Genomic DNA, 288,358 nt, shown 5'->3' on the forward strand with positions numbered 1-288,358 from the left:
AAGTGTAGGGTGCCGGAGTGTGGTAGCTGTGGTCGAGCTGCTGCTCAATGTTGCCCTGGCACTCTACAGGAAAATCATGTCCCAGTCACAATGTGCTGTCATGTGTGGGGGTGCGTCACACTCACTTGCAAGCCACAACTGTCTCCACTTGTTCAGTTTCAGGAGCCGCCGCACATGAATTAATTTTTTTGACCAACTCTTATATGCACTTTATTGTTCTATTAAAACTGATATATTTCAGTTTTTCCTTTTTTGACCCAATCTCAATGGGGTCTATGCACTTGCACTTTCATTCCTTATGGGAATCTTAACTTTAACAAGTTTATATACACATAAATATTTATTGGTCACAATTGAACGCTCACTTGCTCTAGTGCATACGTGTGAAACTTCGGTCTATGGGCCAAATCTGGCCTGCAGGATGGTTATAGTTCGCCGGCAACACCAAGCTATCGGCTATGGCAGAATGTTCCTTTTCCTTTTTTAGTTTAAATATATCTTTAATTACTTTTACTGTCAAAGATTTCACATTTTAGATCATCTACTCACGTGCACTTTAAATAATTTTTTCTTCTTGCACCGCTGTAAGATATTTATTTATATGGTATATATGGTTCCTACTAACACCCAAAATAGAAATTATATGGATATTACCTCAGTGGTTCATGATATATGCACTAGCACTTTTTTAGCTTTAATTCCCACAAGAACTTCATGAACTTTTGTTTTGGTGTTTCCAGTTTTTATCTGTATTCTTAATGAGTACACCATTATTATAATTGTCTAGTTGTTATCTGTATTCTTAACTGGTACACTATTATTATATTTTTCTTTTAGATTTTTGTTCTTTTTCTTTTTATTCTACTTCTTCATTTTTTCATTCTAATACTTCACATGTTTGTTGCCTGTACTCACTCATGGTTATTCACTGCACAGTGTACACTTTTTAATGAAGTGATTGATGAGATAAAGTTCAATTAAGGTGTGATATTATAATATGTGTTGTCATTTCAATCTATCTAAATTAATCACCATGGATATCTTCATATTTGTGCTTTAAAGGGAATTTATCACTTCCTGTGAGTTATCAGACCTCTAATATGGGCATACAGGTAATAGAAATGTGAATCTATACTTACCTGTATGTCCCATATTAGAGGTTTGCTTGCTCTGAAGTAGCTTTTTATTAAATTTGTTTTGACAAGCTTCCTGTCCAGGGAACACAAAGAAATCCCCGCCTATTAACTTTGGAAGTGCATTGAGGTGAAGGGTACATTGCTGGAAAAGGAAAAAAAAAAAAAAAAAAAAAACTCTTTAAATCTCTTAGTTTGCGAGTGTGAACGAGCTGCGTGTGTCCGGAGAGTAAGTGCGAACGAAAGTAAGTGTGTGACTTGTTTTTCAGTGAAGAGGTATTGGGAATCCTGCAGAAAATACCTGTGTGAATTGCGGTGAGTGCTGCATTGTGACCTGCTGAGTGCTTTTCTCCCTGTTTAGATTTATTGGGCTTTTTAAAACCTATTTTCTCACTACAGTTTTAGTTTCTTAGTTTACTACCTGTGTATTTAAGGGTTAACTACATTGCACTAAAATCCTGAGGTGTAGATTTACTCACAAGGGGTTAATTAAGGGGAAGGGGTCATAATTAAGGGTTTATAAGGGGCAGCCGGTTGGGCATCAAGTCCTTTGGAAGTGCATTGAGGTAAAGGGTACATTGCTGGAAAAGGAAAAAAAAAAAAAATCTTTAAATCTCTTAGTTTGCGAGTGTGAACGAGCTGCGTGTGTCTGGAGCGTAAGTGCGAACGAAAGTAAGTGTGTGACTTGTTTTTCAGTGACTTTGGATTCAGGGAGTTTGGAAGGGAGGACTTAGGACTGAATTGCTGACTGTATTTCATTCTTTCTTTACTTTACTTTTTACTTAATTAATCCACCTGACCTACTTATCTGATTCCCCCGTCCATACTTGATACTTAATTGATCCCCCGTCCATACTTAACTGATCCCCCGCCGATATCTAATTGATACACTTGCACATCCCTAATTGATCCCCGTCCATACACCTATATATAAATAATTGTGTTTTGTACTTGTATATATATACTGACTGTATCCCCATATTTAGAATGACGTCCATGTTGGCCGGAGCCGTGCAGTGTACATCTTGCGCAATGTATGCATTCCGTGAGCAACCGCTCGAGGATCCATACTGCTGCGAGAGATGTGAGCATATCGTGCACTTGGAAGCCCAAATTCTGGATCTAAGTGCTCAGATAGCGATACTGAGGAGCATCGACAACATGGAACGGAGTTTGCTGCTCACCGAGCCGACACTCAATGGGTCAATACTGGGGGTGGAGCATAGAGGGGAAGTGCAGGCTGAACAGGCAGGGAGTTGGATAACAGTTAGGAGAGATAGAGGGAAGAAGTATAGGAAGGCTGGTTCAGAACCGGCATTATTGGAGCACGACAGATCCTCTGACTGCCGGGGGAGTGTATGCTCCAGTAATGAGGGGGAGGGGGGAAGTGTAGGGCAGGCAAGACAGGTTCTGGTAGTGGGTGACTCTATTATTAGGGGGACAGACAGGGCAATCTGTCACAAAGACCGGGATCGCCGAACGGTGTGCTGCCTCCCTGGTGCTCGAGTCCGGCACATCGCGGATCGGGTTGACAGGTTACTGGGTGGGGCTGGCGAAGACCCAGCGGTCATGGTCCACATCGGCACCAATGACAAAGTGAGTGGTAGATGGAGGGTCCTTAAAAATGATTTCAGGGACCTAGGTAGGAAGCTTAGGGCAAGGACCTCCAAGGTAGTTTTCTCAGAAATAATACCAATCCCGCGAGCCACACAGGAGCGCCAACAGGAAGTTAGGGAGGTGAATAAGTGGCTAAAGAGTTGGTGCAAGGCAGAAGGGTTTGGGTTCATGGAGAACTGGGCCGACTTCGCGGTCGGCTACAGGCTCTACCGTAGGGACGGGCTGCACCTCAATGGGGAGGGTGCAGCGGTGCTGGGGAAGAAGATGGCTAATAGGTTGGAGGAGTTTTTAAACTAGAGACGGGGGGGGAAACCAAGGAAATAGGTGGGATGTGAGGCAAGCAAGGGGGAAGGGGAGAAGTGAATATAATGAGGGTGGAGAGGGGGGTGGGGATAGTACAGTTAGATCGTTAGAGAAGAATAGGATGCTAAATAACCCCAAAGTTTTATCTTGCATGCTGACCAACGCATGAAGCCTGACCAATAAGGCGGATGAGCTGCGGGCGCTTATATCGGAGGAGAGGTATGACATCGTAGGTATAACAGAGACTTGGCTAGACGATAGCTACGACTGGGCGGTAAATTTATTAGATTATAGTTTATTTAGAAGGGACCGGAAACAGGGGAAAGGCGGAGGAGTCTGCTTATATGTAAAGTCATGTCTAAAACCCAGACTAAGGGAAGATATAGGAGAGGGAGAAGAGGGGGTCGAGTCCATGTGGGTAAAGATAGAGGGGGCAAAAAATAATAATAAAATATTACTGGGGGTCTCCTATAAGCCACCAAATATAACAGAGGAGAATGAGAATCTGCTATTAGGACAAATAGACAAAGTAGCAAAACATAATGAAGTGATTGTAATGGGGGATTTCAACTACCCGGATATTGACTGGGAAACAGAAACCTGTAGATCTCAGAAAGGAAAAAGGTTCTTGACAAATATTAAGGATAATTATCTCTCCCAACTAGTGCAGGAACCAACGAGAGGGAAGGCCGTGTTGGACTTAATATTGACTAATAGGCCTGATAGAATAACTGAGGTACAGATAGGGGGGCACCTAGGTAATAGCGATCATAATATTATCGACTTCAAAATGCCCTTCAGTAGGGTTATCAATAAGGGAACAAGAAAAACATTAAACTTTAGGAGGGCGAAGTTTGATCAGCTGATAGAAAACCTTCAACTTATTGACTGGGACAAAGTACTTAATCAATGGAATACGAATAGTAAATGGGAAACCTTCAAAAGAATTCTGAATACTCAGTGCGAGAGGTATATACCGTATGGGAATAAAAGGGCCAGAAATAAGAGGAAACCAATATGGTTGAACAAGAACGTAAAAGGGGCGTTAAATAGCAAAAAAGAGGCATTCAAGAGATTAAAACAGGAAAACAGTAAGGAGGCACTAATGTGTTACAAGGAAAAAACGAGAACCTGTAAACAACAAATAAAAATAGCGAAGGAGGAAACAGAGAGACGTATTGCTAGGGAAAGTAGATCAAATCCCAAACTGTTCTTTACGTATATAAATAGTAAAAGGATTAAATCGGATAATATTGGACCAATAAAAAGTGAGGAAGGCAAAATCATAGAGAAAGATGAGGATAAAGCTAATCTATTAAATATTTTTTTTTCGACAACTTTCACAAAGGAAATCGAACTAACAGGCGAAATGAGAAGTGATAAGCTTAATCCTCCGCTAAGTATGACTAATCTAACCCAAGTTGAGGTACAGAAACGCCTCAGTAACATTAAAATAAACAAATCACCAGGACCTGATGGCATACACCCACGGGTACTAAGGGAACTAAGTAATGTGATAGACAGACCGTTATATCTTATATTTAAGGACTCTGTTGAGACTGGGTCTGTACCACTTGATTGGCGACAGGCGAATGTAGTGCCAATATTCAAAAAGGGAGCGAAAAGTGACGCCGGAAACTATCGGCCAGTGAGTCTGACGTCCGTTATGGGCAAAATTTTTGAAAGCTTCATTAAAGAGGCAATTACGGAGCATCTTGATGCTAATAATCTTTTAATCCCGAACCAACATGGATTCATGAGGAATCGCTCCTGCCAAACAAACCTGATTGACTTCTACGAGGAGGTTAGCTCTCGATTAGATCAGGGGGAACCAGTGGATGTCGTGTATCTCGACTTCTCAAAAGCGTTCGATAGCGTGCCACATAATAGGTTGGTATACAAAATGAGAATGATGGGGCTGGGGGAAAATGTCTGCAAGTGGGTAGCTAACTGGCTAAAGGATAGAAGGCAGAGGGTGGTTATAAATGGAATATACTCAGATTGGGTAAGCGTCACTAGTGGGGTACCACAGGGGTCTGTACTAGGCCCAATGTTATTTAATATCTTTATTAACGACATAGTCAACGGGATAAATAGTAAAATATCAATATTTGCAGATGACACAAAGTTAAGTAAAACAATTAATACAAAAGAGGACAGTGCAGACCTACAGAGGGATTTGGATAAGCTGGGTAGGTGGAGCATTAAATGGCAAATGAGGTTTAACGAGGAGAAATGTAAGGTCATACATATGGGAAGGAAAAATGGAAGTCACCAGTACTCACTGAATGGGAAATCATTGGGGAATTCAGAGATGGAGAAGGACTTGGGCATCTTGATTGATAGCAAACTAAATTGGAGTGCCCAAAGTCAGGCCGCTGCTGTAAGGGCAAACAGGGTAATGGGATGTATCAGAAGAGGTATAGCTGCAAAGGATGAGAACATTGTTCTTCCACTGTACAAAGCACTGGTCAGACCACACTTGGAATACTGTGCTCAGTTATGGGCCCCAATATATAGAAAGGATATAAATGAGCTTGAAAAGGTACAAAGGAGGGCAACAAAATTAATAAAGGGAATGGAGGGACTGCAATACCCAGAGAGGTTGGCAAAACTAGGACTATTCAGCCTGGAAAAGAGAAGGTTGAGGGGGAACATAATAAATGTGTACAAATATGTTAGGGGACAGTATAGAGATCTTGCCCGGGATTTGTTCAAAAGGAGGGATATTACGGTAACAAGAGGGCACACACTAAGACTGGAAGAGAAAAGGTTTCAGCACCAGCATAGGAAGGGGTTCTTTACTGTAAGAGCAGTGAGAATATGGAATTCACTGAGTGAGGAGACGGTAATGTCAGATTCACTACACCAGTTCAAGCGGGGACTGGATGCATTTCTAGATACCAGGCAGATTTCAGCATATACTTAAAAATAAAATAAAATAGTAGGTTGATACAGGGATTTATTCTGACTGATGGTTTCAGAGTTGGGAGGGAATTTTTCCTCAGGTGAAGATTGGCTAAATCATTTGGGGTTTTTGCCCTCCTCTGGATCAACTTTAGCAATTACAGAACTAACAGGTCGAACTTGATGGACGCAAGTCTTTATTCGGCTTTACAAACTATGTTACTATGTTACTAATCTCCATATCCCTCCCCCCTTCCCTGCACGTCACAGGGCCCTGTGACGTGCAGTTCCCATGGCCGGATCCCGCGCCTGCGCAATTTACCTTGTACAGAAGGCGCAGTAATCCCAGCCGTCTGTGTAGCCTTGTGGAGCAGGAAACTTGTGCGCAGGGAAGGCAGAGTGACTAGCCACTTCCACTGTGGACTAGTCCCAAACATTAACTGTATCAGCCCCTGCAGTCTGTTGCTGGGCAGGTCTCCCTAACAAACACTATTTTGTGTCCTAATCTATGTCTTATCCTATGCTGTACACTACCAGCACTATGCATTACCTTTACACTATGCATATTACTATATCACAGCCTATATCACAATACACACTAAAAACCACTAAAGACGCATGACATTATTCCCATTACGCGATTGTTGTCTTCAGAGGCAGGAAAGTGACAGTACAGTCCAGACCCTTACACAGGCATCATGCACCTAAGTGTTACATGCAGAAGTAGTGCTGTTGCAGAGTTTGACATGCAGAAGTAGTGCTGTTGCTTTAAAAGCATTCAGCAACTATTAGAAGTAACACAAGCACAGGAGACAGGAAGTGTTGTGCTCCAGAAGCATCCAGCAACTAGAGGGGTTAACACAGTCACAGGAGAAGGGGAGTGTTTTAGCAGAGCCCCAGGGGAATTGTGGGGAAGTTATTTACTGTCTGGCTGGAGCCAAAGAGAAAGGTGGTGTGTGTGTTCTGTATCTCACAGAAGCACCCCCGCAAGTGAAAAGGATTCAAGTCAGGAGTGAAGCTGAGCACAGGTCAGGTAGAGTTCCTGAACTAACAGTGCAGAATATTGTCAGGTAGAAAGATAAGGACTGGAAGAAATTGTGACACAGGGATCATCTCCTTCAGCAATCCCCCCTCCTCCATCTCACTGTGCTGTAAAGAATGCTGTGTTCATTAATGTGCCTTTGCATTAGAACTGTGCTGTCCTGTACTACTGGGAAGACTGTGAATTGCTGTGCTGCTAAGGAAACTGTACTGTTTGTCACTGGAGTCTGTTGCTCATAAGATTTAACTTGCACTGGCTGTGTGGCATCTTATTAAATGCTACTGTTCTACCGTTTATGAGGACTCTTGTCAAATGTGTCTGGTCAGCAAGTGAAACAACCTATGTGTCTGTGCCTGAGGGTCAATACCCCTGTGTGCCTGAGAGAAGCTGCAGCACATGGTCTATGGTCGCCCTGAGTAACGGTTCCCCCAGGATTCCAAAGAATTCATGTAACTTGTCTCGCCCCTATCTGAACCTAGCAACGTGCGTGTAACATAAGCTCCCCTTGACTCAAAAATCGCTCTTTATTATATTCCCCTCTGACCCTGTACAACAACTCGATGGCTCAATATTTCAGTGCCGTGGCACAGTCTCATTGAACTTCTACAGAGCTCATGTTGATCTTGGCAGCCCCTTACCAAAAAAAGATCACAGCGGTGCTGAAACAGCATCCGGATAAACCAGCGCTATATTATCGAGCTGCAAACTGATGTAAAGGGCAGGACACATACATCACAATATGTATATCACACAAACAGGACATCCACAAGACATCAGGGTAACAACAGTAACAAACATGATCTTACAATGATGTATATGACGCGCCCCCTGGGCCGTGGGGTACCCGGAGCCGGGCCGGTAGATGCTGGGGGTTGTAGTCACTGTGGCGGTGACCCAGTCTGTGACCCAGGGCGGTCAATCCAAGGGGTTATTTATATGGATTTTTATATAATGTCCGACTACGCCACCTGTGGAGTGCGGCTAATGAGGCCGCCGCTGCCGAACAGTCCTCTGAAGCTGGTGGTTTTGCAGCAAGGGTGGTATAACTCCCCACAGGAAGAGTGTAGCTTCAGGGCAGGGTGTGTGGATGATGGTGGTTGTTGTGCAGGGAGTCAGTAATAAACACGGAGTCAGTGGGATGCAGTCTCAGGTCCTTTACTCACAGTTGTTTCATTCCAAGTCATCACTGCAGATCACGACTTCCCAGGTCGTCCTGTGTTTACTCAGTGAGGGGCTCAGTCCACCCTCAGATAGCTCCGGAGTACTTAGCAGGACCCCCTTCTGTGTGTCCTTCCTCTGGCCTTCTCCCTGCACCTCACACCTAGTGACACTTCAATCCGGTACCCTCGGGCTTTGGCGGGCGACGTGTGTTCCTTCCCCTGGGTCCTATGTGGCTACCTTCTTAGTGAGACTGGTGTGGACTTTCGGCTTGCAGTACATGAAATGCTGCAGCCTCCGGTTTCTAGTTGAGCCTTGCAGTTTCTCCACTAGTTGAGTGACCAGTTCCCCTTATCTGGCCTGACCCCTCTACCTCCTGGTAGCAGCGGGCGTACGGGTGGCTTTCTGCACGGCCCGTACCCCTAGGGTCCCTTAACTCCTCGTTCCTGGAGCCTTTCCTGCTCCCTCTCCTCTCAGGCTCAGGCCTCCTGACTAGGCCCGCCTCTGGAGCAGAGCTCGTGCAGAGCCTCTGCTCCTGTCACTTTCCTCCTCTGACTGAACTCGACCTTGATCTAAGATGGTGTCTCTATTTTATACTCTCTCTGTCATGTGCTCCCAGGATCTACTTCCTCCACCCCATCCAGTACATGGTTCCCCCTCTCTATGTGGTTCCCCCCCACTCCAGCCCGGGACCAGGGACTGTGCTCTCCCGTAGGAGCAATCTTGCCCTGTCCCCCGGAAATGTGGTGTAGTGAATGCAGGTGTTAGGGTCCTGAGCTGTACTCCTTCCTTACCTGAGAGTGAGATACCACACCTCTGGATGAGATGCAATACCTCTGTGGCGACCGAACCCTAAGGGGCGCCACATATACACATGACCCTCAATCACAAAATCCATAAATCTATTCCCATGCTATAGCCCATCGCCCTCACAGGTTATTATCTTACAGGCCACAGCTCATCTCCTTAGGCACATATCTCAGGGGCAGAGTAGGCACTTGCTGCTGCAACTACTTCATCACTTGCATGTCTTTCAGCAGGTGCAGTATTCCTTTGAGCCCTCTCTTTATCTGGCTCCAACTTTAGGAACTTCTGCATACCTTCAGTTTTAGTTCTGTCCTTAGTGCAGGAAACCTCTACTTGCCATGTGGCCCCAGACCCAATCTGAGTCAATTCCTGCCTGTAGCTCTGTCCATAACCTCCTCCTCTTTGCAGCAACAGCAACATCTAGTGACTGCCAGTATGACAGCATCGCACATGCAAAATATACATTATATGAGATTATATATGTTTATATTTATGCACACTCTGTATGTTGTGTATATATACTAATATATTATATATATATATATATATATATATATATATATATATATATATATATATATAGTCTTTTTATGCAAGGAGGACATATATTATAATCCTGTGTATTAGAATATCAATTACACACCAACAACCTGTTGTCTATATATTGTGTGCAATGTCTCATAGGTCAGACATATGTTGCGCATATTAAACAGTGTTAAGAGCACCAATTCCAGAAATAATTAGAATAAATTTGGGTCTCATTAACATTGCAGCCGATGTCCATAATGTGTCCATGTGTCTGTGTGCACAGGATGATGTCAGCCTTGGATGGGGTCTGACTGTAGAAGTGGGGGAGAGGAGGAGTTGGAGAGAGTTCATAAGAAAGTCAGAGAAAATATTCAAGCCATAAGGATTTCAAGATATTAGAATGGTCCAGTTAGCAACAAACATGCGACTGACAACCTTGGATATCTAAGCGCAACTAATCCTGGAACAAGGCAAATTTACAGGTGATATAACATAGAATTATTGTACTTTCATTGTGAAATACTATGTGGTTCCCATTCTGGGAGATTTATATGGGAAGGTTTGGCTTCATCTATAGTAATTATACATGTCACTCCAGAGTGTATTTTTCTCCTTTGTTACGGTTGCATATAATGTTTTCATGTTGCTAATGACATGTGGTTGTCTATAATGCAGTAAATGGTGAAATATGTGCACACTGCTATACATTTTACGTGCTCCCAATTAGCATCTGACTATTAAAACCAGGTTTGACTAAATGTGTTATTTTACAAGAAGCTATACACACGGCATGTACTAATACACATGTGTATGTATTCTTATGTATGCATAAACAAAACACATCTCTTAGATTGTAAAATTACTATGATCATACATATTACTATAAGTGCTGTCTTCAGAAAATCACATAATAAACAGGATATTTTTGGGTGAGGTCACAATGTATCATCATAGTGATGGCTTAGACACAGATCATACACATGCAGACACCCACACACACCAGTATATAACACACATAACATAACACACACACACAGCACATACAACGCAAACACACATCAGTATATAATATACAACACACACATAACATAACGCATATCATAGTGATGGTTTACATACAGGTTGTACACATGCAGATACACATAGGTATATAACACACATAACATAACACACACACACAGCACAAACAATGCAAACACACATCAGTATATAATATACAACACACACATAACATAACGCATATCATAGTGATGGTTTACATACAGGTTGTACACATGCAGATACACATAGGTATATAACACACATAACATAACACACACACACAGCACAAACAATGCAAACACACATCAGTATATAATATACAACACACACATAACATAACGCATATCATAGTGATAGTTTACATACAGGTTGTACACATGCAGATACACATAGGTATATAACACACAGTACATACAAAACACACAAACTTAACACACACACTACATACAATATACATTACTATATAACACACATATAACACACACAGTACATACAAAACATACACATCAGTATATAACACTAAACATACACCTTAACACACACAGTCCATACAATACACAGACACATTAGTATATAACACACACACACACACCATAACACACACAGTACATACAACACACAGTACATACAACACACACAGTATATAACATGCAACACACACACACCATAACACACACAGTACATACAACACACACAGTACATACAACACACACAGTATATAACATGCAACGCACACACACCATAACACACACAGTACATACAACACACACAGTACATAACATGCAAAACACACACACCATAACACACACAGTACATACAACACACACAGTACATACAACACACACAGTATATAACATGCAACGCACACACACCATAACACACACAGTACATACAACACACACAGTACATAACATGCAACACACAAACGCCATAATACACACAGTACATAACATGCAGCACACACACACACCTTAACACACACAGTACATACAACACACACAGTACATAACATGCAACACACACACACCATAACACACACACAGTACATAACATACAACACACACACACCATAACACACACAGTACATACAACACACACAGTACATAACATGCAACACACACACACACACACACACACACACACCATAACACACACAGTACATATAATACACACATTAGTATGTAATACACACATAACATAACACACAGTACATACAAACATACAAAACACACACATCAGTATATAACACACACAGTACATACAACACACACAGTATATAACACACCGTACATACAACAGACATATTAGTATACAACATACACATCATACACACATATTTGATATCTATTACATGACATTTCATAGTGTGTGCATATTTCTTGCTGGTATATGACGCTCAGCCTAAAGCGAATCTGTCATCAGAATGTTTCCCAATTAAAGCCAGCATTTTATAATGATATGTATATTCAGCTTTTATATCAAAAGGCACAAAATATACAGCAACTTTTCTATAACAACCACTAAGTAAAAAAAGCAGACACTTATTTTAGGTTTGTTCTATTCATAGATGCAGCATTTCCGGCCTCTATATTTTGCGCCTTTTCATGTAATTGCCGTGTGAACCTGTGCGGCTGCTGATGATGATAGATTTGCTCAGTAGATGATATAGCAGAAAAGTTTCATTCCAGTTACTAGTATCTTGTTTACACCAAATAAACATATGTATGTACTGTGTATAATATAGTAAAAGACTGTATGAGTCATAAACAGACAACAATAAATTGCATATTAACACAAATAATCCCAGATCAGGCATTATTTATATAAATACCGGGGGGCACAGCCAGAAATCACGGCCCTGCAACCCCATCCAACTCCAAGTTAAGACATTAACTAATCAGGAGGAATACGGAGTATTATAGATGCAAATAAAAACAATTTTTATTGGGTATATATTAAAAGACATGAGTAGATAAAATACAGACAGAACAGACAGAAAGATTAGTACAAAAAATGTGTGCACAGCAATGCATATAGTTATAAGTGTATATATATATTTCAATCCTGCACAGGCCTATACTAGAAAAAAATTTTTTTCTTTTCCTTTAAGATACACAGGTGTGTATATCCCAAAAGTGGGCTTTAAGTAAGCAGATTAACACCACACAGGGTGATGAATCATAATAACACATCAATGTTTCATGAATCAGATAGGCATAACCACGTCATTATGGAACTATTATGAGTACATAGATAATGTGTCTATCCAATATAATGACCATGGCTTACCAGAGAGCAGGATGAGGAAAAGAACAGTGCAGCCGTCTGGTACACAGGAACCCCCTTGGACCCCAACGCACGTTTCGCTTTTCAGTGTTACTGCTTCATCATGGGGGATATGGCACTAAGCCAGAACAGAACCTTAAATTCTCATGGATCACATGGTGTGAAAGTGACCAATGATACAGCCTTCCCAGCGCATGTGCACTGCAAATCGCGACCAACGAGGACCTAAAGTGTAGGTCACATGGGAATAACACACCACTGCCATATTAATGACGCGCGTTGGCGCGTGCGCGCCCGGGCACACGCAGTCCGGCGATCCATCAGAGGCGTCACCGCCAGCGCGCGTGCGCAGGAGCCGGGACGCGTCACCATGGCACCCGCGCACACGCACAACAGCACAAGACGCCCCGTGAATCCCGGACATATGGCGGCCGGCGCGCGCACGCTCACTGCGTCACAGAACAATACAAAACCATGGATCCCAGAGCATAATTAATATAATGCAACCTTTCAGCATATATATGAATAACCACATATGGTACCCCCTGCACAAAAACAAATAACAAATAACAGATCAACAATAATACAGTCATATGAAAAATTTTGGGCACCCCTATTAATCTTAAGCTTAATGTTTTATAAAAATTGGTGTTTTTGCAGCAGCTATTTCAGTTTGATATATGTAATAACTGTTGGACACAGTAATGTTTCTGCCTTGAAATGAGGTTTATTGCACTAACAGAAAATGTGCAATCTGCATTCAAACAAAATTTGACTGGTGCATAAGTATGGGCACCTCACCAGAAAAGTGACCTTAATATTTAGTAGATCCTCCTTTTGCAAAAATAACAGCCTCTAGTCGCTTCCTGTAGCTTTCAATGAGTTCCTGGATCCTGGATGAAGGTATTTTTGACCATTCCTCTTTATAAAACAATTCCAGTTCAGTTAAGTTTGATGGTCGCCGAGCATGGACAGCCCTCTTCAAATGATCCCACAGATGTTCAATGATATTCAGGTCTGGGGACTGTGATGGCCATTCCAGAACATTGTAATTGTTCCTCTGCATGAATGCCTGAGTAGATTTGGAGCGGTGTTTTGGATCATTGTCTTGCTGAAAGATCCATCCCCTGCGTAACTTCAACTTTATCACTGATTCTTGAACATTATTGTCAAGAATCTGCTGATACTGAGTGGAATCCATGCGTCCCTCAACTTTAACAAGATTCCCAGTGCCGGCATTGGCCACACAGCCCCAAAGCATGATGGAACCTCCACCAAATTTTACTGTGGGTAGCAAGTGTTTCTCTTGGAATGCTGTGTTTTTTTGCCACCATGCATAACGCCTTTTTGTATGACCAAACAACTCAATCTTGGTTTCATCAGTCCACAGGACCTTCTTCCAAAAAGAAATTGGCTTCTCCAAATGTGCTTTTGCATACCTCAGCCGACTCTGTTTGTGGCGTGCTTGCAGAAACGGCTTCTTTCGCATCACTCTCCCATACAGCTTCTCCTTGTGCAAAGTGCGTTGTATAGTTGACCGATGCACAGTGACACCATCTGCAGCAAGTTGATGCTGCAGCTCTCTGGAGGTGGTCTGAGGATTGTCCTTGACTGATCTCACCATTCTTCTTCTCTGCCTTTCTGATGTTTTTATTGGCCTGCCACTTCTGGCCTTAACAAGAACTGTCCCTGTGTTCTTCCATTTCCTTACTATGTTCCTCACAGTGGAAACTGACAGGTTAAATCTCTGAGACAGCTTTTTGTATCCTTCCCCTGAACAGCTATGTAGAATAATCTTTGTTTTCAGATCATTTGACAGTTGTTTTGAGGAGCCCATGATGCCACTCTTCAGAGGAGATTCAAACAGGAGAACAACTTGCAAGTGGCCACTTTAAGTAGCTTTTCTCATGATTGCATACACCTGGCTATGAAGTTCAAAGCTCAATGAGGTTACAAAACCAAAAAAAGTGCTTTAGTAAGTCAGTAAAAAGTAGGTAGGAGTATTTAAAACAAGAAAATGATAAGGGTGCCCATACTTATGCACCTGTCAAATTTTGTTTGAATGCAGATTGCACATTTTCTGTTAGTACAATAAACCTCATTTCAAGGCAGAAACATTACTGTGTCCAACAGTTATTACATATATCAAACTGAAATAGCTGTTGCAAAAACACCAATTTTTATAAAACATTAAGCTTAAGATTAATAGGGGTGCCCAAACTTTTTCAAATGACTGTATTATTATTATACGATGTTGACTGGAGTAGATGTTTTGCATGAGAAGAGGGGTGATCCATATGTTCTAAACACCAATGATAGAGTCCAATTGCCCTGGGAAAAATTGAGTGAGGTATTGATCCGATTCAAATGACCATGAGAATAGGTCACTAATATAGAAATGAAAAAAATAGAATAAAATTAGGACTACAAAATTAACATACAATAGACATGAAATTCAAACAAGGGAAAAAGGAAGGGATAAATAAAAAGAGCTAAGAATTAAAGGATGGTCTACAGGAATGATGCAAAATTAACGGTCTCATTAAGGCCGTGCGGGGTGATAGATCCCAATACGGTGATCCACCTTGCTTCCTTTTGTGCGAGCATTTTCTTTAAATTGTCACCTCTAATGCCGGCATGGACCACATCAATGCCCCTTATACGTCAGCGCGCGTGCGTAATGATTTCGCGTTGCAATTGTGAAATTGCCTAAAATGACGTGGCAATGTTTTTAGAGTAGAAAAATCAGATATTGTTCCAGCGGCCTCAATATCCCGAACATGTTCCCTGGTCCTAACTCGTAGATCCCTTGAAGTGAGTCCTACATATACTTTTGGACAATCGCAAGTGGCGTAATATACAACGTGTGTCGTACTACACGTTATATATTGTTTGTCAGATTTATCTCTACATATAACCATGAATGGGAAACCATGAGGTTGGCTATGTTGAAACACTGGTCAATCCTCAGGACGGAACCATGTTTTACAGAATGTCTAGGTGAAGGGCCATCAATGACCCCAAGACGCAGTAAAAATTTGAAGGATTTATTGACACGTAGTCATTATGCTCCCCCGGTTCCTGGATTATTTGGCTCCCGACGGCCTCTTCTGGGCTGTTTCCCTTGCGGCCACTGTGTCGCGTGTGCCAACATTATTCGCTCTACATCTTTTGCTTCTGTGGATGGCACACGAACTTTTAATATTAAACAATACATAACGTGTAGCACGACACACGTTGTATATTACGCCACGTGCGATTGTCCAAAAGTATATGTAGGACTCACTTCAAGGGAACTACGAGTTAGGACCAGGGAACATGTTCGGGATATTGAGGCCGCCGGAACAATATCTGATTTTTCTACCCTAAAAACATTGCCACGTCATTTTAGGCAATTTCACAATTGCAACGCAAAATCATTACGCACGCGCGCTGACGGTGACGCCTCTGATGGATCGCCGGACTGCGTGTGCCCGGGCGCGCACGCACCGACGCGCGTCATTAATATGGGAGTGGTGTGTTATTCCCATGTGACCTACACTTTAGGTCCTTGTTGGTCGCGATTTGCAGTGCACATGCGCTGGGAAGGCTGTATCATTGGTCACTTTCACACCATGTGACCTGGTACTATGAGAATTTAAGGTCCTGTTCTGGCTTAGTGCCATATCCCCCATGATGAAGCAGTAACACTGAAAAGCGAAACGTGCTTTGGGGTCCAAGGGGGTTCCTGTGTGCCAGGCTGCTGCACTGTTCTTTTCCTCATCCTGCATACTGGTAAGCCATGGTCATTATATTGGATAGACACATTATCTATGTACTCATAATAGTTCCATAATGACCTGGTTATGCCTATCTGATTCATGAAACATTGGTGTGTTATTATGATTCATCACCCTGTGTGGTGTTAATCTGCTTACTTAAAGCCCACTTTTGGGATATACACACCTGTGTATCTTAAAGGAAAATAAAATTTTTTTTTCTAGTATAGGCCTGTGCTGGATTGAAATATATATATACACTTATATGCATTGCTGTGCACACATTTTTTGTACTAATCTTTCTGTCTGTTCTGTCTGTATTTTATCTATTCATGTCTTTTAATAGATACCCAATAAAAATTGTTTTTATTTGCATCTATAATACTCGGTATTCCTCCTGATTAGTTAATAAATTACATATGTATTAAATGGATTAAACTGTAGTCCAAAATCAGTGTCAGACACTTCCATATATAACACACCAAAAAATCTGTTACGGCATGAACACCGCCAGATAAGGACGGATTCCGACTAAATATTATAAATATATATATCTTTATTGATTACATATAAAAGAAAAATGAAAAAGACACGGTAGAAAAACCTCTCACCTAGAGGATGGACACACAGCACAAACATATAAACATGCGGAAGTAGTAAGTTGTGAACAAAGTATTGTGCAAGTGCAACTGTTTTATGTTCCACTAACACTAACATCTCATAAAGTGCATGAAGTGACTGTTCCTAAGGAATAAATAACACTGACTAAGTTACGTGGCTCAGCTCCGGAAGAAGCGAGCAGCAAAACGGCGTCCGTCGGGTGTGGGGAGGACAAAGCTGCTCCTAAGGTTTTCCTGACCTGTTTTTACACCAGGTAACATACCATTAATAAGGGTATATTTAATAATCCCCTTATAGGTTGGTCAGTGTTATTTATTCCTTAGGAACAAGTCACTTCATGCACTTTATGGGATGGTAGTGGAACATAGCAATAAACCAACAAGAAAAAAGGAGTATGTAGAGACAGGGATCACCAATAAGATCAAAAAGAATAATACACAATTTTAGGGCTCTTTCACACATCAGTATCTCGGGTACGAGTGGTGACAGTTTCCACACGTACCGGAGACACTGACACACGTAGGCCCATTCAAATGAATGGGTCTATGCACCTCAGTGTGTTTCCACGGACCGTGTATCCGTGTGCTCCACACGCTGTCATGTCTGTCTTTTTGTGGATACATGGTATGCAAAAGTGTCTCACGCTGAACGCACACTGATGACATCCGTGTGTCATCAGTGTGACACATACCGGCGCCTGGGAATCAGCGCTACAGTTAGCGCTGTTTCCAAGCGCCGGGTGCTGAACACTGCCCTCATCATGGTTCCTGCCGGCGCTGCGATCAGCACCAACAGGGGATAATGATGAGAGTAGTAGTATTCTGCTCCCAGTGTCCCCACCTGTAAAAATAAGATTAAAATAATAAAATCCATTTTGTCACCTGTCCGGAGATGTCCCCTGCTTTAATCCATGCGACCGATCAGCAGAGGAGCCTGGGAGAATGACTCCTGCAGCAAGCGGGGCCCGGAGTTGAGTTCAGGAGCGGTGTCCTGTCACTCACTGAGCTCAGTGGAGCTCCGGAGCCGCTCGCTGAAGCGGCTCATTCTCCCCGGCTCCTCTGCTGATCGGTCGCATGGATTACAGTGGAGGACATCTCCAGACAGGTGAGTATAAGTAGTTTATTATTTTAATCTTATTTTTACAGGAGGGGACACTGGGAGCAGACTACTACTACCCTCATCATTGTCCCTGCTGGTGCTGATTGCAGCACCAACAGGGGACAGTGATGAGGGCAGTATTCCGCACCGGCTCTTGGGAACAGCGCTAACTGTAGCGCTGATAGCCAGGCGCCGGTCCATGTGATCCTGATGTGGAACACTTGCGGCACACGGTTGCCACAGGTGTGACAAATGGACACAAGGGACATGGATATCTCCGGTACTGGTTTTTCCGGTACCGGAAATATACGGACGTGTGAAAAAGACCTTATTTGTACAGACTAAACAAACATTCAAGGGATAAAAACAATTAAAAAGCATTACGCTTAGCCATGTATCGAACCACAACATAATAATGTTCTGGCTAATCCTCAAGTATCTATGTCACCAATTTGCAACTATACAATCAAATATAGCACATCCTGTTAGTCCTAGAGCATAATAACACCACAAAATGTTTGCACTTGTAGATCAATATCATACAAGGAGATACTCACACGGTGAAATACATGAATAAACCATGCTGTAGGCACAATTCACATGTATAAATAGAAAACCTAGAATAAATTGGATAAGGATGTTAAGAATAGTAGTAGGCTGCTGCAAATTACAGTCAAAATTCAAGATATGATAGCCATAGGTGACCTGTGAAGATACAGAGAGGAGATGAAGGAAAACCCCAACCCCACGCGTATTGCCACTACTCTAGTGGCTTCATCAGTGGGGGAAACAGTAATGGGAAACTTGCTTAGTCAAGTATATGTATTGCAGATAATTACCGTAATGAAATGAAGCTGTGAGAGGTTACACCAGGCATCTCTGCCATGATATCAGCACTCATGCGCAACACGTAGAGAGCCCGGGGCAAGGCGTGCACCCGGAAAGGAAACCCAGGAAGCTCTGGGTCAATCCGAAGGCGCAAACGATCATGATTCCTTCATCTATTACTTCTTTTGGGGGGGATGGATAACCTTTTAAATAAATGTGCCCAAATTGTTTGTTTAATAGATGAACATTCTGGTTTTGGGAAACATGTCTCAAACAAATGAAAATCAGTTTACTGTCATTCATGGCATATGTTTTTCAGATCAGGTAGAGTCAAAAATATGAAGTCTCTTAATATTGATGGAATCATCAAGAATAAAAAGCCTAATTAGTACTTTGTTTTTCCTTTGAGGCTTAGACTTTACTAATTATAACATTTTGTACATCAAGCTGGTTTCAACTTTTTCAAACAGCAGACACAGATCAAGTCTATGGTTTTCCGCACTCCATGATTTCTTCTCTATAGTCATGTTATGGATCCGGGTGGTGGAACCTCTGTGCTGCGGGTGCAAGCAGGGACGAGAGGGGCATGACTAAGTATCTACTCGGCCTGATCAGGGTCGCACGGCGGCTCAGTCGACTCCGTGAACTAGGGAGGGACCGAGCAGAGGGACCAGGTGCCACTCTGGGACCGACCTTGTATGAGAGCAGGGGACTCCCATGGGTCAGAAGGCAGGAACTGACCGGTACAGCAGATGAGCACGGCAGGCAGACTGACGGGTGGTCCGGGTAGACAGACAGGCTGATTTGGCTGATAGCCAGATGGGTGCTCTGGGTAGGCAAGCTGGCGGACACAACAGGTAACAGGCAGGTGCTTCCAGGTAAGCAGGCAAGCGGGCACGGCAGGTAACAGGCAGGTGCTCCCAGGTAAGCAGGCAAGCGGGCACGGCAGGTAACAGGCAGGTGCTTCCAGGTAAGTAGGCTGGCGGGCACGGCAGGTAACAGGTGGGTGCTTCCAGGTAAGCAGGCGGGCAGAGCCCATAGACAGACTGGCGAACTGGACTGTAGGTAGAGTGTCGGGCTGGAAAGTAGTCAGACTGATGGACTGGACTAAAGACCAGACTGGCGGACAGGACTGACTTGCAGAGGACCTGAGGGCCTGAGGGCTGAAGCAAAGCAAGTATCACAGAGCAACAACCTTGCACGGACACCTCCATATTAGAGGAGGTTCCTTTTATAGAGAAAGTCCTCCGGCCATTGGTCGGGGACTTTTTAGGATGGCGCGCGTGGCCTCTTTAAGAGGGAGGGAGCGCATGCACCCTAAGCACAGAGCCAGGGAAGCTGCGTGCACCAGCAGCAGCAGGGAGGCCGGAAGACGCCGGAGCAGGGCAGCGGCGGTAAGGGGGACGGCGTCTCTGCCTGGCAGGGGGCAGAGACGCCGATGCTACAGTACCCCCCCCCCCTTACGCCCCCTCTTTTTTAGGCCTGCAAAAAATTCTTTAAGAAGAAGAAGAGGGCCATGTTCTCCCTGGTTCGCAAGACCTCTCCTCCGGACCAAACCCCTTCCAATCCACTAGAAAAATGGTTTTTCCTCTTACCCTTTTGGTTGCCAAAATGTTCTCTACCTCATAGACGTCGTCAGCGGAGACTGGGGCTGGAGTGGTACCTGGATCATCAGAAAAAAAATTAAGAACAACTGGTTTGAGGAGAGATACGTGTAAGGAGTTGGGAATCTGTAAGGTGGCCGGGAGTTTTAGCTTGTAAGCCACGGGATTGATTTGATTGAGAACCTCAAACAGGCCGATGAACCGCGGACCCAATTTATAGGATGGTATTTTGAGCCGAACATGTTTGCAGGAGAGCCAGACCCTGTCTCCCGGATGGAATTGAGGTGGATCCAGACGTCTCTTATCGGCATGTCTCTTCATCCGCTCAGAGGACTGAAGAAGTGTGGATCTAGTGTCTTCCCAAATAGAAGAAAATTCGGTGACCAGAGACTCCGCGGCAGGATTGTCCACAGAAGCGGAGACGGGAAAAGGAATCTGGGGGTGTTGACTGTAGACCACAAAGAACGGAGATTTGGAAGAAGACTCACTCTCATGGTTGTTATAGGAGAACTCGGCCCATGGTAAGAGCTCAACCCAATTGTTATGGTGAGCATTGACGAAATGCCGGAGAAAGCTGGTAAGGACCTGGTTGATACGTTACACTTGACCATTGGACTGAGGATGATAAGTAGAGGAGAAATCCAGGGTGATATCCAACAGCTTACACGCAGCTCTCCAGAAGCGTGAAATGAACTGGACCCCGCGATCAGACACAATGTGGAGAGGTAGACCGTGGAGACGAAAGATGTGATGGATGAAGTCCTTAGCCAGCACGAATGCGGACGGGAGACCAGGCAGAGGGTGAAGTGAGCCATTTTAGAAAAGCTATCAGCGACCACCCAAATGACAGTACAACCGGCAGAAACAGGGAGATCCGTAATAAAGTCCATAGCAATGTGTTGCCACAGGGCAAAAGGTACGGGTAGAGGCAGGAGACGGCCGGCGGGAAGATGCCTGGGAACCTTGTTACGGGCACAGGAGGAACAAGCCGTGACAAAATCCGCAACATCCTTGCGTAGAGAAGGCCACCAGTAATGCCGGGAGATGAGCAGGAAGGTCTTCTTCTGGCCAGCAAGGCTGGCTAGTTTGGACGAATGACCCCAGAGAATAACCTTCTTACGATCTGGAATTGCTACAAAAGTCTTACCGGGTGGAAGACGAGACAGGTCAAATGGGGCCACAGTCATTACTCTGGATGGGTCGATGATATGCAGAGGCTCCTCCTCTTGGTCGGAGGACAGGAATGAGCGGGATAGAGCGTTGGCTTTAATGTTCTTGTCTGCAGGGCGGTAATGTAGAGTAAAGCAGAATCGGGCAAAGAACAGAGACCACCGGGCCTGATGCGGATTGAGTCTTTGGGCGTTTTGTAAATAGGCCAGGTTTTTGTGGTCTGTGTAGATGATCACCGGGTGCAGAGCCCCTTCCAGCAGGTAGCACCACTCCTCCAGCGCCAATTTGATGGCAAGCAGCTCACGATCTCCTATGGAGTAGTTGCACTCGGATGAGGAGAAGAGCTTGGAGAAGAAGCCGCAGGTTACCATTCTCCCGGACGGGGATTTCTGGGTGAGCACCGCTCCGGCTCCGGAGGAGGAAGCATCAACCTCCAGGAAGAACTGCTTGTTGAAATCCGGACGGTGCAGCACAGGGGTGGAGGAGAAAACTTGTTTTAGGGAGACGAAGGCCTCCTCCATTTCGGAAGTCCATTCCTTGGGATTTGCTCCCTTACAGGTGAGCGCGGAGATGGGAGCGGTCCGGGAGGAGAAATGAGGGATGAAGAGGCGGTAATAATTTGCGAAGCCCAGGAATCGCTGAATCGCCTTCAACCCCTCCAGTCAGAGCCATTTTAAGACGGCAGAAACCTTCTCGGGGTCCATCCGAAGACCAGTCTCAGAGATAATATATCCCAGGAACGGAAGGGAAGTCTGCTTGAAGAGACATTTCTCAAATTTTGCGTAGAGACGATTCTGCCGAAGCCTTAGCAGAACCTGACGAAAATTCCTCCGGTACGTGGGCAGATCCGGAGAGAAGACCAAGATATCGTCCAGGAACACCACCACGCAAGAATATAGGAGATCACGGAAGATGTCATTAACCAGCTCCTGGAAGATGGCTGGGGCATTACAGAGACCAAAGGGCATCACGCGGTATTCATAGTGACCGTCCTGGGTGTTGAATGCCGTCTTCCACTCGTCTACCTGGCGGATCCAGACCAAATTGTACACCCCACGAAGATCGAGCTTGGTGAAGATCCTCGCGCCTTTAAGGCGGTCGAACAGCTCCGAGATGAGAGGCAGGGGGTACTTATTCTTGATGGTAATCTGGTTAAGACCCCTGTAGTCGATACACAGCCGTAGCGAGCCGTCTTTCTTTTTAACGAAGAAGAATCCTGCTCCAGCCGGGGAAGTAGACTTCTGAATGAATCCCCTAGCAAGATTCTCCTCAGTGTACTCAGACATGGCCCGGGTCTCAGCCAGCGACAAGGGGTAGATACGCCCGCGGGGAGGAGAACCTCCGGGCACCAGGTCGATTGGGCAATCATACGGCCTATGAGGTGGTAGTGTTTCAGCCTCCTTCTTGTCGAAGACGTCCGCATAGGACCAGTAGGGTGCCGGCAGACCAGGTAGATTAGCCGGAGTAGACGGGGGTCGAGCTGGACGAACCGGAACCAGGCAGGTGTCATGGCAATCCTGCCCCCAACGGAGCACCTCACCAGATCGCCAATTCAGGACAGGTTCATGTCTTTGTAGCCAGGGTAGACCTAGCAAAAGGGAGTGAGAGAGACCGGATAGCACATGAAAAGAGATCCTCTCCGAGTGCCGGATTCCCACCTGTAGGGTAACAGGCTCTGTGACGAGCAAGATGGTCTCCAAAAGAAGTCTCCCATCCATGGAAGTGACTGCCAATGGTTCAGCCAGACGTTTGGTAAGAATCTGATACCGCTCCACAAGGGCCTGAGAAATAAGATTCCCAGCGGCTCCGGAATCCAGGTGGGTGGTCTCAAAGAAGCGGGTCTCACCACTGGAAATAGTAACGGATAGAGTCAAGGACGGAGAGGTTTTATTTTTGCCTAGGACGACCTCTCCGAGCGGTCCTAGACACTAGAGTTTCCCGGGCAGGAACGGATCAGATGCACCTTACTGCCACAGTAGAAGCAACTCACTTTGGCTCGGCGCGTCTCCTGGCGAGACGTGACCATCTTGGTTTGGTCAATTTGCATGGGTTCAGGCGAGCGCGCCCGGGGAATTACTGGTTGGGAGGCAGACTTTTGGAATACAGGAGCGAGACGCGGAAATCTTCTCTCCCAGGAAGTCTCCTTAGCTCGTTCCAAAAAACGGATGTCAATCCGGGTAGCTAGTGACACCAGGTCGTCCAAGGTGGGAGGGATGTCACGACCGGCTAGCTCATCCTTGATCCATCCGGAAAGACCCTCCCAGAAGGTGGACACCAGGGCCTCGTTGTTCCAGGCAAGCTCAGATACGAGGGTACGGAACTGTATGGCATACTGGCCCACGGTGAGACTCCCTTGGCGGAGACGGAGCAGTGAGGAGGCAGTAGAAGTCTTTCGTTCGGGCTCATCGAAGCCCTTCTGGAAGGCCGTGAGGAAAGCTGGAAGATTGGACACCAGGGGATCCCCTCTCTCCTATAGAGGGTTTAGCCATACAAATGCTTCCCCGGTGAGGTGAGACATGATGAACGCCACCTTGGCCCGGTCGGAGGGAAACTGATGTGCCAGGAGTTCAAAGTGCAGCGTGCACTGGTTTAGAAAACCCGACATAAGACAGGGTTTCCACCAAAACGCCAAAACGTGAGCCGGGGTCCAGAGCTGGAAGCCATGGCACTAGTAGGCTGAGGGGCCGACGGAGTGGGTGCCACTCGGCTCGAGACGGACACAGGTGGGATGGACAGCAGGTAGGTCAGGATAGTTTCCTATTGGGATCTCTGACGAGAAACCTCCTGGTACAGGTCAGCGAGCGAAGGAGCCTGGGGGCCACCGGGTTCCATGGTCCGTGCAAACTATTACGGATCCGGGTGGTGGAACCTCTGTGCTGCGGTGCAAGGAGGGACCAGAGGGGCATGACTAAGTATCTACTTGGCCTGACCGAGGTCGCACGGCGGCTCAGTCGACTCCGTGAACCAGGGGGGGACCGAGCAGAGGGACCAGGTGTCACTCTGGGACCGATCTTGTATGACAGCAGGTGACTTCCACGGGTCAGAAGGCAGGAACTGACCGGTACAGCGGATGAGCACGGCAGGCGGCTGACGGGTGGTCTGGGTAGACAGACAGGCTGATTCGACTGATAGCCAGACGGGTGCTCTGGGTATGCAAGCTGGCGGACACAACACGTAACAGGCAGGTGCTCCCAGGTAAGCAGGCTGGCGGGCACGGCAGGTAACAGGCAGGTGCTTCCAGGTAAGCAGGCTGGCGGGCACGGCAAGTAACAGGTAGGTGCTTCCAGGTAAGCAGGCTGGCGGGCACGGCAGGTAACAGGCGGGTGCTTCCAAGTAAGCAGGCGGGCAGAGCCCATAGACAGACTGGCGGACTGGACTGTAGGTAGACTGTCGGGCTGGAAAGTAGTCAGACTGGCAGACTGGACTGAAGATCAGACTGGCGGACAGGACTGACTTGCAGAGGACCTGAGGGCCTGAGGGCTGAAGCAAAGTAAGTATCACAGAGCAACAACCTTACACGGACACCTCCATATTGGAGGAGGTTCCTTTTATAGAGAAAGTCCTCCGGCCATTGGCCGGGGACTTTTTAGGATGGCGCGTGGCCCCTTTAAGAGGGAGGGAGCGTGCGCGCGCCCTAAGCACAGAGCCAGGGAAGCTGCGTGCAGCAGCAGCAGGAAGGCCGGAAGACGCCGGAGCAGGGCTGCGGCGGTAAGGGGGTCGGCGTCTCTGCCTGGCATGGGGCAGAGACGCCAATGCTAAAAGTCAACTGTTCGGTGTCGAGTGGTATTGGTTCACCATGGCAGCCTGGGGTCTAAACAAAAGTAGAGGCATAGCTTAACATATAGACTATCAGTTTAAAGCCCCCCATACAAGTTAGACTAATGTTGAATGCACCCGCTGAAATTGATGGGTTCAGACGATACGGATGTGTATAGGGGCGTCAGCCACTGATTGTTGGGGAGATGCCGATCAGGCATGTGAGATTTCAGACTGCTTATCTCTTTGTTCTCCTGGAGATGAGCCACATGCCGAGATGTCTGCCGATGGCTTTCTCTTAGAGAATGAGCCGAGTACTCTTATGTTTGAGTCAGATGGCCAAGATGGTTGTATGGTTGTTGGCCGAAGAATCGTCCAAAGCATCATTTGGCTGACAGTGATTTAATTTGGACCTGTTTAACATGTCCGACATTCAATATGAGATTACAGACTGTGATGTATGGACCGATTGCAGGTTTTCTGACTCAAACTCAACAGACTCATACACATAGTATATGAGGGAGTAGAGTTCAGGTCAAGAGACTTTCAGCCATTCTGGACATTGCAGTCTGTACTCGGAGCATGAATGTTGGACATGTAAAACCGGTCAAACACTAACAGGCAATAAAGCTTTTGAATACTATTTCAAAGCAATAAACTAATTGAGTCCTCTAGGGGAACTTCCCCACAATATGTATAAAAATGATAGCATAATACTAGATATAATTATAAAATGTATTATAATAATCAGCCTTCAAAGAGGTCGGTGGTGAGAAAAATAAAACTAGTAGCAAGGAGAAGGAGAAGTATAGTAATAGCATTATATAAAAGAAAAAAAACTGCTGCAGCTAATTACTGGCTTCCGTGATGAACCCAATAGGTATGGCATGTGACCTACTAGGGCTCATTCAGACAGCCGTTTTCTTCACGCAGGAGAAAACTGGTCCTAGTTTCATCTGCGATTTTGTTCAGCGTTTCATGAGATTTTCATCACAGTGTCATCCGAGTTTCCTTCCGAGTTTGATTTATTTTTCTTGGATGAGACAAAAAAAAGTTTCTCTACCTTCACATATCTAGAAGTCCATGAAAAATGGACAGTCCGTTTTTTTCACGAACCCATAAACTTGCTTTGCTGATTTTGATACAACACACCGATCAATATCACACATGTCTCCGTGGTTTTGCAAGGACAACTCAGTCTGAAAAAAAAAATTGAATATGTAAACAGGTACATAGACTATACTACGTTGAATATACTATTTTGAGGAAACATAAATAGAATTTGTAGGTGAAGAATGATGTCTGAAAGAGCCCTAAGACCAATACATTATTTCATTGTCCCTGAAAAGCAGAGTGGGACCAGTGGAGCATTAAGCCCCCGTCTCACATAGCGATATCGCTAGCGATATCGCTGCTGAGTCACGGTTTTGGTGACTCACCAGCGACCTCACCAGCGATGTCGCTGTGTGTGACACTTTGCAACGATCAGGCCCCTGCTGTGAGGTCGCTGATCGTTGCAAAGTGTCCTGGACCATTTTTTGGTCGTTGGCCTCCCGCTGGCCAGCACACATCGCTGTGTGTGACCAGCAGGACCAACGATCTGGCTGGTAACTATGGTAAACATCGGGTTACTAGGGGCACGCGCGCACTTAGTAACCCGCTATTTACCATGGATACCACTCTGCTACGGTGCGCGGAGGCTCCCGCGCACCGTAGCAGAGTGGTATCCATGGTAAACAGCGGGTTACTAGGGGCACACGCGCACTTAGTAACGCGATGTTTACCATAGTTACCAGCCTGCTCCTGCTTGCAGCAGGCTGGTAACGGGAGCAGGACATCGTGGAACGATTCTTTCCACGATATCGCTGCTCCCCTGATCGCTGGTGAGCCTGCCTGTTTGACAGCTCACCAGCGATGTATTAGCGATGCAGCAACGATCCCTGACAGGTCGTATCGTTGTCGGGATCGCTGCTGCATCGCTTAGTGTGACGGGGCCCTTAGTCCTGGAGAAGAGGGGGTTTAGCTAGTAAGATCTGTTATTTTATTTTCTAACATTTCCAGCAGTTAATTAAAAATATATTTGTGGAAAACCCTTTTAAAGTTTGAACCTTAACTGCACCAATGCAGCCCCATACAACTGTGTAATATCTGCCATATTTGACAAAAAGTATCTTGCACTTTTTCAATGTATGACTGATTGCAAATATCTTTACATTTAAATTCATCCATCCAAAGTACTTTGCTGGGTGTGCTGCCACCCTATTGATTTGTAAACATGCGCCACTCAACATTGATATTGCAACACTATGAAGTAAAAGTCATGGAATTCTGGAAATCTAAGAATGGACAGACATGTTAATGATATGTAAATGATGAAAAAAATGGAAACAAAATTTTCTAAACATCTTGATTTATTCCATATTGTATTTGAGCGTCACATGCAGAAATCCCACAACTTATATATCCTGGGTGCTATCAATGAGGTATTAAAGGTTGTCTGAGGAAAGTTCTGCACTTTAGCAAATCATCAAGATCTGCTGCATGCAGCTTCCTTTGCAATTGCCGATCAATGATGACTACTACTTTTATATTGATGGCCTATCCGTCAACAAGCAAAAGTTTACTGGACAGTTCAAGTTCATCAGATTGTAACACGCAGTATTGGGCACAACACTTCTTAGTCCTTATTTCCTTAGTACAGTACATCTTCAGCATTACAATCCGTTCCTCCTGAACTATCCCTATATTTACTGCTCCTGTCAGCTCCAGGGATTTCCCCTCCAGTGCACCCGTGATCCAGTACCTTCCTTTCACACGGCTCCATGTCCATCGTCCACTGTACGCCAGAGGATAAGGCACTCTCTGTAGTACCTGTAACAAGCCTTGAGCTCCAGACATTGCAGGAATGTTTGCAAGGGATTCAAGTAAGACCTTCCAGTGCCCTAAACGGTAGATGCTGACCCACTGCAACTTGACCTTGGTTACTGCACTTTACCATCTCCCCTGCTATCAGGAAGCAGTCCCTTTTTCCTCTCCCCCTATGGGCTAGTCCCAAACCTTAACTATATCTGTCCCTATGTCTGTAGCTGACAGATATACCTTTAGAAACATTATGCATGGCATTTGCATGTGTTAAACATATTACAATTATACTGCTTACCAAAGTCTATCTTATCCTATGGTCACTTCCTTATGTCCTAAAACCTAACCTATGCATTATATCACTTATCTTATACTTTATGTTCCCTATAGCCGTGCTGCACACTATGCCTACTATACTAACAATGCTTATCACACTCTATACACTATACATTACCATATCACATTATGTACGTGTAGCACCCTGAGGATTCGGCTGCTACAGGGGTATTGCACCTCAACCCAGAGGTGTGATATTCCACTCCCGGGTAAGGATGGAGTGTGGAGCTGAGCTCAGTTAGCTGCATGCACTACACACATCCCATTTCCGGAGGGCAGACCAACGGTACTCCCACTTAGAAATGTGCAGGTACGACCGAGTCTGTCCTTGGCTGGAGTGGGAGGGGGGTGGTACATCCCAGTAGTGTAGGGGCAGATAGGGGGAGCAGCCTGGGTAAAGTTAGGAGCTCATTGGGTGCTGGTCACCTGAGCTCACACATAGAGGGAGTATTTAAGGTGGGCACCATCTAAGATCAGGGTCAGTCAGTCAGTCAGTAAGTCTTTGCAGAGGAGTCTTTTGTAGAAGGCTGGTCTGTCAGTCTTTGCAGAGGAAGAGAGCAGAAGAGCAGAGCAGCCCCAGGCCAAGAGAGAGAGAGGAGAAAGAAAGACCCAGAGGGGGAGAAAGAAGGAACTCTGAGAACCCAAATACAATCACAGGGTGAAGAGTTGGCAACAGGGTACCGGATCCCAAACTGGTGGGGGCTACAGCATACCTCAGCCAGAGACCGGAGGCCGTGGGCAGCATCTGCCACGGCCACCCACCATATCCACCCGGAAGGCAGACCACGCGTAGGGTCAGGGAACCCAGAGTCAAGGGTTACTAACAGAAGGCCCGAGGGAGCCGGACATAGGTGGATCCCTGGTGGGGAAGGCCAGAGACGAGGACAGGTCAGAACGGGAGCTCAGAACCACGCTCCAGAACTACTTGGGGGTTGGCCGAGTCCAGGACCTGGTGGACGCAGCACGGCTCGGGTGGTCACTCAAGGCCGGAGTGACCGGAACATCTGCAGTAAGTAAAGAACCCTGAACTGCACAACCCGACTCTGTCTCTGATTACCATCATCCCTGCACTTCCACAACCACCATCCTCTGCACCTGACCCCCTGAGGCTATACCCCTCCCGTTGGGGGTTATACTACCGAAGCTGCACAAACACCATCAGCCTCAGCGGACCCTGCTGCAGCGGCGGCCGTAGTGACCGCAATTCAACGGGTGGCGTAGTCGACACAAAAGAACATCTAGTAACATCATAAGGACTGCCACACACTGAGCTTGACACCCTGGGCACGGACCGGGTCACAGCCACTCGGAGACTACAACCCCCATCTGATCCGGCTCCGGGTATCCTCAACAACACTGGCCCAGGGGGCGCGTCAACTTTGGCGTAGTCGGCAGGATTACGTGCCCGCAACAACCGGGTACTGCGTGCCTGAAGAAAAGTACACCGTTACCTTAAAAAGACGTCTCCTGCCGGTTCCGGAGGGTCCCCGCCATCGGGCCCCATCACAGGTCGTTTCCCGCCGGTTGTCCGCCATTTGCAGCTTTTTCCCGCCATCCATGGAGTTTCCCGCCACTGGGAGACGATTCCCGCCATTTCCAAGGATTTCCCGCCTTGGGGGAGCGGACGCCATTATGGGCGTGCCAGAGGGTGGCAAGAGGCCACCTCCCATCGTGGGCCAGGTCGAAGAATGGCGCCAAAAGCGGAAACCGCGCCCACCAACAGAGACTGTGATGCTGGAAGTGTCCATCAGCGTAAGAGAACTGCCCCTGGAACTGAAGTTGCCCCGGGACCACCCTCGATGTGGGCGGAGACAGAAGAAGAGAACAAAGATGGGTGTCGCCTGGAGCAGTCTGGAGAGAGCGCACCCGGAGACAAGACGTCTGGAGGAGAGTCCAGAAAGAGCCTACCCGGAGATGGAGGGAGAGCCAGGCAGCACCGACCCAATGGTCAGGAGCCTGATGCGGGCCGCCACTCCAGGCAGCACCTACCCAGTGGTCAGGAGCCTGTTGCCGGTCGCCACTCCAGAAGGCCTGCTGGAGACAACGAGAGGAGAGCAGAGCAGCACCGACCCGTTGGTCAGGAGCCTGCTAGAAGCAACGACCCCACTAGGCTTAGTGGAGGTCCTGGCACAGCTCCCCCGAGACCGGGAGTGTGCACAGACCGCGTTGGAGGGCCTCGCACGGAGGATGGCCCGGGTGCAGCGAGAGACGTTGGCGGAGTGGAGCCGAGAGATGGCCCAGCAGATCGAGACTCGTCAGCGGAGCACGCCACCCGAGACGAGGAGACAGACCGCCTCTGAGGATGGCGCAGGAGGACTGAAGGCCGGAGACGGCGCCGAGAAGGGAGCCGAACGAATGGAGGCAGGTAAAGGGGACGTCACTACCCCGAGCCGGGAAACCGCGTGCCTGCCCCAGCTCCCCGTCGCAGAGCCCGAAGTACCCCCTGCCGTGCCCGTAACCGCAACGTCACCGCCACAGACTAGGCCTCAACCGGAAGCCGCAGCCGCGACCCCTGTGACGTCACACGCCTCGACCCCAAGCGTGACCAAGCAGGAAGTACCACCAGCCTGGTCGCAGGGCCTAGTACCCCCGGGCGCCGCAATACCAACAGCGCCCCCTACCTCCGCGGAGCCACCGGCCTGGTCGCAGGGCCAAGTAGCCCAGGGCGCCGCCGTCCTTACGGTGCCCTTCACTTTCCAGGTGCCCCAGGCCTGGCCGCAAGGCCTGGGCAACCCGGGCGCCACCACCACCGCGCCCATAAAACCAAGAGTGCCGCATCTGGGAGAAGATCTGTTCGCCCAACATACGTGCCCGGATGGGCAGCCCTTCATATGGCCACCGGAGTTTCACCATCCTCGACTCCGGAAAGAGAGACCCCTAGACGAACCCCTGATCCCGGTTCCAAAGCCCATAAAGAGGATCTCGCCCCCGCTAGAGGAGGCACAGTTTGAGTGGGACCCCACCGGAGAAGATCTCATGGGGTTCACTCAGGAGACTCGGGCAGCCGCAGCGGAGCGTGCAGAGTGCTGCCGCCAGCAGCTCGAGGTCTTTGAGAGGGAGCGGAGAGAGAGGCGGGTCCGGGAACAACAAGCCCAAATAAAGAGCGCGGAGCAGAAGAGCCGGGCCAGGAGGAGTCCCCGTGCAGCTCATGGTCCCCCTTCCACCGGGACTGTGATCAAGTTTAATATGCAGCACGGGTGGGGCTTCATCCGAGATCACCGCACCCCAGGTGACGTCTTCGTGACCAGAAGAGACGTTGAGTCCCACCTACCGGAGGGACACAGAGGTCGTGACCTTTATATAGGGGACGAGGTCACCTTCACCCGGCACAAGTGTGCCAAAGGACCCTACGCCCTCCATGTGCATCGCCTGACGGAGGAGGAGCTGCGGTGTGAGGAGGAGCAAGAGGACCCGGACGGGTCTGAAACTGAAACTGTCCACAAAGAAAGAGCAGGAGGACGTCGTCGTTGAGTACAGCAGAGTAGAAGCTGTATATAGTTGCCCGTCGGGGCACAGTGAACCGTTGCTGCTAATATAGTCCCCGTTGGGACCAGAGAACTGAACTGTTAACCCGTGTGTCCCTATTCCCACTGACCGAGGACTGAGAGCGGTCATCCCTATTCCCATTACCTGGCCGAGGACTGAGAGCGGCCATACCTCCCCTTGTAAATAGTTGCGCTTCCTAAAAGCGCCCCCTACTGGTTTTATGGGAAAACCATTTTCTTCAAGAGACTGTCGCATTTTACCCGGTCACAAGTTGCACCGTGACCGGAGGAACCAGAGACAGGAATGTTTACAAGAATGTTATTTATGAAAAAGTTTTATTGCTGATATATATATGATGTTTTCTATGTTTATGAAAAAAAAAAAAAAAGTATGTTTTGGATGTTTTATATCTTACAGCCCGAGGACGTGCTGTGATTTACCAGGGGGGAATGTAGCACCCTGAGGATTCGGCTGCTACAGGGGTATTGCACCTCAACCCAGAGGTGTGATATTCCACTCCCGGGTAAGGATGGAGTGTGGAGCTGAGCTCAGTTAGCTGCATGCACTACACACATCCCATTTCCGGAGGGCAGACCAACGGTACTCCCACTTAGAAATGTGCAGGTACGACCGAGTCTGTCCTTGGCTGGAGTGGGAGGGGGGTGGTACATCCCAGTAGTGTAGGGGCAGATAGGGGGAGCAGCCTGGGTAAAGTTAGGAGCTCATTGGGTGCTGGTCACCTGAGCTCACACATAGAGGGAGTATTTAAGGTGGGCACCATCTAAGATCAGGGTCAGTCAGTCAGTCAGTAAGTCTTTGCAGAGGAGTCTTTTGTAGAAGGCTGGTCTGTCAGTCTTTGCAGAGGAAGAGAGCAGAAGAGCAGAGCAGCCCCAGGCCAAGAGAGAGAGAGGAGAAAGAAAGACCCAGAGGGGGAGAAAGAAGGAACTCTGAGAACCCAAATACAATCACAGGGTGAAGAGTTGGCAACAGGGTACCGGATCCCAAACTGGTGGGGGCTACAGCATACCTCAGCCAGAGACCGGAGGCCGTGGGCAGCATCTGCCACGGCCACCCACCATATCCACCCGGAAGGCAGACCACGCGTAGGGTCAGGGAACCCAGAGTCAAGGGTTACTAACAGAAGGCCCGAGGGAGCCGGACATAGGTGGATCCCTGGTGGGGAAGGCCAGAGACGAGGACAGGTCAGAACGGGAGCTCAGAACCACGCTCCAGAACTACTTGGGGGTTGGCCGAGTCCAGGACCTGGTGGACGCAGCACGGCTCGGGTGGTCACTCAAGGCCGGAGTGACCGGAACATCTGCAGTAAGTAAAGAACCCTGAACTGCACAACCCGACTCTGTCTCTGATTACCATCATCCCTGCACTTCCACAACCACCATCCTCTGCACCTGACCCCCTGAGGCTATACCCCTCCCGTTGGGGGTTATACTACCGAAGCTGCACAAACACCATCAGCCTCAGCGGACCCTGCTGCAGCGGCGGCCGTAGTGACCGCAATTCAACGGGTGGCGTAGTCGACACAAAAGAACATCTAGTAACATCATAAGGACTGCCACACACTGAGCTTGACACCCTGGGCACGGACCGGGTCACAGCCACTCGGAGACTACAACCCCCATCTGATCCGGCTCCGGGTATCCTCAACAACACTGGCCCAGGGGGCGCGTCATACGCCTAACACCGCAATACACAGTTCACACTTCACATGTCAAAATATATGTAAAACCGCATGGAACTATTCACATTGTAATACAGCTCGATTTGTGTCTTCAGGGGTAGGAACACAATAGTACAGTCCAGCACAATTACTTACCCATTTCTGCAGTCTTCCTGTTTTAAGAATGATTGGTGTTTGCTCATCTTTTCTATCTACTAACACTCTAAGGCTGTGTGCCCACGTAGCGTTTTTCAAGCGTTTATGCTCGGAATTTCCGCAGCGTAAACGCTTGTTAAACGCTAGGTAATCCGCACCCCATGGTCTCCAAGAGGATTCCGCAAGTTCTATGCCCACGCTGTGGATTTTCTGCTTCATTTCTGCAATGTGGGCACATAGCCTAAGGCTATGTGCCCATGATGCAGTAATGCTCCGGATTTTTTCCTGATCGTTTCTGCATCTCCCTGGCAGAAAAAACGCATGCGGATTGTACATGCGGATTGTATATGCGGATTGTACATGCGGATTGTATATGCGGATTGTACATGCGGATTGTATATGCGGATTGTACTGTACATGCGGATTGTACATGCGGATTGTACTGTACATGCGGATTGTACATGCGGATTGTATATGCGGATTGTATATGCGGATTGTACATGCGGATTGTACTGTACATGCGGATTGTACATGCGTTTTTCCTGCCAGGGACATGCGGATGTGACGCGTTCTTCACATGCATTTCCGCATGCGGGTTGACAAGCAATTCAACGGGTGGCGTAGTCGACACAAAAGAACATCTAGTAACATCATAAGGACTGCCACACACTGAGCTTGACACCCTGGGCACGGACCGGGTCACAGCCACTCGGAGACTACAACCCCCATCTGATCCGGCTCCGGGTATCCTCAACAACACTGGCCCAGGGGGCGCGTCATACGCCTAACACCGCAATACACAGTTCACACTTCACATGTCAAAATATATGTAAAACCGCATGGAACTATTCACATTGTAATACAGCTCGATTTGTGTCTTCAGGGGTAGGAACACAATAGTACAGTCCAGCACAATTACTTACCCATTTCTGCAGTCTTCCTGTTTTAAGAATGATTGGTGTTTGCTCATCTTTTCTATCTACTAACACTCTAAGGCTGTGTGCCCACGTAGCGTTTTTCAAGCGTTTATGCTCGGAATTTCCGCAGCGTAAACGCTTGTTAAACGCTAGGTAATCCGCACCCCATGGTCTCCAAGAGGATTCCGCAAGTTCTATGCCCACGCTGTGGATTTTCTGCTTCATTTCTGCAATGTGGGCACATAGCCTAAGGCTATGTGCCCATGATGCAGTAATGCTCCGGATTTTTTCCTGATCGTTTCTGCATCTCCCTGGCAGAAAAAACGCATGCGGATTGTACATGCGGATTGTATATGCGGATTGTACATGCGGATTGTATATGCGGATTGTACATGCGGATTGTATATGCGGATTGTACTGTACATGCGGATTGTACATGCGGATTGTACTGTACATGCGGATTGTACATGCGGATTGTACATGCGGATTGTATATGCGGATTGTATATGCGGATTGTACATGCGGATTGTACTGTACATGCGGATTGTACATGCGTTTTTCCTGCCAGGGACATGCGGATGTGACGCGTTCTTCACATGCATTTCCGCATGCGGGTTGACAAGCACTTGGAAAGTGCTTGTCAACTTGGTCACACTATATAAATCCATGCAACCGGCATGGATTTATATAGTGTGACCGAAAGAATGGTAAAAAATAAATCTATACTTACCTTCTGATGGCCCCCGAAGACTTTATTCGATGCGTCCTGGCTTGCCGGCAGCTCGCGGTACACTGAAGGACCTGCCGTCACATGACTATATGACGTCAGCGCAGGTCCTTGAGTCCACCGCGATCTGCCGGCATGCCAAGACTAGGAGACCGGGGGCCATCTGAAAGTAACTATCATATTTATTTTTTATTTTATTCTTTGTTTACAGTTTCTATGGTACCCGGGTCCGGAGGAGAGTCTCCTCTTCTCCAAACCCAGGTACCATCCACACATTGAAGCGCATGGATTCCGCATGTACAGATCCAGTGATGCGGATTACATGCGTTCCAATGCAAGCCAATGGCGGCGAAAACGCAGCGCTTCCGCAAAATAATTGGTAGTGCTGCGTTTTTTTCCGCAATGATAATCCGCAGCGGAAATTTCCGCAGCATGTGCACAGCACATGCGGATTATCATTGGGGAACATGGCAGACCTTCTACCATGCGTTTTTTAAGCGTTTCTGCAGCGCAATTGCCACTGCGAAAACGCTTAAAAAACGCATTGTAGGCACACAGCCTAATAACTGGCTTATATATAGATCACAGCTGGGGATCGCCTTCTGGCTAAAAAGTCTCAGTCCAGTAAGATTCTTACACAAAGTGGCTGTAACCTGCTTTATTTTGCTTCTATACATACAAAGCAGTTCATAAAGAACCCCACAAAAAAAGTACCAGGGCTGTTTGGCCACTAAACATCACAGTTCTTTAGCTGTTTTGGTGCAAGGGAATCTGTCACCCCAAACTCAAATGAAACTATTAAGGGTACGTTCAGGATTTGCTGCGGTTTTGACGCTGCGTAGTTATGCAGCATGAAAACTGCTGCAGCCAAATGTTACAGCATAGTGGATGGGATTTCTAGAACTCCCATGTCCACTATGCGTATCTGTGCACCTGGGGATCACCTGCAGAAACTGAAATGTGGCATGTCTTTCAGATCTGCAGCATGTCAATTTCTCTTGCAGGTCCACATGCGGATTTTTGGCATAGACTTGCCTCAATGAGGAAACTTCATATGTGTAAAAAAAAACAAAGCGTGTGCGCTGATTTGCATTATTAGTGCAGAAATGGTGCGGAAGTTCTGCAGCGTCAGGGCCACAGCGGGCCCTGAACGTGGGAAGAACGTAGCCTTATACGTTCCTATAGAGGTTTTAGCCCTTATAAAAATGATACGTCTGGTGCAAATTTTAAAGGGAGTCTGTCACCCCCCGAAATGCAAACTAAACTAAAAACAACAAAATTAACACATAAAAAACCCCAGTTATCTAGGAGACTTAGCCCCTAGAAAGATCATATTAACAGTACACATTTCATTGCTGTAATTAGTTTGAAAACGCTTTATATTCCATATGCAAATGACGGGGGCTTCGCTGCACCCTTGGAGTGGCCAAGAGCTTGGTGCAATGTTACACCCCCTCAATTTGCATGCTGAGCAGCTCCCCAGTTAGGGCTATTAGGCAGCGCCCACTATGGCCAGAGTCAGGGAACTGCTCGGTTTGCTAATTTAGGGGGGTTGTAATGGTGCACTCCTTCATAGTCAGTGTGCACACGCAGTGCAGAGGATAGGGTTCAGGCAGCGCTCACTCCGGCTAAGCGTGAGCCGTCAATGAAAGTCAGGGAACTACTCAGCTGGCAAATTGAGGGGGTGTAAAGTTGCACCAAGCTCTTGTTCATGCCAAAGCTGCACTGAAGCCCCCTCAGTTGCATAAGGAATATAAAGCGTTTTCAAACTAATTACAACAATGAAATGTGCACTGCTAATACAATCTTTATAGGGGCTAAATCTCCTATATAACTGTTTTTTTAGTTTAGTTTGCCTCTCAGGGGCGACAGACTCCCTTTAATGATTCAGTGTTATATAAAAACAGTTTTGTTACATAGGTAGATGAGGAAGTTTAGGTGCATCCTTGACGTGGCCAAGTGCGTGGTGCACCTTTCCGCTCCTTCCTTTGTGGTGATTGACAGCGTTCCAAGGAGGGTTACCTGTATGAAATCATCAGCCCCGCACACACTCACAATGCCGGAGCTAAGAGCTCACACTGTGACAATGTGCACTGGTGCCCTCTGATCCCCCTGTCCTGTCTGGCTGATGCTGATAGGAAAGGGAGATGAGAGCGCACAGACACTGAGGAGCTGAGCACACCATGTTAGAATGCACTCTCATCTCTCTCCTGTTAGCATTGGCTACCTGCTGCTGTGCGATCCTGAGTGCACTGAGCGACCTCTGCTGGACATTAGACAAGGGCATCAGAGGGTGTCTGCACACATTGACCTTGTGTGAGTTCTTGGCTCCTGCAGTGTCAGTATGTTCAAGAACAAAGAAGTAATACAGACAGCACTCCTTGGAGAGCTGTCAATCATCATAGGTGGAGGAGGGGAGGATGGAAATAGAGGGGGCGGAATGGGGCTCCGAGCACTTGGCCATGCCAAGCATGCACCGAGGACTCCTATGTATAGCTCCCCCACCACTGATTTTCAGCTCTCTGCCTATGCACAGTGTTCATTTTATCAAAACTGCAACAAGCAGTCCAATAAGTAACAAATCGCTGGAATCAGGGTCTCTGCACCTACATCATGCTGCTTTCGGATGGGGTAACAAAAACCTAGTGACAAATTCCCTTTAAAAGCCATTTACCTGCATATTATTGAAGGTTCCCTTCAAGAAGATCTCATACCCTCCTCCTGAATACAAATGGATCACACACTGGAGCACACACTAAGATAAAAGGCAGGACATTTTCCCTATCACAATGCACTATGTTTAACACCATAAGGACCAATGACATGCATAGCACATCATGAGTGGGTGTCAGTTCCCGCATCATGATGTGTTCTGTCTGTCATGGCTTTAAACTGTAAGGCTATGTGCCCACGATGCAGAAATGCTGCATATTTTTTCCGCTTCTCCATGGCAGGAAAAACGCATGCGTTTTTTACATGCGTTTTTCCGCCAGGTAGAAGCATTTGTCAAGCGTCTTTGCTTGCATTTCCGCATGCGGGTTATCAAGCGCTTTTCCAAGCGATGTTAGCATCACTTGGAAAAGTGCTTGACAACTTGGTCACACTATATAAATCCATGCAACCGGCATGGATTTATAGTAGTGTGACCAAGTAATAGTTAAAAAAAAAGAATAAGAATGGTAAAAAATAAAAAATAAAGATTCTACTTACCTTCCGATGGCCCCCGGTGTTTTCTCCGCTCCGTCTGGTCTGTTGTATGGGTCGCAGTGGTGTGAAAAGGACCTGCGATGACATCATTTAGTCAAGTAACAGGTCACGCGACCGCCGACGTCAGCGGTCGTGTGACCTGTCACATGGCTATATGACGTCATGGCAGGTCCTTTCACACCACTGCGACCCATACAGCAGACCAGATGGAGCGGAGAAAACACACAGGCCATCGGAAGGTAAGTATAATCTTTATTTTTTATTTTAAATTCTTTTTTTCACAGGTTCTATGGTACCTGGGTCTGGAGGAGAGTCTCCTGTCCTCCAGACCCGAGTACCATCCGCACATAGAATCGCATAATATCCGTATGTGCAAATGTGCTGACATGGATAATATGCGTTTCAATGCAAGTCAATGGCGGCGATTACGCTGTGTGGCCGCAAAATTAATGGACATGGTGCGTATTTTTCCACAATGATAATCCACAGCGGAAATTTCCGCAGAATGTGCACAGCACATGCGGATTATCATTGGGGACCATGGGGCAAGTATTACCAAGCGTTTTTTAAGCGTTTTCGCGGCAGAATTTCCACTGCAAAAACGCATGAAAAACGCATGAAAAACTAGCACTTCAGCCTGGTCTACCATTTAAAAGGTGTTTAACTTGAGCAAATCTTAATCTGTTTTCAACATACTATATTTTAAAAAAAGAAGCCTTTTTTGACTTACTATATTTTAAAAAAAGAAGCCTTTTTTGACTAAACACATAGCAACAGTTCGGTGCCGAGAGCGGTCACTGACAGCTGAGGAGCACAGGAAGAGTTGCGGGGACCCATGTCATCAGTCCCCACACTCAGATCGCTGGAATCAATCACTCAATCTGACTGACCGATCACAGCATGATCGTGCAGAAGGTGCTGAAATATCAGCACCCCCCACACACAATCACCCCAGGAGCTCGGCGCAGCTAACGGCCGAGCTCCTGCAGTAACAGCCAGGGCCCCTGACTGACTAGCCCTCCATATGCTGTGATTGAGACATTTGGAAGTTTGTGAGAGGGAGGGGGCTGCCTCTCACCCCCATCAGCACCTTGTGACGATATCATGGGAAGGCGATGGTTGTCATGGCACCCGGAGGTCAAATAATGACCTCTTAGTGTGCCAGGTATGGTGGCCTGTTACACCCAGCCACAGGCAGGGTGTAAGAAGCAATCTGCCTGTGTAATCTCACAGGTCTCGTGCATTGCAGTGCTGGTGCATTGCAATGCTTAATGTAAAAACAAAAAAAGTACACATGTATTGCTGCATCAGGAACAACCTGACCTATAAAACTGTCCCACTAGTTAACCCCTTCAATGAACAACGTAAAAAAAAAACGTGGCAAAGAACTGTTTTTTTTCATCATACCGCTGGAAAAAAAAGTGGAATAAAACGCGATCAAAAAGACCAATGTAAATAAAAATGGTCCCGCTGAAAAACATGTTTTCCCGCAGTTATATCTCTCAGAATAAAGCGGTACAAATACAATATTTTTTCTATAAAATTATTTTTATTGTGTAGAAGCGACAAAACATGAAAACAATATAAATGTGGTATCACTGTAAACGTACTGACCCGAAGAATAAAGCTGCCTTATCAATTTTAAAACACGGTGAACGGCATTAAAAAAAAACGAAAAAAAAAAATCCTGAATTGTTGGTTTTTGTTCATTCTGCCTCCCAAAAATCGAAATAGAAAGAGATCAAAAAATGTAATTTGCCCGAAAATGGTACCAATAAAAACGTCAACTTGTCCCGCAAAAAAATAAGCTCTAACTTGACTCTGTCGGCCGAAATATGGAAAAATTATAGCTCTCAAAATATGGGGATGCAAGTTTTTGCAATAAAAAGTGTTTTTTAGTGTGTGACAGAAGCCAATCATAAAAAACTATATAAATCTGGTAAAACTTTTTGCATAAATTTGGAATTTTTATGAAGCTAGATTTTTTGTATTTTGCTCTTCTGACAAGTGGTCCCTTGGATTCCATGCTTCTAACACCTAGAGCCTGGGTGAGCTATTTTTTCTTTGTTTCCTCTATTTTCTCCTATTAGGCTGAGTTCACACGATGCGTTTTTAATGCGTTTCCGCGGCGTTTTTGCAGCTGCGTAAACGCCGCAGAAACGCATTAAAAACGCATGGTAGAAGGGCAGCAATGTTCCCCAATTGAAATCCGCATGTGCTGTGCCCATGATGCGGATTTTTCCGCAGCGTAAACGCTGCGCTCAAAAATCCGCAGCATGTCCATTAATTTTGCGGAAACGCTGCGTTTTCGCCGCCATTGACTTGCATTAGAACGCGCCAATTCCGCAAAACTGCATCTGTACTTGCGTAATTGGCGCGTTCTAATGTGCGGATGGTACCCGGGTGTAGAGGAGAGGAGAGTCTCATCCACACCCAGGTACCATTAAAAAAGCTGTAAAAAAAAGAATAAAATAAAAAATAAATGTATACTTACCTTCTGTCGGCCCGCGCACCGCTCCTGCTTGGTTCCCAGCACTTTGCAGTGAGTTGAAGGACCTGCGCTGACGTCAGAGTCATGTGACGGGTCATGTGACGCTGACGTCGGCAGGTCTTTCAATTCAAAGTTGCCGGCAGCCGGGAGAACGGAGTGAGCAGGACAGCGCGGGCCATCTGAGGGTAAAGTATACATTTATTTTTTATTTTTACCACTCTCTCGGGTCACACTATATAAATCCATGCCGGTTGCATGGATTTATATAGTGTGACCTAGTTGTCAAGCACTTTCCAGGTGATGCTAAAATCGCCTGGAAAGCGCTTGTCAATCCGCATGCGGAAACGCATGTGAATCCGCATGTATTCCGCAGGAAAAACGCATGCACAATCTGCATGCGTTTTTTCTGCCAGGGAGATGCAGAAATGATGCAGAAATTTTCTGCTTCATTTCTGCATCGTGTGCACATACCCTTACCCTTGTGAAAAGGAAAAGTTTGGGGCTAAAACAACAATTTTGTGAAAAAAAAGTAAAATGTTCTCCTTTTCCTTCCACGTTGCTTTAGTTTCTGTCAAGCATCTGAAGGGTTAATGAACTTCTTGAATAAGGTTTTGAGCACCTTGAGGGGTACAGTTTTTAGAATGGTGTCACTTTGGGGCATTTTCTGTCAAATAGGCCCCTCAAAGTCACTTCAAATGTGATGTGGTCCCTAAAAAAAAAATGGTTTTGTAAATTTTGTTGGAAAAATGAGAAATTGCTGATAAACTTTTAACCCTTTTAACTTCCTAACAAAAGTAAATTATGTTTAAAAAATGATGCAGTGTGAAGTAGATATATGGGAAATGTTATTTATTAACTATTTTATGTGACATATCTCTCTGATTTAAGGGCATAAAAATGTAGAGTTTGAAAATGGCAAAATTTTCAAATTTTGTGTCAAATTTTCTATCTTTTCATAAAAAGAAGCAAATCATTTCGACCAAAATTTACTGCTAACATGAAGTACACAAAAAAAAACAGTTTGTATAGGCAACTTTGATCAGTGACACCAATCAAAAATGGAGACATGTCTACATGATTTTATTGTGGACACATATTCTGCAAAAAGAAAACACCAACATTTGAATTGACCCATAGATTATAAACCACAGATACAACATGTACGTGGCAAACGGACGTCACTTTATGTGCAAACGTTGTCACTATTTCCTGAAATTCTGCATGCCGGAGTGCGGTCATTTGTCTATGTAATTGGAATACCTGAATTCTCGTGCCGGCTTCACTGAATTCTCTACTGTTGAGAGAGGCCGGATGAGTCTGATCGGCACGTGGCTATGCAAATCACATACATGCAGTCAAGTATATATGGTATATGTGCTTTACACCAGCCGGCTTCTGCTACCGCCTGAGGTGCGGAACTCGACCGGTTATCCGAGCCAACTGTTAAACTGACAGCTGGATCGCAGAACAGGGAGAATGCCGGTTCCTGCTGTCTCTAGTCAACTGCATTCACATCCTGCAGATGCAAATACAATTGAAAACATGAGTGGCCGTGGCACTGCACAGGAGGAGTGCATATTGACCCCTATCTTGACGTGCTGACTGAGGTCACCTCATCATGCTGCTGAGGTCACAGCCGCTCCGCAGAGGCGCCTAAGATGGTGAGATGGTGAGCACTCCAGAGGAGCCAAAGACAGAAGACAATTATTGTTGACAAAGTAAGAGAGGGTGGTGTTAATGTGGGGGTGCAGTATGGGGAGACAGGATGCATAAATTGGGAGAAAATGTGAGAGAGCAGCATGGCGGGGACAATGTGGGGGGATAGTATGGAGAGGGGGCAGCTTGTGAGTATGGAGAGCGAGCAGCTTGTAGGGGACATTATCGAGAGGGGGAAGCATGTTGGAGACAGTATGGAGAGGGGCAGGTTGTGGGGGATAGTATGGAGAAGGGAAGCATATGTGGGACAGTATGTAGAGGGGCAGTTTGAGGGAGACAGTATGGAGAAGAGGGGTTATGTGGGGGACAGTATGGAGAGGGGATGCATATAGGGGACAGTATGGAGAGGGGCAGTTTGTGGGTGGCAGTATGGAGAGAGGGCAGCATGGGAGGATACCGAAGATGTGGGTAGTGCGCAGATACAACATGTGGGTATACAGTGGAGAGGGAACAGCATGAAATGTGGATAGTGTGGAGGCCATAGTTCATAAGGGGGCAGTGTGGCAGTTATAGTTCATAACGCGGATGGTTGTAGCTATTAAAGGTGTATAGTTTAGCAGTTATAGCTCATAAGAATGAATAATGTGACTGTCATAGTTGTTAATGGAGGACATTGTGGATGCCATGGTTCATAAGAGAGGACAGTATGGCGGTTAGAATTCATAAGTGGAGACGGTATGGAGGAAATATTTTATAGAAGAGGATAGTGTGTAGGCCATGTACCTTTAAAAGGGACAATGTGGGAGTCATAGCTTGTGCATGGGGCACAGTGAGGGGTAGTTATTTATTTAGGGGAATAGTGTAGGTCAGATATTTTTATTCAGGGACATTAGAATGACTAGAGATGAGAGAGACACATGAAAAAGGCACGAAAAAGACTCAAACCAGAGAACACATAACCTATAGAGTACCTGGATGTAAATATTAATTTGTGATACTGCCTGCATCTCATCAGTACTGTGGTACCTGTATGGTCCGCAGTCTGATGATGGCTGATAACAAGGTTCATGTGATGCAAATGTACAGTGCCTTGAAAAAGTATTCATATCACCTGTACTTTTCCCATTTTTTCATGTTATACTCACTTAAATGCTTATTTATATGAATTATATGTGATATACCAACACAAAAGAGCAAGTATTTGTGATGCGTAAAGGAAATGATACATGATTTTCCAATTATTTAAAAAATATAAATCTGAAAATTGTGACGTACATTAGTATTTGACCCCCTGTAGTCTGATACCCCTAAATAAAATCCTGAGTGACCAATTGCCTCCAGATGTTACATAATTAGTAAATACACGTGTATAGGCAGAGGAATGTCAGAGGATAGACAGCGGATGGTGAGAAGCCACCTGTATGACTAGTGCACAGCGTGGCTCCATTCCCGGCAGCTTTTAAAGCATGTTTTTCTCTGAAATGCCGCAGCATTTCAGAGTCTAACATACATGGCTGTGATTGTACAGCCAGTGGGTGATACATAACGCCCATGAATTGGGCAGCATGTATCACCTGTCAGATTCCCTCTAAAGTGGTTATCCAGATTTAACATGAAAGTCTGCAGTCAGTCTATATGACTGTAGACTTGTGAATCCTCACAGCAAGAATAGCGCACGCTGTCAAGATTCTCTGGTGCCACCGGTGAGACTGGGCAGACATGCCACATTCTGACTAGATATGTCCGACCTCACTCAGTTCACTTATATTGAGCGAGGCTACGCACACCTAGCTGGCCAGGAGGAGGCTGTCACGATACTGTAGCAGGATTTCTTGGGGCAATTGGCTCTTTTCCTGTCCCTCAAGCTAGGAGGACTCTAGGCTGTCCCTGTACCCTAGGTTACCCCTAAAGGTGGAGATGCTGGGGTCTCGTTTCTTGCTATGCTCCTATATGCACGCTGATCTGTTTCCTCCCCTACCCAGGGAGGTATGGAGGTGTATAGGATAACCCTAACCTGACAGACAGGGGAAACAAACAGGAATAAAAGAAAACTACAATCATACAAATACACTCACCAAACAACTGAGTGGAAATCAAAGGAACAGAAGGAGGAGTAAACCAAATGAGAAAGGATTAGGATAAACACAATACCAAATCCACACAGATATCTCCTGTAAACTACACCAACAGACTGCTACTAATTTAGAACGCTCCTTCACTACCAAAACAGGAAGTTGTAACTATCTCCAGCAATTCCCTAGTGAAAGAGGTAAGCTTATACCTGAGAGGAGTGACCAACACAGAACAGCTGAGACAATTCAGGACAGAGCGCTCCAGGAGATAGACAGAACTGATTAACCCTTGCAATAACAGAGCAAGGAAAGCCTGCAGTGCTAATAGGAAGATGAAGCAAATCTAATACGTGCAGGGGTTTATGTAACCAGACGCCGCAATCTTCTGGCCCCTCTCATAAGGCTAGGTCTGTTTATGCAAAAACTGCATCAAAGCCATGTCACAGCCGCACCATGTAGCCTTACAATTAGTTTTCTGCAAGTGTAAAGTATGGCTTCACCTATCCTCAATGAATAGCTGACAACATGCATGCTCTTACAGAGAAGATTGATAATTATAGATTAACGCCAGAGGGCAGTGAAAACTGCTCTTGAACACACTACATATTAAAGAGGTTATTCTGGACTTTTTTTTCTACGTGGGCTACACACTTATCAGTAGGTAATCGTTAACTACTTGCCTGTTCTGCCATGCGACGATCTCCCCTGTCTCAGAGCAGAGCGGTCACATACCTCTCCTGGCAGCCTTTCCCCAGCTTCCTGTGATGTCATGCCGACAAAGCAATTCTTTCTCTTCCACTCTGCTCTGTTGGCTGGAAGTCATTGCTGACCTCATGTTGATTGACAGACGGCTCCCTGCTGCCTAACTGATGTTGGCAGTGATGCCCGTCAACAGAAGAGAGGGGAAGAGAAGGAACTGCTCTGTCAACGTGATGTCCCGGGAAGCTGGAGAATCGGTGCCAGGAGTAGCTCTGTCACCGATTTGAGCTGGGAGAGATTGTCACATCGCAGAACAAGCATTTAGTTGGAAACTAGCTGCCAATAAGTATTTAGCCCATGGGAACAAAATCCAAGATAATCCCTTTAAGAATCGCAGTATTAATGTAAAATAACTAAATATTGATTTATTGAGCTTTCCAACATCACTAAAATGTAGCCCTCAGGGCATCATAGTAATGCTGGAAAGTTCATTTTAAACAAAACAGATGAATAATGGATACAGGTACCTGCTTCTACCCAAACATAATATGCAAGATTGGCATTACAGACCATATGACTTATAGTGTCTGTGTTGTTTCTTCTTTAAAACTGAAAAGTAACAGACTAACATATTAATACTATCAATGTCATCATCTCCATAATTGCCCTTATGTAATCAATTACATTGTTAAGTATAGATAAAATGTTGCAGTTAATCTAAGCCTGGACTTGCTTAGTTACATGTGTTTCTTCGTTTTGGCTCCATTTAAGAATTCCTTTAGTGTTTACTTTGTTCTGTGCTATTATGGAAAATGTCTCATTTTCATAAAAAAGATGAGGCAGATTCCCATTGATTGGCAGAGAAACTTCTGGTCTCACAAACGCTACTTGCTGTCTCAAATCCTAACGGAAAGCTGCATTGTTGATGAGGTCCAATCCAGACTCATATATATTACTTGATCAAAACGTAGAGAGTGTATCGGGGAACTCCATTTTTTAAGGAAATATCTTGTCTACAACATTACTTGTTTAAGCCCCGACTAGATAAAGGAGGACTTTAGGGAAAAATACTCAACATCATGTTGCATGGGACCTTAGTTGGTCCTCTCTCTTTCTCCTATAGAGTGTAAGCTCATATTGATCAGGAGGGTTCTCTGGCTCCTCTCCTCCACTTTTATTTTGAACAATTACAAGGTTTCCAGTATTGAGATTCATGCAAATTTATATGCTGTGAATCAGTTTTTTGGGGGAATACTCAGTGAATTTGAATTTCAAGGAGAATATGATCTTCAGCTTTTTAGCAGAGGGCTGAAGGTTTTGATGCAGAATTGACTGATATCTGGAACTGTTCATATTTGCCTCCAACTTGACTAAAGTCCTAGTTCCAGCTTCCAAAATACAGAATTAAAGCATAATGCTGCCTCTAATATGCTTCACTGTGGGTAAGATGTTGTTTTGGTGATGTGCAGTGATGGCTTTGCACCAAATATATCTTTTGGAAATATGACTTAAAAGATCAACTTCAGTCTCATCAGATCATAACATAATAATTTTTCCAAATGCTTTTGGCAGATTTAATTTAGATTTTGGCAAAAAAATATCCGGATTTGTTCCTTTTGAAGAAAAGGCTTCCATCTTGCCACCCTACCCCACAGGCCAGACATATGAAGACTAAGGGAGACTGTTATCACATGCAGTCCACAACTAGTATTAGCCAGAAATTCCTGCAACTCCTTTAATTTTGCTGTAGCCTCTTGGCAGCCTATTGGACCAATTTTCATCCTATTTTTTCATCTAATTTTGAGGGACATCAAGTTCAAGGTACTGTCCCTGTGGTGTCAAAATGTCAGGAAAATCCTACTAGAACAGCAAACTTTATACGGGGTTAATCAGAATCACTAGAAATAATGTCAGTGTCACCCGAGCCGTGTTCGTAGTCACCTGGCAGCTCCAAAATGGCTACCACGAACAGGCTTGACGCAAGCTAATCTGTTTCTCAGAGCCCAGGAGATGCCCTGGCTTTCACCCTTTAAACCGTGTACAGGGATTTGAACTTACACATGGGTCCCTGGGTAAGGGCCACAGCTGCAGTAGCGCAAGCTGGCAAGAAGGGTCATCAAGCAAGGTCAAAGCCAAAAGGTAACATCAGGGTCAAAATCGTAAGCGGGTAGTCAGAAATCAAGCCGAGGTCAAAGAACAGGGGTTATCAGAACAAGAAACAGGATCAAAGCTCAGTAGTATTCACTAGGACAGCAATACTAGGATAGCAATGCTATTGACTGGGAGTGGAAACTGTCTCTCAGGGGTTCATATAGAACAGCCCCACTCAATGCTGACAGCAGATAGAAACCAGTTAACAAGATTAACCCCGTATCTTCTGGACTGGCCAGAGCCATAATTCCCTGGAATAAAATATGATTGATGCTATCAAGCATCACCCACAACAAGTGTGGCGCCGCCTAGCAGCTGAAGCTGAATCTGGCACAGATGTTACAAGCAGCTGTGTACTGACTACTATGTAACATGACATTAAATGTGATTGGCTAATTCCAAACACAACCACATCCCCAATTATAAGGGGAGTGTTCACACTTGTGAATTCGCATTATTTTGGGCTTCTCAATGGATTTGTACAGATTATGTGTCACTTTAAAGATGGAAAAAGTTCTGAAATGATTCTTCTTGGTATGATTATTTTACATGGCAAAAAATTGGCATTTTAACAGGGATGTTTAGACATTTTATATACAGGGATCTAGTTATATCCGGCATAAGTGATTTGAGTAGTTAGTAGTGATGAGCGAGCACTAAAATGCTCGGGTGCTCGAAGCTCGGGTCGAGCACATTGGAATACTCGGGAGCTCGACCCGAGCAACGAGCCCAATGTAAGTCTATGAGGAACTCGAGCATTTTTCTGGCGATCCCCCCCGGCGGTCTGCAGAAGGTCAAAAATTGCCCAAATCGATGGGAACGGTGCTCAATTAAACGTCAGGCAGGCAGAATATATAGGCAGGCAGATTATATAGGAGGGTGCATGAAAAACATAGCAGGGCACTTGGAACACACTAGTGCCCTCCGATTTTCATGCACCTGTCTCTTAAAAAAGCCGGCCGGCAATTCATCAGCAGCATACACCGGTAACCGACAATTTAGAACAGAAAGCATAGAGCATCACACATAGATTAGATAGATAGAAACATGTCAGTCACATATATAAGAAGTACAGTGACAGTGTTGGTTACTGTACTTGTTATTTAGTGTTAAAATAAAGGATTTATTAAAAAAAAATAATAGTGTTTTTGTCTCTTTAAAAAAGCCGGCTGGCAATTCATCAGCAGCATACATCGGTACCCGACAATTTAGAACAGAAAGAATAGAGCATCACACATAGATTAGATAGATAGAAACATGTCAGTCACATATATAATAAGTACAGTGATAGTGTTGATTACTGTACTTGTCATTTAGTGTTAAAATAAAGGATTTATTAAAAAAAAAAATTGGCGTGGGGTTCCCCGTAATTTTAGTCTCTAGTGGAGGTTAAGCAGACGGCTGGGGCAGATGTTTGAAGCCTGGGAAGGGGGTAATACCCACGGAGCTTCCCAGGCTACTAATATCAGCCCCCAGCTGAATACCTAGCCTTTACTAGCTATTAAAATGGGGGACTCCAAAAAAAACCTGGCTGAACACATGAATTTCATGAAATCATTAAAAAAAAATTGACGTGGGGATTCGCCCTATTTTTATGTCCAGCCAGGTACAGCAGGCCGGAACGGGCTGCCCCCAACCACCAGCTGCCTATTTGTACCTGGCCGGACACAACAATATAGGGACGCCTTTTTTTTTATTATTTCATGAAATTTATGAAAAATCCGCAGCATGGGCACAGAACATGCTGATTTTCATTGGGGATCATGGGGCACGGATTACCAAGCGTTTTTAAAGCGTTTCTGCTGCGGAAATTCCGCATAAAAAACGCTTGAAAAACGCATTGTGGGCACACAGACTTACAGGGCAGGAGGTGAATGGTTTGAGGAGAATGAACCATCAATATAGTCTTGTGGAAAAGAGGTTGAACTTTAATTGAATAATTTAATTTAGTAATTTATTGATTCAAATCCCTTCCTATTCTTTTTGTAGGCGTTCAGGGGAGTCCCTTTTTATTACATCTTGAAAGTTTAAGAATTAGTAAGAATAAAGAGGTTGTCCATCTTCGGGGACATTTTTTTTGCTTAAATACTTCTATTAAAACATTTTTGTATTTGTTCCAGTCTAACAGGAATGTGTGTAACTCTTTTTATGCCTTTTCTGAGCTCCTCTCAGCTGATTTATGGCCACAGACTATATTAAAGTTGAACGTGCAGGAAACGAAGAGCCTGTAAAAGTAAAACGGTGCAAAATCTGTAATGCATCCTAATTGCAAAAATTATTTCTTAGTCCTAAAATGGCCAACCCCCTTTAACTTTTGCATTCCTAAGTGCTCTGAACAATCCCATATTATTGTTGTAGAAGATCGAGGAAGAAAACAACATCTGGTGCCAAAAAGTTATGCAACAGGTCATCTTCCCTGTCATATTAGGTAATTATTGGTAATCCAGTAATTTATGTTAGTATGGTTAAAGTGAAACTTTATTTTTGTGAGACACGAAGAGTCTTTCTTTCTTATAAAACAAATTAAATCCTCCATGTCATGTGCACAGATTGATGTAGCAGCTATTATGCTGCCACACATCTCAGCAGGCTTTACACTGCTCTACCCTGCCCATGTACAGAATATAGAGAGCAGCACAACCTTAAAGAAGTTGTCCATTACCAGTCATACCCCATGCTTGGCCCCGATAAAATAAAGCTTATACTCCCCTCCCGTGCTGGCGACGTTCCCGCGGTGTCGGTACACTCTCTCCCCGGGAATCCCGTGCTGTCGTTATGACACGTGACCTCGGCGCCCAATCTGCACTGTGGTCACTGTCTCCACCTCCTGTCGAATTGAATGTGAAGTGGAAGTCAGAGATCAGCTGCTGCCCGGACGTCCTCTTCATGTTCGATTTGTCCGAAGGCGGAGACAGTGACGCCAGCGCTGATTGGGTGCCGCTGTCATGTGTCACAACAACCACACGAGAGCCCTGGGACCACGAGTGTCGAGACCGCGGGAACGGCACCAGCACAGGAGGTGAGTATAGGAGTTTTTATTTTATCGGGGCCAAACATTTATATCAAGAAGGGGTTGTCCAAGTAGTGGACAATCCCTTTAATGTATATGGCTCGGTTAACATGTTCATGGCTTTTTCTAACCTGTTGCAGAAAACAAAAATTGATCATCCAAAGTCTTCCCGGAGCAGACGGGAATAACTATGCATTATTTAGCTGCAGAGGACATACAGCGCACAACTACTCTAGAGTGTAAATTCTTCTTTTCCGCTCTGCTCTGTCGATCGGGGGTCACTGTCAATATCATGCTGATTGACAGCAGGCCCCCGATGCCTAACTGCGGGGATTGGCAGTAACGCCCTGTCCACAGAACAGAAAATAAAGAGCTTCTCTGCTAATGTGAGGTCACAGGAAGCAGCAGAATCACCAACACTAGCAGTCCTTGAGCACTGAGCCGACACAGATTGGCGCCGGGCAGAACAGGCAGGTAGTTAGCAACTACCTGCTTGTAAGTTCTTTTCCCTAATAGAAAAACATGAAATAGTCCTGGATAACCCCATTAAGTATAAAGCTACAGAGGCAGCTACCATAATATCTGGCCCTTTATGAAGCCTTGATAATGCTGCAAGACTCATTGAAGGATCTGACAATGACTTTTAGGGTAGCTGTCTTCAATCAGTAGCAATAGTGTATTCTTTTCTCTGAGCTATTTTACATACTTTTGTGCCATGAAGCATTGCCAATAAGATCCTATGCACAACTGATTTTCTTATAAAGAGACATTACCCCACCACCATCGCTGAGTAGCAGAGTGAATGAAGAACAACGTGAGCCAAGTACCGTAAATCTAGTATGTTTGGCATTTAAAACCACGTTCCTCATCTTAATCTGAAGACATTGTTTCTAGATTAATGAAGTTTTTTTTTTAATTACAGTAGATCCACAAGAGATAAAGAAATTATTTTCCATAACAAGACATTTGCAGCATTGTATCTATTAACAGTAGTGTTGTTTATTTTGCAGTAATTTGTAATAGAAGGAGATAGTACGTCTCTTTTATCTCTAGTTTTTTAGATCTAATGTTGGACTTCATGCCAGTATAACTGGTTAAGGGATTTCGAATGCAGTTCCAATGTATGGAGGCAAGAAAGTGACGCGCCCCCTGGGCCGTGTGGGGAACCCGGAACCGGGCCTTTTTGTGGATGCTGGGGGTTGTAGTCACCGTGGCGATGACCCGGTCCCGTGGCTTAGGGTGGTCAATCCAGTGGGAGTCTATTGATGTGGTTTTCATTATTTTCAAATGTCCGACTACGCCACCCGTGGATTGCGGTCAAAGTGAACCGCCGCTGCAGGGCAGACCGCTGAGGCTGGTGTTGTGGGTGCAGCAGAGTGTAGTATAACTCCCCACGGGAGGAGTATAGCCTCAGGGCAGCAAGTGTGGATGATGGGGGTGATGGTGCGCGGGAATAATAACTCAGAGTCCCTGTAATGCAGTCCAGGATCTTTACTCACAGTTCGTTATTCCACGCTACTCCGGCCGGCTGTAACTTCCCGCCTCGCACCATGTTCACCAGGTGAGGGGGGCTCGGCCAACTCCCAGATAATTTTGGAGCGCTTCGCAGGACCCCCTTTGCGTATCCTTCCTCTGGCCTGTCATATCCCACCAGTGACCACGCTTCTGTCCGGCTGCCTCGGGCCTTCTCTGGGTAAACCTCGGCGCCAGTTTCCCTGACCCTATGTGGTGCCTTTTTAGCGGGTATAGTGAGGGGCTGCACCACATGAAATGTCACAGCCTCCGGTTTCTAGCTGAGGGTAGTTCCCCGCCTCCACTTGTTTCGGGGACCGGTCTCCCCCTTGGCCTGACCCCTCTACGCAGGTAGATGCGGGCGTATGGTGGATACCAGCCGGTCCACACCCCTGGGGCCCCTTCTTTCCTCTGTGTTCCTGGAGCCTCCTCCGCTCCTCTTCATTTCTTCTCCCCAACTCTCTCTCTCTCTCTCTTCAGTGCTGACTGGGCCTCACAGGCTAGACCCGCGTCCGGAGCAGAGCTCCACAGAGTCCTGCTCTGTCACATCTTCTCTCTGACTGACTTCTCTCCATGAACTCAACCCTGATCTAAGATGGTGCCCACCTTTTATACCTCCCTCTAGGTGCACCCAGGAACTGCTTCCTCCCTGCTCCTGCACTACCAGGTTCCCCCTTCCTCGGTGTTCCCTCCCCCCACTCCAGCCAGGGACAGGGACTGTCGTGCTCTACTTGGAGCATATCGGTCGCCCTGCCTCCCCGGAAATGTGGTGTAATGCATGCAGGTGTCAGGGTCCTGATCCACACTCCATCCTTACCTGAGAGTGAGATATCGCACATCTGGATGAGGTGCAATACCTCTGTAGCAACCGAGCCCCCAGGGTGCTACAAAAGATTTAGAATTTAGGTTCTATGGCGTAGCATACAGGGCTAATGTGGCCATTCTAGGCTAAAAGTAAGTAGAGCTCACCTTGAATGCACTTATTGTCTTCTTGTACTGGGTAGAGAATGATTTATGACACCAAGGACCATAACATAGCAGAAGTATCTGCCACTAGAGAGAAGTATTGACGCCTAATTTTATTTACCAAACCACTTTTCACTGTTCTACAGCCAAATTGGTTCAGAGACGAAAACAGTTGAACTTAACTAATTTTATGGTGCTGAAAACGAATATAATGCTTAGATTTGCTGATTGGCTCTAATTTTCAAGATCCAGAGGATGCTGTAATAACTTACTTTTCATGTGGGTTTATAGAAAAATTTCGTCTTTATTATTTCATCATCATTATTGCATTGTTAGTAGATAGTCTATAACATCATCTATTTAGTCTATTGAGCCTTCAGAATTCTATCGTCTTAGAGTGACCAATCAAAAAATGCAAACTCCGCTCCGATGATATAATCCTAATTACAGTTGAATCACCTACTTTTATAAATGCGCTCTGTGTAAGGTATACAGTTTTAGGATTCTTAGCTTAGTTTCATAACATATTGACTCGTTCTTGAATTAACAAAGCGGATTGTTTTTGACCATGATAAGGGAAGCCTATAGCATGTATTTTGACTGCAAAATAGGGGATCAGGACTAGAGTTTGGCTCCATACATATGCTACAATAGATGTGCATAATGTGACGCTGAGTCACTACTCACAGATAAGCCAAGAGACAGGGTAGTCAGAAGGTCCAAGGTCAGATACTAGGAAGGCTCTTGGTACAGAGAAGCAAGACAAAGGCATGATCAGGTAACACTCCAAGGTCAAATACCAAGAGGGTACGTCAAGACAATGGAGTAAGAAAAATGGAGAGTCAGAGACCAAGTCTGGGGTCAGAGAGTGTCAAGAGCAGAAGGGATAATCCTCATGAATGGTCACTACAAATCCTAAATTAGGCAACAAGATCAGAGAAAGACACAATCAGACACAGAACTAAGCACACACCTAACAAAGCTAAGCTACAGCTGACTATGAACTGCTCACAGCTAGCCAGTTAAATAGTTAGCAAATCACCAAGGATGGGAGGCACCTAGGGAAATGCCCGCAGGTTAGACCAGATTGAGCAGCATGGCTGTCGATCAAAATGCTGGCAGACCAGCACACCTCAGCAACAGATTGGATGACTGGTCTGTCACTCACAACTCTGACAGTCCAGCAAACTCCAAATCCCATAGGGCAGCTTAGCTGTCACTCACAGCAAAGAGGAAACCTTGACACATCACATCTTACCCAGTAGTTGCATGGGAAGAGGCAACCAATGCCTTTTGCAGTCCCAATGATCTGGAGATAGCCAACCGATTACGCTACCAATTGCTATTTCTGCATGGTGCCCCCCCATTCGGAAAGGCGTTTCAAGGAAGAAGTGGACTTTACAGTATCCAAACATTCCATCTGCAATACGCCCAGTACCACTTACAGAAGAAACGCCAAGTCCAAAAGCACCAGAAACATTTTCAGCCGAGTCAAGTGAGGAAGAAGAGGGTGCTTTCTCTCACAGCCCAGACTTTGTCAGCAACCTCAACTGAGCCACACCTTATAACACAAAGTGAACTAAACGATCTTGTTAGAGATTTGTATCTGCCCAACAGTAAGGCTGAGCTCTTAGGTCCCAGGCTATAGCAGTGGAATCTCCTAGTGGACAATGTTTGGATTTCTTTGTTTCACAACCATGGTAAAGGTCTTGTCCAATACTTCTTCATGGAGGGCGATCTTATGGCATGTAACATCAACAGTTTAATGGAAACTCTGAAGGTAAGTCATAAACCAGAGGCATGGAGGCTCTTCAATGATTCATCCAAAACAAGCCTAAAAGCTGTCTTGCTGCATAATGGGGATGCGCTACCTTCAATTCTAGTTGGTTATGCCGGCCGTCCATATGAAAGAAACATATGACGACGTGAAACAGCTGTCGAGGTACCTGAACTATGACCAACATTTGTGGCCCCTCTGTGGTGACTTAAAGATGGCTGCTCTCTTACTTGGTCTCCAGGGTGGATACACAAAGTACTGCTGCTTTCTGTGTGGGTGAGATAGTCATGCAAGAAAATATCACTACAATAAAAGAGACTGACCTCTCCGACATTTACTTCAGCCAGGGAGTAAAAATGTCCCGCATCCACCACTTGTTGACCCACATAAGATTTTATTACCACCATTGCATATCAACTTGGGCCTAATGAAGAACTTTGTAAAAGCAATGGATAAAAATGCAAAAGCATTCAAGTATCTCAAACTCAAGAGCAGATAACTGTTGGATCGTGGACCCACTGTGCCACAAGGCTGGCTTACCTAGAAGGGGCATAGCTAATGGTTTTCACTGGAGCTCCTGATGGTGAAGTCAGGCTTGAGCTGCAAGTTACCGCCAGGTACCACTCCTGGGCAGTCCCCAGCACTGCAGCTGCTGACCCCAAGGGTCTAGTTCGCTGACATGAACAGGACTAAGAGTCACAGGCAGGTCTTTATTCAGAACTTGTACAGACAGTACGATTTGGAAGCACCGGACAGGTGTGGCTTCAGGGTCCAGATACTGTAGGTGCGGCTTCAGGGTTCAGGTGCCGCCGGTCCAGTTTCAGGGTTCAGGTACTGCTGGTGCGGCTTCAGGGTTTGGGTACCACCACAACGGCTACAATTCATTTTGACCAAAAATGTGTTCACATTTCGGGGCCAATACTACTACCAACAACTCGGAACTGCCATGGGAAGTCCGTGCACATCTAGTTTTGAGAATCGTTATCTCGGTTGGTGGGAGGACTGTGTGGTATTCTCTGACCCCATGGAACAATGTACCTCATCCATATTATTATGGGCAAGGTATATTGATAGATGTATCATCCTATGGACGGAATCAAAAAAAAAGTTTGCTGAGTTCGTTGGATGTTTGAGCAATAATCAAGTTGGCCTCAACTTCACGAGTGAAATACAGTAAGAAAGAAAGATTACACTTCCAGGATATCACCATCATGAAAACTCCAAATGGTCGATTAGAGACAACACTATATCTGAAGCCAATGGCTATGAATTATTTATTGTCCTGGAAAATCCATCACCCTATGCCACTTTGCAAGGGTTTTCCAAAAAGTCAGTATCTGAGGCTAAGGCGGAATTGTTCCAGTATCAATGATTACATGACGAAATCAAAGGAGTTACAATACCACTTTTGCGAAAAAGAATATCCCAAGTTCTGGGTGATGCATATAGACACACCCTTCTACAGAACCGGGACTCTCTACTATTACCAAAACATAAAGAAAGAGCGGAAGACGAAATTCATCTGATCGGCACTTTCGATAATTGTAGTGGAGAAGTCCGGCAGATTTTACAAGATCTATGGGGGATCCTTAAAGCAGATAAGGATAGATGTAATAAATTACCAGAGAGACCTATGGTTATCTACAAGAGAGGCAGAAACCTGAAGGATTGCTTTGTACAGAGCCACTTTGTTGAACCAAACCAGAAGGTACTTGGTTGATTCAAAAGATTGTGGGTACCCATAAATGTGGAGGATGTAAAGCATGTGGATATATCAAGAAAAGTAAAATATTTATCAGTGCCTCTACTAATGAAACCTTCTCGAACCGAGAGTTAGCAAATTGCAAGACAAAAGGGGTAGTGTATATGGCTACATGCCAATGCCCCAAAAACTACATAGGGAAGACAAAAAGAGAGTTTAGGAGACACATCGTGGACGATATTGGATATATAAGGAGAAAAGAGGATACCACCTCGTCTAGACACATGCTTGAAATATGTCCAGAAAATCCGAATAATCTACAATTCCAAATGCTTGAGACTGTACGGGTCCCACCTAGAGGTGGTAACTGGAACAAACTGCTGTTACAAAAAGAATGCAGATGGATCCATAAAATGAGATTATGGAACTCGATGGGTATTAATTAGTGATGAGCGAGCACTCAGCCTATTAGTACCATGGCATCCGACCCTGGCCCCCGGCTCTCTGCGCCTCCACGTTTTGGTGTTGAGCCCGTCTTATGCCGGGGTTTTCTAAACCAGTGCACGCTGCACTTTGAACTTCTGGCACATCAGTTTCCCTCCGACTGGGCCAAGGTGGCGTTCATCAAGTCTCACCTCAGCGGGGAAGCATTGGCATGGCTAAACCCTCTATGGGAGAGGGGATCCCCTGGTGTCCGATCTTCCGGCGTTCCTCACTGCCTTCTGGAAGGTCTTCGATGAGCCCTGTCGAAAGACTTCTACTGCCTCTACTCTTCTCCGTCTCCGCCTAGGGAGTCTCACCGTCTCACCGTGGGCCAGTATGCCATACATTTCCGCACTCTCGCATCTGAGCTTACCTGGAACGAGGCCCTGGTGTCCACCTTCTGGGAGGGTCTTTCCAGACGGATCAAAGATGAGCTAGCCGGTCGGGACATTCCTTCCACCCTGGACAACCTGGTGGTCAAGTCTCGCCAAGAGACACGCTGAGCCGAGGGGAGCTGCTTCTACTGTGGCAGTAAGGAGCATCTGATCCATTCCTGTCCGGTGAAGCCGGGAAACTCCAGTGTCTAGGACCGCTCGGAGAGGTCGTCCTAGGCAAGAATAAATCCTCTCTGTCCTTGACTCTATCCGTTTCTATTTCCAGTGGTGAGACCCGCTTCTTTGAGACCGCCCACCTGGATTCCGGAGCCGCTGGGAATCTCATTTCTCAGGCCCTTGTGGACCAGTATCAGATTCCCACCAAACGTCTGGCCGAACCATTGGCAGTCGCTTCCATGGATGGGAGACTCCTTCCGGAGACCATCTTGCTCGTCACAGAGCCTGTAACCCTTCAGGTGGGAATGCTGCACTCTGAGAGGCTCTCCTTTCATGTGCTATCCGGACTCTCTCACTCCCTTTTGCTAGGTCTACCCTGGCTACAGAGACATGAACCTGTCCTGAATTGGCGATCTGGTGAGGTGCTCCGTTGGGGGCAGGATTGCCATGAGACCTGCCTGGTTCCGGCTCGACCGGCTCGACCTCCGTCTACCCCGGCTAATCTACCTGGTCTGCCAGCACCCTACTGGTCCTATGCGGATGTCTTCGACAAGAAGGAAGCTGAGACTCTACCACCTCATAGGCCGTATGATTGCCCAATCGACGTGGTACCCGATGCTTCTCCTCCCCGCGGGCGTATCTACCCTTTGTCGCTGGCTGAGACCCGGGCCATGTCTGAGTACATCGAGGAGAATCTTGCTAGGGGATTCATTCAGAAATCTACTTCCCCGGCTGGAGCAGGATTCTTCTTCGTTAAAAAGAAAGACGGCTCGCTGCGACCGTGTATCGACTACAGGGGTCTTAACCAGATTACCATCAAGAATAAGTACCCCCTGCCTCGCATCATGGAGCTGTTAGACCGCCTTAAAGGCGCGAGGGTCTTCACCAAGCTCGATCTTCGTGGGTTGTACAATCTGGTCCGGATCCGCCAGGGAGACGAGTGGAAGACGGCATTCAACACCCAGGACGGTCACTATGAATACCGCGTGATGCCCTTTGGTCTCTGTAATGCCCCAGCCATCTTCCCGGAGCTGTTTAACGACATCTTCCGTGATCTCTTGTATTCTTGTTGTGTAGTGGTGTACCTGGACGATATCTTGGTCTTCTCTCCGGATCTGCCCACACACCGGAGGAATGTTCGTCAGGTTCTGCTAAAGCTCCGGCAGAATCGTCTCTACGCAAAATTTGAGAAATGTCTCTTCGAGCAGACTTCCCTTCCATTCCTGGGATATATTATCTCCAAGACTGGTCTTCAGATGGACCCCGAGAAGGTTTCTGCCGTCTTAAAATGGCCCCGACTGGAGGGGTTGTAGGCGATTCAGCGATTCCTGGGCTTCGCAAATTATTACTGCCTTTTCATCCCTCATTTCTCCTCCCGGACCGCTCCCATCTCCGCGCTTACCCATAAGGGAGCAAATCCCAAGGAATGGACTTCCGAAGCAGAGGAGGCCTTCGTCTCCCTAAAACAAGCTTTCTCCTCCGCCCCTGTGCTGCACCGTCCGGATTGCAACAAGCAGTTCTTCCTGGAGGTTGATGCTTCCTCCTCCGGAGCCGGAGCGGTGCTCACCCAGAAATCCCCGTCTGGGAGAATGGTAACCTGCGGCTTCTTCTCCAAGCTCTTCTCTTCATCCGAGCGCAACTACTCTATAGGAGATCAAGAACTGCTTGCCATCAAACTGGCGCTGGAGGAGTGGCGCTACCTGCTGGAAGGGGCTCTGCACCCGGTGATCATCTACGCTGATCACAAAAACCTGGCTTATTTACAAAATGCCCAGAGACTCAATCCGCGTCAGGCTCGGTAGTCTCTGTTCTTTGCCCGATTCTGCTTTACTCTACATTACCGCCTTGCGGACAAGAACGTTAAAGCCGACGCTCTATCCTGCTCATTCCTGTCCTCAGACCAAGAGGAGGAGCCTCTGCATATCATCGACCCCTCCAGTGTAATGACTGTGGCCCCGTTTGACCTGTCTCGTCTTCCACCCGGTAAGACTTTTGTAGCTGTTCTGGATCGTAAGAAGGTTCTTCTCTGGGGTCATTCGTCCAAACTAGCTGGCCATGCAGGCCAGAAGAAGACCTTCCTGCTCATCGCCCGGCATTACTGGTGGCCTTCTCTACGCAAGGATGTTGCAGATTTTGTCACAGCTTGTTCCTCCTGTGCCCGTAACAAAGTTCCCAGGCATCTTCCCGCCGGCCGTCTCCTGCCTGTACTCGTACCTTCCGCTCCGTGGCAACACATTGCTATTGACTTTATTATGGATCTCCCTGTTTCTGCCGGTTGTACTGTCATTTGGGTGGTCGCTGACCGCTTTCCTAAAATGGCCCACTTCATCCCTCTGCCACGGCCTACCCCTCCACATTGTGTCGGATCGCGGGGTCCAGTTCACTTCGCGCTTCTGGAGAGCTACGTGTAAGCTGCTGGATGTCACCCTGGATTTCTCCTCTGCTTATCATCCTCAGTCCAATGGTCGAGTGGAACATATCAACCAGGTCCTTACCAGCTTTCTCCGGCATTTCGTCAATGCTCACCGTAACGATTGGGTTGAGGTCCTACCTTGGGCCGAGTTCTCCTATAATAACCATGAGAGTGAGTCTTCTTCCAAATCCCCGTTCTTTGTGGTCTACGGTCAACACCCCCGGATTCTGTTTCCCGTCTCTGCTTCTGTGGACAATCCTGCCGCGGAGTCTCTGGTCAGTGAATTTTCTACTATTTGGGAAGACACTAGATCCGCACTTCTGCCCTCTGAGCGGATGAGGAAACATGCCGATAAGAGATGTCTGGATCCGCCTCAGTTTCTGACGATCCAGGTACCACTCCAGCCCCGGTCTCCGCTGAGGACGTCTATGAGGTAGAGAACATTTTGGCCACCAAAAGGGTAAGAGGAAAAAACTTTTTTCTGGTGGATTGGAAGGGGTTTGGCCCGGAGGAGAGGTCTTGGGAACCCAGGGAGAACATCCATGGCCCTCTTCTTTTTAAAGAATTTCTTGCTGGCCTAAAAAACAGGGGGCATAAAGGGGGGTACTGTAGCATCGGCATCTATGGCCCCTGCCGGGCAGAGACGCCATCCCCCTTACCGCTGCGGTCCTGCTCCGGCGTCTCCCGGCCTCCCTGCTGTGGCTGCTGGTACACGCAGCTTACCTGGCTCTGTGCTTAGGGCGCGCGCGTACTCCCTCCCTCTTAAAGGGGCCACGCGCGCCGTCCTAAAAGTTCCCGGCCAATGGCCGGAGGACTTTCTCTATAAAAGGCACTTCCTCCAATATGGAGGTGCCCGTGCAAGGTTGTTGCTCTGTGATACTTACTTTGCTTCAGCCCTCAGGTCCTCTGCAAGTCAGTCCTGTCCGCCAGCCTGACTACTTTCCAGCCCGACAGTCTGTCCTTCAGTCCAGTCCGCCAGTCTGTCTATGGGCTCTGCCCGCCTGCTTACCTGGAAGCACCTGCTTGTTACCTGCCGTGCCTGCCAGCTTGCTTACCTGGAAGCACCTGCTTGTTACCTGCCGTGCCCGCCAGCCTGCTTACCTGGAAGCACCTGCCTGTTACCAATCATGCCCGCTAGCCTGCTTACCTGGAAGCAACTGCCTGTTACCTGCCGTGCCCGCTTACCTGGAAGCACCTGCCTGTTACCTGTTGTGCCCGCCAGCTTGCCTACCCGGAGCACCCGTCAGCCTGCCTGGCCTGCCCATCCGCTGTACCAGTCTGTTCCAGCCTTCTGACCTGTGGGAGTCATCTGCTCTCATACAAGGTCGGTTCCAGAGTGGCACCTGGTCCCTCCCTGGTTCACGGAGTCAACCTAGCCGCTGTGCGACCTTGGTCAGGCCGAGTAGATACTTAGTCACGCCCCTCTGGTCCCTCCTTGCACTGCAGCACAGAGGTCCCACCACCCGGATCCGTAACAGGCACAATTTCAGCTTGCCCATGGCCTCGGCCTCTGCATGCATCATCATCACCATCATGTCCAGTTCCCGTCCCTTGCCACGTGCCTTGCCCATTTTAAATGGAGCACAATATCTTCCACGCTCACAACAAATGACTAAATTTGGAGCGAACTTATATGTGATCCATGTGACGGACAAACCACAGTTTTAAATACCTGACCAGTAGGTAACTATTTTGAACAGCAAACTGCTGTCAATTGCTTCACTGACACACTGAAACAAATTTTTAATGGAGGCCAGAAATGGCAGTATTTTCTGAAAACGTATATGTGATCCGTGTGACGGAGAAAACACGGTTTTAAATACCTGGCCTGTAGGTAACTATTTTGAACAGCAATCTGATGTCAATTGCTTTACTGACGCACTGAAACTAATTTTTAATGGAGGCCAGAAATGGCAGTATTTTCTGAAAACGTATATGTAATCCGCGAGACGGAGAAAACACAGTTTTAAATACCTGGCCTGTAGGTAACTATTTTGAGCAGCAAACCGGTTTCAAAAACTTTACTGATACACTGAAATTTTTTTTTAATGGAGGCCAGAAATGGCAGTATTTTCTGAAAACGTGTATGTGATCCGTGTGACGGAGAAAACACAGTTTTAAATACCTGGCCTGTAGGTAACTATTTTGAACAGCAATCTGGTGTCAATTGCTACACTGACACACTGAAACTAATTTTCAATGGATGCCAGAAATGGCAGTATTTTCAGCGCAATTATATGTGATCCGTGTGACAGAGAAAACACAGTTTTAAATAGCTGGATTTTTAGTGCTGTAATATGGAAAGGAACTGGCTGTATTCTGCAGTGCTAACAAGCAAATGGCGCAGAAAAAAGGTGTTCTCTGGATTGCTTTTAAAGCAAATAATGAGGATTAAGATCCCCAAAAAATTATTCCTGGCCCCTGAGACCTGGGCCTTTGCCTAGAAATATCTAACAGCAGCAGAAGGCAGGACTGGAATGGAGCCTCTTGTGCTATGTACACTGCAGTCTACTATATACCCTGCTTGCCTATATACACTGCCTGCCTGATATCTCTGAAGATGGATTAGTCCTCAGAAGGACTATTTATTGAGATGGATATGTGTCTATAATATAATCTGTACACATACACTAACTAGAAACAAGCAAATCTCTCCCTAGCTCAGCAGCAGCTCTCCCTACACTGTCTGATTAAGGAGTGACTGTGACGAGCATGGCGGCGCAAGGTCTTATTTACACCTGATGACGCTGTGCGGCCAGCCAATCACTGTAATGCAACAACCAACATGGCTACGGCATTACAGTGAGTGGCTGGCAATCCCTGAATGTTCATTGGCTCTCTAAAGAGCGCCAAACATGCAGGGAAGGGACCCGAGCTCCCGCCAAGCAACCCTGGAAATACTCGGCGAGCGCCGAGCATGTCGAGCAGTGAGATGCTCGGGCGAGCACCGAGCAGTAGCGAACATCCTCGCTCATCACTAGTATTAATGAAACACTTTCTTTTTCCTGTTTTATAGAAGAATAGATTCAGAGAATGCTTCCCAATCCGATGACCCAAATAACCTAACAAAATCTTGCCAAATATTCTTCTTAAACATTATTGAGTGGAATTGTGTCGAACCAGTACCTATATATATAAAAAGTCACTTAGATCTCAGAGCCAGACTATAATTGCTAAATAAATCTTCAATTCATTTATTTTAAGATTCAAAGGTTGGAGAGATTTGATTTCTGATAGGGAGATCTCCACCTTATATATTCTAGAAATTGATTAAATATATGTTTGAGTAAGTATAAACCAATTAATATACTTGAGGCACAGGATCAAAAGAATTGTGGAGATATTATACCCCGCATTTCTACATAATAACATTTATGAATGAGAATCAATATCAATATATAAAAAGGGTAATTTTTAGTTGTTTTTTACCATCAAGTATTTATAGCCTTAGGTATATAAAATATGACATAAGCAATGACTCAAAGATACCGAGGGATATACTGAGTATGAAAAAGTCTGTTATATTATATATATGTTAATATAAGATCATGTAGAATCGCTGAAGGAGATAAGCTAGCGAGTAATAGGTTCACTGGCATGAAAGTGTTAATAAGCTGTATCAAGTCAGCTTTGAAAAAGCGTCCATTGGCTGAATCCTCACACCCCCAACAGAAAATACCATTGGCTACCTGCGGCTGCTAAGTAAATATGACGTGGAGCAGCAACATCGGAAAATAAAAAGGGATCCCTGATTGGCCTAGCAGGAATGCAAGAGACAGCGCTCGACTGCTATTGGACGAAGCAGACGAGCCTCGCCAGTCTACCGCAAGGAATGGCTGGGGTGGAGCTACAGGGTCGAACCCATCTACTAATGGCAGATATTGGCTGCGGCGAATATCAGCAACTAGAACTGAGATCTCTGATTGGGCATTTGAGTAATTTAGGACTAGATGAGGGATCTCCGTCTACTTTTAGATGTATTGGTTTGGCCGCCGAGCATGGACAGCAACCATGCCAATATGTTATCACACATGTATCATAAATCTGAAAGAGCTCACTAATCCTATAGATTAAACTCCCAGCCCCCGATGATTCATGGCAGGAACAAATGAATTAGGAAATGCCTAGGGCAGAGTCTCCAACAGAGTTAAAAGGAGAGGGGACACAGCCTTCAGTGTGATAAATAGGGCAACAACAGGCTGATATGTTTGTGATCGAAACGCTGCATAGACTAAAAAGTTCAGCTACCGTCCATTAATAGGATTTGATGGGAGTAGCAAGGTGGATATGGCTAAAATTAAAAAGCATGCTAATCCACCTGCAATGTGATCCTCATATTCTATACAGGATTAATCTCCTCCACGGCTTGATCTGTTCATTTCTAATTACTACTCAAAGAGATTGAATGCTTTATTTTAAGGGTGTGCATATTTATGCAACCACATTAGATCAGACTTCAGTTTGTTTTTCAATTGAATTGTACAGATCATAGGTGACATTAAAAGGTAGAGACCGTTCCAAAATGATTCTTCTTGGTATGATTTTTTTACAGGACAGAAATCTGGCATTTTGACAGGGGTGTGTAGACTTTTTTACCCATTGTATCTCAGCATTTATACAGCATAATAAAACATTAATATATGCATTACAGTTAGTGATGAGCGAACGTGCTCAGACAAGAGGTTATTTGAGCATGCTCGGGTGATAACCGAATATCTTCGGCATGTTCAAAAAATAGGTTTGAGTCACCGCAGCTGCATGTCTCGCGGCTGTTTGATAGCCGCACCATATGCAGGGATTGCCTGTTTGTTTGTCAATCCATGCATGTGTTGTGGCTGTCAAACAGCCACGAATTATGCAGCTGCGGCGACTCAAACCTATTTTTCGAGCACACCGAAGATACTCTGTTCGCACCCGAGCATTCTCGGATAACCCCTTATCCGAGTTAGTTCGCTCATCACTAATTACAGTGCATACCAAAGTGAAATGGCACAATACAATCGAGCAATAGCATATTCCTGGCAGTACGCAGCAGGTGCTGTGGTATTCCGTTTCCTATACAGTTTACATTTCGGAGGTGATAACAGTGGATGCTGGGTGTGTCGGCTGTTGGACCCTCACTGATCTTATATGCATGACCTATGCTGTTGATAAGTTATCATTGCAATAATAGTTTACGACCCCTTTAAAGTTGTACGAGGAAGGCAAACTCATTTTCAACTCTCTTTTATGCATTAATAAATGCTTTTTATTAAGTTTTGCAATTCAATTCTAGAAAATCTCTGAATTTTTTTATAATTAAAGTCAGATTTTTGGCATAAATATTAGAATTTGGCTTTTTTTCTATTTAGAATTACATATTACAAGCAAATTTGAATAATGTATTCACTAGTGTAGAAGACATGTACTGGGACACTGGGTGTGTATGGAAAGTTGGGGATATTGTAATAATATATCCAGAACTTGTACCAATACAGGAGGTTTTTACCATGACAAATGCTCTAAAATAGTTAAAGTGTCCTCCCCTTACATATCCCTGCCACTTCTCTTCCAATCCTGCCTGATTAGGGCCACATAAGACAGGGCTCATAAGTGAAAGAGCTTAATGAGCATTTCAGGCATAATCTGGGGATTTACATGGCATAGGTCAACAATTGCAGAGGCTCTGAGTTGAAATACACTTCCTGAGATATGACCCCATTGTGGAAACTACACCGATCATGTTATTCACCTAGGGATGTGACGCACCCCTGGGCCTTCGTCGCGCGGCATCGCGCGCACGGGAGCTTACCCGGAGCCGGATCTGTTGAGGGTTGTAGTCTCGTGGCGGTGACCCGGTCCGTGCCCAGGGAGTCAAACTGAGCGGCGATGTATTAGCGGTAGATGTTGGACGACTACGCCACCCGTTGAATGCAGCGAAGGAGCTGCCGCTGCAGGGCAGACTGCTGAGGCCGGTGGTAGGATTGTGCAGCGTGATAGTATCACCCCCAACGGGAGGGGTATGGCCTCAGGGCAGCCGACGTGGATGATGGGGGTAGCAGGAATCACTCAGAGACGATGCGGTGTAATTCAGGGTCTTTACTGGTGATAAAGATAGACCCTCCCGGAGTACTGGCTAGCGATCGGGGCCTGGTCAGTCCTTGAGCAGATGGGATCTCCCCTGGCCAGGCGGAGTTGTAGGCCTCCCAAACTGACTGTACTCTTCTGGCTACCTTGCTAGTGTGACACCCCAGGGGTCTGGTTGTCACAGTGATAGAGATATTACGTCTGAGAGCAGGTGGGAGGTCCTTTGGTCAGGGATCCTGTGCATGCCACACCTCCTGCCCAGCCTTGGGAGGGGAAGAACTTCCCCTGTATAAACCCGGGGCTGAGGCAGGGTTAGTGAGTCCAGGAAGAGTAGAGACAAGAGCAGCATAGGAAGCAGCAGAGTCACAAGGAGTCAGGGGCTGGCAGCTAAAGAGCTCGCCCTGACTAAGAAGATTCTTTACCGGACCCGGAGTCCGAGGCTGTGGGGACTAACTTCTACCCAGCAGCAGAATCCGTCAGGCAGGGGATTTCAGGTCCCCTGGCCCAGAAGCCCGAAGGCCCGGTCACACGCGTGGGACCAGCACCGCCATCGTGGAGCGGAAGCCATTAGAAGGCCCCGAGTCACCGGCCATACGGGTGAGCACCACACGGTACACTCAGGGACGTGGGCTACTTACATCAGCTTCTAGCAAGGTAGCCAGAAGAGTACAGTCAGCTTGGGAGGCCTACAACTACGCCTGGCCAGGGGAGATCCCATCTGCTCAAGGACTGACCAGGCCCCGTTCGCTAGCAAGTACTCCGGGAGGGTCTATCGTTGTTACCAGTAAAGACCCTGAACGCTACCATACCGTCTCTGAGTGGTTCCTGCTACCCCCATCATCCACGTCGGCTGCCCTGAGGCCATACCCCTCCCGTTGGGGGTTATACTATCACGCTGCACCATCCTTCCACCGGCCTCAGCGGTCTGCCCTGCAGCAGCAGCCCCCTGGCTGCATTCAACGGGTGGCGTAGTCATCAACCATTTTCTACCGCTAACAGACTGCCGTCCAGTTTGACTCCCTGGGCACGGACCGGGTCACCGCCACGAGACTACAACCCTAAACAGATCCGGCTCCGGGTAAGCTCCCGCGTGCGCAACGCAGCGCGACACAGGCCCAGGGGCGCGTCAACTTTGGCGTAGTCGGCAGGATAGAACTTTAGTAACATCTGTAGAACTGCCACATCACACTGAGCTTGACGCCCTGGGCACGGGACCGGGTCACAGCCGCTCGGAGACTACAACCCCCCATCTGATCCGGTGCCGGGTATTCCCCTCAAAAAGGAATATGTCCCAGGGGGCGCGTCAACTTTGGCGTAGTCGGCAGGATCACGTGCCCGCAACCACCGGGTACTGCGTGCCTGAAAAGCAAAGACTGTTCAAACTTACCAGTGGTGAAGATTCCCGCCATCGGTGAAGATTCCCGCCATCCGGCGCCATCTTCAGCCTTCTTCCCGCCATCGGTGAAGTTTCCCGCCATCCGGCGCCATCTTCAGCCTTCTTCCCGCCATCCGTGGAGTTTTCCCGCCATTGGACGCCATCTTGAGGACGCCGCGCGGGAAGAAGAGGGGCGTGGACTCCGAAAGCGCGCGAGAACTGAAGCCCCGCCTCACGTCCGGACGTTGCGTAAGGTCCTGGAAGGAGCCCAGCAGACGCCGACGTCACAGGAGCGCGACGGAAGGTCCTCAACCCTGACGATCCACTGCGGAGCCGCGGCCTACGGAACAGGATCATCGCAAGGTAGGCCACGGTCCACTAGGGGGGAGGAAGATGTCGGATACGGAGGAGAGCTCCACTGCCTCAACCCCCGCCAGCGCTACCGCTGTTGCAGTTATGCCCTTCACCATGCCCTATATCCCGGGAGCAGCTTGGCTACCCCAGTACTCAGGGGAGTCACATACCCTGCATGACTTTAGAGAAAAGCTGGATAGCCTCTTCCAGGTGTACCCCCTCACAGAAGAGCAAAAAGTGAGCATCCTGGTGGCCCAACTAACTGGGGCAGCCAAAAGGGAAGTAAAATCCTGGCCACCTGGGAGGAAGACTGTCGCAGGGATACTAACCCGGCTGAAGGACACCTTTGATACCCGCACCTCAGCCGAGATTAAACTTAGATTCTACGGGTGCAAGCAGCGAGCGCATGAGAGTATAAGGGACTATGCACTCAACCTACAAGAGGCCCTGAGGGCCATTAAGCAGACCGACCCTAATGGAGTGGGAAACGAGGACAGGCTGTTGACCGAACAATTTATAGAGGGTTTATATTGCAATGCCCACCGCACCCAGTTGCGGGCAATGGCCTTACAGGACCCTCATCTAGAATTTGCACAGTTCAAGGACAGAGCCATCCGGGTGCTCCGAGAACCGGCACCAGGTGGCGTTGTGACCCACAGACGCCCCACTACCACTTACTACCAGGAGGCGGCGCCCTTGTCAGCAGGGCCTGTGGGAGCTGATGCGCAGGCTTTGGACAATGACCCGGCTCCAGACCTACACCATCAGGTCCAAGAGCTAGCTAAAAGCGTTGCTGCGCTAACCCGAACTGTGCAGTCTTTACAGGTTTCCACTCCAGGGAAGATCCAGCTGGCATCCGGACCGGAGGACATCCCGTGGCGTCGACCAAGGAGGACCCCACCGGCCAGAGGAAGACCCAGTGACCGATACAGCGAGGACGGACGACCCATCTGCCGCCGCTGCAATCAACCCGGACATATGGAAAGGTACTGTTCTTTAAACGGGCACAACCTGGGGTAGAGGGCCAACCCCCAGGAAAAAGATCACCAGGCCCATCGAACTGGCGCGACAGATATGTGGGAGGACGTCCAGTCTTGCCTGTGGTACTGGATGGCATTCCCATGAGTGCCCTACTGGACACCGGGTCACAGGTCACCACCATCCCGTACGTGCTCTTCAAGCAGTACTGGAATGACTCGGATATTACCCGCTACCCTGACGACGACTTGAGTATCATCGCCAGCAATGGTCAGCCCGTGCCACAGATCGGATTTAAAGAGGTGACCATCAAAATTGGTAGAGTCGAACTGGCCGCACAGGGACTGATCATTGTAGATATTGACAAACATGAGAGTCACCCAAAAATAACTCTAGGAACTAATGTAATTGAAAATTGTCTTGCAGAGGTGATTTTCCTTTTACAGCAGGTTGCCAAGAATGCCAGCTCCGGCGAGCAGCGGGTGCTCCAGAAAGAGATCCGGGCACTGATGCAACGGCAACAAGTGGAACTCTCCGGCGGTGAGATTGGTAGCGTAAGAATGTGTGACCCTTTTCCTATTGCCATGCCCCCAAAAAGTGAAATGATGATTTGGTGCCGGGCAGCTATTGGTCTGAGAGGTAGAGATTACCAGGCAATGGTAGAACCAGTTTACTCAGACAGTAGGCCCACCATTTTGACAGCACGGGGGGTGGTCAATGTACGCCATGGGAGGGTGCCCGTTCGCATAATAAATATCGGGGAGAGGGAAGTGTACCTGCCCCGGTATGCCACGCTAGCCAAATTATATACCACTAATCAAAATTCTATACAATCTGTGGAACCCTTGCCTCCATCTCACCCGGAGGAAGGTAACGGCTCTAAGAAAGACATGGAGGACTGGTGTCAGCAACTACATCTGGGTACTGACTCCACTCCCTCACACCAGAAACAAGGAGTCTATCGGGTGGTTCAAGAGTATGAGAGAGTGTTTAGTAAACACCCGTTAGACTTCGGGCGAGTCAAGGGGGTAGAACACCGCATCCCCACGGGAGATCATCCTCCCATAAAAGAGAGGTATCGACCCGTACCCCCTGCACATTACCAACACGCCAAGGGGATGCTTAGAGACATGAAGGAGGCTGGGGTAATCCGGGATAGCTGTAGCCCCTGGGCAGCCCCACTAGTTTTAGTCAAAAAGAAAGACAACACCATGAGGATGTGTGTAGATTACCGGAAAATCAACCGTATCACACACAAGGATGCGTACCCCTTACCAAGGATAGAGGAGTCATTGGCTGCTTTAAGATCTGCTAACTTCTTCTCTACCTTGGATCTCACTAGCGGGTACTGGCAGGTTCCTGTAGCAGAGGCGGACCGGGAGAAGACCGCATTCACCACCCCGATGGGACTTAGCGAGTTCACCTGCATGCCGTTCGGACTCTGCAACGCCCCAGGAACCTTCCAACGATTAATGGAGTGCTGTCTGGGCCACAGAAACTTCGAGACGGTCCTGTTGTACCTGGACGATGTCATCGTATACTCCAAAACTTATGAGGACCACCTGAAACACCTGGCGGAGGTGTTCGAAGCTCTGGCGAGTTACGGCCTAAAGGTGAAACCCTCCAAGTGTCACCTCCTGAAACCAAAGGTGCAATACCTGGGACACGTGGTGAGCGCTGACGGAGTGGCTCCCGACCCCGATAAGATCACCGCAATTAAGGGATGGCCAAGCCCCTCCAGCGTAAAAGAAGTGCGGCAGTTCCTAGGGTTGGTAGGCTACTACCGAAGGTTTATTCCCGGTTTCACCAAAAAGGCAGCACCTATGCAGGACCTCCTGATAGGCCAGTCCCGGAAGGCCAAGAACCAGAAGCCGCCCTTCAAATGGGAAAAGCTAGAAGAAGAGTCCTTCCGCCAGCTGAAGATGGCCCTCACGGGGGATGAAATCTTGGCGTACCCGGACTATAGCCAGCCCTTCATCCTCTACACCGACGCCAGTAACATCGGGCTAGGAGCCGTACTGTCCCAGATTCAGCAGGGGAGAGAACGAGTAATCTCCTATGCCAGCCGAAAACTGCGACCCACCGAAAGGAACCCCGAAAATTACAGCTCATTTAAGCTAGAGTTCCTGGCCGTGGTATGGGCAGTCACCGAGCGCTTTAGGCATTACCTCGCTTCTTCCCGGTTCACCGTATACACGGATAACAACCCGCTGACACACCTGGACACGGCAAGACTCGGTGCCCTGGAGCAGAGGTGGATGGCCCGTCTGTCCAACTACGAGTTCACAATTAAATACCGGGCAGGGCGCTCCAATACCAACGCGGACGCCCTGTCCAGGATGCCCAACCTGCCGGACGGAGGAGAAGATCCGGAGGGACTGGAAGAAGTTGAACTCCCTGCGTTCCACCGTCATGGGACTATCCAGTATTCCCACCGGGTAAGGAGTAAGCAGGCTGCTACGTTGAACCCCTTACCTCACTACAACTGGGCGGAAACGCAAGACAGCGACCCTGCCGTCCGACTGGTGAAGGAGATGCTGACTCGCCCGGAGGCTAGCCTGGAATCAGACGCTCCAGAGGAAGCCAAACAACTATGGGCAGAGAAGAGTCGACTGTTCCTTTACAAGGGGAAGTAGTGCCGCAGAATGGTTAACTCCAGGACGCATGAACTACTCTGGCAAGTAGTGGTGCCACGAAGAGACGCAGCCATGGTGATGGAGGCATACCACGACGGAGCTGGACACTTCGGGTGGAAAAAGCTGGAGTTCCTGCTGCGCGAGCGGTTCCACTGGGTAGGCATGAGGGGAACCATCGAGAAGTGGTGCAGAGACTGTGGCCCGTGCAATCTGAGAAGGAAGGACCGGGCCAGCCAGAAGACTCCCCTGCAGTCCATCGTCACCCGGCAACCGTTGGAACTGGTAGCCTTGGATCATGTAAAACTGACCCCCAGCAGAAGTGGCTACGTCTACGCGTTAACCATCGTGGATCATTACTCCCGGTTTCTGGTTGTCGTCCCCGTCAAGGACTTAACGGCTCGAACAGCAGCTAGAGCCTTCCAGCAGCACTTTTGCCGTCCACACGGGTACCCGGACCAAGTGCTGACGGACCAGGGACCTGCCTTTGAAGCGGAGGTCTTCCAGGAATTCTGCAATCTGTATGGCTGCCGGAAGATAAGGACGACACCCTACCATCCGCAAACTAATGGACTTTGTGAGAAAATGAACCAGGTGGTAATGGATCTTCTAAAAACGTTGCCCCTGGAAGAACGCAGTCTGTGGCCTGAGAAGTTGCCCGATCTGGTGGACCTATACAACCACATCCCGGTAGGTTCCACCAACTGTACCCCGGCTTACCTAATGAGGGCAAGACCTGGTAAGTTACCTGTTGACCTGGAAATGGGAGTCCTGACGCCCGAGGACACTTCACCAGAAACGGACTGGGACACAGAGAGGCAGCAGCAGTACCGGAAAGTACAGGAGAGCGTGGAGCGAAGTCTCTGTCAGGCTAGGGAAAGACAAGAGAAGACTTACAACCAGTATGCTCCCGCTGTTCCCCTGGTACCCGGAGAGCAGGTCTTGAAGAGGAAGAGACGGCTCCACAAGTTGGACGACCAGTGGGAGAAGGACCCGTACACCGTACTGCCCTCAAGCCACGAGAACCCGAAGGTCTGTACCATCAGTAAAGACGGAGGGGAAACCACAGCCATTGTATCCCGGGACCACCTGAAGAAGTGCCCCGAACAACTGAGGAACCCTGAGGAGGAACAGGAAGACCATCGACCCGTGGAAGAAAGGGAAGATATGGTTAGTACCGTGCTCGGGGACTTCCCTCGGTCTTGGACTCAAGTCAATGGTGCAGTTGTGGTACCCGTACTCACCTTCCTCCAACCATCATCCCAAGAACCTACGGAGCAACGGGTAGAGCTGGAAGAGCAGCCGGTCCAGGAGGCAGAAGACTCCACCCAAGCGGAACAGGAGAATCCACCCTCTGCTTATAGTGAGCCTGCCGTACCCCTAGTGAGACAAAGAGCCGGTAGACAGCTGCCCAGTTTACCCTTGACAGCTCCTACACCCTGTAGTTCAGGGCCAGACAGTCAGCTCCGTAGGTCCACTAGGGCCACTAGAGGCCAGTTACCCGCACGTTGGAGGATCTAAATGTTTAAGTTGTTTTACAATGTTTACCTGTTTATTGTTGCTTGTGTGTAATTTTGTGTTTCTAGTTGTTTTTAGGAGTCTTCGGTGGATTTACCGGGAATCCTTTGTATATAGTTGGAGCGTAACCCAGGATGGACTAGAGACTGTTAAGGACTCGGGGTAGGACAGACCCCTACCTGGTTACGTCTCCCTGTGTTGGTGAAATGGACACCTTTGCTTTTCTTCAAAGACTGCACCCGGTTGCGGACATCCGTGACCATCTTATTGTGTTTCCTTATTGTATTTTATTGTTCTTTGATATACCTTGTTATATTTTTCTAAAAAGTGTTTAGTCCCGGAGTACTAAATTTCACTAGGGGGGAGTGTGACACCCCAGGGGTCTGGTTGTCACAGTGATAGAGATATTACGTCTGAGAGCAGGTGGGAGGTCCTTTGGTCAGGGATCCTGTGCATGCCACACCTCCTGCCCAGCCTTGGGAGGGGAAGAACTTCCCCTGTATAAACCCGGGGCTGAGGCAGGGTTAGTGAGTCCAGGAAGAGTAGAGACAAGAGCAGCATAGGAAGCAGCAGAGTCACAAGGAGTCAGGGGCTGGCAGCTAAAGAGCTCGCCCTGACTAAGAAGATTCTTTACCGGACCCGGAGTCCGAGGCTGTGGGGACTAACTTCTACCCAGCAGCAGAATCCGTCAGGCAGGGGATTTCAGGTCCCCTGGCCCAGAAGCCCGAAGGCCCGGTCACACGCGTGGGACCAGCACCGCCATCGTGGAGCGGAAGCCATTAGAAGGCCCCGAGTCACCGGCCATACGGGTGAGCACCACACGGTACACTCAGGGACGTGGGCTACTTACATCAGCTTCTAGCAAGGTAGCCAGAAGAGTACAGTCAGCTTGGGAGGCCTACAACTACGCCTGGCCAGGGGAGATCCCATCTGCTCAAGGACTGACCAGGCCCCGTTCGCTAGCAAGTACTCCGGGAGGGTCTATCGTTGTTACCAGTAAAGACCCTGAACGCTACCATACCGTCTCTGAGTGGTTCCTGCTACCCCCATCATCCACGTCGGCTGCCCTGAGGCCATACCCCTCCCGTTGGGGGTTATACTATCACGCTGCACCATCCTTCCACCGGCCTCAGCGGTCTGCCCTGCAGCAGCAGCCCCCTGGCTGCATTCAACGGGTGGCGTAGTCATCAACCATTTTCTACCGCTAACAGACTGCCGTCCAGTTTGACTCCCTGGGCACGGACCGGGTCACCGCCACGAGACTACAACCCTAAACAGATCCGGCTCCGGGTAAGCTCCCGCGTGCGCAACGCAGCGCGACACAGGCCCAGGGGCGCGTCAACTTTGGCGTAGTCGGCAGGATAGAACTTTAGTAACATCTGTAGAACTGCCACATCACACTGAGCTTGACGCCCTGGGCACGGGACCGGGTCACAGCCGCTCGGAGACTACAACCCCCCATCTGATCCGGTGCCGGGTATTCCCCTCAAAAAGGAATATGTCCCAGGGGGCGCGTCACTAGAGGCGGGTATAAGTAGCCCACGTCCCTGAGTGTACCGTGTGGTGCTCACCCGTATGGCCGGTGACTCAGGGCCTTCTAGTGGCGTCCGCTCCACGACGGCGGTGCTGGTCCCACGCGTGTGACCGTGCCTTCGGGTTTCTTGGCCAGAGGACCTGAAATCCCCTGCCGGGCGGTTTCTGCTGCTGGGTAAAGATTAGTCCCCACAGCCTCGGACTCCGGGTCCGGTGATAGCTTCTCAGTCAGGGCGAGCTCTGCAGCTGCCAGCCCCTGACTCCTTATAGCACTGCTCCCACAGAGCTCCTGATGTTCTTTTCCTAGATCTGCTTCTCTTCTCTGTCTCTACTTCTTCTCTACTCCCTAACCCTGCCTCAGCCCTAGGTTTATATAGGGGAAGTTCTTCCCCTCCCAGGACTGGGCAGGAGGTGTGGCATGCACAGGATCCCTGACCAAGAGACCTCCCACCTGCTCTCAGACATAACATTGCTGTTACTGTGGAAACCAGACCCCTGGGGTGCCACATTCCCCCCTAGTGAAATTTAGTACTCCGGGACTAAACATATTTTTAGAAAAACATAACGAGGTATAAACAATAATAATAGTACAATAAGAAAAACATATAAAGATGGCCACGGCGTGTCCGCAACCGGGTGCAGTTTTTGAAGCAAAGCAAGGTGTCCATTTCACCAAAACAGGGAGACGTAACCAGGTAGGGGTCTGTCCTGCCCCGAGTCCTTAACAGTCTTTAGTCCGTCCTGGGTTATGCTCCAACTATACACAAAGGATTCCCGGTAAATCCACCTAAGACTCCTGTAAATAACTAGAAACACAAAATTATACACAAGCAACAATAACAGACAAACATTAATAAAATAACTTAAACACTTAGATCCTCCAACGTGCGGGTAACTGGCCTCTAGTGGCCCTAGTGGACCTACGGAGCTGACTGTCTAGCCCTGAACTACAGGGTGTAGGAGCTGTCAAGGGTAAACTGGGCAGCTGTCTACCGGCTCTTTGGCTCACTAGGGGTACGGCAGGCTCACTATAAGCAGAGGGTTGATCCTCCTGTTCTGCTTGTGTGGAGTCTTCTGCCTCCTGGACCGGCTGCTCTTCCAGCTCTACCTGTTGCTCCGTAGGCACTTGGGATGCTGGTTGGAGGAACGTGAGGACGGGTACCACAACTGCACCATTGACTTGAGTCCAGGACCGAGGGAAGTCTCCGAGCACAGTACTAACCATATCTTCCCTTTCCTCTACGGGTCGATGGTCTTCTTGTTCCTCTTCAGGGTTCCGTAGCTCTTCAGGACACTTCTTCAGGTGATCCCGGGATACAATGGCTATGGTCTCCCCTCCGTCTTTACTGATGGTACAGACTTTCGGGTTCTCGTGGCTTGAGGGCAGTACGGTGTACGGGTCCTTCTCCCACTGGTCGTCCAACTTGTGGAGCCGTCTTTTCCTCTTCAAGACCTGCTCTCCGGGTACCAGGGGAACAGCGGGAGCATACTGGTTGTAAGTTTTCTCTTGTCTTTCCCTAGCCTGACAGAGACTTCGCTCCACGCTCTCCTGTACTTTCCGGTACTGCTGCTGCCTCTCTGTGTCCCAGTCTGCTTCTGGTGAAGTGTCCTCGGGTGTCAGGACTCCCATTTCCAGGTCAACAGGTAACTTACCAGGTCTCGCCCTCATTAGGTAAGCCGGGGTACAGTTGGTGGAACCTACCGGGATGTGGTTGTATAGGTCCACCAGATCGGGCAGCTTCTCAGGCCACAGACTGCGTTCTTCCAGGGGCAACGTTTTCAGGAGATCCATTACCACCTGGTTCATTTTCTCACAAAGTCCATTAGTTTGCGGATGATAGGGTGTCGTCCTTATCTTCCGGCAGCCATACAGATTGCAGAATTCCTGGAAGACCTCCGCTTCAAAGGCAGGTCCCTGGTCCGTCAGCACTTGGTCCGGGTACCCGTGTGGACGGCAGAAGTGCTGCTGGAAGGCTCTAGCTGCTGTTTGAGCCGTTAAGTCCTTGACGGGGACGACAACCAAGAACCGGGAGTAATGATCCACAATGGTTAACGCGTAGACGTAGCCACTTCTGCTTGGGGTCAGTTTTACATGATCCAAGGCTACCAGTTCCAACGGCTGCCGGGTGACGATGGACTGCAGGGGAGTCTTCTGGCTGGCACGGTCCTTCCTTCTTAGGTTGCACGGGCCACAGTCTCTGCACCACCTCTCGATGGTTCCCCTCATGCCTACCCAGTGGAACCGCCCACGCAGCAGGAACTCCAGCTTCTTCCATCCGAAGTGTCCAGCCCCGTCGTGGTATGCCTCCATCACCATGGCTGCGTCTCTCCGTGGCACCACTACTTGCCAGATTAGTTCATGCGTCCGGGAGTTAACCATTCTGCGGCACAACTTCCCCTTGTAAAGGAACAGTCGACTCTTCTCAGCCCACAGTTGCTTGGCTTCCTCCGGAGCGTCTGGGTCAAGGCGAGCCTCTGGCCGAGTCAGCATCTCTTTTACCAGCCGGACGGCAGGGTCACTGTCTTGCGTTTCCTCCCAGTCGTAGTGAGGCAAGGGGTTAAACGTAGCGGCTTGCTTACTCCTTACCCGATGGGAATACTGGATAGTCCCATGACGGTGGAACGCGGGGAGTTCGACTTCTTCCAGTCCCTCTGGATCTTCTCCTACGTCCGGTAGGTTTGGCATCCTGGACAGGGCGTCCGCGTTGGTATTGGAGCGTCCTGCCCGGTATTTGATTGTGAACTCGTAGTTGGACAGACGGGCCATCCATCTCTGCTCTAGGGCACCGAGTCTTGCCGTGTCCAGGTGTGTCAACGGGTTGTTATCCGTGTACACGGTGAACCGGGAAGAAGCGAGGTAGTGCTTAAAGCGTTCGGTGACTGCCCACACCACTGCCAGGAACTCTAGCTTAAATGAGCTGTAATTCTCAGGGTTTCTTTCGGTGGGTCGCAGTTTTCGGCTAGCGTAAGCGATTACTCGTTCTTTCCCCTGCTGGATCTGGGACAGTACGGCTCCTAGCCCGATGTTACTTGCGTCGGTGTAGAGGATAAAGGGCTGGCTGTAATCAGGGTACGCCAGGATTTCATCCCCCGTGAGGGCCATCTTCAGCTGGCGGAAGGACTCTTCTTCTAACTTCTCCCATTTGAAGGGCGGCTTCTGGTTCTTGGCCTTCCGGGACTGGCCTATCAAGAGGTCCTGCATAGGAGCTGCCTTTTTGGTGAAACCGGGGATGAATCTGCGGTAATAGCCTACCAACCCGAGGAACTGCCGCACTTCCTTTACACTGGAGGGACTTGGCCATTCCTTAATTGCGGTGATCTTATCAGGGTCGGGAGCCACTCCATCAGCGCTCACCACGTGTCCCAGGTACTGCACCTTTGGTTTCAGGAGGTGACACTTGGAGGGTTTCACCTTTAGGCCGTAGCTTGCCAGAGCTTCGAACACTTCCGCCAGGTGTTTCAGTTGGTCCTCATACGTCTTAGAATATACAATGACATCGTCCAGGTACAACAGGACCGTCTCAAAGTTTCTGTGGCCCAGACAACACTCCATTAATCGTTGGAAGGTTCCTGGTGCATTGCAGAGTCCGAACGGCATGCAGGTAAACTCGCTAAGTCCCATCGGGGTGGTGAATGCGGTCTTCTCCCGGTCCGCCTCTACTACAGGAACCTGCCAGTACCCACTAGTGAGATCCAAGGTAGAGAAGAAGTTAGCAGATCTTAAAGCAGCCAAAGACTCCTCTATCCTTGGTAAGGGGTACGCATCCTTGTGTGTGATACGGTTGATTTTCCGGTAATCTACACACATCCTCATGGTGTTGTCTTTCTTTTTGACTAAGACTAGTGGAGCTGCCCAGGGGCTACAGCTATCCCTGATCACCCCAGCCTCCTTCATGTCTCTAAGCATCCCCTTGGCGTGTTGGTAGTGTGCAGGGGGTACGGGTCGATACCTCTCTTTTATGGGAGGATGGTCTCCCGTGGGGATGTGGTGTTCTACCCCCTTGACTCGCCCGAAGTCTAACGGGTGTTTACTAAACACTCTCTCGTACTCTTGCACCACCCGATAGACTCCCTGTTTCTGGTGTGAGGGAGTGGAGTCAGTACCCAAATGTAGTTGCTGACACCAGTCCTCCATTGTTTTCTGAGAGCCGTAACCTTCCTCCGGGGAAGATGGAGGCAAGGGTTCTACGGACTGTATGGAATCTTGATTGATGGTATACAATTTGGCTAGCGTGGCATACCGGGGCAGGTACACTTCCCTCTTCCCGATATTTATTATGCGAACGGGCACCCTCCCATGGCGTACATTGACCACCCCCCGTGCTGTCAAAATGGTGGGCCTACTGTCTGAGTAAACTGGTTCTACCATTGCCTGGTAATCTCTACCTCTCAGACCAATAGCTGCCCGGCACCAAATCATCATTTCACTTTTCGGGGGCATGGCAATAGGGAAAGGGTCACACATTCGCACGCTACCAATCTCACCACCGGAGAGTTCTAGCTGTTGCCGTCGCATCAGTGCCCGGATCTCTTTTTGGAGCACTCGCTGCTGGCCGGAGCTGGCGTTCTTGGCAACCTGCTGTAAAATAAAAATCACCTCTGCAAGACAATTTTCAATTACATTAGTTCCTAGAGTTATCTTAGGGTGACTCTCGCGCTTGTCAATGTCCACAATGATCAGTCCCTGGGCTGCCAGCTCGACTCTACCGATTTTAATGGTCACCTCTTTAAATCCGATCTGTGGCACGGGCTGACCATTGCTGGCGATGATACTCAAGTCGTCGTCAGGGTAGCGGGTTATATCCGAGTCATTCCAGTACTGCTTGAAGAGCACGTAAGGGATGGTGGTGACCTGTGACCCAGTGTCCAGTAGGGCACTCATAGGAATGCCATCCAGTACCACAGGCAAGACTGGACGTCCTCCCACATATTTGTCACGCCAGTTTGATGGGCCTGATGATCTTTTTCCTAGGGGTTGGCCCTCTACCCTAGGTTGTGCCAGTTTAAAGGACAGTACCTTGCCATATGTCCGGGTTGATTGCAGCGGCGGCAGATAGGTTGTCCGTCCTCGTTGTATCGGTCGCTGGGTCTTCCTCTGGCCGGTGGGGTCCTCCTTGGTCGGCGCCACGGGATGTCCTCCGGTCCGGATGCCAGCTGGATCTTCCCTGGAGTGGAAACCTGTAAAGACTGCACAGTTCGGGTTAGCGCGGCAACGCTTTTAGCTAGCTCTTGGACCTGATGGTGCAGGTCTGGAGCCGGGTCATTGTTCAAAGCATGCGCATCAGCTCCCACAGGCCCTGCCGACAAGGGTGCCGCCTCCTGGTGGTAAGTGGTAGTGGGGCGTCTGTGGGTCACAACGCCACCTGGTGCCGGTTCTCGGAGCACCCGGATGGCTCTGTCCTTGAACTGTGCAAATCCCAGCTGAGGGTCCTGTAAGGCCACTGCCCGCAACTGGGTTCGGTGGGCATTGCAATATAAACCCTCTATAAATTGTTCAGTCAACAGCCGGTCCTCGTCTCCCACGCCGTCAGGGTCAGTCTGCTTAATGGCTCTCAGGGCCTCTTGTAGGTTTAGTGCATAGTCCCTTATACTCTCTTGTGCTCGCTGCTTGCACCCGTAGAATCTAAGCTTGATCTCGGCTGAGGTGCGGGTATCAAAGGTGTCCTTCAGCCGGGTTAGTATCCCTGCGACAGTCCTCCCCCCAGGTGGCCAGGACTTTACCTCCCTTTGGGCTGCCCCAGTTAATTGGGCCACCAGGATGCTCACTTTTTGCTCTTCTGTGAGGGGGTACACCTGGAAGAGGCTATCCAGCTTTTCTCTAAAGTCATGCAGAGTATGTGACTCCCCTGAGTACTGGGGTAACCAGGCCGCTCCCGGGATATAGGGCATGGTGAAAGGCATGACTGCAGCAGCGCTGGCGCTGGCGGGGGTTGAGGCAGTGAAGCTCTCCTCCGTATCCGACATCTTCCTCCCCCCTAGTGGACCGTGGCCTACCTGGCGATGATCCTCTTCCGTAGGCCGCGGCTCCGCAGTGGATCGTCAGGGTTGAGGACCTTCCGTCGCGCTCCTGTGACGTCAGCATCTGCTGGGCTCCTTCCAGGACCTTACGCGACGTCTGGACGTGAGGCGGAGCTTCAGTTCTCGCGCGCTTTCGGAGTCCACGCCCCTCTTCTTCCCGCGCGGCGTCTTCAAGATGGCGTCCAACGGCGGGAAAACTCCACGGATGGCGGGAAGAAGGCAGAAGATGGCGCCGGATGGCGGGAAAACTTCGCGGATGGCGGGAAGAAGACAGAAGATGGCGCCGGATGGCGGGAATCTTTACCACTGGTAAGTTTGAACAGTCTTTTTCAGGCACGCAGTACCCGGTGGTTGCGGGCACGGAATCCTGCCGACTACGGCAAAAGTTGACGCACCCCTGGGCCTTCGTCGCGCGGCATCGCGCGCACGGGAGCTTACCCGGAGCCGGATCTGTTGAGGGTTGTAGTCTCGTGGCGGTGACCCGGTCCGTGCCCAGGGAGTCAAACTGAGCGGCGATGTATTAGCGGTAGATGTTGGACGACTACGCCACCCGTTGAATGCAGCGAAGGAGCTGCCGCTGCAGGGCAGACCGCTGAGGCCGGTGGTAGGATTGTGCAGCGTGATAGTATCACCCCCAACGGGAGGGGTATGGCCTCAGGGCAGCCGACGTGGATGATGGGGGTAGCAGGAATCACTCAGAGACGATGCGGTGTAATTCAGGGTCTTTACTGGTGATAAAGATAGACCCTCCCGGAGTACTGGCTAGCGATCGGGGCCTGGTCAGTCCTTGAGCAGATGGGATCTCCCCTGGCCAGGCGGAGTTGTAGGCCTCCCAAACTGACTGTACTCTTCTGGCTACCTTGCTAGAGGCGGGTATAAGTAGCCCACGTCCCTGAGTGTACCGTGTGGTGCTCACCCGTATGGCCGGTGACTCAGGGCCTTCTAGTGGCATCCGCTCCACGACGGCGGTGCTGGTCCCACGCGTGTGACCGTGCCTTCGGGTTTCTTGGCCAGAGGACCTGAAATCCCCTGCCGGGCGGTTTCTGCTGCTGGGTAAAGATTAGTCCCCACAGCCTCGGACTCCGGGTCCGGTGATAGCTTCTCAGTCAGGGCGAGCTCTGCAGCTGCCAGCCCCTGACTCCTTATAGCACTGCTCCCACAGAGCTCCTGATGTTCTTTTCCTAGATCTGCTTCTCTTCTCTGTCTCTACTTCTTCTCTACTCCCTAACCCTGCCTCAGCCCTAGGTTTATATAGGGGAAGTTCTTCCCCTCCCAGGACTGGGCAGGAGGTGTGGCATGCACAGGATCCCTGACCAAGAGACCTCCCACCTGCTCTCAGACATAACATTGCTGTTACTGTGGAAACCAGACCCCTGGGGTGCCACAGATGTAGTTACCTTTTTGATCCCACAGATGTTTTCCAGAAATTAGTATGTAGCATATGTTGCAGAGTTCAAACTGCAAATATACCATTTTAGCCCAATGCATTGTGCCCAGCTTGTGTGTATGAAGACACGCACACGTAAAGTGTTTAACTCTAACCCGTGTTTCAGGTAACTTTTTAGAATAAGCTATAATTTGTGTGTACATGAGGAATAACATTATTTCTGGCCATAATATGATTTGTATCCTGCATTTTTCACGAGCTTTTCTCCTCTGTGTATTTAATTTTCAGTTCTCTCTGAGCTTGTGGGTAGAGACCAGCTGCTATTATGTCTTCCATACACAGTACGCAGCGATCACACTGCAGTATTTTCAGTCCAAGTGCTGTCAGTGAAAAAAATGGAAATCACTCAGATCAATGTTATTCAACAGGGCTGTTCATCAAAACTGGTTGTTGTCATGGGAGCTCTGCAGTGATCATGCTGGGCACAGCTCCTGTGCCTGCCAGAACACCATGACGTACAGCTAGGTCCAAAGTTATTTGGACAGTGACACAAGTTTTGGCATTTTAGCTGTTTACCAAAACATATTTAAGGTATAGTAATATAATCAATAAGAGCTTAAAGTGCAGACTCCAGCTTTAATTTGAAGGTATTCACATTCTAGATGGAGTAAGGGATTAGGAATTACAGCTCTTTAATATGTAGCTGCCCCTTTTTAAAGGGACCACAAGTAATTGTATAATTATCTCAAAAGCTCTGTAATGGGCTGCATGGGCTAATCTTTTGTTAATCCATCAATTAAGAATGTAAAAGGTATGGAGCTAATTCCAGGTGTGGAATTTGCATTTGGAATCTGTTGCTGTGAATCCACAACATGCGGTCAAAGGAGCACTCAGTGACAAAGAAACAGACCATCATTAGGCTGAAAAAAAAAATCCATCAGATATATATCAGAAATGTTAGGATAGGCCAAATCAACAGTTTGATACACTCTGCACAAAAAAAGAGAGCACTAGTGAGCTTGGGGACTCTAAAAGGCCTGGATGTCCACGGTAGACAACAGTGGTGGATTTTCACAGAATACATTCCATGGTGTAGAAAAACCCCTTCACAACATCCAGCACCGGACTGGAGTACCCACCAGGAATAAATCAATCTTGGGGCCCACCAGCACCATGCAGTTACCGTATATAGGAATAACATAAGTCCACAAACTCTTTCAAAATGAATCAACTTTATTAACCAATAAATAACCAATATAATGAATAAATAAACTAAAGAAACACTCCTGGCAAAAGAGAAACACTGTTATCTTATTCACATCAGTGTGTGATAAAGTGCCATAACAGAACAATAACAATAAATACTTTCAAGGTACATTCTCTTAAAGTATAAGAGCCACAAATTGAACCTGCATCTATCTAGCATCCCAGCAGCCAGCATCATTGTAGCAGCACCAAACTTGGCCCACTGGGAAAACTTAAAGAATTCTGTAAGCATTTTGTAAGTTTGTATTGCACGTTTTCCTCTCCTCTATAATACAGTACCATTCAATTGTTAGTGAAAGGCCCAAAACAACAAATAAACACACACTAACAGTCATTCGGAAGCAAAATTACAAAAGTTTTTTTTTCAGAACAGAAGAGGACATTGCATAAGTATTAATAATGTCATCATAGTCTAAGTTCCTTGAAATGTCATACTCAATGTTCAACAGAAGGAGTGACTCTAAAAGCTCCTGTCCAATCGAAGACCTCAGACGATTTTTTACAATTTTCAGCTTTGAGAACACTCTTTCACATGAAACCTGGGTGCAAGCAAGTGTAAGAAGTGTCTTGTAAACTACAAAAATGTTTGTGTAAGCAGCAGAATGTAAATTGTAGTCATGTAAAAGTCTGTAGCAGCAGGAAAGACAGTTTTTTGGGGGGACGAGTTGTACTTTCAGATGCAATCATTTATTTTACCATATAGTGTACAGGGAAATGGCAACAAAAATTCCAAGTGCAGTAAAATTGCAAAAAAAAGTGCAATTACACGTTTGTTTATTGGGTTTTTTAGTCACCATGTTCACTATATGGTAAAACCAATGTGACAGTGTGATGCCTCGGGTCAGTACGAGTTCGTAGATACTAAACATGTATACCTTTACTGGTAGCTAAGTGGAGAAAACAAATTCACAAGTTTGAAAAAAAAATCACACTTTTCGCGCCATATTCTGCGCACCGTAGTGTTCTCATTTTTTTGGATCTGGGGCTTTGTGACGGCTTATTTTTTGCGTCTTGAGCTGACGTCCATCTCTGCTGCTGTGTAGTAGTCACAACACAGGGAGAGGTTAAACATCCAAGTATTTAATATGTATTGCAAATAAAGAATGTTCCCATTCTTAATATCCGAAAAAACAAATGATTGACAACAATCCACTATACCTAGACTAATAATACCATATAGAAGAGAGAAATACTGCCACACCATGACCAGAACACATACCACCACATAGTGATCAAATACTACCAAGTACAAGGTATATATACTGCCAAACCATGAGAAGACCACATATTACCACCACATAGTGACTGTCCGAATAATAGGGACAAATACCGCCACGCCATAACCATGGCACATAATGGCACCAGATAGTGACTGATAATGAAAATGTAAAAAAGCACTGTATATAGAGTTAGTGTACAGATAATGTAGAGATTATCAGTGACATTATGCACAGGAGCTCTATATATAGTGTCAGTGTGTGTGTATAGGTAAGGCTGTGTGCCCACGATGCGTTTTTTAAGCGTTTCCGCAGCGGCAAAAACACTGCTGAAATGCTTAAAAAATGCATGGTAGAAGGCCTGCCATGTCCCCCAATGATAATTCGCATGTGCTGTGCACATGCTGCGGAAATTTCCGCTGCGGATTATCATTGCGGAAAAAAACGCAGCACTACCAATTATTTTGCGGAAGTGCTGCGTTTTCGCCGCCATTGACTTGCATTAGATCGCATGGATTACGCATCATTGTATATGTAGTTGCGCATTCCATGCGTTCTAATGTGCGGATGGTACCCGGGTCTAAAGGAGAGGAGACTCTCCTCCGGACCTGGGTACCATAGAAACTGTAAGAAAAGGAATAAAATAAAAAATAAATATATACTTACCTTCTGGCGGCCCCCGCTGCACTCTTCCTCGCATGCCGGCAGTTCGCGATGGACTGAAGGACCTGCGCTGACGTCATAGTCATGTGACAGGTCACGCGACGCTGACGTCGGCAGGTCCTTCAGTGTACGGCTGCCGGCAAGGGAGAATGGAGGGAAGCAAGACAGCGCGGGCCATCAGAGGGTAAGTATATATTTAATTTTTTATTTTTTGACATTCTCTCGGGTCACACTATATAAATCCATGCTGTTTGCATGGATTTATATAGTGTGACCAAGTTCTCAAGCACTTTCCAAGTGATGCTAAAATCGCTTGGAAAGCGCTTGTCAACCCGCATGCGGAAATGCATGTGAAGAACGCTTCACATCCGCATGTTCCTGGCAGGAAAAACGCATGTACAATCCGCATGTACAATCCACATGTACAATCCGCATGCGTTTTTTCCTGCCAGGGAGATGCAGAAACGCTCAGGAAAAAATCCGGAGCATTTCTGCATCGTGGACACATAGCCTAATACACATACTCACCAGTGATGTCTCTAGGTGAAGCTCTTTATCTGCAGACCGATATATCACATCTTCTATGCAGGACTTATCTCTGCAGAAAATAACATAGTTAGCTATAACTGATCACTTCCAGAGCACAATCCACACTTTTCACAAGATTTCTACACTGCATGAAATGACAAAAAAAGCAACCTAGTGCCGCACTACACAGTAACAGTGCTCCAGTGTCATTCTGTGCCTGCTCATCTGTCAGCAGACATATTTGTCTGATGGCAAAGATGTAGCAGACCTAAAGACAGAAGACCTATGAATTATGTTGGAGTGAGGATTTTTCTTTATTAAAGATGGAGTCCCTAAATGTGTTTTATTTTTAATATAAAAAAAAAAATTCTGTCTTTTTTTCTGCTTACTAGAAATTCATGGTGGCTATGTCTAATTTGGCGTGACACCATGAATTTCGGGCTTAGTACCAGCTGATAATACAAAGCTGGCCTGGTACTAACCCTATTATTACCCAGGGTGCCACTCACCACCAGGTCCGCTGGAAGAGCCGGGTAAAGCACCTGGAAATGGTGTTATGATGAATGCGCCATTTTCAGGGGTGGCTGCGGGCTGCGATTTTCAGCGTGAGTGGCCAAGTACTCTTGGGCCTTACCATGCTGCGAATCCTAGCGCCCAGCAGCCTTGTTTTATCTGGCTGGCGATCAACATATGGCGGGAGCTGGGCAATTGGCATGATTATTAAATAATATATACCTGACAGGAGCCCATAGATTCTGCTGCCTCCAATAATATATACCTGACAGGAGCCCATACATTCTGCTGCCTCCAATAATATATACCTAACAGGAGCCCATACATTCTGCTGCCTCCAATAATATATACCTGACAGGAGCTCATACATTCTGCTGCCTCCAATAATATATACCTGACAGGAGCCCATACATTCTCCTGCCTCCAATAATATATACCTGACAGGAGCCCATACATTCTGCTGCCTCCAATAATATATACCTGACAGGAGCCCATAGATTCTCCTGCCTCCAATAATATATACCTGACAGGAGCCCATACATTCTGCTGCCTCTAATAATATATACCTGGTAGGAGCCCATACATTCTGCTGCCTCCAATAATATATACCTGACAGGAGCCCATACATTCTCCTACCTCCAATAATATATACCCGACAGGAGCCCATACATTCTGCTAGCTCTAATAATATATACCCGGTAGGAGCCCATACATTCTGCTGCCTCCAATAATATATACCTGACAGGAGCCCTTACATTCCGCTGCCTCCAATAATATATACCTGACAGGAGCCCATACATTGTCCTGCCTCCAATAATATATACCTGACAGGAGCCCATAGATTCTGCTGGCTCCAATAATATATACCTGACAGGAGCCCATACATTCTCCTGCCTCCAATAATATATACCTGACAGGAGCCTATACATTCTGCTGCCTCCAATAATATATACCTGACAGGAGCCCATAGATTCTGCTGCCTCCAATAATATATACCTGACAGGAGCCCATAGATTCTGCTGGCTCCAATAATATATACCTGACAGGAGCCCATACATTCTGCTGACTCCAATAATATATACCTGACAGGAGCCCATACATTCTGCTGCCTCCAATATTATATACCTGACAGGAGCCCATACAATCTGCTGCCTCTAATAATATATATCTGACAGGAGCCCATACATTCTGCTGCCTCCAATAATATATACTTGACAGGAGGCCATAGATTCTGCTGGCTACAATAATATATAAATGACAGGAGTCCATAGATTCTGTTGCCTCCAATAATATATACCTGACAGGAGCCCATACATTCTGCTGCCTCTAATAATATATATCTGTCAGGAGCCCATAGATTCTGCTGCCTCCAATAATATATACCTGACAGGAGCCCATACATTCTCCTGCCTCCAATAATATATACCTGACAGGAGCCTTATACATTCTGCTGCCTCCAATAATATATACCTGACAGGAGCCCATAGATTCTGCTGCCTCCAATAATATATACCTGAGAGGAGCCTATACATTCTGCTGCCTCCAATATTATATACCTGACAGGAGCCCATAGATTCTGCTGGATTCAATAATATATACCTGACAGGAGCCCATAGATTCTGCTGCCTCCAATAATATATACCTGACAGGAGCACATAGATTCTGCTGCCTCCAATAATATATACCTGACAGGAGCCCATACATTCTACTGGCTCCAATAATATATACCTGTGAGGAGCCCATACATTCTGCTGACTCCAATAATATATACCTGACAGGAGCCCATACATTCTGCTGCCTCTAATAATATATATCTGACAGGAGCCCATAGATTCTGCTGCCTCCAATAATATATACCTGACAGGAGCCCATACATTCTCCTGCCTCCAATAATATATACCTGACAGGAGCCTTATACATTCTGCTGCCTCCAATAATATATACCTGACAGGAGCCCATAGATTCTGCTGCCTCCAATAATATATACCTGAGAGGAGCCTATACATTCTGCTGCCTCCAATATTATATACCTGACAGGAGCCCATAGATTCTGCTGGATTCAATAATATATACCTGACAGGAGCCCATAGATTCTGCTGCCTCCAATAATATATACCTGACAGGAGCACATAGAATCTGCTGCCTCCAATAATATATACCTGACAGGAGCCCATACATTCTACTGGCTCCAATAATATATACCTGTGAGGAGCCCATACATTCTGCTGCCTCCAATAATATATACCTGACAGGAGCCCATACATTCTGCTGCCTCTAATAATATATATCTGACAGGAGCCCATAGATTCTGCTGCCTCCAATAATATATACCTGACAGGAGCCCATACATTTTCCTGCCTCCAAAAATATATACATGACAGGAGCCTATACATTCTGCTGCCTCCAATATTATATACCTGACAGGAGCCAAAGATTCTGCTGGCTCCAATAATATATACCTGACAGGAGTCCATAGATTCTCCTGCCTCCAATAATATATACCTGACAGGAGCCTATACATTCTGCTGCCTCCAATATTATATACCTGACAGGAGCCCATAGATTCTGCTGGCTTCAATAATATATACCTAACAGGAGCCCATACATTCGGCTGGCTCCAATAATATATACCTGACAGGAGCCCATACATTCTGCTGCCTCCAATAATATATACCTGACCGGAGCCCATACATTCTGCTGCCTCTAATAATATATATCTGACAGGAGCCCATAGATTCTGCTGCCTCCAATAATATATACCTGACAGGAGCCTATACATTCTGCTGCCTCCAATATTATATACCTGACAGGAGCCCAGAGATTCTGCTGGCTCCAATAATAGATACCTGACAGGAGCCCATACATTCTGCTGCCTCCAATAATATATACCTGACAGGAGCCCATACATTCTGCTGGCTCCAATAATATATACCTGACAGGAGCACATACATTCTCCTGCCTCCAATAATATATACCTGACAGGAGCCCATAGAAGATTCTGCTGCCTCCAATAATATATACCTGACAGGAGCCCATAGATTCTGGAGCCTCCAATAATATATACCTGACAGGAACCCATACATTCTGCTGCCTCCAATAATATATACCTGACAGGAGCCCATACATTCTCCTACCTCCAATAATATATACCTGACAGGAGCCCATACATTCTGCTGCCTCCAATAATATATACCTGACAGGAGCTCATACATTCTGCTGCCTCCAATAATATGTACCTGACAGGAGCCCATAGATTCTACTGCCTCCAATAATATATACCTGACAGGAGCCCATAGATTCTGCTGCCTCCAATAATATATACCTGACAGGAGCCCATACATTCTGCTGCCTCCAATAATATATACCTGACAGGAGCCTTATACATTCTGCTGCCTCCAATAATATATACCTGACAGGAGCCCATAGATTCTGCTGCCTCCAATAATATACACCTGACAGGAGCCCATACATTCTGCTGCCTCCAATAATATAAACCTGACAGGAGCCCATAGATTCTGCTGCATCCAATAATATATACCTGACAGGAGCCCATACATTCTGCTGCCTCCAATAATATAAACCTGACAGGAGCCCATAGATTCTGTTGCCTCCAATAATATATACCTGACAGGAGCCCATACATTCTCCTGCCTCCAATAATATATACCTGACAGGAGCCTTATACATTCTGCTGCCTCCAATAATATATACCTGACAGGAGCCCATAGATTCTGCTGCCTCCAATAATATATACCTGACAGGAGTCCATACATTCTGCTGCCTCCAATAATATATACCTGACAGGAGACCATACATTCTGCTGCCTCCAATAATATATACCTGACAGGAGCCCATACATTCTGCTGCCTCCAATAATATATACCTAACAGGAGCCGATACATTCTGCTGCCTCCAATAATATATACCTAACAGGAGCCCATACATTCTCCTGCCTCCAATAATATATACCTGACAGGAGCCCATACATTCTCCTGCCTCCAATAATATATACCTGACCGGAGTCCATAGATTCTGCTGCCTCCAATAATATATACCTGACAGGAGCCCATACATTCTGCTGCCTCCAATAATATATACCTGACAGGAGCCCATAGATTCTGCTGCCTCCAATAATATATACCTGACAGGAGCCTTATACATTCTGCTGCCTCCAATAGTATATACCTGCCAGGAGCCCATACATTCTCCTGCCTCCAATAATATATACCTGACAGGAGCCCATACATTCTCCTACCTCCAATAATATATACCCGACAGAAACCCATAGATTCTGCTGCCTCCAATAATATATACCTGACAGGAGCCCATAAATTCTGCTGCCTCCAATAATATATACCTGACTGGAGCCCATACATTCTGCTGCCTCCAATATTATATACCTGACAGGAGCCCATAGATTCTGCTGGCTTCAATAATATATACCTGACAGGAGCCCATAGATTCTGCTGGCTCCAATAATATATACCTGACAGGAGTCCATAGATTCTGCTGCCTCCAATAATATATACCTGACAGGAGCCCATACATTCTCCTGCCTCCAATAATATATACCTGGTAGGAGCCCATACATTCTGCTGCCTCTAATAATATATATCTGACAGGAGCCCATACATTCTGCTGCCTCCAATAATATATACCTGACAGGAGCCCATACATTCTCCTGCCTCCAATAATATATACCTGACAGGAGCCTTACACTTTCTGCTGCCTCCAATAATATATACCTGACAGGAACCCATACATTCTCCTGCCTCCAATAATATATACCTGACAGGAGTCCATAGATTCTGCTGCCTCCAATAATATATACCTGACAGGAGCCTATACATTCTGCTGCCTCCAATATTATATACCTGACAGGAGCCCATAGATTCTGCTGGATTCAATAATATATACCTGACAGGAGCACATAGATTCTGCTGCCTCAAATAATATATACCTGACAGGAGCCCATACATTCTACTGGCTCCAATAATATATACCTGACAGGAGCCCATACATTCTGCTGCCTCCAATAATATATACCTGACAGGAGCCCATACATTCTGCTGCCTCTAATAATATACATCTGACAGGAGCCCATAGATTCTGCTGCCTCCAATAATATATACCTGACAGGAGCCCATACATTCTCCAGCCTCCAATAATATATACCTGACAGGAGCCCATACATTTTCCTGCCTCCAATAATATATACCTGACAGGAGCCTATACATTCTGCTGCCTCCAATATTATATACCTGACAGGAGCCCATAGATTCTGCTGGCTCCAATAATATATACCTGACAGGAGTCCATAGATTCTCCTGCCACCAATAATATATACCTGACTGGGAGCCTATACATTCTGCTGCCTCCAATATTATATACCTGACAGGAGCCCATAGATTCTGCTGGCTTCAATAATATATACCTGACAGGAGCCCATACATTCGGCTGGCTCCAATAATATATACCTGACAGGAGCCCATACATTCTGCTGCCTCCAATAATATATTCCTGACAGGAGCCCATACATTCTGCTGCCTCTAATAATATATATCTGACAGGAGCCCATAGATTCTGCTGCCTCCAATAATATATACCTGACAGGAGCCCTTACATTTTCCTGCCTCCAATAATATATACCTGACAGGAGCCTATACATTCTGCTGCCTCCAATATTATATACCTGACAGGAGCCCAGAGATTCTGCTGGCTCCAATAATATATACCTGACAGGAGCCCATACATTCTGCTGCCTCCAATAATATATACCTGACAGGAGCACATACATTCTCCTGCCTCCAATAATATATACCTGACAGGAGCCCATAGAAGATTTTGCTGCCTCCAATAATATATACCTGACAGGAGCCCATAGATTCTGGAGCTTCCAATAATATATACCTGACAGGAGCCCATACATTCTCCTACCTCCAATAATATATACCTGACAGGAACCCATACATTCTGCTGCCTCCAATAATATATACCTGACAGGAACCCATACATTCTGCTGCCTCCATTAATATATACCTGACAGGAGCCCATACATTCTCCTACCTCCAATAATATATACCTGACAGGAGCCCATACATTCTGCTGCCTCCAATAATATATACCTGACAGGAGCTCATACATTCTGCTGCCTCCAATAATATATACCTGACAGGAGCCCATAGATTCTACTGCCTCCAATAATGTATACCTGACAGGAGCCCATAGATTCTGCTGCCTCCAATAATATATACCTGACAGGAGCCCATACATTCTGCTGCCTCCAATAATATATACCTGACAGGAGCCCATACATTCTCCTGCCTCCAATAATATATACCTGACAGGAGCCCATACATTTTCCTGCCTCCAATAATATATACCTGACTGGAGCCTATACATTCTGCTGCCTCCAATATTATATACCTGACAGGAGCCCATAGATTCTGCTGGCTCCAATAATATATACCTGACAGGAGTCCATAGATTCTCCTGCCACCAATAATATATACCTGACTGGGAGCCTATACATTCTGCTGCCTCCAATATTATATACCTGACAGGAGCCCATAGATTCTGCTGGCTTCAATAATATATACCTGACAGGAGCCCATACATTCGGCTGGCTCCAATAATATATACGTGACAGGAGCCCATACATTCTGCTGCCTCCAATAATATATACCTGACAGGAGCCCATACATTCTGCTGCCTCTAATAATATATATCTGACAGGAGCCCATAGATTCTGCTGCCTCCAATAATATATACCTGACAGGAGCCCTTACATTTTCCTGCCTCCAATAATATATACCTGACAGGAGCCTATACATTCTGCTGCCTCCAATATTATATACCTGACAGGAGCCCAGAGATTCTGCTGGCTCCAATAATATATACCTGACAGGAGCCCATACATTCTGCTGCCTCCAATAATATATACCTGACAGGAGCACATACATTCTCCTGCCTCCAATAATATATACCTGACAGGAGCCCATAGAAGATTTTGCTGCCTCCAATAATATATACCTGACAGGAGCCCATAGATTCTGGAGCTTCCAATAATATATACCTGACAGGAGCCCATACATTCTCCTACCTCCAATAATATATACCTGACAGGAACCCATACATTCTGCTGCCTCCAATAATATATACCTGACAGGAACCCATACATTCTGCTGCCTCCATTAATATATACCTGACAGGAGCCCATACATTCTCCTACCTCCAATAATATATACCTGACAGGAGCCCATACATTCTGCTGCCTCCAATAATATATACCTGACAGGAGCTCATACATTCTGCTGCCTCCAATAATATATACCTGACAGGAGCCCATAGATTCTACTGCCTCCAATAATGTATACCTGACAGGAGCCCATAGATTCTGCTGCCTCCAATAATATATACCTGACAGGAGCCCATACATTCTGCTGCCTCCAATAATATATACCTGACAGGAGCCTTATACATTCTGCTGCCTCCAATAATATATACCTGACAGGAGCCCATAGATTCTGCTGCCTCCAATAATATACACCTGACAGGAGCCCATACATTCTGCTGCCTCCAATAATATAAACCTGACAGGAGCCCATAGATTCTGCTGCATCCAATAATATATACCTGGTAGGAGCCCATACATTCTGCTGCCTCCAATAATATAAACCTGACAGGAGCCCATAGATTCTGCTGCATCCAATAATATATACCTGGTAGGAGCCCATACATTCTCCTGCCTCCAATAATATATACCTGACAGGAGCCTTATACATTCTGCTGCCTCCAATAGTATATACCTGACAGGAGCCCATACATTCTCCTGCCTCCAATAATATATACCTGACAGGAGCCCATACATTCTCCTACCTCCAATAATATGTACCCGACAGAAACCCATAGATTCTGCTGCCTCCAATAATATATACCTGACAGGAGCCCATAGATTCTGCTGCCTCCAATAATATATACCTGACAGGAGCCCATAAATTCTGCTGCCTCCAATAATATATACCTGACTGGAGCCCATACATTCTGCTGCCTCCAATATTATATACCTGACAGGAGCCCATAGATTCTGCTGCCTCCAATAATATATAACTGACAGGAGGCCATAGATTCTCCTGCCTCCAATAATATATACCTGACAGGAGCCCATACATCCTGCTGCCTCTAATAATATATACCTGACAGGAGCCCATAGATTCTGCTGGCTCCAATAATATATACCTGACAGGAGTCCATAGATTCTGCTGCCTCCAATAATATATACCTGACAGGAGCCCATACATTCTCCTGCCTCCAATAATATATACCTGGTAGGAGCCCATACATTCTGCTGCCTCTAATAATATATATCTGACAGGAGCCCATAGATTCTGCTGCCTCCAATAATATATACCTGACAGGAGCCCATACATTCTCCTGACTCCAATAATATATACCTGACAGGAGCCTTACACTTTCTGCTGCCTCCAATAATATATACCTGACAGGAGCCCATACATTCTCCTGCCTCTAATAATATATACCTGACAGGAGCCCATAGATTCTGCTGCCTCCAATAATATATACCTGACAGGAGCCCATACATTCTGCTGCCTCCAATAATATATACCTGACAGGAGCCCATAGATTCTGCTGCCTACAATAATATATACCTGACAGGAGCCCATAGATTCTGCTGCCTCCAATAATATATACCTGACAGGAGCCCATACATTCTCCTGCCTCCAATAATATATACCTGACAGGAGCCTTATACATTCTGCTGCCTCCAATAATATATACCTGACAGGAGCCCATAGATTCTGCTGCCTCCAATAATATATACCTGACAGGAGCCCATACATTCTGCTGCCTCCAATAATATAAACCTGGCAGGAGCCCATAGATTCTGCTGCATCCAATAATATATACCTGACAGGAGTCCATAGATTCTGCTGCCTCCAATAATATATCCCTGACAGGAGCCCATACATTCTCCTGCCTCCAATAATATATACCTGACAGGAGCCTTATACATTCTGCTGCCTCCAATAATATATACCTGACAGGAGCCCATAGATTCTGCTGCCTCCAATAATATATACCTGACAGGAACCCATACATTCTCCTGCCTCCAATAATATATACCTGACAGGAGCCCATAGATTCTGCTGGCTCCAATAATATATACCTGACAGGAGTCCATAGATTCTGCTGCCTCCAATAATATACTTGACAGGAGCCCATACATTCTGCTGCCTCTAATAATATATACCTGACAGGAGCCCATAGATTCTGCTGCCTCCAATAATATATACCTGACAGGAGCCCAGACATTCTCCTGCCTCCAATAATATATACCTGACAGGAGCCTTATACATTCTGCTGCCTCCAATAATATATACCTGACAGGAACCCATAGATTCTGCTGCCTCCAATAATATATACCTGACAGGAGCCCATACATTCTGCTGCCTCCAATAATATAAACCTGACAGGAGCCCATAGATTCTGCTGCATCCAATAATATATACCTGACAGGAGTCCATAGATTCTGCTGCCTCCAATAATATATACCTGACAGGAGCCCATAGATTCTGCTGCCTCCAATAATATATACCTGACAGGAGCCCAGACATTCTCCTGCCTCCAATAATATATACCTGACAGGAGCCTTATACATTCTGCTGCCTCCAATAATATATACCTGACAGGAACCCATAGATTCTGCTGCCTCCAATAATATATACCTGACAGGAGCCCATACATTCTGCTGCCTCCAATAATATAAACCTGACAGGAGCCCATAGATTCTGCTGGATTCAATAATATATACCTGACAGGAGCCCATAGATTCTGCTGCCTCCAATAATATATACCTGACAGGAGCACATAGATTCTGCTGCCTCCAATAATATATACCTGACAGGAGCCCATACATTCTACTGGCTCCAATAATATATACCTGACAGGAGCCCATACATTCTGCTGCCTCCAATAATATATACCTGACAGGAGCCCATACATTCTGCTGCCTCTAATAATATATATCTGACAGGAGCCCATAGATTCTGCTGCCTTCAATAATATATACCTGACAGGAGCCCATACATTTTCCTGCCTCCAACAATATATACCTGACAGGAGCCTATACATTCTGCTGCCTCCAATATTATATACCTGACAGGAGCCCATAGATTCTGCTGGCTCCAATAATATATACCTGACAGGAGTCCATAGATTCTCCTGCCTCCAATAATATATACCTGACAGGAGCCTATACATTCTGCTGCCTCCAATATTATATACCTGACAGGAGCCCATAGATTCTGCTGGCTTCAATAATATATACCTGACAGGAGCCCATGCATTCGGCTGGCTCCAATAATATATACCTGACAGGAGCCCATACATTCTGCTGCCTCCAATAATATATACCTGACAGGAGCCCATACATTCTGCTGCCTCCAATAGTATATACCTGACAGGAGCCCATACATTCTGCTGCCTCTAATAATATATATCTGACAGGAGCCCATAGATTCTGCTGCCTCCAATAATATATACCTGACAGGAGCCCATACATTTTCCTGCCTCCAATAATATATACCTGACAGGAGCCTATACATTCTGCTGCCTCCAATATTATATACCTGACAGGAGCCCATAGATTCTGCTGGCTCCAATAATATATACCTGACAGGAGTCCATAGATTCTCCTGCCTCCAAAAATATATACCTGACAGGAGCCTATACATTCTGCTGCCTCCAATATTATATACCTGACAGGAGCCCATAGATTCTGCTGGCTTCAATAATATATACCTGACAGGAGCCCATACATTCGGCTGGCTCCAATAATATATACCTGACAGGAGCCCATACATTCTGCTACCTCCAATAATATATACCTGACAGGAGCCCATACATTCTGCTGCCTCCAATAATATATACCTGACAGGAGCCCATACATTCTGCTGCCTCCAATAATATATACCTGACAGGAGCCCATACATTCTGCTGCCTCCAATAATATATACCTGACAGGAGCCCATACATTCTGCTGCCTCCAATAATATATACCTGACAGGAGCCCATACATTCGGCTGGCTCCAATAATATATACCTGACAGGAGCCCATACATTCTGCTGCCTCCAATAATATATACCTGACAGGAGCCCATACATTCTGCTGCCTCTAATAATATATATCTGACAGGAGCCCATAGATTCTGCTGCCTCCAATAATATATACCTGACAGGAGCCCATACATTTTCCTGCCTCCAATAATATATACCTGACAGGAGCCCAGAGATTCTGCTTGCTCCAATAATATATACCTGACAGGAGCCCATACATTCTGCTGCCTCCAATAATATATACCTGAGAGGAGCCCATACATTCTGCTGGCTCCAATAATATATACCTGACAGGAGCACATACATTCTCCTGCCTCCAATAATATATACCTAACAGGAGCCCATAGAAGATTCTGCTGCCTCCAATAATATATACCTGACAGGAGCCCATACATTCTGCTGCCTCCAATAATATATACTGACAGGAGCTCATACATTCTGCTGCCTCCAATAATATATACCTGACAGGAGCCCATAGATTCTACTGCCTCCAATAATATATACCTGACAGGAGCCCATAGATTCTGCTGCCTCCAATAATATATACCTGACAGGAGCCCATACATTCTGCTGCCTCCAATAATATATACCTGACAGGAGCCCATAGATTCTGCTGCCTACAATAATATATACCTGACAGGAGCCCATACATTCTGCTGCCTCCAATAATATAAACCTGACAGGAGCCCATAGATTCTGCTGCCTCCAATAATATATACCTGACAGGAGACCATACATTCTGCTGCCTCCAATAATATATACCTAACAGGAGCCCATACATTCTGCTGCCTCCAATAATATATACCTAACAGGAGCCCATACATTCTCCTGCCTCCAATAATATATACCTGACCGGAGTCCATAGATTCTGCTGCCTCCAATAATATATACCTGACAGGAGCCCATACATTCTCCTGCCTCCAATAATATATACCTGACCGGAGCCCATAGATTCTGCTGCCTCCAATAATATATACCTGACAGGAGACCATACATTCTGCTGCCTCCAATAATATATACCTAACAGGAGCCCATACATTCTGCTGCCTCCAATAATATATACCTAACAGGAGCCCATACATTCTCCTGCCTCCAATAATATATACCTGACCGGAGTCCATAGATTCTGCTGCCTCCAATAATATATACCTGACAGGAGCCCATACATTCTCCTGCCTCCAATAATATATAACTGACAGGAGCCTTATACATTCTGCTGTCTCCAATAGTATATACCTGACAGGAGCCCATACATTCTCCTGCCTCCAATAATATATACCTGACAGGAGCCCATACATTCTCCTACCTCCAATAATATATACCCGACAGAAACCCATAGATTCTGCTGCCTCCAATAATATATACCTGACAGGAGCCCATAAATTCTGCTGCCTCCAATAATATATACCTGACAGGAGCCCATAGATTCTGCTGGCTCCAATAATATATACCTGACAGGAGCCCATAAATTCTGCTGCCTCCAATAATATATACCTGACTGGAGCCCATACATTCTGCTGCCTCCAATATTATATACCTGACAGGAGCCCATAGATTCTGCTGGCTTCAATAATATATACCTGACAGGAGCCCATAGATTCTGCTGGCTCCAATAATATGTACCTGACAGGAGTCCATAGATTCTGCTGCCTCCAATAATATATACCTGACAGGAGCCCATACATTCTCCTGCCTCCAATAATATATACCTGGTAGGAGCCCATACATTCTGCTGCCTCTAATAATATATACCTGACAGGAGCCCATAGATTCTGCTGCCTCCAATAATATATACCTGACAGGAGCCCATACATTCTGCTGCCTCCAATAATATATACCTGACAGGAGCCCATACATTCTGCTGCCTCCAATATTATATACCTGACAGGAGCCCATAGATTCTGCTGCCTCTAATAATATATACCTGACAGGAGCCCATAGATTCTGCTGCCTCCAATAATATATACCTGACAGGAGCCCATAGATTCTGCTGCCTCCAATAATATATACCTGACAGGAGCCCATACATTCTGCTGCCTCCAATAATATATACCTGACAGGAGCCCATAGATTCTGCTGCCTCCAATAATATATACCTGACAGGAGCCCATAGATTCTGCTGCCTCCAATAATATATACCTGACAGGAGCCCATAGATTCTGCTGCCTCCAATAATATATACCTGACAGGAGCCCATAGATTCTGCTGCCTCCAATAATATATACCTGACAGGAGCCCATAGATTCTGCTGCCTCCAATAATATATACCTGACAGGAGCCCATAGATTCTGCTGCCTCCAATAATATATACCTGACAGGAGCCCATACATTCTGCTGCCTCCAATAATATATACCTGACAGGAGCCCATAGATTCTCCTGCCTCCAATAATATATACCTGACAGGAGCCCATACATTCTGCTGCCTCTAATAATATATACCTGACAGGAGCCCATACATTCTCCTACCTCCAATAATATATACCCGACAGGAGCCCATACATTCTGCTGCCTCCAATAATATATACCTGACAGGAGCCCTTACATTCCGATGCCTCCAATAATATATACCTGACAGGAGCCCATAGATTCTGCTGCCTCCAATAATATATACCTGACAGGAGCCCATACATTGTCCTGCCTCCAATAATATATACCTGACAGGAGCCCATAGATTCTGCTGGCTCAAATATTATATACCTGACAGGAGCCCATACATTCTCCTGCCTCCAATAATATATACCTGACAGGAGCCTATACATTCTGCTGCCTCCAATAATATATACCTGACAGGAGCCCATAGATTCTGCTGGCTTCAATAATATATACCTGACAGGAGCCCATAGATTCTGCTGGCTCCAAAAATATATACCTGACAGGAGTCCATAGATTCTGCTGCCTACAATAATATATACCTGACAGGAGCCCATACATTCTCCTGCCTCCAATAATATATACCTGACAGGAGCCTTATACATTCTGCTGCCTCCAATAATATATACCTGACAGGAGGCAATAGATTCTGCTGCCTCCAATAATATATACCTGACAGGAGCCCATAGATTCTGCTGCCTCCAATAATATATACCCGACAGGAGCCTATAAATTCTGCTGCCTCCAATAATATATACCTGACAGGAGCCCATAGATTCTCCGGCCTCCAATAATATATACCTGACAGGAGCCTATACATTCTGCTGCCTCCAATAATATATACCTGACAGGAGCCCATAGATTCTGCTGCCTCCAATAATATATACCTGACAGGAGCCCATAGATTCTGCTGCCTCCAATAATATATACCTGACAGGAGCCCATACATTCTGCTGCCTCCAATAATATATACCTGACAGTAGCCCATAGATTCTGCTGCCTCCAATAATATATACCTGACAGGAGCCCATAGATTCTGCTGCCTCCAATAATATATACCTGACAGGAGCCCATACATTCTGCTGCCTCTAATAATATATACCTGACAGGAGCCCATACATTCTCCTACCTCCAATAATATATACCTGACAGTAGCCCATACATTCTCCTGCCTCCAATAATATATACCTGACAGGAGCCCATACATTCCGCTGCCTCCAATAATATATACCTGACAGGAGCCCTTACATTCCGCTGCCTCCAATAATATATACCTGACAGGAGCCCATACATTGTCCTGCCTCCAATAATATATACCTGACAGGAGCCCATAGATTCTGCTGGCTCCAATATTATATACCTGACAGGAGCCCATACATTCTCCTGCCTCCAATAATATATACCTGACAGGAGCCTATACATTCTGCTGCCTCCAATAATATATACCTGACAGGAGCCCATAGATTCTGCTGGCTTCAATAATATATACCTGACAGGAGTCCATAGATTCTGCTGCCTACAATAATATATACCTGACAGGAGCCCATACATTCTCCTGCCTCCAATAATATATACCTGACAGGAGCCTTATACATTCTGCTGCCTCCAATAATATATACCTGACAGGAGCCCATACATTCTCCTGCCTCCAATAATATATACCTGACAGGAGCCCATACATTCTCCTACCTCCAATAATATATACCCGACAGAAACCCATAGATTCTGCAGCCTCCAATAATATATACCTGACAGGAGCCCATAAATTCTGCTGCCTCCAATAATATATACCTGACAGGAGCCCATACATTCTGCTGCCTCCAATATTATATACCTGACAGGAGCCCATAGATTCTGCTGGCTTCAATAATATATACCTGACAGGAGTCCATAGATTCTGCTGCCTCCAATAATATATACCTGACAGGAGCCCATACATTCTCCTGCCTCCAATAATATATACCTGGTAGGAGCCCATACATTCTGCTGCCTCTAATAATATATATCTGACAGGAGCCCATAGATTCTGCTGCCTCCAATAATATATACCTGACAGGAGCCCATACATTCTCCTGCCTCCAATAATATATACCTGACAGAAGCCCATACATTCTGCTGCCTCCAATAATATATACCTGTCAGGAGCCCATACATTCTGCTGCCTCCAATAATATATACCTGAGAGGAGCCCATACATTCTCCTGCCTCTAATAATATATACATGACAGGAGCCCATACATTCTCCTACCTCCAATAATATATACCTGACAGGAGCCCATAGATTCTGCTGCCTCCAATAATATATACCTGACAGGAGCCCATACATTCTGCTGACTCCAATAATATATACCTGACAGGAGCCCATACATTCTGCTGCCTCCAATATTATATACCTGACAGGAGCCCATACAATCTGCTGCCTCTAATAATATATATCTGACAGGAGCCCATAGATTCTGCTGCCTCCAATAATATATACCTGACAGGAGCCCATAGATTCTGCTGGCTCCAATAATATATACCTGACAGGAGTCCATAGATTCTGTTGCCTCCAATAATATATACCTGACAGGAGCCCATACATTCTGCAGCCTCTAATAATATATATCTGACAGGAGCCCATAGATTCTCCTGCCTCCAATAATATATACCTGACAGGAGCCCATATATTCTCCTGCCTCCAATAATATATACCTGACAGGAGCCTTATACATTCTGCTGCCTCCAATAATATATACCTGACAGGAGCCCATAGATTCTGCTGCCTCCAATAATATATACCTGAGAGGAGCCCATACATTCTGCTGCCTCCAATAATATAAACCTGACAGGAGCCCATAGATTCTGCTGCATCCAATAATATATACCTGACAGGAGTCCATAGATTCTGCTGCCTCCAATAATATATACCTGACAGGAACCCATACATTCTCCTGCCTCCAATAATATATACCTGTCAGGAGTCCATAGATTCTGCTGCCTCCAATAATATATACCTGACAGGAGCCTATACATTCTGCTGCCTCCAATATTATATACCTGACAGGAGCCCATAGATTCTGTTGGATTCAATAATATATACCTGACAGGAGCCCATAGATTCTGCTGCCTCCAATAATATATACCTGACAGGAGCACATAGATTCTGCTGCCTCCAATAATATATACCTGACGGGAGCCCATACATTCTACTGGCTCCAATAATATATACCTGACAGGAGCCCATAGATTCTGCTGCCTCCAATAATATATACCTGACAGGAGCCCATACATTCTGCTGCCTCTAATAATATATATCTGACAGGAGCCCATAGATTCTGCTGCCTCCAATAATATATACCTGACAGGAGCCCATACATTTTCCTGCCTCCAATAATATATACCTGACAGGAGCCTATACATTCTGCTGCCTCCAATATTATATACCTGACAGGAGCCCATAGATTCTGCTGGCTCCAATAATATATACCTGACAGGAGTCCATAGATTCTCCTGCCTCCAATAATATATACCTGACAGGAGCCTATACATTCTGCTGCCTCCAATATTATATACCTGACAGGAGCCCATAGATTCTGCTGACTTCAATAATATATACCTAACAGGAGCCCATACATTCGGCTGGCTCCAATAATATATACCTGACAGGAGCCCATACATTCTGCTGCCTCCAATAATATATACCTGACAGGAGCCCATACATTCTGCTGCCTCTAATAATATATATCTGACAGGAGCCCATAGATTCTGCTGCCTCCAATAATATATACCTGACAGGAGCCCTTACATTTTCCTGCCTCCAATAATATATACCTGACAGGAGCCTATACATTCTGCTGCCTCCAATATTATATACCTGACAGGAGCCCAGAGATTCTGCTGGCTCCAATAATATATACCTGACAGGAGCCCATACATTCTGCTGCCTCCAATAATATATACCTGACAGGAGCCCATACATTCTGCTGGCTCCAATAATATATACCTGACAGGAGCACATACATTCTCCTGCCTCCAATAATATATACCTGACAGGAGCCCATAGAAGATTCTGCTGCCTCCAATAATATATACCTGACAGGAGCCCATAGATTCTGGAGCCTCCAATAATATATACCTGACAGGAACCCATACATTCTGCTGCCTCCAATAATATATACCTGACAGGAGCCCATAGATTCTGCTTCCTCCAATAATATATACCTGACTGGAGCCCATACATTCTGCTGCCTCCAATATTATATACCTGACAGGAGCCCATAGATTCTGCTGCCTCCAATAATATATACCTGACAGGAGGCCATAGATTCTCCTGCCTCCAATAATATATACCTGACAGGAGCCCATACATTCTGCTGCCTCTAATAATATATACCTGACAGGAGCCCATAGGTTCTGCTGGCTCCAATAATATATACCTGACAGGAGTCCATAGATTCTGCTGCCTCCAATAATATATACCTGACAGGAGCCCATACATTCTCCTGCCTCCAATAATATATACCTGGTAGGAGCCCATACATTCTGCTGCCTCTAATAATATATATCTGACAGGAGCCCATAGATTCTGCTGCCTCCAATAATATATACCTGACAGGAGCCCATACATTCTCCTGCCTCCAATAATATATACCTGACAGGAGCCTTACACTTTCTGCTGCCTCCAATACTATATACCTGACAGGAGCCCATACATTCTCCTGCCTCTAATAATATATACCTGACAGGAGCCCATAGAAGATTCTGCTGCCTCCAATAATATATACCTGACAGGAGCCCATAGATTCTGGAGCCTCCAATAATATATACCTGACAGGAACCCATACATTCTGCTGCCTCCAATAATATATACCTGACAGGAGCCCATACATTCTCCTACCTCCAATAATATATACCTGACAGGAGCCCATACATTCTGCTGCCTCCAATAATATATACCTGACAGGAGCTCATACATTCTGCTGCCTCCAATAATATATACCTGACAGGAGCCCATAGATTCTACTGCCTCCAATAATATATACCTGACAGTAGCCCATAGATTCTGCTGCCTCCAATAATATATACCTGAGAGGAGCCCATACATTCTGCTGCCTCCAATAATATAAACCTGACAGGAGCCCATAGATTCTGCTGCTGTCACGGGTGTGTCGCCACGAAGATCGTCACGATTACACAGCCTGACTTCTCGCAGCTGACTTTTTGGTGCTTTGTGTTTTCGGCAGTGAGGGAGTTAATTCTCTCTCTCTCTCTGTGCTAGATGAGGTCCAGCCTCGCCCAGCTGCAATCAATGTTGATTTAGTGAGACTCCTTCAAATGCCTGCTGGTCTGTTTGGGAAGTGTCGGTGAAAGCATTTCATACAGACTAACAGAGCGGATCGTGGTATTTGGAGTTTCTGAGATAAGTGTATTTGGAGTGTTTCTTCCCTTCCTCGCTTTATCATTTATCTCCTTTCCCGTTGGTGTTCCCTCTGTTGTAGTTGTGTAGTTTTTGTATGCAAGGTGGTTTTGGTTTTTCCCTTGTACTGTCTCGTTCGTCTAAGTACTGTGAGTGGGCATATTATTACTTGTCCCCTATTGTTGTGATCGGGGTCCTTCTCAGGACTAGATTACTGAGGTGCAGGGATCCTCAGGAGGTAGGGGTTACGCTGGCGGCCTGGACCTCTGTACCTTTAACAGTACCTCCAGGTTGAGGGATTAGTCAGGGCCCCAGCTTAGGGTCAGCTTAGGCCCCCTACCTCCAGTATACTGAGACAGCGTGACATTTTCACCGACCACTTAGTTTTTCTCCAGCTACCATGGATCCAGTAGCCGGTCTAGCTCGGCAGTTGCAGAGTTTGTCCATGGAGCTGGCGGACGTTAGGTCCAAGGTTTTGCATCCTCAGGAGCAAGCCGGACCAGAACCTAAAGTAGCTCTCCCTGACAGGTTCACTGGGGGGCGGGACAAGTTTTTTGTTTTCCGGGAGGCATGCAAATTGTACTTTCGGCTGCGGCCTCGGTCATCGGGGAGTGAAGAACAAAGGGTGGGAATTGTCATCTCGCTCCTACAAGGGGACCCACAATCTTGGGCGTTCTCTCTTCCCCCGGGCTCCCCGGCTCTCCAGTCAGTGGATAGGTTTTTCGCTGCTCTGGGACTCGTATATGATGACCCAGATCGGATCTCCCTTGCTGAGTCTAAGTTACGTAGGATCCAGCAGGGAGATCGTCCGGCGGAGGAATTCTGTTCGGAGTTCCGTAGGTGGGCCACGGACACCCAGTGGAATGACCCGGCTCTTAGGAGCCAGTTTTGTCAAGGTTTATCCGACAAATTACAGGATGTGTTGGCACAGTATGACTCTCCCGCGTCACTGGAAGCCGCTATGGCCCTGGCTATTCGCGTTGACAGACGGCTTCGGGAGAGGTGCGGGATAACTCGACCCCCTGTGATGACTCCACCTCCTACAAGGTCCCCTCATATGGTGGTTCCCCTGGTCAGTCCAGAGGAGCCTATGCAATTAGGAGGGACATCATTTCGGGGGAGGGGACCGGTGGTGCGCCATAAGACAGGAAGGTGTTTCTTCTGCGGGAGAAAGGGACATTTTATTGGGGGGTGTCCATCCCGTCCCTTGCAGAGTGAAGAGTCGTCGGAAAACTGTTGATCCCAGGTTGTGTGGTGGACGGCAATCTGGGAGTAGGTATTTCGTCCCTAGGTTCGTCTCAGTTTCTCGTACCGGCGGAGGTGGTGGTGGGTACGAGAACTGAGAGGATATCTGTTCTTCTGGATAGTGGGGCCGGGGCTAATCTGGTTGATGCTCGGTTTGCCCGGGTTCAAGGTATGCGATTGAGTGAGTTGGCTAAACCCATCCCCATATTCTCGATTGATGCCAGGCCTCTCGGTCAGGGAAGTTTTTTGCAAGCTGTGCATGACGTAAAACTTCAGGTGGGGGCGATACATAAAGAACTGTTGTCTTGCTACGTGTTGGAGGGTCTTCCCACTCCTATAGTGTTGGGCCTTCCTTGGTTAACTAAGCATAACCCGGTTATTAATTGGCAAACCAGAGAGATAAGCCAATGGAGTAAATTCTGTAATAAAAACTGCATGAACACGGTCATCGGTGCGGTTACTCCTTGGGTCTTACCTCCATTTCTGGCGGACTTTGAGGATGTATTCTCGGAGAAAGGGTGTCAGGAACTACCTCCTCATCGCGAGTATGACTGTTCTGTAAAACTGCTCCCTGAGGCCAAGTTACCTAAAGCTAGGTTGTATAACCTTTCTGGTCCTGAGAGGCAGGCCATGAAGGATTATATTTCAGAAAGTCTGGCTAAGGGGCATATTAGACCTTCATCTTCACCGGTGGCTGCGGGGTTCTTCTTTGTTAAGAAGAAAGAGGGAGGCCTACGCCCTTGCCTGGATTTCCGTGAACTTAATCGGATTACGGTCCGAGATCCGTATCCACTCCCACTTATTCCCGATCTCTTTAATCAGATCGTGGGCGCCAAATGGTTCTCTAAGTTGGATCTCAGGGGGGCGTACAATCTGATTAGGATGAAGGAGGGGAATGAGTGGAAGACGGCGTTTAACACTCCGGAGGGGCATTATGAGAACCTTGTCATGCCATTCGGTCTGACTAATGCCCCGGCTGTGTTCCAACACTTTGTTAATGACATTTTTCGCCGCCTGGTGGGACAGTTTGTTGTCATATATCTGGATGATTTACTCGCCGGATCTGGTGTCTCATCAGGAGCACGTTAGGCAGGTGTTACAGATCTTGCGGGATAATAAACTGTATGCCAAATGGGAAAAGTGTGTGTTCGCCGTACAGGAACTCCAGTTTTTAGGCTTCCTGGTTTCAGCGTCCGGTTTTCGTATGGACCCTGGGAAAGTGCGGGCAGTTCTTGAGTGGGATCGGCCAGAGAATCTTAAGGCACTACAACGTTTCCTGGGGTTTGCTAACTATTACCGGAAGTTCATTCGTAATTTCTCGTCCATGGTTAAGCCTCTCACAGACATGACTAAAAAGGGGACGGATTTTTCTAGGTGGTCTGACAAGGCTTGTCAAGCATTCTCCTCCTTGAAAAAATGTTTTGCCTCGGCACCCATACTCATTCAACCTGATGCGTCACAGCCATTCATTGTAGAGGTAGACGCTTCCGAGGTAGGGGTGGGAGCAGTATTGTCACAGGGTTCGTCCCCTGGTAAGTGGCATCCGTGCGCCTTTTTCTCTAAAAAATTGTCGTCCGCTGAGAGGAATTACGATGTCGGCAATAGGGAACTCTTGGCCATTAAGTTAGCTTTTGAGGAGTGGCGCCATTTTTTGGAGGGGGCAGTTCATCCGGTCACCGTCATCACCGATCACAAGAACCTGCTATATCTGGAGTCCGCTAAACGTCTGAATCCCAGACAAGCTAGGTGGTCATTGTTTTTTACCAGGTTTAATTTCGTCGTTACATATCGTCCTGGGTCTAAAAATGTAAAGGCGGATGCCTTATCTCGTAGTTTCCCTGGGGCCGGGAATACGGACGACCCGATTCCTATTCTTCAGGAGGGGGTGGTGGTTTCGGCAGTATGCTCTGAGCTGGAGGAGGAGATATTGGAGGCTCAGGGAGACGCCCCTGTTGGACCTCCGGGGAGACTGTTTGTTCCAGATCAGTTGCGACAAAAGGTGATCGAGGCACACCATAACTCAGTTTTGGCAGGACACCCGGGGAGTAAAGCAACTGTGGATCTCCTCTCGCGTCGGTTTTGGTGGCCTAACTTACATAAGGAGGTGGTAACTTTTGTCGCGTCCTGTGGGGTTTGTGCGCGCTCTAAGACCTCACATACCCGTCCGTCTGGGGCCCTCTTACCTTTGAAGATCCCGGAGCGTCCTTGGACTCATCTGTCTATGGACTTTATTACGGACCTCCCTCCGTCTTCGGGTAAAACGGTCATACTCGTTGTAGTGGACAGGTTCAGCAAGATGGCACATTTTATCGCTCTTCCGGCTCTCCCTAATGCTAAAACTCTTGCGCAGGTGTTCATTGGGGAGATTGTGAGGCTTCACGGGGTACCCTCCGATGTGGTGTCTGATCGGGGGTCTCAGTTTGTGTCCAAGTTTTGGAAGGCGTTTTGTGCACGGCGGGGGATGCATTTGTCATTCTCATCGGCTTTTCACCCTCAGACCAATGGTCAGACGGAACGTATGAACCAGAGCTTGGAGACATATCTCCGGTGTTTTGTGTCAGAGAACCAGGAGGACTGGGCTTCTTTCTTACCTCTGGCAGAGTTTGCTCTTAATAATAGGCGGAGCGAGTCCACTGGTAAGTCCCCGTTTTTTGGGGCATATGGTTTTCACCCCCAGTTTTGTACTTTCAGTAGGGGGGGCTCTTCGGGGGTTCCTGAGGAGGAACGATTTTCCTCATCACTCGCTTCAGTATGGAGAGGGGTGCTGAAGAATCTGAATACTATGGGGAACCGATACAAACGTATGGCTGATAGGAGGAGAGTGTCTGGTCCGGACCTAAGTGTGAACGATCTGGTATGGTTGTCTACCAGGAATATTAAACTTAAGGTTCCCTCCTGGAAACTGGGTCCCAGGTTCATCGGGCCGTACAGAATCAGTTCTATTATTAATCCGGTGGCATTCCGTCTTGACCTCCCCCCTACGTTTAAAATTCACAACGTGTTCCACAGATCGTTGCTTAAGAGGTATGTGGCGCCGGTGGTACCGTCACCTTTACCTCCCCCTCCAGTGGTGGTCAATGGTAACTTGGAGTTCCAGGTATCAAGGGTCATCGACTCACGTTTTAATCGCCGGTCCCTTCAGTACCTGGTTCATTGGAAAGGGTATGGTCCTGAGGAGAGGATGTGGGTTCCTGCGTCGGATATTAACGCAGACCGATTAGTTCGGGCCTTCCACACGACTCACCCGGATAAACCTGGCCCTGAGGGTCCGGAGGCCCCTCGTAGAAGGGGGGGTACTGTCACGGGTGTGTCGCCACGAAGATCGTCACGATTACACAGCCTGACTTCTCGCAGCTGACTTTTTGGTGCTTTGTGTTTTCGGCAGTGAGGGAGTTAATTCTCTCTCTCTCTGTGCTAGACGAGGTCCAGCCTCGCCCAGCTGCAATCAATGTTGATTTAGTGAGACTCCTTCAAATGCCTGCTGGTCTGTTTGGGAAGTGTCGGTGAAAGCATTTCATACAGACTAACAGAGCGGATCGTGGTATTTGGAGTTTCTGAGATAAGTGTATTTGGAGTGTTTCTTCCCTTCCTCGCTTTATCATTTATCTCCTTTCCCGTTGGTGTTCCCTCTGTTGTAGTTGTGTAGTTTTTGTATGCAAGGTGGTTTTGGTTTTTCCCTTGTACTGTCTCGTTCGTCTAAGTACTGTGAGTGGGCATATTATTACTTGTCCCCTATTGTTGTGATCGGGGTCCTTCTCAGGACTAGATTACTGAGGTGCAGGGATCCTCAGGAGGTAGGGGTTACGCTGGCGGCCTGGACCTCTGTACCTTTAACAGTACCTCCAGGTTGAGGGATTAGTCAGGGCCCCAGCTTAGGGTCAGCTTAGGCCCCCCTACCTCCAGTATACTGAGACAGCGTGACAGCTGCATCCAATAATATATACCTGACAGGAGTCCATAGATTCTGCTGCCTCCAATAATATATACCTGACAGGAACCCATACATTCTCCTGCCTCCAATAATATATACCTGACAGGAGTCCATAGATTCTGCTGCCTCCAGTAATATATACCTGACAGGAGCCTATACATTCTGCTGCCTCCAATATTATATACCTGACAGGAGCCCATAGATTCTGCTGGATTCAATAATATATACCTGACAGGAGCCCATAGATTCTGCTGCCTCCAATAATATATACCTGACAGGAGCACATAGATTCTGCTGCCTCCAATAATATATACCTGACGGGAGCCCATACATTCTACTGGCTCCAATAATATATACCTGACAGGAGCCCATACATTCTGCTGCCTCCAATAATATATACCTGACAGGAGCCCATACATTCTGCTGCCTCTAATAATATATATCTGACAGGAGCCCATAGATTCTGCTGCCTCCAATAATATATACCTGACAGGAGCCCATACATTTTCCTGCCTCCAATAATATATACCTGACAGGAGCCTATACATTCTGCTGCCTCCAATATTATATACCTGACAGGAGCCCATAGATTCTGCTGGCTCCAATAATATATACCTGACAGGAGTCCATAGATTCTCCTGCCTCCAATAATATATACCTGACAGGAGCCTATACATTCTGCTGCCTCCAATATTATATACCTGACAGGAGCCCATAGATTCTGCTAACTTCAATAATATATACCTGACAGGAGCCCATACATTTTCCTGCCTCCAATAATATATACCTGACAGGAGCCCATAGATTCTGCTGCCTCCAATAATATATACCTGACAGGAGCCCATAGATTCTGCTGCCTCCAATAATATATACCTGACAGGAGCCCATACATTCTGCTGCCTCCAATATTATATACCTGACAGGAGCCCATAGATTCTGCTGACTTCAATAATATGTACCTGACAGGAGCCCATACATTTTCCTGCCTCCAATAATATATACCTGACAGGAGCCCATAGATTCTGCTGCCTCCAATAATATATACCTGACAGGAGCCCATAGATTCTGCTGCCTCCAATAATATATACCTGACAGGAGCCCATACATTCTGCTGCCTCCAATAATATATACCTGACAGGAGCCCATAGATTCTGCTGCCTCTAATAATATATATCTGACAGGAGCCCATAGATTCTGCTGCCTCCAATAATATATACCTGACAGGAGCCCTTACATTTTCCTGCCTCCAATAAAATATACCTGACAGGAGCCTATACATTCTGCTGCCTCCAATATTATATACCTGACAGGAGCCCAGAGATTCTGCTGGCTCCAATAATATATACCTGACAGGAGCCCATACATTCTGCTGCCTCCAATAATATATACCTGACAGGAGCCCATACATTCTGCTGGCTCCAATAATATATACCTGACAGGAGCACATACATTCTCCTGCCTCCAATAATATATACCTGACAGGAGCCCATAGAAGATTCTGCTGCCTCCAATAATATATACCTGACAGGAGCCCATAGATTCTGGAGCCTCCAATAATATATACCTGACAGGAACCCATACATTCTGCTGCCTCCAATAATATATACCTGACAGGAGCCCATACATTCTCCTACCTCCAATAATATATACCTGACAGGAGCCCATACATTCTGCTGCCTCCAATAATATATACCTGACAGGAGCCCATACATTCTGCTGCCTCCAATAATATATACCTGACAGGAGCCCATACAATCTGCTGCCTCCAATAATATATACCTGACAGGAGTCCATAGATTCTGCTGCCTCCAATAATATATACCTGACAGGAGCCCATACATTCTCCTGCCTCCAATAATATATACCTGGTAGGAGCCCATACATTCTGCTGCCTCTAATAATATATATCTGACAGGAGCCCATAGATTCTGCTGCCTCCAATAATATATACCTGACAGGAGCCCATACATTCTCCTGCCTCCAATAATATATACCTGACAGGAGCCCTTACATTTTCCTGCCTCCAATAATATATACCTGACAGGAGCCTATACATTCTGCTGCCTCCAATATTATATACCTGACAGGAGCCCAGAGATTCTGCTGGCTCCAATAATATATACCTGACAGGAGCCCATACATTCTGCTGCCTCCAATAATATATACCTGACAGGAGCCCATACATTCTGCTGGCTCCAATAATATATACCTGACAGGAGCACATACATTCTCCTGCCTCCAATAATATATACCTGACAGGAGCCCATAGAAGATTCTGCTGCCTCCAATAATATATACCTGACAGGAGCCCATAGATTCTGGAGCCTCCAATAATATATACCTGACAGGAACCCATACATTCTGCTGCCTCCAATAATATATACCTGACAGGAGCCCATACATTCTCCTACCTCCAATAATATATACCTGACAGGAGCCCATACATTCTGCTGCCTCCAATAATATATACCTGACAGGAGCCCATACATTCTGCTGCCTCCAATAATATATACCTGACAGGAGCCCATACAATCTGCTGCCTCCAATAATATATACCTGACAGGAGTCCATAGATTCTGCTGCCTCCAATAATATATACCTGACAGGAGCCCATACATTCTCCTGCCTCCAATAATATATACCTGGTAGGAGCCCATACATTCTGCTGCCTCTAATAATATATATCTGACAGGAGCCCATAGATTCTGCTGCCTCCAATAATATATACCTGACAGGAGCCCATACATTCTCCTGCCTCCAATAATATATACCTGACAGGAGCCTTACACTTTCTGCTGCCTCCAATACTATATACCTGATAGGAGCCCATACATTCTCCTGCCTCTAATAATATATACCTGACAGGAGCCCATAGAAGATTCTGCTGCCTCCAATAATATATACCTGACAGGAGCCCATACATTCTCCTACCTCCAATAATATATACCTGACAGGAGCCCATACATTCTGCTGCCTCCAATAATATATACCTGACAGGAGCTCATACATTCTGCTGTCTCCAATAATATATACCTGACAGGAGCCCATAGATTCTACTGCCTCCAATAATATATACCTGACAGGAGCCCATAGATTCTGCTGCCTCCAATAATATATACCTGACTGGAGCCCATACATTCTGCTGCCTCCAATATTATATACCTGACAGGAGCCCATAGATTCTGCTGCCTCCAATAATATATACCTGACAGGAGGCCATAGATTCTCCTGCCTCCAATAATATATACCTGACAGGAGCCCATACATTCTGCTGCCTCTAATAATATATACCTGACAGGAGCCCATAGGTTCTGCTGGCTCCAATAATATATACCTGACAGGAGTCCATAGATTCTGCTGCCTCCAATAATATATACCTGACAGGAGCCCATACATTCTCCTGCCTCCAATAATATATATCTGGTAGGAGCCCATACATTCTGCTGCCTCTAATAATATATACCTGACAGGAGCCCATAGATTCTGCTGCCTCCAATAATATATACCTGACAGGAGCCTTACACTTTCTGCTGCCTCCAATAATATATACCTGACAGGAGCCTTACACTTTCTGCTGCCTCCAATAATATATACCTGACAGGAGCCCATACATTCTCCTGCCTCTAATAATATATACCTGACAGGAGCCCATAGATTCTGCTGCCTCCAATAATATATACCTGACAGGAGCCCATACATTCTGCTGCCTCCAATAATATATACCTGACAGAAGTCCATACATTCTGCTGCCTCCAATAATATATACCTGACAGGAGCCCATACATTCTGCTGCCTCCAATAATATATACCTGAGAGGAGCCCATAGATTCTGCTGCCTCCAATAATATATACCTGACAGGAGCCCATAGATTCTGCTGGCTTCAATAATATATACCTGACAGGAGCCCATAGATTCTGCTGACTCCAATAATATATACCTGACAGGAGCCCATAGATTCTGCTGCCTCCAATAATATATACCTGAGAGGAGCCCATAGATTCTGCTGCCTCCAATAATATATACCTGACAGGAGCCCATACATTCTGCTGCCTCCAATAATATAAACCTGACAGGAGCCCACAGATTCTGCTGCCTCCAATAATATATACCTGACAGGAGCCCATAGATTCTGCTGGCTTCAATAATATATACCTGACAGGAGCCCATAGATTCTGCTGGCTCCAATAATATATACCTGACAGGAGTCCATAGATTCTGCTGCCTCCAATAATATACCCGACAGGAGCCCATAGATTCTGCTGCCTCCAATAATATACCCGACAGGAGCCCATACATTCTGCTGCCTCCAATAATATAAACCTGACAGGAGCCCATAGATTCTGTTGCCTCCAATAATATATACCTGACAGGAGACCATACATTCTGCTGCCTCCAATAATATATACCTGACAGGAGCCCATACATTCTGCTGCCTCCAACAATATATACCTAAAGGAACCCATACATTCTGCTGCCTCCAATAATATATACCTAACAGGAGCCCATACATTCTGCTGCCTCCAATAATATATACCTGACAGGAGCCCATACATTCTGCTGCCTCCAATAATATATACCTGACTGGAGCCCATACATTCTGCTGCCTCCAATAATATATACCTGACAGAAGTCCATACATTCTGCTGCCTCCAATAATATATACCTGACAGGAGCCCATACATTCTGCTGCCTCCAATAATATATACCTGACAGGACCCCATACATTCTGCTGCCTCCAATAATATATACCTGACAGGAGCCCATACATTCTCCTGCCTCCAATAATATATACCTGACAGGAGCCCATACATTCTCCTGCCTCCAATAATATATACCTGACAGCAGCCCATAGATTCTGCTGGCTCCAATAATATATACCTGACAGGAGTCCATAGATTCTGCTGCCTCCAATAATATACTTGACAGGAGCCCATACATTCTGCTGTCTCTAATAATATATATCTGACAGGAGCCCATAGATTCTGCTGCCTCCAATAATATATACCTGACAGGAGCCCATAGATTCTGCTGCCTCCAATAATATATACCTGACAGGAGCCCAGACATTCTCCTGCCTCCAATAATATATACCTGACAGGAGCCTTATACATTCTGCTGCCTCCAATAATATATACCTGACAGGAGCCCATAGATTCTGCTGCCTCCAATAATATATACCTGACAGGAGCACACAGATTCTGCTGCCTTCAATAATATATACCTGACAGGAGCCCATACATTCTACTGGCTCCAATAATATATACCTGACAGGAGCCCATACATTCTGCTGCCTCCAATAATATATACCTGACAGGAGCCCATACATTCTGCTGCCTCTAATAATATATATCTGACAGGAGCCCATAGATTCTGCTGGATTCAATAATATATACCTGACAGGAGCCCATAGATTCTGCTGCCTCCAATAATATATACCTGACAGGAGCACATAGATTCTGCTGCCTTCAATAATATATACCTGACAGGAGCCCATACATTCTACTGGCTCCAATAATATATACCTGACAGGAGCCCATACATTCTGCTGCCTCCAATAATATATACCTGACAGGAGCCCATACATTCTGCTGCCTCTAATAATATATATCTGACAGGAGCCCATAGATTCTGCTGCCTTCAATAATATATACCTGACAGGAGTCCATACATTTTCCTGCCTCCAATAATATATACCTGACAGGAGTCCATACATTCTCCTGCCTCCAATAATATATACCTGACAGGAGCCCATACATTCTGCTGCCTCCAATAATATATACCTGACAGGAGCCTATACATTCTGCTGCCTCCAATATTATATACCTGACAGGAGCCCATAGATTCTGCTGGCTCCAATAATATATACCTGACAGGAGTCCATAGATTCTCCTGCCTCCAATAATATATACCTGACAGGAGCCTATACATTCTGCTGCCTCCAATATTATATATCTGACAGGAGCCCATAGATTCTGCTGGCTTCAATAATATATACCTGACAGGAGCCCATACATTCGGCTGGCTCCAATAATATATACCTGACAGGAGCCCATACATTCTGCTGCCTCCAATAATATATACCTGACAGGAGCCCATACATTCTGCTGCCTCCAATAATATATACCTGACAGGAGCCCATACATTCTGCTGCCTCTAATAATATATATCTGACAGGAGCCCATAGATTCTGCTGCCTCCAATAATATATACCTGACAGGAGCCCATACATTTTCCTGCCTCCAATAATATATACCTGACAGGAGCCTATACATTCTGCTGCCTCCAATATTATATACCTGACAGGAGCCCATAGATTCTGCTGGCTCCAATAATATATACCTGACAGGAGTCCATAGATTCTCCTGCCTCCAATAATATATACCTGACAGGAGCCTATACATTCTGCTGCCTCCAATATTATATACCTGACAGGAGCCTATAGATTCTGCTGGCTTCAATAATATATACCTGACAGGAGCCCATACATTCGGCTGGATCCAATAATATATACCTGACAGGAGCCCATACATTCTGCTGCCTCCAATAATATATACCTGACAGGAGCCCATACATTCTGCTGCCTCCAATAATATATACCTGACAGGAGCCCATACATTCTGCTGCCTCCAATAATATAAACCTGACAGGAGCCCATACATTCTGCTGCCTCCAATAATATATACCTGACAGGAGCCCATACATTCTGCTGCCTCCAATAATATATACCTGACAGGAGCCCATACATTCTGCTGCCTCCAATAATATATACCTGACAGGAGCCCATACATTCTGCTGCCTCTAATAATATATATCTGACAGGAGCCCATAGATTCTGCTGCCTCCAATAATATATAGCTGACAGGAGCCCGTACATTTTCCTGCCTCCAATAATATATACCTGACAGGAGCCCAGAGATTCTGCTGGCTCCAATAATATATACCTGACAGGAGACCATACATTCTGCTGCCTCCAATAATATATACCTGAGAGGAGCCCATACATTCTGCTGGCTCCAATAATATATACCTGACAGGAGCCCATACATTCTCCTGCCTCCAATAATATATACCTGACAGGAGCCCATAGAAGATTCTGCTGCCTCCAATAATATATACCTGACAGGAGCCCATAGATTCTGGAGCCTCCAATAATATATACCTGACAGGAACCCATACATTCTGCTGCCTCCAATAATATATACCTGACAGGAGCCCATACATTCTCCTACCTCCAATAATATATACCTGACAGGAGTCCATACATTCTGCTGCCTCCAATAATATATACTGACAGGAGCTCATACATTCTGCTGCCTCCAATAATATATACCTGACAGGAGCCCATAGATTCTACTGCCTCCAATAATATATACCTGACAGGAGCCCATAGATTCTGCTGCCTCCAATAATATATACCTGACAGGAGCCCATACATTCTGCTGCCTCCAATAATATATACCTGACAGGAGCCTTATACATTCTGCTGCCTCCAATAATATATACCTGACAGGAGCCCATAGATTCTGCTGCCTCCAATAATATATACCTGACAGGAGCCCATACATTCTGCTGCCTCCAATAATATAAACCTGACAGGAGCCCATAGATTCTGCTGCATCCAATAATATATACCTGACAGGAGTCCATACATTCTCCTGCCTCCAATAATATATACCTGACAGGAGCCCATACATTCTGCTGCCTCCAATAATATATACCTGACAGGAGCTTATACATTCTGCTGCCTCCAATATTATATACCTGACAGGAGCCCATAGATTCTTCTGGCTCCAATAATATATACCTGACAGGAGTCCATAGATTCTCCTGCCTCCAATAATATATACCTGACAGGAGCCTATACATTCTGCTGCCTCCAATATTATATATCTGACAGGAGCCCATAGATTCTGCTGGCTTCAATAATATATACCTGACAGGAGCCCATACATTCGGCTGGCTCCAATAATATATACCTGACAGGAGCCCATACATTCTGCTGCCTCCAATAATATATACCTGACAGGAGCCCATACATTCTGCTGCCTCCAATAATATATACCTGACAGGAGCCCATACATTCTGCTGCCTCTAATAATATATATCTGACAGGAGCCCATAGATTCTGCTGCCTCCAATAATATATACCTGACAGGAGCCCATACATTTTCCTGCCTCCAATAATATATACCTGACAGGAGCCTATACATTCTGCTGCCTCCAATATTATATACCTGACAGGAGCCCATAGATTCTGCTGGCTCCAATAATATATACCTGACAGGAGTCCATAGATTCTCCTGCCTCCAATAATATATACCTGACAGGAGCCTATACATTCTGCTGCCTCCAATATTATATACCTGACAGGAGCCTATAGATTCTGCTGGCTTCAATAATATATACCTGACAGGAGCCCATACATTCGGCTGGATCCAATAATATATACCTGACAGGAGCCCATACATTCTGCTGCCTCCAATAATATATACCTGACAGGAGCTCATACATTCTGCTGCCTCCAATAATATATACCTGACAGGAGCCCATACATTCTGCTGCCTCCAATAATATATACCTGACAGGAGCCCATACATTCTGCTGCCTCCAATAATATATACCTGACAGGAGCCCATACATTCGGCTGGCTCCAATAATATATACCTGACAGGAGCCCATACATTCTGCTGCCTCCAATAATATATACCTGACAGGAGCCCATACATTCTGCTGCCTCTAATAATATATATCTGACAGGAGCCCATAGATTCTGCTGCCTCCAATAATATATAGCTGACAGGAGCCCATACATTTTCCTGCCTACAATAATATATACCTGACAGGAGCCCAGAGATTCTGCTGGCTCCAATAATATATACCTGACAGGAGACCATACATTCTGCTGCCTCCAATAATATATACCTGAGAGGAGCCCATACATTCTGCTGGCTCCAATAATATATACCTGACAGGAGACCATACATTCTGCTGCCTCCAATAATATATACCTGACAGGAGCTCATACATTCTGCTGCCTCCAATAATATATACCTGACAGGAGCCCATAGATTCTGCTGCCTCCAATAATATATACCTGGTAGGAGCCCATAGATTCTGCTGCCTCCAATAATATATACCTGACATTAGCCCATACATTCTGCTGCCTCCAATAATATATACCTGGTAGGAGCCCATAGATTCTGCTGCCTACAATAGTATATACCTAGTAGGAGCCCATAGATTCTGCTGCCTCCTATAATATATACCTGACAGGAGCCCATACACTCTGCTGCCTCCAATAATATATACCTGACAGGAGCCCATAGATTCTGCTGCCTCCAATAATCTATACCTGACAGGAGCCCATAGATTCTGCTGCCTCCAATAATAAATACTTGGTAGGAGCCCATAGATTCTGCTGCCTCCAATAATATATACCTGACAGGAGCCCATAGATTCTGCTGCCTCCAATAATATATACCTGACAGGAGCCCATACATTCTCCTGCCTCCAATAAGATATACCTGACAGGAGCCCATACATTCTGCTGCCTCCAATAATATATACCTGACAGGAGCCCATACATTCTGCTGCCTCCAATAATATATACCTGACAGGAGCCCATACATTCTGCTGCCTCCAATAATATAAACCTGACAGGAGCCCATTTATTCTGCTGCCTCCAATAATATATACCTGGTAGGAGCCCATAGATTCTGCTGGCTCCAATAATATATACCTGACAGGAGCCCATAAATTCTGCTGCCTCCAATAATATATACCTGACTGGAGCCCATACATTCTGCTGCCTCCAATATCATATACCTGACAGGAGTCCATAGATTCTGCTGGCTCCAATAATATATACCTGACAGGAGTCCATAGATTCTGCTGCCTCCTATAATATATACCTGACAGGAGCCCATACATTCTCCTGCCTCCAATAATATATACCTGGTAGGAGCCCATAGATTCTGCTGCCTCCAATAATATATACCTGACAGGAGCCCATAGATTCTGCTGCCTCCAATAATATATACCTGACAGGAGCCCATACATTCTGCTGCCTCCAATAATATATACCTGACAGGAGCCCATACATTCTGCTGCCTCCAATATTATATACCTGACAGGAGCCCATACAATCTGCTGCCTCTAATAATATATATCTGACAGGAGCCCATAGATTCTGCTGGCTTCAATAATATATACCTGACAGGAGCCCATAGATTCTGCTGGCTCCAATAATATATACCTGACAGGAGCCCATACATTCTCCTGCCTCCAATAATATACCTGACAGGAGCCCATACATTCTGCTGCCTCTAATAATATATAGCTGACAGGAGCCCATAGATTCTGCTGCCTCCAATAATATATACCTGACAGGAGCCCATAGATTCTGCTGCCTCCAATAATATATACCTGACAGGAGCCCATACAATCTGCTGCCTCTAATAATATATATCTGACAGGAGCCCATAGATTCTGCTGGCTTCAATAATATATACCTGACAGGAGCCCATAGATTCTGCTGGCTCCAATAATATATACCTGACAGGAGTCCATAGATTCTGCTGCCTCCAATAATATACCTGACAGGAGCCCATACATTCTGCTGCCTCTAATAATATATAGCTGACAGGAGCCCATAGATTCTGCTGCCTCCAATAATATATACCTGACAGGAGCCCATAGATTCTGCTGCCTCCAATAATATATACCTGACAGGAGCCCATACATTCTCCTGCCTCCAATAATATATACCTGACAGGAGCGTTATACATTCTACTGCCTCCAATAATATATACCTGACAGGAGCCCATAGATTCTGCTGCCTCCAATAATATAAACCTGACAGGAGCCCATACATTCTGCTGCCTCCAATAATATAAACCTGACAGGAGCCCATAGATTCTGCTGCATCCAATAATATATACCTGACAGGAGCCCATACATTCTCCTGCCTCCAATAATATATACCTGACAGGAGCCTTATATATTCTGCTGCCTCCAAGAATATATACCTGGCAGGAGCCCATAGATTCTGCTGCCTCCAATAATATATACCTGACAGGAGCCCATACATTCTGCAGCCTCCAATAATATATACCTGACAGGAGCCCATAGATTCTGCTGCCTCCAATAATATATACCTGACAGGAGCCCATACATTCTGCTGCCTCCAATAATATAAACCTGACAGGAGCCCATAGATTCTGCTGCATCCAATAATATATACCCGACAGGAGTCCATAGATTCTGCTGCCTCCAATAATATATACCTGACAGGAGCCCATAGATTCTGCTGCCTCCAATAATATATACCTGACAGGAGCCCATACATTCTCCTGCCTCCAATAATATATACCTGACAGGAGCCTTATACATTCTGCTGCCTCCAATAATATATACCTGACAGGAGTCCATAGATTCTGCTGCCTCCAATAATATATACCTGACAGGAGCCCATACATTCTGCTGCCTCCAATAATATAAACCTCACAGGAGCCCATAGATTCTGCTGCGTCCAATAATATATACCTGACAGGAGTCCATAGATTCTGCTGCCTCCAATAATATATACCTGACAGGAGCCTATAGATTCTGCTGCCTCCAATAATATATACCTGACAGGAGCCCATACATTCTCCTGCCTCCAATAATATATACCTGACAGGAGCCTTATACATTCTGCTGCCTCCAATAATATATACCTGACAGGAGCCCATAGATTCTGCTGCCTCCAATAATATATACCTGACAGGAGCCCATACATTCTCCTGCCTCCAATCATATATACCTGACAGGAGCCTTATACATTCTGCTGCCTCCAATAATATATACCTGACAGGAGTCCATAGACTCTGCTGCCTCCAATAATATATACCTGACAGGAGCCCATACATTCTCCTGCCTCCAATAATATATACCTGACAGGAGCCTTATACATTCTGCTGCCTCCAATAATATAAACCTGACAGGAGCCCATAGATTCTGCTGCATCCAATAATATATACCTGACAGGAGCCAATACACTCTCCTGCCTCCAATAATATATACCGGACAGGAGCCCATAGATTCTGCTGCCTCCAATAATATATTCCTGGTAGGAGCCCATACATTCTGCTGCCTCCAATAATATATACCTGACAGGAGCCCATACATTCTGCTGCCTCCAATAATATATACCTGACAGGAGCCAATAGATTCTGCTGCCTCCAATAATATATACCTGACAGGAGCCCATAGATTCTGCTGCCTCCAATAATATATACCTGACAGGAGCCCATAGATTCTGCTGCCTCCAATAATATATACCTGGTAGGAGCACATAGATTCTCCTGCCTCCAATAATATATACCTGGTAGGAGCCCATACATTCTGCTGCCTCCAATAATATATACGTGACAGGAGCCCATACATTCTGCTGCCTCCAATAATATATACGTGACAGGAGCCCATACATTCTGCTGCCTCCAATAATATATACCTGACAGGAGTCCATAGATTCTGCTGCCTCCAATAATATAAACCTGACAGGAGCCCATACATTCTCCTGCCTCCAATAATATATACCTGACAGGAGCCCATACATTCTCCTGCCTCCAATAATATATACCTGACAGGAGCACATAGATACTGCTGCCTCCAATAATATATACCTGACAGAAGCCCATACATTCTGCTGCCTCCAATAATATATACCTGGTAGGAGCCCATACATTCTGCTGCCTCCAATAATATATACCTGGTAAGAGCCCATAGATTCTGCTGCCTCCAGTAATATATACCTGGTAGGAGCCCATAGATTCTGCTGCCTCCAATAATATATACCTGACATTAGCCCATACATTCTGCTGCCTCCAATAATATATACCTGACAGGAGCCCATACATTCTGCTGCCTCCAATAATATATACCTGGTAGGAGCCCATAGATTCTGCTGCCTACAATAGTATATACCTAGTAGGAGCCCATAGATTCTGCTGCCTCCTATAATATATACCTGACAGGAGCCCATACACTCTGCTGCCTCCAATAATATATACCTGACAGGAGCCCATAGATTCTGCTGCCTCCAATAATATATACTTGGTAGGAGCCCATAGATTCTGCTGCCTCCAATAATATATACTTGGTAGGAGCCCATAGATTCTGCTGCCTCCAATAATATATACCTGACAGGAGCCCATAGATTCTGCTGCCTCCAATAATATATACCTGACAGGAGCCCATACATTCTCCTGCCTCCAATAAGAGATACCTGACAGGAGCCCATACATTCTGCTGCCTCCAATAATATATACCTGACAGGAGCCCATACATTCTGCTGCCTCCAATAATATATACCTGACAGGAGCCCATACATTCTGCTGCCTCCAATAATATAAACCTGACAGGAGCCCATTTATTCTGCTGCCTCCAATAATATATACCTGGTAGGAGCCCACACATTCTGCTGCCTCCAATAATATATACCTGACAGGAGCCCATACATTCTGCTGCCTCCAATAATATATACCTGGTAGGAGCCCATACATTCTGCTGCCTCCAACAATATATACTTGACAGGAGCCCATAGATACTGCTGCCTCCAATAATAAATACCTGACAGGAGCCCATACATTCTGCTGCCTCCAATAATATATACTTGACAGGAGCCCATACATTCTGCTGCCTCCAGTATTATATACCTGTCAGGAGCCCATACAATCTGCTGCCTCTAATAATATATATCTGACAGGAGCCCATAGATTCTGCTGCCTCCAATAATATATACCTGACAGGAGCCCATAGATTCTGCTGCCTCCAATAATATATACCTGACAGGAGCCCATAGATTCTGCTGCCTCCAATAATATATACCTGACAGGAGCCCATACATTCTCCTGCCTCCAGTAATATATACCTGACAGGAGCCTTATACATTCTGCTGCCTCCAATAATATATACCTGACAGGAGCCCATAGATTCTGCTGCCTCCAATAATATATACCTGACAGGAGCCCATACATTCTCCTGCCTCCAATAATATATACCTGACAGGAGCCTTATACATTCTGCTGCCTCCAATAATATATACCTGACAGGAGCCCATACATTCTCCTGCCTCCAATAATATATACCTGACAGGATCCTTATACATTCTGCTGCCTCCAATAATATATACCTGACAGGAGCCCATAGATTCTGCTGCCTCCAATAATATATACCTGACAGGAGCCCATACATTCTGCTGCCTCCAATAATATAAACCTGACAGGAGCCCATAGATTCTGCTGCATCCAATAATATATACCTGACAGGCGTCCATAGATTCTGCTGCCTCCAATAATATATACCTGACAGGAGCCCATACATTCTCCTGCCTCCAATAATATATACCTGACAGGAGCCTTATACATTCTGCTGCCTCCAATAATATATACCTGACAGAAGCCCATACATTCTGCTGCCTCCAATAATATATACCTGACAGGAGCCCATAGATTCTGCAGCCTCCAATAATATATACCTGACAGGAGCCCATACATTCTGCTGCCTCCAATAATATATATCTGACAGGAGCCCATACATTCTGCTGCCTCCAATAATATATATCTGACAGGAGCCCATACATTCTGCTGCCTCCAATAATATATACCTGACAGGAGCCCATACATTCTGCTGCCTCCAATAATATATATCTGACAGGAGCCCATACATTCTGCTGCCTCCAATAATATATATCTGACAGGAGCCCATACATTCTGCTGCCTCCAATAATGTATACCTGACAGGAGCCCATAGATTCTGCTGCCTCCAATAATATATTCCTGGTAGGAGCCCATACACTCTCCTGCCTCCAATAATATATACCGGACAGGAGCCCATAGATTCTGCTGCCTCCAATAATATATTCCTGGTAGGAGCCAATAGATTCTGCTGCCTCCAATAATATATACCTGACAGGAGCCCATACATTCTCCTGCCTCCAAGAATATATACCTGACAGGAGCCCATAGATTCTGCTGCCTCCAATAATATATACCTGACAGGAGCTCATACATTCTGCTGCCTCCAATAATATATACCTGACAGGAGCCCATACATTCTGCTGCCTCCAATAATATATACCTGACAGGAGCCCATACATTCTGCTGCCTCCAATAATATATACCTGACAGGAGCCCATACATTCTGCTGCCTCCAATAATATATACCTGACAGGAGCCCATACATTCTGTTGCCTCCAATAATATATACCTAACAGGAGCCCATACATTCTGCTGCCTCCAATAATATATACCTGGTAGGAGCCCATAGATTCTCCTGCCTCCAATAATATATACCTGGTAGGAGCCCATACATTCTGCTGCTTCCAATAATATATACCTGGTAGGAGCCCATACATTCTGCTGCCTCGAATAATATATACCTGACAGGAGTCCATAGATTCTGCTGCCTCCAATAATATAAACCTGACAGGAGCCCATACATTCTGCTGCCTCCAATAATATAAACCTGACAGGAGCCCATTTATTCTGCTGCCTCCAATAATATATACCTGGTAGGAGCCCACACATTCTGCTGCCTCCAATAATATATACCTGACAGGAGCCCATACATTCTGCTGCCTCCAATAATATATACCTGGTAGGAGCCCATACATTCTGCTGCCTCCAATAATATATACTTGACAGGAGCCCATAGATACTGCTGCCTCCAATAATAAATACCTGACAGGAGCCCATACATTCTCCGGCCTCCAATATATACCTGACAGGAGCCAATACATTCTGCTACCTCCAATAATATATACCTGACAGGAGTCCATACATTCTGCTGCCTCCAATAATATATACCTGACAGGAGCCAATAGATTCTGCTGCCTCCAATAATATATACCTGACAGGAGCCCATACATTCTCCTGCCTCCAAGAATATATACCTGACAGGAGCCCATAGATTCTGCTGCCTCCAATAATATATACCTGACAGGAGCTCATACATTCTGCTGCCTCCAATAATATATACCTGACAGGAGCCCATACATTCTGCTGCCTCCAATAATATATACCTGACAGGAGCCCATACATTCTGCTGCCTCCAATAATATATACCTGACAGGAGCCCATACATTCTGCTGCCTCCAATAATATATACCTGACAGGAGCCCATACATTCTGTTGCCTCCAATAATATATACCTAACAGGAGCCCATACATTCTGCTGCCTCCAATAATATATACCTGGTAGGAGCCCATAGATTCTCCTGCCTCCAATAATATATACCTGGTAGGAGCCCATACATTCTGCTGCTTCCAATAATATATACCTGGTAGGAGCCCATACATTCTGCTGCCTCGAATAATATATACCTGACAGGAGTCCATAGATTCTGCTGCCTCCAATAATATAAACCTGACAGGAGCCCATACATTCTGCTGCCTCCAATAATATAAACCTGACAGGAGCCCATTTATTCTGCTGCCTCCAATAATATATACCTGGTAGGAGCCCACACATTCTGCTGCCTCCAATAATATATACCTGACAGGAGCCCATACATTCTCCTGCCTCCAATAATATATACCTGGTAGGAGCCCATACATTCTGCTGCCTCCAATAATATATACTTGACAGGAGCCCATAGATACTGCTGCCTCCAATAATAAATACCTGACAGGAGCCCATACATTCTCCGGCCTCCAATATATACCAGTCAGGAGCCCATACAATTTGCTGCCTCTAATAATATATATCTGATAGGAGCCCATAGATTCTGCTGCCTCCAATAATATATACCTGACAGGAGCCCAGAGATTCTGCTGCCTCCAATAATATATACCTGACAGGAGCCCATACATTCTGCTGCCTCCAATAATATATACCTGACAGGAGCCTTATACATTCTGCTGCCTCCAATAATATATACCTGACAGGAGCCCATAGATTCTGCTGCCTCCAATAATATATACCTGACAGGAGCCCATACATTCTGCTGCCTCCAATAATATAAACCTGACAGGAGCCCATAGATTCTGCTGCATCCAATAATATATACCTGACAGGAGTCCATACATTCTCCTGCCTCCAATAATATATACCTGACAGGAGCCCATACATTCTGCTGCCTCCAATAATATATACCTGACAGGAGCCTATACATTCTGCTGCCTCCAATATTATATACCTGACAGGAGCCCATAGATTCTGCTGGCTCCAATAATATATACCTGACAGGAGTCCATAGATTCTCCTGCCTCCAATAATATATACCTGACAGGAGCCTATACATTCTGCTGCCTCCAATATTATATATCTGACAGGAGCCCATAGATTCTGCTGGCTTCAATAATATATACCTGACAGGAGCCCATACATTCGGCTGGCTCCAATAATATATACCTGACAGGAGCCCATACATTCTGCTGCCTCCAATAATATATACCTGACAGGAACATTCTGCTGCCTCCAATAATATATACCTGACAGGAGCCCATACATTCTGCTGCCTCTAATAATATATATCTGACAGGAGCCCATAGATTCTGCTGCCTCCAATAATATATACCTGACAGGAGCCCATACATTTTCCTGCCTCCAATAATATATACCTGACAGGAGCCTATACATTCTGCTGCCTCCAATATTATATACCTGACAGGAGCCCATAGATTCTGCTGGCTCCAATAATATATACCTGACAGGAGTCCATAGATTCTCCTGCCTCCAATAATATATACCTGACAGGAGCCTATACATTCTGCTGCCTCCAATATTATATACCTGACAGGAGCCTATAGATTCTGCTGGCTTCAATAATATATACCTGACAGGCGCCCATACATTCGGCTGGATCCAATAATATATACCTGACAGGAGCCCATACATTCTGCTGCCTCCAATAATATATACCTGACAGGAGCCCATACATTCTGCTGCCTCCAATAATATATACCTGACAGGAGCCCATACATTCTGCTGCCTCCAATAATATATACCTGACAGGAGCCCATACATTCTGCTGCCTCCAATAATATATACCTGACAGGAGCCCATACATTCGGCTGGCTCCAATAATATATACCTGACAGGAGCCCATACATTCTGCTGCCTCCAATAATATATACCTGACAGGAGCCCATACATTCGGCTGGCTCTAATAATATATACCTGACAGGAGCCCATACATTCTGCTGCCTCCAATAATATATACCTGACAGGAGCCCATACATTCTGCTGCCTCTAATAATATATATCTGACAGGAGCCCATAGATTCTGCTGCCTCCAATAATATATAGCTGACAGGAGCCCATACATTTTCTTGCCTCCAATAATATATACCTGACAGGAGCCCAGAGATTCTGCTGGCTCCAATAATATATACCTGACAGGAGACCATACATTCTGCTGCCTCCAATAATATATACCTGAGAGGAGCCCATACATTCTGCTGGCTCCAATAATATATACCTGACAGGAGCACATACATTCTCCTGCCTCCAATAATATATACCTGACAGGAGCCCATAGAAGATTCTGCTGCCTCCAATAATATATACCTGACAGGAGCCCATAGATTCTGGAGCCTCCAATAATATATACCTGACAGGAACCCATACATTCTGCTGCCTCCAATAATATATACCTGACAGGAGCCCATACATTCTCCTACCTCCAATAATATATACCTGACAGGAGTCCATACATTCTGCTGCCTCCAATAATATATACTGACAGGAGCTCATACATTCTGCTGCCTCCAATAATATATACCTGACAGGAGCCCATAGATTCTACTGCCTCCAATAATATATACCTGACAGGAGCCCATAGATTCTGCTGCCTCCAATAATATATACCTGTCAGGAGCCCATACATTCTGCTGCCTCCAATAATATATACCTGACAGGAGCCTTATACATTCTGCTGCCTCCAATAATATATACCTGACAGGAGCCCATAGATTCTGCTGCCTCCAATAATATATACCTGACAGGATCCCATACATTCTGCTGCCTCCAATAATATAAACCTGACAGGAGCCCATAGATTCTGCTGCATCCAATAATATATACCTGACAGGAGCCCATACATTCTCCTGCCTCCAATAATATATACCTGACAGGAGCCTTATACATTCTGCTGCCTCCAATAATATATACCTGACAGGAGCCCATAGATTCTGCTGCCTCCAATAATATATACTTGACAGGAGCCCATACATTCTGCTGCCTCCAATAATATATATCTGACAGGAGCCAATACACTCTCCTGCCTCCAATAATATATACCGGACAGGAGCCCATAGATTCTGCTGCCTCCAATAATATATTCCTGGTAGGAGCCCATACATTCTGCTGCCTCCAATAATATATACCTGACAGGAGCCCATACATTCTGCTGCCTCCAATAATATATACCTGACAGGAGCCAATAGATTCTGCTGCCTCCAATAATATATACCTGACAGGAGCCCATAGATTCTGCTGCCTCCAATAATATATACCTGACTGGAGCCCATACATTCTCCTACCTCCAATAATATATACCTGACAGGAGCCCATACATTCTCCTGCCTCCAATAATATATACCTGACAGGAGTCCATAGATTCTCCTGCCTCCAATAATATATACCTGACAGGAGCACATAGATACTGCTGCCTCCAATAATATATACCTGACAGAAGCCCATACATTCTGCTGCCTCCAATAATATATACCTGGTAGGAGCCCATACATTCTGCTGCCTCCAATAATATATACCTGGTAGGAGCCCATACATTCTGCTGCCTCCAATAATATATACCTGGTAAGAGCCCATAGATTCTGCTGCCTCCAATAATATATACCTGGTAGGAGCCCATAGATTCTGCTGCCTCCAATAATATATACCTGACATTAGCCCATACATTCTGCTGCCTCCAATAATATATACCTGGTAGGAGCCCATAGATTCTGCTGCCTCCAATAATATATACCTGGTAGGAGCCCATAGATTCTGCTGCCTCCAATAATATATACCTGACATTAGCCCATACATTCTGCTGCCTCCAATAATATATATCTGGTAGGAGCCCATAGATTCTGCTGCCTACAATAGTATATACCTAGTAGGAGCCCATAGATTCTGCTGCCTCCTATAATATATACCTGACAGGAGCCCATACACTCTGCTGCCTCCAATAATATATACCTGACAGGAGCCCATAGATTCTGCTGCCTCCAATAATCTATACCTGACAGGAGCCCATAGATTCTGCTGCCTCCAATAATAAATACTTGGTAGGAGCCCATAGATTCTGCTGCCTCCAATAATATATACCTGACAGGAGCCCATAGATTCTGCTGCCTCCAATAATATATACCTGACAGGAGCCCATACATTCTCCTGCCTCCAATAAGATATACCTGACAGGAGCCCATACATTCTGCTGCCTCCAATAATATATACCTGACAGGAGCCCATACATTCTGCTGCCTCCAATAATATATACCTGACAGGAGCCCATACATTCTGCTGCCTCCAATAATATAAACCTGACAGGAGCCCATTTATTCTGCTGCCTCCAATAATATATACCTGGTAGGAGCCCATAGATTCTGCTGGCTCCAATAATATATACCTGACAGGAGCCCATAAATTCTGCTGCCTCCAATAATATATACCTGACTGGAGCCCATACATTCTGCTGCCTCCAATATCATATACCTGACAGGAGTCCATAGATTCTGCTGGCTCCAATAATATATACCTGACAGGAGTCCATAGATTCTGCTGCCTCCAATAATATATACCTGACAGGAGCCCATACATTCTCCTGCCTCCAATAATATATACCTGGTAGGAGCCCATAGATTCTGCTGCCTCCAATAATATATACCTGACAGGAGCCCATAGATTCTGCTGCCTCCAATAATATATACCTGACAGGAGCCCATACATTCTGCTGCCTCCAATAATATATACCTGACAGGAGCCCATACATTCTGCTGCCTCCAATATTATATACCTGACAGGAGCCCATACAATCTGCTGCCTCTAATAATATATATCTGACAGGAGCCCATAGATTCTGCTGGCTTCAATAATATATACCTGACAGGAGCCCATAGATTCTGCTGGCTCCAATAATATATACCTGACAGGAGCCCATACATTCTCCTGCCTCCAATAATATACCTGACAGGAGCCCATACATTCTGCTGCCTCTAATAATATATAGCTGACAGGAGCCCATAGATTCTGCTGCCTCCAATAATATATACCTGACAGGAGCCCATAGATTCTGCTGCCTCCAATAATATATACCTGACAGGAGCCCATACAATCTGCTGCCTCTAATAATATATATCTGACAGGAGCCCATAGATTCTGCTGGCTTCAATAATATATACCTGACAGGAGCCCATAGATTCTGCTGGCTCCAATAATATATACCTGACAGGAGTCCATAGATTCTGCTGCCTCCAATAATATACCTGACAGGAGCCCATACATTCTGCTGCCTCTAATAATATATAGCTGACAGGAGCCCATACATTCTGCTGCCTCCAATAATATATACCTGACAGGAGCGTTATACATTCTACTGCCTCCAATAATATATACCTGACAGGAGCCCATAGATTCTGCTGCCTCCAATAATATAAACCTGACAGGAGCCCATACATTCTGCTGCCTCCAATAATATAAACCTGACAGGAGCCCATAGATTCTGCTGCATCCAATAATATATACCTGACAGGAGCCCATACATTCTCCTGCCTCCAATAATATATACCTGACAGGAGCCTTATATATTCTGCTGCCTCCAATAATATATACCTGGCAGGAGCCCATAGATTCTGCTGCCTCCAATAATATATACCTGACAGGAGCCCATACATTCTGCAGCCTCCAATAATATATACCTGACAGGAGCCCATAGATTCTGCTGCCTCCAATAATATATACCTGACAGGAGCCCATACATTCTGCTGCCTCCAATAATATAAACCTGACAGGAGCCCATAGATTCTGCTGCATCCAATAATATATACCCGACAGGAGTCCATAGATTCTGCTGCCTCCAATAATATATACCTGACAGGAGCCCATAGATTCTGCTGCCTCCAATAATATATACCTGACAGGAGCCCATACATTCTCCTGCCTCCAATAATATATACCTGACAGGAGCCTTATACATTCTGCTGCCTCAAATAATATATACCTGACAGGAGCCCATAGGTTCTGCTGCCTCCAATAATATATACCTGACAGGAGCCCATACATTCTCCTGCCTCCAATAATATATACCTGACAGGAGCCTTATACATTCTGCTGCCTCCAATAATATATACCTGACAGGAGTCCATAGATTCTGCTGCCTCCAATAATATATACCTGACAGGAGCCCATACATTCTGCTGCCTCCAATAATATAAACCTCACAGGAGCCCATAGATTCTGCTGCATCCAATAATATATACCTGACAGGAGTCCATAGATTCTGCTGCCTCCAATAATATATACCTGACAGGAGCCTATAGATTCTGCTGCCTCCAATAATATATACCTGACAGGAGCCCATACATTCTCCTGCCTCCAATAATATATACCTGACAGGAGCCTTATACATTCTGCTGCCTCCAATAATATATACCTGACAGGAGCCCATAGATTCTGCTGCCTCCAATAATATATACCTGACAGGAGCCCATACATTCTCCTGCCTCCAATAATATATACCTGACAGGAGCCTTATACATTCTGCTGCCTCCAATAATATATACCTGACAGGAGTCCATAGACTCTGCTGCCTCCAATAATATATACCTGACAGGAGCCCATACATTCTCCTGCCTCCAATAATATATACCTGACAGGAGCCTTATACATTCTGCTGCCTCCAATAATATAAACCTGACAGGAGCCCATAGATTCTGCTGCATCCAATAATATATACCTGACAGGAGTCCATAGATTCTGCTGCCTCCAATAATATATACCTGACAGGAGCCCATACATTCTCCTGCCTCCAATAATATATACCTGACAGGAGCCTTATATATTCTGCTGCCTCCAATAATATATACCTGACAGGAGCCCATAGATTCTGCTGCCTCCAATAATATATACCTGACAGGAGCCCATACATTCTGCAGCCTCCAATAATATATACCTGACAGGAGCCCATAGATTCTGCTGCCTCCAATAATATATACTTGACAGGAGCCCATACATTCTGCTGCCTCCAATAATATATATCTGACAGGAGCCAATACACTCTCCTGCCTCCAATAATATATACCGGACAGGAGCCCATAGATTCTGCTGCCTCCAATAATATATTCCTGGTAGGAGCCCATACATTCTGCTGCCTCCAATAATATATACCTGACAGGAGCCCATACATTCTGCTGCCTCCAATAATATATACCTGACAGGAGCCAATAGATTCTGCTGCCTCCAATAATATATACCTGACAGGAGCCCATAGATTCTGCTGCCTCCAATAATATATACCTGACAGGAGCCCATAGATTCTGCTGCCTCCAATAATATATACCTGGTAGGAGCACATAGATTCTCCTGCCTCCAATAATATATACCTGGTAGGAGCCCATACATTCTGCTGCCTCCAATAATATATACGTGACAGGAGCCCATACATTCTGCTGCCTCCAATAATATATACCTGACAGGAGTCCATAGATTCTGCTGCCTCCAATAATATAAACCTGACAGGAGCCCATACATTCTCCTGCCTCCAATAATATATACCTGACAGGAGCCCATACATTCTCCTGCCTCCAATAATATATACCTGACAGGAGCACATAGATACTGCTGCCTCCAATAATATATACCTGACAGAAGCCCATACATTCTGCTGCCTCCAATAATATATACCTGGTAGGAGCCCATACATTCTGCTGCCTCCAATAATATATACCTGGTAAGAGCCCATAGATTCTGCTGCCTCCAGTAATATATACCTGGTAGGATCCCATAGATTCTGCTGCCTCCAATAATATATACCTGACATTAGCCCATACATTCTGCTGCCTCCAATAATATATACCTGACAGGAGCCCATACATTCTGCTGCCTCCAATAATATATACCTGGTAGGAGCCCATAGATTCTGCTGCCTATAATAGTATATACCTAGTAGGAGCCCATAGATTCTGCTGCCTCCTATAATATATACCTGACAGGAGCCCATACACTCTGCTGCCTCCAATAATATATACCTGACAGAAGCCCATAGATTCTGCTGCCTCCAATAATATATACCTGACAGGAGCCCATAGATTCTGCTGCCTCCAATAATATATACTTGGTAGGAGCCCATAGATTCTGCTGCCTCCAATAATATATACCTGACAGGAGCCCATAGATTCTGCTGCCTCCAATAATATATACCTGACAGGAGCCCATACATTCTCCTGCCTCCAATAAGATATACCTGACAGGAGCCCATACATTCTGCTGCCTCCAATAATATATACCTGACAGGAGCCCATACATTCTGCTGCCTCCAATAATATATACCTGACAGGAGCCCATACATTCTGCTGCCTCCAATAATATAAACCTGACAGGAGCCCATTTATTCTGCTGCCTCCAATAATATATACCTGGTAGGAGCCCACACATTCTGCTGCCTCCAATAATATATACCTGACAGGAGCCCATACATTCTGCTGCCTCCAATAATATATACCTGGTAGGAGCCCATACATTCTGCTGCCTCCAACAATATATACTTGACAGGAGCCCATAGATACTGCTGCCTCCAATAATAAATACCTGACAGGAGCCCATACATTCTGCTGCCTCCAATAATATATACTTGACAGGAGCCCATACAATCTGCTGCCTCTAATAATATATATCTGACAGGAGCCCATACATTCTCCTGCCTCCAATAATATATACCTGACAGGAGCGTTATACATTCTACTGCCTCCAATAATATATACCTGACAGGAGCCCATAGATTCTGCTGCCTCCAATAATATAAACCTGACAGGAGCCCATACATTCTGCTGCCTCCAATAATATAAACCTGACAGGAGCCCATAGATTCTGCTGCATCCAATAATATATACCTGACAGGAGCCCATACATTCTCCTGCCTCCAATAATATATACCTGACAGGAGCCTTATATATTCTGCTGCCTCCAATAATATATACCTGGCAGGAGCCCATAGATTCTGCTGCCTCCAATAATATATACCTGACAGGAGCCCATACATTCTGCAGCCTCCAATAATATATACCTGACAGGAGCCCATAGATTCTGCTGCCTCCAATAATATATACCTGACAGGAGCCCATACATTCTGCTGCCTCCAATAATATAAACCTGACAGGAGCCCATAGATTCTGCTGCATCCAATAATATATACCCGACAGGAGTCCATAGATTCTGCTGCCTCCAATAATATATACCTGACAGGAGCCCATAGATTCTGCTGCCTCCAATAATATATACCTGACAGGAGCCCATACATTCTCCTGCCTCCAATAATATATACCTGACAGGAGCCTTATACATTCTGCTGCCTCAAATAATATATACCTGACAGGAGCCCATAGGTTCTGCTGCCTCCAATAATATATACCTGGTAAGAGCCCATGGATTCTGCTGCCTCCAGTAATATATACCTGGTAGGAGCCCATAGATTCTGCTGCCTCCAATAATATATACCTGACAGGAGCCCATACATTCTCCTGCCTCCAATAATATATACCTGACAGGAGCCTTATACATTCTGCTGCCTCCAATAATATATACCTGACAGGAGTCCATAGATTCTGCTGCCTCCAATAATATATACCTGACAGGAGCCCATACATTCTGCTGCCTCCAATAATATAAACCTCACAGGAGCCCATAGATTCTGCTGCATCCAATAATATATACCTGACAGGAGTCCATAGATTCTGCTGCCTCCAATAATATATACCTGACAGGAGCCTATAGATTCTGCTGCCTCCAATAATATATACCTGACAGGAGCCCATACATTCTCCTGCCTCCAATAATATATACCTGACAGGAGCCTTATACATTCTGCTGCCTCCAATAATATATACCTGACAGGAGCCCATAGATTCTGCTGCCTCCAATAATATATACCTGACAGGAGCCCATACATTCTCCTGCCTCCAATAATATATACCTGACAGGAGCCTTATACATTCTGCTGCCTCCAATAATATATACCTGACAGGAGTCCATAGACTCTGCTGCCTCCAATAATATATACCTGACAGGAGCCCATACATTCTCCTGCCTCCAATAATATATACCTGACAGGAGCCTTATACATTCTGCTGCCTCCAATAATATAAACCTGACAGGAGCCCATAGATTCTGCTGCATCCAATAATATATACCTGACAGGAGTCCATAGATTCTGCTGCCTCCAATAATATATACCTGACAGGAGCCCATACATTCTCCTGCCTCCAATAATATATACCTGACAGGAGCCTTATATATTCTGCTGCCTCCAATAATATATACCTGACAGGAGCCCATAGATTCTGCTGCCTCCAATAATATATACCTGACAGGAGCCCATACATTCTGCAGCCTCCAATAATATATACCTGACAGGAGCCCATAGATTCTGCTGCCTCCAATAATATATACTTGACAGGAGCCCATACATTCTGCTGCCTCCAATAATATATATCTGACAGGAGCCAATACACTCTCCTGCCTCCAATAATATATACCGGACAGGAGCCCATAGATTCTTCTGCCTCCAATAATATATTCCTGGTAGGAGCCCATACATTCTGCTGCCTCCAATAATATATACCTGACAGGAGCCCATACATTCTGCTGCCTCCAATAATATATACCTGACAGGAGCCAATAGATTCTGCTGCCTCCAATAATATATACCTGACAGGAGCCCATAGATTCTGCTGCCTCCAATAATATATACCTGACAGGAGCCCATAGATTCTGCTGCCTCCAATAATATATACCTGACAGGAGCCCATACATTCTGCAGCCTCCAATAATATATACCTGACAGGAGCCCATAGATTCTGCTGCCTCCAATAATATATACTTGACAGGAGCCCATACATTCTGCTGCCTCCAATAATATATATCTGACAGGAGCCAATACACTCTCCTGCCTCCAATAATATATACCGGACAGGAGCCCATAGATTCTGCTGCCTCCAATAATATATTCCTGGTAGGAGCCCATACATTCTGCTGCCTCCAATAATATATACCTGACAGGAGCCCATACATTCTGCTGCCTCCAATAATATATACCTGACAGGAGCCAATAGATTCTGCTGCCTCCAATAATATATACCTGACAGGAGCCCATAGATTCTGCTGCCTCCAATAATATATACCTGACAGGAGCCCATAGATTCTGCTGCCTCCAATAATATATACCTGACAGGAGCCCATAGATTCTGCTGCCTCCAATAATATATACCTGGTAGGAGCACATAGATTCTCCTGCCTCCAATAATATATACCTGGTAGGAGCCCATACATTCTGCTGCCTCCAATAATATATACGTGACAGGAGCCCATACATTCTGCTGCCTCCAATAATATATACCTGACAGGAGTCCATAGATTCTGCTGCCTCCAATAATATAAACCTGACAGGAGCCCATACATTCTCCTGCCTCCAATAATATATACCTGACAGGAGCCCATACATTCTCCTGCCTCCAATAATATATACCTGACAGGAGCACATAGATACTGCTGCCTCCAATAATATATACCTGACAGAAGCCCATACATTCTGCTGCCTCCAATAATATATACCTGGTAGGAGCCCATACATTCTGCTGCCTCCAATAATATATACCTGGTAAGAGCCCATAGATTCTGCTGCCTCCAGTAATATATACCTGGTAGGAGCCCATAGATTCTGCTGCCTCCAATAATATATACCTGACATTAGCCCATACATTCTGCTGCCTCCAATAATATATACCTGACAGGAGCCCATACATTCTGCTGCCTCCAATAATATATACCTGGTAGGAGCCCATAGATTCTGCTGCCTACAATAGTATATACCTAGTAGGAGCCCATAGATTCTGCTGCCTCCTATAATATATACCTGACAGGAGCCCATACACTCTGCTGCCTCCAATAATATATACCTGACAGAAGCCCATAGATTCTGCTGCCTCCAATAATATATACCTGACAGGAGCCCATAGATTCTGCTGCCTCCAATAATATATACTTGGTAGGAGCCCATAGATTCTGCTGCCTCCAATAATATATACTTGGTAGGAGCCCATAGATTCTGCTGCCTCCAATAATATATACTTGGTAGGAGCCCATAGATTCTGCTGCCTCCAATAATATATACCTGACAGGAGCCCATAGATTCTGCTGCCTCCAATAATATATACCTGACAGGAGCCCATACATTCTCCTGCCTCCAATAAGATATACCTGACAGGAGCCCATACATTCTGCTGCCTCCAATAATATATACCTGACAGGAGCCCATACATTCTGCTGCCTCCAATAATATATACCTGACAGGAGCCCATACATTCTGCTGCCTCCAATAATATAAACCTGACAGGAGCCCATTTATTCTGCTGCCTCCAATAATATATACCTGGTAGGAGCCCACACATTCTGCTGCCTCCAATAATATATACCTGACAGGAGCCCATACATTCTGCTGCCTCCAATAATATATACCTGGTAGGAGCCCATACATTCTGCTGCCTCCAACAATATATACTTGACAGGAGCCCATAGATACTGCTGCCTCCAATAATAAATACCTGACAGGAGCCCATACATTCTGCTGCCTCCAATAATATATACTTGACAGGAGCCCATACAATCTGCTGCCTCTAATAATATATATCTGACAGGAGCCCATACATTCTCCTGCCTCCAATAATATATACCTGACAGGAGCGTTATACATTCTACTGCCTCCAATAATATATACCTGACAGGAGCCCATAGATTCTGCTGCCTCCAATAATATAAACCTGACAGGAGCCCATACATTCTGCTGCCTCCAATAATATAAACCTGACAGGAGCCCATAGATTCTGCTGCATCCAATAATATATACCTGACAGGAGCCCATACATTCTCCTGCCTCCAATAATATATACCTGACAGGAGCCTTATATATTCTGCTGCCTCCAATAATATATACCTGGCAGGAGCCCATAGATTCTGCTGCCTCCAATAATATATACCTGACAGGAGCCCATACATTCTGCAGCCTCCAATAATATATACCTGACAGGAGCCCATAGATTCTGCTGCCTCCAATAATATATACCTGACAGGAGCCCATACATTCTGCTGCCTCCAATAATATAAACCTGACAGGAGCCCATAGATTCTGCTGCATCCAATAATATATACCCGACAGGAGTCCATAGATTCTGCTGCCTCCAATAATATATACCTGACAGGAGCCCATAGATTCTGCTGCCTCCAATAATATATACCTGACAGGAGCCCATACATTCTCCTGCCTCCAATAATATATACCTGACAGGAGCCTTATACATTCTGCTGCCTCAAATAATATATACCTGACAGGAGCCCATAGGTTCTGCTGCCTCCAATAATATATACCTGACAGGAGCCCATACATTCTCCTGCCTCCAATAATATATACCTGACAGGAGCCTTATACATTCTGCTGCCTCCAATAATATATACCTGACAGGAGTCCATAGATTCTGCTGCCTCCAATAATATATACCTGACAGGAGCCCATACATTCTGCTGCCTCCAATAATATAAACCTCACAGGAGCCCATAGATTCTGCTGCATCCAATAATATATACCTGACAGGAGTCCATAGATTCTGCTGCCTCCAATAATATATACCTGACAGGAGCCTATAGATTCTGCTGCCTCCAATAATATATACCTGACAGGAGCCCATACATTCTCCTGCCTCCAATAATATATACCTGACAGGAGCCTTATACATTCTGCTGCCTCCAATAATATATACCTGACAGGAGCCCATAGATTCTGCTGCCTCCAATAATATATACCTGACAGGAGCCCATACATTCTCCTGCCTCCAATAATATATACCTGACAGGAGCCTTATACATTCTGCTGCCTCCAATAATATATACCTGACAGGAGTCCATAGACTCTGCTGCCTCCAATAATATATACCTGACAGGAGCCCATACATTCTCCTGCCTCCAATAATATATACCTGACAGGAGCCTTATACATTCTGCTGCCTCCAATAATATAAACCTGACAGGAGCCCATAGATTCTGCTGCATCCAATAATATATACCTGACAGGAGTCCATAGATTCTGCTGCCTCCAATAATATATACCTGACAGGAGCCCATACATTCTCCTGCCTCCAATAATATATACCTGACAGGAGCCTTATATATTCTGCTGCCTCCAATAATATATACCTGACAGGAGCCCATAGATTCTGCTGCCTCCAATAATATATACCTGACAGGAGCCCATACATTCTGCAGCCTCCAATAATATATACCTGACAGGAGCCCATAGATTCTGCTGCCTCCAATAATATATACTTGACAGGAGCCCATACATTCTGCTGCCTCCAATAATATATATCTGACAGGAGCCAATACACTCTCCTGCCTCCAATAATATATACCGGACAGGAGCCCATAGATTCTGCTGCCTCCAATAATATATTCCTGGTAGGAGCCCATACATTCTGCTGCCTCCAATAATATATACCTGACAGGAGCCCATACATTCTGCTGCCTCCAATAATATATACCTGACAGGAGCCAATAGATTCTGCTGCCTCCAATAATATATACCTGACAGGAGCCCATAGATTCTGCTGCCTCCAATAATATATACCTGACAGGAGCCCATAGATTCTGCTGCCTCCAATAATATATACCTGGTAGGAGCACATAGATTCTCCTGCCTCCAATAATATATACCTGGTAGGAGCCCATACATTCTGCTGCCTCCAATAATATATACGTGACAGGAGCCCATACATTCTGCTGCCTCCAATAATATATACCTGACAGGAGTCCATAGATTCTGCTGCCTCCAATAATATAAACCTGACAGGAGCCCATACATTCTCCTGCCTCCAATAATATATACCTGACAGGAGCCCATACATTCTCCTGCCTCCAATAATATATACCTGACAGGAGCACATAGATACTGCTGCCTCCAATAATATATACCTGACAGAAGCCCATACATTCTGCTGCCTCCAATAATATATACCTGGTAGGAGCCCATACATTCTGCTGCCTCCAATAATATATACCTGGTAGGAGCCCATAGATTCTGCTGCCTCCAATAATATATACCTGACATTAGCCCATACATTCTGCTGCCTCCAATAATATATACCTGACAGGAGCCCATACATTCTGCTGCCTCCAATAATATATACCTGGTAGGAGCCCATAGATTCTGCTGCCTACAATAGTATATACCTAGTAGGAGCCCATAGATTCTCCTGCCTCCTATAATATATACCTGACAGGAGCCCATACACTCTGCTGCCTCCAATAATATATACCTGACAGAAGCCCATAGATTCTGCTGCCTCCATAAGATATACCTGACAGGAGCCCATAGATTCTGCTGCCTCCAATAATATATACTTGGTAGGAGCCCATAGATTCTGCTGCCTCCAATAATATATACTTGGTAGGAGCCCATAGATTCTGCTGCCTCCAATAATATATACCTGACAGGAGCCCATAGATTCTGCTGCCTCCAATAATATATACCTGACAGGAGCCCATACATTCTCCTGCCTCCAATAAGATATACCTGACAGGAGCCCATACATTCTGCTGCCTCCAATAATATATACCTGACAGGAGCCCATACATTCTGCTGCCTCCAATAATATATACCTGACAGGAGCCCATACATTCTGCTGCCTCCAATAATATAAACCTGACAGGAGCCCATTTATTCTGCTGCCTCCAATAATATATACCTGGTAGGAGCCCACACATTCTGCTGCCTCCAATAATATATACCTGACAGGAGCCCATACATTCTGCTGCCTCCAATAATATATACCTGGTAGGAGCCCATACATTCTGCTGCCTCCAACAATATATACTTGACAGGAGCCCATAGATACTGCTGCCTCCAATAATAAATACCTGACAGGAGCCCATACATTCTGCTGCCTCCAATAATATATACTTGACAGGAGCCCATACATTCTGCTGCCTCCAGTATTATATACCTGTCAGGAGCCCATACAATCTGCTGCCTCTAATAATATATATCTGACAGGAGCCCATAGATTCTGCTGCCTCCAATAATATATACCTGACAGGAGCCCATAGATTCTGCTGCCTCCAATAATATATACCTGACAGGAGCCCATAGATTCTGCTGCCTCCAATAATATATACCTGACAGGAGCCCATACATTCTGCTGCCTCCAATAATATATACCTGCCAGGAGCCCATAGATTCTGCTGCCTCCAATAATATATACCTGACAGGAGCCCATACATTCTCCTGCCTCCAGTAATATATACCTGACAGGAGCCTTATACATTCTGCTGCCTCCAATAATATATACCTGACAGGAGCCGATAGATTCTGCTGCCTCCAATAATATATACCTGACAGGAGCCCATACATTCTCCTGCCTCCAATAATATATACCTGACAGGAGCCTTATACATTCTGCTGCCTCCAATAATATATACCTGACAGGAGCCCATACATTCTCCTGCCTCCAATAATATATACCTGACAGGATCCTTATACATTCTGCTGCCTCCAATAATATATACCTGACAGGAGCCCATAGATTCTGCTGCCTCCAATAATATATACCTGACAGGAGCCCATACATTCTGCTGCCTCCAATAATATAAACCTGACAGGAGCCCATAGATTCTGCTGCATCCAATAATATATACCTGACAGGAGTCCATAGATTCTGCTGCCTCCAATAATATATACCTGACAGGAGCCCATACATTCTCCTGCCTCCAATAATATATACCTGACAGGAGCCTTATACATTCTGCTGCCTCCAATAATATATACCTGACAGGAGCCCATACATTCTGCTGCCTCCAATAATATATACCTGACAGGAGCCCATAGATTCTGCAGCCTCCAATAATATATACCTGACAGGAGCCCATACATTCTGGTGCCTCCAATAATATATATCTGACAGGAGCCCATACATTCTGGTGCCTCCAATAATATATATCTGACAGGAGCCCATACATTCTGCTGCCTCCAATAATATATACCTGACAGGAGCCCATACATTCTGCTGCCTCCAATAATATATATCTGACAGGAGCCCATACATTCTGCTGCCTCCAATAATATATATCTGACAGGAGCCCATACATTCTGCTGCCTCCAATAATGTATACCTGACAGGAGCCCATACATTCTGCTGCCTCCAATAATGTATACCTGACAGGAGCCCATAGATTCTGCTGCCTCCAATAATATATTCCTGGTAGGAGCCCATACACTCTCCTGCCTCCAATAATATATACCGGACAGGAGCCCATAGATTCTGCTGCCTCCAGTAATATATTCCTGGTAGGAGCCAATACATTCTGCTACCTCCAATAATATATACCTGACAGGAGTCCATACATTCTGCTGCCTCCAATAATATATACCTGACAGGAGCCAATAGATTCTGCTGCCTCCAATAATATATACCTGACAGGAGCCCATACATTCTCCTGCCTCCAAGAATATATACCTGACAGGAGCCCATAGATTCTGCTGCCTCCAATAATATATACCTGACAGGAGCTCATACATTCTGCTGCCTCCAATAATATATACCTGACAGGAGCCCATACATTCTGCTGCCTCCAATAATATATACCTGACAGGAGCCCATACATTCTGCTGCCTCCAATAATATATACCTGACAGGAGCCCATACATTCTGCTGCCTCCAATAATATATACCTGACAGGAGCCCATACATTCTGTTGCCTCCAATAATATATACCTAACAGGAGCCCATACATTCTGCTGCCTCCAATAATATATACCTGGTAGGAGCCCATAGATTCTCCTGCCTCCAATAATATATACCTGGTAGGAGCCCATACATTCTGCTGCTTCCAATAATATATACCTGGTAGGAGCCCATACATTCTGCTGCCTCGAATAATATATACCTGACAGGAGTCCATAGATTCTGCTGCCTCCAATAATATAAACCTGACAGGAGCCCATACATTCTGCTGCCTCCAATAATATAAACCTGACAGGAGCCCATTTATTCTGCTGCCTCCAATAATATATACCTGGTAGGAGCCCACACATTCTGCTGCCTCCAATAATATATACCTGACAGGAGCCCATACATTCTGCTGCCTCCAATAATATATACCTGGTAGGAGCCCATACATTCTGCTGCCTCCAATAATATATACTTGACAGGAGCCCATAGATACTGCTGCCTCCAATAATAAATACCTGACAGGAGCCCATACATTCTCCGGCCTCCAATATATACCTGACAGGAGCCCATACATTCTGCTGCCTCCAATAATATATACCTGACAGGAGCCCATACATTCTGCTGCCTCCAATATTATATACCTGTCAGGAGCCCATACAATTTGCTGCCTCTAATAATATATATCTGATAGGAGCCCATAGATTCTGCTGCCTCCAATAATATATACCTGACAGGAGCCCAGAGATTCTGCTGCCTCCAATAATATATACCTGACAGGAGCCCATAGATTCTGCTGGCTCCAATAATATATACCCAACAGGAGCCCATAGATTCTGCTGCCTCCAATAATATATACCTGACAGGAGCCTATACATTCTGCTGCCTCTAATAATATGTATCTGACAGGAGCCCATAGATTCTGCTGCCTCCAATAATATATACCTGACAGGAGCCCATAGATTCTAGTGCCTCCAATAATATATACCTGACAGGAGCCCATACATTCTGCTGCCTCCAATAATATATACCTGCCAGGAGCCCATAGATTCTGCTGCCTCCAATAATATATACCTGACAGGAGCCCATACATTCTCCTGCCTCCAGTAATATATACCTGACAGGAGCCTTATACATTCTGCTGCCTCCAATAATATATACCTGACAGGAGCCCATAGATTCTAGTGCCTCCAATAATATATACCTGACAGGAGCCCATACATTCTGCTGCCTCCAATAATATATACCTGCCAGGAGCCCATAGATTCTGCTGCCTCCAATAATATATACCTGACAGGAGCCCATACATTCTCCTGCCTCCAATAATATATACCTGACAGGAGCCTTATACATTCTGCTGCCTCCAATAATATATACCTGAAAGGAGCCCATACATTCTCCTGCCTCCAATAATATATACCTGACAGGATCCTTATACATTCTGCTGCCTCCAATAATATATACCTGACAGGAGCCCATAGATTCTGCTGCCTCCAATAATATATACCTGACAGGAGCCCATACATTCTGCTGCCTCCAATAATATAAACCTGACAGGAGCCCATAGATTCTGCTGCATCCAATAATATATACCTGACAGGAGTCCATAGATTCTGCTGCCTCCAATAATATATACCTGACAGGAGCCCATACATTCTGCTGCCTCCAATAATATATACCTGACAGGAGCCCATAGATTCTGGTGCCTCCAATAATATATACCTTACAGGAGCCCATACATTCTGCTGCCTCCAATAATATATACCTGACAGGAGCCCATAGATTCTGCAGCCTCCAATAATATATACCTGACAGGAACCCATAGATTCTGCTGCCTCCAATAATATATACCTGACAGGAGCCCATTCATTCTGCTGCCTCCAATAATATATATCTGACAGGAGCCCATACATTCTGCTGCCTCCAATAATATATACCTGACAGGAGCCCATAGATTCTGCTGCCTCCAATAATATATTCCTGGTAGGAGCCCATACATTCTGCTACCTCCAATAATATATACCTGACAGGAGCCCATAGATTCTGCTGCCTCTAATAATATATTCCTGGTAGGAGCCCATACACTCTCCTGCCTCCAATAATATATACCGGACAGGAGCCCATAGATTCTGCTGCCTCCAATAATATATTCCTGGTAGGAGCCAATACATTCTGCTACCTCCAATAATATATACCTGACAGGAGTCCATACATTCTGCTGCCTCCAATAATATATACCTGACAGGAGCCAATAGATTCTGCTGCCTCCAATAATATATACCTGACAGGAGCCCATACATTCTCCTGCCTCCAAGAATATATACCTGACAGGAGCCCATAGATTCTGCTGCCTCCAATAATATATACCTGACAGGAGCTCATACATTCTGCTGCCTCCAATAATATATACCTGACAGGAGCCCATACATTCTGCTGCCTCCAATAATATATACCTGACAGGAGCCCATACATTCTGCTGCCTCCAATAATATATACCTGACAGGAGCCCATACATTCCGCTGCCTCCAATAATATATACCTGACAGGAGCCCATACATTCTGTTGCCTCCAATAATATATACCTGGTAGGAGCCCATAGATTCTCCTGCCTCCAATAATATATACCTGGTAGGAGCCCATACATTCTGCTGCCTCCAATAATATATACCTGACAGGAGCCCATACATTCTGCTGCCTCCAATAATATATACCTGACAGGAGCCCATACATTCTGCTGCCTCCAATAATATATACCTGACAGGAGTCCATAGATTCTGCTGCCTCCAATAATATAAACCTGACAGGAGCCCATGCATTCTCCTGCCTCCAATAATATATACCTGACAGGAGTCCATACATTCTCCTGCCTCCAATAATATATACCTGACAGGAGTCCATAGATTCTCCTGCCTCCAATAATATATACCTGACCGGAGCACATAGATACTGCTGCCTCCAATAATATATACCTGACAGGAGTCCATCTATTCTCCTTCCTCCAATAATATATACCTGACAGAAGCCCATACATTCTGCTGCCTCCAATAATGTATACCTGGTAGGAGCCCATACATTCTGCTGCCTCCAATAATATATACCTGGTAAGAGCCCATAGATTCTGCTGCCTCCAATAATATATACCTGGTAGGAGCCCATAGATTCTGCTGCCTCCAATAATATATACCTGACATTAGCCCATACATTCTGCTGCCTCCAATAATATATACCTGACAGGAGCCTATAGATTCTGCTGCCTCCAATAATATATACTTGGTAGGAGCCCATAGATTCTGCTGCCTCCAATAATATATACCTAACAGGATCCCATACATTCTGCTGCCTCCAATAATATATACCTGACAGGAGCCCATACATTCTCCTGCCTCCAATAAGATATACCTGACAGGAGCCCATACATTCTGCTGCCTCCAATAATATATACCTGACAGGAGCCCATACATTCTGCTGCCTCCAATAATATATACCTGACAGGAGCCCATACATTCTGCTGCCTCCAATAATATAAACCTGACAGGAGCCCATTTATTCTGCTGCCTCCAATAATATATACCTGGTAGGAGCCCATACATTCAGCTGCCTCCAATAATATATACTTGACAGGAGCCCATAGATACTGCTGCCTCCAATAATAAATACCTGACAGGAGCCCATACATTCTGCTGCCTCCAATAATATATACCTGACAGGAGCCCATACATTCTCCTGCCTCCAATAATATATACCTGACAGGAACCCATAGAGTTTCCTGCCTCCAATAATACGCGTATATACCTGACAGGAGTCCATAGATTCTGCTGCCTCCAATAATATATACCTGACAGGAGCCCATAGATTCTGCTGCCTCAAATAATATATACCTGACAGGAGCCCATACATTCTTCTGCCTCCAATAATATATACCTGACAGGAGCCCATACATTCTCCTGCCTCCAATAATATATACCTGACAGGAGCCCATACATTCTGCTTTCTCCAATAATATATACCTTACAGGAGCCCATACATTCTGCTGCCTCCAATAATATAAACCTGACAGGAGCCCATACATTCTGCTGCCTCCAATAATATATACCTGACAGGAGCCCATACATTTTGCTGCCTCCAATAATATATACCTGACAGGAGCCCATACATTCTGCTGCCTCCAATAATATATACCTGACAGGAGCCCATACATTCTGCTGCCTCCAATAATATATACCTGACAGGAGCCCATACATTCTGCTGCCTCCAATAATATATTATTATTATTATTATTTATTATTATAGCACCATTTATTCCATGGCACTTTACATGTGAAGAAGGGGTATACATACAAGAACAATTACAATAATCTTGAACACAATGTGACGGCGACTGGTACAGGAGGAGCGAGGACCCTGCCCACGAGGGCTCACAGTCTACAAGGGAAGGGTGAGGATACAGTAGGTGAGGGTAGAGCTGGTCGTGCAGCATTATTTGTGGAGTGGTGGTTACTGCAGGTTGTAGGCTTGTCGGAAGAGGTGGGTCTTCAGGCTCTTTTTGAAGGTTTCCACGGTCGACGAGAGTCTGATGTGTTGGGGTAGAGAGTTTCAGAGTAGGGGGGAAGCACGGGACAAATCTTGTTTGCGATTGTGGGAGGAGGAGATAAAAGGAGAGTAGAGAAGGAGATCTTGTGAGGATCGGAGGTTGCATGCGGGTATGTAGCGGGAAACTAGGTCAGAGATATATGGAGGAGACAGGTTGTGAATGGCTTTGTATGTCATGGTTAGGGTTTTGAACTGGAGTCTCTGGGCAATGGGGAGCCAGTGAAGAGATTGACAGAGAGGAGAGGCCGGGGAATAGCGGGGGAACAGGTGGATTAGTCGGGCAGCAGAGTTTAGGATGGATTGGAGGGGTGCGAGAGTGTTAGAGGGGAGGCCACAGAGCAGGAGGTTGCAGTAGGCAAGGCGGGAGATGATGAGGGCGTGCACTAGTGTTTTTGCAGATTCTTGGTTGAGGAATGTGCGGATCCGGGAGATATTTTTGAGTTGGAGTCGGCAGGAAGTGGAAAGGGCTTGGATATGTGGTTTGAATATATACCTGACAGGAGCCCATACATTCTGCTGCCTCCAATAATGTATACCTGACAGGAGCCCATAGATTCTGCTGCCTCCAATAATATATTCCTGGTAGGAGCCCATACACTCTCCTGCCTCCAATAATATATACCGGACAGGAGCCCATAGATTCTGCTGCCTCCAATAATATATTCCTGGTAGGAGCCAATACATTCTGTACCTCCAATAATATATACCTGACAGGAGCCAATAGATTCTGCTGCCTCCAATAATATATACCTGACAGGAGCCCATACATTCTCCTGCCTCCAAGAATATATACCTGACAGGAGCCCATAGATTCTGCTGCCTCCAATAATATATACCTGACAGGAGCTCATACATTCTGCTGCCTCCAATAATATATACCTGACAGGAGCCCATACATTCTGCTGCCTCCAATAATATATACCTGACAGGAGCCCATACATTCTGCTGCCTCCAATAATATATACCTGACAGGAGCCCATACATTCTGCTGCCTCCAATAATATATACCTGACAGGAGCCCATACATTCTGTTGCCTCCAATAATATATACCTGACAGGAGCCCATACATTCTGCTGCCTCCAATAATATATACCTGACAGGAGCCCATACATTCTGTTGCCTCCAATAATATATACCTAACAGGAGCCCATACATTCTGCTGCCTCCAATAATATATACCTGGTAGGAGCCCATAGATTCTCCTGCCTCCAATAATATATACCTGGTAGGAGCCCATACATTCTGCTGCTTCCAATAATATATACCTGGTAGGAGCCCATACATTCTGCTGCCTCGAATAATATATACCTGACAGGAGTCCATAGATTCTGCTGCCTCCAATAATATAAACCTGACAGGAGCCCATACATTCTGCTGCCTCCAATAATATAAACCTGACAGGAGCCCATTTATTCTGCTGCCTCCAATAATATATACCTGGTAGGAGCCCACACATTCTGCTGCCTCCAATAATATATACCTGACAGGAGCCCATACATTCTGCTGCCTCCAATAATATATACCTGGTAGGAGCCCATACATTCTGCTGCCTCCAATAATATATACTTGACAGGAGCCCATAGATACTGCTGCCTCCAATAATAAATACCTGACAGGAGCCCATACATTCTCCGGCCTCCAATATATACCTGACAGGAGCCCATACATTCTGCTGCCTCCAATAATATATACCTGACAGGAGCCCATACATTCTGCTGCCTCCAATTTTATATACCTGTCAGGAGCCCATACAATTTGCTGCCTCTAATAATATATATCTGATAGGAGCCCATAGATTCTGCTGCCTCCAATAATATATACCTGACAGGAGCCCAGAGATTCTGCTGCCTCCAATAATATATACCTGACAGGAGCCCATAGATTCTGCTGGCTCCAATAATATATACCCAACAGGAGCCCATAGATTCTGCTGCCTCCAATAATATATACCTGACAGGAGCCTATACATTCTGCTGCCTCTAATAATATGTATCTGACAGGAGCCCATAGATTCTGCTGCCTCCAATAATATATACCTGACAGGAGCCCATAGATTCTAGTGCCTCCAATAATATATACCTGACAGGAGCCCATACATTCTGCTGCCTCCAATAATATATACCTGCCAGGAGCCCATAGATTCTGCTGCCTCCAATAATATATACCTGACAGGAGCCCATACATTCTCCTGCCTCCAGTAATATATACCTGACAGGAGCCTTATACATTCTGCTGCCTCCAATAATATATACCTGACAGGAGCCCATAGATTCTAGTGCCTCCAATAATATATACCTGACAGGAGCCCATACATTCTGCTGCCTCCAATAATATATACCTGCCAGGAGCCCATAGATTCTGCTGCCTCCAATAATATATACCTGACAGGAGCCCATACATTCTCCTGCCTCCAATAATATATACCTGACAGGAGCCTTATACATTCTGCTGCCTCCAATAATATATACCTGACAGGAGCCCATACATTCTCCTGCCTCCAATAATATATACCTGACAGGATCCTTATACATTCTGCTGCCTCCAATAATATATACCTGACAGGAGCCCATAGATTCTGCTGCCTCCAATAATATATACCTGACAGGAGCCCATACATTCTGCTGCCTCCAATAATATAAACCTGACAGGAGCCCATAGATTCTGCTGCATCCAATAATATATACCTGACAGGAGTCCATAGATTCTGCTGCCTCCAATAATATATACCTGACAGGAGCCCATACATTCTGCTGCCTCCAATAATATATACCTGACAGGAGCCCATAGATTCTGGTGCCTCCAATAATATATACCTGACAGGAGCCCATACATTCTGCTGCCTCCAATAATATATACCTGACAGGAGCCCATAGATTCTGCAGCCTCCAATAATATATACCTGACAGGAGCCCATAGATTCTGCTGCCTCCAATAATATATACCTGACAGGAGCCCATTCATTCTGCTGCCTCCAATAATATATATCTGACAGGAGCCCATACATTCTGCTGCCTCCAATAATATATACCTGACAGGAGCCCATAGATTCTGCTGCCTCCAATAATATATTACTGGTAGGAGCCCATACATTCTGCTACCTCCAATAATATATACCTGACAGGAGCCCATAGATTCTGCTGCCTCTAATAATATATTCCTGGTAGGAGCCCATACACTCTCCTGCCTCCAATAATATATACCGGACAGGAGCCCATAGATTCTGCTGCCTCCAATAATATATTCCTGGTAGGAGCCAATACATTCTGCTACCTCCAATAATATATACCTGACAGGAGTCCATACATTCTGCTGCCTCCAATAATATATACCTGACAGGAGCCAATAGATTCTGCTGCCTCCAATAATATATACCTGACAGGAGCCCATACATTCTCCTGCCTCCAAGAATATATACCTGACAGGAGCCCATAGATTCTGCTGCCTCCAATAATATATACCTGACAGGAGCTCATACATTCTGCTGCCTCCAATAATATATACCTGACAGGAGCCCATACATTCTGCTGCCTCCAATAATATATACCTGACAGGAGCCCATACATTCTGCTGCCTCCAATAATATATACCTGACAGGAGCCCATACATTCCGCTGCCTCCAATAATATATACCTGACAGGAGCCCATACATTCTGTTGCCTCCAATAATATATACCTGGTAGGAGCCCATAGATTCTCCTGCCTCCAATAATATATACCTGGTAGGAGCCCATACATTCTGCTGCCTCCAATAATATATACCTGACAGGAGCCCATACATTCTGCTGCCTCCAATAATATATACCTGACAGGAGCCCATACATTCTGCTGCCTCCAATAATATATACCTGACAGGAGCCCATACATTCTGCTGCCTCCAATAATATATACCTGACAGGAGTCCATAGATTCTGCTGCCTCCAATAAAATAAACCTGACAGGAGCCCATACATTCTCCTGCCTCCAATAATATATACCAGACAGGAGTCCATACATTCTCCTGCCTCCAATAATATATACCTGACAGGAGTCCATAGATTCTCCTGCCTCCAATAATATATACCTGACCGGAGCACATAGATACTGCTGCCTCCAATAATGTATACCTGACAGGAGTCCATCTATTCTCCTTCCTCCAATAATATATACCTGACAGAAGCCCATACATTCTGCTGCCTCCAATAATGTATACCTGGTAGGAGCCCATACATTCTGCTGCCTCCAATAATATATACCTGGTAAGAGCCCATAGATTCTGCTGCCTCCAATAATATATACCTGGTAGGAGCCCATAGATTCTGCTGCCTCCAATAATATATACCTGACATTAGCCCATACATTCTGCTGCCTCCAATAATATATACCTGACAGGAGCCTATAGATTCTGCTGCCTCCAATAATATATACTTGGTAGGAGCCCATAGATTCTGCTGCCTCCAATAATATATACCTAACAGGATCCCATACATTCTGCTGCCTCCAATAATATATACCTGACAGGAGCCCATACATTCTCCTGCCTCCAATAAGATATACCTGACAGGAGCCCATACATTCTGCTGCCTCCAATAATATATACCTGACAGGAGCCCATACATTCTGCTGCCTCCAATAATATATACCTGACAGGAGCCCATACATTCTGCTGCCTCCAATAATATAAACCTGACAGGAGCCCATTTATTCTGCTGCCTCCAATAATATATACCTGGTAGGAGCCCATACATTCAGCTGCCTCCAATAATATATACTTGACAGGAGCCCATAGATACTGCTGCCTCCAATAATAAATACCTGACAGGAGCCCATACATTCTGCTGCCTCCAATAATATATACCTGACAGGAGCCCATACATTCTCCTGCCTCCAATAATATATACCTGACAGGAACCCATAGAGTTTCCTGCCTCCAATAATACGCGTATATACCTGACAGGAGTCCATAGATTCTGCTGCCTCCAATAATATATACCTGACAGGAGCCCATAGATTCTGCTGCCTCAAATAATATATACCTGACAGGAGCCCATACATTCTTCTGCCTCCAATAATATATACCTGACAGGAGCCCATACATTCTCCTGCCTCCAATAATATATACCTGACAGGAGCCCATACATTCTGCTTTCTCCAATAATATATACCTTACAGGAGCCCATACATTCTGCTGCCTCCAATAATATAAACCTGACAGGAGCCCATACATTCTGCTGCCTCCAATAATATATACCTGACAGGAGCCCATACATTCTGCTGCCTCCAATAATATATACCTGACAGGAGCCCATACATTCTGCTGCCTCCAATAATATATACCTGACAGGAGCCCATACATTCTGCTGCCTCCAATAATATATACCTGACAGGAGCCCATACATTCTGCTGCCTCCAATAATATATTATTATTATTATTATTTATTATTATAGCACCATTTATTCCATGGCACTTTACATGTGAAGAAGGGGTATACATACAAGAACAATTACAATAATCTTGAACACAATGTGACGGCGACTGGTACAGGAGGAGCGAGGACCCTGCCCACGAGGGCTCACAGTCTACAAGGGAAGGGTGAGGATACAGTAGGTGAGGGTAGAGCTGGTCGTGCAGCATTATTTGTGGAGTGGTGGTTACTGCAGGTTGTAGGCTTGTCGGAAGAGGTGGGTCTTCAGGCTCTTTTTGAAGGTTTCCACGGTCGACGAGAGTCTGATGTGTTGGGGTAGAGAGTTTCAGAGTAGGGGGGAAGCACGGGACAAATCTTGTTTGCGATTGTGGGAGGAGGAGATAAAAGGAGAGTAGAGAAGGAGATCTTGTGAGGATCGGAGGTTGCATGCGGGTATGTAGCGGGAAACTAGGTCAGAGATATATGGAGGAGACAGGTTGTGAATGGCTTTGTATGTCATGGTTAGGGTTTTGAACTGGAGTCTCTGGGCAATGGGGAGCCAGTGAAGAGATTGACAGAGAGGAGAGGCCGGGGAATAGCGGGGGAACAGGTGGATTAGTCGGGCAGCAGAGTTTAGGATGGATTGGAGGGGTGCGAGAGTGTTAGAGGGGAGGCCACAGAGCAGGAGGTTGCAGTAGGCAAGGCGGGAGATGATGAGGGCGTGCACTAGTGTTTTTGCAGATTCTTGGTTGAGGAATGTGCGGATCCGGGAGATATTTTTGAGTTGGAGTCGGCAGGAAGTGGAAAGGGCTTGGATATGTGGTTTGAATATATACCTGACAGGAGCCCATACATTCTGCTGTCTCCAATAATATATACCTGACAGGAGCTCATACATTCTCCTGCCTCCAATAATATATTCCTGACAGGAGCCCATACATTCTGCTGCCTCCAATAATATATACCTGGTAGCAGTCCATAGATTCTGCTGCCTCCAATAATATATACCTGGTAGGAGCCCATAGATTCTGCTGCCGCTGCCTGGGGTGACGTCGATCCGTCCTCCACAGTGCGCACAGGAAGCAGTCCCAGGGCGATGACGTCATTGCCCTGAGACTGACCTCCTGCGCATGCGCCGGCAGTGTCTCGCTGCGCAGAGGAGGCAGAGGAGCACTGCGGCAGCAGGGAGATCGCTCTCCCTGCTTTGATGCTGCAGAGGGCCCATCACTAATCATATCGGCTGAGCTGCCGATATGATTAGCGAACCGGGGGGGCCCTCTGTTCTCTGTACAGGGCCTAGGGGGTTAGTGGGCGGGGCTTGGTGGCGTTGCCATTGGGACCCGGGGCCCACCGGGGGTTTTCCCAATCCTCCGGTGGGCCAGTCCGCCCCTGACATCTTCCCAAGTGAAGAACGCTCTCCAGGAAATGGTGTTTCAGTTTCCAAGTCTACCATAAAGAGAAGCCTTCATGAGAGAAAATACAGAGGGTTCACCACAAAGTGCAAACCATTAATCAGCCTTAAAAATAGAAAGGCCCGATTAGAATTTACCAAACAGCATGTAAAGAAGCCAGCTCAGTTCTGGAAAAGCACTCTTTGGACAGATGAAACTAAGATCAACCTGTACCAGAATGATAGTAAGAAGAAAGTATGGAGAAGGCATGGAATAGCTCATGATCCAAAGCACAGCACATCCTCTGTAACACATGGTGGAGGCGGTATGATGGCATTGGCATGCATGGCTTCCAATGGCCCTGGGTCATTAGTGTTTATTGATCATGTGACTGAAGACAGAAGCAGTCAGATGAATTCTGAAGTGTACAGGGTGATACTTTCTGCTCAGATTCAAACAAGTGCAGCAAGGTTGATTGGACGGCGCTTCACAGTACAGATGGACAATGACCCAAACCATACTGCGAAAGCAATCCAGGAATTTTTTCAGGCAAAGAAGTGGAATATTCTGCAATGGATGAGTCAATCACCAGATCTTGGCCCCATCAAGCATACATTTCTCATGCTTAAGACAAAACATAGGGCAGAAAGACCCACAAACAAGCAACAATTGGAGTTAGCTGCAGTTTGGCCGGAAAAGCATCACAAAGGAGGAAACCCAGCGTTTGGTGACGTCCATGGCTTCCAGTCTTTTTCCAGTCATTGCCTGAAAAGGATTCTCAACAAAGCATTAAAAATGAACATTTTATATATGGTAAAGTTATTTTGTCCAATTTCTTTTGAGCCCCTGAAACGAAGAGGCTTTGTATTAAAATGGTTGCAATTCCTAAACGTTTCACGTGATATTTTGTTCAACCCCTTTAATTAAACCTGAAATTCTACACTTCAATTGCATCTCATTTGTTTCATTTTAAATAAAAAATAGCGGCATGCAGAGCTGAAATCATGGAGATTCGATCAGTGTCCAAATATTTCCAGACCTAACTGTACATGTACATCAATTTCTGTCTCCTTACTGATCATTTTGTACTTGAATGTCAGATAATCTCCCTATAATCATGTACAGAAACAAAAGAAAAAAATCTACAATCAGAAAATAAAATGAGAACATGTAGCAGCGATAAGAGTATTTTTTAACCACTTCAAATACAGTACTTTTTTTCCCACTTATGACCAGCCACAATTTAATTTTCCTTTTCATACATGCAGAGCTTTTTGTTAATAGCACAAAGTATATCTAAAATACATTATTATTGTGTTCCACTGTCCATTATATGATTTTTATACATGGAGTATATTTTTTTACAGACTAGAAACTTTGGTTTGATAAGCAGTAGCCTTAATTTAAATTTTTATTTGTTTATTTTGCTTCATCTAGTCTTTATTTTTTTAATTTATGATACGCATTGTGTAGACCCATAAGGTCAAATGAAACCTTTAGGGGCATTTCAACAATACAATATTTTTTTTATTACTTAATTTCCCTGAATCTGGCGCTGTGATATTACCCCTCGCTACAGGGAAAATTCAGGATCCTGAGTGCATTGGAGAGCTGATTTGGGTCTGCTAAGATCCAGTAGTTCTAGCACTGTCCTGGTGTCCAGCGAGGTGCATCATAGTTGCTCCCAAAACTGTATACATAGTGCTCATTCAACGCTGTGTATACAGCGATCATTAAGGCAGAGACGGTAAGAAACTGTTTCTGTCTTCTTATATGGATCTCCATGCAGCTGCTCACTCACCGTTTCTGCAGAGTTATATGCGGACCTCCCTGACAATTTAACATGTTTGGCGATCCATCGGTACTTATTAAATAAAGAAATATATGTAAGTTATATATTCCCTTTAATATGGCAGCACTTATCTGTCACATTTGTAGTAAATAGATACAGTAACAAATGATCATATCAAATCTAATAAACTTTCTTTACAACTTCTGCTTTGGTAATATATGTCAATATTTAGGGGCTGGGAAGAAATGTTAATCAATGCATGTTATAACTTGTTATTCATAATAAACATTGTGACAGCTAATACGAAAAAGAATACTAAAATTCTAAAAATAATTGATAAATTACAATGCACAAATCAAAAAATAATATCTATTTTAACATGAATCCAAAAAAAAGATATTAAAATGGCCATATTTAATATAGAAAAATGTACTGGAAATAGAAATTATATCACGGTTTTATTTCATATGAATTTTCCAGACAAATATGATACTAAATGCTACTTTGGATGCTGTTGTTACTAGAAAAAAATAGCTCCATATACCGGTATATGGCCATATGACAGAGTATTGTAAAGTGACACACAGTGTCCCTGCGGCGTCAGCGATGTATACGACGCCATGTGCTGCTATACGGCATCCATGCTGTGTACATATTAGACATATCATAATAAACAACATTTCATTTTGAAATTCATCATATTTACAGGCAATGATGACAATTAAGTGAACCCCTGAGTCATTGTTGCTCATAATAAAAGCTATTTCCTTCCAATTGCTTTATCTGCTTCCAAATTCTAATTTGTCATTTTTGTGGTTTTTCTAATGTCTATACACATATGTTGTACATTTGCTGCTATTGTTTATTGACACTGAATTGAATTAAAGAACAAAAAACACAAAAAAATGTATTTGTGACTTCAGCAAAACTTAGGACATTAAAAACTATAAAAGTGATCGATGGTTCACCTCAATGTTTAAGAATGCACATATTGACCTTAATGCAGTGGCCATGTCCTGATACGGTCAGGTGAGAAGAGGACCTGCCACCGCTCCCGACAAGTCTGTTTTATTAAATTCTTGAATTTTCCAAGAAATTTTAAATCTAAAGAATTGATTCTTAGGATTCCTTATTACAATCTTTCTCTGTTATTCCCCCTAGAATCTATCAGACTTGTCAAAGGGGTGTGTCCCTACACAGTCTGCTATTATCAGCACCGATTGGACAGTGGTCTATCTGTAGGGATACGCCCCCAATTGATAACACCCAGTTGTGAATTTATTTATACATTACTAGGAGGAAAAAAAAAGGAATAGCACAATGTAGAGTTCCAGGGAAAGATGAAAATATAGGAACCTTTCCAAGTCTTCTTGTTTGTGGGATATACAAGAATACCCACAATCATTATCATTGCACTATCTTATTGTATCACTTTATATCACAGATCTGTTCATAATGAAAGTGAATTGCCTGCTCTCTACGTTCACCTTCTTTTCGTTGGCTGCTCTTCTACATGGAAAGAAAGATGTCATTGATCAGCTTGAAAAATGGAATTATAGAGAAGGAGGTAAATTAATTTTACATACTGTAATATGTACTGAATAAAATTTCACTGCTGGATTCTAGGTAAATTAACATTTGTTTTAACCTCAAGGCCCAGCTAGTTTTGACCTTAAAGGGGTTGTCCTGTCTTAGGCTACATGTCTGCAATCACTCTATGTGACTGCAGACTTGTGATTCCTTATAATGGACGCCCTGCGTGCTGTGAGGATTCTCTGGTGCAGGCGCCGGGAGCGGGCAGTCATGTGGTTATAAGTATGTGATTTGCATTATTCTGGCTTGACATCTCTAGCCTTGCTCAATACACCTGTATTGATTGAGGAAGCGCCCATCTAGTCAGCACATGACTGCATGTATCTGTCACGCAGGGTGTGGGAAAGACTTAGTGCAACACAGAGGGAAGAGGGAAAGAGAGCCCAAACACTAGGGAAAGGGGAGAGTGGAGACCTCCTAGTCTAGTCTAGTGTCACCCTGTCTCAACTACCGTCCCTATATTGGCTCTTCACCAATCGCCGCACACGTGCCTCGCCCTGACTTTCCCTAGCGTATGGCTAAGGCTAGGGAAGGGAGGAGATGAGCGCTAGTCGATCTCCACTAAACTCTATAGACAACAAGGGTAGACAAACAGGGGGGGGGGATTGCTTCGCTTTAGACGACTTCAGCCAAATGCGCACACGGCCTCAAGCTCCAAGTAAGACAAAGTACTGCTCTTTCTAAAGCCTCACAAGTAGTAATCAATATCGCCAGCACCTCCCTCTCAGACACACCAGGTATTTATACACTCAGGCCAGGGAGCTAATTAGCCAGAGGGAGGTAGCTGCTGGGTCCTAGAGACATATAGAGAAATAACCTCCAGCACAGAACAAAAAAGGAGAAAAAATATGTTCAAAGTCTCATATTTATTGAAAAGGAGGAGCACCAACAGATGAAGTAGCAGATATGTTGATTACAACGTTTCAGCATACATGCTTTTGGCAAGTATTATCTGCGTGGTACACGTCAGTGTGAATAAGAAAGATGTGTGATAAATCTGTCACATTGGTGTCCTCACTGGACACCAATGTGACAGATTTATCACATAACTTTCCTTATTCACACTGACGTGTTCCATGCAGATAATACTTGACAAAGGCATGTATGCCGAAACGTTGTAATCAACATATCTGCTGCTTCATCACATAGAGTATGATTAAGGTTTTTTTTACCTGAATTCCTTTGGTGCTGGGGAACATACCCCTTTGGATCACTGAGAGTCACATAGAGTGACTGCAGACTTGTACTCTGAGGCTAAACAACCCCTTTAAGGATGCATTTCTTTGTTTATATTTTTCTCACCATTGCATTCCAAGAGACTTTTTATTTTCCTCCAACTTATTAGTATAAAAGCAGATTTTTTTTTTTTATTATTTTTTTTGGGAGGGTGGGGGTAATAGAAAAAAAAATAGCAAGTGAGGCATAGATTTCTCTTGTACACCATGCAGGTTAACTTCATTCTGTAGATCAGTATGATTATGGTGATCAAGTGTTTATAATTATTATTATTATTTTTTTTTTATTATTATAGCGCTATTTATTCCATGGTGCTTTACTTGTGAAAAGGGGTATACTTAATAAAAAACAAGTACAATCATTTTAAACAATAGAAGTCAACGATAGCTACAGGAGGAGAGAGGACCCTGCCCACGATGGCTCACAATCTACAAGGGCTGGGTGAAGATACAGTAGGTGAGGGTAGAGCTGGTCGTGCAGCGGTATGGTGGAGCGAGGGTTGCTGCAGGTTGTAGGCTTGTCAGAACAGGTAGGTCTTCAGGTTCCTTTTGAAGGTTTCCACGGTTGGCGAGAGTCTGATATGTTGGGGTAGAGAGTTCCAGAGTAGGGGGGATGTACGGGAGAAATTTTGTATGCAATTGTGGGAAGAGGAGATAAGACGGGAGTAGAGAAGGAGATCTTGTGAGGATCGCGGGTTGCATGTAGGTAAGTACCGGGAGACTAGGTCACAGATGTATGGAGGAGACAGGTTGTGGATGGCTTTGTATACCATGGTTAGGGTTTTGAACAGGGGTCTCTGGGTAATGGGGAGCCAGTGCAGGGATTGACAGAGGGGAGAGGCCAGGGAATAGCGGGGGGACAGGTGGATTAGTCGGGCAGCAGAGATTAGGATAGATTGGAGGGGTGTGAGAGTGTTAAAAGGGAGGCCACAGAGAAGGAGGTTGCAGTAGTCGATGTGGAGATGATGAAGGCATGGACTAGAGTTTTTGCTGATTCTTGATTAGTGAATGTACAGATCTGGGAAATATATTTGAGTTGGAGTCGGCAGGAAGTGGAAAGGGCTTGGATGTGTGGTTTGAAGAAGAGATCAGAGTACACGATTACCCAGTGGCAGCGAGCTTGTGGGACTGGGGAGAGTGAGCAGCCATTTACTTTAATTGATAGGTTAGTTGGGGAGAAAGATGAGTTTTAGAAATCTAGCAGAGAGGAACAATGAAATAGCAGACACACATTGTGGGATTCTGGTTAGTAGGGAGGTGATATCGGGTCCACAGAGGTAGCTCTGTGTCATCAGCATGAAGGTGATACTGGAAGCCTTGGGACTCTACGAGCTGTCCCAGGCCGAAAGTGTAAATGGGGAAGAGAAGGGGCCCTAGGACTCTTGAGGGACACCGACAGATAGGGGGCAGGGTGAGGAGGTGGTGTGTGAATGAGAGATGCTGAATGTCTGGTCTGTTAGGTATGACGTGATCCAGGATAGGGCTGAGTCTGTTATGCCAAGAGATGAGAGCGTCTGTAGTAAGAGGGAATGGCCCACGGTGTCAAAAGCAGAAGACAGTTCCAGGAGGAGGAGGTCAGAGTAGTGTTGCTTGGCTTTGAGGGTTAGTAGGTCATTAGTGACTTTAGTCAGGGCAGTTTTAGTGGAGTGATGTGGTCGGAAGCCAGATTGTAAGCGGTCGAACAGGGAGCAGGAGGAGAGGTGGGAGGACAGTTAAAGATGGATGTGTTGTTCCAGTAGTTTTGAGGCATAGGGGAATAGTGATATAGGGTGATAGCTAGACAGAGAGGATGGGTCAAGGGAAAGCTTTTTGAGGATGGGTGTGATTGAGTCATGTTTAAAGCATGAGGGGAAGACGCCAGTTGTGACAAGGTCGGGTCGAGTGCACAGATGGTGAGATGTGATCTTTAGAGTAGACTGGAAAGTTGATGGTGGAAAAGCTGGTTTTGGAGGAGGGCTGAGTAGTTATGTGGAGGGGCTGTGCCGGTTGTAGGCCAAAGCTTTCTCTGATGCTATCGATCTTCTGCTTGAAGAATAAGGCAAAGTCTTCAGCTGAGACGAGAGGGAGGAGGTGCTGGGGGACGGAGGAGAGAATTTAAAGTGTTGAATAGCTGTTTAGAGTTGTGAGACAGGGAGGATATGAGAGATGAGAAGTAGGTTTGCTTTGCTGCAGTGAGTGTGGATTTGAAAGTAGTGAGGGAGTGTTTGAATGCGACGAAGTTCTCGTTGGAGTGGGATCTTTTCCATCTCCACTCAGCAACCCTGTAAGCCTGCCTCAGTTATTTAGTCAGGCTGGTGTGCTAGCGGTGCCTGTTGATTTTATGAGCTTTGGTATGTGTGAGAGGTGCGACCGAGTCGAGAGCTGCAGCTATTGTGGTGTTATATAAAGCGCCAGCAGCATCTGCATCGTGACTTATGTTTGTAAGAAGAAGAAGGGAGTCAGAGAGTAAGTGTAGATCAAGGTGTTTCTGTGAGGGTGTGCAGATTTGTGGAGTGGGGATTATGGACCTGGAGAGAAGAGGGTAGAAAATATAAGGTTGTGATCAGAAAAAGGGAGAGGTGAGTTAGAGAGGTTAGATAGGGAACAGGGTGGAGATGAGGTGAATGGCTGCGGAAGATTATTGAGCGAGGTCGAAAGAGGAAGTGATAGAAGCTTAGAGACAGCTGAGAGGGAAGTGTCGATGGGGATGTTGAAATTGCCCATGGTGACAGTGGGGATGCCAGTAGAAAGGAAGTGAAGTAGCCAGGTGGTGAAGTGGTTAAAGAAGGTGGTGGCTGGCCCTTGTAGATGCGTACACAGTGCGCCTCAAAAGAAGGGAGGGTAATGGAGGGTGGCAGTGGAATTGGGTTGAAGGAACAGTTATCTGACAGGAGAAAACCAACTCCTCCGCCATGCTTGCTGCTAAGGCGGGGGTGTCAGAAAGATAAGAAAGTGCAGTTGGAGAGGCCGGGTCAGATGGGGTGAGCCAGGTTTCAGTGATGCCAAGGAAGGAAAGTTTGTTAGTAATGAAAAGATCATGGATGTAGGAAAGTTTGTTGCAGACAAGCGTTCCATAGAGCTCCTGTTAATGGGACTGGGGAAGTGTGGGCTGGGCGGATGGGTGTAAGGTTAGAGAGGTTGGTTGCATAAAGTTGTGATAGATTGTGGATGAGAGGTTGAAGTGTCTGTGGGGATGTGGTGAGGAGGGCCAGGAATTGGAGAGATATCGCCGGCAGTGAGGAGGAGCAGAGAAAGTTTTAGCAGGTGGGAGCAGGAGAGGGCATGAGGTTACTGTCTGTATTTGGAGACAGAGGATTGTATATTGAGGAACAGTTCTGAGGAGGAGGTGAGATGGATGGGGAGGATGGAAGGAGAGATGGTCAGTTCCTTACTAGATGTAGGGATTAGGGGGGGTTGGTAAAAAGTGAAGGATTATGGGGGTGAGAGTGAAAACAAAAAGAAACATTGTTTACAGTGACTAAGTATCCAGTTACCTTCAGTTCACTTCTGGTTCAATTCTGGTATAATTCATATTTGTACACTTAAGCGATGATACACTGCAGACTTATTGATTTCTTCTATGTTTTACTGATTTCCCACAATAAAAACACTTAAAAAAAACTATGTTGATGTATTTAAAGTGGTTGTCCGCTACTCAGAAAACCCCTTTTCAATTACTATTTTTCCCCCAAGTAAAATAACTGCTATGCTCACATCCAGGGCTGGCGCCATTACAGAAGTGTTGGCACTGGCTCTTGGGGCTCTTGTTTTATTATTATTAATATTTATTATTATATCGCGATTTATTCCATGGCGCTTTACATTTGAAAGGGATATACATAGCAAAAACAATTACAGTAATCATGAACAATACAAGTCAGCGACTGGTACAGGAGGAGAAAGGACCCTGTCCGCGAGAGCGCACGATCTACAAGGGATGGGTGAGGATACAGTAGGTGAGGGTAGAGCTGGTCATGCAGCGGTATGGTGGAGCGAGCGTTACTGCAGGTTGTACACTTGTTGGAAGAGGTGGGTCTTCAGGTTCCTTTTGAAGTTTTCCACGGTAGGCGAGAGTCTGATGTGTTGGGGTAGAGAGTTCCAGAGTATGGGGATGCATGGGAAAAATCTTGTATGCGATTGTGGGAAGAGGAGATAAGAGGGGAGTAGAGAAGGAAATATTGTGAAGATTGGAGATTGCGTGCAGGTAAGTACCGGGAGACTAGTTAACAGATGTATGGAGGAGACAGGTTGTGGGTGGCTTTGTATGCCAAGGTTAGGATTTTGAACTGGAGTCTCTGGGCAATGGGGAGCCAGTGAAGGGAATGACAGAGAGGAGAGGCCGGGGAATATCAGGGGGTCAGGTGGATTAGTCTGGCAGCAGAGTTTAGGATAAATTGGAAGGGTGCAAGGGTGTTAGAAGGGAGGCCACAGAGCAGGAGGTTGCAGTAGTTGAGGCGGGAAATGAGGAGGGTGTGCACTAATGTTTTTGCAGAGTCTTTGCTGAGGAATATGCGGATCTGGGAGATATTTTTGAGTTGGAGTCAGCAGGAAGTGGAAAGGGTTTGGTTTGAAGGAGAGATGAGAATCCAGGGTTACACCGAGGCAGCGAGCTTGCGGGACTAGAGAGAGTGGGCAGCCATTGACTATGATAGATAGGTCAGTTGGGGGGGTTGAGTGAGATAGAGGAAATATGATGAATTCTGTTTTATCCATGTTAAGTTTCAGAAATCTATCAGAGAAGAACGATTAAATAGCGGACAGACATTGTGGGATTCTGGTTAGTAAGGAGGTGATATCAGGTCCAGAGAAGTAGATCTGTGTGTCGTCAGCATAGAAATGATACTGAAAGCCGTGGGACTCTATGAGCTGTCCCAGGCCAAAGGTGTAGATGGAGAAGAGCAGGGGTCCAAGAACTGAACCTTGGGGGACACCGACAGATAGGGGGCAAGATGAGGAGGTGGTGTGTGAGTGGGAGACACTGAATGTTCTGTCTGTTAAGCATGAGGAGATCCAAGATAGGGCCAAGTCCGTGATGCCAAGAGATGAGAGAGTCTGTAGTAAGAGGGAATGGTCCACTGTGTCAAAGACAGATGACAGATCTAGGAGGAAGAGGACAGAGTAGCGTCGCTTGGATTTGGCAGTTAGTAGATCGTTGGTGACTTTAGTCAGGGCAGTTTCAGTGGAGTGATGTAGTCGGAAGCCAGATTGTAAGCGGTCAAAGAGGGAGCAGGAGGAGAGGTGGGAGGACAGTTCAGAATGGACGTGTTGTTCCAGTAATTTTGAGGTGTAGGGGAGAAGTGATATGGGGCGATAGCTAGTCAGAGAGGATGGGTCAAGGGAAGGCTTTTTGAGGATAGGTGTGATCGAGGCATGTTTGAAGCATGAGGGGAAGACACCAGATGTTAGTGACAGGTTGAAAAGGTGGGTTAGGGTTGGTATGAAGATTGTGGTAAGGTTAGGGATGAGGTGGGATGGGATTGGGTCAAGTTCACAGTTGGTGAGGTGTGATTTGGAGAGTAAAGAGGAAAGTTGATCTTCCATAATGGTGGAGAAGCTGGTTTTGGAGGAGGAGGGTTGAGTAGATATGAGGAGGGGCTGTGGAGACTTTAGGAAAAAACTTTGTCTGATGGTGTCAATCTTCTGCTTGAAGAATGAGGCAAAGTCTTCGGCTGAGAGGGAGGAGGCGCTGGGGGACTGAGGACAGAATTGAAAGTTTTGAATAGCAGTTTAGGATTGTGAGACAGGGAGGATATGAGAGATGAGAAGTAAGTTTGTTTTGCAGCAGTAAGTGCAGATTTGAAAGAAGTGAGGGACTGTTTGAATGTGATGAAGTGCTCGTTGGAGTGGCACCTTTTCCATCTCCGATCAGCAACCATGGAGGCCCTTCGCAGTTCTTTAGTCAGGTTGGTGTGCCAGGGTTGCCTACTGAGTGTTCAAGCTGTGGTATGTGTGGGAGGGGTGACAGACTTGAGAGCTGCAGCTGTTATGGTGTTATATAAAGCGGCAGCAGCATCTGCATCGTGAAATGAACTTATGCCTGTGAGAGGGAGAAGGGATTCAGAGAGTGAGTGTAGGTCAAGGTGTTTGAGATTTCTGCGAGGGTGTGCAAGTTTGTTAAGTAGGGATAGTGGACCTGGAGAGAAGAGGGTAGAGAATGTAAGTAGGTTGTGGTCAGAAAGAGGGAGAGGTGAGTTAGAGAGGTTAAATAGGGAACAGAGGAGGGTGAAGATGAGGTTCAGTGTGTGGCCATCTTTGTGAGTGAGGGTGGAAGACCATTGAGCAAGGCCGAAGGAGGAAGTGAGGGATAGAAGCTTAGAGGCAGCGGAGAGGAAAGTGTTAATGGGGATGTTGAAGGCGCCCATGATGATAGTGGGTATAATATTGTTATGTCATAAAATCCCTGTGGTCAGGCAGCACTGGCTTCACTCTCCGCACCTTCGGACATAATTGACGTCTCACTTCCTCTGGATGTCCAGTTCATTTGTAACAATGTCAAGTGAACCCCGGGAGAGCCAGTGGCTCAGCACCAGAGTTAAGTATAGGTGTTATTATTTAACTTGGGGGGGCCATAGGGATTGAGAAGGGGTTGTACAAGTAGTGGAAAACCCCTTTAAAGACCCATAACTGTTTTGTTCGTACAATGTTGGGGCTCTCTGAATATTTTTTTGTTGCAGTTTATATTAGTACCATTCTGAGATACATACAACTTATTGATCACATTTTATTATATTTTTTTTGATGGTGCGATAAACAAAAAATAGCAGCACTTGATCTATATTTTTTTTTTAGGGTTTTTTTTTGTATGGCAGTCCCCTAGCATTTACAGTTTGTTGCAGACAATATAATGTAGGTCTCTTGTTTTTTTCATTTCTCATCTTAAAAATGATTTTTTTTTTCATGGAAAAGGTACATTTTTTTTTTTACATATTTTTAGTTGCAATATTGGACTTTGATGTGTGAGTGATTGCTTAATTGATTGTATAATATGCTGCAGTGTTTCTGTATTGCTGTGTATTAAAGGGAATCTATCACCCCCTGGCCCTTATCTGACCTCTAATATGGGCATACAAGTGATAGAAATGTAAATCCATACTTACCTGTATGCCCCATATTAGAGGTCGTATGTCACCCCAGGTGTGAATGCAATACAGGGGGGAAAGGTAAAGAGAGCCCAGACACTAGGGAAAGGGGAAGTGGTGACCTCCTAAAGTGGAGTAGCGTCACCCTGTCTTCCCCTACCGTCCCTATACAGCCTCCACAGCTGTCGCGATCACGTGCCTCGCCCTATTATCCCTGGCGTAAGGCTACAACTGGGGGTGGTAGGAGATGAGCACTAGTCAACCTCTGCTAGCACTCTAAAGACAAAAGGGGAAGACAACACAGGAGAATTATAACTTAGCTTTAGAAGAAACTCCAACAGGGCACACGGCTTCAAGACTCCAAAGAGGACGTGATGCTACTTTAGCCAAGCTCCAAGTAGGAATGAGTATAACTGGCGACGCCCACCTAGACAGACCAGGTATATATACACCCAGGCCAGAGGGAGGTACTCGCTGAGTCCTAAAGACAGCCCCCTATCTAGGAAGCTGTCTGCAATGCCAAACGTGGAGATCTCCTACATGCCCCTGCAGGGCGACTGTCTGTCACCTCCGACACACCCGTGACATCTGTTGCTGAGAAATGTCTTTTTATTTCTATAAGTTTCTGATGCTTGCAGGCCTGGGGACCGTAAGAAATCGCTACCTACTGTGGTAATTATAATGTTTCCCCCCTCCCCTGCATGTCACAGTGCCCGGATTTGGCCATAGCAACTGCACATCACAGAAGAAATTCAAATGCTTGAACATATGAACGTCATCTTTACATAGAAATGCGTATATTCATTCCTTTGAGCATTTATTCATTGCTTTTTCAGGCAGGTTTCGGAGTGTACATTGTGTGCACATACAATCATAGGTCTAATAGAAACCAATCAACACCATCATGGTCACCTTACAGAGGTGCCCATGGGGTAACATATGAAGTCTTCCACCTGGAGTTCTGCAAATATCTCCTCCAGGTCCATCGCAGCACCTAAAACATAGCCTGTAGGGCTGAGCAGGGCCGATTCCCCATTTTGCTCACTATACACAAGAGGGCGCTATCACTCCAGGCACACATACAGAGCAGCAACCCCAGCTCCTACCCACATAAAACCCTGCTGTGCCGGAGCCCAGAGCAGGCCAGGAACTCCGGCAGCCAGTCCAGCCAAAGTCAGCAACACAGCCTGACAAAAGGCCACATAAAGGGGACCTCAGAGAGCTGCCAGAAGCAATACATAAAGGGATGGAAAAGTGAACTAGAGAAAGCGCAGAAACTCACCATCAACATGGCACTGCAGAGAGAGTACACTTTGGCCCCATATCTGGTGAGGTTACACCACCCCAAAGACAGGCAGACCCTGAGTCTGTACAGACTGAGTGCCCACAGCCTAGAGGTGGAAAAATGGCGGCACCGACAGGCATACGAGCCGCGGGAGAATAGACTTTGCCAGCACTGCCATCAGGGGGCCCTGGAGGACAAGGAGCACTTCTTGCTGCACTGCAACAAATACTCAGCAGTGAGGGTCTCCCATTTCCAGAGACTCTCCACTCACATTCCAGACTTCCCATCCATGGACGAGGAAAGGAAACCCCTGTCACGTTTATTTTTTCTTGCTTTGGCAACACTAATTGTATTTTGGTCCTGACAGAAAAGACTATTTGTATTGTATTATATTGTATTATAAAGCCAAGCCAGCTCAAATCTTGACTGCTGCAGCTGGGTGTTCTCCGTTATATGCAGTATTAGGGTCAAGACTTGCTGCGATCATACAAGCTTGCATCATACAAGCCCATGCAAATATGAAGGACTACTTTAAAGAACACCAATTCACACCTTACATTTATGGGTCTGGGCAGGAAGAAGTTAGGTATCATGATGACATTATTTCTTTTATACACAATAGATAAAGCTTTGGATCCATTCATGATTAACATACTTATTTTCTTCTCATTTTAACATTTCTTGTGTGCATTTGTTCTTACCACTAGAGGGAGCTTGCAATGTGTGAAGAAGCCTTTTGCATTAAAGTGATTGTATCATTAGAAAATGAAATATTGTTTAAATCAGGTTTTTGTGTTTAAATATATAAAATTTGGGCTATGCTTTATTATATCACAATTTGTATTAAAAATATAAAATAGAAATGTTGAAATTTTCACACTGTGACATTTTTAGACTTGTTTCAGTAAACAACACATGAACATAGCCACAATTTTCAGACTCTGACCCCATCTTTTGTATTGGAGCATCCAATGAATGTGCACAAAGGTCATTGTGAAGGGAGGGGGAGCAGGTCAGCTGTGACATGCCTATTGTGATTGGTGGATCCTGTGTTATCAGCTCTGTATAGAGGTGTTACCTGTAATTGTAATCCTGCCTTTGATGATAAGAAATCTGCTGAAAACTCTTCCTGGTGAAAAGACAGGAAGTATGAGTCTAAAATAGCCCCAGTGGCCAGTGTGAAAATTGCAAGATAACTAATTTTGTTTTGTTTTTTTTAATAAAGTTTGCGATGTGGAAAAAAAATGTTGACTTTTTTTTCCTAAAAATAAATGTAACACAAAAAGCTGATTTAAATAATAGATTATTTTCTGTTAATAGCTTCCCATTAAGTTTAATTAACTTTTAAGAAAAAGAAAGGCATGAATATGGCTGCTTCGTCATGTGTTTTTGTTTGGTTTTACATTTTTTTATTGTTTCTAATGTAAAACTAGTAAATTATAGAAGAACCTACAGAATCTCATGCTTGGAAGAGAGAGGGTCATATTGTGTTCCTGGTATAGATTAGATAAGGGCTTTTTATCTTACTGTAGGTTAGTTTTTATTTACTAACCCAGACCCCTATGGCAGGTCAGCAGATCCAATCTCTTTATTTCTTTTCTCCTTTTTAGCAGGGAACGTAAACCTCCTTGGAACTCGTAGCATAACCAGAACCCTAGAGAAATGGGGGAATGAAATCTTTAGTGAAGGAAAGAACGTCCTGATGTACCAACCCCAAAGTCTCCTTCCAGATTACACTGGGTATCAATGTCTTCCTGTTTTCACAATTTTGCACATTAGTTTTGTGAATATTAAGTGGATGAAATAAAATTGTCATCTGAAATTTTGGAAAAAATGTAAGGTGTAATTGTTTATTACATGAACTGAAAAGGAATCTGTCAATCCAGACCATGGGCAGCATGAATCAGAGGCGGCGTGTGATGGCAGCCAGGTATGTTGTTCTCTGAAATACATCGGGGATCGGTGAAATGAGTCAGATGCAGCTTCTCCCCTCTCCAGATGATTGGCAAGCCTCTCCTTATGTACAGACCTGTCAATCACCTGGAGTTTGTCGGGGATAAGCGGCATGGGACTCATCTCGTCTCCACTGTCCGTCTCTTGAAATGATGTTTTCTCTGAAATGTCGGAATGCATTTCAGCTACAAACATACCTTGATGCAATCACACAGCCAGGTACTAATTCATCGTGCCTGTGGTTTGACAGAATCCCTCTAAATTACAGCTGTATTTGTGAATGTCAACACTTTCCACCCAAACTGCTCACATTGCCTTGACTTCCATCTAAGTACTGATTTATGATTATTATATTCATATCAAACATGGATTCATTTAGTGACTAAACAAAAAAAAGTTTGTTTTCTATTCTATAAGGTTAGGGAACTTTCAGGCCATGTGCCCACGTAGCGTTTTTGTAGCGTTTTTACGGCCACGAAAATGCTTGTAAAACCATCTGCCATGCAAAGCAATGTGAGTTCGGATGTGCTGTGCACATGATGCGCTAATTTGCGCGCCGAATTCGCATTGCGTTGCAAAACGCAGCATGACAATTTCTAACGCGATTACGCTGCAAATTCGCGGCCATTGAGGAACATTGAAATGCGGCAAACCAGCAGGTATATGTGGATTTGCTGCGTTTCAATTAAATTCAATGCCCGCGAATTATGCGTTATAATCGCGGTGCGTGTGGTACCCAGGATGAAGAGGAGACTACAACTCCTCCTCATCCCGGCTACCACGCGGTGAAAAAAAAAAAAAAGTTAAAAATAAAAAAAACCTGTATACTCACCTCTCCGGTCTTCTCCCGGCCGCGTCCTCTCTCCTCGACGTCCCGCGGTGTACTTGCAGGACCTGCGGTGACGTCATTTGGTCAGCTGATGGTCACGCGACCGCTGACGTCAGCGGTCAGGTGATGGTCGCGTGACCATTAGCTGATTAAATGACGTCACCGTAGGTCCTGCAAGTACACCGCAGGACGCCGAGGAGAGAGGATCGCCACCGAGAGCAGACCGGAGAGGTGAGTATACAGGTTTTTTTTATTTTTAACTTTTTAATTCTTTTTTTTTTTTTTTTTTTTACTATAGATGCAGCATTTAAAGCAGCATAAGTTGGTCACACAATATAAATCACTGCCGGTTGCATGGATTTATATTGTATGACCAACTTGTCAAGCACTTTTCCAAGTGATGCTCAAAATTGCTTGGAAAAGTGCTTGAAAAAACACATGCAAAAACGCTGAAAAAACGCTTGTCTCTGGCAGAAAAAAAGCATGTAAATCTGCATGCGTTTTTTTCTGCCAGAGAGAGGCAAAAACGCTCTGCATCAAATCTGCGATGTGGGCACATAGCCTAAAACTGCATTGTGCAGCATCCATTGGAGGCATACATGTAGCGCATACATGTCAAACTCTGCCCGGGGGCAAAATCTGGCCTGGAGGGTGGTTATATTTGGCCCGCGACACTAGAACAGCCACCCCTGTGTGGGGCCCATTATTCTGTATGGAGGACTATGTGGGGCCCATTATACTGTATGGAGGACTATGTGGGGCCCATTATACTGTATGGAGGACTATGTGGGGCCCATTATACTGTATGGAGGACTATGTGGGGTCCATTATACTGTATGGAGGACTATGTGGGGTCCATTATACTGTATGGAGGACTATGTGGGGCCCATTACACTGTATGGAGGACTATGTGGGGCCCATTATCCCATTATTCTGAATGGAGGATTATGTGGGGCCTATTATTCTGTATGGAGGACTATATGGGGCCCATTATTCTGTATGGAGGACTATATGGGGCCCATTATTCTGTATAGAGGACTATGTGGGGCCCATAATATTGTATACTGGTTGGCCCGTATTCATTGTCCAAGTTTTTCATTTTGTCCCTCTGTGTGTTTGAGTTTGACATTCCTGATCTAGAGGATATCCTAAGATGTAAACAGATGTCACTGTATAGGCCTATAGTGCCATATTTCACCCATAGTCTTTAATGTTACTAAAAAGCATTTATACTAGATGCCTTAATATGGAATAGTTCAGCATAGTTCAGCATGTTTGACATATAGATATGTTTTAAGCACATACTGGAAAACACAGTGTGAAAACAACAAAGCACCTACCATAGAAATAGAATATATATATTTATTTTACTCACTTATATAGTGCTTTATAGACATCATCATCACTGTTCCCATTGGGGGTAACAATCTACATTCCCCATCAAGTATGCCTTTGGAGTGTGGGAGGAAACCGGAGAACCCAAAGGAAACCCACACAAACACAGTGAGAACATACAAATTCCTTGGTAGTATCTGAACCCAGGAACTATAAGGATTCAGAAGTCACATTGTGCTCTGTCAGAAATAATTTTCAACCGTATACGCCTTAGTGGAGGTGCGCACCAAGACACAGTTGACTATATCTTGGTGCCTAATTTAACAAGGTGTATAATGATGTACAACAGAGCACACTGTGGCTTCATCTCAATCATTACAGTTAATGGCCTCATCAGCAGCATACGCACAAATCTTCTTTTATGGGGCTTCGGACGTGAGCCCCAATGTAGCCACTGAACGTATGCTAAAACTATGTTAACACAGCCTTACTGATAATTTCTCATAGGAACTTAACATTTAGGCCATGGCCCCACTATCAGTATTTGGTCAGTATTTTTTCTCAGGAGTGGGAGCCAAAACCAGGTGAGGAACAATCAGAGAAAAGATATAATAGAAACAAGTCACCAATTCTGCATTTATCACCCACTCCTGGTTTTGGCTCCCACTCCTGACAAAAAATACTGACTGAATACAGATAGAGGGGCCTTGGCCTTAAAGGGTTTTCCACCACTTTGATATTGATGACCTATCCTCAGGCAGTGGTCGCTGATCAGTGTGATGGAGTGGTGGTACTTCGCTCCACACACTGTTTACATCCGGCTTCTGTAAAAACCTAATCGGTGGGGAAACTGGGTGTCAGAGCCCCACTTATCTGATATTTAAGACCAAACTTTTAGATTGGTGATCAGTATCAAAGAGGTATATTCACAGTATAAAAAAATGATACATACATGGTACATATATGCACATCTTCATACATTATATATGCACACCATATAAATACATATGTACCACATTATGGAGCACAGGAATACACAAGGTCTTAGCGCTATCACATGCCACAGGCAGTTTATACTGGTCTAAAAATATTTTTTTCAAAATGTAAAATACACATGGATTTATAGAAATATTGTTCAAATATTTGGAACCTCCTATTGCAAGTGTATGAAGAAGTGTGGTTGTGGACTATAAGAACATATTACATTTTACAGGAACATTTTTGTTCTGTTTCTTCTAGTATTCGCTCCTTTGCTGAAGCTGTTGATGACCTCCTCAGAGATGTCAATTCTCTGAAAAAACGGCTTAGTGAATTAAATGACCGTCTGGATAGTATCAATAGAGGTGTCATCAGGATGAAGTTACGTATGGCACCTAAGAACCCTGCAACTTATCAAAGAAGTCTACGTGCTTTTCCCCAGAGGCAAGAAAAACTCACCCACCCTCCTAACCGGCCATTCAGTGTTAAGAGGAGAGTATATATCAGAAGACGGAAAATAAAAGCCTAGTGCTGAATCCCAGTTATAATGTAATCAGCTCCAATCCTCATACATGCTATTTTTTATAAAACAACAATATACATTATATTCAGCATATGAAACACAAAGAATAAAATATTGATCAGAATTCTTGCACTATTTTAGGAGTTGAACATATTTGAGAAGCAACAATGCACAGATTATCAGCCAATGATATAATATTTGGAACCTGTATGACAAGAGGTACTCATGCCCAGGGCAAAGTTTCACCTTTTGTAATTTCTCGTTCACACGCACTTTTTCTGCTTTATTAAACGCTTAAAGAAGACCATGTCATCTTAAAAAAAAATCCAGGGCTAGCCCCATCTCTCTGGGCTATCATCGAGCTAATCTAAGTATAGAATTCACATTATGCCATGTTCACCGTCTGCTCCTGTACAATACCCTGACTGACCGATATCTGGTGCTATCTACATCATTATAGCTGCCTGTGTGGTTTTACATAATTGTAAGCTGGAGTCTAGCAGAGCTAAACTCTTCTGCGCTCCTCCACAATGAAGCTTGTTGTAAGTGTGGCACCCCTGAGGGTTCAGTCGCCATAGAGGTACTGCACCTCACCCAGAGGTGTGGTGTCTCCTTCTCTCAGGTAAGGAGGGAGTGCTGCCCAGAACCCCAACACCTGCATCCAACACTACACTGCTCCAGGCCAGCTGGAAGGGCAAGATGCAATGTGTTTCCTGCTGAGCCCTGTCCCTGGCTGGAGTGGGGGGAACCCAGAGGTAGGGGGAACCAGTAGTGGGTGTGGGTGGAGGAAGCAGTTCAGGGGAGCACTATAGAAGGAGGCATATAAAGGGAAGCCATCTTAGGGTGGCAGTGCAGTAAGAGAGAGAAGTCAGACAGGGAGCAGAGTCTCTTTAGGAGCTCTGCTCCACAAGTAGGGCCCAGTCCTAGAGGCCCAGGTGGGGAGCAGAGGAGTAGGCTCCGATCTACAGAAGGGATCCTAGGGGGTACGGCAAGTGCAGGACGGCACCCGTACGCCCCGCATCTGTCAGAAGACAGAGGGATCGTAGGCCGCAAGAAGGGGACCGGCCCCTGGTCCAGCCGTGTAACTCCAAGTTTCAGCTGGGAAAACAGGAGGCTTCTGGCTTATATAGTCAGTTGCCGAAGCCTCATTCTAATCCCCGTGAGGGTCAAGCAGGTCTGGGAACTCCGACGAGACAGGAGGGACTTCAGAGCACCTGAGCGGGATTGAGAGTGGGAAGCACAGGGCAGGAGGGAGAAAGACCCAGCATGAAGAAGGTCTAGCTAGGAACACAAGAAAGTGGGGTTCTGCCAGGTACTCCTAATTTGCCTGAGGAAGTGCTGAACCCCTGCCTGGTAAACGCAGCGCGACGTGGGAGGCTGACACCTGTACAGTGCACCAGTGGAACTGTCATAAGAACTGTGAGTAAAAACTCGGATGACTGCACCGCACTGCCTCTGTCCCTTCTTTCATCTGCGCCATCTCTCTCTCCCGGCATTACAACGCCCAGCGCAACCCACACTACCTACACTGCCCTGGAGCTAGCTCTACTTGTGGAGAGCCACACCATCCCTGCTGCCGTAACACCAGCTCCAGAGGACTGCTCCGCAGCGGCGGCTCCCTTTGGCCGCAATCCACAGGTGGCGTCACGAACACTTTCCAAATCCCCTATAAATTCCCCCCCTTTGATTGACCGCCCTGGGTCACGGACCGGGCCAGCCACCGTGATATCTCCCAGTAACCAGAGGCCCAGCTGCGAGTACCCCACGGCCCTGGGGGCGCGTCATAATTACTAGACAGTGCAGAGTTTGTTGCCTGCTGCTGGAAGAGCACTTATGTAAAACTGCAAATGCTTCTCTGGATATATATGGATATGACAGAGGGTTATCTTCTGCCATATGCATCAAAAGAGCAACATTTTCGGTTTGGCATTTTATTCATTTTTGGTCTCATCATTTTCCTGCATGCTGGGTTTCAAATACCAAATTGGGGAGATCAGGACTGCGGCAACAAATTCTAAATGCACTCAAGAAAGCTGTGCCTCCTGCTCAATTGACCAAGGTGAGTGTGAAGACCCAGGGTCTTCCGTGGGCATAAAGCTACTCAGACAACACAGGGTGAGGGTAAAACAGCGTGGCAATACTTTATTGAACCACAAAGCGGGCAATAAAGACATAGAACAGTCTCAGCAAATACCCAAGAAGGTACAACATTACCCAGTCTCACCCTTCCTCCTCCGCCCGCCTGGGATAGAACAGCTGTGACTTTGGAGACTTCCAGGGCCTACTACCTCAACCAGTGACCCCCCGCTTCTGGTGGGCCCCCACAGAGAGGAGGTAGTGGCAAGTGTGGCACCCCTGCGGGTCCATCGCCACAGAGGTACTGCATCTCAGCCAGAGGTGTGGTACCCACTCTCGGGTAAGGAGGGAGCACTACCCGGGACCCACACACCTACATCCAACACCACATCACTCCAGTAGGGAAGTGCAAGATTGCTCCTGAGGGAGAGCACAGTCCCTGTCGCTGTCTGGAGGAGGGAACTAGGTAGAGGAGGTGGGTGGAGGAAGTAGTTTAGAGGAGCACACAAAGAAGGACTGAAGGTAGAGGGGACCACGTAGAGTGACAGTTAGTGACATGGGTCACATGACAGACAGTATAAAAAGACAGGTTGAAACATCTAGACAGGGCCCAGTGAGTGAGGACTGTTGAGGAGTAGGGTCCAGACAGAGTGAGGGCCCAGTCAGAGGGGCCCAGTAGGAGAGAGAACGAGAGGAGCGAGGGAGTTAGAGAAGGGCTCCAGAGACAGAGAAGGGATCCTAGGGGCACGGGAAGTGCGGAGTCCACCCGTGCGCCCAAATTCACGCCGACCGTAGTCGGGAGAAGGGATCAGGTCGCAGTAGGGGACCGGCCCCAGACTAGTGGAGGACTGCAAGACTCAGCTAGCAAACCGGAGGCTGCAGTATCTCTAAGTGCCGTAGCCAAAACCACACACATTAGCTGAAAAGGTGGACATATAGGACCAAGGGGACAGAGAGGACGTCGCCCAACAAGGCCCGCGGCCACTGGCTCGGAACACTGTGTGTGAGGCGTAGTGCAGGAGGGCGAGAGCAAGCGCAGAGAGAGACGACCCGGGAAGGGTACACAAGAGGGGGGTCCCGATCAAGTGTACCCAAGTTATCTGAGAGTTGGCTGGATCACTTCCCCGGAGGACACAGAACTCGGTGGGCTGTTATAACCTGCTGGCAGTTGTAACCTGGATCATAAGAACTGTAAAAAGTTGAAGACTGCACCCCGCTGTGTCCTTGCGTTAACTGCTGCGTCACCTACCTTGCACTACAGCAACAACAAAGATGCCTCTTTAACTGCCCTGGGGCCTAGCTCTACCCCAGGAGAGCTGAACCATCTCTACTGTGTCCCCAATGTCCCCAGTGGATCTGAACAGCAGCGGCGGCCACCTATAGCCGCATACCACGGGTGGCGTCACGAAACTTTATCCCCAAAACTTTAGTCACCTCTGTTATTAACCGCCCGGGGCCACGGACCGAGTCACGCCACCGTGACTATCCTAAAAGAACTGACTGGCCCAGCACCGACTACTCCACGGCCCCAAGGGGCACGTCAAAAGCTTAGGAAGCTAGCAGTCCATTGAGGTACAAGACCAGGAGACTCGAGGGTCCAAATCTGGCCTCTCCAAGAGTTTCCATGGGGCCAGGCAACCGGTGGGTCCTTCCTGGCAACTCCAAATGTCTCCATAGGTTCTAGGCGACCGGTGGGTCTCTCCTAGCAACCCCAAAACAAAACTCTCCTGGACTCCCCAAAATGTATCAATGTCTCTCTGATGGTTAATGGAGCAGATCCGAATCTTTCCAATCAGGGCCAGCACCCTTAGGCTAGAATCATATAGAATTCAAATCTGTGTCTCTTTGGATGCCATGCAATCCATCTACTTTCCTTAAGGATGTGTCTCATACTCCTTCTAAGATATTTCTGATGTTCCTTGATTCTCTGTCCCAAGTTTCATTCTGTCTCCAGCACTACAGACATCCCTGTTTATATTTACATGTGTGTGAGGTCATCAGGCACAGGTAAGAGATAAAGGTGCAGGATTACTAACATGGCTCAGCTATCATTGTGTGGGATAATCTATTTACATAGTTTGTATCACAGGGGCTCTTGTAAATACACATCATTGTTTCAGAATCAAAGAGCAGATAGCATTCAGGGTTATGCAAATAATAGTCTGTGTTAATCAACTAAAGAAGAACACAGATTAAAGAGTCAACATAAAAATAAAAGTATGCTCTTGCCATCAAAAAGTATGTCTGGCATAATTAAGATTTTACGCTGTATCGTCACAGTAAGCTATGAAGCTATTGCTCTCTGTTATCAGCCAAACTCTATTTTAATAACATACTAGTCTATGAGACACTCCTGCCCTTCCTGTCATGCAGGAAGCCAGATGAAAGAGACTGCTCAGTGCATGATCAACCAGGAGCACTGTAACAACAGCAGGACAGTTCCATTGGCAACAAGAGGGTAAATAGAGCTTGGAGGGGCAATTCTTGGGGGGCGGGGGTGGTGCACAACTGGGAAGATTTAAGAATGAGGTATATTGGCAAAAATGTATACGTCCATTAATGTAACGGGTCAGGGAGGTGGAACCTCTGAGCAACGATACAAAGGGGCAGTCCTTGTAAGGAAGCGGGTGGCTCCCAGGGTAGGCGGGCAGGTAGTCACGGCAAGTGACGGGGACAGTCTCTGGGTAGAAGGGCAGGAGGTCACGGCAAGTGACGGGGACAGTCTCTGGGTAGAAGGGCAGGAGGTCACGGCAAGTGACGGGGACAGTCTCTGGGTAGAAGGGCAGGAGGTCACGGCAAGTGACGGGAACAGTCTCTTGACAGGCGGGTGGTCACGGCAAGTGATGGCTAAGCCTCCAGATAGGCTAGCAGGCGGGTAGCAGGTGGACGCTCCCAGGTGAGAGGGCAAGAGTCTCTGGACAGGCAGGTGGTCACAGCAAGTGATGGCTAAGTCTCCAGGTAGACTAGCAGGCAGGTAGCAGGTGGACGCTCCCAGGTGAGCGGGCAAGAGTCTCTGGACAGGCAGGTGGTCACAGCAGGTGACGGCAGAGCCTCCAGGTAGGCTAGCAGGCAGGTAGCAGGCGGACGCTCCCAGGTGAGCGGGTAAGAGTCTCTGGACAGGCAGGTGGTCACAGCACGTGACGGCAGAGCCTCCAGGTAGGCTAGCAGGCAGGTAGCAGGCGGACGCTCCCAGGTGAGGGGGTAAGAGTCTCTGGACAGGCAGGTGGTCACAGCACGTGACGGCAGAGCCTCCAGGTAGGCTAGCAGGCAGGTAGCAGATGAGCGCTCCCTGGTGAGCGGGTAAGAGTCTCTGGACAGGCAGGTGGTCACAGCATGTGACGGCAGAGCCTCCAGGTAGGCTAGCAGGCAGGTAGCAGATGAGCGCTCCCAGGTGAACGGGCAATCAGATCCATAGACAGACTGGCAGGGCTGGTAGGCAGACTGTCGGACCACAGGAATGCAAGTAGATAGACAAGTATCAGGCAGGTATCAAGCAGGAATCTGGCAGGTAACTGGCAGGTAACTGGCAGGTATCTGGTAACGGGACCTGAGGGCTGAAGCAGAGTGATAGGCTATGCAACAACATTGCTCGGGCACCTCCATTTTGGAGGAGGTGCCTTATATATGGTGAGGTCCTCCGGCCATTGGCCGATGACTCCTTAGGACGGCGCGCGCGGCCCCTTTAAGAGAGGGGGAGCGCACACGCCCTAAGCACAGTGGCCGGGAAGCAGCGCGCGCTGCCAGCAGAGCGGGAGGAAGACGCCAGGCACTGAGCGGAGAGGTGAGGGGAACAGCGTCCCTGCCTAGCAGGAGGCAGGGACGCTGACGCTACAGTACCCCCCCCCCCCTTTAGGCCCCCCCTTTTTTAGGCCAGACAGAAATTTATCAAGGATGAGAGGGGCATGGATGTTCTCCCGGGGCTCCCACGTTCTCTCCTCAGGACCAAACCCCTTCCAATCCACCCTTTTGGTGGCCAGAATGTTCTCTACCTCAAACTCGTTTTCAGCGGAAACCGGAGCAGGAGGCGTACCTGTAGACTTGGAAAAAGAGTTAAGTACCACGGGTTTGAGGAGAGATACATGGAAGGAGTTAGGGATCCGCAAGTTGGCCGGGAGTTTCAATTTATAGGCCACTGGGTTGATTTGTTTGATAACTTCCAGTGGGCCGATGAACCGAGGCCCTAACTTGTAGGAAGGAATCTTGAGCCGGACATACTTGGACGAGAGCCAGACTTTATCTCCAGGACGGAATTGTGGAGGATCCAGGCGTTTTTTGTCAGCGTGTCTTTTCATCCGCTCGGACGACTGAAGGAGTGCGGATCGGGTACTCTCCCAAATGGAGGAGAATTCGCTAACGAGAGATTCCGCAGCCGGATTGTCCACCGAGGTGGAGACGGGAAATGGGATCCGAGGATGCTGACCGAAGACTACAAAAAACGGGGATTTGGAGGAAGATTCGCTCTCGTGATTATTGTAAGAGAACTCGGCCCATGGTAGGAGATCCACCCAGTCCGAATGGTGGGCATTAACGAAGTGCCGGAGGTAACTGGTCAGGATTGATCCGCTCCACTTGACCATTGGACTGTGGGTGGTAGGCGGAGGAGAAGTCCAGGGTGACGTCCAACAGCTTACATGTGGCTCTCCAGAAGAGTGAGGTGAACTGAACCCCACGATCCGACACAATGTGGTGGGGCAGGCCATGGAGACGGAAGATGTGGCGGATAAAGTCTTTAGCCAGCTCGGGTGCAGACGGGAGGCCCGGCAGGGGAATGAAGTGAGCCATCTTGGAAAAGCGGTCAGCGACCACCCAAATGACCGTACAACCAGCAGAGACAGGGAGATCCGTTATAAAGTCCATAGCTATATGCTGCCACGGGGCAGCAGGTACTGGAAGAGGAAGGAGGCGACCGGCTGGCAGATGTCTCGGAACCTTGTTGCGGGCGCAGGACACACAGGCTGAAACAAAGTCTATTACGTCCTTGTGCAGTGTAGGCCACCAGTAATGCCGGGTAATAAGCTGAAGGGTTTTTTTCTGACCGGCGTGGCCAGCTAGCTTAGACGAGTGACCCCATTGTAGGATCTTCTTCCGATCAGGTACTGTTACGAACGTCTTACCGGGAGGGAGACGATTTAGATTCACGGGGGCCACCTGCATTACTCTGGCGGGATCAATGATGTGCTTAGGCTCCTCCTCTAGATCAGACACCAGAAAGGATCAGGACAAGGGGTCAGCTTTGATGTTTTTGTCTGCCGGGCGAAAATGAAGAACGAAATCAAAGCGGGCAAAAAACAAGGACCACCGGGCTTGGCGCGGGTTAAGTCTCTGGGCGCTCTGGAGGTAAGGCAAGTTCTTGTGGTCCGTGTAAATAATTACCGGGTGAAGAGCCCCCTCGAGCAGTTAACGCCACTCCTCCAGTGCCAGCTTAATGGCCAATAACTCTCGGTCTCCTAAGGAATAATTGCGGTCAGAAGGGGAGAAGAGTTTGGAGAAGAAGCCGCAAGTTACCATTCTTCCGGAAGACGACTTTTGGGTAAGTACCGCTCCGGCTCCAGAGGAGGAGGCGTCCACTTCCAGGAAGAATTGTTTGTTGCCGTCCGGACGATGCAGCACTGGGGCGGAAGAGAAAGCCTGTTTTAAGGAAAGAAAGGCTTCCTCTGCTTCGGGCGGCCATTCTCTGGGATTAGTGCCCTTATGGGTGAGCGCAGAGATTGGGGCAGTCCGGGAAGAGAAGTGCGGTATGAAGAGGCGGTAGTAGTTGGCGAAGCCCAGGAACCGCTGAATAGCCTTCAACCCCTCTGGTCGGGGCCACTTCTGGATGGCAGACAGTTTCTCAGGATCCATTCGTAGACCGGTCTGAGAGATTATGTAGCCCAAAAACGGAGGCGAGGTCTGCTCAAAGAGGAACTTCTCATATTTAGCGTAGAGGTGGTTCTGCTGAGCCTGAACAGGACCTGACGAACATCCCTCCAGTGAGTGAGAAGATCCGGAGAGAAGACCAAGATTTCGTCCGGGTACACCACTACGCAGGAGTAGAGAAGGTCCCGGAAGATGTCATTGACCAACTCTTGAAAGACGGCGGGAGCGTTACAGAGACCGAAGGGCATTACCAGGTATTCATAGTGGCCGTCCCGGGTGTTGAATGCCGTCTTCCATTCATCCCCCTGACGGATACGGACCAGGTTATACGCCCCACGGAGGTCCAGCTTGGTGAAGATTCTTGCCCCCCTCAGACGGTCAAATAATTCCGGAATGAGCGGAAGGGGGTATTTATTCTTCACCGTGATCTGGTTAAGGCCTCTATAGTCTATACAGGGTACTATACTAGGCTATGCAACAACATTGCTCGGGCACCTCCATTTTGGAGGAGGTGCCTTATACATGGTGAGGTCCTCCGGCCATTGGCCGGGGACTCCTTAGGACGGCGAGCGCGGCCCCTTTAAGAGAGGGGTAGCGCGCGCGTGCGCGCCCTAAGCACAGTGGCCGGGAAGCAGCGCGCATTGCCAGCAGAGCGGGAGGAAGACGCCGGGCACGGAGCGGAGAGGTGAGGGGAACAGCGTCCCTGCCTAGCAGGAGGCAGGGACGCCGACGCTACAATTAATATGTGACCACATTGTAAATTTGGGAATAACCTTTTAAGGTTGTGTTTATTTAAGAAAAAAGTGTGGTTAAGCAAAGAAGGGACATGGTAAGATATCACAACATATCTAGGCTCATTCTCCAGGCAAAACACAGTTATTGAAATTAAGGTGTTTAATGCCATCTGGTTTAAACAGGTCAATTCTTGAAGTTGATGTAGGAAAAATGGACATGCGTAAGGATCTCAGCATCTGTGAAGAGAGATAAGCTTTTGATGGCTAGATGACTGTGTCATAATATTTTCAATACTGCAGCTCTTGTGGGGTCTTTCCAGTATTCAGTGGTTAGTGCCTACCAAAAGGCTTACCACTTACTGCTAGATCTGATCATCTGTGGGCCACTGTGTTTAAAGGGATTGTCTATTTTATCTATATTTAACCAATATGTTGGGGATATGATGTAAAGAAACCCTCCCATGAAGATCTATTTAATTTGTTTATATGTCCATGTACTGCAGTGTGTATGTTTTAATATACTCACCTACCGCCACCATCTACAAGATCCAGTGCCGTTCTGCTCCTCTTCTCAGTGACATCACTACACTTCAGACTCTCCGGGTCGCTCTATGCGTCAACCAGAAGTCTCTTTTACAATGTAATCCCATGGGGCCTTGTTCTGATGCTCCATTGGCTTATATTGTAAAAGCCATTTCCCATAGAGTTTGCAGAGCGGTGACTTCACAGAGAAGAGGAGCAAAAGGATGCTGAATCTCTGAGAAGACGGCAGTAAGGCTATGTGCCCACGATGCAGAAATGCTCAGGATTTTTTCCTGGGCGTCTCTGCATCTCCCTGGCAGAAAAAAACGCATGCGGATTGTACATGCGTTTTCCTGCCAGGGACATGCGGAAATGAAGCGTTCTTCACCTGCATTTCCGCATGCGGGTGTCAAGCGCTTTCCAAGCGATTTTAGCATCACTTGGAAAGTGCTTGACAACTCGGTCACACTATATAAATCCATGCAAACAGCATGGATTTATATATTGTGACCCGTGAGAATGTAAAAAAATAAATGTATACTTACCCTCCGATGGCCCCCGAGACTTGCTGCGCTCCTGTGCTGGCTGCCGGCAGATCGTGGTATGCTGTACTGAAGGACCTGCCGTCACATGACTATGACGTCACCGCAGGTCCTTCAGTCCTGCGCGATCTATCGGCAAGCACAGGGAAGGAGTCCGGGGCCGTCGGAAGGTGAATATAATCTTTATTTTTTATTTTATTCTTTTTTTACAGCTTTTAATGTCCTCCACACCCGGGTACCATCCGCACATTAGAACGCGCCAATTACGCAAGTACAGATGCAGTCTTGCGGAATTGGTGCGTTCTAATGCAAGTCAATGGCGGCGAAAACACAGCACTTCCGCAAAATAATTGGTAGTGCTGCATTTTTTTCTGCAATGATAATGCGCAGCTGAAATTTCCGCAGCATGTGCACAACACATGCGGATTATCATTGGGGGACATGGCAGGCCTTCTACCATGAGTTTTTTAAGCGTTTCTGCAGCCTTTTTGCCGCTGCGGAAACGCTTAAAAAACGCATCGTGAGCACACAGCCTTAGTCAGTATATAAACACATACACACACTACATGCACATATACACATATTTAGTTAAAAAACTTAATGAGAGGGCTTCTTTTATGGCACTTTCTAATGTCAAAGTATTACAAGTTCCTCATAGCTCTCATCTCAAAATGGCATGGTCAGATGCTCCTCTATCAACTGCTATTTTTGGAAAAGAGCTGTGCAATCTACAGTGTATGTGGAAGGCTAACCTAACAAATGGTCGGCTCTTCACAAAGAAGGAGAACCTGTAATATACATACAGTGGGTACGGAAAGTATTCAGACCCCTTTAAATTTTTCACTCTTTGTTTCATTGCAGCCATTTTGTAAATTCTAAAAAGTTATTTTTTTTCTCATTAATGTACACTCTGCACCCCATCTTGACTGAAAAAAAACAGAAATGTAGACATTTTTGCAAATTTCTTAAAAAGAAAAACGGAAATATCACATGGTCATAAGTATTCAGACCCCTTGCTTAGTATTGAGTAGAAGCACCCTTTTGAGCTAGTACAGCCATGAGTCTTCATGGGAATGATGCAACAAGTTTTTCACACCTGGATTTGGGGATCCTCTGCCATTCTTCCTTGCAGATACTCTCCAGTTCCGTCAGGTTGGATGGTGAACGTTGGTAGACAGCCATTTTCAGGTCTCTCCAGAGATGCTCAATTGGGTTTAGGTCAGGGCTCTGGCTGGGCCAGTCAACAATGGTCACAGAGTTGTTCTGAAGCCACACCTTTGTTATTTTAGCTGTGTGCTTAGGGTCATTGTCTTGTTGGAAGGTGAACCTTCGGCCAAGCCTGAGGTCCTGAGCACTCTTGAAGAGGTTTTCATCCAGGATATCTCTGTACTTGGCTTCATTCATGTTTCCTTGAATTGCAACCAGTCATCCTGTCCCTGCAGCTGAAAAACACCCGCATAGCATGATGCTGCCACCACCATGTGTCACTGTTGGGATTGTGTTGGGCAGGTGATGAGCAGCGCCTGGTTTTAAAGTGTTCTGAATACTGTCCGTACCCACTGTAGAGTGTTAATACTGGTGCCTGTGAGCATGTGCAGTAGGAAGATCCCCCCTCATTCAATTGTAGGAAAATGTGCTCCCAGTGGATAATCTGATCTGATATTGGAGATAAAAGGGTGCTGAGGTAAGAAGAGGCTGCTCACACTGCTGTCCATTCTGTCTTTCTGATCTAATACTGGACATACCAGGGGTGCTGAGGTAAGAAGAGACTGCTCACACTGCTGTCAATCTGAGCTAATACTAGAGATCCAGTGGTGCAGAAGCAATAAAAGGGTGCTCACATTGCTGTCCCCCTCTCTATATGATCTAATACTGAAGATACCAGGGGTGCTGAGGTAAGTAGAGACTGCTCACATTGCTGTCCCCCTCTCTATCTGATCTAATACTAGAGATACCAGGGGTGCTGAGGTAAGTAGAGACTGCTCATATTGCTGTCCCCCTCTCTATCTGATCTAATACTAGAGATACCAGGGGTGCTGAGATAAAAGGCTGCTCATACTGCTGTCCATCCCATCTATCTGATCGAATACTGGAGATACCAGGGATGCTGAAGTAAGAAACTGCTCACAATGCTGTCCATCCTGTCTATCTGATCTAATACTGAAGATACCAGTGATGCTATGGTGAGAAGCGGTTGCTTAGACTGCTGTCCACTCTATCTGATCTAATATTAGAGATACCAGTGATGTTGAAGTAAGAAGAGACTGCTCACACTGCTGTCTACCATGTCTTTCTGATCTAATACTGGAGATACCAAGGGTGCTACAGTAAAAAGCAGGTGCTTACACTGTTGTCCACAATGTCTTTTTTATCTAATACTTGAGGTGCTAAGATAAGAGGCTGCTCACACTGCTGTCCACCCTATCTATCTGATCTAATACTGGAGATACCAGGGGTGCTACGGCAAAAAGAGGCTGATCACACTGCTGTCCACCCTGTGATTCTGAATGACCGTACATAGTATGGGTTATCTCCAGGTCACTGCAGTGGAACTTCCTACTGCACATGCTCACAGGTACTTATCCTAACATTCTAGGATAAGTTTTTCGTTAGTATAACAAGATGGTGACCATTTTAATTCCATAGTGATTACCTTTCCAGACAAAATAATGACATATCCTTAAATAATTTTTTTCTATTACTGAAAAACCCTTTAAGGTCAAGACTGACTTGGCCATTCCAAAACATAACTCACATGCTTAATAGCTGGAATGAGGTTTTTATCTGCAGTTTTTTTTTCTTCCAAACATTGTATTAAGCATTTGTTTTTAAGAATTTGGCTCATCACCTTTTCAGTCAGAATTGCCGGTTATGCTCTTAGTGCAGTTTTAACAAACCACCCATTCCTTGAAATAGTAGTACGGGTCCTTCATTTTCTCCATGTTTTGATGTACACTTGGGTCTTTAGCAATGGTTCTGTAGCCTTTACAAGCTTCATTTCACAAGGACTCATTCAGAAGTCCATTTTTTTTAATGATGAGAAAAACTGACCGAGCTTCATCAGTGATGTTTGGTCAGAGTTTCATCACGTTTGGTCCGAGTGTCTATTCTTTTCATATGTGACAGTCTGTGAAAATCGGACCATACTGGACGCCAATTGAGTGCTGTTTAATGTTTTCATGGACGCATAGAGTTGCATTGCTGATTCTGATCCGATACTCGCATCACAAAATCGCATATTTACTGTTCAATAAAAATTATATTTTATTTTAATCTGTGGGCCACTACGATTATGGTTTTATCAAATTTGTGTACTTTGTGTTATATTTTACAATTATTAAAACTAAACAAACTTTTTAAAAAAACAAACGTGTTTTGTGTTAATATTTTAGTCTGTGTGCCCACGATGCGTTTTTCAAGCGTTTACGCTGCGGAATTTCCGCAGCGTAAACGCTTGGGAATCGCTTGGTAAACCTTCCCCCATGGTCTCCAATGCAATTCCGCACTTTCAATGCCCATGCTGCGTATTTTTCCGCAGCATGTCCATTAATTTTGCGGACACGCAGCGTAATCGCTGCCATTGACTTGCATTAGAACGCGCCAATTCCGCAAGACTGCATCTGTACTTGCGTAATTGACGCGTTCTAATGTGCGGATGGTACCCAGGCCTGGAGGAGAGGAGACTCTCTTCCAGACCTGGGTACCATAGAATCTGTAAAAAAAAGAATTTAAAATAAAAAATAAAGATTATACTCACCTTCCGATGTCCTCCTGTGTTTTGTCCACGCCGTCCGGTCTCTTGAAATGCTTGCGCTGTTGTGAAGGACATGCCATGACGTCACTGAGTCATGTGACCCATCACATGACTCAATGATGTCACCGCAGGTCCTTCACACCACCGCGAGCATTGCAAGACACGGGACGCAGCAGAGATAACACCGGGAAGACACCGGAAGGTGAGTATAATCTTTTTTAATTATTTTTTACCATTCTTATTCTTCTTTTTAACTATTACTTGGTCACACTATATAAATCCATGCCGGTTGCATGGATTTATATAGTGTGACCAAGTTGTCAAGCACTTTTCCAAGTGATGCTAAGATCGCTTGGAAAAGCGCTTGATAACCCGAATGCAGAAATGCATGCAAAAACGCTTGACAAACGCTTCTACCTGGCGGGAAAAATGCATGTAAAAAACGCATGCGTTTTTCCTGCCAGGGAGAAGCGTAAAAAATATGCAGCATTTCTGCATCGTGGGCACATAGCCTTGGGGTTAACCCCTTTCTGACCTTAGATGTATCCATAGGTCCACGTGGCCTGGTACTTACCGACCTTGGACGTATTGATACGTCTAGGCGATTTTGCGAGCACACAGGCTGTGCGCGCGCGATCGCCACTGGGTGTCATCTGATTCTGACAGTTGACACCCGGCACTCAGTGCCAGGAGTGGTGCCCGCTCCCGGCACTTTAACCCAATAAATGCTGCGATCGCAGCATTTAGCGAGGAGGCAGAGGGACAAATGCCCCTCTGCTCTTGGATCAGAGACCACACAACGTCATTGCGGTGTCCTGATCGTTGCCATGGTGACCCGATGTCGTCAGGTCACCAGGCACTAGCAAGGTAGTTAGATCATGCACAGTGCATGATCTAACTAACTTGTATCTGCAGCACTGACAGGTTATAATGAATAGCAGTGATCCTGCACTGCTATACCTTATAACTACGATCAGACTGCAGAAAGTGACAGTCCCATAGTGGGACAAAGTAACAAAGTAAAAAAAAAAAAAAAAGAAAAAAAGTGGTAAAAATATATATATAAAAAAAAATCACAAAATACTAAAGAAAATAAAAAATTAGTGAACAACTCAAAAAACGATGCTTTATCATCATACCACTGAACAAAAAGTGGAATAAAACGCAATTAAAAATACAAATGTAAATAAAAATGGTACCGCTGAAAACGTCATCTTGTCCAGCAAAAAACAAGCCACCATACAGCTCCGTCAATGGAAAAATAAAAAAGTTATAGCTCTCAGAATAAAGCGATGCAAGAATAATAATTTTTTCTACAAAATAGTTTTTACTGTGTAAAAGCGCCAAAATATAAAAAAAGATATAAATGTGGTATCGCTGTAATCGTACTGACCCGAAGAATAAAGCTGCCTTATCAATTTTACTACACGCGGAACGGCATAAAAAACCCCCCAAAAAACAAATCCTGAATAGTTGGTTTTTGTTTATTCTGCCTCCCAAAAATCTCGTACCGCAAAAAACAAGATGTCACATGACTCTGTTGGCAGAAATATGGAAAAATTATAGCTCTCAAAATATAGTGATGCAAACATTAGTTTTTGCAAAAAAAAGCGTCTTTTAGTGTGTGACAGCAGCCAAATGTAAAAACCTGATATAAATCTGGTATCGCTGTAATCGCACTCACCCGAAGAATAAAGTAGTCTAATCGCGTATACCGCACGAGGAGTGGCGTAAAAAATAAATAAAACCAATTCTTCACCTGCTGTTGATTTGTTTATTCTGCCTCCCAAAGATTGCAGTAAGGCTTGGCTCACATTTATCCTGCGCTCTACGCTAAGCGCTTACACCAGGCTTTTCATGTAAATCTCTGAAATACGTGCTTCAGACAGAACCTGCGGCGGAAGATTCCCTATAATGAGGAAGATGGAGGCGCTGTGATCTGGCAGTCTGTCTTTATAGGTGTGCAAAGAAGTGCCATCGGCCACAGTTTTGGCACCTCTGAAAAAAAGGACAACGCTGAACAGAGGCCATGCGGAGTCCAGAGTAACTCTGCTGTCTCATTATAGTGAATGGATCCCTCATGGGTTTCATTTCAATTACAGTACAGACCAAAAGTTTGGACACACCTTCTCATTTAAAGATTTTTCTGTATTTTCATGACTATGAAAATTGTACATTCACGCTGAAGGCATCAAAACTATGAATTAACACATGTGGAATTATATAGTTAACACAAAAGTGTGAAACAACTGAAAATATATTTTATATTCTAGGTTCTTCAAAGTAGCCACTTTTTGCTTTGATGACTGCTTTGCACACTCTTGGCATTCTCTTGATGAGCTTCAAGAGGTAGTCACCGGATATGGTCTTCCAAGAATCTTGAAGGAGTTCCCAGAGACGCTTAGCACTTGTTGGCCCTTTTGCCTTCACTCTGCGGTCCAGCTCACCCCAAACCATCTCGATTGGGTTCAGGTCTGGGGACTGTGGAGGCCAGGTCATCTGGCGTAGCACCCCATCACTCTCCTCCTTGGTCAAATATCCCTTACACAGCCTGGAGGTGTGTTTGGGGTCATTGTCCTGTTGAAAAATAAATTATGTTCCAACTAAACGTAAACCGGATGGAATAGCATGCTGCTGCAAGATGCTGTGGTAGCCATGCTAGTTCAGTATGCCTTCAATTTTGAATAAATCCCCAACAGTGTCACCAGCAAAGCACCCCCACACCATCACACCTCCTCCTCCATGCTTCACAGTGTGAACCAGGCATGTAGAGTCCATCCGTTCACCTTTTCTGCGTCGCACAAAGACACGATGGTTGGAAGCAAAGATCTCAAATTTGAACTCATCAGACCAAAGCACAGATTTCCACTGGTCTAATATCCATTCCTTGTGTTCTTTAGCCCAAACAAGTCTCTTCTGCTTGTTGCCTGTCCTTAGCAGTGGTTTCCTAGCAGCTATTTTACCATGAAGGCCTGCTGCACAAAGTCTCCTCTTAACAGTTGTTGAAGAGATGTGTCTGCTGCTAGAACTCTGTGTGGCATAGACCTGGTCTCTAATCTGAGCTGCTGTTAACCTGCGATTTCTGCGGCTGGTTACTCGGATAAACTTATCCTCAGAAGCAGAGGTGACTCTTGGTCTTCCTTTCCTGGGGCGGTCCTCATGTGAGCCAGTTTCTTTGTAGCGCTTGATGGTTTTTGCAACTGCACTTGGGGACACTTTCAAAGTTTTCCCAATTTTTCGCACTGACTGACCTTCATTTCTTAAAGTAATGATGGCCACTCATTTTTCTCTGCTTAGCTGCTTTTGTCTTGCCATAATGCAAATTCTAACAGTCTATTCAGTAGGACTATAAGCTGTGTATCCACCAGACTTCTGCACAACACAACTGATGGTCCCAACCCCATTTATAAGGCAAGAAATCCCACTTATTAAACCTGACAGGGCACACCTGTGAAGTGAAAACCATTTCCGGTGACTACCTCTTGAAGCTCATCAAGAGAATGCCAAGAGTGTGCGAAGCAGTCATCAAAGGAAAAGGTGGCTACTTTGAAGAACCTAGAATATAAGACATATTTTCAGTTGCTTCACACTTTTTTGTTAAGTATATAATTCCACATGTGTTAATTCATAGTTTTGATGCCTTCAGTGTGAATGTATTATTTTCATAGTCATGAAAATACAGAAAAATCTTTAAATAAGAAGGTGTATCCAAACTTTTGGTCTGTACTGTATGTCACTTGGAGATTTAAAAGGAAACCCCAATATCAATGCTCAGCGTAGAGCACAGGATAAGTGGGAACATTTTACATAACATTTTGGATTACTACTGAAGCTTCGACTCAATCCACAAAAAAGGCAAGTTCCCACTCAGGTCCATCATCTGTTAACGGAAATATAGGGGGCTTCCACGTTACTAGTAGCACAAAGACTCTGGAAAAGCAAAATGGCCCTTGCCCCCCAAAAGAAATTCAGCAAATTCTGTGCTCGCAAATGAAATTACCCTCCTTCCTTCTGAGCTCCAGTGTGATAAGCTGCAGTTAGCGTCCAAATGTTAGGCATTTCTGAAGCGATGAGAGCTAGCTTTACATACTGGTGCATGTCTCCAGAAGCATGAGCTGGTCACTACAATGTACTGGTCTCGGCTGTTGTAGTGACCAGTACGTTGCAGTTTGCAATTTTCACTCAGCAACATCCACTGCTGATAGTTTCTGGAAAACACCCATGTAGTTAAAATCCTCACCACACCTGAAAATAAATTCCCAAAGAGGTATAATTTCTAAAATGGGGTCACTTGAGGGAGGATTCTGCTCTTCTAGAGCTTAGGAGCTCTGTATATGAAGTCTGCAAACTATTCTAGAAAAATCTGTTATCCAAGAGGCAAATAACGCTCGGCCCCTCCCGAGTCTCGCAGTGTTGCTAAGCAGTACTGTACAGCTACATATGGGGTATTTCTACATTCAGCAGAAATTGTGAGACACGTTTTGGTGCCATTTTTGCCCATTTCCCAGTGTGAAAATGTAAAATCTGGGCTAAAACAAAACTTTGGTGTTAAAAATGTAATTATTCTTTCTTCACCGCCCAATGGTATAAAACTCTGTGAGGCACATGTAGTGTCAACATGCTCACTGCATGCCTCGATGAATTCATTGAGAGGTGTAGTTTGTAAAATGGGGGGTTCTGCTGTCCTGGCACCTCAGGGGCTCTTGACATGGCACTGTCAAACCAGTCCAGCAAAATATGACCTCCAATTTGGCTCTGCATCCCTTCTGAACTTTCCTGTGCCTTAAAAGTAGTTTTCGACCACATATGGGGTATCGGCGTACTCAGGAGAAATTGAACAACAAATTATGGAGTCCATTTTCTCCTGCTATCCTTGTGAAAATTAAAAAATTGGGGGCTAAAACAACATGTTTGAGGGAAAATTTTTTATTTGTTTTATTTTCACAGATCAATGTTGTAAAATTCTGTGAAGCACCTGTGCGTTCAAGGTGTTCGCTACACATCTAGATAAATTCCTCTAGGGGTCTAGTTTCCAAAATGGGGTCACTTGTGGGGGTTTTCCACTGTTTAGGCACATCAGGGGCTCTCCAAATGCGACATGACAACCGCAGACCATTTCATCAAAGTCTGTGTTCCAAACCGCCACTCCTTCTTTTCCGAATTCTGTGCGCCCAAACAGTAGCTTACCCTCACATATGGGGTATCTACATGTTCAGGAGAAATTGCACAACAAATTTTGGATTCAGTTTTTTCTTGTTACCCTTGTGAACATAAAAAAAATGGTGCTGAAAGAACATTTTTGTTGGGAAAATTAGATTTTTTTTATTTTCACAACTCTACGTTATAAACTTCTGTGAAGCACCTGGGGGTTCAAAGTGCTCACCACACATCTAGATAAGTTCCCTGAGGGGTCTAGTTTCCAAAATGGTGTAATTTGTGGGGGGTTTCAGCTGTTTAGCCACATCCACGGCTCTCCATCGCAACATGGCGTTGGCTAATCCAGCTAATTTTGCATTCGAAAAGTCAAATGGTGCTCCTTTCCTTCCAAGCCCTGCTGTGCGCCCAAACAGTAGTTTTCCTCCACATATTGGGTATCGGCGTACTCAGGAGAAATCGCACAAATTATTTTGTGAAATTTTCCTGTTACTCTTCTGAAAATGCAAAATTTGGGGCTAAAAAACATTTTTGTGAGAAATATGTGAAATTTTTATTTACACGGCTCAATGTTATAAACTTCTGTGAAGGACCTGGGGGTTCAAAGTGCTCACCACACATCTAGGTAAGTTCCCTGAGGGGTCTAGCTTTCAAAATGGTGTCACGTGTGGGGAGTTTCCACTGTTTAGGTACATCAGAGGCTTTCAAAATGAGACATGGCGCCCGCTAATTATTCCAGCAAATTTTGCATTCAAAAAGTCAAATGGCGCTCATTTCCTTCAGAGCCCTGCCGTGCGCCCAAACAGTAGTTTTCCCCCACATATGGGGTATCAGCATGCTCAGGATAAATTGCACAACAAATTTTGAGGTCCATTTTTTCCTGTTAGCATGGGAAAATAGAATAATTTGGGTCGAAAATGTTCATTTTTTTCATCCACATTCCAAAAATTCCTGTGAAGCACCTGAAGGGTTAATAAACTTCTTGTTTATGTAAAAGATGAGAAGTCGCTGATCAACTTTTAAACCTTATAACTTCCCAACAAAAAAAAATTGTTTTAAAAATTGTGTTGATGTAAAGTAGACATGTGGGAAATGTTATTTATTAACTCTTTTGTGTGACATTTCTCTCTGATTTAAGAGCATAAGAATTCAAAGTCTAAAAATTGCTACATTTTTGCCAAATTTCTGTTTTTTCACAAATAAACATGTCAGATCGAATACATTTTATTACTATCATGAAGTATAATATGTCACAAAAAACAAATCTCAGAATCAGTGGGATCCGTTGAAGCGTTCCAGAGTTACCGTATATTCCGGCGTATAAGACAACTTTTGAAGACTGAAAAATCTTCTGTCTAGTCTGGGGTCGTCTTATACGCTGGTAATGCTTTTGAACTTTCAGAAATTGACATGCGGGGATACTCTGGGGGTGTTAATAAGCTGCCGTGGCCGTATCCCTGCCATGTCGGAGTTAATATAAGGTGGAGGGAGTTAAAATACGGCGGCGGTAGGTCCAGTCAGCGCTTCTGTGCTGAAACTGACACATCGCTGCGTATTCCCAGCTCCGGACACAGCGCAGGGCTTCTGTGCCGACAGCTTTCACTTGTCACAGAAGCGCTGCGCTGTGTCCGGAGCTGGGAAGTTCGCATCGCTTCTGTGACAATATATGAAAAGCCGGCAATTCAGCAGCGGCATAAGCCGGCACCCGACAATTTAGAATAGAAAGAATAGAGCATCACACATAGATTAGATAGATAGAAACATGTCAGTCACATATATATGAAGTACAGTGACAGTATTGCTTACTGTACTTGTCATTTAGTGTAAAGGATTTATTAAAACAAATAATAGTGTTTTCATGCACCGTCTCTTTAAAAAAGCCGGCCGGCAATTCAGCATCTGTACCCGACAATTTATAACAGAAAGATAGAGCATCACACATAGATTAGATAGATAGAAACATGTCAGTCACATATATATGAAGTACAGTGACAGTGCTGGTTACTGTACTTGTCATCTAGTGTTAAAATAACGGATTTAATAAAAAAAAAATTGGCGTGGGGTTCCCCTTAATTTTAGTCTCTAGCGGAGGTTAAGCAGACAGCTGGGGCAAATGTTTGAAGCCTGGGAAGGGGGTAATACCCACGGAGCTTCCCAGGCTACTAATATCAGCCCCCAGCTGAATACCTAGCCTTTACTAGCTATTAAAATGGGGGATCCCAAAAAAATGACGTGGGGTCCCCCCTATTTTAATAGCTAGCAAAGGCTAGGCAGACAGCTGGAGGCTGATATTAATAGCCCAGGAAGGGTGCCATGAATATTGGCCCCCTCCCAGGCTAGAAACACCAGCCGTCAGCCGCCCCAGAAATGGCGCATCCATAGGATGCGCCAAATCTGTCACTTAGCCTCGCTCTTCCCACTGCCCTGTAGCGGTGGCAGTGGGGTAATAGGGCTGGGGTTGATGTCAGCTTATAATGCCAGCTGACATCAAGCCCAGGTTAGTAATGGAGAGGCGTCTATAAGACACCCCCATTGTTAACCCCATAGTCAAAGTTAAAAAAAACACAAACACCCAGAATAAAGTCCTTTAATTGAAATAAACACACAATTCTTTATTGTTCTAAATTAAACCATACTTACCATCACGCCCATTCCAGCTGAAGCCAACGATCTCCTGCAATAAAAGAAAAATAATAAACCAACCTCATCCTTACCTTTCCATGGTTCCCAGGACGGGTCCAGCTCTGCTACATCGAGATGACAGGCTGGACCGCAGCAGAACGCTGCCATCCAGCCTGTCATCCCGCGGACACTGAGAAGCGCAGGCATGCTTGCGCTCCTCAGTGTCTGACTGTGACGGCATCCAGATGAGCCGACAATGAACTCAGCTCACCTCCTGGACGTCCGTCACTGACAGCGTGGGAAACTTCTACTGCGCATGCGGGGAGCAGGAGAATTTTCCCACGCTGTCAGTGACGTGCATGAGGTGAGCCGAGTTCATTGGACATGATCTCGGCTCATCTGGATGCCGTCACAGTCAGACACTGAGGAGCACAAGCATGCCTGCGCTTCTCAGTGTCTGCCGCATGGCAAGCTGAACGGCAGCGTTCTGCTGCGGTGCAGCCTGTCATGTGAATGTAGCAGAGCTGGACCGGTCCTGGGAACCATGGAGAGGTAAGGATGAGGTTGCTTTATTATTTTACTTTTATTGCAGGAGATCGTTGGCTTCAGCTGGAATGGGCGTGACGGTAAGTATGGTTTAATTTAGAACATTAAAAAATTGTGTCTTTATTTCAATTAAAGGACTTTATTCTGGGTGTTGTGTTTTTTTTAATTACTTTACTAGAAATTCATGGTGGTCATGTCTAATATTGGCGTGACCCCATGAATTTCGGGCTTAGGGCCAGCTGATAATGCCAAGCTGGCCCTAACCCCTTTATTACCCAGTGAGCCACCGCACCAGGGCCCTGGATGAGTTGGGTACAGCGCCAGAAGATGGCGCTTCTATGAACGCGCCATTTTCCGGGGTGGCTGCGGACTGCAATTTGCAGCGGGGGGGGCCCAGAAAGCTTGGGCCTCCCTGCGCTGCAGATTCCAGCCCCCAGCTGCCTAGTTGTACCTGGCTGGACACAAAAATAGAGCGAAGCCCCACGTATTTTTTTTAAAATTATTTCATGAAATAATTAAAAAAAAAAGGGCTTCCCTATATTGTTGTGTCCGGCCAGGTACAAATAGGCAGCTGGTGGTTGGGGGCAGCCCGTTCCTGCCTGCTGTACCTGGCTGGACACAAAAATATGGCGAAGCCCCACGTCAACATTTTTGGGAAAAATTAATTACAAAATTAATAATTTAGGGACTGCATCTTTATTAACCCCTCAATTGTCATTTAGTGTTAAAATAAAGGATTTTTTAAAAAGAAAATTGGCGTGGGATCCACCATCATTATAGTCTCTAGCAGAGGTTAAGCAGACGGCTGGGGCAGATGTTTGAAGTCTGGGAAGAGGGTAATACCCACGGAGCTTCCCAGGCTACTAATATCAGCCCCCAGCTGAATACCTAGCCTTTACTAGTTATTAGAATGGGGGACCCCCCCAAAAAATGACGTGGGGTCCCCCCTATTTTAATATGTTTATGAGTGACAGTTTTCCTGCTATATACCTGCATGTCATAAGAATTTAAATTAAAAAAGGACCATGTTAAATTCAAATCTGTTTTTTTTTAATTTTTACCGGTGTTTGGTATGCGTTGGAAAAGGGGTAGTTTTATACGGTGAATATATCCTAAACTCTATATTTTAACATTAAAGTAGGGGGGTCGTCTTATACACCAGGTCTTCTTATACGCCGGAATATACGGTATTACCTCAAAGTGACAGTGGTCAGAATTGTAAAAATTGGCCTGGTCGTTAAGGTGCAAACAGCCTGGGTGGGTAAAGGGATTAATCACTTATTTTTATGTGGAGAGAGTTTAGGAAGCCTGACAAGTTCCCTTTTACATATAAACTTGATTTACACAATTAGTAATATTATACATGAGATAAATGTTCTTGGGAATGCTTCTGCACATTGTATAAATTTTGTTCTGTCCTTGGATTTTATTTCAGGCAATGCTCTGTCATAACATAAAGTTTATGGTTAGATTAGATTTCAATCATTTGTTATCAGATGAGATTTCATTTTTTTACTCCACAATGCATGTTTGTCATGTCTGTACATGGTTGCATTCAGCCATATGCTCAGTAGGATCACCGAATGGTCATCTTTCTCATCTCATTAAAATTTCATGTCCATGGCCAACTGAACAGTATAATCTTGTGAAGCTCCATGAAATCGGAGATTCAGGGCAGCTGCCAGGAAAGGTAACAAAATGCTTAAATGTCTGTTCGGTAGACAGATACCTCCACTCTCCTTCAGTAGCAGAGCATGCACATTTTTTTCAATAGGGTAGATGGAGACAAGTTGCTGTCAGACAATAATTTTTACAGCATCTGAACTCCTGACAACACAAAGAATCAGCGTGCCAGAACGGTCACGTGTGCACTGTTTGAGGCAGAATGGCAGCTGTTTGTAGGGCTTCCACATACAGGCTTAGGGCAAGTCACTCCACTTATCAGATCCCAGATTGGCCTTTGCTTTAACCCTCTAAAGCAGCGGTGGGAAACCTCAGGCCCGTGGGTCATTTACGGCCCTCAGTGACCTTTAATCCGGCCCCAAGGCAGATTCCTGGGGACCGCAGAACTTGGGCCAACAAATGTATTTTGATGGCGGCTGGCCCATTAATTTCTTCTTCCTCTGTGAGCGCACACACACGTAGTGTTCACTACTGAACACTGAGGCGCGTGCAATGAAATATTACGTCCTGACACCAGTGCCAGGACGTACTTTGTGGATGGCGTTAGAGCACAACTTGTATGGCTCCCGAAGGATGGTATAAATATCCAAATGGACTTTGACAGAAAAAAGATTCCCCATCCCTGCTTTAAAGGGATCTGAACTAAAATAGGGACTAGCTATGAGCGAGCATGCTCGTTATTCGAGATTTACGAGCATGCGCGGGTGCTCACCGAGTATCTTCAGCGTGCTCGGGTGTTATGTTTGAGTCACTCCGTGCGCATGTTTTGCGACTGTTTGACAGCTTTAATACGTGAAGAATGCCTGTTTCTTAGGCATTCCTCACATGTATTAAAGCTGTCAAACAGTTGCAAATCATGCACACGGAGTGACTCAAACATAACACCCGAGCACGCTGAAGATAATTGGTGAGCACGTGAGCATGCTCGCCGAAAAGGTTAACAGAACATACTCGCTCATCGCTAATAGGAACCCCTACACAGAGGCCACAGAGTCATCTGCTAACCAGTGGAGCAAGCTGGTGGCTATAAGGGTCATCATGAAGGGTCTATATGAAGACATCACATCAGGAACAAAAATCAGAAATTCAGTCAGACACTGTGGGGGATTATATATAAAGGAGCCTCATACACGCTCCCAGCAGAACTAATTATATGCCAGCTAACTGCAGTAAAACACAGGTGGGCAGGAAAGAGACATCTACTCACAGCAATCCTACAGCTAAACAGCCACATGCTGTCGTTGTCCAGCAGTATATGAGGTATTAGTACGGCACTGCCCAACGACCAGGACCGAGGTAGCAGCAGTATATTCAGATATAGATGTGATAACAACAGGCACCATTGCTGTATCCCCCATCATCTGCGGGGTTGTAAGGTGTGGAGGTACCCCTCCAGTTTAGTTGAGTTCCTTCACCCTTTTTTGTATCTTTACTTTTTTTTAAACTAGCTGTACTACCCGGCTTCGCCCGGGTTAATAACTGCTGTTAGCAAAATAGAATGTGTTAACAAAAATGTATTCTCCACACAAAAACCACAAAACAAATAGATAGAAATGTAATTATTAAAAGGCAAAAACTAAGCTAATAGAAGCATTTCTCAACATATATTTCAACATCAGAGATATTCCACACAGATTTAACTAAATTGGCCAAGTAATGTGAAGTAATATTCTACTCCTTATTCGAGAGCCTTTTGATAAAAGACATTCTTAGTTCTTCCTTCAGGTGCAAACACAAACAGATTTTTGGCTGTTCCAACTCTTGAACAGGCCACATAAAGTTTACCATGAGAAAAGCATGGAGATTGTAAATCGATTCCAACTACTTTCAAGGACTGTCCCTGAGCCTTGTTGATGGACATAGCAAATGCCAGTGGAACAGGAAACTGGAGGCGTTTAAAATCAAAAGGCAAATCAGATGGAATGAGAGGAATTGTTGGAATGAAAACATCGTCTCCTGTGGCACATCCTGTCAAAATGGTTGCCTCAATTACATGTGGAAACAGGTTCTTAATCAAAAGTCTTGTTTCATTACACAGCTTTGGTGGATCCAATTTTCTCAATAGCAGAATAGGTGCTCCAGGTTTTAGAAAGAGGTTGTGAGGAGGAAGTCCTTGTGGGTCCAAGGAATTGAGGAACTCAGTTGGATAAAATAATGCTTGAGCAAGGTCTATTTGTAGGTTGTGCACACACCTGGAAGGAGATTTAGAATTTGAAGATTGATCTTGTTGACACTGTCATTTTTGGGAGCTAGAATAGCCCTTTCACACAGCCAGCCAGAATTTTTGAAGTGGAGTTGAATGTTTGGAAAAACCTTTGCTTTCAACTCCTCAATAGAAGTCACAATGCAACAAAAGTTGCTTGGGAAGGTGATCTGTCCAGTGGTTGAGTTTACTGGTGCCTTGCCATCTCCAATAGTCAACAGCTGGCTCGAAAACAGTCCAGCAGAAACATTGCCTGTCATGTAGACCCTCATGCTTGTGTTCAGTGATGGAAGCAGCTCTTGTTTTCATGTCTGCAAGCCTCGCTTCCCTCTCCTCAGAAAGTTCATTGGCCCTTGAGGAAGCAGCTCTTGCTCTCTTGTCTGCAAGCCTCGCTTCCCTCTGCTCAGAAAGTTCATTGGCTCTTGAGGAAGCAGCTGCTGTTCTCATGTGTGTGAGCCTTGTTTCTCAGTCTTCACATTTTTCATTGGCCTGTAATGCAGCTTTTCTTTTCGCATCAGCTGACATTCGTGCCATGAAATTCCTTTTCTTATGAGGCATTATTGTGGTAAAAATAGTCTGTAACTGGCAGTTTCTATATCCTCTCACATAGAAGTAATGTGACTGACATCAGCCTTTCCACCAACACACCCTAACTGGCATCTTATTACCTTACACAAGCTTTGTTATACTGAGAATGTCCTTTGTTGCCTATTATAACCAATCACAGCTCAGATTAATTAACTGTAGCAAAATAGAAGCTGAGCTGTGATTGGTTGCTATTGGCAGCCTGATAAATCTTTGTGAGATGACTTTTATGTGAGATGAGGGTGGTATATGTGTTCAAGCACGTGGTAGTGTGTGGCGCATTTTGTGTGTGTGTGTGTTCATATCCCCGTGTGTGGTGAGTATGAGTATCCCATGTCGGGGCCCCACCTTAGCAACTGTACGGTATATACTCTTTGGCGCCATTGCTCTCATTCTTTAATTCTCACTTGTTCACATGTGGCAGCTCTCAATTTGACTCCAACACTTTTCCTTTCACTTTTTCCCCATTATGAAGATAGGGAAAAAATTGTTTGGTGAATTGGAACGCGCGGGGTTAAAATTTCGCCTCACAACATAGCCTATGACGCTCTCGGGGTCCAGACGCGTGACTGTGCAAAATTTTGTGGCTGTAGCTGCGACGGTGCAGATGCCAATCCTGGACATACACACATACATACATACACACACACATTTAGCTTTATATATTAGATTTCTTTAACTGTTATAGTATGCAACACTGCACCCCAAGCATGATAAGGTACATGGGAACTTAGAATAAGTACATATTGAACCACATTGCTGATATATAGACAATACTTATAAAATTTAGATATATATTGAATTGTTTAGTCAACTGACCCATCTACATCAGCGTAACATGAAGTTGGTGGGTCCCAATGTCCAACTGGGTCTTCTCATATGGGCCAAAGGGACCTTTTGGGCCCCCAAGCCTCTGGAGCTCAGGTGCAACTACAACCCTTGCACCTAATATATTGATGCCCTTGTCAATCTACCATTGTAAACTGTTCCTCAGATTCTATTTACATATTGCAATTGTTTATTAATAATTCAGCACAAGTTTGTATGCTATGTTCATTTGTATACTGTTCCTTCAACCCCTTATTGACAAAACCAATTAAATGGCCAGGCCCATTTTTAAAAATCTGACTCTTGTGTGGTAAGAACACTGGAATGCTTCAAAATATCTCAGGAATTCAGTTTTTTTCATGACATATTGTATTTTATGTTAGTAAATTTAGGTCGATATGTTTTTGCATTTTTGTAAGAAAATATTTGAAACTTTATAAAAATTATGAAAAATTAAACCAGATAGGCTTTCCACAAACAATACTTAAAGCATAACTGTCATTTTAATTTGTATTAAATAATTCAGAGCCAGCGATTTTAATAATCTTTAAAATATACTTTATAAATGAAATACGAGAGAAAAGCTTTCAAAAACCATCTAGAAGAGGTCCTCCTATGCTGTTATGAAGCAAATCCCTATACAGTTGCACAGATACTGAATACAGGTTCTAGGGGTGGGAGCAGAGCCTACACAGAATGCGCACTCCTGTAATTGCAGCGGCAGGTTATCTCAGGTAATTTCAAGGAAATTTAAAAATCCTATTTTCATGGACCTATTCACATTTGAAGTGACTTTGAGGCACCTATATATTGGAAAATCCACAGAAGTTATGCAATTGTAAAGACTGCACCCCTCAAATTATTCTAAACTGCTGCCAGGAAATGTATTAACCAGGGCCGTATTTGGTGTTCATGCTGCCCTAGGCACTTTTAAGTTTTCATGCCCCTACTGGTAAGTCAGACTAAGGGTATGTGCACACGACATCATTTTCAGGCGGATCTGCTCTGTTACCCACCTGAAAAAGCGCTAAATAAACTCTAAAAAGACTGAATATATGTGCTGCAGTGTTAAAGATGACACGCTGATCATATGTTCAGTCTTTTGAGCTTGTTTTAACAACTTCAGGTTTCCAAAGATGTGAAGTGGTTGAACAAAGTGACCCAACCATTCCTCAGGCAGCTTAAAGGGAATCTGTCACCCCCTGGGACGTACCGTATTTTTCGGACTATAAGACGCACCTAGGTTTTAGAGGAGGAAAATAAAAATTTAAGCAAAAAATGTTGTCATGATGCACTTTTAAGGGGGAGGGGGTCTTCTGCTGACACTGGTATAGGGGGCAATGTCCCCCAATTCTGACAATATCCCTCATCCTGGTATATATGCCGCCCCCCTTCCTTTTATATGTGGTCCCCATCCCCATCCTGGTATGCCTGGCATCCCTCCATCCTGGTATGCATGGCACCCCTCATCCTTATCCAGGTATGCATGGCACCCCTCATCTCTATCCTGATATGCATGGCACCCCTCATCCCTGTCCTAGTATGCATGGTACCCCTCATCCCTGTCCTGGTATGCATGGCACCCCTCATCCCTGTCCTGGTTAGCATGGCACCCCTCATCTCTGTCCTGGTTAGCATGGCACCCCTCATCCCTGTCCTGGTATGCATGGCACCCCTAATCCTTATCCAGGTATGCATGGCACCCCTAATCCCTGTCCTGGTATGCATGGCACCCCTCATCCTTGTCCTGGTATGCATGGCACCCCTCATCCCTATCCTGGTATGCATGGCACCCATCATCCCTATCCTGGTATGCATGGCACCCATCATCCCTATCCTGGTATGCATGGTACCCATCATCCCTGTCAGGGTATGCTTGGCACCCCTCATCCCTGTCCTGGTATGCATGGCACCCCTAATCCCTGTCCTGGTATGCATGGCACCCCTCATCCCTGTCCTGGTATGCATGGCACCCCTCATCCCTGTCCTGGTATGCATGGCACCCCTCATCCCTGTCCTGGTATGCATGGCACCCCTCATCCCTGTCCTGGTATGCATGGCACCCCTAATCCCTGTCCTAGTATGCATGGTCCCCCTAATCCCCATCAGGCTGCACATTAAAAAAAAATAAACACTCCTACTCACCTCTCTTCTCTCCTCCAGTGCTGCGTCCTGTCTGCCTGCACTGATCTCTCCATGTGAGCCGCGCATGACGTCACTGCCATGCGCGGCTCACATGGAGAGATCAGCTGCCGGAAGTCACTGCTCCCCACGCCGGGACTGTGTGCGCAGGGAGCAGTGACTTCACTCTCCTTCATAGCCGGCGCACAGCGGAGCCGCGCTGCGGCTGCTGCCGGCTATCTCCTGTGCCCGCTCATTAAAGGGCATGAATATTCACCCCCCTCCCCACGCCCATGGGCTTGGAGAGAGGTTGAATATTCATGCCCTTTAACAGAGGGCACAGGAGATAGCCGGCAGCAGCAGCAGCCGCAGCGCGGCCACACTGTATACCGCTGTTAAGGAGCATGAATATTCAGTGCTCCCCACGCCCCATGGGGGTGGGGAGCAGTGAATATTCATTTTCTTTAGCAGCGGGGACAGTGTAGGCTGCAGCGGGCGGCTGCTGTCTCCTGTGCCCCGCTCCTCCACCGATACCGCTCCCCCCACACCACACATAAATATACCCCCCCCCCAACATTCGGACTATAAGACGCACCCCCCATTTTCCTCCAAAATTTTGGAGGAAAAAAGTGCGTCTTATGGTCCGAAAAATATGGTATATAACCTATTAATATGGGCATACAGGTGATAGAAATACTACTCCAGTCCTAGTATGCCTCATATTAATGGTCTTGTTTTGTGAAATCTTCAAAATCCCCACCTCCTCTCTTCATTATAATAGTACCCCCCTCCCCTGCATGCTACAGTGTCCTGTGACATCCAGTTGTGGCGCTGTAATCCCACGCCTGCACAATGAACTCCCACCACGATCCTCCCTTCTAAGGGAGAAAGTCTCCATGACTTGACAACGCCTGCGCAGAAGATCAGACTAGTGTAGTCACTGCCGCAGCCTCTCCCCCTACCTGAAGTGTCATCAATGACGCTCATTTCAGGGGCTGAGCAAGTCCCTGCGCGACATGCACAATGACAGTGGGCCTCTGTTGCTGGTTTCAAACCAGTGGTAATGAGCCGGCAACAGAGCTGTGTCAGAATACCCGGTGTGCAGAGACCAGCACCGCCCCTGCAAGTGATGTCACTGGTCTCTGCATGCCGGGTATTGTAACACCGTTGTGTTGCTGGCTCATTACCACTGATCTGAGATGCACTGTCATTGTGCATATCGCACAGTGTGCAGGAACTAGCCCCGCTCCTGAAATTAGCGTCATTGATGACACTCCTTTTCAGGGAGGGGGCAGAGGCAGAGGATAACGCTTACTTTCAGTATCCCAGCATGCACTGGGATTCTAAAACGAAGCGTCATAAAAAAGGAAGTAGAGAAAAAAAATAGAAAAACAATTAGATAGTGTAGTTATGGAATTTTTAATGCAAGTATATTAGAAAATAGTTTAGATTATGGCACTAAATAGATAGGGATTTCAGAATGAAAATTACTTTGCCTTTGGACTACCCCTTTAACTTTTCAGAAATATATGTTTTAGGTCCATTAATACTGAGAGGATTGGTGCAGCAATGTGTGCTGAGACCCCCATCACTTGCTCAAGACTTCTTAGAAGCGCACAGCTCAGGAGACAGGACTATGACTTTCTACTGCATCAGCTCTGCTCTGTGAATGCTTGTCTCATGAGCTGCACTTTTCTAAGGTCTTCCAACTTGGGACGATGTTCCCCAAAGATCTGCTCAGAATTAATGACCCTATAATATATAATCTCTCAAACTTATACTCTTTTAGGTGCATTTACACTGCAGTCGATTATTGGTCTACTTAAATGGAATCTGTCACCCCCTGGGACTTATCAGTGCGACGTGCAGTTCCCGGCCGGATCCCGCGCTATTTCCCCTGTACGGACGGCGCTCTTCTTCCTGCAGTCTGTGTAGCGTTGTACAGCAGGGAACTTGTGCGCAGGCGCTGGGAAGGCAGAGTGACTCACCGGCGCCTGCGCACAAGTTTCCTGCACCACAAGGCTGTATGGACGGAAGGGAGAAGAGCGCAGGCGCGGGATTCGGCCGGGAACTGCACGTCACAGGGCTCTATGTGGGTGAGTATGTTAACTAAGCAAGTAGGCGGGCATTTCATGGCATCTGGGGGACGCGAAGCTTGGCAGAAATAATTTAATAAAAAGCAATTTCACAGCAACCACACTGCTAATATGGGCCATACAGGTAGGTATAGTCACATTTCTATCACCTGTATGCCCGTATTAGCGGTCTGATAGGTCCCAGGGGGTGACAGATTCCCTTTAAACAGGCTGTCAGTCACCAGATGCAGGAGCAAAACATCCCCACGCTGTCAATCTCCCCCACATACTGCTCCTAGCCATAGTGTCCTCTCCACGCTTGCCCCTATCCGTAATGTCCCCCACACGCTGCCCCATCCATAATGCCTTCCACACATTATCCCTCTCCAAAATATCTCCCACATTGTTCCTCTCCGCATGCCGTATGTTGTGGCCTTTTTTTAAAATAATTATTGTAACATAAAAACTGTCTTTTTAATGGAGATACTGTTTTCCATATTTTTCTCTTAGGCTATGTGCCCATGATGCAGAAATGCTCCAGATTTTTCCTGAGCGTTTCTGCATCTCCCTGGCAGAAAAAAACGCATGAGGATTGTACATGTGTTTTTCCTGCAAGGTAGAAGCGTTTGTCAAGTGTTCTTCACATGCATTTCCGCATGCGGGTTATCAAGCTCTTTTCCAAGCGATTTTAGCATCACTTGAAAAAGTGCTTGACAACTTGGTCACACTATATAAATCCATGCAACTGGCATGGATTTATACAGTGTGACCAAGTTACGATGCTGAAAATGCAGCATCAATAGTAAAAAAAAAAAGAAATAAAAATGTTGAAAAAAAAAAACCAAACATCCTCTACGGTGCGTCCGGTTGCTCGCGGTGCTCTAAAAAGGACCTTCCATGACGTCATTTAGTCATGTGACAGGTCACGCGACCGCCGAAGAGCCAGCAGTGCCGCCAGGAGCAGACAGGGGGCCATCAGAAGGTAAGTATGTTTTTTTTTTTTAATTCTTTTTTAACTACAGGTACTATGGTACCCGGGTCTGGAGGAGAGTCTCCTCTTCTCCAGAACCGGGTACCATCCGCGCATTGAATCGCATAATATCCGCATGTGTACGTGTAGTCATGCGGATGTTATGGGGTCCAATGCAAGTCAATGGCGGCGATTTCGCCGCAATTCCGCAAAATGGTTGTGCTGCGGATTTTTCCCAATGATAATCCGCAGCGGAAATTTCCGCAGCATGTGCACAACACATGTGGATTATCATTGGGAAACATGGCAGACAACTTAACATGCATTTTAGCAGCAGAAATGGCTCCACGGAAACGCATTATATCTGCATCGTGGGCACACTGCCTTACACATTTTGATATTTTTTACTTAGTCCCTCTATGGGACATGAATATTTTTCACTGTGATCGCTGGTGTCATAAAATGCAGTCCTCATCTTCTGCAGTGCATGAGACCTGTCAGACGCTGATGATGAAGGGCCTAATAGGCCAATGTACCCCAAGGTCATTTCATGTTCTCTGGTACAACAGGTACTACAGGCACCCGCAATTGAAGTGCGCTGATAGAGTTAAATTTGGAGTTCTCGTCCTCTTTTAAACATCTGTTAATTGCGATGGGGTTAAATAACATTTGGTGTTAAAGGGTTAGTTCGAAACCCAAAAGTAAATTACAATTAATAAATCTTTAACAACTAATAACTTTTGTAATTTAAGTCATGATAAAATTCCCTACCATTCTCTCTGTACTGCAACTTAAGGTTCTGTTTATATTACCCACTTCTTACGATTCGTTTGAGAATCCCAGTGATTGATGGGATATTCAAACCAATAGTCATCTGCTGCCAGAAACTGCTGTCACTCCCCTTTCCGCCCTGAAACGAAGCATCATCGCAGAGGTGGGGACTGGGACATTCCGACATAAGTCTCATAAGTGGGGCAATTACGGTGGAGCAGGGTCCCAGGAGGCAGGGTCACTGCTGCAGCAGACGTGGGGCGATGCTGCAGTCCCCGGGGCTGGGGTGGTGGGGGTAGCCCAATGCTTACGGGCCCTGGGCAGGGAGAAAATGTCGGCGTTAAGCGGAGTCCTCGCACCCTCTCATTAATTTCCCTGTGGCAGCCTTCGATGGCCACTTTTTTTTTTTTTGCAGCTATGTTTAATTTTCATTTTTTTCACATAAGTTTGTGATAAAAAAGCTTAAAAAAAACGCATGTAAAAAACGAATCAAAAACACACCTAAAATCCGCATGCGTTTTTCTGCCAAGGAAATGCAGAAATGCTCAGGAAAATTTCTGCTTAATTTCTGCATCGTGGGCACTTAGCCTTATTAAGTAAAATGCAGAAAAGAAAATGTCACAAATGAGAAACGGCAGAATTTATCATAGTGTAAGAGCAGGTCTCCTGCGCCTCGGTGTGTGGCCCCTCTCCTCTGTGTGACCCCACTCCCCGATGTGTGGCCCCTATCCTCTGTGTGACCCCACTCCCCAGTGTGTGGGCCCCTCTCCTCTGTGTGTGACCCCGGTGCCCTGTGTGTGGCCCCGCTCCCCGGGGTGTGGCCCCACTCCTGTGTAGTCACGCTCTCCGGTGTGTGGCCCCGCTCCTGTGTAGTCCCGCTTCTATGTGGCCCCGCTCCCCGGTGTGTGGCCCCGCTCATGTGTATTCCCACTCCTCGGGGTGTGGCCCCGCTCCTTTGTAGCCCCGCTCCCCGGTGTGCGGCCCCGCTCCCCGGTGTGCGGCCCCGCTCCTGTGTAGCCCCGCTCCCCGGTGTGTGGCCCTGCTCCTGTGTGGCCCCGCTCCTCGGTGAGTGGCCCTTCTCCTGTGTAGTCCCGCTCCTCGGTGTGTGGCCCCTTTCCTGTGTAGCTCCGCTCTAGTCCCGCTCCTCGGTGTGTGGCCCAGCTCCGGTGTAGTCCCGCTCCTCGGTGTGTGGCCCCTCTCCTGTGTAGCCCCGCTCCCCGGTGTGTGGCCCCTCTCCTGAGTAGCCCCGCTCCCCAGGGTGTACCCCTGCTTCCGTGTAGTTCCGCTTCTCGGTGTGTAGTTCCGCTCCGGTGTAGTCCCGCTCCTCGGTGTGTGGCCCCTCTCCTGTGTAGCCTCTCTCCTCCGTGTGTGGCCCTTCTCCTGTTTAGTCCCGCTCCCCGGTGTGTGGCCCCGCTCCTGTGTAGCTCCGCTCCGGTGTAGTCCCGCTTCTCGGTGTGTGGCCCCTCTCCTGTGTAGCCCTGCTCCCGTGTAGTTCCGCTCCTCGGTGTGTAGCCCTGCTCCCGTGTAGTTCCGCTCCTCGGTGTGTAGCCCTGCTCCCGTGTAGTTCTGCTCCTTCGGTGACATTTTTTTTTTTTTTTGCAGCTATGTTTAATTTTCATTTTTTTCACATAAGTTTGTGTTAAAAAAGCTTAAAAAAAAACGCATGTAAAAAACGAATCAAAAACACACCTAAAATCCGCATGCGTTTTTCTGCCAAGGAAATGCAGAAATGCTCAGGAAAATTTCTGCTTAATTTCTGCATCGTGGGCACTTAGCCTTATTAAGTAAAATGCAGAAAAGAAAATGTCACAAATGAGAAACGGCTGAATTTATCATAGTGTAAGAGCAGGTCTCCTGCGCATCGGTGTGTGGCCCCTCTCCTCTGTGTGACCCCACTCCCCAGTGTGTGGGCCCCTCTCCTCTGTGTGACCCCCGCTCCTCTGTGTGTGACCCCGCTCCTGTGTAGTCACGCTCTCCGGTGTGTGGCCCCACTCCCCGGGGTGTGGCCCCGCTCCTGTGTAGTCCCGCTCCTATGTGGTCCCGCTTCCCGGTGTGTGGCCCCGCTCCTGTGTATTCCCACTCCTCGGGGTGTGGCCCTGCTCCTGTGTGGTCCCGCTCCCCGGGGTGTGGCCCCGCTCCTGTGTAGTCCCGCCCCGCTCCCCGATGTGCGGCCCAGCTCCTTTGTAGCCCCCGCTCCCCGGTGTATGGCCCAGCTCCTGTGTGGCCCCCGCTCCCCGGTGTGTGGCCCCGCTCCTGTGTAGTCCCGCTCCTCGGTGTGTGGCCCCTCTCCTGTGTAGTCCCGCTCCTCGGTGTGTGGCCCCTTTCCTGTGTAGCTCCGCTCTAGTCCCGCTCCTCGGTGTGTGGCCCAGCTCCGGTGTAGTCCCGCTCCCCGGTGTGTGGCCCCTCTCCTGAGTAGCCCCGCTCCCCAGGGTGTACCCCTGCTTCCGTGTAGTTCCGCTCCGGTGTAGTCCCGCTCCTCGGTGTGTGGCCCCTCTCCTGTGTAGTCCCGCTCCCCGGTGTGTGGCCCCCGCTCCTGTGTAGCCTCTCTCCTCCGTGTGTGGCCCCTCTCCTGTGTAGCCCCCGCTCCTGTATAGCCTCTCTCCTCCGTGTGTGGCCCCGCTCCTGTGTAGCCTCTCTCCTCCGTGTGTGGCCCTTCTCCTGTGTAGCCTCTCTCCTCCGTGCGTGGCCCCTCTCCTGTGTAGCCTCTCTCCTCCGTGTGTGGCCCCTCTCCTGTGTAGCCCCGCTCCCCGGTGTGTGGCCCCCGCTCCTGTGTAGCCTCTCTCCTCTGTGTGTGGCCCCTCTCCTGTGTAGCCTCTCTCCTCCGTGTGTGGCCCTTCTCCTGTGTAGCCTCTCTCCTCCGTGTGTGGCCCCTCTCCTGTGTAGCCTCTCTCCTCCGTGTGTGGCCCCTCTCCTGTGTAGCCTCTCTCCTCCGTGTGTGGCCCCGCTCCTGTGTTGCCTCTCTCCTCCGTGTGTGGCCCCCGCTCCTGTGTAGCCTCTCTCCTCGGTGTGTGGCCCCTCTCCTCTGTGTGACCCCACTCCCCAGTGTGTGGGCCCCTCTCCTCTGTGTGACCCCGCTCCTGTGTAGTCACGCTCTCCGGTGTGTGGCCCCACTCCCCGGGGTGTGGCCCCGCTCCTGTGTAGTCCCGCTTCCCGGTGTGTGGCCCCGCTCCTGTGTATTCCCACTCCTCGGGGTGTGGCCCTGCTCCTGTGTGGTCCCGCTCCCCGGGGTGTGGTCCCGCTCCCCGGGGTGTGGCCCAGCTCCTTTGTAGCCCCGCTCCCCGATGTGTGGCCCCGCTCCTTTGTAGCCCCGCTCCCCGATGTGTGGCCCAGCTCCTTTGTAGCCCCCGCTCCCCGGTGTGTGGTCCCGCTCCTGTGTAGCCCCGCTCCCCGGTGTATGGCCCAGCTCCTGTGTGGCCCCGCTCCTGTGTAGTCCCGCTCCTCGGTGTGTGGCCCCTCTCCTGTGTAGTCCCGCTCCTCGGTGTGTGGCCCCTTTCCTGTGTAGCTCCGCTCTAGTCCCGCTCCTCGGTGTGTGGCCCAGCTCCGGTGTAGTCCCGCTCCCCAGGGTGTACCCCTGCTTCCGTGTAGTCCCGCTCCTCGGTGTGTGGCCCCTCTCCTGTGTAGTCCCGCTCCCCGGTGTGTGGCCCCCGCTCCTGTGTAGCCTCTCTCCTCCGTGTGTGGCCCCTCTCCTGTGTAGCCCCCGCTCCTGTATAGCCTCTCTCCTCCGTGTGTGGCCCCTCTCCTGTGTAGCCTCTCTCCTCCGTGTGTGGCCCCTCTCCTGTGTAGCCTCTCTCCTCCGTGTGTGGCCCCTCTCCTGTGTAGCCTCTCTCCTCCGTGTGTGGCCCCGCTCCCCGGTGTGTGGCCCCGCTCCTGTGTAGCCCCTCTCCTCCGTGTGTGGCCCCTCTCCTGTGTAGCCTCTCTCCTCCGTGTGGCCCCGCTCCTGTGTTGCCTCTCTCCTCCGTGTGTGGCCCCTCTCCTGTGTAGCCTCTCTCCTCCGTGTGTGGCCCCTCTCCTGTGTAGCCCTGCTCCCGTGTAGTTCCGCTCCTCGGTGTGTAGCCCTGCTCCCGTGTAGTTCCGCTCCTCGGTGTGTAGCCCTGCTCCCGTGTAGTTCCGCTCCTCGGTGTGTAGCCCTGCTCCGGTGTCCACATTTTTTTTTTTTTTTTGCAGCTATGTTTAATTTTCATTTTTTTCACATAAGTTTGTGTTAAAAAAAGCTTAAAAAAAAAAGCATGTAAAAAACGAATCAAAAACACACCTAAAATCCACATGCGTTTTTCTGCCAAGGAAATGCAGAAATGCTCAGGAAAATTTCTGCTTAATTTCTGCTTCGTGGGCACTTAGCCTTATTAAGTAAAATGCAGAAAAGAAAACGTCACAAATGAGAAATGGCTGAATTTATCATAGTGTAAGAGCAGGTCTCCTGCGCATCGGTGTGTGGCCCCTCTCCTCTGTGTGACCCCTATCCTCTGTGTAGTCCCGCTTCTATGTGGTCCCGCTCCTGTGTATTCCCACTCCTCGGGGTGTGGCCCTGCTCCTGTGTGACCCCGCTCCTGTGTAGTCCCGCTCCCCGATGTGTGGCCCCGCTCCTTTGTAGCCCCGCTCCCCGATGTGCGGCCCCGCTCCTTTGTAGCCCCCGCTCCCCGGTGTGTGGTCCCGCTCCTGTGTAGGCCCGCTCACCGGTGTATGGCCCAGCTCCTGTGTGGCCCCCGCTCCGGTGTAGTCCCGCTCCTCGGTGTGTGGCCCCTCTCCTGTGTAGTCCCGCTCCTCGGTGTGTGGCCCCTTTCCTGTGTAGCTCCGCTCCTCGGTGTGTGGCCCAGCTCCGGTGTAGTCCCGCTCCCAGGTGTGTGGCCCCTCTCCTGAGTAGCCCCGCTCCCCAGGGTGTACCCCTGCTCCCGTGTAGTTCCGCTCCGGTGTGTGGCCCCTCTCCTGTGTAGTCCCGATCCCCGGTGTGTGGCCCCCGCTCCTGTGTAGCCTCTCTCCTCCATGTGTGGCCCCTCTCCTGTGTAGCCTCTCTCCTCCGTGTGTGGCCCCTCTCCTGTGTAGCCTCTCTCCTCCGTGTGTGGCCCCTCTCCTGTGTAGCCTCTCTCCTCCGTGTGTGGCCCCTCTCCTGTGTAGCCCCCGCTCCTGTGTAGCCTCTCTCCTCCGTGTGAGGCCCCGCTCCTGTGTAGCCTCTCTCCTCCGTGTGTGGCCCCGCTCCTGTGTAGCCTCTCTCCTCCGTGTGTGGCCCCGCTCCTGTGTAGCCCCCACTCCTGTGTAGCCTCTCTCCTCCGTGTGGCCCCTCTCCTGTGTAGCCCCCGCTCCTGTGTAGCCTCTCTCCTCCGTGTGTGGCCCCTCTGTGTAGCCCCGCTCCCCGGTGTGTGGCCCTTCTCCTGTGTAGCCTCTCTCCTCCGTGTGTGGCCCCGCTCCTGCGTAGCCTCTCTCCTCCGTGTGCTGCCCCTCTCCTGTGTAGCCCCGCTCCCCGGTGTGTGGCCCCCGCTCCTGTGTAGCCTCTCTCCTCCGTGTGTGGCCCCGCTCCTGTGTAGCCTCTCTCCTCCGTGTGTGGCCCCTCTCCTGTGTAGCCCCGCTCCCCGGTGTGTGGCCCCCGCTCCTGTGTAGCCTCTCTCCTCCGTGTGTGGCCCCGCTCCTGTGCAGCCCCGCTCCCCGGTGTGTGGCCCCCGCTCCTGTGTAGCCTCTCTCCTCCGTGTGTGGCCCCCGCTCCTGTGTAGCCCCCGCTCCTGTGTAGCCTCTCTCCTCCGTGTGTGGCCCCCGCTCCTGTGTAGCCCCGCTCCCCGGTGTGTGGCCCGTACTCCTGTGTAGCCTCTCTCCTCCGTGTGTGGCCCCTCTCCTGTGTAGCCCCGCTCCCCGGTGTGTGGCCCACGCTCCTGTGTAGCCTCTCTCCTCCGTGTGTGGCCCCGCTCCCCGGTGTGTAGCCTCTCTCCTGTGTAGCCTCTCTCCTCCGTGTGTGGCCCCTCTCCTGTGTAGCCCCCGCTCCTGTGTAGCCTCTCTCCTCCGTGTGTGGCCCCCGCTCCTGTGTAGCCCCGCTCCCCGGTGTGTGGCCCGTACTCCTGTGTAGCCTCTCTCCTCCGTGTATGGCCCCTCTCCTGTGTAGCCCCGCTACCCGGTGTGTGGCCCACGCTCCTGTGTAGCCTCTCTCCTCCGTGTGTGTAGCCTCTCTCCTGTGTAGCCCCGCTCCCCGGTGTGTAGCCTCTCTCCTCCGTGTGTGGCCCCTCTCCTGTGTAGCCTCTCTCCTCCGTGTGTGGCCCACGCTCCTGTGTAGCCTCTCTCCTCCGTATGTGGCCCACGCTCCTGTGTAGCCTCTCTCCTCCGTATGTGGCCCACGCTCCTGTGTAGCCTCTCTCCTCCGTGTGTGGCCCCGCTCCCCGGTGTGTAGCCTCTCTCCTGTGTAGCCTCTCTCCTCCGTGTGTAGCCTCTCTCCTCCGTGTGTGGCCCCCGCTCCTGTGTAGCCCCGCTCCCCGGTGTGTGGCCCGTACTCCTGTGTAGCCTCTCTCCTCCGTGTGTGGCCCCGCTCCCCGGTGTGTGGCCCACGCTCCTGTGTAGCCTCTCTCCTCCGTGTGTGGCCCCGCTCCCCGGTGTGTAGCCTCTCTCCTCCGTGTGTGGCCCCTCTCCTGTGTAGCCTCTCTCCTCCGTGTGTGGCCCCCGCTCCTGTGTAGCCTCTCTCCTCCGTGTGTGGCCCCCGCTCCTGTGTAGCCTCTCTCCTCCGTGTGTGGCCCCGCTCCTGTGTAGCCTCTCTCCTCCGTGTGTGGCCCCTCTCCTGTGTAGCCTCTCTCCTCCGTGTGTGGCCCCCGCTCCTGTGTAGCCTCTCTCCTCCGTGTGTGGCCCCGCTCCTGTGTAGCCCCGCTCCCCGGTGTGTAGCCTCTCTCCTCCGTGTGTGGCCCCTCTCCTGTGTAGCCTCCGCTCCTGTGTGGCCCCGCTCCCCGGTGTGAGCTCCGCCTGTCCCCACATCTCACAGGTGTGATCTCTCCCCCACAGATGGCGCCACCCCTCCAGCTTTCGCTCCTCTGCCGTCAGCTGTCACGTGACTCATACGCTCCACAACGTTCAGTGACGTGTATGGCCCCGCCCCCTGCACGACTTCCTCAGTCGATTGTGTCGGTGGAGTCGGAGCGGCCTGGAGACATGGCGCTGAACAAGAACCACTCGCAAAACGGCGGCGTCATCGTCAACAATGGCGAGAGGTGAGAGTGTGACTGCGTGTACCGGACCTGTGTGACCGCGGCGGGGGAACTACAAGTCCCAGTACCAGTTCTAGGGAATATTAACCCTGCGGGGCTGATGTAACGGGAGGCGTCAGGATAGAGGCACAACTACTCCCATCATCCTCTCCTGTGTCCTGCACTTCTTCCCTGGATACTCTCCCCTTGTCTGTGTGAAGCCCCCCTGCTCTGCCAGTCAGCATGTCCTGTCGGTAGGTCCCCAGTCACTGGCCTCCGCTGCCCTACACTGTTCATGTCACCATCAGCGCTGCAGTCGGTGATTGGCTGCAGCAGTCACATGACTAATGGGTGGGCCAGTGGAGTGGCAGGATAGCAAGGGGGAGTAAGACCGTGTTCCCACCTGCAGAAGCACTGCTGGGTTTTCCTGCAGGTTATTACAGTTTCCACCGTTTTATCTTTGTGTTTGGTGCAGCTGTGAACCTGCTATTTACTGGCAGGTATAGGGTTAATCTGCAGTGGGATCAGGGCGGTGGAGTCGGTATAAAATGGATCGACTCCTAAAATATATATAATAAATTGGGTACAGTAGTTCAATGCAGTTTGTGGGGAATATTTTTTCATAAGAATTTGGGAAAGTTCTGAAATGTCCTATAAATGTCTGACCTATTCTTGATCTAGACTTTTAGCTGAGATGAATCTGTGCTACAGTGAATTTACCACTTAAACATGAACCATGAATGAGGGAGTCGGAGGTTTGGCTGACAGACTCCACACTGGTCTCCTGCGTCCCGGCCGCCTTACGCTATGTGCCCACGATCAGGCTTTAGCAGCGCTTTGGACGCGGTGTATTTTTGCTGCGTCCGATCACGCAGGTAAATCTGCATGTGTTCACTGAGTTTCCGCACCCTGTACCTGCTATTGTGGAATTCTATTGCGTCTCCTCAACAGAAATTGACATTCTGCGGCTCGTAAAGCTGCACCGCAGGTAGAAGCACAGCGGGCATGAGATTTCTATAAATCCTATCTACTGTACAACACTGCGCATAGGAGCTGCATCCAAACCGCTGCCACTACGGCTCATGGGCACGTAGCCTTACTGTGCGGCTACTGGGAGAAAATGCACTTCTTTCCTCCTGGGAGGCGCCGGCTTTCAGTCATAGTGAGCATAGAGTGGCGGCTAAGGACGCACCCCTGCACTGAATGACAGCTGGCTGTGCATATAGATGTTGCAGAACGTCCTGCCTGTCGGTGTGCAGGGAGCTGCTCACATTGTGTGGTGACTGTAACCGCTCTGCCCAGGCCCCTATAACTGAATGCTGGTGACTCCTGGGAAGAAGTACATTTATTTTCTCCCAGTAAAGCAGTAGTGTAATTAGGTACCTGCAGATTAACCCTTTATCTGAATGTAAATGGCATCTTCCGACATGGCTGGTTCTCTTTAAATACTGGGATTCTGCGCATGCATTTTTAGGCTCCTATAGGGAAAAATTCACAAAAAACCCCAGACAGTTCTGCAGCATGTTCAAGCGCAGTCAACACGAGTTTTCATGAGATCACATCCACTTTGCTTGACCTAGCGTTGGACTGCCCCTTTGATAACATTGACTTTAATCCTAAATGTCTATTTAATGCCATAATCTAGTCTCTCTTCTAATATACTGTAACTAAAAGGTCCCTACAGTTCCCTCTCTACTCTGCTTTATTTATTACCTATTTCCATTTTGATGATGTTTTCTTTGAGAATCCCCAGTGCATGCTGGGAGAGTGAAACAAGTCGTCATCAGAGGGCAGAGGTTGCGGTCACTGCTGTAGCCTCTGCCCCCGCCTTGAAACAAAGCTTCATCAGTGATGTTTGTTTCAGGGTCTGGGCTAGTTCCTGCTCTACTGAGCATGTGCAGGTTGTTAATTCCAACATATACTCAGCACGAGCTCCCTTGTCACTGTGTGATATTCTTCTCAGTGCACAGTGACAGTGTGCGCCCTCTCCAGTTCTGTTTAGAAGTGATGAGCCGGAAGATAGTACACTGTCAGTGCGCATTATAAGCAGAGATCGGCCCTGAAAGGGACATCTGTTTTTTTTTTTTTTTATAATTGTTGGGAAAATAGGATCTTTACTTTCATGTTGCTTTCTAAATTCCAGCAGTTTTCTGATGGCTATTTTAACAGTATACATGATTTCTGTTAAGCATGGCGTGATGGGACTTATGGTCTTTGTACTTTCAGACTGGATCTCATTTCATGATGTAATAAGCAATATTCAAATCATTTTATTAAATTGTCTCCCCTGAAAAAAGTGCAACCACCAGGTGTCTCCCTTCTTGTTGTCCACTGCCTGTTGTGTAATTCATCTGACAGCAGAGACCCTGAGATGGCTTACAGGAGGTGGGCCGGGTCTTCATTTTGGGGCAGTAAAGCCATTGGACATTGACAGGCTCAGTGTATATTTGGGGATTGGGAAAGGAAGTTCCAGTAATTATAGTTCTGGGAGAATGCTGATGACAGTTCCTGGACCTATTAGACAAGTATTTGTATCAAAAGCAGTCCCAACTTATTGTAGGGGATGAGGGCAAGGACATGGTTTACTGCAGGTTTTTGCGTTTCTGTGATGGCAGAACTTCAGCAGCCTCTCTTAAAAAGAAAGAGGCATCTGTGCTAGGAAAGCAAGGAACATCCTCCCTCTACTCTCCAGTGTATGAGCAGCCACATATCCATGGACTGTAATGTAGCCCTTGGAGAATGCGGAGTGAAGACAAAGGGTCTATCTGGTGCCTGTACCGCTACATCCTAGTGGTCAGACAGGGTCACTGCAGTTAAACCCAGACACTGATAAAACTATAAGGAGAGGGAGGGGGGGCAGATATGTAGCAGACACAGGATCAGCCAGTTCCAAATGCACTAACTTAGGCTAATTGTCTATTTTGTGACCGCAACTTCTGAGTGACCAGAAGTCAGAGGTAACGGTCACAAGCTCCCAGTGTAAGTCTATGAGATACTCGTTCTGGCTCTCATACTTACATTGAGTAGTGACCTCCAGATCACCTAGCAAACACCGGGGTGATCCAACAGGTCACACCTAGGGATGAGCGGACAAGTGGATGGTTGGGTTCAAGCGAACTTTAGTGCAGAGTTCGGTTCTGATAACAGAACTGTACTTGAACTTGAACCCCATGGAAGTCAACGGTGACCCGAACTTTGGTGCTGTTAAATGGTCGTGCTAGGGCTAGAGTGCTGCAAAGCCTCTCACTCTCTTTAACTCCCGAACTCTAAAACAAACTTCTGGGAGAAGTCTGTGTTCGGAGTTCAGTACCAGACATTAGGTGTTCGGTACGAACCCCGAACTTTACATTTTGAGTTCACTTATCTCTAGTCACAACCTGGAGAAGACTACTGGAGAGGCGCATATAATAGATGGAGATGGCGGCTGGTGAGGAACTTAGATTAGTGCCACCACTCCAGCAGTAAAATAAAAAAAACACTGCAGTGTTTTTATAAATCCAAAATGTTCTATTTTTTTCCTACCCAGTGTAATGGGTGTGATCTGCTGACTAATCTGTGGACCATGGACGCTCTGGTCTGTGTACAATGGCTGACTGTAGTGACGCCCGGTCATATGTCTCTAGTTCTGGAATGAGATCAGCAGATCATTGTCACAGTCCTCCACGTGAGCGGAGGGAGGGTAAATAACGGAGGCGATTAGGAAAGATTAGCAGAAGTACACCACTGCCTTTTACTAATGTTACTCGCTCTCTTGTTTCTAGCATCCTGAAAATGTGTAAAGATGTGGAGCTTTCCTTCAGTGACATGGCCCACAAGACCGACGCGTTCAAGGGCACGAAAAAGGGGTTGCTGTACCTCACCCCATACAGGGTAGGTGAGGTTGAAGTCTCAAATGTTTTCTTTGAATCGGATGGGGGAAAAAAAAAAAATTATATCCAGTATGCTACTCCAATGTAGCATTAAAACCTGGGGAAGAGAGAGAATAATATTGGGCATCTCCTGACTATGGATGGTCACATCAGGTATCAAGTGCTCAAGCTTCGTGTACTAGAAGCAAGAAAAATGGCCGAGCATTAGAGAGCTGGAGGCCGAACAACTTTTTGACCAGCAGCCATCTCTTCCGTCTCTCCTGTACATAGGAATGCTCAGCTCAGCAAAATGATCGGTAAATTAAATTTCAACCCTGACCCTTATGATTTGTAATAGATTATGTCCCCCCACAGTCAGGAGGCCCCCACACACATTAGATGGTTGGTGGACCTCACCAAAATTAAGTTTCAGACAGTTTTATCTGATGTTTATGGGGGTCTTAAACTGGTTGTCGTCTTTCAGGAAAGTGGGCCACAAACTCTGTAAAATACCTAAAATAACAAACTCAACAGGTCCTCCTCCTACATAGATCCAGTACCTCCTCCCTGCCACTGCATCGGTCTCAATGTTTTGGCAGCAGTGGCTACGACATGTCAGAAATGTGTGTCATCACTGAGCTCTGCAGCGTTTGTCAACCGCGGCACAGCTGCTGAGCTCAGTGATTGGATAGAGCAGGAACACTCATTGTTGATGTGCTGGCACCGCTGCTGCCAAACACTGACAGTGGCAGTGCACCCTGGGAGGGTGAGTACCTGCTGAATTTACCTGACCTGGGAGGCTCCATAGTTCTCTAGATTAGGACTCCATGACTACAGTGTAGTCTTCAGAGTAAACATTCAGGAGTACTGATCCTGCAGCACAACCTCAATGTGTACTATTGGGAACCTCGTGATTGTGGCTGCGCTGCCTTGTAATCAGCCAACCTGAGATTTTTATTGACACATATATTTTAATTAAAAGGACAGATTGGATCATTGCACATGTTGATTTATTTTTTTTTCTCTCCCCTTCTTCCAAGAGCTATGGCTTTATTTTTCTGCTGACATAGCCATATGAGGTCTTGTTCTTTTTGAGCAGCTTTGAAGGATGCCACCTATTTTACCATATGATGGAATTAAAAATGAGGAAAAAATATTGCGAATATAGCGATAAACTGATGTAGTGTGTTTATTTTTATTATTTTAGAGGCTAGTAAAAGAATGTTTTTGTCACCGCTTAAAGCGCACCCGTCATCAGGATTGTGCTCAGTAAACCACATACACTGTCAGGTGGAGACATTACACTGATTTAAAATGATACCTTGGTTGATGAAATCCATTCTGTGGTTATTGTGTCATTTTTACTTTCAGCTTGGAGATAATGATATTCTCGTGCTTCGGGGCGACCTGTTGTGGGGGGGGGGTGCTCTATCTTGTGCTCTGCTTACATATTCATCTGTATGCTCTTATGACAGCTCCTGGTGCCTTCACTGATCTGCCTCCTATTTTACCTAGCCCCGCACTACTAGATGCATTATGCGAAATAGGAGGCAGGTCAGTGAAGGCACAGGGAGCTGTCATAGGAGCATACAGATGAATATGTAAGCAGAGCACCAGATGGAGGTTGCCCCGAAGCACGAGCATATCGTTATCTCCAAACTGAAAGTAAAGATTACACAACAACCACAGGATGGATTTCATCAACCAATGTATCATTTTAATCAGTGTAATGTCCCCACCTGACAGTGTATGTGTTTTACTTAGCACGATCCTGCTGACAGGTGCGCTTTATTGAGATCAGTAGCAGTTTTTTTTGTTTCTCTGTTCATTGAGCTGTGTGAGGGCTTAGGTTTTTTCATTGCGGGCTGGTGTTTTTATTGATACCATATCAGTGTACATATAACAGTTTGATTGCTTTGCTTTTTTTTTTGCATTTTTTAAGAACCGTGTTCTTAAATGGCATTTCTGGTGTTAATTTGTTTTCTCTTTATGACATTTACAATATGGGATAATTACTGATTTAATTTTAATCATGGTTTTACAGACCAGCCTATGCCAGATGTATTTATTTTTTATTGCTGTATTTTTAAACTGAGAAAGTGGGGGTTATTTAAATTTTTTTTTTTTTTAAACTTTTATAATTTATTTTATTTTTTTAGTCCTTTTATGGAACTTGAAACTGATCCTTTTGGTTGCTTATTCTACATACTGCAATGAGTATTGCACTATATGGTGTAAGTGATGGTCTCCTATGAAGGCCAGTCAGTTTCTGTGATTCAAAGGAGTACCCACCGTGGAGCCATTCAGCAGTGCCATGTGACAGGTTCTCTTTACTTAGCAAAATCCTGCTGACAGGTTCGCTTTAAAGTACAGGCAGTGTTATGTTGAGGCTGCTGCACTGATTAATATGATACCTGAGGTGAAGAAATCCATCTTGTGTAATCAGTGTTTGCAGTTTTGAGTTAATGATATGCCTGTGCTCCGGGACGGGACAATAAGCAGGGTCTGATCCTGTGCTCTCGGTCAGATCAGCAAGATAAGATCTGCCCACAGGCCGCCCCTATCTGTTTCTTTGTCTTTCTCTATGATGAGGAACATACTTGTGGTTCGGTGCAGGCCTGTGGGCAGGTCTTTTCTTGCTGATCTGGCCTAGAGCACAGGATAAGACCCTGCCTACAGTCCCGCCCCGGAGCACGGGCATATCATTAACTCGGAACTGCAATCACTGATTACACAAGATGGATTTCTTCACCTCAGGTATCATATTAATCAGTGCAGCAACCTCAACATGACACTGCCTGTAGTTTACTTAGCAAAATCCTGCTGACAGGTTCCCTTTAAATATAACGATAGTTGGCAGTAGTGACAATGGTATTGATTTCATCCTTTTCCAGGTGATCTTTCTAAGTAAGGGGAAGGATGCGATGATGTCCTTTATGATGCCGTTCTACCTTGTGAAGGGATGCTCGATAGAACAGCCAGTGTTCTCTGCAAACTACATCAAAGGAAGTGTCAGTTCTGAAGCCAATGGTAAGTTCACTACTGAATAAAGCCAATGGTGTGTTCAGTAGTTTCAAAATTGAGGCACTAAAATTTGGCACAAAGTAAATTAAAGATGTCCACTACTTTATTGATGACCTATTGGTTTGAATAGGAGGCAGATCTGTAGTACCCTGCTGCGGCCACTACCAGACTGCCAGCGCCGCAAGTGAGTACTTCTGGCCACCGATAACTTCAGTTTTGCAGGGATGCCGGGTGTCGAACCCTGGCCGATCAGACATTGATTATCTATCCTAAGGTAGATCATCAATCACAAAGTAGTAGACAACCTCTTTAACCAAAAAGTGGTATAAATTTATTCAAAGGTTTCTAAAGATGCAGCAGATTTATCATCCAGCACATCCTAGCCTGTCCAGTCTAAGTTTCCGCTCTCTACATATGAAGGGGTAAAGATGAACTCCATAATGTATGTTGAGTTTCTCAAACAGAACTTCCTGCCATGGTTCAAGAAGAAGAACCGTGCATTCCGCAGCAAGATCATTTCATGCATGATAATGCCCCGTCTCATGCTGCACATAACACATCTGCATCTCTGGCTGCTATGGGTATAAAAGGGGACAAACTTATGGTGTGGCCCCCATGCTCCCCTGACCTCAACCCCATTGAGAACCTCTGGAGCATCATCAAAAGGAGGGTCTTTGTTGGCGGGAGGCTGCGCACTTTCATCCCAATCCTGGGGAACCCCTTTAAAAATTATAGTAGACTAAATTTTCTATTTGTTTTGTAAAAAATATATATAAGATACAGGGCACATGGATTAATTATAACAAATGATCTTTTGACCGTCTGGATCTCATGGTTGCACCATCCCCTGTTTGAGGGTATGACCCCACTATCAGTATTTGGTCAGTATTCGGTCAGTATTTTTTCTCAGGAGTGGGAGCCAAAACCAGGTAGAAAACAATCAGGAAAAGGTATAATAAATGCAGAATTGGTGACTTGTTTCTATCACCCACTCCTGGTTTTGGCTCCCACTCCTGAGAAAAAATACTGACCAAATATTCATAGGCTATGTGCGCATGATTTGGAGCCTCCTGCGGTCCCGATGCCGCTGAATAGCCGCGCGGCTTCCGCCTTCATTATGCAAATGATCGGCGTGATTTTATTTATTTTTTTCCACATGCTTACTTTCCTCATAGATGTTCTGTGGACCCGCAAGAGAAATTGACATGGTGCGGGTCTGAAAGACGCTCCGCATGTCAGTTTCCGTGGGTGATCCGCAGGTGTCCAGAATTGGGATGACTTTACATATCTGAATCCTGACAGCATGCGGTGTGCACACTGTCAGGATTCTCTGGTATAGCCGGTTGCAAGGGACAGTCGTGTGCACCCCCTCCCCCCATATATGCAATTTGCATACTACTGCTCACATTGCGACGAGACGTTGTAGGGATTCCTCACTCTGGCAGCGGTTGAGGTAGGTGCAGGCACGAGGTAGCTAGGTGCAAAATAGTCAATTTATTAAAGTCCTTAAATCTTTAATCTTGGCACAAAGGTAAAAATAAAACAAACAGTCCTTTGTACAGCAAACACAGGCTCTCCCGTTTACAGCACAATAACTTATGGTCAGACTCTCCCCAGCAGACTACTCAGTATAAGGCTGGTTTCACACGTCCGTGTGTTTACAGTACCGGAAAACACTGTACCGGAGATAACCATGTGCCGCATCAGGATCACACGGACCGACACCTGGGAATCTGTGTACAGTTAGCGCTGTTCCCAAGCGATGGGTGCTGAATGCTGCCTTCATCATGGTTCCCTGCCTGCGCTGCGATCAGCACCAGCAGGGACAATGATGAGGATAATAGTAGTGTCTGCTCCTTCAGTGTCCCTGTGTAAAAATAAGATTAAAATAATAAAATCTTTATACTCATCTGTCCTAAGTGTCCCCCGCCGTAATCCATGCGACTGCTCACGCCGAGGAGCCAGAGAGAATGACTTCTGCAGTGAGTGGGCCCAGAGCTGTGCTCAGTGAGTGACAGGACACCGCTCGCTCAGTGCAGCTCTGGGGAGTGCTCACTGGAGCCTGCTCATTCTCCCCTGCTCCTCTGCGTCAGAGGATTACAGCAGGGGACGTCTCCGGACAGGTGAGTATATGGATTTTATTATTTTAATCTTATTTTTACACAGGAACACTGTGGGAGCAGACAATACTACTCTCATCATTGTCCCTGCTGGTGCTGATTGCAGCGCAGGCAGGGAACCACGATGAGGACAGTGTTCAGCACCCAGCGCTTGGGAACAGTGCTAACTGTACACTGATTCCCAGGTGCTGGTACGTGTCACATTGACACACGGATGTCATCCGTGTGGGACATTTTGCGGACTGTGCATCTGCTAAAAAAACGGACATGTCAGCTTGTGGCGCACACGGACATACGGTCCATGGAAACACACTGACATGTGCGCAGACCCATAGATTTGAACTGGTCTGCGTGTGTCAGTGTCTCCGGTACATGTGGAAACTGTCAAAACATGTACTGGAAACACAGACATGTGGAAGAGCCCTAACAGTTTATTTTCCTCCTTCCCCACACAGAACCCTAGTGAGGCAACAACAGCTGCCTTAAATAGCCCGTTCCAAGTTCTGGAACTGGAAGTAAGGGAATGGCCAATCCCTCCCAGCTTTAATAGTTGCTCCTAAAACCTGGACACAAAATCTGGGCCTATTAAAATACATCTGAGCACTATACGTGCTGGAGCCTGCTTCTCTGGGTTTTACATCACCAAGGCTTGGCACCTCGGTGACACATACTTCCCATCCAGGACCTGTCAAGCTTCCACCTTACAGCGCGCTCAGCTTCTTAGTTCATTTCTATTGAGGGAGAACGAGCATGTCTACACTGTGTTCCAAATTATTATGCAAATAATATTTTCTCAGATTTTCCCAAATTACCTATATGAATTGCAGTCATTGTAATTTTCCAGTCAAATAACTATTAGAGTACAATTGAAAGGTTTTTGTACAAACTGCCTATGATAACAGTATATTCTTAAAAAAATAAAAAACTCAAATTGCACTCAAAATGCATGTTCCAAATTATTATGCACAGCAGAGTTTTCAACCTTTTCATTTTAATAAATAACAAAAAAATGGTCATTTTTGAAATTATAAGCATTAGCAGGTTATTACAAACTGAAATCAAACAGTTTTCAACTCAAAACTTTATTCTAGGTGATGTTACATTTGCACATAGGACCGCTTGTTCGAAAGGAGCTTCTGAACTCTCTTGTCCATTGAATTTGTCAGGTTTTGGATGGTTTCTGCTTCAATTATTTAGCATGAGGACAGAATACCCTCCCAGAGCTGTTGCTTAGATGTGAACTGCCTCCCGCCATCATAGACACTCCTTTTGATGATGCTCCAGAGGTTCTGAATGGGGTTGAGGTCAGGGGAGCATGGGGGCCACACCATAAGTTTGTCCCCTTTTATGCCCACTCCATCCATCTGGACCATCGAACTGTTTTGTTCACCGATGAGTGCCGTGCAACGCTCGATGGTCCAGATGGATGGAGTGGAGGATGGCTGGTTGATGGACACCCCATGCAAACATGGCTACTTCTCCAACAAGGAGGAGGTGGAGTAATATTTTGGGCTGGAATCATGGGGAGAGAGATTGTCAGCCCCTTTAGGATCCCTGAAGGGGTAAAGATGAACTCCATAATGTATGTGGAGTTTCTCAAACAGAACTTCCTGCCATGGTTCAAGAAGAAGAACCGTGCATTCCGCAGCAAGATCATTTCATGCATGATAATGCCCCGTCTCATGCTGCACATAACACATCTGCATCTCTGGCTGATATGGGCATAAAAGGGGACAAACTTATGGTGTGGCCCCCATGCTCCCCTGACCTCAACCCCATTGAGAACCTCTGGAGCATCATCAAAAGGAGGGTCTTTGTTGGCGGGAGGCTGCGCACTTTCATCCCAATCCTGGGGAACCCCTTTAAAAATTATAGTAGAAAATTTAGTCTATTTGTTTTGTAAAATATATATATAAGATACAGGGCACATGGATTAATTATAACAAATGATCTTTTGACCGTCTGGATCTCATGGTTGCACCATCCCCTGTTTGAGGGTATGACCCCACTATCAGTATTTGGTCAGTATTCGGTCAGTATTTTTTCTCAGGAGTGGGAGCCAAAACCAGGTAGAAAACAATCAGGAAAAGGTATAATAAATGCAGAATTGGTGACTTGTTTCTATCACCCACTCCTGGTTTTGGCTCCCACTCCTGAGAAAAAATACTGACCAAATATTCATAGGCTATGTGCGCATGATTTGGAGCCTCCTGCGGTCCCGATGCCGCTGAATAGCCGCGCGGCTTCCGCCTTCATTATGCAAATGATCGGCGTGATTTTATTATTTTTTTTCCACATGCTTACTTTCCTCATAGATGTTCTGTGGACCCGCAAGAGAAATTGACATGCTGCGGGTCTGAAAGACGCTCCGCATGTCAGTTTCCGTGGGTGATCCGCAGGTGCACAGATATTCATAGTGGGCATGGGATTTCTAGAAATGCCATCCACTATGCTGTAACATCTGACCGCTGCAGGTTGCATGCTGCATAGACAGCAGCGTCAAACCCGCAGCGGCTCCTTACCGTGGGGCCATGGCCTCAGTGTTAATTTAGCTTCACATGTCTTTGTGACTGGATGCAAACATGGAGGTTTATTGCAGTTGCAAGGATAAAGGTAGAACCAAAAAAACAGCAAACCATTCATATGATATCGTTAATAGATAGGAAGAGCCAAAGGGTATTGGTGAGAATCACACAGTGCAGCTGATGTGCCACAATCTGGCAAGTAACCAAATCAAAGACTAAACTGTTAAGACAGAAGATAAATCTTATGCAAATTAATTTGTTATTGGTCATATAGAATATATGTATAGTACACATATGTATGTGTAGCATGTCTGGATCCAGTTGTGCCAGCATGACACGGCATCACTATTCCATATCTGAGAGTGCTCATTGTACCCATACCATTATACATGATAGATAGATAGATAGATTCACCCATGACTTAAATTGAATGACATTACTAAATATGATCCACCCAAGTGCTATACATATATGCCCCCAATCTCGATCTGTGACAAGTTAATTATATTAATGCTAAACTTAAATTGCTCTAAATGTTTTTTCTTTTCCAGGTGGTTGGGAAGGTCAGGCGTCATTTAAGTTTACTTTTAACAGTGGTGGAGCCATTGAATTTGGGCAACAAATGTTTAAGTTGGCAACCAATGGTATGTTTTGTTTTTTATCTTGTTTTAATCATCTAGTGCAGACAAGCTGACAGTAGTTTTAAATTTTGTTCTTAAAGAATAAATTGAGGATCTGTGGTATACATTAAGAGGATTTTCTGACAGAGGCCACATATCATGGAAAAAGCTATGTTTGCAGAATCATTACGTATCAAATGGCATAACTGAAAAAAAAAAGAAGGTATACCACTAAGACTGTTAAAAAAACTGTTATTTTGCCTTCCATTGGGTGAATGGGTAGGTTTGGCGCATGCGATGTGAACTTTTTCAGCACTTCATCCCAATAGATATTGCAGACGTACAGTTAATTCTGCCTCACATTTAATAACACAGATTATTTTTTACTGTTCATTTAGTCACTATGTCCCTGATTTATCAAGACCGGCGATTTTTATCAATTGGGAGTGCCTGACAAATGGTGTGTGCCTCGTCACATATCTTACTCCAGTCCCTGACTGAAGTGAGATTTCTGGCTTAAGGAACGCCACATCTCTTCCTGAATTAGAGGAGCTGTGGCGTAGTGCCCCAATCCCTTCCCAGCTTTGCTCATTTTGGCAGAGCTAGTAGAAACTGGTGTGAAAATACCAAGAGTCACTAAATTTTTGTGCAACCAAAATCTTGTGACTTTTCAAAGCAATTTATACCATAATTCTCGCAAAATTCCTTTGATGAATCGGGGCCTATATCTGTTGGGAGTTTGTTCCAAGCTTCTACTGTACTACTACTTATGATTCCTCCTAGTAATACTTTTGTACTTACGTCACTCATTAAGTTTGGCTGCATTTTGAAGTGACACGCTGACTTTTCTCTGAACGTTTTCGATTTACTGTGTTATTTAAAAATTGAGTTTTTTAGTCCTCGCTAATATTGTGTAACTTTGTTTAGCTTCTAGACCACCACATGTTCCTAATCCTGGCTATGGATACACACCTGCTCCTGTTCCTGGAGTTTATGGTTCTGGAGGATATCCCCCTGCTCCTGGGGGTTATGTTCCAGCCCCTCCTGCGGGGCCCTACCCCTACATGCCAGCTATGAATGGATATGGTCCAGCACCTCAGCCCATGGGTTATCCATATGCTGCCCCAACAGGTATTGAAATGATGCTCAGAAAGTAAAGAAGCACTAATACTAACTTTTTTTTATTAAATATGTGTATGTGCATATAATGTAGTGTGAGAATATTAATATACTCGCCTATCGCTGCTCTCTCCGGTGTTCAGCGCCGTTCTGCTCCACTTCTTGGTGACCTCACTGCTCTGCAAACTGTCCAGGTCTCCCTGCTTTCTGCGCGATCCAAAAGTCTATTTTGCAACGAAAGCCTATGGAGTGGCAGAACGAGGGTCAGAACCAGACTCCATAGGCTTTTATTGTAAATGTGAGTGCCGGCTCATGCATAGCGCGTAGAGTGAGCCGGATAGCCAGATGTGCAGTGACGTCACGGAGAAGCGGAGCAGAACGGCGCTGGACACTTTTAAAGGGAATCTGTCACCCCCTGGAACTTATCTGACCTCTAAAACATACAGGTTATAGAAATGTGAATCTATACCTACCTGTATGCCTCATAATAGAGGTCTCGTTGCTGTAAAATGTCTTTTTATTCCTACAAGTTTCTGATGTGTTCCAGTCCTGGGGACTGGAAGAAAACCCCGGCTCCTGTGTGAATTATAATGTTTCCTCCCTCCCCTGCATGTCACAGTGCCTGGATTTGGCTGCGGCTGCTGCAGCTGCACATCACAGGGCACTGTGACTTGCAGGGGAGGGGGGGAAGCATTGTAATTCACACAGGAGGCCCCAGCTCCACAGCATCAGAAACTTGCTGAATAAAAACACATTTCACAGCAACCAGACCTCTAATATGAGGCATACAGGTAGATATAGATTCCTCTTTTATATCAGCTGTATGTCCATATTAGTAGGTCAGATAAGTGCCAGGGGGTGACAGATTCCCTTTAATGATTAAAAAGTTGATGTATACTTAACCCCTTTTAAAGCCCAAGGCGTATTAGAACATATCTGTGCCCTGGGCTTTAAGAGCCTGATACGTATTAATATGTCATTGCGATCGCACACGCACTGTGTCAGCTGATTGTCACAGCTGACACCCGGTGCTATGTGTAGGGAGCGGTCCCGCACCGCTCCCGGCTCATTAACTCCCGCAATGCTGCGATCTAAGTCGATCGCAGCATTGAGGTGGCAAGGGGAGGTGATCGCAATACTCGCCTCCTCTTCCGGCTTCCAGCGCTGTCTGGCGCGGCTTCCTGGATGTTGCCATGATGACCTGATGTCGTCATGACAACATCCGGGTCACCAGACCAGCAGTAAGATAGTTTGGTCATGCGCAGTGCATGACCAAAATATCTTCTCCCTGTGCAGCGGTGACTGCCTGCATGGCACAGGGATGGTGCTCCATCCCTATGCTATGCAGTCGCTCAGAATAAAAAAAGTGAAAGTCCCATAGTGGGACAAAGTATAAAAGTAAAAAAAAATGTCAAAATGTGTGTGGGGGGGGGGAGGAGGAAAAATATAAAAAAAAAAAAATATAATCCAGCAAAAATAAAAATATAATGTACCCCTCAATAAATATTATTATGGGAAAAAAAACAATAAAAGTGCACATATTTGGTATCGCCGCGTCCGGAACGACCTGACCTATAAAATTGCCCCACTAGTTAACCCCTTCAGTGAACACGGTAATTTTTTTTTATAAAAAACGAAGCAAAAAACAATGCTTTATCACCATACCGCTAAAGAAAAAAATGGAATAACACGCGATCAAAAAGATGAATATAAATAAAAATAAGACGGCTTAGACCGTCGAAACGCGTTGTGGCAGTGGTATTGGAGGAAGAATAAAGGTCGGTTATCATCTATTAAATTGTCCAGTATTCCTTTGGCGCTCCCTGAGACCGCTGCACCATTGTTTACATATAAATAAAAATGGTACCGCTGAAAACGTCATCTCGTCCCGCAAAAAACAAGCCGCCATACAGCTCCATCAGCCGAAAAATAAAAAAGTTATAGCTCTCAGAATAAAGCGATGCAAAAAAATATTTTTTTCTATAAAATTGCTTTTATTATGTAAAAGCACCAAAACATAGAAAAACGATATAAATGTGGTACCGCTGTAAATGTACTGACCCGAAGAATAAAGCTGCCTTATCAATTTTACCACACGCGGAGCAGAATAAAAATTAAAAAAAAAAAAAAAAAAAGATTCCTGAATTGTTGGTTTTTGTTTATTCTGCCTCCCACAAATCGGAATAGAAAGCGATCAAAAAAGTCACGTGCCTGAAAATGGTACCAATAAAAAACGTCAACTCATCCCGCAAAAAACAAGCCGTCACATGACTGTCGGCCAAAATATGGAAAAATTATAGCTCTCAAAATATGGCGATGCAAAAACTAGATTTTACAAAAAATGCGTCTTTTAGTGTGTGACAGCTGTCAATTAGTGTTGAGCGAGTATGTTCTATTAACCCTTTCGGTGAGTATGCTCGGGCCGAGCTCCGAATATTTATAGCTGCTCGGTGATATGGTTGAATCGCTTCCTTGTGCATGATTTGCAACTGCTTGACAGCTATATAAATACTCGGAGCTCGGCCCGAGCATACTCGGACAGAACCTACTCGTTCAACACTACTGTCAATCATAAAAACCCGATATGATTCTGGTATCGCTGTAGTCGCACCGACCCGAAGAATAAAGTAGTCTAATCACTTATACCGCACAAGGAACGGCGTAAAAAAATAAACTCTTGGGCTAGGGTTAGGGTTGGGATTTTTTTCAAAAGTAGAAAAAAAAAGATGACTATATGGCAACTAGTGTTGAGCGCAAGTGCTCCCTACTTGGGTATGCATTGAGTATCGCGGGTGCTCGAGTCTCCGCCCCATATGCTTCGTGGCCAAAAAATCCTTGCGGGGATTGCCTGCCATGCACGAGCTATCCCCACACGTTTTTTTTTGGGTGTCTAATAACCGTGAAACATGCAGGCGGGGACTCGAGCATGTCACTCGAGCACCCGTGATAAATGGTGCACACCTGAGTATCCGATGCAAACTCAAGTAGCGAGCACTTGCGCTCAAGACTAATAACAACTTATTCAATGTGATGACCTAATGTTATCAAATTCTGTGTCGTACCTCTGGGTTCAAAATGTTAACTATAACCCTTGATAAAATCCTTGAGGGGTCTAGTTTCCAAAATGAGGTCACTTGTGGGGGGTTTCCACTGTTTAGGCACATCAGGGGCTCTCCAAACGCAACATGGCGTCCGCTAATTATTCAAGCAAATTTTACATTCAAAAAGTCAAATGGCGCTCCTTCCCTTCCGAACCCTGCCGTGTGCCCAAACAGTGTTTTTTCCCCACATATGGGGTATTTTCGTGCCCAGGGGAAATTGCACAACAAATTTTGGGGTCTATTTTTTCCTGTTACCCCTGCGAAAATAAAAAAAAATTGGGTCTAAAGTAACATTTTTGTGAAAAAAGTTAAATGTTCATTTTTTTCTTCCACATTCCAAAAATTCCTGTGAAGCACCTGAAGGGTTCATAAAGTTCTTGAATGTGGTTTTGAGCACCTTGAGGGGTGCAGTTTTCAGAATGGTGTCACTTTTGGGTATTTTCTGTCATAAAGACCCCTCAAAGTGACTTCAAATGTGATGTGGTCACTAAAAAAATGGTTTTGTAAATTTTGTTGGAAAAATGAGAAATCGCTGGTCAACTTTTAACCCTTATAGCTCCCTAATAAATAAAAAAAATAAAAAAATTTGGGTTCCAAAATTGTGCTGATGTAAAGTAGACATGTGGGAAATGTTATTTATTAACTATTTTGTGTAACATATCTCTCTGATTTAAGGGCATAAAAATTAAAATTTTGAAAATTGCAAAATTGTCAAAATTTTCGCCAAATTTCCTTTTTTTCACAAATAAACGCAAGTGATATCGAAGAAATTTCACCACAATCATGAAGTACAATATGTCACGAAAAAACAATCTCAGAATCAGGAGGATCCGTTGAAGCGTTTCAGAGTAATTACCTCATAAAGTGACCGTGGTCAGAATTGAAAAAATTGGCCTGGTCATTAACGTGCAAACCACCTTGGGTTGTAAAGGGGTTAATATGTAAGTGCACTTCTAAAATGCAATTGACACGTCATAGAGACAGCTTTGATTCATGTTGCTGCACTGATCTTAAGGCTATGTGCCCACGATGCAGAAATGCTCCGGATTTTTCCTGAGCGTTTCTGCATCTCCCTGGCAAAAAAACGCATGCGGTTTGTACATGTGGATTGTACATGCGATTTTCCTGCCAGGGACAACCGGATGTGAAGCGTTCTTCACATGCATTTCCGCGTGCGGGTTGACAAGCGATTTTACCATCACTTGTAAAAGTGCTTGACAACTTGGTCACACTATATAAATCCATGCAACCGGCATGGATTTATATAGTGTGACTGAAAGAATGGTAAAAAATAAAAAAATAAATATATACTTACCTTCTGATTAGCCCCCGGAGTCTTGATTCGATCCGTCCTGGCTGCTGGCAGCTCGTGGTACACTGAAGGACCCGCCGTCACATGACTAAATGATGTCAGCGCAGGTGCTTCAGTCCACCGCGATCTGCCGGCAAGCGAACACAAGCACACCCGGGGCCATCAGAAGGTAAGTTTTATATTTATTTTTTATTTTATTCTTTTCCCCTCACCCATGACAGCACACCTGGAGAGAGAGGGATCCGCCCCACCAAGGACAGGAAACCGTCTGAAATAAAAGGGCGGTACCTCTCCCTCGCTTCAGTTGGTTTCCTGTCCTTGATGGGGAACCTGTCTGGAAGAAAGAAGACTTACCTGGGGCTGTCCCGGTGTGGAAGAGCGGGCACTGGCCTGTGCACCGGGTTCAGTATCCCAGAAGCGCCGTCCGCAGCTTCCCCTGGGGTTTCTGCGCCGAGCGGGCGCACGCGGTGAGGCAGGCTCCGTCCTCCCGTAGACCGCTGCGCCGCCCTCCCCCTGCCGCTTTTGCCGGCCGCACAGTGACTTCCGGGTAGGACGCGTCTGACGTCACAGCGCGAGGCACTCTGGGAGAGGCGTGCCAGATGACGTCAGGAGGCGGCACCCGATCCCAGATGGCGCCCTGTGAAGCGTTCCAGGCCGTTTTTTTTCGATGGAGCTCTGGCCCGGGAAGGGCCCCATGAACCGGAGGAGGTGCTGGATGGCCCTATTTTAGGAGGAGGGGGTTATCCTGAAAGCGTGGTACGCTTCTGAAGCATGGCTGACCAGGATAGCCAAGAGCAGCAGCTAACCCCCCCCCCCCTCAGCAACGGAAGAAGCAGAGGGATGCCTCTCACACCGACAGCCGCTCGAGCAATCGCAGTGGCAACTGCAGGAGCAAGGTGTCAAGCGCCTCTGGTCCAACCAGAAAGGAATCATCGGTTCCGCTACAGCCTCCGAATCCGGTACCCGTTTGTGACTTCCAGGGGTGAATGATCTTCGTGAATGTCACCTTTTAGTAATGGGAAGTCTCTTATGTGCTTCCTTTTATAGGAGCCTAAGAAGAGTAGCGCCAAGCAAAAGCACAGAATGTGTGCCCTATGCCAAACTTCCCTCCCCATAGATTGGCAAAAGCCGCTTTGCCCGAACTGCGTTGCTAAAACTATAGCGGAAAATTCCCTGGATTTCGCATCTAATTTAAAGTCTATAGTCCACGCAGAGGTTCAGGAGTCCCTGAAGGGGTTGCTTAGAGGGAAGAAAAGATCCCATAGAGATGTCTCCTCCAAATCTGATCCTCCCAGTCTGAGGATCTGTGGCTGAGTGATTCATCATCCTCTTCCTCATCGGATAACAGTAGACCCTGTTTTCCCATTGAGAGTACGGACAGACTGGTTAGAGCAGTCAGATCAACCATGGGTCTTGGGGAGGAGAAAGCATCCAAATCCCGGGAAGACATTATGTTTGCGGGCCTTGGAGAAAGAAAGAGGCGCTCCTTTCCGGTAAACACTAAAATTCAGGGCCTCATTGACCGAGAGTGGAAGAGACCAGAAAGATCAGGGACCTTACCCTCCTTCTCTAAAAGAAGGTACCCCTTCGAAGAGAAGGACTCTGAGCCTTGGGATAAGATCCCCAAAGTTGACGGGACTGTAGCCAGGTCGTCCAAAAAATCTTCCCTGCCCTTGGAGGACTCGGGCGTCCTAAAAGATGCCCTTGATAAAAAGGCTGATTCCTTTCTCCGTCATACTTGGGAAGCTGCAGCAGGAGGCCTGAAGCCAGCTGTAGCGGGCACCTGTGTGGCAAGATCCCTAATGGTGTGGCTCCAACAGTTGGAGGACCAGCTTAAGGATAAAAAGGTCTCTAGGGATAGAGTCCTTTCAAATCTACCCCTAATGCAGGCAGCATCGGCCTTCCTGGCGGACTCTTCAGCAGACTGTCAGGCTTTCGGCTAGAGCAGCAGGTCTATCTAATGCTGCCAGACGGGCCTTGTGGCTCAAAGATTGCCCAAGCGACCTACAGTCGAAGCATAAATTGTGTTCCCTCCCATGTGATGGTAGACTCCTGTTTGGCCTAAAGTTGGAAGACCTTTTAGCAAAGGCGGGCGATAAAAACAAAGGGTTCCCAGGATTTTCAGGGGACTCAAAAAGGTTTGGTTTTCGGAGGAGGAAATTTAATCGGGGTCGCCCTCCAGGAGACAGGAGAAGATGGGAGACCAAGTCCAAAAAGGAGTCGGGCTATATGTTTGGGGGACCGTCCTCAAATACAAAGAGATCCTCCCAATGACGCCATGCCGAAGGTTGGGGGGAGGCTTTTCCACTTTTTTCCAGCTTGGAAAGCAATTACAGCAAACCCCTGGATTTTGAACATTGTAAGTGGTGGCCTGAAGATACGGTTCAGCCAGATCCCTTGTCGGACCTTTGTGGTTACCCCCAAAAGGAAGATCCAGGAAGAACAGATAACACTGGAAGCAGAGATATTAGATCTAGTAGGGAAACGAGTCCTTCTCGAAGGGCCGATACCACAGAGGGAAGGGATTCTATTCCCCTTTGTTCATGATAAAAAAAAACAAAAAAAAAACAACGGGTCCCTAAGGACCATCATCAACCTCAGGAGTCTGAACCAGTTAATAGAAAATCAGACCTTCAAGATGGAATCAGTGGGCTCGGCAGTGAAGCTCTTACACCACAATTTGCTTTATGGCAGTAATAAACTTGAAGGACGCATATTATCACGTGCCAATTCATCCAGACTACCAGAAGTATCTGAGAGTAGCCCTGTTCATTCAGGAAGAGCTGAGGCATTTTCAGTTTGCTGCCCTACCCCTTCGGCCTCTCCATAGCCCCAAGAATATTTACAAAATTAATAGCGGCAGTAACAGCCTTTCTACGAATCAAGAACGTAGTAATCATGCCCTATTTAGACGATTTCTTAATAGTAGGGAAATCACAAGCCCACTGCTCCAGTCAACTTCTAGAAGTCGCGACAGTGTTGCATCAGCTAGGGTGGTTGGTAAATTGGTAAATTCCCAAAAGTCAAAACTAACCCCCTCAAGGACTCAGACCTTCCTAGGTCTAATCCTAGACTCTCATCTCCAAGCCTGCTTCCTCCCAGAAGACAAGGTCCGCAATTTGCTCGTTTTAGTCTTGAAAGCCATGCAATCTCCAGTGATGTCTCTAAGAGAGGCAGTGCCCCTCCTGGGCTCTATGACGGCCTGTCTCCCAGCAGTCAAATGGCTCAGGGGCATATGAGACTTCTTCAGTGGGAGGTCCTGTCAGCGCAGAGGTCCTTCAACACGCATTTAGAAAGCAAGTGCTCTCTCTCCCCAGAAGCTGTAGATTCCCTTTCGTGGTGGACAGACAGGGGAAATCTGACCTCAGGCGTACAGTGGTCCAGGCCAGTCGATCGGGTGATTACGACCGATGCGAGCAGTTCTGGATGGGGGGGGGGGGGTCATCTGGCAGAGCTCTCAATACAGGGTCACTGGACATACCACGAGATGGGGGCATCCTCAAACATAAAGGAGCTTTGGGCAGTAGAGAGATCCCTCATAGGCTTCCTTCCTCATATTCAGGGTCACCACGTCCAGGTCGGGTCCGACAACCGAACATCAGTAGCCTATGTGAATCATCAGGGGGGAACAAGATCACGCTCTCTGATGGCTGTGGCAGACAGAATCCTTCATCTGGCAGAGCGACACCTCCCATCCCTCAGTGCCCTTCACATAAAGGGGGTAGAAAATGTAAAAGCAGACTTTCAGGGGGAATGGAGCTTGAACCCGGAGGTCTTCCAACAGATTGTCCAGTTATGGGGGCAGCCAGACATAGACCTGTTCGCCACTGGAGCAAACAGGAAGGTAGACGGATTCTGTTCCTTAAATCCAGCAGAAAGTCCCCATGCCGTGGATGCCCTACAGATCCTTGGAAGTTCAGGAAGGCCTATACCTTTCCCCCGTTAGTAATGGTTCCAGTAGTGGTGAGGAAGATTCGGGAGGAAGGCGCAAGGGTAATTCTTATAGCCCCTTTTTGGCCCAAGAGGCCTTGGTTCTCCTTGCTCCGACTAATGACGGTTTCAGATCCCTGGGTTCTACCAGAAAGGCCGGACCAGTATTCCACGCCTAACCTCTTTGGGAGGTCCTCTCAATGCTCTGTAAACAACTGAAGCGAGGGAGAGGTACCACCCTTTTATTTCAGACGGTTTCCTGTCCTTGGTGGGGCGGATCCCTCTCTCTCCAGGTGTGCTGTCATGGGCTCAGGAAAAACCGGCTACCGGTAAGTAACCGTGGTGTTTTTTTTTTTTTTTTTTTTTTTACAGGTACTATGGTACCCGGGTCCGGAGGAGAGTCTCCTTTCCTCCACACCCGGGTACCATCCGCACATTGAAACGCGTGGATTCCGCATGTACAAATGCAGTGATTCGTAATCCATGCGTTCCAATGCAAGTCAATGGCGGCGAAAACGCAGTGCTTCTGCAAAATAACTGGTAGTGCTGCTTTTTTTTCCGCAATGATAACCGGCAGCGGAAATTTCCGCAGCATGTGCACAGCACATGCTGATTATCATTAGGGAACATGGCAGGCCTTCTCCCATGCGGTTTTTAGGCGTTTCTGCAGCGGAATTGCCTCTGCAAAAACGCTTAAACGCATCGTGGGCACAGCCTTATAATGAAAGAACCAAGGTGCTCGGTCAACAATCAAATTTATTTTAGATGCTGTTGGTTTTCTGGGACATACTGATAAAGTTTGACAAGTGACTATACTTGATAAGGATGAGCTACAGTTTCTTATATTGTATTAGTAAAAGGATTACATATGCCTGAGAAATATTTATGTGGAATTCTGCACCATTTATTTAGTCTGATGGTGGCACCTTAAATGCTTAGGCAAGAAAGTTCTAGCTGATCTCCACTAGGATATGTTAGACTGTGCATACACGTAGCCGACCATTTATTCTTGTATTGCATGCTCCAGACGTATCGGCAGACCTGCCATGACTGGCATAGCATGGAAGCTCTCCATCACCAGCTGTGATTAGAGGATCCCAGGCAGGACTTTGTTAAAGAGATGCCTCGCTGAGCAACAGAATCAAACAGCAAAATTGTGAAAATACCATATCAGAGTACTATAGCGATATGCATCATACGACCAGTTGGGAACCTTTTCTCTATGTGCCTTGTAAGCTCATTACCCGAACTCCATGGCCAATAGTCACGTAACCTTGTCACCGATATCTCCTCTCCATCTGGTCCTCACCTAGCTGCGCCTCTCCACTTTCTTTACACTTTATTTTGGCTTCTATACTGGCTGGGTGACCACTTTATGGAGCCTTATTTACACTGGTCGGGGTAATAGTTAACACCTTGTAATTTATTGTCAAAAGGATGAAAAATAGGAGGTATTGTATTTGATTCTTTCTGATTCAAGTCACCTGTAAATTTGGAGTTGGAAATAATTAGTAATTCCCAGCAACCTGGTGAGACATTTGGGTAACAGATCGTCTTGATAGCTGTAGGTCACTGGATATCAGACCTTGATTTGTTGGGGACATTTTCATGTGCCAACCACAGTTTTTAAACAACCTCCAATTGGCTAGGTGCCAGCCCACATGGTTGTTTAAATAATCTCAAGAACGTTCTGTGCACACCGGATAGTCATTAATACAGTTGTAGAGGTAATCTCTCCATCAGCAGCACTCCGCCAGTTTACACCAATAATATGCTCCCGAGGACAATAATTGCTTAAAAATTATTGGTTCCAACAAACGAGCGTTCTGCTTGTTAATCGTATGACTGCCGGCCTATTTAGACAAGCTGATAATTGGGAACGAGTTTACCTAGGAACAATTGTTCCTGATTATCAGGCCGTCTAAACAAGCCTCTAGTTATCTTTCTGATTAAGGAGAATAACTGCATTCACGATGTTATTCTGTATTCTGACCCTTTTAGCTGGACACATTTAGTGTAGTCTATTCCAGTTTTGTGTAATCCCTGTATAGAGCTCTGGGCATCGCTGGCACTGGCTGTTACATGGTGGGCACCCAAGACAAACTGCTGCTGGCTCTGAACACATCAGTCACATCAGTTAAATCCCATAAAAGCTGATGTCACGCGTTACAGTTGTATTTAAAAGTCCTCATGATAGCGGCTGCCACTCCTGACAGCCCCGACATCCTGCGTGACGTGATTGTTGGCGGTCAGTCGGTTGACATTGCAGTCGATGGTGGGGGGCCTTGTGCCATATGAGATTTCCTATTAAGACCAACCTCTGGCTGACCTTCATAGGAGAATCTCTATTTCGCAATATTCTGCAATACTGTCGTTTTGCATAGATGATCAAGAGATCACAGGTTCAAGTTTTCTAAAAGAACTAATTAAAAATTAAAAAAAAAACTATTTAAAAAAAATAAATAAATATAAAATATATATATATATATATATATATATATATATATATATATATATATATATATATATATATATATATATATATATATATATATATATATATATATATATATATATATATATATATATATATATATATATATATAATCGTATATTCCGGCGTATAAGACGACCTGGTGTATAAGACGACCCCCCTACTTTCCTGTTAAAATATAGAGTTTAGGATCTATTCACCGTATAAGACTACCCCTTTTCCAACGCATACCAAACACCGGTAAAAATTAAAAAAAAACAGATTTGAATTTAACATGGTCCTTTTTTAATTTAAATTCTTATGACATGCAGGTATATAGCAGGAAAACTGTCACTCATAAACATATTAAAATAGGGGGGACCCCACGTCATTTTTTGGGGGGGTCCCCCATTCTAATAGCTAGTAAAGGCTAGGTATTCAGCTGGGGGCTGATATTAGTAGCCTGGGAAGCTCCGTGGGTATTACCCTCTTCCCAGACTTCAAACATCTGCCCCAGCCGTCTGCTTAACCTCCGCTAGAGACTATAATGATGGTGGATCCCACGCCAATTTTCTTTTTAAAAAATCCTTTATTTTAACACTAAATGACAATTGAGGGGTTAATAAAGATGCAGTCCCTAAATTATTAATTTTGTAATTAATTTTTGCCAAAAATGTTGACGTGGGGCTTCGCCATATTTTTGTGTCCAGCCAGGTACAGCAGGCAGGAACGGGCTGCACCCAACCACCAGCTGCCTATTTGTACCTGGCCGGACACAACAATATAGGGAAGCCCTTTTTTTTTTAATTATTTCATGAAATAATTAAAAAAAAAAATACGTGGGGCTTCGCCCTATTTTTGTGTCCAGCCAGGTACAACTAGGCAGCTGGGGGCTGGAATCTGCAGCGCAGGGAGACCCAAGCTTTCTGGGCCCCCCCCCCGCTGCAAATTGCAGTCCGCAGCCACCCCGGAAAATGGCCGTTCAGCTTGCCATGCGGCAGACACTGAGAAGCGCAGGCATGCTTGTGCTCCTCAGTGTCTGACTGTGACGGCATCCAGATGAGCCGAGATCATGTCCAATGAACTCGGCTCACCTCATGCACGTCACTGACAGCGTGGGAAAATTCTCCTGCTCCCCGCATGCGCAGTAGAAGTTTCCCACGCTGTCAGTGATGGACGTCCAGGAGGTGAGCTGAGTTCATTGTCGGCTCATCTGGATGCCGTCACAGTCAGACACTGAGGAGCGCAAGCATGCCTGCACTTCTCAGTGTCTGCGGGATGACAGGCTGGATGGCAGCGTTCTGCTGCGGTCCAGCCTGTCATCTCGATGTAGCAGAGCTGGACCCGTCCTGGGAACCATGGAGAGGTAAGGATGAGGTTGCTTTATTATTTTACTTTTATTGCAGGAGATCGTTGGCTTCAGCTGGAATGGGCGTGATGGTAAGTATGGTTTAATTTAGAACAATAAAGATTTGTGTCTTTATTTCAATTAAAGGACTTTATTCTGGGTGTTTGTGTTTTTTTTAACTTTGACTATGGGGTTAGTAATGGGGGTGTCTTATAGACGCCTCTCCATTACTAACCTGGGCTTGATGTCAGCTGGCATTATAAGCTGACATCAACCCCAGCCCTATTACCCCCTGCCACCGCTACAGGGCAGCGTGGAAGAGCGAGGCTAAGTGCCAGAATTGGCGCATCCTATGAATGCGCCATTTCTGGGGCGGCTGACGGCTGGTGTTTCTAGCCTGGGAGGGGGCCAATATTCATGGCTCCCTTCCTGGGCTATTAATATCAGCCTCCAGCTGTCTGCCTAGCCTTTGCTAGCTACTAAAATAGGGGGGAGCCCACGTCATTTTTTTGGGATCCCCCATTTTAATAGCTAGTAAAGGCTAGGTATTCAGCTGGGGGCTGATATTAGTAGCCTGGGAAGCTCCGTGGGTATTACCCCCTTCCCAGGCTTTAAACATCTGCCCCAGCTGTCTGCTTAACCTCCGCTAGAGACTAAAATTAAGGGGAACCTCACGCCAATTTTTTTTTTAATAAATCCTTTATTTTAACACTAGATGACAAGTACAGTAACCAACACTGTCACTGTACTTCATATATATGTGACTGACATGTTTCTATCTATCTAATCTATGTGTGATGCTCTATCTTTCTGTTCTAAATTGTCGGGTACAGATGCTGAATTGCCGGCCGGCTTTTTTAAAGAGACGGTGCATGAAAACACTATTATCTGTTTTAATAAATCCTTTACACTAAATGACAAGTACAGTAAGCAATACTGTCACTGTACTTCATATATATGTGACTGACATGTTTCTATCTATCTAATCTATGTGTGATGCTCTATTCTTTCTATTCTAAATTGTCGGGTGCCGGCTTATGCCGCTGCTGAATTGCCGGCTTTTCATATATTGTCACAGAAGCGATGCGAACTTCCCTGCTCCGGACACAGCGCAGCGCTTCTGTGACAAGTGAAAGCTGTCGGCACAGAAGTCCTGCGCTGTGTCCGGAGCTGGGAATACGCAGCGATGTGTCAGTTTCAGCACAGAAGCGCTGACTGTCTGGACCTACCGCCGCCGTATTTTAACTCCCTCCACCTTATATTAACTCCGACATGGCAGGGATACGGCCACGGCAGCTTATTAACACCCCCAGAGTATCCCCGCATGTCAATTTCTGAAAGTTCAAAAGCATTACCGGCGTATAAGACGACCCCAGACTAGACAGAAGATTTTTCAGTCTTCAAAAGTCGTCTTATACGCCGGAATATACGGTGTATATATATATATATATATATATATATATATATATATATATATATTTATTGAGCAAAAAAAAAAATCTGGAAGTTGTCTTCTTAACCCCAATTGTACATAGCGAAATGTAAAAAATGATTGCATGTGTAATTTTCAGAACTAATAAAACCTCAATATATTTATCCCATGTAATGAACACTGAAACGGGACAAAAAAAAATGAAAACCTCAGAATTTGCTTCCGTAGCCGCCTGCGATGGATCTGTGGGGTGCTGCCTCCCTTTATTGTTTTTAAAACCTTGTTCACTTGCTGTTCAAAATAAAAATAAAATGTATTCGTGTCTAACAACACCTTTAATGTGACAGCATCCCTTTTATAGTGTTTAGTAGGTTACGTGTGTTGCAGTGATATTCATACCAGTTATATTTGACCTTTACGCTTCAGTATGAAAAAAATTGTTTTCTTTTGTTTAAAAAGTATTTTTTACTTTCTCCTTTTATTACTCTACCATAATTTTACAAAAGATTGGATTGATCCCTGTTTATCCTGTAATCTAGGTCCTGGGATGTATCCACCTGAAATAAATCCTATGTACATGGCACCTCCACCACCATACCCAGGTCCACCGTATTCTGGAGCCCCTGCCCCCACTGTTCCCTCAGCTTGGGCAGAGCCAGGCATGCCAGGTAAGAACAAGACCAATATGTAGGAAAGCAAAGCAAGACCCAGATGGGGCATAAATACTTGTGCGCAATCTACACAGCCGATCGTCCCTGCTGCCATTTACTCCTTTTTCCTGGAGCATCAACACTTTCCTGTGTAATGTTCTGTGCTCACACTATGTAGCAAAACCTAAGGGTAAGTATTCAGTAATAAGTGATGCCGATTCACGGAGCAAGTTCAGGAAGGGTCTGAATGCAGTGAAACTTATAATATTACAGGTTATTGGCACTAGATTCTGTGATGGGACATTGATCCAGGGAACTAGTGTAATTGCTGTATGTGGAGTCGGGAAGGAATGGTTCCCCTAATGTAGAGCTATTGGTGTCCTCATGGGGTGTTTGCCTTCCTCTGGATTATAGGTTAAACTTGATTGACCTGTGCCCCCCTTTTTTTTACCGACTATTTTTTTTAGGAGGTGGTAAAGCTGCAGAAGCTGCATCAAGCGCATATTACAACCCCGCAGACCCTCACAATGTCTACATGCCCATGGTAAGTACTTGACATATTTCTTATTTACTTGTATAACATTTGCATGGGAATACACAAAAGTTATTTTAAGTTGCAAATCTTCCTGTATAAAGTGGTTAAACCCATCTGTTAAATATTTTTTTAACCACACATCATATTCAGGCCCACGATGCGTTTTTTAAGCGTTTCAAAAGCGGCAAAAAACGCTGCAGAAACACTTAAACGCATGGTAGAAGGTCTGCCATGGTCCCCAATGATAATCCGCATGTGCTGTGCTTTCCGCTGCGGATTATCATTGCGGAAAAATACGCAGCATTTCCAATAATTTTGCGGACACTCAGCGTAATTGCCGCCATTGACTTGCATTGAAATGCATATTATCCGTGTCAGCACATTTGCACACACAGATAATACCCGTTTCTATGTGCGGATGGTCCCCGGGTGTGGAGGACAGGAGACTCTCCTCTGGACCCGGGTACCATAGAAGCTGTGAAAAAAAGAATAAAATAAAAAATAAATATGATATTTACCTTCTAATGGCCCCCGGTGTCCTTGTCTTCACTTGCCGGCAGCGCGCTGTGGGCTAAAGGACCTGCGCTGACGTCATTTAGTCATGTGACGGCAGGTCCTTCAGTGTACCGCGATCTCCCGGCAGCCAGGACGGAGTGAAGCAAGACTCCGGGGGCCATCGGAAGGTAAGTATAGATTTATTTTTTTATTTTTTAACATTCTTACGGTCACACTATATAAATCCATGCCGTTTGCATGGATTTATATAGTGTGACCAAGTTGACAAGCACTTTCCAAGTGATGCTAAAATCGCTTGACAAACCCGCATGCGGAAATGCATGTGAAGAACGCTTCACTTCCGCTTGTTCCTGGCAGGAAAAACGCATGTACAATCCGCATGTACAATCCGCATGCGTTTTTTCTGCCAGGGAGATGCAGAAACGCTCAGGAAAAATCCGGAGCATTTCTGCATCTTGGGCACATAGCCTAAAGCTTGCTTTTTGTGTTCCTGTAATCTATAAGATAAGGGAACAGGGGCAAAACTCCACAGGTAGAAAAAATGCGGGAGCTGTGGGCTACAGCAAATATCACATAATAGTCATATGAGTCTAAATAAGTTAAATAACATCAAAATAGAAGATATGAAGTATAATTAATACATAGAAAAATATATGTAGCGAACCACTGAAAGGTAAACAAAGCAATGGCAAGTATGGAAGTAGAGTCAATAATAGCTACTGGATCACTGATAAGTGGTCACAAAGGGTTGCATACAAAGAGGTGCGGTCTCTTACAAGGCAAAGTTCAGTAAGGGAATAAAGTGACAGTGCACATCTAAAGCCCCCGTCTCACATAGCGATATCGCTGCTGAGTCACGGTTTTGGTGACTCACCAGCGACCTCACCAGCGATGTCGCTGTGTGTGACACTTTGCAACGATCAGGCCCCTGCTGTGAGGTCGCTGATCGCTGCAAAGTGTCCTGGACCATTTTTTGGTCGTTGGCCTCCCGCTGGCCAGCACACATCGCTGTGTGTGACCAGCGGGACCAACGATCTGGCTGGTAACTATGGTAAATATCGGGTTACTAGGGGCACGCGCGCACTTAGTAACCCGCTGTTTACCATGGATACCACTCTGCTACGGTAAGCGGAGGCTCCTGCGCACCGTAGCAGAGTGGTATCCATGGTAAACAGCGGGTTACTAGGGGCACACGCGCACTTAGTAACGCGATGTTTACCATAGTTACCAGCCTGCTCCTGCTTGCAGCAGGCTGGTAACGGGAGCAGGACATCGTGGAACGATCCTTTCCACGATATCGCTGCTCCCCTCATCGCTGGTGAGCCTGCCTGTTTGACAGCTCACCAGCGATGTATTAGCGATGCAGCAACGATCCCTGACAGGTCGTATCGTTGTCGGGATCGCTGCTGCATCGCTTAGTGTGACGGGGCCCTTAGAAGTAGCCAAGATTATAAGCGCACGCACAAGTGGCTAGAGTATAAGCATAAAACTGAGTACAGTAAATGGATTTTAAAGTGCAAGTGCATTTAGCAGGAAAAGTTAATTAACATAGCGACTTATGCTGGAGCCTAACGCACACACGATGCCATCTCCCAACGAGCTTTTCGCCGTCTGGGCTTTTACAAGGGACAAAAAGCTGGAAATGCCTAGAAGTAAGGTGATTTGTAGGCCTCCCGTCCAGAGGTCACAGATTACTGACCTGGCCGATGGACCGGAGTCCTGCAAATCGATTCTCCCATCTCTAGTATTAATGTTAAAACCACTGACAGTTGACATCATTGACATTGATTATCTTGTGACACCTATCACGGAGTTATATTTAGCAGCAACTGAATGAAGTTCATGAATTAATTGGAAGTGTAAGCATCGGAGTGACTTTCATATCCCAAATTGTGATGACTAGTCATGGACTAAGGCTTATTGAAGCATCTGGGCAGTGAAGACTAGCCCACCTTGTTGGATCCTATAGAAGTGCTACTGGAGCACAATTTGCTGTAAAAGTTAATGCTGATAGCCAGCCAGAAAGGAGCTGCGGCTAAGGTCTTAGAGCCAGATACCACATACACCTTCATAGGTCTTCTGGAGTACTACATGCCTTCACAGATAGATCAGAGCTATTTAAGGAAGTCAAAAGGGACCTACACAAACTTTTAGGCAAGTAGTTTTAATGTGTTACCTGATCTGTGTATAAGGGAAGTACACTTCTCATTCATGCATTTGATCTACTTCTTATGCTCTTTGCTGTCCCGTAACTACACCACCTGTGTGACTTCAGAACTGATCAATATCTATGAAGGATAACGGCAGAAATCCTAAAGTATATCAGACTGCATGGATGAAGGAATGGGGCAGAGTTGTAATGCCAAAGTATGGACAACAGTGGCACTTTTTCTAATTCATACCACCCTTTTAGGTCTGTAGCCTCGCTAAGGGAACCTGTAAGCTTAGCATACGTCTAAAATCAATTTTATTACTTGGGTGGTGATATGTTAATTAGTGGGTGACTATTCACAGGGGTGTTGTTTTCTGTGAACTAATCCTCCCACTAATCATGTTATCACACCTCTGTGGGCAGGAGCGTCATGCATTGCAAGAGGGTTGTCACCACCAGCTCCTTGCAAATTTCTCCCTCCCTGACAATGCGCAAAGAAGGGTGTACGCATCCCGGCTTCATTGGTGCATTTAGCATGCCCAGGGAGGCAGCGTGATGTAGGATGCAGCCAACCACAGGACTTGCAGAGCCGGTGGTAACAGCAGGCTGAGTCCTGGGTCACCGCTGCCTCCCTGGGCATGTACAGTGTGTGATGAAGCTGGGGTGCATACACCTGGCTTACTGCGCATTGTCCGGGGGCAAAGAGTCTTTGTTGTTTCTGATCTTGCAAATCGTGTCGCGTCCTCAGGGGTGTGATAACATGATTAGTGGGAAGATTTGTCTGACCAGTTACCCACTAATTAGCGTATTGTGTTACGCTCACGCCCGGACTAACTGGCGTGAGCGTGGTTAGTGATCCCACTGGACCATGAACTGAGGAGTGCCTGGAGGGGCGTGACTAAGTATCAACTTGGTCCGACCAAGGTCGCACGGCGGCTCAGTCGACTCCGTGAACCAGGGAGGAACCGAGCAGAGGGACCAGGTGCTACTCCAGGTCAGACCCCGGTCACAGCTGTTGACCCACACCGGGGAATGCAGGAACGGGCAGGCACAGCTGGTATGCAGACAGGCGGGTACTGACAGGCACGGCTGGTATGCAGACAGGCGGGTACTGACAGGCACGGCTGGTATGCAGACAGGCGGGTACGGACAGGCACGGCTGGTATGCAGATAGGCGGGTACGGGCAGGTACGGCTGGTATGCATACAGGCGGGTACTGGCAGGCACGACTGGTATGCAGACTGGCAGATACTGGCAGGTATGAACGCAGGCTGGATAGGGACCAGTACAGACTGGGATACAGGAACAGAGCCGCGGGTGCGGTGGACTAACAGAGCAGAACCGCAGGTGCGGTGAACAAGCAGAGCAGAAGGTGCAGGCAGACAGGACAGGGCTCTGTTCACATGGAACAGACTGGAAAATACAGGAAGATAGTTAGAACACAGGAGGTAGATACGGAGGCAGGGAAACGGGACAAGCAGAACCAGATACACACAAGGTACTTACAATGAAGTAGCGAGTGAACACAAAACTCACAAACAGAAGTACAGAGACAACGAGTTGGAGTTAGGTGCAGGTTCAGACACTGCAGGAAAAGGGAAGGTTCGGACATAGAGACATCAGGTACCGGGCCAGGACACAGTTCAGACCGGAACTGAACTAGGAACAAGATGCAGGAACGAGCCTGGGAACTCAGCCCCCAGGGTGGCGGAAACAGACAAGATACAGGACAGGACCTGGCAACTCAGTTGCAAGGAACACACTGAAAGAAAGTGTTGTTCAGGCACCCCCTACTGGGTGGAGGGGGGTTAAGTATCCAGTGACTCACAGCAATAGGCTGGGGAGGCATTAGGAGTGCGCACACAGTAACTATAAGAATCAGGCAGTAACCGCACCGCCGCCCTAAGCAATCAGACTAGAGACACAGCAGGTACTGGAGCAAAGTGTGCAGCCTGGACTGATGGGTAAGATGGCGGTCTTGCATGGTGGGAGGTGGTAAGCCATGCCAGCACGCCGCCAGGGATGTTACATATTGCATTAGTAGTTATAAAGTTGATTTTGGGCTAAAGCGGAAATTAAAGGGAATCTGTCACCAGGTTTTTGTCACCTAATCTGAGAGCAGTATAATGTAGAGATAAACCCTGATTCCACTTACTTCTATTGATAAAACCATAATTTTTATCATTGGAGGACTAGTAAACTTGCTGCCAGGTAGTCAGCCATGTTAGTGAGCTCTGTATAATCCCACCCTCATCACTGATTGGCAGCTTTCTGTGTACACTGTTCATAGGCTTGAAAGCTGCCAATCAGTGGTGTGGGCGGGGGTATACAGAGCTCAGCAGTCAAGAGAACTGCTAGGTCTGCAGCAGATAAAACCAGTGATTTTATCAAAATGCTAGCAAGCGGCCTAGTAAGTGACATATTGCTTGAATCAGGGTCTCTGCCGCTGGTGTGGGCGGGGTTATACAGGCTCAGCATTCAGAGAAAACAGTGATTGTGTCAAAATTACAGCAAGCAGCTCTGTAAGTAACACATCACTGGAATCAGTGTCTCTGCCCCTACATCATGCTGCACTCAGATGGGGGAGCAAAAATCTGATGATAGATTCCCTTTAATAAGACACTAAAAGGACCATGTTGGGGTATAAAGGGATCCATAAATACTTGTTGCCTGGGGAAGGTGACCGGCTCCCTTTAACCCTACATATTTCCCACTATTGTATTTTTCTGAAAATGTATACTTCTTTTTTTTTTTTTTTTCTTAGGACCGGCCTCCTCCCTATGCACCTACAGATGACAAGAAGACCAACTAGGATGGCATGTTATTGCTTCTAAACCTCCAGGAACACTGATCAAGTCTGCTCCCTAATTGTCAGTCCCCTGTTATTGGCCAGCCCTCCCTGCCTAGAGATCCTCATGGCAGGTATCAATAAATGACTCCAGTATTAAGGGGTATTGACATATTTATTATTGTAGGGGTAGTAACCTAACATGGAAACTACTATAGTACTAGAGGTTTACCAACTTCACTTAGTCATTGAAGATCCCATACAAAGATGGTAAGAGAAGATAAGACTCCAAAGACTTGAGAACTTGACACCTTTCCTTTTACATCTCATTTTCATAGTTTTCTTTCCCCGCTTTATACCTTCATATTAGTGATGTTAGACTTAAAGTTCGAGGCCACATCTTAGATGTGCACATAAGACTATAAATTGGGATTTTCGACACTGAAATATATTCTTTACACAGAACATGTAATAAAGATCTATCTGTACATATATAGAATAAGTTCATAGGTTAAGAAATATTTTATTCTTTATTTTCCTTTTCAATAAAAATCTATATTTGTCTGGTTGTCACTATCATAGACATAGAATATGATCCCCGTCATGGGGGAAGATAATTACTTTACATTTTGTATTGCACATTAGAATCTTTTCCTGTATATATTTATTTAGACTGTTAACCTGCTGTATAAAATGAAAAGTTCTGTGCAATGACTGGGCTCACATGGGACGGTCTGTGTGCGAAACGTCTGGGGTGGTGCTCAATAAATGGAATCCGGCCCCAGCTGTACTTTACATTTACATCAATGGGTGTTCATAGATTGTGATTTTTGCTATACATAGCAGAGCTGAAGCCCTGCTATATATAGCACAGGCGATGGGACGATCGCAGCTTTAAGGCTATGTGCCCACGTAGCAGATTTGATGCAGAGCGTTTTTGCCTCTCTGGCAGAAAAAAACACGTGCAGATTTGCATTCTTTTTTTCTGCCAGAGAGAAGCGTTTTTACATGCGTTTTCCAAGCGATTTTGAGCATCACTTGGAAAAGTGCTTGACAAGTTGGTCACACAATATAAATCCATGCAACCGGCATGGATTTATAATGTGTGAACAACTGATGCTTTAAATGCAGCATCTATAGTAAAAAAAATAATTAAAACGTTAAAAAAAAAAACCTGTATACTCACCTCTCCGGTCTGCTCCCAGCCGCGTCCTCTCTCATTGGCGTCCTGCGATGTACTGTCAGGACCTGCGGTGACGTCATTTAGTCAGCTGACGGTCACGCGACCATCACCTGACCGCCGACGTCGGCTTTCACGTGACCATCAGGTGACTAAATGACGTCACCGCAGGTCCTGACCGTACACTGCGGGACGGCAAGGAGAGAGGATGTGGCCGGGAGCAGACTGGAGGAGACCGGAGAGCAGACCGGGGGCCGCCGGAGAGGTGAATATACAGGTTTTGTTTATTTTTAACTTTTTTTATTTCTCTTTTCACCGCGTGGTAGCCGGGATAAAGAGGAGTTGTAGTCTCCTCTTCATCCTGGGTACCACACGCCCCGCGATTACGCTGCAAATTCGCAGCCATTGAATTTAATTGAAACGCAGCAAATCCACATATACCTGCAGGTTTGCTGCGTTTCAATGTTCCTCAATAGCAGCGAATTTGCAGCGTAATCGCGGTAGAAATGGTCATGCTGCGTTTTGCAACGCAATGCGAATTCGGCGCGCAAATTAGTGCATCATGTGCAGAGCATATCCGAACTCACATTGCTTTGCATGGCAGACTGTTTTACAAACGTTTTCGCAGCCGTAAAAATGCCGCAAAAACGCTACAAAGATGCTACGTGGGCACTTAACCTAAGACTCCTCAGGGGACTATTAAATACAGTAAAACGTTTTAAATATAAAAAAAAACAAAACACAAGTTCAAATCTCCTCCCTTTTGCCCCATTAAAAATAAATAATAATAAAAAAATACACATGTGGTATCTCCACGTTGAGAAATGTCTGATCTATTCAAATTTAAAGTAAACTAATACAACGGTAAACGGTGTAATGAGAAAAAAAAAAATCAAAACTCCAGAATTTTTTATTTTTTTTTGGTTGCCGCAACATTGCAATAAAAGATGCTCAAAACATCGTATCTACCCCAAAATGGTACCATAAAAAACGTCAGCCCAGGGCACAAAAAATAAGCCCTCACCCAGCCCCAGATCCCGAAAAAAGTTTACGGCTCTTGGAAAATGGCGCCAAACGCAAAAACTTTATTGCATACAAATTTTGGAATTTTTTTTCACCACTTAAATAAAAAAATGAACTATACATGTTTTGATATCTGCGTACTCGTAATGACCTGGGGAATCATAATGGTCAGTATTAGCATTATAGTGAACATGGTAAATAAAAAAAACATTGTGGAGTTGCACTTTTTTTTGCAATTTCACGGCACAATGGTGTAATTCAAAAGTACAACTCGTCCTGCAAAAAAACAAGCCCTCATATGGCCATATTGACGGAAAAATAAAATATGTATGGCTCTTGGAAGAAGGGAGGAAAAAAAACGAAAAATCGTCCTGGGATGAAGGGTTTAAAGGATTTTTCTGGGAAAGAAAAGTTATAATTGGAAAAAAAATACATCATAAATAAACTGATAAGGCTTACAAAGAGCTTGTGCTTTCTGTCTTGCACCCTAGAAAAGACTAGGGTAAATAATTAAAAGTACTTACTTTTATTATTATTATTAAATTGCTATTTTTTCATTTATTACATTTCTGACACATTATGACTAGTTTTTTTGTGACCAAAATATGTGCATTACTGCTTACACTTTGTATTAAAATCCTGCAATAATAACTTTATTACATTCTTCAATAGTCCTCATTCATAAAAATAGTAAATGCAATATACTTTACTGAATTTTTCTCCCCTGCGTTGTTATTGGAGTCTCGGGTGTCTTGCGGCTCTGTGTAAGAACCCTGTTTGCAATCCCTTTTGATGACTTGATAGCCGCAGGGTCGTCACAATATTCTTAAGGTCGTCACATCACATGACCATAGTGGTAATTTCTGCAAGCCACAGTGAAAATGGCCTATGTGGTGATACTGCTCTTATGGTTCAGTGATGATGTAAATTAGTTGTTAGCCTTTTAGAAAGTTTCTAAACAAACTATGGAACCACTTGATAACAATTTTTCTCTGTGAGATCCACGTCCTGAGCTTGCCAGCAGTCTTTTACCAGAAACCTGTCACTTCCAGAAACTCTTATTTCCCTACAGTTATAGTGGTAATCTGCAGGTAAATGGCGTGTAATTCATGTCTGCCTGGCTTACGAGAGCAGCGGCTACAGGGAGAAAATAAGTTCTTGCAGCCGCTTGCTTCCAGCCATTGCTCACTAAACTGTGAGCTCAACTATTCTCACTCTGTGGCATATTGATTGTGTGGGTACACATATCAGAAACGTGCTGTGATACTGCACTCACTGACTGTAAGCCAGCAGCTGGAATGAAATGAAATTGACTAAATATTCATTTTCTCCCTGTAGCTGTGTTTCCAGTAAACCAGCCTAACATGATTCAAACACCATTTGCAAATTACCGCTATATCTACAGGTAACTAGCAATTTTGAGCTAAATCGCTCAGCCTTGAGCAAAAGCAGAGCAATACAAGTGCTCTGTAGGGTCCATACGCTATTCTGCTTACTCTTGAGGATAGGATGAGAGCTTTTGCCTTGTGATCGTTTGATGGGGGGAATTGACGTGAACAGCCCACCCCTGCTGTTCTAACACTTCTAACGTGCTTGAAACATGATTAATGCTTAGTTACTTTAAGCAGACTTTGGCACTATACTTTTCAGCAGAAAATACATGTCAAAAGTAATTAAACATTTGTAATAAAACCGAGATTTTCTGGATGTGACTTTTTTTTTTTTATAAACTGCACTCAACACCTGTCTATATCCAGCTGATAACTGGTTTTAACAGTATAGACAAGTCTTTAAAGGGCTGAATCCATGAGATTAGTAATCTCCTAGGCCATTTCTACATAAATTATGCTTTATATACACTTTTTCCTTCATATGTTTAACAATTATAAACACTTGTATTTAAAGGGAATCTGTCACCCCCTGGCACTTATCTGTTCTTTAATATGAGCACGTATATAATACACGTGATAGAAATGTGAATCTATACCTACCTGTATGCCTCATATTAGAGGTCTAGTTGCTGTGAAATGTGTTTTTATTCAGTCAAGTTTCTGATGCTGTGGAGCCCGAGCCTGTAAGAAATCCCCTCTTCCTGTGTGAATTACAATGTTTCCCCCATCTCCTGCACGTCACAGTGCCCTGTGATGTGCAGCTGCAGCAGCCAAATCCAGGCACTGTGACATGCAGGGGAGTAGGGAAACATTCTAATACACACAGGATGCGGGGGTTTCTTCCAGTCCCCAGGATTGGAACACATCAGAAACTTGTAGGAATAAAAAGACATTTCACAGCAACAAGACCTCTAATATGAGGCATACAGGTAGGTATAGATTTACATTTCTATCACCAGTATGCTCATATTAGAGGTCAGATAAGTGCCAGGGGCTGACAGATTCCCTTTAAAAATTAAACGCACACACCCACCCCTACCACAAAGGACATATGTTTATAGCTACAGGGCAGCAAAGGAGTTAAAGACAATTTGTAATAACATCTCCATTGGGGTAGGGGAAAGATTGAGACTTTTGTTATGTTTAATAAAACCATATTATAAGTTCTGTTTATTGATTATTTCTACTTATGTCCCCAAGTAGCAGTTTGTCTAACTTAACCTAAAAAAGCAAAACAAAATAAATGAACTGGGATATAAGTTGGTGTGTATGTTCACAGTGGCCACAAACTTCGCATTCTTTCTACTATACTAGGTTAAGTTGGCCGTAGATGGTATGCCTTTTATTTAATGGGGTTATCCCATGAATTGGAACAAAACTAAAATCTCTGGAGTAATGCATGTTAAGTATAACCATATAAATGTAAAAAAGTGCACTCCTCCAGTATAGTTTCACCCCTTTTAGCCTCTTTACTCCTGCATTTGGTCTCTTCGTGTTGATGGGAGGCTTGTTGCATGTGACTAGCAAGCTGCAGAAGCTTGTAACATTGTGCCATTACTAACGTCAATGCAGTGGTCTTATTGAGAAGTGGATGCGTTTCAGAGTCACAGCTACTCTGCCACTAAGTTGAGACCACAGAGTTACAGAGCAGAGTCTCTAAGTGCTGTAGCGACTTTTATGCTGGGATCCTCATGACCTGGGTTTCCATAGCTCAGCAGCTGCATTCAAGCCTTACATCACCAAGCACAATGACAGGTCTTGGATGAAGTGGTGTAAAGCACCTCAGCACTGGACTCTGGAGGTTCTGTGGAGTGATGACTCACACTTCTCGATCTGGCATCTAATGGGGGGAGTCTGGGTACGGAGAAAGCCAGGAGATTATTACCTGCCTGCATTGAGCCTTCTGTAAAGTTTGATAGAGAACGGATAATGCTGTGGGCTTGTTTCTCAGGTTGACCTTGGCTTCTTAGTTCCAATCATAGGCGGATTATAATGAGGGCAATTTGGGCTACCGCCCGGGGGCCGTGGCTCCGGGGATCCCATGAATTGTCCCCATTATAATCCGCAATCTCATGTGTGTTATCATTGGAGCGGGCTGCGGCCGCAGGCTGTGATGCTGGGCCCGCCCTGTCGCATGATGTCACACTGAGCAGGACCCAGCATGCACAGCGCGGGCGCTTCTGTTCAAAAGCTGTGACTCACGCGCTGACTGGTCTGCTGAAGAGGAGCCGCTCCACCTCCCTCGCTCCCCTGCCTGAGCTGAGTAGCTGAGCAAGCTGGCTTGTTCTGATCTTCTATAGGCTGGCAGTGCTGCAGTTAGCTCCACCCCATGAGCGCCCTGATTGGTCCACACTGGACCCTGCGTCCTAGTGAGCTGCTGCAGCAGAGATGGTGCCTAGACTGTGCCTGGCCCAGACTAATCATCATCAGGCTCATATGTAAGTGCTGCTGGAGCCAATTTAGTTTTTTTTTTGTTTTTTTTATGAATTGCAACATATAATGTTACTGTGGGAGTGGAGTGGATGTGAGTGGAATAGGGGGAGCTGATTTGGGGTAGTGGGGTGGGGGGCACTAGGGGTCTTTTGTACTGAGATTATGTGCAATCTCATGTCATAGCTGCTGTCTGGGGAGGGGGGAGGTAGGGGCATATTATATTTACAGTTTAGAACTTATAATAAGCCCCTGCCTGATAGTATAACAAGCCCCCATACAGTAACTATGGCATGAGCTGCACTGTGTCTAAAGGGGTTGTCCGGTCTAAATCTACAAGTCTGCCGTGACTCTATGTGTCTACAGACATGTGACTCCTTACATTTCGCACACTGTGAGTATTCACTATTGCCCATATCGGCGAGTATGCGATTTACATGCGCTTGGCCACATTCCAACTGCGTGGCCTCATTCAATACAAAAAACCAAGCAATGTGAACTGAGGTCTAAGATGGTAGACATGCAAGAAATAGGAGCATGTTCACACTAGCAAAAAGAAACAAAACCTACAAAAGACAAAAATATATCTCATACCCTACCATCATTATATATAAATGTAAAGCAAAGTTGCATAATAAATATAGGGTACTTAGTGAACTATTTTTGATCAAAAAAAGTATACAAGCCGTCCCACCAGCGGCAAGGTGACCCTAAATTGGGACGGTACCTATACTGCCTATATTAAAAACCTTACTGTATATCAAAGTTGAAGTAATGCATATAAAAGGGTAGACAAATAGGACCGGGTCCCAACTCCAGACCACCTAGGCCCGTGGTAAGCTACATATATACTAATCAGCTCAACAAAGGGGATGCCACACCCTTAAATTGCACAGAATGCAAACAAGACAAAAAACCAAGCAATGTGAACTGAGGTCTAAGATGGTAGACATGCAAGAAATAGGAGCATGTTCACACTAGCAAAAAGAAGCAAAACCTACAAAAGACAAAAATATATCTCATACCCTACCATCATTATATATAAATGTAAAGCAAAGTTGCATAATAAATATAGGGTACTTAGTGAACTATTTTTGATCAAAAAAAGTATACAAGCCGTCCCACCAGCGGCAAGGTGACCCTAAATTGGGACGGTACCTATACTGCCTATATTAAAAACCTTACTGTATATCAAAGTTGAAGTAATGCATATAAAAGGGTAGACAAATAGGACCGGGTCCCAACTCCAGACCACCTAGGCCCGTGGTAAGCTACATATATACTAATCAGCTCAACAAAGGGGATGCCACACCCTTAAATTGCACAGAATGCAAACAAGACAAAAAACCAAGCAATGTGAACTGAGGTCTAAGATGGTAGACATGCAAGAAATAGGAGCATGTTCACACTAGCAAAAAGAAGCAAAACCTACAAAAGACAAAAATATATCTCATACCCTACCATCATTATATATAAATGTAAAGCAAAGTTGCATAATAAATATAGGGTACTTAGTGAACTATTTTTGATCAAAAAAAGTATACAAGCCGTCCCACCAGCGGCAAATTGGGACGGTACCTATGCTGCCTATATTAAAAACCTTACTGTATATCAAAGTTGAAGTAATGCATATAAAAGGCTATATTTATTATGCAACTTTGCTTTACATTTATATATAATGATGGTAGGGTATGAGATATATTTTTGTCTTTTGTAGGTTTTGCTCATTCAATACAAGTGTATTGAGCGAGACCGGAAACAGTGTAGGTGGAATGTGGCCAGGTGTTTGCATATCACATGCTTGAGGTCACATGACGACCCGCTGCCCACACTGGAGAGTCCTGACAGTGTGCTGTGCGTGCAATGTGAGGATTCACAAGTCTGCGGTCATATAGTCACTGCAGACTTGTATCTGAAGACCAGACAATCCCTCTAATTGTTTCATAATGAGCAGCTTATTATTTGTATAAAGTTTATTAAAGGGGTTGTCTGGGCTTGGGATAAAAGTCTGCATGTCACTCTATGTGACTGCAGACTGGTAAATCATGACCGGGTGCAGTTCAACTGCTGTCATGAGTCCCCAGCAGCGCTTATGTGATCGGGCGGTCATAGACCACACGTTTGCTATTTGCACATGTCGACTAGATTTTTGGCTTCTCTCAATAGAAGAGAATTGAGAAAAGCCGAAAGAGTAGTTAACACATGCAAATAGCAAACGTGGTCACATGACCGGCCGATCACATAAGTGATGCTGGGGACTCATGAGCCATTATTACTATACATGTACACTGTAACTGCGCCCTTGCACTGACTGAAAACCGGCTTTAAGGGCTCTTTCACGCGTAAGTATCTCCAGTATGTGTGGGGACAGATTCCACATGTACTGGAGACACTGAAATGAATGGGTCTGTGCACATGTCAGTGTGTTTCCACAGATCGTGTGTCCATGTGCAAAACATGCTGACATGTTCGTTCTTTGCACACCGCACGGGCCACAAAACATACCACACTGATTACATCCGTGTGTCATCCATGTGACACGTACCGGTGCCTGGGAATCAGTGTAAAGTTAGCGCTGTTCCCAAGAGCCGGGTGCTGAACACTGCCGTCATCATGGTTCCCTGCTGGCGCTGCGATCAGCATGAGCAGGGGATAATGTTGACAGTTGTATCTAGCCCCCGCTGTGTCCAGCAAGTGTAAAAGTAAGAATAAAATAAAAAAAATACTTATACTCACCTATCTGAAGTTGGAAAAATCCAGTGTGCAACACTGTAATCCATCTGACTGGCAGGCGACCACACACACCAAGGAGCAGAGCAGAATGACTCGCTGCAGCGAGCCTGACTCTGACCTGCCCTGAGCTCACTGAGTGACAGCGCAGGTCAGGGGTCCACTCGCTGCAACAAGTCATTCTGCTCTGCTCCTTGTCGTATACAGTCGCCTGTTGGTCAGATGTATTACAGCGTGAGACAGGTGAGTATAAGGATATTTTTATTTTATTGTTATTTTAACACTTGCTGGACACAGCGGTGGCACAATACAACTCTCAACATTGTCCTCTGCTTGTGCTGATAGCAGCGCAAGTAGGGGACAATGATGAGTGACGCCTCCAGCACCCCGTGCTTGGGAACAACACTAATTGTATCTCTAATTTCCAGGCATAAGTACGTGTGATCCTGATGCAGCACATGGTTGCCACACGTATTCCACACAGGTTCACAGTGACTCAGATATCTCCAGTACTGTTTTTTCCAATACCGGTAATATTCGGACATGTGAAAGAGCCCTAATGCTGAGCAGCTGTCAGTGTCGGGGCGCAGTTAGGCTATGTGCCCACGATGCGGAAATGCTGCATATTTTTTACGCTTCTCCCTGGCAGGAAAAACGCATGCGGATTTTACATGCTTCTACCTGGCGGGAAAAACGCGTTTGTCAATCGTTTTTGCATGCATTTCTGCATGCAGGTTATCAAGCGCTTTTCCAAGCGATTTTTAGCATCACTTGGAAAAGTGCTTGACAACTTGTTCACACTATATAAATCCATGAAACCGGCATGGATTTATAGTAGTGTGACCAAGTTAGTTAAAAAAAAAAAAAAAAAAAAGATTGTACTTACTTTCCGATGTCCTCCCGGTGTTATCTCCGTCGCGTCCGGTGTCTTGCACTGCTTGCGGTGGTGTGAAGGACCTGCGGTGACGTCATTCAGTCATTTGTCAGGTCACATGACTCAATGATGACATGGCAGGTCCTTCACAACAGCGCGAGCAATGCAAGCGGACAAAACACCGGGAGGACATCGGAAGGTGAGTATAATATTTATTTTTTATTTGTTACAGTTTCTATGGTACCCAGGTCTGGATGAGAGTCTCCTCCAGACCCGGGTACCATCCGCACATTGAACCATGTGATCTCCGCTTATCCACATGTAGTAATGCGGATGTCACGCGGTCCAATGCAAGTCAATGGCGGCGATTACGCTGCGTGTCCGCAAAATTAATGGACATGCTGCGGATTTTTGAGCACAGCTAAATGCTGCGGAAAAATCCGCAGCATGGGCATTGACATTACGGCTTGTCATTGGGGACCATGGGGGGCGGATTACCAAGCGTTTACGCTTCGGCAATTCCGCAGCATAAACGCTTGTTAAATGCTTCGTGGGCACACAGCCTTACAACCAGGATCTGTCTCTCGCAGTCGTGGGTGGAACTGAGCTCCGCCAGCTGCTGTTAACTCCTTAAAGGGGTTTTCCACTACTCAAACAATACCATTTTAGGCCTATTTCAGACGTCAGTGTGTCCAATACGTGTGGTGACAGTTTCCACACGTACCATAAACACTGACACACGCAGACCCATTCAAATCTATGGGTCTGCGCACATGTCAGTGTGTTTCCACAGACCGTGTGATCCACATGCTGACATGTCTGTATTTGGCCGGCAGCACGGATCACATGGACCCATTCAAGTCAATGATAACATCCGTGTGACATGGACCGGTGCTTGGGAATCAGCAGTACAGTTACCGCTGTTCCTAAGCGCCGGGTGCTGAACACTGCCCTCATCAAATCCATATACTCACCTTTCCTAAGTGTCCCTCGCTGTAATCCATGCGACCTCTCAGCAGACGAGCTGCAGCGAGTGCCCCCGAAGCTGCGCTCAGTGAGAGCAAGTGGCGTCACGTCAGATTTGTAGAGTTATTTGCACTGCTACATGACCGGCCATTTATGATCAGAAGGGTTTGACAATGACTCATATATTTCTTCTTGAATTTTGTTAGTTTTTTTTTTCTTGTCAGATTGTTGAAAAATACTGATGAGAGAATATATAAATATATATATATACAGTACAGACCAAAAGTTTGGACACACCTCATTTAAAGATTTTTCTGTATTTTCATGACTATGAAAATTGTGCATTCACACTGAAGGCATCAAAACTATGAATTAACACATGTGGAATTATATACTTAACAAAAAAGTTAAGAGAATGAAGCAAAAATCAAATCATTGATCATTTCACACAAAACTCCAAAAATGAGCCAGACAAAAGTATTGGCACCCTCAGCCTAATAATTAGTTGCACAACCTTTAGCCAAAATAACTGCCAACAACCGCTTCCGGTAACCATCAATGAGTTTCTTACAATGCTCTGCTGGAATTGTAGACCATTCTTCTTTGGCAAACTGCTCCAGGTCCCTGATATTTGAAGGGTGCCTTCTTCAAACTGCCATTTTGAGATCTCTCCACAGGTGTTCTATGGGATTCAGGTCTGGACTCATTGCTGGCCACCTTAGAAGTCTCCAGTGCTTTCTCTCAAACCATTTTATAGTGCTTTTGGAAGTGTGTTTTGGGTCATTGTCCTGCTGGAAGACCCATGACCTCTGAGGGAGACCCAGCTTTCTCACACTGGGCCCTACATTATGCTGCAAAATTTGTTGATAGTCTTCAGACTTCATAATGCCATGCACACGGTCAAGCAGTCCAGTGCCAGAGGCAGCAAAGCAACCCCAAAACATCAGGGAGCCTCCGCCATGTTTGACTGTAGGGACCGTGTTCTTTTCTTTGAATGCCAAAAAGCTCTACTTTTGTCTCATCTGACCAGAGAACATTCTTCCAAAACGTTTTAGGCTTTCTCAGGTAAGTTTTGGCAAACTCCAGCCTGGCTTTTTTATGTCTCGGGGTGAGAAGTGGGGGCTTCCTGGGTATCCTACCATACAGTCCCTTTTCATTCAGACGCCGACGGATAGTACGGGTTGACACTGTTGTACCCTCAGACTGCAGGGCGGCTTGAACTTGTTTGGATGTTAGTCGAGGTTCTTTATCCACCATCCGCACAATCTTGCGTTGAAGTCTCTCGTCAATTTTTCTTTTCCGTCCACATCTAGGGAGGTTAGCCACAGTGCCATGGGCTTTAAACTTCTTGATGACACTGCGCACGGAAGACACAGGAACATTCAGGTCTTTGGAGATGGACTTGTAGCCTTGAGATTGCTCATGCTTCCTCACAATTTGGTTTCTCAAGTCCTCAGACAGTTCTTTGGTCTTCTTTCTTTTCTCCATGCTCAATGTGCTACACAAGGACACAGGACAGAGGTTGAGTCAACTTTAATCCATATTAACTGGCTGCAAGTGTGATTTAGTTATTGCCAACACCTGTTAGGTGCCACAGGTAAGTTACAGATGCTGTTAATTACACGAATTAGAGAAGCATCACATGATTTTTCACAGTGCCAATACTTTTCTCCACCCCCTTTTTTAGGTTTGGTTTGGAATTATATCCAATTTGACTTTAGGACAATTGTTTTTGTGTTTTTTCCTTGAAGACAAATTAAATGAAGAAAATAATACCAAAGAATTTGTGATTGCAATCATTTTCAGGAAGAAACTGAGTATTATCTGACAGAATTGCAGGGATGCCAATACTTTTGGCCACCACTGTATATATATAATTAGCTATTGAACCCGTTCTACGCCCGAGTGGCGAGCATTTATATGGTCTCCATCCTGGTATGTGCTGCTGCCATCCTGCGCCCCCATCCTGTCATGTGCAGCCCCCATCCTGCGCCCTCATCCTGTTTTCTGCGCCTCCAACCTGCACCTCCATCTTGTCATGTGCTGCTCCTATCCTGGCCCTGCATTCTGGTATGTGCTGACCCCATCCTGGTATGTGCTGCTCCAATTCTGTGCCCCCATCCTGTCAAATGCTGCTCTCATCCTGCGCCCCCATCCTGTCAAATGCTGCTCCCATCCTGCGCCTCCACCCTGTCATGTGCTGCTCTCATCCTGCGCCCCCATCCTGTCAAATGCTCCCATCCTGCGCCCCCATCCTGTCAAATGCTCCCATCCTGCGCCCCCATCCTGTCAAATGCTGCTCCCATCCTGCGCCCCCATAGTGTCATGTGCTGCTCCCATCCTGCGCCCCCATCCTGTCATGTGCTGCTCCCATCCTGCGCCCCCATCCTGTCAAATGCTGCTCCCATCCTGCGCCCCCATAGTGTCATGTGCTGCTCCCATCCTGCGCCCCCATCCTGTCATGTGTTGCTTCCATCCTGCGGCCCCATCCTGTCATGTGCTGCCCCCATCCTGAGCCCCCATCCTGTCAAGTGCTGCTCCCATCCTGCGCCCCCATCCTGTCAAGTGCTGCTCCCATCCTGCGCCCCCATAGTGTCATGTGCTGCTCCCATCCTGCGCCCCCATCCTGTCATATGTTGCTTCCATCCTGCGGCCCCATCCTGTCATGTGCTGCCCCCATCCTGTCATGTGCTGCCCCCATCCTGTCATGTGCTGCCCCCATCCTGCGCCCCCATCCTGTCAAATGCTGCTCCCATCCTGCGCCCCCATAGTGTCATGTGCTGCTCCCATCCTGCGCCCCTATCCTGTCATGTGCTGCTCCCATCCTGCGCCCCCATCCTCTCATGTGCTGCTCCCATCCTGCACCCCCATCCTGTCATGTGTTGCTTCCATCCTGCGGCCCCATCCTGTCATGAGCCGCCCCCATCCTGCGCCCCCATCCTTCGCCCCCATCCTGTCATGGGCTGCTCCCATCCTACGCCCCCATTCTGTCATGGGCTGCTCCCATCCTGCGCCCCCATCCTGTCATGTGCTGCTCCCATCCTGCGCCCCCATCCTGTCAAATACTGCTCCCACCCTGCGCCCCTATTCTGTCATGTGCCGCTGCGGGACTGTGGTGCCAGAATCAGCGCCTGCGCAGTCTGCGCTTTCCGGCGCCATTTTGTTGAAGACTCGCTGCAAGTGTGTCTTCAATAAAATGGCGCCGAAAGTGCGCTATACGCATGCGCCGTTTCCGATGGCGGATTCATCTCCCAGCCTCCCCGTGGCAATCCCAGATAGGTAAGTTGTTATGCCGGAGATTGCGGTCTGCGTTCAGTGCTTACGATCGCGCTTGCTATAAAGGCTTTGGACAGAGGCACGCTCCCAGGATTATATATATACAGTTATATGAAAAAGTTTGGGCACCCCTATTAATCTTAAGCTTAATGTTTTATAAAAATTGGTGTTTTTGCAACAGCTATTTCAGTTTGATATATGTAATAGCTGTTGGACACAGTAATGTTTCTGCCTTGAAATGAGGTTTATTGTACTAACAGAAAATGTGCAATCTGCATTCAAACAAAATTTGACAGGTGCATAAGTATGGGCACCTCACCAGAAAAGTGACATTAATATTTAGTAGATCCTCCTTTTGCAAAAATAACAGCCTCTAGTCGCTTCCTGTAGCTTTTAATGAGTTCCTGGATCCTGGATGAAGGTATTTTTGACCATTCCTCTTTACCAAACAATTCCAGTTCAGTTAAGTTTGATGGTCGCCGAGCATGGACAGCCCTCTTCAAATGATCCCACAGATGTTCAATGATATTCAGGTCTGGGGACTGGGATGGCCATTCCAGAACATTGTAATTGTTCCTCTGCATGAATGCCTGAGTGGATTTGGAGCGGTGTTTTGGATCATTGTCTTGCTGAAAGATCCATCCCCTGCGTAACTTCAACTTTATCACTGATTCTTGAACATTATTGTCAAGAATCTGCTGATACTGAGTGGAATCCATGCGTCCCTCAACTTTAACAAGATTCCCGGTGCCGGCATTGGCCACACAGCCTCAAAGCATGATGGAACCTCCACCAAATTTTACTGTGGGTAGCAAGTGTTTTTCTTGGAATGCTGTGTTTTTTTGCCGCCATGCATAACGCCTTTTTGTATGACCAAACAACTCAATTTTGGTTTCATCAGTCCACAGGACCTTCTTCCAAAAAGAAATTGGCTTCTCCAAATGTGCTTTTGCATACCTCAGCCGACTCTGTTTGTGGTGTGCTTGCAGAAACGGCAGCTTTCGCATCACTCTCCCATACAGCTTTCCTTGTGCAAAGTGCGTTGTATAGTTGACCAATGCACAGTGACACCATCTGTAGCAAGTTCATGCTGCAGCTCTCTGGAGGTGGTCTGAGGATTGTCCTTGACTGATCTCACCATTCTTCTTCTCTGCCTTTCTGATGTTTTTCTTGGCCTGCCACTTCTGGCCTTAACAAGAACTGTCCCTGTGTTCTTCCATTTCCTTACTATGTTCCTCACAGTGGAAACTGACAGGTTAAATCTCTGAGACAGCTATCTGTATCCTTCCCCTGAACAACTATGTTGAATAATCTTTGTTTTCAGATCATTTGACAGTTGTTTTGAGCAGCCCATGATGCCACTCTTCAGAGGAGATTCAAACAGGAGAACAACTTGCAAGTGGCCACTTTAAGTAGCTTTTCTCATGATTGCAAACACCTGGCCTTTTCATATAACTGTATATACACACACATACCCCTCAGCCCACTAGTATCCATAGTGTGTGTGTGTGTGTGTGTGTGTGTGTGTGTGTGTGTGTGTGTATATATATATATATATATATATATATATATATATATATATATATATATATATATACACACTATGTGCAGAATTATTAGGCAAGTTGTATTTTAGAGGATTATTTTTATTATTGATCAACAACTATGTTCTCAATCAACCCAAAAGACTCATAAATATTCAAGCTTAATATTTTTGGAAGTTGGAGTGGTTTTTTTTTTTAGATTTGGCTATCTTAGGAGGATATCTGTTTGTGCAGGTAACTATTACTGTGCCGAATTATTAGGCAACTTAATAAAAACCAAATATAATCCCATCTCACTTGTTTATTTTCACCAGGTAAACCAATATCAGTGCACAAAATTTAGAAATAAACATTTCTGACATTCAAAAACAAAAACCCCAAAAATTAGTGATCAATATAGTCACCTTTCTCCATGATGACACTCAACAGCCTTCCATCCATATATTCTGTGTGTTGCTTGATCTGTTTTCGATCAACATTGCGTGCAGCAGCCACCACAGCCTCCCAGACACTGTTCCGAGAGGTGTACTGTTTTCCCTCCCTGTAGATCTCACATTTTATGATGGACCACAGGTTCTCTATGGGGTTCAGATCAGGTGAACAAAGGGGCCATGTCATTATTTTTTCTTCTTTTAGACCTTTACTAGCCAGCCACGCTGTGGAGTAGCTGGATGCATGTGATGGAGCATTGTCCTGCATGAAAATCACGTTTTTCTTGAACGATACGGACTTCTTCCTGTACCACTGCTTGAAGAAGTTGTCTTCCAGAAACTGGCAGTAGGTCTGGGAGTTGAGCTTCACTCCATCCTCAACCCAAAAAGGTCCCACAAGTTCATCTTTGATGATACCAGCCCATACCAGTACTCCACCTCCACCTTGTTGGCGTCTGAGTTGGAGTGGAGCTCTACCCTTTACTGATCCAGCCTCTGGTCCATCCATCTGGCCCATCAAGAGTCACTCTCATTTCATCAGTCCATAAAACCTTTGAAAAATCAGTCTTAAGATATTTCTTGGCCCATTCTTGATGTTTTATCTTATGTTTCTTGTTCAAAGGTGGTCGTTTTTCAGCCTTCCTTACCTTGGCCATGTCCCTGAGTATCGCACATCTTGTGCTATTTAATACTCCAGTAACGTTGCAACTCTGAAATATGGCAAAACTGGTGGCGAATGGCATCTTGGCAGCTTCACGCTTGATTTTCCTCAATTAATGGGCAGTTATTTTGCGCCTTTTTTGGCCAACACGCTTCTTGCGACCCTGTTGGCTATTTGCCATGAAACGCTTGATTGTTCGGTGATCACGCTTCAAAAGTTTGGAAATTTCAAGACTGCTGCATCCCTCTGCAAGACATCTCACAATTTTGGACTTTTCAGAGTCCGTCAAATCTCTCTTCTGACCCATTTTGCCAAAGGAAAGGAAGTTGCCTAATAATTAAGCACACCTTATATAGGGTGTTGATGTCATTAGTCAACACCCCTCCTCATTACAGAGATGCACATCACCAGATTTACTTAATTGGTAGTTGGCTCTCAAGCCTATGCAGCTTGGAGTAGGACAACATGTATAAAAAGTATCATGTGATCAAAATACTCATTTGCCTAATAATTCTGCACACAATGTATACACAGTATATATAATGTTCATTACATATTATCTGCTCACCTATAGAGGATGTGTGGCACCCCTGCGGGGGATTAAGACAGGATCCATAGGTGCAGGGGGAGATGTACGCTTGGGCACACACAACACCTTCCACCCCAGGTCTGAGGGGAGGAGTCAGTTTCCAGGGAGACAGCAAAGCGGCAGTTAGTCTGTAAAACAGGGGTGAAGGAAGGATGAAAAAGAGAGCTGTTGGCTGGGGACCAGTTAAGCCCTGAACTAGGGAATCGGTCTGTGTTGTGAAAGCGCCCTAGAGAGAGGGACGGAGGCTAGAAGGAGAAAGAAAGAGATAAAACTATTATCCCTTTAGCTCACCCTGACACCGGAGTCCGAGATTGCTATTAATTTAGGAATAGCATAAAAAACCCAGACAGATCAGAAGGATCTATTCACCCTGAAGAAGAAGGGGAAAGAGTTGCCAAACTTGACCAAGTATAGGACCAGAGGCTCAAAAAGAGAATTGGTAGCCCCAAGGAAAGGTCCTCATTGTCAGTTGTGGAGAAGGACCCCAAAGAAAGTCAAGGTGACAGGTTCAACTTAAGTCAGGACTGACCCCAAACAACGCACAGTGTTAGAGGAGGCCTCACAAATCCCCAAGGTGAATAACTCTACCTGCACCGAAAACCTGGTTACCCTCCTGAACTGTACTTGTTACCGGACATCAGTAAAAAAAAGGTACTGAAACAAAGACTTAATGTGTGTGTATGTGCCTACTTTGTGATTATTGCCTATAGCATTCGGACAAGCCGTACGCCGATCATCTCAGTAACCATTCACAGCACTGGTAACCGATTTTACCAGTTACCACAGGAGGTGTCATGACACAGTACTCCCATCATCCTAACCCCCATCACTTCACTGAGGGTCCAGGGCACGGAACCGGGAACCGACCAACCGTGATCCCCACCGTAGTAGCCCATCCATCCCGGTATCTGAGTACCCCTACCCTGTCATCCGAATGAGATTGGCGTCATGAACAGGATCCCGGGCCCGGTAGAACCGGGTATTGTGTGCTTAAATTGGACTTTATTGAATGTTTGTGTACTGTAAAAAAAAGGCCGTCATTACTGCGCCATAGAGAAATTAAACTGCGTCACAGAGCGGGGAGAGAGTCGCGGGGGCGCAGCTAAAGGAGCGCAAGGATAGCCCCGCCATTTTTAGAGTCACCGGTTACCGAAGGAGTTGATCGTTGCGGCTGGCAACGGTTAACTAGGGGGGCACCGTCATGAGTGAAGCAAACAATATCCGAGACCTTGAGGGAGGGGATGCCAAAGACGCAGCAGCAGCCGGTTCATCAGCTGGTGAAGGAGCCGCAGCATCTGGAGCGATGGCCCCGATAATGCCAATTGCCTTGCCGTATGTACCGGGGGCCAAATGGTTACTGACGTATGAAGGTAAACCCGGTACCTTAGCAGCTTTCAAACGTAAAATGTTTGCGTTGCTGGACATGTATGCGATGACAGGAAAGCAGCGAGCCTCCGTTGTGCAGGGACAATTAATAGGTGCAGCGGAGCTAGAAGCTGAGACTTGGAGCGATGCTGATAGAGACTCTATAGAAAATGTGTTTGATAAGCTCAAAGCTGCTTTTGAAAAATGCACACAGTCTGAACTAAGGATGCTATTCTACCAATGCAAGCAGAGACCGCAAGATACCATCAGAGACTTTGCCCTACGTTTACAAGCGGCACTCCGGTCCATAAAACAGGTAGATCCAGCAAGTGTGCAAGATGAAGATAAATTGCTTGCTGAACAGTTTATGAATGGGTTGAGATCAGACTTTCACCGTCAGCAGGTGCACATGTGGGTCCTAGATCATCCAGATGTGGATTTTAATACCTTAAAGGACCGTGCTATAACTGTAATACGAGACCCATTACCTGCAAAACCTGCAATTCCATCCTGGCAGGTTAATACCTCTCACATGAACTTAGAGCCTACCCCTAAAAACTCTGTAGAAGCGGTAGGACAAGCTGTCACACCCAAATCTGCTGATGACCTACGTAATCAGGTGTTACAACTAACCAAAAACATGGACTACGTGTTAAAACTCTTGCAAGCCAGACCGGAGGCACAACCACCAAGCAAAATCCAGTTAGCTGAATCCCCTGAGGATGTTCCGTGGATGAGGAGAAAGCTCATGTCGCCCGTGCAGGGGACCAACGCACCATTCCGACGCAGAGCCATGTCGCCCATGGAGGGTATCAACAAGTCGTCCGTTCAGGGGACCGACGCACCATTCCGACGCAGAGCCACCGACCACACGGATTCTTCAGGACAACCCGTTTGCCTTCGTTGCAACAAACCGGGCCACTTTGCAAGAGGATGTCGTTTAAACCAGAGATTCCTGGGTCCCAGGGCCAATCCCCAGGAATAAAACGTCAGGGCCCATATGACTGGCGTAGTCGGTATGTGGGAGGCCGTCCGTACCTCAACATTAGGCTAGAAGGAATCCCCACATTGGCCCTATTGGACACTGGGTCACAAGTCACCACCATCCCACATATCCTTTACAAGCAATTTTGGTCTGATGCTGATCTTAGCCCCCCAGACTCTAGTCTTGTCATTTTAGCAGCTAATGGTTGACCACTGAATCAGGTGGGGTTTAGAGAAGTGACAATAAAGCTGGGGAGGGTGGAGTTGAGGGATCAAGGGTTATGTGTGGTAGAAGATGACCCCAATAACAAATATCCTTACATGGTGCTTGGTACTAATGTGATTGAAAACTGCCTTGAAGAAGTGCTGTTTTTATTCCAACAGATTACAGAGACTGCTGGCATTGGGCGGAGGAGAGTCCTTCAAAGAGAAATCCGTGCCTTAATTCACAAGCAACAAGTAAATCTGTCTGGGGGGGAGATTGGCTGTGCGCGGGTAACAGACCCGTTTCCCATTGTATTACCACCAAACAGTGAAATGATGATATGGTGTCGAGCAGCTATGGGTATCAGAAGAAAGGAATACCAGGCAATTGTAGAACCAATATATTCAGAGCATAGACCTACACTGCTGACAGCTAGACGGGTGGTGGATGTACGCAGGGGAAGAGTACCAATCCGTGTGTTGAATTGCGGGGAGGAAGAAGTGAAACTACCCCGGTATGCCACTGTAGCAAAGCTGTACACTGTCAGTAATAACCACACACAGACACTAGAGCCCTTGCCCCCGTCAAGTCAGGCGGAGGACAATAACCCCAAGGGACAGCTGGAGGAGTGGTGTCAGCAGTTGCACATAGGGACGGATGCCACTCCCTACCACCAGAAACAAGGAGTTTACCGGGTGGTACAAGAGTTTAGCCAGGTATTCAGTAAGCATCTATTAGATTTTGGGAGGATAAAAGGGGTACGCCATCACAAATCCACAGGAGATCATCCCCCGATTAAAGTGAGATATAGACCCATCCCACCAAACCACTACCAGTGTGCTAAAGAGATGCTGCAGGACATGAAGGAGGCCGGGGTTATAAGAGATAGCTGTAGTCCCTGGGCGGCCCCCTTAGTCTTAGTCAGAAAAAAGGATGGCACTATGAGGATGTGTGTGGATTACAGGGAGGTCAATAAGATCACTCACAAAGATGCTTACCCGTTACCCCGAATAGAGGAGTCTCTTGCTGCATTAAAGACTGCTAAGTATTTGTCAACATTAGATCTCACTAGTGGGTATTGGCAGGTCTCCGTTGCAGAAGAAGACCGGGAGAAAACAGCATTCACAACACCAATGGGCCTATGTGAATTCAATAGCATGCCATTTGGGTTATGCAATGCACCGGGGACGTTTCAGAGACTCATGGAGTGCTGCCTGTACTTTTATACCTGGATGACGTCATTGTGTATTCCAAAACCTATGAAGAACATCTGGAACACCTAGTAGAGGTATTCACAGCTCTAACAAAGTATGGAATGAAACTCAAACCATCTAAATGTTGCCTGCTGAAGCCAAAAGTCCAATACGTAGGGCATTTGGTCAGCGCGGATGGCGTAGCGCCAGATCCCGAAAAAGTGACAGCTATCCAGGACTGACAGAGGCCGACCACCGTCAGAGAAGTACGTCAGTTCTTAGGTTTGGTTGGGTGTTACAGAAGATTTATAAAGGGCTACACGAAGATGGCAGCGCCCCTACAAGATCTTCTAGTAAACCAAGCTAAGAAGAGAAGGTCTTCAGAGCCGCCGTTGGATTGGGGAAAGAAACAAGAAGACTCCTTCCAACAAATGAAACAGGCCCTGACCGGTGAGGAAATATTGGCGTACCCAGATTATAACCTACCATTTGTCCTCTACACGGATGCAAGTAATGTAGGCCTGGGAGCAGTACTGTCCCAAATACAAGAAGGCAAGGAAAGAGTAATTGCCTATGCCAGTAGAAGACTTCGACCTACCGAAAGGATCATAGAAAATTACAGTTCTTTTAAGTTGGAGTTTCTGGCCTTGGTCTGGGCAGTCACGGAGAGGTTCAAGCATTACTTAGCAGCTTCAAAATTTACCATCTTTACAGACAACAATCCGCTAACACACTTGGATACTGCAAAACTTGGTGCATTGGAGCAGTGCTGGATGGCCCGGCTATCGAATTACAACTTTACTATCAAGTACTGAGCAGGCCGTGGAAATGCAAATGCTGATGCCCTCTCCAGAAACCCTCAAGTACATTTGCAAGGGCTTGAAGAAGAAGCAGATGACTTGGAGGAAATAGAACTTTCAGCTTTCCATAAAAGTAGAAACTGGAAAATGACAGAAACCCATATCTACCAGAACCGTCAGGATGTTGCACTAAACCCGCTGCCTCATTATGGATGGAAAGAGACCCAAGATAGTGATCCGGCAGTGAGCCCAGTAAAGAGGCTGGTAACCCAACCGGATTCCAAACTTGAGAAGAATGCTCCCCCAGAGGCCCAATACCTGTGGAAAGAAAGAAGCAGGTTATTTATCTCTAAAAACCAATTGTGCAGACGGTATATCAATCCAAGGACACATGAAATGGTATTGCAAGTTGTGGTTCCAAAGACAGACGTCCAAATGGTATAGGAAGCGTACCATAATGGAGCAGGACACTTTGGATGGAGAAAACTGGAAATACTGTTACTTGAGAGGTTTTATTGGATTGGCATGAGGTCTTCCATAGAAAAATGGTGTAAAAATTGTGGCCCATGCTCATTAAGAAGAGGAGATCGTAACAACCAGAAAGCACCACTCCAGCCTATCATAACCAAACAGCCCTTGGAAATAGTAGCCTTGGATCATGTCAAACTCACACCCAGTAGATCAGGCTATACTTATGCTCTTACCATGGTGGACCACTATTCCAGATTCCTAGTGGTAGCTCCTGTGAAGGACTTGACAGCTCAGACAGCAGCAAGAATCTTTCAAGCTTATTTCTGCAGGCCACATGGATATCCAGAACAGGTATTGACAGATCAGGGTCCTGCCTTTGAAGTGGAAATCTTTCAAGAGTTCTGTAGCTTGTATGGATGCAAGAAAATTCGTACCACGCCTTACCATCCCCAAACTAACGGAATGTGCGAAAAAATGAATCACGTGGTAATAGAACTGCTGAAGACTCTACCCTTGGAAGACAGAAACAGATGGCCAGAGAAATTAACAGATCTTATTGACATCGATAACAACATCCCAGTAAGCTCAACTAATTGTACCCCGGCATACTTGATGAAAGCGAGACCAGGAAAATTGCCAGTGGACTTTGAAATGGGCATTGTAGTTCCAGAGGAAGACCCCTCAAGTGCAGATTGGGATACTAGAAGAACAGAACAATACAAGAAAATACAGGAGTGTGTTGAGAAAAGTTTAGCAAAATCCAGAGAAAGACAAGAAACCAATTTCAATAAAAACACACAAGGAATCCCGTTAACCCCCTAAGAATTGGTTTTGAAAAGGAAAAAGAGACTTCATAAGCTAGATAATCAATGGGAAGAAAAACCATACACTGTATTACCATCAGATTTTGACAACCAGAAAACCTGTCTAATCAGCAAGGAAAACGGAAAAACAACAGCAACAGTGTCCCGAGACCACTTAAAGAAGTGTCCACAACCCTTACAACAAAAAGAATATATCCCTTGTACCATACCAGAAGAAGAGACGCCAAGGACAATTAAGACAATCTTAGGAGAGTTACCCGCAGATTGGCCCCAAATAGAAGGAGCATATTTAATTCCCTTGTTGACATTCCCAAAACCAGTAGAAGGATCAAGAGCAGAAGTACCACCTGCTGCAGCCGAGCTAGGGAATCCTGCAATCGATGTACCTGCCATTCCCACTAGGGGAGTGGGAAGACACTCCGGCATACCTGTGCTACGTAGACCAACACATGAGTCAGTAAGTAGTGTTCGCTCCACACCAGGCTTACGCACCAGTGGGATACCAGTTTTACGGAGGTCATCACGTATTAATTTTGGACACCCACCACTCAGATACAGGGAGTCAACCATAACAAGTGGGAAATGTAAATAGGTTAAAAAATGTAAATATGGGGTTAAAGTCAGTATATAGAAGGGTCACAAGTAGACCAAAACAGGTTACACCAGTTACACAACATAAAAAAAGGGGTGAGTAGAGTGGGTGTAAAAAGCTGTCTAGGGAGAGCAAAATTTTGGCCAATAGGTGACCCCAGGGCCAAAAGGCCTGCAGTGCTTATGACCGGAGGCCCCTGCAGTACCTAGGACTCTTGCGCCAAGGCACACATAGTAAATGTTTTATTGAGTATTGTGAATTATTAAATCTATTTGAATCTTTAAGCCTACAGAGACTTTACCTGTTTGGGTGTCTGAAACTTTTTGCAAATTTTTAAGAATGGACTGAAGCCACAGGATTGGTGGTAGCAAAGAGCACATTCCCTTTAAAAGCCTGCAGCAGATCGACTAGCGTTGTATGGACTGGTTATCCATTTTTCCCATTTTCCTTGGTTATTATAAATTTTATTTTTGTGACTCTGTTCAAATTACAAATGTAAATGTTAAAGTTATGTTAACTTTGTTAGAAAAAAAAAAAAAAATGTTCAGTCCCGGAGGACTGAAGTTGACTAGGGAGGAATGTGGCACCCCTGCAGGGATTACCACAGGATCCATAGGTGCAGGGAGAGATGTACACTTGGGCACACACAACACCTTCCACCCCAGGTCTGTGGGGAGGAGTCAGTTTCCAGGGAGACAGCAAAGCGGCAGTTAGTCTGGAAAACGGGGGTGAAGGAAGGATGAAAAAGAGAGCTGTTGGCCGGGGACCAGTTAAGCCCTGAACTAGGAAACCGGTATGTGTTGTGAAAGCGTCCTAGTGAGAGGGACGGAGGCTAGAAGGAGAAAGAAAGAGATAAAACTATTATCCCTTTAGCTCACCCGGACACCGGAGTCTGAGATTAGTGTTGAGCCACCCCCGTAGTGTTCGAGTTCGGTTCGGTTCATCGAACACCCATATGTTCGCCGAACTGTTCGTCGAACACCTTCGAAAACCGTTAAAACCAATGGCAGGCAAACAAAAACAAATAGAAATACATAGAAAACACCTTCAAAGGTGTCCAAAAGCTGACAAACTGCTCATAAGACACAACTAACACATGGAAAAGTGACAAGTACATATAGTCATGCGAAAAGAAAAGAGGTGAAGGAGTAAAAGGAGGGGGAGACACAGATATAGACATGTCATGCCCTTCTAAAACCAAAAAAGTGCGAATCCGACACGGCCAGTCCGTTCCTGATCGTGCGACCTCCGTGTCGCCGGGTTTGTGCCAGAGCTGCGGTGGACCCTGACAGCCAGCCCCTCTCTCCCAATACTGGTGCCTGTCCGCTGGTGGGTCGAGCGAGCCCCCCTGTGGTGGAGGCAGGTCTAAGCTTTTTAATTTAAATTGTCTCTCTAATTTGAATGAATACACTTTAAATCCTTTTACAGGGATCTATTGGAGGGCAAGTCTCATGCCAGCAGCCACGTAATTCCAGCTCCAGTAGCGTCCACTAAAGCTGCTGCAGTTAAAAAGCTTTTATAAGGATCGAGCTCGGCGGTCCACCGCAAGGCGTCCTACCGCCAGTCCCAGCCCCTATGCCTTGGGGTGTCTCCCCGATGCTCTTCACTGAGTGTCCCGGGGGCCCGAACCATTTCCTTTGAAAAAATTAAGTGTACAAACTACAGGTGGTGTAGCTTGCTTAACAGCTGGGATAATCACTGCTACTAGGCACAAAGTATTTCCTGGGCTAGATGCAGTTAAAAATTTGTAATTAGATACTCTCGTTGGATGCTGAGAAAGCACTCCATGGAGTCTCCTGGCACGCCATATATTATTCCCTTAAAAAGCTTGGGGTAGGGGTCTAGGGGACCCTTTTATAGGCAAAATCACGGCCCTGTATCGCAATACGTCATCTAGGCTGAAGATAAATGGAACATTTTCATCACCTTTCATAATCACCAATGGGACAAGGCAGGGACGTCCTCTGTCCCCTCTCTCATACATCCTAGTGACGAAGCACCTGCTCTCATCAATTTGCCATAACCCCAATATTAGGTGGATTGAGGTGGGAGGCACCGAGTACAAGTGCTCTGCATTTGCTGATGATGTCCTAGTATATATCACTCAATCACATATATCCATCCCTGCTGTTATGGCTGAAATAGATCATTTTGTTACATGGTCAAAATTTAAAATCAATGCAGCGAAGTCTGAGGCCCTCGATGTCTCCCTCCCCAAATCCATACAGGATTCCATCCAGTCCAACTTTCCCTTTGCCTGGCCCTCACAGGGTATCAAATACTTAGGAATTCGTATTCATAGAGACCTCTCCCGTCTATGTTATCTTAATTTTGGGCCCTTTATTGAACAACTCCATAAAGATCTTACTTTTTGGACGGTGAAGGATTTTTCCTGGTTCGGCAGAAGAAGTATACTAAAAATGAACGTCCTACCAAAACTCTTATACCTCTTCCAAACCATTCCCGTGGTAATTCCCTCAAATTTTTGGAAAAGACTACGCAGTAGCTTTTAGTCTCCCCAGGATGACACAGGTGGGGCAGGTGGTGGTTGTCCCGGCCCGCTAGGCCGCATTGTAGCACAGTGAGCTTCGCACTGCAACTTATGCTTCATATCCATGTGACGGTTCATGCATGAAGTACTCAAACTATGTATTTTTGGCCTCTACTTAGCTTTTGGTGTCAAATGTTACAGATAACACGAGTTGGGTCATCCTTAGCGATCTGAAAAAATGCACAGGCTATGCAAGGTTTAGAGCCTATGCGACTCTGCTACTAGCAATACTATCAAATGATTGGCTGGGTTAGATGCAGAGTGTCTGGGTTTGGTTGGGGGTGCCCACAGTCTGCCTAGGCTAGAGGCAGTTAAAAATTATTATTAGATACACAGGCGGTGCAGCTTGCTTCGCAGCTGGGCAAATACGCCCAAAGTATTGGTAGACTCTATACTAAATAAGGAAGGATTCACTGACTGTGGTGGCCCCTCCGTGGGTCGTGGCGATTGGTGGAGATTTGGTGGATGATTATAGGAGAAAGCTCCTTAATAGAGAAAGTTGGTGGATTTATACTTTAAATACATGTGTACCAGCGGGTTTAAACATCAGACATGATTTGATGTATCGCTGTAATGCACACGCCCGGGCTGAGTGGCGTGTGCGTGTGTATGTAGTGATTCCACTGGACCTTGCCGGAGAGTGAATACCTGGAGGGGCGTAACTAAGTATCCACCCGATCCGACCAGGGTCGCACGACGGCAAACGACGCAAGTGCACCAAGGAGGAACCGAGCAGAGGGACCAGGTGCTACTCCAGGACAGACCCCGGACACTGCTGTTGACCCACACAGGGGAATACAGGAACTGGCAGGTTAGGCTGGCACACAGACTGCTGGGTATAGGCAGACACAGCTGGTATGCAGACTGGCGGATGTTGGTAAGCACGACTGGTATGCAGGCAGGGAGGTACTGGCAGGTACGACAGGTTGGAGCACCGAGTGGATAGGACCCAGTACAGACTGGGACTCAGGAACAGAACCGCAGATGCAGTGGACAAACAGCAGAGTGAGGCCGCCCAGAGCGGCGAGCAAGAGCAGAACAAGACGAGACCGCCTGGAGCGGTGAGCGAGAGAAGAGCAGGACAAGGCCGCCTGGAGCAGTGAGCGAGAGAGGAGCAGGACGAGACTGCCGAAGCAGCGAGCAAAGGGTCAGAGCAGAGCAAGACTGCCGGAGCAGCGAGCAAAGGGTCAGAGCAGAGCGAGACTGCCGGAGCAGAGAGCAAAGGGTCAGAGCAGAGCGAGACTGCCGGAGCAGCGAGCAAATAGTCAGAGCAGAGCGAGACTGCCGGAGCAGCGAGCAAAGGGTCAGAGGAGAGCGAGACTGCCGGAGCAGCGAGCAAAGGGTGAGAGCAGAGCAAGAACCGCCGGAGCGGTGAGCAAGGCAGAGCAGAGGGGACAGGGCTCTGTTCACACGGAACAGACTGGAAGGGAAAGGCAGAACCAGGAACACACAGGTTACTTGCAATGAAGTAGCGAGTGGACTCTAAACTCACAAACGGGAGTACAGGGACAACGAGTAGGAGTTAGGTACGGGATCAGATTTTGCAGGAAAAGGGAAGGTACGGACATAGAGGAAACAGGTAACAGGCTAGGAGAGTATACAGACAAGAACAGACACAGCAGCAAGATACAGGAGCGGGTCTAAATATGCGGCCCCTAGAAGGCAGAACGAAAAGGCTAGGAGCGGGTTCAGACAGGAACAGGCAAGATACAGGAATGGGTCTAGGTATGCGGCCCCTAGAAGGCTGAAAGAACAAGCTAGGACCGTGTTCACACTGGCCTGGAAATACAGCCTCCAGGATAGGCAGAAGACAACAGACTAGAAGATAGTTCAGACAGGACACAGATCAGACACGGGAACTGATACCGCAAGGCAGGAAGCATAGACAGGACCTGGCACATCAGTGACAGAAAGCCAACTGACAGAACACAATGCCCAGGCATGGATTCCAGGGAGGAGCTGGGTTAAATACCAGGTGACAGACAGCAATAGGCTGAGGACGCACAAGGGGTGTGCCTGCAGCAGCTACAAGAAGCAGGAAGTGATCGGGCGCCACCCTTAAGCAGCAGAAGCAGAGGCAAGCAGACAGCATGGAGGGAAGCCAGGCAGACTGGACTGGAGATCAAGTGCGCGCTCTTGCAGTGGGAGATGGACCACTATGCAAGGACGCCGCCAGGTATGTTACAATCATTATGAGTGATCATTTATACATTATTATTATATATATGTTCCTTTTTTCTTCTTTTTCTTTTTGATTATTTACATTTATATGCATTGTTTCTATGCTATACGATTTTAACATGGTATGTGTTTTTAAATTTCTGATTAACTCAGCCTTGAACAGGTGCATAGCAGGACATGATATATAAATACCACTTCCTTGCTGTTTTTTTGCTATGCAATGATTAAGAACTCGTATATATATTGTGCAGAAAGAAGGGTGAAAGTCCGCCCAGGCGGGAGGAAATTGGAGTTTTCATAAGACATATTTGAACTGGAGAGGTATTAGAGGCCTGCAATGGCCACAGGTACTAATGGAGGTAATCAAGGTAGGGAGAGAGGCAAGAGGTCCGGTCATCTTAGTTATACAGGCCGGGGAAAATGACATAGCTTATCACAAGAGCGCATGGCAATAATGAAACTAGACACTGAGTGCTTCAGAGAATTTTTCACAAAACTAACTATAGTATGGTCAGAGATTGTGCCGAGAACGGTATGGCAAGGTGCGTGAGACATCACGGCCATTGAACGGACAAGGCAGGTAATAAATATTAGGATGGCAAAATTTATAAGAGACAGAGGCTGTGTAGTGATACGACACCGACAACTGGAAGGAGATAAAGCAGGCCTCATACAGCCCGACTGTTAGAACTCTCCTGTTAGTTTTTTTTTAGTTTGCTGGTCACATGACCATTTTTGCCTATTTAATCCGGCTCCGCCCTCCTGGTCTTGCTGGACTTCATTGTATTTACTACTCTTGAGCTAGCTTGGTGCTCTGTTGCCGTTCTCTGTTAGTTTTGCTAGGTCTTCTGACCTCTATGCTTTTTGTTGTGTGTTTGTCTTTGACTGCTACTATTTCTGCTAGGAGGTGTCCAACTTATCCCAGTCCCTAGTTCTTGTAGGGATCCCTCCCTCACAATTATAGGTCTTCGTTCAGACTAGCCGAGGACTTTAGCGGGTCTGATCGCAGGATCAGGTTCCCCGTTACTGTTAGAACCTTGCTCTTAGGTTTTTTCCTTTGCTGGTCACATGACCTTGTTGGCCTATTTAATCCTGCTCCGCCCTTCTGGCTTTGCTGGACTTCATTGTATAACTACTTTCTAGCTAGCCTGTGCTCTGTATCTAACTCTGTTAGTTTGCTTGGTCTACGGACCTCTATGTTCTATATATTTTGTTTGTTCGTCTGTCTGCTACTATTTCTGTTAGGAGGTGTCCCATTTTCCTCCCAGTCCTTAGTACTTGTAGGGATTCCTTCCCCACATCTATAGGTCTCCGTACAGACTAGCTTAGGACTTTAGCAGGTCTGATCGCAGGATCAGGTTCCCTGTTACATCGTAGGGATTCAGCTGAGTTCTATCGTAGGGACAGATCTCCTCTCTTTCCTTAGCTCTGGTAGCAGAACATAACAGTAAGTCCAGCCTGCAAATTCTCTAAGGAAAGATTTTTCTGTTCCATCATGGTGTCGGTTCAGGATTTGGCTCATCGCCTGCAGGGACTCTCTCTGGAGGTGGCCGAGCTCCGTCAGCACGTGAGTAGCTGTCCTGGAGCACATTTCTTGGAGCCTAAGGTATGTTTGCCGGATTTATTTTTGGTGAACACCGAGAATTTTTTTCATTTAAAAATGCTTGCTTATTGTATTTTCGTTTGAGACCCAAGTCCTCTGGGGATGAATCCCAGCGCATAGGGTTCATAATGTCACTTTTGCGCAAAGAGCCTCAGGAGTGGGCCTTTCCTTTGCAACCTAGTGATACATGCTTCAGATCAGTGGATAGTTTTTTTTCTGCTTTGGGGCTATTATATGATGATCCTGACCGTGTCGCATCAGCTGAGACTGAGTTGAGACGTTTGAAACAGGGATCAGGTAATGTGGAAAAATATTGTACTCATTTCCGTCGATGGTCTACTCAAACAGGGTGGAACGATTCTGCTCTGAAAAGTCTATTTTTTGCTGGGCTCAATGAAAGGGTTAAAGACCTGCTAATTGCTTATCCTACACCTGAAGATTTGCAACAGGCTATGCAATTAGCTATACGGGTGGATAGGAGACTGCGTGCAAGGGTTAATGAGAGCAAATCCTCTGCTATGTCAGTTTCTGGTTATGAGAATGTGTGTACTAACAGTGGTGAACCGATGGAGATTGGATCGGTGGCACCTCGCTCTCAAGAAAAAGACCGTCGATTTTCTGAAGGCTTGTGTTTCTATTGCGGAAAATCTGGTCATTTGATTAAAGGCTGTGAGCTTCGTATGAAGAAAGAAAAAAAAAAGGTCAGTCATGCCCGTATTGCCTGTTTAAATTCCAAGGGTGTATTTTTAGCTGCTTCCACGATTGCTCAGGAAAAATTAATGGAATTTCGGGTGTTTGTTGATTGTGGGTCTACTCTGAATGTAATTGATGGGGGATTCTTGGAAAGACTCAATTTAAAACCCGAACCTTTATCATCCCCCATTGCTGTGGTTTCTGTGGATGGTTCCCCTTTGAAGAATATTACTCTCAAGGTCTGTGAATTTCCTCTCACTATTAATGGTGTTCACCATGAGAAATTGGATTTGGTAGTTTTGAATAACTTGCCTTCTCCAGTAATATTGGGATTGCCCTGGTTAAAATTTCACAATCCTGTACTGGATTGGTCTACCAGTGAAATTAAATCCTGGAGCCATAAATGTTATGACAAGTGTTGTAACGGGCGTATTGCAGCTTTGGATAGGGGAGAATTGCCTGTTCCTATTCAGGATTTTTGGAGAGTTTTTTCTGAGAAGGAATCGCAGGTTTTGCCTCCCCATAGAGACTATGATTGTTCTATTGAATTTGTCCCTGGAGCGACTCTTCCTAAAAGTCGTTTATTTAACCTTACTATTCCTGAGAGGAAGGCTTTGGAGGAATACATACAGACAAGTTTGGCCGCCGGTCACATTAGGCCCTCTAAGTCTCCTGTGGCGGTTGGATTTTTTTTTGTAAAAAAAAAGGACGGCGGTTTACGTCCTTGTCTGGATTTTCGTGAGATTAACAAAATTACTGTACGCAATCCTTACCCACTGCCATTGATTCCTGATCTGTTTAACCAGTTAATGGGGGCCAAGTGGTTCTCTAAAATTGACCTTAAGGGGGCATACAATCTGTTGCGCATGAAGGAGGGTGATGAATGGAAGACTGCTTTTAACACTCCTGTGGGTCATTTTGAGAATTTGGTTATGCCTTTTGGTCTTACTAATGCTCCTGCATTTTTTCAGAATCTTATTAATGACATCCTTAGACCTTTGATCGGCAAAAATATGGTTGTGTATTTGGATGACATTTTGATTTATTCGCCGGATCTGGAGTCTCATTGGCGGAGCGTACGTGAGGTATTACAGTTATTAATGGACAATTCGCTTTTTGCTAAGCTGGAGAAATGTGAGTTCGCTGTACAGAGAATTAGTTTTTTGGGTTACATTATCTCCAGCGAAGGTTTTGAGATGGACCCGGTTAAAGTTCAAGCTGTACAGGAATGGCCTAGGCCTATTGGTTTGAAATCGATACAGAGGTTTTTGGGTTTCGCCAATTATTACGGAAAATTAATAAAAAAAATTTCTAGTATTGTCAAACCTCTGACCGATCTCACCAGGAAAGGTGCTGATGTGGTTCAGTGGTCTTCTGATGCCATTGAAGCTTTTGTGTATCTCAAGGAGAGATTCACCTCTGCTTCCATCCTTATGCAGCCTGATGTGACTAAGCCGTTTTTGGTTGAGGTTGATGCTTCCTCTGTGGGGGTTGGCGCAGTATTGTCTCAGGATAACGGGGATGGATTACATCCCTGTGCCTTTTTTTCAAAAAAATTTTCGGAGACTGAACTGAATTACGATATTGGTAATCGGGAATTATTGGCTATTAAACTCGCATTTGAACACTGGCGCCACTTCTTGGAAGGTGCGGAATTTCCCGTTCAGGTTCTTACGGATCATAAAAATCTGATATATCTTGATGCTGCCAAGCGCCTGAATGCCCGTCAGGCTAGGTGGGCACTGTTTTTCTTGCGGTTTAATTTCTCCGTTACTTACATCCCTGGTACTAAGAATGTTAAGGCGGATGCCTTGTCTCGCAGTTTTTCTCCCATAGTCGGTGCTGAGAAAGAGGAGAACATTTTACAAGAAGGTGTTGTGATAGCTGCTTTGGACTCCGTTTTGGAAGATGAGATTCTTAAAGCACAGGAGAATGCCCCATCTAACACTCCTCATGGGAGGTTGTTTGTGCCTGGGACCTTTAGGAGAGATTTGTTTGTTGAGTGTCACGAATCTCGGTTGGCAGGTCATCCCGGAATCTCTGAGACCAAGAGACTGGTGGGTCGCAGTTTTTGGTGGCCTGGATGGCAGAAGGAAGTCATTAAGTGGGTGCGTCAATGTACTATATGTGCTAGATCTAAGTCCTCACATACTCCTGCTGCGGGGTTGCATTGTCCTTTGGAGGTTCCCAGTGCTCCTTGGACACATTTGGCTATGGACTTTATAACTGACCTTCCCCCCTCTGAGGGTTTTACTGTCATCTGGGTGGTCGTGGACCGTTTTAGCAAGATGTGTCACTTGGTTCCCTTCGTCAAACTGCCCTGCGCTAAAACTCTCGCTAAGGCCTTTGTCAAGGAAATTGTCAGACTTCATGGCGTTCCTACTGACATTGTTTCTGATAGGGGTCCTCAGTTCGTGGCTCGTTTTTGGCGTGCCTTTTGTGACAGGTTGGGAGTTCATTTGTCGTTCTCGTCCGGATATCATCCTGAATCTAATGGCCAGACAGAAAGGAAAAACCAGGATGTTGAGCAGTTCTTGAGTTGTTTTGTGGCAGACAATCAAGAGGGGTGGTCTGAGTTTCTGCCACTTGCTGAATTTGCTCTGAACAATCATACATCTTCTTCTGCTGGTTGTTCGCCTTTTTTTTTTGTTGTTCTGGGAGACATCCGTCGTTTGGGTCGTTCTCCAAGTTGTGATCTGCCGTGCCTGAGGAGGAGAATTTTTCCGGTGATTTGGAGAGAGTTTGGACGGATGTGCGTGGTAATCTTCAGGAGGCCAACAGAAAATCTAAAGACTACTTTGATAGGAAACGACAGGAGGTTTTGTTCGCTGTTGGTGACATGGTCTGGTTGTCCTCTAGGAATCTGCGGTTGAGGATTCCTTCTAAGAAATTGGGTCCCAAGTTTGTAGGGCCCTTTAAAGTGCTTCAGGTTGTCAATCAATCTGCTGTTAGGTTGGAGGTTCCTACCTCCTGGAGAATTAATCCGGTATTTCATGTCTCTCTGTTAAAAAAAGCTGTTGTGTCGGATGGTGACGCCTCTGCCTCTGTTCCTCCGGTGGTGGAGGACGGGGAATATGAAATTTCTCGCATCCTTAACTCTAGACGGTATAGAGGTAGTTTGCAGTATCTTGTGGCCTGGAAAGGTTTCGGACCCGAGGATAACTCTTGGGTGAGGTCAGATGATGTTTCCGCGTCCAGACTTATCAGAGCGTTTCACAGGAGATTTCCTGATAAGCCTGGTCCTAGGGGATCCGGAGGATCCTCTTACAAGGGGGGGTACTGTTAGAACCTTGCTCTTAGGTTTTTTCCTTTGCTGGTCACATGAACTTGTTGGCCTATTTAATCCTGCTCCGCCCTTCTGGCTTTGCTGGACTTCATTGTATAACTACTTTCTAGCTAGCCTGTGCTCTGTATCTAACTCTGTTAGTTTGCTTGGTCTACGGACCTCTATGTTCTATATATTTTGTTTGTTCGTCTGTCTGCTACTATTTCTGTTAGGAGGTGTCCCATTTTCCTCCCAGTCCTTAGTACTTGTAGGGATTCCTTCCCCAAATCTATAGGTCTCCGTACAGACTAGCTTAGGACTTTAGCAGGTCTGATCGCAGGATCAGGTTCCCTGTTACATCGTAGGGATTCAGCTGAGTTCTATCGTAGGGACAGATCTCCTCTCTTTCCTTAGCTCTGGTAGCAGAACATAACAGTTACATCGTAGGGATCTAGTTTAGTTCTATTGTAGGGACAGTTCTCCTGTCTTTCCTTAGTCCCTGTAGCAGATCATAACAGTAAGTCCAGCCCTAAAAGAAAAAAAAAAAAAATTTCTCTAAGGAAAGACCTCCAGTTTTCCATCATGGTCTCGGTTCAAGATTTGGCTCAACGCTTGCAGGGACTCTCTCTAGAGGTGGCCAAGTTCCAACAACACGTGAGTAGCTGTTCTGGAGCACATTTTGTGGAACCTAAGGTACGTCTGCCTGATTTATTTTTTGGCGAACAACAAGATTTTTTTTCTTTTAAAAATGCTTGTTTATTGTATTTTTGTTTGAGACCCGGATCCTCTGTTGATGAATCACAGCGCATAGGGTTCATAATGTCACTTTTGCGCAAAGATCCTCAGGGATGGGCCTTCTCTCTCCAACCTAGTGATCCGTGCTTTAGATCAGTGGATAGTTTTTTTTCTGCTTTGGGTTTGTTGTATGATGATCCTGATCGTGTCTCATCTGCTGAGTCTGAATTGAGACGTTTGAGGCAGGGATCAGGTAATGTGGAAAAATATTGTTCTCACTTCCGTCGGTGGTCTGCCCAGGTGGGGTGGAACGATTCAGCTTTGAAAAGCTTGTTTCTTGCAGGGCTAGGTGAAAGGGTTAAGGATTTACTGATTGCTTATCCCACACCTGGAAACTTGCAGGAGGCAATGCAATTAGCTATACGGGTGGACAGGAGACTGCGTGCAAGGGTTAATGAGAGCAAATCCTCTGCTATGTCAGCTCCGAGTCTTGAGAGGGTCTGTGTTGACAATGGAGAGCCGATGGTGATTGGGGCGATGGCACCCCGCTCACAGGAAAAAGATCGCAGGCTTTCTGAAGGCTTGTGCTTCTATTGCGGAAATTCTGGTCATTTTATTAATAACTGTGTGCTTCGTATGAAGAAAGAAAAAAAAAAGGTCAGTTATGCCCGTATTGCCTGTTTAAATTCTAAGGGAGTGTTCCTATCTGCCACTACTGCTGCTCAGGATGAATTAATTGAATTTCGGGTATTTGTGGATTGTGGTTCTACTCTGAATGTGATTGATGGGGGATTCTTGGAAAAACTTAGATTAGAACCTAAAATTTTGTCATCCCATATTGCTGTGGTTTCTGTTGATGGCTCTCCCTTGAAGAGTGTTACTCATAAGGTCTGTGAATTTCCCCTCACTATTAATGGTATTCACCAAGAAAATTTGGATTTGGTGGTATTGGATAATTTGCCTTCTCCAGTAATATTGGGGTTACCCTGGTTAAAATTGCACAATCCTGTACTGGATTGGTCTACCAATGAAATTAAGTCCTGGAGCCCTAAGTGTTATGACAAGTGTTGTAACGGACGTATTGCTGCTGTGGATAAAGGGGAATTGCCTGTACCTATTCAGGATTTTTGGAGAGTTTTTTCTGAGGAGGAGTCACAAATTTTGCCTCCCCATAGAGACTATGATTGTACCATTGAATTTGTCCCTGGAGCGACTCTTCCTAAAAGTCGTTTATTTAATCTTACTATTTCTGAGAGAAAGGCTTTGGAGGAATACATACAGACAAGCTTGGCCGCCGGTCACATTAGGCCTTCCAAGTCTCCTGTGGCTGTTGGATTTTTTTTTGTAAAAAAAAAAGATGGCGGTTTACGTCCTTGTCTGGACTTTCGTGAGATTAATAAAATTACTGTACGCAATCCTTACCCACTGCCATTGATTCCTGATTTATTTAACCAGTTAGTGGGGGCCAAGTGGTTCTCTAAAATTGATCTCGGGGGGCATACAATTGGTTGCGCATGAAGGAGGGTGATGAATGGAAGACTGCTTTTAACACTCCTGTGGGTCATTTTGAGAATCTGGTTATGCCTTTTGGTCTTACCAATGCTCCAGCATTTTTTCAGAATCTTATTAATGACATCCTTAGACCTTTAATCGGCAAAAATGTGGTTGTGTATTTGGATGACATTCTGATTTATTCGCCTGATCTCGAGTATCATTGGCGGAGCGTACGTGAGGTATTACAGTTATTAATGGACAATTCGCTTTTTGCTAAGCTGGAGAAATGTGAGTTCGCTGTACAGAGAATTAGTTTTTTGGGCTACATTATCTCCAGTGAAGGTTTTGAGATGGACCTGGTTAAAGTTCAAGCTGTGCAGGAATGGCCTAGGCCTATTGGTTTGAAATCGATACAGAGGTTTTTGGGTTTCGCCAATTATTACAGAAAATTCATAAAAAAATTTTCTATTATTGTCAAACCGCTGACCGATCTCACCAGGAAAGGTGCTAATGCGGTTCAATGGACTTCTGAGGCCATTGAAGCTTTTGTGTTTCTAAAGGAGAGGTTCACCTCTGCTCCCATCCTTATGCAGCCTGATGTGACTAAGCCGTTTTTGGTTGAGGTTGATGCTTCTTCGGTGGGGGTCGGTGCGGTGTTGTCTCAGGAAAACAAGGATGGAGTACATCCCTGTGCCTTTTTTTCAAAAAAATTTTCTGAGACTGAACTTAATTCCGATATTGGTAATCGGGAATTGCTGGCAATTAAACTCGCATTTGAACACTGGCGTCACCTCTTGGAAGGTGCTGAATTTCCCATTCAGGTTTTCACTGATCATAAAAATCTGATCTATCTTGATGCTGCCAAGCGCTTGAATGCCCGTCAGGCTAGGTGGGCACTTTTTTTCTCGCGGTTTAATTTTTCCGTTACTTACATCCCGGGTACCAAGAATGTTAAAGCGGATGCTTTGTCTCGCAGCTTTTCTCCCATGGTCGGTGTTGAGGAGGAAGAGGAGAGCATTTTACAAGAAGGTGTTGTGATTGCTGCTTTGGACTCCTTTTTGGAGGATGAGATTCTTAAAGCTCAGGAGAATGCCCCATCTAACACTCCCCATGGGAGGTTGTTTGTGCCTAGGACCTTTAGGAGAGATTTGTTTGTTGAGTGTCATGAGACTCGGTTGGCAGGTCATCCAGGAATTTCTGAGACCAAGAGACTTGTGGGTCGCAGTTTTTGGTGGCCTGGATGGCAGAAGGAAGTCATTAAGTTGGTGCGCCAATGTACTGTGTGTGCTAGATCCAAGTCTTCGCATGCTCCTGCTGCGGGGTTGCTTTGCCCTCTGGAGGTTCCTAGTGCACCTTGGACACATCTGGCTATGGACTTTATTACTGACCTTCCCCCCTCTGAAGGTTTCACGGTCATCTGGGTGGTCGTGGACCGTTTTAGCAAGATGTGTCACTTGGTTCCCTTCATCAAACTGCCTTGCGCTAAGACACTCGCTAAGGCCTTTGTCAAGGAAATTGTCAGACTACATGGTGTTCCTACTGACATTGTTTCTGATAGGGGACCTCAGTTCGTGGCTCATTTTTGGTGTGCCTTTTGTGACAGGTTGGGAGTTCATTTGTCGTTTTCATCTGGATATCATCCTGAGTCTAATGGCCAGACAGAAAGGAAGAACCAGGATGTTGAGCAGTTCTTGCGTTGTTTTGTGGCAGACAATCAAGAGGGGTGGTCTGAGTTTCTGCCACTTGCTGAATTTGCTCTTAACAACCATACATCCTCTTCTGCTGGGTGTTCGCCTTTTTTTTGTTCTTCTGGGAGACATCCGTCTTTTGGGTCATTCTCCAAATTGGTTTCGGCTGTGACTGAGGAGGAGAGTTTTTCCGGTGATTTGGAGAGAGTTTGGACGGATGTGCGTGGTAATCTTCAGGAGGCTAACAAAAAATCTAAGAGGTACTTTGATAGGAAACGGCAAGAGGTTTTGTTTGCTGTTGGTGACATGGTTTGGTTGTCCTCTAAGAATCTGCGATTGAGGATTCCTTCTAAAAAATTGGGTCCCAAGTTCGTAGGGCCCTTTAAGGTGCTTCAGATAGTTAACCAATCTGCTGTTAGGTTGGAGGTTCCTACGTCCTGGAAGATTAACCCGGTGTTTCATGTTTCTCTGTTGAAAAAAGCTGATGTGTCTGATTGTGACGCCTCTGCCACTGTTCCTCCGGTGGTGGAGGACGGGGAATATGAAATTTCCCGCATCCTAAATTCTAGACGGTATAGAGGGAGTTTGCAGTATCTCGTCGCTTGGAAGGGTTTCGGACCTGAGGATAACTCATGGGTGAGGGCGGATGATGTTTCTGCTTCCAGACTTGTCAGAGCGTTTCACAGGAGGTTTCCTGGTAAGCCTGGGCCTAGGGGATCCGGAGGATCCTCTTAGAAGAGGGGGTACTGTTAGAACTCTCCTGTTAGGTTTTTTTTAGTTTGCTGGTCACATGACCATTTTTGCCTATTTAATCCGGCTCCGCCCTCCTGGTCTTGCTGGACTTCATTGTATTTACTACTCTTGAGCTAGCTTGGTGCTCTGTTGCCGTTCTCTGTTAGTTTTGCTAGGTCTTCTGACCTCTATGCTTTTTGTTGTGTGTTTGTCTTTGACTGCTACTATTTCTGCTAGGAGGTGTCCAACTTATCCCAGTCCCTAGTTCTTGTAGGGATCCCTCCCTCACATCTATAGGTCTTCGTTCAGACTAGCCGAGGACTTTAGCGGGTCAGATCGCAGGATCAGGTTCCCCGTTACATCGTAGGGATCTAGTTTAGTTCTATTGTAGGGACAGTTCTCCTGTCTTTCCTTAGTCCCTGTAGCAGATCATAACACCGACAGTGTTCACTTAATGGATTTTGGACTGGACATATTACTGTCAGGACTCCAGGACGGAGTGGAACAAGCGTTAAGAGTGATGGATGGGGGTCGGAGTCCTGCATACGAGTAAGCAGGATCCTCCGTGGCCTGGAAATAGAAAGGACATGTTGGAGAGTTGGAGAGTTACACTTGTTGGCCAACTTGCCGTTGAGGAGACTGGAGACACAGGGCATGCTGCAACAAGCTGAATTATTTTAGAAATAAAATGCATTTCTAATGAAATGAATACAAACAGTTAATAAAGCTGTGACCGATCCTCACCCATCCAGTTGTAAGAGTTACATGATTGTATTGTCAATGAAAGGGGGGCGTTAGGGGGCTGAGCTTCTGGGTTTGGTTAGGGGTCCCCACAGTCTGCCTAGGCTAGATGCATTTAAAAATCATTATTAGATAAACAGGCGGTGCAGCTTGCTTCGCAGCTGGGTTACTACGCTGACTAGCAGACACTGAAGCTTTGGAGCAGACCTCTGAGTAAACAGCTCTTCAGACTCAACCATCTGTGTTACCCCAAGCCATAGTATATGTATTTTCTTATGGTTAAAAGGGGGGGGGGATGACCCAACCCACCTCTAATTGACGATGGCAACGTCACGTAAAACAAAGCAAAGGGACTCCAAAAAGAGTCTCCCTTTTTTCCAAAAATTTTTGCCACAGACACCACTTAAGTGGCATCAATTGCCCCAGAGTTGCTTAAAACGGTTGGTTAGAATGAGTACCACACACTGCTACTATGCCCAAAATTATTTTCCAGACAAGATGCAGCTAAAAATTATTAGTAATTTGCAAGCTAGTGGAGCTTAGTATAGATGGCATAATAGAATGAGTACCGCACACTGCTACAGGCCCAAAATTATTTTCCAGACAAGATGCAACTAAAAATTATTAGTAATTTGAAAGCTTAAAATGAAATCCACAAGCTTTTGCTCTCCCCAGGATGACACAGGGGTAGAAAAGTCCTTGCGGATCCATGATTTGTTCATCTTTATGAACGTGAGTCTGTCTACATTCTCAGTGGACAGCCGCGTGCGCTTATCTGTCAGCACACCACCAGCAGCGCTGAACACACGTTCAGAGAGAACTCTGGCTGCGGGGCATGACAAGATCTCCAAGGCGTAAGTGGTGAGCTCCGGCCATTTATCCAGATTGGAAGCCCAAAAAGAGCAAGGGTC

The 288,358-nt window shown here is 45.9% G+C and overlaps 2 protein-coding genes across 2 annotated transcripts; both read left to right on the forward strand.

Annotated features, from left to right (window-relative positions):
- Nucleotides 1-50,870: 50,870 nt before the first annotated feature.
- Nucleotides 50,871-175,996, forward strand: LOC141157730 (uncharacterized). The gene is made up of 4 exons (XM_073645275.1): nt 50,871-51,114; nt 159,208-159,330; nt 170,545-170,674; nt 174,291-175,996. Exons 1-4 carry the CDS (start codon nt 50,871-50,873, stop codon nt 174,556-174,558), a joined length of 765 nt encoding a protein of 254 aa, XP_073501376.1. The 3' UTR covers nt 174,559-175,996.
- Nucleotides 175,997-214,606: 38,610 nt separating this feature from the next.
- WBP2NL (WBP2 N-terminal like) lies at nt 214,607-250,313 on the forward strand. Its single transcript, XM_073644198.1, has 8 exons — nt 214,607-214,766; nt 218,504-218,612; nt 221,485-221,620; nt 226,811-226,903; nt 227,807-228,010; nt 242,134-242,262; nt 242,712-242,788; nt 248,212-250,313. Exons 1-8 carry the CDS (start codon nt 214,642-214,644, stop codon nt 248,257-248,259), a joined length of 921 nt encoding a protein of 306 aa, XP_073500299.1. The 5' UTR covers nt 214,607-214,641; the 3' UTR covers nt 248,260-250,313.
- The last annotated feature ends 38,045 nt before the right edge of the window (nt 250,314-288,358 follow it).

Source organism: Phyllobates terribilis, unplaced genomic scaffold (genome assembly GCF_046119375.1).
Source record: "Phyllobates terribilis strain yellow unplaced genomic scaffold, ASM4611937v1 Scaffold_8__6_contigs__length_399053987, whole genome shotgun sequence".
NCBI classification, from domain to species: Eukaryota; Metazoa; Chordata; class Amphibia; order Anura; family Dendrobatidae; genus Phyllobates; species Phyllobates terribilis.

Coding starts and splice junctions, on each gene's coding strand:
- LOC141157730 (XM_073645275.1), top strand. CDS start 50,871: ATGACACGTGACCTCGGCGCCCAATCTGCACTGTGGTCACTGTCTCCA. Junction 159,331..170,544: donor ATGGAATTATAGAGAAGGAG/GTAAATTAATTT, acceptor TCTCCTTTTTAG/CAGGGAACGTAAACCTCCTT. Junction 170,675..174,290: donor CTCCTTCCAGATTACACTGG/GTATCAATGTCT, acceptor TGTTTCTTCTAG/TATTCGCTCCTTTGCTGAAG.
- WBP2NL (XM_073644198.1), top strand. CDS start 214,642: ATGGCCCCGCCCCCTGCACGACTTCCTCAGTCGATTGTGTCGGTGGAG. Junction 214,767..218,503: donor ATCGTCAACAATGGCGAGAG/GTGAGAGTGTGA, acceptor TCTTGTTTCTAG/CATCCTGAAAATGTGTAAAG. Junction 226,904..227,806: donor GTTTAAGTTGGCAACCAATG/GTATGTTTTGTT, acceptor AACTTTGTTTAG/CTTCTAGACCACCACATGTT.